The sequence below is a fragment of the Lepus europaeus genome, chromosome 8, assembly GCF_033115175.1.
Source record: "Lepus europaeus isolate LE1 chromosome 8, mLepTim1.pri, whole genome shotgun sequence".
In the NCBI taxonomy this organism is placed as follows: Eukaryota; Metazoa; Chordata; class Mammalia; order Lagomorpha; family Leporidae; genus Lepus; species Lepus europaeus.
Window position 1 is genome coordinate 13,604,752 of NC_084834.1, and position 288,358 is coordinate 13,893,109.

A 288,358-nucleotide genomic window follows, 5' to 3' on the forward strand; every position below is an offset into this window, starting at 1 on the left:
TCTTAAGAATTTGTTTGACAAAGATATAAAAGAAAGTGTGACAAAACTGTATTTGCAGCAATACTGATGCACACAGGCATTATTTTCTTTTTTGTATTTTTTTGTTATTTTCTGATTTTTTAAAAAAGAAAATTTTAGCTCCCATATATAAAGGAGAACATCTAATATTTGTCTTTCTGTGTCAGGATAATTTCACTGAGCGTGAAGTCCTTCAGTTGCAACGATTTTGATAGAAATGACAACATTTCAATTTTTTTTATAGTTGTGTAACGTTCAGTTCTACATATATGCATCCAGTTTTGCCAGCACCATTTACTGAATAGATTATACTTTTTTCCAATGTATAGTCTGGGCACTTTCATGAAAAATCAGTTGGCTCTCCCTGTGTGGATTGATTAATTAATTTTCCATGATCATGCTGCTTTGATTGCTATAGCTTTTTAGTAAGCTTTGAAGTCTGGTATTCTGATGTGTCCAAGTTGATTTTTTTTATTTTGCTCAGGATCATTTTGGCTATTATTGATATTTTGTGATTTCTGATGGAATTTAAGATTATTTTCTCATTCTGTAAAAAAAATGTCATTGGTGTTTGATAGGAATTTCATTTAACTTGTAGGTTGCTTTATATGTATTTTAATTATACTAATTCTGGCAGTCCATGAGCAAGTTCTATTTTTTTCCATTTTGGGAGTCCTTGATTTATTTCTTCAATGTTTTAGAATTTTCATTGTAGATATCTTTCACTTATTTGGGTACATTTATTCCTAAATGTTTTATTTTTGTCCCTATTGTGTATGGGATTAATTTTTACATTTCATTTTTGGCAAGTTGGTTATTAGAATATAAAGAAGCTACTATGTTTTGTATGTTGATTATGTAACCTGTGACTTTACTGAATTGGTTTTTCATCGTGAAGCATTTTTTTGGTGGAGTGTTTATAGATTTTTCCATGCACAACATCATGGATTCTACAATGTTGTTGAATTCAGTTATTGTTAATAGTTGTGTTGAGGAATATTTCATGTTATGAATATAAGAGCATGTCATAGAGGCTTAAAAGTTTACCTGTGGAAAATTTCTCTGTCGTTTGCCATGGGGGAATTAGAGTAGTACCTGGCAGACTCGTGGACTGACATTGCTGATGAAGTGCATGGGTTCACCCATTAGTTTATCCCTGCTTTCTGTGCCCCCCCGACTCCCAGTGAGACAGTGAGGCTTCTTACAAGGTTGTGTGCTGAGTGTTGCTGTCTGCAGCGTATAAGTAACATGGTCTCATGGGATCATTTCAGACATTTGTACTTGCACCTGGGTGATGCAGAGTCTTGTGTACTGTGAGATGGTAAGTCTGGAGGCACCAGATGACTGCCGGCTGCCCCTCACATGCTGCCAGGCACCACCCAAGGCCTGGTTAAGAAAGTAGTTGCCTCCTCTGCAGCTGTCTCGGATGGTGAAGTGCCGTATCTCAGACACCAAGGAAGTCCACATAGAGGTACACACCTTGCTGTGGATGGAGACACAAAGCCTGCTCAAAGACTGGACAGGGATGCATTGAGAAGGGCAACCTTGCCGTGTTCCTGACAGGAAGTCATCTATCAATCACCAGGCAACAGAGTTGGCAGCTGGCAGCTCTCACGGAACTACATCAAGATCCTGTCCGACTTGTCTGGAAAGCACAAACAGATGGTGTCATGTTTGCACAGAGGGTGACCATAAACTGTCCCTTTTTCTACTGCAGTGGGTGTCCAGAGCATGTGAAACACCACACTACAGAAGGAGCCTCTATATTTCCATGTATGGTGTACAATTAAGAAAAAAGAGAGCTACTGAGGCTGTTAGGCATTCTTCAGCGACTGTGTGCGGCCCCCACCCCTGAATGGCAAAGCTGCCCATAGGACAGTCCCATACAAGCTACCTTGGACCCAGTGGAATTATTTATTCACTTACAAGCATTATTCATTGTTTCATTGAATGACAAGAAAACAGATTTCCCATTGGCTGGATCACTCCACTTGAGTGGCAAGGGCTCAAATATCTGAGCCATCCTCTGTTGTTTCCCAGGGTATGCATAAGCAGGAACCTGGATCTGAATGCACGACCAGGTATTGATCCTCTGTAATTACTCTGTAATGGGATGCTGGCACCAAAGATGATGTCTTTAATTGCCATGCCAAATACAATGTATTGATGCCTTTATATTCTAATTTATTAGAATGGCAGTGTGAGATAGAGAAAAATGTTTCCATCTGTTGGCCTCAACCCCGGAGCCTGCAAACATTATGGAAGGGCTAGGCCAAAGTCGGAAGCCAAGAGCTCCATCCACTTCTCTCACGTGGGTGGAAGAGACCTAAGTATCTGACCCAATGCCTGCCACCCATCAGAGTGTACATTAGCAGGAAACTGGACTGCAAGACGATTGTACGGAAATCCAGGCACTCTGATATGGGGCGTTGATAACCCAAATGGCATCTTAACAACTCTGTCACAGTTCCTTGGCTATTGTTACATTATAATGATTTTTTATTTGAAAAAAAAAAAACATTACGGAGGGAGAGATATAGGGATATCATCCAATCCACTACCTCACTCTCCAAATGGCTGCATCAGCTACAGATTAGCCAAGGTGAAGCCAGGAGCAGGAACTCCATCTTCTTCTCCTACATGGGTTGCAGAGGCCTGAGATCTTCAGACATGATCCACTGTCTTTCCTTGCACCTTAGGAGGAAGCTGGAGTGGAAGCATAGCAGCTGGGGCATGACCCAGGACTACAATATGAAATGGAAGCTTTGTTAGCTGACACTTTACCTGCAGTTCCACAACGTCAGCATTCCCATCATTATTTGTAAGAGCATTTCCACCACAGGACCAAGCAAAACTTCTGGCCCTGTTGGCTTCCACTTCAGAAGTTAATCAAGCTATGCAAGCGCTAAGTACTCTGGGAAATACCAAGGTAGACACGTAGGTGTTCACAGCCAGAGTTTCCTTCAACGTCTCCCTGCAATCCAGTGCTATGTAATCGAATGTGGTGCTCTCTGACTTGCTCTGATCCATTGTGCACATGATGGGACCTATTCTGAGCATCAACAACAAAGTCAATGGCTTTGCAGGCTGCACTGCTGCCTACTGGCTCATTTCAGGCAAGTCTCATGAGTTTCTCTAGACACCACTGATGCCCTTCTAGACAGAAGACCACCAGAGATTCAACAATGGTAGGCTTCTTCTGCACACGAAGGGTAAGCTGTCATCACCAGGCAACTTTATGGATGACAAGCACCGTGTAGTAGGGTCACATTATAAAGCCTTGTGGATCATTGGGCACTAACTCCTACAGCATTGTGATCTTTCCCAGTAGAGTGCATCTGCCCAGCAATATTCATTGACAGACTATGGAGAGGACATGCCCTTGGGTCGACTGCCATGGCCATCATGAAGACAGGACCCAACCTCTTCCCATGAGTCCTTGTGTTGCTTCTGCCCACTGCTCAGCTGTCATTTCTGTTCCTTGGTATGGACAGTCTAACGCTTCTGTTCTTCACCTAGAACAAGCCCAAGTCTTTTGTACTGATGTGGCATGCTTGCCTAGAGCCTGGACATTTAACACATACCTCCCTATATTGTCAGCACCCTAAAATAGCCACTCAAGCAAGACAAGTGGGGAATTGGCATAGCTGTCCCTGACGTAGTAGTAGTGTCTGAAATATGCTGAGTCATCTATTAACTCACCCATCAAGCACCTTCTCAAAGCTGGAGGATAAGATTGGAGGCATCCTGCAAATTACCACCACCTCAAGAAGGTCATGCCTCGCTGTGAATTTGCCTTACTTGACATTGCCAGACTGCCCCTGAGAATTTTGCCATTATTGATGTGGCAAGCACTTTATTGTGTCCCGTGGAGATTTGGGGCCGTTTACTTTTTAACTTGAAGGCCAACACTGCACCTTTATGAGACTCCCAGTGGGCTGCCTCTCTGATCCCCCAGGGCTCGTGGTCTGTGTTAACAGGCTGTGGCTGGCCTTCAGTTGTCATCTAGCATCCACCTGTGACACTATGTTGAGGACATCGTTTCAACTGATAATCAAGAGAGGAGGAAAAATGGGCCTCAAACATCAGCATCTGACAACTTGCCCCTGTCGGTGTGGACCTTAGCTTGCAACCTCAAATTTTTGGTCTACGTTTTGAAAAAGGAATTCAGAAAAATTGCTCAGCAAATCCACATATAACTCCTTCTCCTCAGTGACTCTGTTTCAACCAAGGAAGCCCAGCACATTTTCACTTTCTGATAACACCAACATCCTCACCTCTAGTGAACCCTAAGACCCACCTATCTCACCAGTCACCCACAAGGATGCTCCTTGGTGGAGAGTTTGTGGTTCTGAGGCTCACACTGGTAAAGGACTTGAACTTAGCTGTGAGCTTTTAGTGACACTACTGTTTGACTCACAGAGAGTTTGGACTACCTCACTCAGCATCATGAGCTGGGTCCTGGCCTCCAGCCACTGGGAATCTCTAGTTAGATGAAGTGGGCAGGACGTGTGATCATCCTACTGGTTCTTGAGCAGCCCACCCTCACTCAAGGCCATTTTGAAAGTCACATGTCCTCCAATTCTTGGGACATCACCAATTGCTAGTGGCCTTTGTGTGGCCTCAAACTGGACAATTCTTACCCTTACATTGGAGTACCCCCTTTGGTGGGACACTGTTGATATCTGTGCTACGGGCCTAACCTCACTGACCAACTCTCAGCTATTTTGATTGCCAAAATTCTACTGCCTTTTAATGTAGTAAAACTGCACTATGTATTCTCTACATCCTTGCTTTCATAGTGGAGTCTCCCTGGCTTATATTATTTGAGACATCATAGGCCTGTCGACTTGGATTTTAGCTTGTAGCTTTCCTATTGTATCCAAGTCAGTGGTGGAAGTCCCCAAGGAATGCCTGCTGTACAGACAAAACTGTCATTCCTCTTTGTCGCATGGTTGCACTTGGAGTGGTGATTATTCACATGCTACCTGGCAAGTGGATTTTATTGACCTGCTGTAGCAAATGGCAGGTGCTTCCTGTTATGTAAGCCAACACCAGACTTCTCCTTGCTTCTTTCCTCATGGCTGAAAATGTCATCAGAGTCTAAGTACTTCATCCCTGGTGCATTAAACATGGGACCAAAAGTATTGAAATACTTAGTTCCTGTCCATTTGGTGTATACACAGCAATGGAGTTTCTAGTTCATGTGAAGGTTATGTTTTTTTTAAATTTTGAAGTTAACAATAATTGTACATACTTAAGGGCTGCTGTATGATATTTTGGTACATGTCTGTAATGTGTCCTGATGAAAAATGGGGTGATCAGTATTTCCCTTTGTTTGTCAGTACTTATGATTGAAGTCTTGGGATTTCTTCTGTATGTTCATACAACACGTACTCCGTTATTGTGAGCTATCCTCTCCATTATTCTGTGTAACATTAGGAAGTTATTTCTTTGATCTTACTCTGATTCGGTACCCATCATCAAAACTCCTTGCATTTTCCCTCCAACCTCTTACATCCTTTATTAATTATTACATATTCAGATTGGTGTATTTTAAAGATTTATTTATTATTTTTATTTGAAAGGCAGAGCTGCAGAGAGAGGGAGAGACAGACAGATGTTTTCTTTCTGCTCATTTACTACCCAAATGGCTGCAGTAGCTGCAGCAGAGCAAATTCAAAGCCAGGAGCCAGGAGCTTTTTGTGGGTCTCCCAAAGTGGATGTAGGGGCCCATGCACTAGGGCCATCTTCCATTGCTTTCTCAACCCATAACCAGAGAGCTGGTTCAGAAGAGGAGTAGCAGGGGTATGAACCGGTGCCCACATGGGATTCTGGCACCACAGGCAGAGCCTTAACCTACCATGCCACAGCACTGGCCCCCGATTGTTTTTTTAGCTTGTGTTTGTGAGGGAGTGGGTACAGTATTTGTCTTTCTGTGTCTGGATTGTTTTCACTTACTTCCAGTTCCATACATCTTGCTTCAAGTGACAGGACTTCATTCTTTTCAAATGGCTGGATAGTATTCCCTTTTGCATATATACAACAAACTCCTGACCGCTTCGTCTGATGAACTCTCCGCTCATTTTGTTTGCCAAGATACTATTCCCTTTTAGTGAGACAAAAATGCAGTCTACTTTATCTGCATTCCTGCCCTTATAGTGGAGACTGTGGTACGAGAATGAGTTTCTGCTCCCGGGCATATCTGATTTGGGGACATCTTATGCCTGTCAATTTGGATTTCTGATTGTGGTTTTCCTATTCCATCCAACTCAGTTGGAAAAGTCCCCCAGGAATGTCTGCTTTGCAGACAAAACTTAAATCATTCCTTTTTCTCCCACGGTGGCATTTGGAGAAGTGGTTACTCTCACATGCCGCTTGGCAGGTGGGTTTTATTGGTCTGCTGTTTCAAGAGGCAAGTGATTATCGTTGTTGATGGGCACACCAGATGCTCCTTGCTTTTTCCTTCATGGCTGAAAATGTGCTTCAAACATGGGACTGTAGATACATGAACTACTCCCTGGTGCTTCAGACACGGGGCTATAGGTACACAGAACTACTTATACTTAGTTCCTTTCTGTGGGACATGTACCCAGTGGTGGTGTTGCTGGTGCACGGTATTGTTCTGTTTTCTGAAAATTTTGACATTAGCAATAATTCCACATACCTGAGGTCTACAGGATGATGTCCCGGTGCATGTCTGCACTGTGTCCTGTTGAAAAATGGGATAATCAGCATTTCCCTTTCTTTGTCACTGTTTTATGACAGAAGGCTGGAATTCCTTCTGTGTGTTCATGTAATATGTACTAGGTTATTGTGAGCTAGTCTCCTCACTGTGCTGTGTAACGATAGGAACTTATTCCTTTGATCCGACTCTGATATTGTGCCCCTCATCGAAACTCCCTTCATCCGCCGCAGTGCCTGCCATCCTTTATTAATCATTATGCAGTCAGGTTCTTAGCTTGCGTATGTGAAGCTGTGCACGTGTTCTTTGTCTTTCTGTGTCTGGCCTTTTTCACTTAACATGATATCCTCCAGTTGCATACATTTTGCTGCCAAGGACAGGATTTCATTTGTAAATGGCTGAATAATATTCCGTTTGGTAGATACACAACAAATTCTTGATCTCTTTATCAGATGATGGATTCGTTGGTTGATTCCATAATTTGGCCATTGTTAACAGTGCTGCAGTAATCATGGTGGAGCAGGTGTCTCTTAGATCCAGTGATTTCATGTCTTTTGGATGTATACTGAGTATTGAGATTGTTGAGTCATATGGCAGTGCTATTAGTTTTTAAGAAATCTCCACAGTGTTTTCCTCAGTGGTTGTACTCATTTGGATTCCCACACTTGGTATATGAGAGTTCTCCTTTCTCCATATCCTTGCTAGAATTTTTTACTTTTTTTTTTTTGATAGGCGTTCTAGTTTTATGAGGTGATATCTTTTTTTTTTTTTTTTTTGACAGGCAGAGTGGACAGTGAGAGAGAGAGACAGAGAGAAAGGTCTTCCTTTGCTGTTGGTTCACCCTCCATTGGCCGCCACGGCCCACGCGCTGCAGCCAGCACACCACGCTGATCTGAAGGCAGGAGCCAGGTGCTTCTCCTGGTCTCCCATGGGGTGCAGGGCCCAAGCACTTGGGCCATCCTCCACTGCACTCCCGGGCCACAGCAGAGAGCTGGCCTGGAAGAGGGGCAACCAGGACAGAATCCGGAGCCCGACCGGGACTAGAACCTGGTGCGCCAGCGCCGCTAGGCGGAGGATTAGCCTGTTGAGCCACGGCGCCACCCCTTTTTGGGGTTTTGATTTGCATTTCGTCTTCTTTTTTTTTTTTTAAGAGATTTTATTTACTTGAGAGGCAGAGTTACAGACAGAGAGGTAGGCACACAAAGGTCTTCCATACACTGGTTCAGTCCCCAGATGGCCACATTGGCGAGAGCTGAGCCCATCCAAAACCAGGAGCCAGGAGCTTCTTCCCTCGTGGTTGCAGGGACTCAAGCCCTTTGGCCATCTTGCACTGCTTTTCCAGGCCATATGCAGAGAGCTGGATCAGAAGAAGAGCAGCCAGGACATGAACCAGTGCCCACATGGAACGCTTAGCCTAGAATGCTGCAGTGTGGGCCCCTATTTTCATTTCTCTGGTGGCTCTTAATAGTTTTTTTTTTTTCATATATTTGTTGGTCATTTCCTTTTTTTTTTTCTTTTGAGAATTGCCTTTTTAGGCCCCTTGTGCCCATTTCTTAACTGTATTGGATGCTTGATTTTGATTTTGTTGAGTTACTGATATTGTGGCTACTAACCCTTTGTTGGATAAGTAAGTAGTTTGCAAGTATTTTATCCCTTTCCATTGGTGGTTTATTCACTCTATTACTGTTTTCTTTGCTGTATAGAAGCTTCAGAGTTTGATCTAGTTTTACTTTTGCTACCTGAACTTCTGGGGTTTTAAACAAAAAGTCATTGCCTCTACCTCTTTTAAGAGGTGTTTCCCTATGTTGTATTCCAGCAATTCCGTATTTTCGGGTCTTTGATCCATCTGAGTTGATTTTTATATGTTGTGAAAGATAGGCATTTAAATTTCATTCTTCTATATATGTATATCTAGTATTGTCAGCACCACTTATTGAAAAGACTTCGGGATTTTCATCAAGAATCAGGTAGCTGTTATGTATGTATGTTTGTATTTATATATTTTTTCTCTGTTTTCATTGATCTTTGTATCTATTTTCATGCCAGTTGCATCCTATTTTAGTTACTATAACTTTGTGAAATCAGGTATTGTTATCCCCCAGGTTTGTATAGGATCACTTTGACTTCTCTGGGCCTTCTCTGGTTCCATATGAATGTTAGAATTTTTGTTTCTGACGGTTTAAAGAATGTCATTGGTATTTTGATAGGACTTGCATTGAATCTGTAGATTTCCTAGCGAATATGAAGATTTCAATGTTAATTCTTCTAATTCACGATCAGGGGATGTCTTTACATTTTCATGTGTCTGACGATTTATTTCAGCAGTGCTTTATAATTTTATTGTGATCTTTCACTTATTTGGTTGTATTTATTACTAAATATTTAATATTTGTAGCTACTATAAATTTAGTTTTCTTTTTTCCTGTTTTTACTTTTTACTTAAAATACACAAATTTCATATACTTCATATATAGAGGTTCAGGAAGATGGTGATACTTTCCACTCAACTCTCCATCCCACCCGTACTCCCACCTTCCTTCCTTTTCCCTCTCCTGTTCCCATTCTTATTTTTTACAAAGATCTTAAACTAACCTTTACAGAGGATCATTATTGGTGTGTAAGAATGTAACTTTTTTTTTTTTTTAACATTGATTTGGTATCCTGTGACTTATTGGTTTATCACTCCCAACATATTTTTACTGTGGTGTTTTCTGTCTAAAATCAGGTCTTCTGAAAAAACAGGTATTTTGATTTCCTCCTTCCCAATTTTCATCCTTTATTTCTTTACTTTACCTGAGTACTCTGGTGAGTACTTGAGATACTATATTGACTAAGAATGGTATATGTGGAGTTCTTATCTTGTTCCAAAACTCTGGTGAAATATTTTCAGCTTTTTCCCATTCAGTATGATATTGGCTATTGTTTATCGTATAGCTTTGATAATTTTGAGCTATATTTCTCCTGTACCATGTTAGTAGATTTTTTTTAATCATTAAGGGATTTTGAATCCTGTGACAGGAGCATTCCCTGAATCTGTTGAGATGTTCATTTGTTTTGTGTTGTTCGTTCTGCTGATGTGATTTCATTGATATTTTTATAGATGTTGAACCACACTTGCATTCCTGTGATAAAACACATATTACATGTTGTGTGTGTATATGCATACATCATACATATGTGTTTGTGTGTATATGTATATATCATACATATGTATGTATATGTATATATCATACGTGTGTGTGTGTGTGTATGGTATCTTTTTGATGCATTGTTGCGTTCATCACATTTGCAAAGCCTCACAGTCTAGAAAGTGGTTGAAATAAGAAAGCTTGAACTCACTACCCATGCTTTTTCAATCCTAGAAAATCCAAAACATTTTCCCTAGGCCACAGAATGACAGACTGTACTAAAGAAAATATTCAAAACCTAATTCCAGGGACTGGCACCGTGGTGTAGTAGGCTAAACCTCCACCTGCAGCACTGACATCCTATATGGGTACCAGTGCATGTCCTTCCTACTCCTATTCCAATCGAGCTCTCTACTATGGCCTGGGAAAGCAGTAGAAGATGGCCCAAGTGCTTGAGCCCCTGCACCCATGTGGGAGACCCGGAGGAAGCTCCTGGATCCTGGATTCAATTCGGCCCACCTTTGGATGTTGTGGCCATTTGGGGAGGGAAACAATGGATTTAAAACCTTTCTCTCTGTCTTTCCCACTCTTTGTCTATAACTCTCTCAATTAACTAAATAAATCTTCCAAAAAAAAAAAAAAAGAACTTCCAATGACAGTAAACCTTTCTGTATAGATATAACAATGTGAAATTCCTTCTGTATGGCATGGTCTAGTTTTGTATTCATTCAATAAATGTTTTTTCATATATTTCAAACTGAACCATTAAAAATTCATAAATTGGAAATTTAAATCAAATGAATAAGATCTCATATAGGCCAGTGCCGCGGCTCAATAGGCTAATCCTCCACCTTGTGGTGCCGGCACACCGGGTTCTAGTCCCTGTCGGGGCACCGGATTCTGTCCCGGTTGCCCCTCTTCCAGGCCAGCTCTCTGCTGTGGCCCGGGAGTGCAGTGGAGGATGGTCCAAGTGCTTGGGCCCTGCACCCCAAGGGAGATCAGGATAAGCACGTGGCTCCTGTAAATTAAAAAAAAAAAATCTCATATAAATTTCATCACGATTTTTCTAAAGCCATGAGTACAAGCATCCTGACAAAAGAAACTAAAAATGTGTTCCAGAATTTTGCTAGTTCCTTGGTTGATTTATTTTTATTTATTTTTTAAATTTATTTATTTATTTGAAAGTTGGAGTTACACAGAACAAGAAGGAGAGGCAGAGAGAGAGAGAGCGAGAGAGAGATTTATGGTCTTCCATCCACTGGTTCATTCCCCAGTTGACCGCAACTGCCGGAGCTGTGCCAATCTGAAGCCAGGAGCCAGGAGCCTCTTCCAGGTCTCCCTTGCAGGTGCAGGGGCCCAAAGATTTGGGCCATCTTCTACTGCTTTCCCAGGCCACAGCAGAGAGCTTGATTGGAAGTAGAACAACCTGAACTTGAACCAGTGGCCATATGGGATGCTGGCATTGCAGGCAGCGGCTTTACCTGCTATGCCACAGCACCAGCACTTAAAGTTCCTATTTAGACAACCAATCATTCCATCATCATCCAGTAAAATGACTACTCTGTCCATGACTGTACTGTCAAGAATCAATTAATGTGAGTTGTGAAAGGATTTTCTATAGTCTAGATGGAGAACATGAGACTTAATGGAGGTGACCAGTGTATATCTAGACTCTCTGAAAGGCTCAGTTTGATCTATAAATATATTCTCATAAAAAAACCCACACATTAGGTATCTTTATAGTAGGCCATGAAATATGTTGGAGTATATATAAATCCTATAACTTTGCTTTGTTGAATTTCATTATGGCTTCCCTGTGTCTTTATAGTCCCATACTAAGTTTAGAATCAAGTGTGTCAAAGTTAATCAAAATGAAACAAAAACTTTTGTAATGTTTATAAGTTTTGATTGAGATCATGTAAATATATGTATCTGGGAAGGACCAAGAATTTGATGCTATCACTTCCTTGAATGCATGATATCTATCTGTGTATACAAATTTTAGGTGGTATTTAATTATTGTCAGAAATGTTTCATAATTGGTAATATACTAGGTTTGCATATATTGTGTTGAATTTACTTTAAAATAATTTGTCCTTTATATACTATCATAAAGGATATTTTAATTTGACTTTCTGGTTTTTTGTCAGCACATGGAAATGTAATGGATCTTTTTCTACTAGATTTTCTAGTATTCTTCAGATATTATACCAACTATAAAGCCTTGTTCTCTGTGAAAAGAAAGCATTTTATGTCATTCTTTACAATGAGCATGCTTTGAACTCCATTTTTCGGTTGCTGGGACACCCAGAAAACTGTTGCGTAGTGATGACAGTGGGCATTCCTGACTCCCAAGTCTTAGGGAGAAAGTAGTCAGTAGTCACTTATCTCTTGTTATAAAGTGCTGCGTAGGTGATCAAAATGCTCATTATCATGAAAAACTTCCTTTTTAATTCTAGTTGTATGAGAGACAGTTTGTCTTGAATATATACTGAGTTTTGTCTCACATTACTTCTGTATTTATTGAGGTCATCATATACTTCTTCCCTTTATTCTGTAATGTACATTGCATAATGTATATTGTACATAACTATTTATATATAGTATACAAGATATAAATGGTATACGTTCTGAATGTTATACCAATCTTACATTCCTGAAATGTAAAAACCTCCTTTTCATGATGTATTTTCAGTTTTACATATTAACCAAATGAATTTCTAAACACTTTGCTCAATATTTTTATGCCTCTATTCATAATGGCCTCCCCAGATGCAGTCTTGTGAACTTCTTGGGGCCACTATGCACTGATCTGGTTATGCCTTTCTTTGCACTGAGATCTAAAAAATGCCATAAGGCAGAAAGTCTGAGCTGATCAGTACTAGTTGTTGCTCCTGTTTTAAAAGAGATTGATCGTATCTCTGATATCTTTGTCTATAAATAAGCCTACCAACTATGACGATGAATGGACAAACAAGACAATAAAAAAGGAGAGAATTTTTTAAGAATATCTTGATTTGTGTTGCATGGGTTGTTTTCAACACTGCTTGCATAGACTGCAAAAATATTATAACCCAGGTTTCATCATCAGGAGTTTTAACTTAACTGTTCTGTTTTAACTTAATGTAACATTTCCTTTGCTATGTTTTTTTCTGTGTTAATTTTTTATCTTGTGAAGGAATACATAAAATCACAGTTGAGAAATTACATTGGAAGCCAACTAAGTACAATTAATTTCTGCACAGCACTTCTAGATAGCTGTCTCTTCCCCTCTAATGGAGGTTAAATAATTTGCACAACTTCATACACCAAGGGAGTAGAGAGTCTTTATGATTTGTTGATCAACAGCATTCCTGTTATTTGTACCATGCTGCACTGCCTTCTCAGGCCAATGTTATGTATTTATTTCCTTAGTTTAGTATTTAGCTGAACCTCTTACTCATATCAACTGGCTGTTCTATTCAATTAAAAATTCCCTCGATGGTGAAAACTCTGTGATTGATATTTCTAACATCTGACCATGGTCCTCACTACATTGCACAATATGATTCTTCTCAACCATTTTCCTGGCTTAGGCTTAAATCTTGTTAACTGTAATTGAAAGAATTATCTCACAGAAGCAACCATAAAATCAAATTCATTGCTAGCTTAAGTTTTGTTTACTGAACTGAGATGGCTTCTATCAGAGTGTTGTCTTACAAACAATAGACACTGATCATCAATGACTTAAGAAACAGAAACGTAATGGAGTCGAAAAGTGGGGAGTGGCTGCCTGCATTAATGGATGGGAGAGTAAATGAGACTAGGAACACAGAAATGTACAGAAGGATGTTCAAAAGTCGGTACTGGGTTTAAATCATGCCACAGGATGTGTCTGATCAAGAGTGGCAGGAACGCTTACACCGAGTACTGAATACTGATGTTAGCACTTTGGTTTTCACCAGCACAAGGCACTATACATCCAAGGAGTTTTCATCTAGATCTGTTTTTCTGCCATGTTCACCTGATATTTGATGATCTCCTCTATGTTCCTGCTTCCCACTTAGGATTCTCTGCCTCAGACTGACCAGTCTCAATCACATGCAAATACCCAGCTAGATAGGAAAAGTGAAAGCAGAGGCTGCTCAGCTTCTCTGCAGTGGTCAGTTCTTCCAAAATGGGGAGGGAGAGCATAGATTGGTTTGGAGTGAAGAGGAGTCAACTGTGCTTTCATCCCTCTTGGTTGGGTTCCAGGAAGGGAAGAATTCCATGTGAATGTGTTGTTTTGTCATTAGCAAACAGCATGGGGTTCTGGAATCTGGGCCCTGAAGACCTCTGCTTTCCTGTTCCCATCAGAAATCTGGTTCTAAGAAGTAACAAAAGACCATCTTTTGATTTACTTACATTTCATTTCCTTCTCCAAGTAATCTAAATTCTGCCTTTACATTAGTTCATCATTCAAAAATCTACATATTCTAACTGTATTCCATTTGTCTGAATAGAAACATTGCAAAATTTTATTTCACTTTTTGCTTTTTACTTTTATGTCATAAAATTATATGAAAACCATGATATATTTTCTTTGGTACTATTGTAAAAATAGTGTTTAGGCATTTCTCATATAACATCAGGCTTTAGATTTATTTCTATTTTTTTAGGGCTGAGAGTTAACAATCAGAACAAGAAAAATATTCACTTTGCTAAGCAAATGGTATCTTACTTCATTTTAGCTAATGTGTGTGAGACAGCCCAATTCAAATAGAAAGTAGCTTTTTACCATACTCGCTTTCTTTTGGCAAGGGCGTAGTGAAGTCAGAATCGCCAGTCCTGTTGGGTGACTCCCAAGGCAGAGTCCTCTAGGGATTTGCAATTTAAACGCCCAGAAGCATGGCACTGGCGAAGGAAATGCCCTGACCACTGCTGGGCCACTTCCAAGGCTTTGCTCGGATGTCTCTGGTGAGGCTCCCATGCCTCCTGGCTCACCCAGCAGCAGTCCAGGCACCAGAGCCATCCATGGGTGGGGCTGGCGCAGCTCCAAAGGCAGCCGCTGCAGCCTCTGGGACCCTCTCACTAAGCTTCCCCCATGGAGAGGAGGCATCTTCCTGGCCTTGCCTTCAGAGCCAGCCCCAGGTCTGAGAGACTGAGTCAGCCTGGGGCCCACCTACTGCGGAACAGGAGCTGCAGAAACCTGAGCTTGGCTGCTTCAGAAGAGGATTGCTGGACAGTCTCCCAGGGTGCAACCCGGGCATCGCGGTGACCATTCGCGCACCTGGTACTCGTGGGTGCCCCTGTCAAGCGCCTGGAGCTCCCCCTGAGCAGCCGAGCTGGGAACGGATGGCTACTTGTGATTGCTGCCCCTTCGGAGCTTCGAGGAGCATGCACTGAGGAAACCCTACCCCACTCCTTATCTGAGGGCAGAGAGTCCCCGCGCTGTGGGTGCCAGAGCCTGCCCAGGGATGCCAGGCAGTTGGGCCTTGACCCACCGGCCAGTGAGTGAGGGGAGAGCAGCCAGCAGGAATGTGCCCCTTTTCCCTGTGCATCCCTGCCATGGGCAGGCCCCAACAGGGTGCCCAGGTCCTGCGGACCTGGCCCAGTGGCCTGCCACCACCGGACCTCGCTTCGAGGCCTGTGACAGATGTCCTGGCCCAAGTTGCCTGGCCCTCGGTTTGACAGATTGTGATGGGTCGCCTGGGGACCAGGGCAGTTGAAGCTGAAGGGTCACTTCACCATGGTGTGTGTGTGTTGCAGGAGGCGGGGGCCACTGGATCATAACTATCCACACAGGAGAGCTGGGGGAGGGCAGCAGGCGCAGCTGGCCAGCGCTGGTGGGGTTACATTAAATTTTCTAATGCAGCAAAAATGATAGTTTCTGCAGGCATGTTTTTACAAATTGTTAGTACTCTGTTTCTCGGAGCCCATAGGCAGAAGTGGCATGGAAAGTGGAAATGTCTCACTCTTTGCACCCCAGTGAAGGCAGGCCAGAAAAAAGCCTGTCAATGGACTTCCTTGGATGCTGGAGACTGCCCCTCTGCACCTGGATTCTGGAATCCTTCGGGCAGGCACCTGTCTTTCTCTCCTCTGACTTCTATTTACACTCCCCAGATCGTTGAGATGATAAATAGCATAGGACTCAGGGGAGATTCTCTATCTCTCTGAATTTCAGATGTCTCATCTGTAGAATTATTTTTAAGTTTTTTTTTTTTTTTTAAGGTGGAAGTAATTTAAAGTATAATACCATGGTGCACACACTAGGTGCTCCAGAAATTAAAAAAAAGTATTTTTACCTCAGGAAAATAAAATTAGGTTTAACTAGGAATCTGAATGTCAAAGAAGGAAAACAAATCATCACTAAACCACAGAGCAGCCCTTGTAGTTTTTTTGTTTATAAGCTGGGTCCCCTTTTTGTTTTTGAAATCCTTCTTGTGATTCAGCTGACCTTTCATTTTTTTATTTTAAGGGTTTTATTTGATTTTCAGTTAGTCTTAACAGATTCAGTATAGTTCATAGATACAATTCTTGGGAATAATAGAGGAAGGAGGAGAAAGGGTGGGAGAGTGGATGGGAAGAAGGGTAGGGTGGGAGGTATCACTATGGTCCTAAATTTGTACGTGTGAAATACATGAATTTTGTTTACCTTAAATGAAATCTAATAAAAATGTTAAGTGAACGAATGTCATGTATTTAATATATATGCAGACTTAGGAGCATAGTAATGTTTCTTCCTGGTCTCCCACATGGTGGGCATAGGGGCCAAAAAACCTGGGCCATTCTCTTCTGCTTTCCAAGGCACATTAGGAAGGAGCTGGATCAGAAGTGGAACAACTGCTACTCGAACCAGCACTCATATGGGGTGCCAGTGCTGCAAGTTGCAGCTTAACTCCCTATACCATAAAGCCAGGCCCAGTTCCCCTTTCATAGCAGCTGTCACAATTATAATTTATATTTTTAGTGGGATGATTGCATAAATGACCATCTCCGGTGCACTTTAGCATCAGGGTGTTCATAAGGCACCCATCATCCAGTGTTTTGTGTGGTATGAATACTGTGAATTTTTTAAGAAAGATTTTGTTTAATGAATACAAATTTCATAGGTACATCTTTAGGAATATAGCAGTTCTTGCCCCCATACTCACCCTCCCACCCCCCAGTCTCATCCCACCTCCTGCTCCCTCACCCATGCCATTCTTCATTAATATTCATTTTTACTTCTCTTTATATACAGAAGCCCAACTCTGTATTAAGTAAAGATTTCAACAGTTTACACCCTTGCACACACACACAAAGTATAATGTACTGTTTGAAGACAAGTTCTACAGTTAATTCTCATAGTACAACTTGTTAAGGACAGAGGTCCTACATGGGGAGTAAGTGCACAGTGACTCCTGTAATGTTGACTTAACAGTTGACACTCTTATTTATGACATCAGTAATTGCCTGAGGCTCTTGACACGAGCTGCCAAGGCTATGGAAGCATTTTGAGTCCACGAACTCTGTCAGTATTTAGACAAGCCCACAAGCAAAGTGGAGGTTCTCCCTTCAAAGAAAAGCTCATCCTTCTTTGATGGCCTCTTCTTTACCCGCAAATCTCACTCACAGACGTCCTTCATGGTGATCATTTTTTTGCCACAGTATCTTGGCTTTCCATGCCTGAAATGCTCTCATGGGCCTTTCAGTCAGATCCAAATGCCTTAAGAGCTGATTCTGTGGTCAGAGTGCTGTTTAGGGCAATTGTCGTTATATGAGTCTGCTGTGTGGACTGCTTTCCACGTTGGATCATTCTCTCCTTTTTAATTCTCTCTATTGTCATTTGCAGACATTTGGTCTTATTTATGTGATTCCTTTGACACTTCATCCTGTCTATATGATAAGTTACACACTTAATATGATCACTTTGATTAGTAAGATGGCATTAGTACCACCCAGCTTCATGTGATTTGGAGTCCCATGGCAAGTTTTTAGCTTTACCCTTAGGGGTAAGTCCATGGAAACTTTTTGCTGAACTGTACATCTCTTCTCTTTCTTATTCCATTTCTTATTTTTTTTTAACTGGGATCTATTTTCAAATGGATTTAAACAACTATGATTAATTCAATGTTAAGTAAAGAGCTCAACCAATGGCATTAAGTAGAAAAAGAGCATAGTGACAACAATAAAATCATAAACTGTTTCTCGACAGTCAAGACAAGGGCTATTCAAGTCATTGCTTCTCTTAGTGTCAATTTCACTTCTAGAGGTTTCCTTTTAGGTGTTCTGTTAGTTGTCACAGATCAGGGAGAAAGTGATATTTGTCCCTTTGGGACTGGCTTATTTCACTAAGTATGGTGTTTTCAAGATTCCTCCATTTTGTTTCAAACGATGGGATTTTTTTTTTTTTTACCGCAATGTAGTATTCCATAGATTACATATCCCATAATTTCTCTATACAGTTTTCCATGGATTGGCATTTAGGTTAATTCCATGTCTTAGCTATTGTGAGTTGAGCTGCAATAAACATGGAGATACAGATAGCTCTTTTGTTTGATGATTTCTTTTCTCTTTGGTAACTTAGAAGGAGTGGGATGGCTGGGTCATATGGTAGGAAAATATTCAGACTTCTGAGGTTTCTCCAAAGTGTCTTCTAAAGTGGTTTTACCAGTTTGCATTCCCACCAACAGTGGATTAGGGTACCTTTTCCCCCACATCATCACCAGCATTTGCTGTTTGCTGATTTCTGTATGTGAGCCATTCCAACCGGGGTGAGGCGAAACCTCATTGTGGTTTTGATTTGCAGTTCCCTGATGGTTAGTGATCCTAAACATTTTTTCATGTGTCTGTTGGCCATTTGGATATCCTGTTTTGAAAAATGTTTAAGTCCTTGGCCCATCTCTTAACTGGGTTGTTTTTTGTTGTTAGGGAGTTTCTTGATCTCTTTGTAGATTCTGGTTATTAATCCTTCTTAGTTATATAGTTTGCAAATAATTTCTCCCATTCTTTTGGTTGCCTCTACACTTTCCTGTTTCTTTTGCCATACAGAAAGTTCTCAATTTGAAGTAATCTCATTTTTAATTTTGGCTTTGACTGCATGCACCTCTGGGGTATTTTCCAAGAACTCTTTGCTTGTGCCAATGTCTTGCAAGGTTTTTCCAATGTTCTCTAATAATTTGATGGTGTTGGGACATAGATTTACGTCTCCAATCCATGTTGAGTGGATTTTTGTGTGAGGGGATAAGGTAGGGGCCTTGCTTCATACTTCTGCGTATGGAAGTCCAGTTTTTCCAGCACCATTTCAGGAAGAGACTGTCCTTGCTCCTGGGATTGGATTTTTAGCTCCTTGATCAAAGATAAATGGGTTGTAGATGTGTAGATTGATTCCTGGTGTGTCTAGTCTGTCTGTTCCATTGTTCTATCCATCTGTTTTTGTACCAGTACCAGACTGTTTTGATTATAACTGCCTTGGAGTATGTCTGGAAAACTGGTACCATGATGCCTCAGGCTTTATTTTTGTTGTATAAGCTGACTTGAGCTATTCGAGGTCTCCTGCGTCTTCATATGCATTTCAGCATCATTTTTCTAGATCTGAGAAGAATGTCTTTGGTGTTTTGATCAGTCTTGCATTGAATCTGTAAATGGATTTCAGAAGAATGGACATTTTGATGATATTGACTCTACCAAAGCATGAACATGGAAGGTTTTTCCATTTTTTGATATCTTCTTCTATTTCTTTCTGTAATGTTTTGTTATTCTCATTGGAGAGATCTGTGACATCCTTGGTTATATTTATTCCAAAGTATTTTACTTTTTATAACTATTGTGAATGGGTTCGATCTTAGAAGTTCTTTCTCAGCTGGCATTGTTTGTTTATACAAAGGCTGTTGATTTTTGTGTGTTGAATTTATATCCTGCTACTTTACCAAACTCTCCTATAAGTTCCAGTAGAGTCTTAGTGGCATTTTTTTGAATCCCCTACGTATAGAATCATGTCATCTGTAGCTAGGGAATTTTGACTTCCTCTTTCCTAATTGGTGTCCATTTGATTTCTTTTTCTTGCCTTAAGGCTCTGGCTGAAACTTCCAGGACTATATTGAGTAGCAGTGATGAGAGTGGCCATCCCTGTCTGGTACTGGATCTCAGTGGGAATGCTTCCAAGTTTTGCCCGATTTGCTTAGAGTTTTCATCATGAACGGCTGTTGTATTTTATCAGATGCTTTCTCTGCATCTATTGAGATAATCATACGGTTTTTGTCAGCATTTTTCGAATGTGATGTGTCACATGGATTGATTTGTGAATGTTAAGCTATCCCTGCATACCAGGGATAAATCCCAGTTGGTCTGGGTGAGTGATCTTTCTGATGTTGGATTCAATTGGCTAGAATTTGTTGAGGATTTTTGCATGTATGTTTTTCAGGGAAATTGGCCTGTAATTCTCTTTCTCTGTTGCATCTTTTTCAGGTTTAGGAATTAAGGTGGTGCTGGTTTTAGAATGAATTTGGGAGGATTCCCTCTCAACTGTTTCGAATAGCTTAAGAAGAATTGCAGTTAATTCTTCTTTAAATGTCTGGTAGAATTCAGCAGTGCAGCCATCCAGTCCTGGGCTTTTCTTTGTGGGGAGGGCCTTTATTAATGATTCAATTTCTGTCTTGGTTATGAGTCTGTTTAAGTTTTGTATGTCTTCATGCCTCAATTTAGGTAGCTTATATGTGTCTAGGAATTTCTTCTACATTTCCCAGTTTGTTGGGATACAGCTCTGTGTAGTCATTTCTGATGATTTGGTTTTATTTCTGTGGTGTGTGTTGTACATTTCCTTTTTCATCTCTAATTTTATTGAGTTGGGTCTTTTTTTTTTTTTTTGGTTAGTTGGGCAATGGTGTGTCAATTTTGTTTATTTTTTTAAAAAAAGTAGCTCTTCATTTTGCTTATCTTTTATATTTTTTAATTCAATTTTGTTGATTTCTCCTCTATCTTTTTTTTTTCCTACTAGTTTTGGGTTTGGTTTACTGTTGTTTTTTCCAGATCCTTGAGATGTACATAGCTCATTTATTTGGTGCTTTTCCAGTTTTGTGATGTCGGCAGCTATTGCTCTAAATGTTGTTTTTAACACTGCTTTGCTGTATCCCATAAGTTTTGATATGTTATGTTGTCTTCATTTGTTTCCAGAAATTTTTTGATTCTTCTGTTGACTTCTTGTTTGACTCACTGTTCATTCAGGAGCATGTTGTTCAGTCTCCATGTTTGCATATGCTCTAGAGATTCCTGAGTTGCTGATTTCCAGCTTCATTCCGTTGTGGTCTTAGAAGATGCATGGTATGATTTAGATTTTTTTTTTTGAATTTGCTAAAACTTCCTTTATAGCCTCATATGTGGGCAGTCTTAGAGAAAGTTTCATGCACTGCTGAGAAGAATGTGTATTCTGCAACTCTAGGATGAAAAGTGTTATAGATCTCTGTTCAGTCCATTTGGTGTATAGCATCGATTAAATCTGCTGTTCTCTTGTTGACGTTCTTTCTGGTTGATCTGTCCATTGCTAAAAGCAGAGAAGTGAAGTTCCCCATTACTATTGCATTGGAGTCTAAGTCTCCCTTTAAATCCTTTAACATTTCTTTTAAATAGCCAGTTGCCCTGTGATTAGGTGCATATATGTTTATAGTAGTTACATGTTCCTGTTGAATTGATCCCTTAATCATTACATAGTGCCCTCTCTCTCTCTCTTTCTCTCTTAAAGAGTTTTTTATTTGATAAAAGAGCTGTCTGCACTTAAATGTTTATTGTAGCTCAATTCACAATAGCTAAAACATGGAATCAACCTAAATGCCCTTCAACAGTAGACTGGCTAAAGAAATATGGAATATGTACTCTATAGAATCCTATACAGCAGCCGGTGCCGTGGCTTAACAGGCTAATCTTCCACCTTGCGGCGCCGACACACCAGGTTCTAGTCCCAGTTGGGGCGCCAGATTCTATCCCGGTTGCCCCCCTTCCAGGCCAGCTCTCTGCTATGGCCCGGGAAGGCAGTGGAGCATGGCCCAAGTCCTTGGGCCCTGCACCCGCGTGGGAGACCAGGAGAAGCACAGGCTCCTGCCTTTGGATCAGCGAGATGCGCCGGCCGCAGCAGCCATTGGAGAGTGAACCAACGGCAAAAAGGAAGACCTTTCTCTCGCTCTCTCACTATCCACTCTGCCTGACAAACAAACAAACAAAAAAAGAATCCTATACAGCAGTTAAAAAAAAAAAAGAAAGAAAGAAAGAAATTCGGTCATTTGAAACAAAATGGAGAAATCTGGAAAACACCATACTTAGTGAAATAAGCCAGTCCCAAAGGGACCAAATATCATATGTTCTCCCTGATCAGTGACAACTAAATTAGCATCTAAAAGGAAATCTGAGACTGGCACCACTGCTCAGTAGGCTAATCCTCCGCCTAGCGGTGCCAGCACACCGGGTTCTAGTCCCGGTCCGGGTGCCAGATTCTGTCCCGGTTGCCCCTCTTCCAGTCCAGCTCTCTGCTGTGGCCCGGGAATGCAGTGGAGGATGGCCCAGGTGCTTGGGCCCTGCACCTGCATGGGAGACCAGGAGAAGCACCTGGCTTCTGCCTTCAGATCAGTGTGGTGTGCCGGCTGCAGCACGTGGGCCACGGCGGCCATTGGAGGGTGAACCAATGGCAAAGGAATATCTTTCTCTCTGTCCCTCTCTCTCTCTCACTGTCCACTCTGCCTTTTAAAAAAAAAGGGGAAATCTGTAGACGTGAAATAAACACTATGAGAAACAATGACTTGATCAGCACTTGTCCTGACTGTAAAGGAAAAACTTACTGTTTTATTCCATTTAGTATTTTTTTTATACTTAATACTATTGGTTGAACTCTTTCATTTACACACAAATATTCTTAGGTGTTTAAATTTAACTGAAAAGTGATCCCTGTTAAATATAAGAGTGGGAATAAGAGAGGGAAGAGATGTATAGTTTGGCACATGCTCTCTCAGACTTACCCCAATGGTAGAGCTAGAAATGTTCCATGGGATTCCAAATCAGTCCCATCAAGGTGGCATGTACCAATGCCATCTTACTAGTCAAAGTGATCAGTTTCAGTTCATAATTGATCAAAAAGTTAGGATTAAGTGTCAAAGGGACCACATAAACAAGACTAGTGTCATAAATAAGAGTGTCAATTGTTATATCAACAACAGGAGTCACTGTACACTTGCTCCCCATGTAGGACCTCTGTCCCTAATATGTTATACTATGCAAATTAATGGTAAAACTAATCTTCAAACAGTACTTTATACATTGTGTATATGTGTGGGTACAAACTGTTGAAATCTTAGTATATACCAAGTTAACCTTCTGTATATAAAAATAATTGAAAATGAATCTTGATGAAGAATGGGATAGGAGAGGGTGTGGGCAATGGGATGGTTGCAGATGGGAGGAAGGTTATGGGGGGGAAAGCCGTTATAATCCAAAAGTTGTACTTTCAGAATTTATATTTAAAAATAAAAGTTTTTAGCTGGCGCTACGGCTCAATAGGCTAATCCCTCGCCTTGCGGCACCGGCACACCGGGTTCTAGTCCTGGTTGGGGTGCTGGATTCTGTCCTGGTTGCCCCTTTTCCAGGCCAGCTCTCTGCTGTGGCCAGGGAGTGCAGTGGAGGATGGCCCAAGTGCTTGGGCCCTGCACCCCATGGGAGACCAGCAGAAGCACCTGGCTCCTGCCTTCAGATCAGCATGGTGCGCCGGCCGTGGTGGCCATTGGAGGGTGAACCAACGGCAAAGGAAGACCTTTCTCTCTTTCTCTCTCTCTCTCTCACTGTCCACTCTGCCTGTACCAAAAAAAAAGATAAAAATAAAAGTTTTTAAAAAAGAAAAAAAAAGATTGATTCATTTGAAAGAGTTACATAGAGAGAGGAGAGGCAGAGGCAGAGGCAGAGAGAGAGAGAGAGAGAGAGAGATCGGTCGATCAGTCTTCCATCTGCTGGTTCACTCCCCAGTTGGCTACAATGACTGGAGCTGCGCTGATGGACTTGGGCCACCTTTCTACTGCTTTCCCAGGCCATAGCAGAGAGCTGGATTGGAAGTGGAGCAGCGAGGTCTCAAACCAGTGCCCATATGGGATGCTGGCATTTCAGAACAGGGTGTTAACCCATTGTGCCACAGCACCAGGCCTATCCTTTGTCTCTTTTAACAGTTTTTGTGTTAAAGTCTATTTTGTCTAATATTAGAATGGCCACACCAACTCCTTTTGGTTTCTGTTGGCATGGCATATCTTTTTCCACCCTTACACTTTCAGTCTGCATGCGTCTTTCTTGATGAGATGTGATTCTTGTAGGCAGCAAATAGATGTTTTTTAAATCCATTCAGCCAGTCTGTGCCTTTTAATGGGGGAGTTGAGGCCATTTACATTCAAGGTGACTATTGATCAGTAATCACTTTTTCCTGCCATTTTTCCAAAAATATTCCCATTTTTTAGTTCGAATTTTCTTTGAACTTTCACTGATTCATTTTCTTCCTTCACCTTCTTTCATAGTGATGTCAGTGTTTCTGTGTGTGACTCATCCTTAAGCATTTTTTGTTGGGCTGGACAGGTGGCAACAGATTGTTTTAATTTCTCTTTGTTAGGGAAGGTCTTTATTTCATTTTCACTCGTAAATGAGATCTTTGCAGGCTATAATATTCTGGGATGACAGTTTTTTTTCTCCTAAGACTTGGACTATGTCTCACCATTCTCTCCCAGCTTGTAGGGTTTCTGATGAGATGTCTGCTGTGAGTCTAACTGGAGATTCTCTGAAAGTAATCTGGCGTTTCTCTCATGCACATTTTAGAATCTTCCCTTTAGGTTTTACTGTGGTGAGTTTGATTACAGTGTGCTGTGGTGAGGATATTTTCTGGTCATGTCTATTAGGTTTCCTGTGTGTTCCTTGTACTTGGATGTCCTTTTATCTCTCCAAACTAGGGAGGTTTTCTGTTAATATTTCACTAAAAAGGTTTTCTAATCCTTTCTCTCTCTCCATGCCTTCAGGAACTCCTAGAACCCGAATGTTGTGTGTGTGTGTGTGTGTGTGTTTATAGTATCCTGTAGATTTCCAGCTGTGTTTTTTAGGCTTCTAATTTCCTCTTCTTATCTTTGGTTTGACTGTATTCTTTCCTGTGCTTTGTCTTCCAAGTCCTATAGCCTTTCTTCTGCTTCACCAATTCTATTGTTAAGGCTCTCGGTTGCATTTTTGTATTTGTTCTGTTGAATTCTTCATTTCATTTGGATTTCTCCTTATGATCTCAATTTCATGGGAGAAATTTCCTTTCATATGCTGTTTGGATTTCAGTAGTTTGTGCATTTGCTTCTGATTATTTCTGTGTAATCTTATGATCAATTTTTTGAGCTCCATTTCTTGCATTTCTTCCATCTCATCATCTTCACAATCTAGCATGGAAGCATTGTGTTCTTTTGGGGACTTCATGTTGTCTTCTTCCTTCTTGTTTCTTGAATTGCTGCATTTGTTGTTTGGCATTTGTGGAGATACTCATTGTACTTTTATTTTTTTTTACTCTGGTGGGTTTTATATTTGTACTGTGACTGTGTAGATAAGTGGAATGTCTGCTTTTGAATCTCTAGAGGCTTGTAGTGGATGTGGTCAGAGAGCTCTGTTCAGTTCTCCAGGGTTAAGGGCATGCCTATGTTGACACGCCCAGGTTTGGCATGATAAATCTCACTCTCTTTTTTATCAGAAGGGAAAGTTACTCTGCTCAGCCGAGCTCCTCTCCTTAATGGAGACCAGTGCCTTAGTGCTAGCCCCAGTGGCTATAATATTCATCCACTCTGTCCCAAGGAGCACACAAAGGATCTGTGCAGTCCTCAGTGTAAGTTCAGATTCCCCAGCGATGTCTCTGTCCAGGTAACCAGGAAGCCCTGAGCGTGTGGAGTCTCCCAGTGTGAGTGTCCAGAGTCCCAGCCTCACCGTGGATCCTGCCTCACACCCTCAGTTTTTTTCACAGTCCCAGTAGAGAAGCCTCACATAGTCACAGGCTCCTATCCCCCTTGTTAGTTCTCCCCACCAGTCAGGGTCTTCATTTGGCTGTTGCTGGGCACAGACACGAGCTGGCACAGCTGTTACATGTCTAAAATGGTGCCTGCTCTATCGGCTTGTTACAGGATGCCATTGTATAGTGATTGTCCTTTTTTAATTTCCCTCCTCTAGTTTAGCCGGTACACTGTCCCCCATGGGGTTCCAAGCTGGGTTCCCTCTAGGTTCTTGGTTTTTTTGCCAGTGGCTTGGGCTTCTGCAGTCTGGTCTCACTCCCACCCCCCTTTCCAATGCTGGTGTGTAGGCTCTGCTGCTGGAGTCCTGAGCCTGGGCACCCACACCCTCTATGTATGTCCACCATGTCCCTTTAATTTTGGTAGCGTTTCCTTTGCTGCTTTCTCCCTAACTCTTCTCTGAGACTATGCTCTCTCCACTTTTTTTATTTTAAAGCTTTTATTTAATGAATATAAATCTCCAAAGCACAGCTATAGATTACAATGGTTTCCCCCCCCAGAACTTCCCTCCCACCCACAACCCTCCCCTTTCCCACTCCCTCTCCCCTTCCATTCACATCAAGATTCATTTTCAATTCTCTTTATATACAGAAGATCAGTTTAGTATATATTAAGTAAAGATTTCAACAGTTTGCCCCCACATAGCAACACAAAGTGAAAAATATTGTTGGAGTACTAGTTATAGTATTAAATCACAGTGTACAGCACATTAATGACAGAGATCCTACATGATATTTTTTAAAAAATTGATTAATTTTCTATGCAATTTCCAATTTAAAACCATGTTTTTTTTTTCCATTTCCAGTTTTCTTTATGTACAGAAGATCGATTCAGTATATACTATGTAAAGATTTCCTCAGTTTGCAGCGATTGAGATCCCAGTGGAACGAACGGGGCCATCAAAGAAGGAGGTACCCTTCTCTGAAGGGAGGAGAGAACTTCCACTTTGACTGTGACCCTATCGGAATAAGATCAAAGACGGCGAACCTTAAAGGCTTCCATAGTGTTGGCAACCCATGACTAGAGCCTAGGGAGATTGCTGATGCCATAAACAAGAGTGTTAAATTGTTAAATCAACATCAGGAGTCACTGTGTACTTACATCCCATGTGGGATCTGCCCTTAATGTGTTGTCCAATGTGAAGTAATGCTATAACTAGCACTGACACAGTATTTTTACACTTTGTGTTTCTGTGTGGGTGCAAACTGAGGCAATCTCTCCACTTTTTTTAAAGCTATCTTCTCCTGGGCTAGAACAGTAGGCTCCCTCCCTACTCCGCTGTCTTGGAACCCAAGACCAAATACTGTGAAATTGAAAACCAGAGCTTGACCATGTATGGGGCAAGTTTTCTTGCTTTTGAAAGGAGATACAAAATAACCGTGGTGGAAATGTGCTGATGGTAGAATGTGGGACACGAGAAGAGTGTTGCTTTGAAATGAAGAGCTCCGCAACAGGTGTTTTGGGACAGGCATTTTGGTGCAGCTGCCTTTTGGAAGCCTGCATCCCATAGCAGAGTAGCTGTGTTCAGTCCAGCCTCTGCCTCTACTTCTAATCCAGTTTGCTGCTATTGCGCATTCTGAGAGGCATCCATTGTTGATTCAAATACTTGGACTCTGCCACCCTCCCAGGAGACTTGGCTGGAGATCCAGGCTTCTGAACTTGGCCAAGCATAGCCACAGCTGCTGTGGGCATTTGGAGAGTGATCCTGCAGATGGAAAACCACTTTCTTTCCCTATAGATTTCAAAAAAGTAGAGATAATTGAACAATGTAAAGGAATATCTTGCTGTGTGTTATGGATTAGTTATCAAAGTGTTTGGCTCAGAAAGTGGTGGGAGTCCCTCATATATTAAAAAGTGGTTGGGGTCAGGCTGGTGCCATGGCTCACTAGCTAATCCTCTGCCTGCAGCACCAGCACCCCGGGTTCTAGTCCCGATCAGGGTGCCAGTCCAGTCCAGTCCAGCTCTCTGCTGTGGCCCGGGAAGGCAGTGGAGGACGGCCCAAGTGCTTGGGCCCTGCACCCACGTGGGAGACCAGGAGGAAGCACCTGGCTCCTGGCTTCGGATCGATGTGGCGCACTGGCCGTAGCAGCCATTTGGGGGATGAACCAAGGGTAAAGGGAGACCTTTCTGTCTGTCTGTCTCTCTGACTAACTCTGCCTGTCAAAAAAAAAAAAAAGTGGTTGGGGTCCTTGAAAGATGGTACTTTGATATTGAGTGTGATCAGACTATGATGATGAACGGTTTGGCAGGAATAAGACTATCCTAAATTTCCTTTTATTACCACACGAGTCCTAATGATTTGGAATTAGATTCATATGAAGTACCATTTTTTTCTCAGGTATGTTTTACGAGATATGTTCAGTCTCCTGTGGAAAAGAATTGTCCTCTCCTTGCTCAAATTTTTAAAACAAATTCTGAAATAATTTGATTCACATAGCTAGCTCATTTCTATCCCTTATGCTTTATATATCTAAAGAGGTCAAAAATATTTTCATCTATTTGCTTAGCACTATGAGATGAAAGAACGCAAGAAATTTCCCTCTATTCTCAAAAAGTATACAATTGGATCAGAACTATCACTTGGTGAGATGCATAATTACAAACAAAACCAAAGTATGCGTAATGAAATGAACCAGTTTGTTTACCTCATGATCCTCCGTCATGTATGTTCCTCTTTTCAGATCTCAAGCTCCAGAGAGGCCAGGACCTTGTTTCAGTCATCCCGGCACTTGGCACACAGTATTCTGCACATTTAGACATGCTCAACAACTGATATTTGAGGATGCTCAATAAGTAAATTTTGATTAGTGCAAGCAGACTAGCCAGAAATAAGCATCTTGATAATCCTTATATTATTATATGTTTGAAAAGGGAACATATTCTTGTCTCAAGCAAATACTCTTTTCTCCAAGCTCCCCCCCCCTCCCCCAGTTCTTGTGATTTCTGGCTATAGGCACTCTCCCCTCTAGCCTGGCTTGGCCATCTACCCTGTAAGTGTAGTCAACTTCATTTCCTTTCAGCAGATTTTATCATCAGTATTACTCATGTGCTCACCAATCAAAGTGACACTGTGGTAGAGATATGAAAGTAAGTGTGGTGCAGGTGAGCATTCAGGACTCCTCTTTGTAATTTGTAGCAAATTACTCAAATATTCCACTCTTTTGTTGATCTGTGAATATTTGAGAAATGAATTTTCCTCTGTAAACATTGCTTTGTCTCCTTTAGACTGGCAGAGGACAGTGCAGCAGCCCCCACACAAAACTACAATTTGCACATGGCTAAAGTCCGTGGTTATCTTACAGCATCCTGGGCACGTGAAGTAGGAATTGGTCTCTGCAGCAGGTGCTGCTTCTTGCATTTCCTGTTCATTTCTGTAGAGAGATGGAGGAGCTCCTTTGCTTGAGGTGAGTTCACCTGGCGAGTCATCATGGCTAGAAAGGCTAGTTAGTCTGTCATTTATTTATATAGGTAGGATACTTTTAGCATAATTGATTTGAGTCTATATCCTTGGATTTTGAACTTAACTATTCATAGTGGTAAATAGGAAACTACGTGTGGTATACTAGATGGCCCATTTAATCAATTGTTCAGACACATTTTTACCTATAAAGGATGATTGCAGATGCTTTCCTAGATTGACATGTATTGTTATGATACTCATACTTCATTTAAATGTATGAAATTCCCAATGTATTGTGTAAACTTCTAAAGGTCTCAGTCACCCTAGGTGGAGAATGTTCATGATTCTATGAACATTATACTGTTGAGCATCATTCTAGACATACTTTCCTATGAAATCAGAGCATTCCTCCTAATTACTTCAGGAGTCTTTGAATAACTCCGAAGGTACTTTCAGTTGATTAGATAAGTGTTAATTTACATCCCCCTTCCTCTCCTAACAACAGTTTTAAAGTATGCATTATTTTGAAATAAAAAAATGTTATTTGGGTTTTGTTTAGTTTAGCAAATGTTAGATTGCAGTGCTGTTATACACCTTTAGTCTTTATATATTTAAACGCCATGCTTAATACATTGCCTTCATCAATAGTGTCATAAGGTGTATTCTTTCTGTTATCACCTATTTTTTCCAAGGTCACTTTAAAATAAATTTTAGAATGTATATTCTCATCTCTACTCTAAATCTTATCCATTTTATAATATTTTACTATAATTTTTTTATATATTTAAAAAAATTTTTAATAGGCAGAGTGGACAGTGAGAGAGAGAGACAGAGAGAAGGGTCTTCCTTTGCTGTTGGTTCACCCTCCAATGTCCGCTGTGCCCGATGCACCATGCTGATCAGAAGCCAGGAGCCAGGTGCTTCTGCTGGTCTCCCATGGGGTGCAGGGCCCAAGCACTTGGGCCATCCTCCACTGCACTCCCTGGCCACAGCAGAGAGCTGGCCTGGAAAAGGGGCAACCAGGACAGAATCCAGCACCCAGAGTGGGACTAGAACCTGGGGTGCCAGCGCCACAGGTGGAGGATTAGCCTATTGAGCCGTGGCGCCAGCCAATATTTTACTATATTAATGTCTTAATAATAGATGTTGTCCTAAGGTCTTTCTGTATGTAACTCATTTAATCTTCACCTTTATTAAGCAAATGCACATAGTCTTCATCCATTCATCAAAAATGACTTATTGAGCATCTGTGAATGTGCAGAATGCTGTGTGCCAAGTGCCAGGACGAATCCAGCAAGGTCCTGGCCTCTCTGGAACTTGAGGTCTGAAAAGAGGAAAATACATGACTGAGGATCATGCAGTAAGCAAACTGGTTCATTTAATTATGCATATTTTTTCTGTTTGTAATTATGCAAGATTATGGTTTAACCATAATCTTATAATTATAACCAAAGAATTATGGTATTAACCAAGATTATGGTTCTGATCCAATTGTGTGCTTTTTAAGAATAGGGGGAAATCTCTTGCATTCTTTCATCTCATAGTGCTAAACAAATATATATCAATATTTAATGATGGTTACAGGAATGCTTTTATGGAACACCATAACCTGAGAGTTGTTGGAATTACCTAGTGGGATTTCAGGGGGCTAGAAAAGATCACCCAACAAATGGAGTTTGCTAATAAGGGAAGTACTCATACACAAATGGAAATAGTGTTGATTAGGAGCAGTCAGACAGCTAGGTTTCCAAATAGCCTCAGTGAGCCCTGTTAAGACTGAAACATTCAGTTGACCTCTAGGGCTGTTCAGTACCTCTAACACTTGAAACGTGGATTCAGAAGGAAAGCAGGAATAGTGTTTTAGTAAAACATGGAGATAAAAATTCTGGTAGTCTTTTTATGAAATATGTTAAAAAAATTCTTCTAGAAAGCAGAGACTGCTTGAAACATTATATGTCAATTTGGTAAACAATGGCAATAATGAGATCTTCCCCAAAACACTCCATGACACTTTAATGTCAGTCTTTCCTGTCTGTATTTGGCAAACCAATGATCTTACTATTACTACTTATATGGTTAATTATAGCAGTGCATCTAGAAGTGAAGTCCAGAAAGTAATGCCCTAGAATGAAATGTTGGTCTCGGTAGTAGGAGATGCCAACCAGTCTGTTGCTTCCAGCTCCTTCTGTAGCACCGGTTTTGCTTGAGCTGAGCCATTAACCTTTAAAACAGCCCAAACTGGGTTCAGAAAGGTAGCAAAAGGAATGACAGGAAAGGCTGAAAACCTGAGAGCAAGGGCTGCTTCTGGGTTCTCATTGCAAATGTGTGGACCCTGAAAATCTTTATGAAGTAAGGGAGCTATTGATGTTAGTGAGCTTGATCATTTCAGGAAAAATGGCCATGAAAGCTCTGTATGCCTTTTCACATCATGAGGTGTTTCACTAGGCATTCTGTGAAATGACATTTTTAAAGGTTGACATGCATTTTCTTCATTCCCTGTCAGCTAGCATCTTTAGCACAAATTCTTAGAGCTTTATATCATCTATGTGTTGCTGTACACTCTTGTGGGGTTTTTAATGTCCTATTTTATTTATGTAGTTGAAATTTAGAGTGACTAAGGACAGAAGGAGAGAGAGGGATGGGGGGAGAGAGAGAGAGAGAGAGAGAGAGAGAGAGAGAGAGAGAGAATGTGTATACCTCAAAACCAGTGGTTCACTACCCAAATATCTACAATAGACAGTACTGGACCAAGTCAGATCAAGATCCTAGAACTACAGCAGGGCTTCCCACATAAGTAGCAAGGGGCCCGAGTCCTTGGACCATAATCCATCGGTTTTCAAGGTTCTCTAATAAGGAGCAAGATAGAAGGGCAGCTGGATCTCAAATCAGCATTCCAATATGGAGTGTGGCATCACAAGTGGTGGTGGACTCATCCACTGCAACATCAAGCAAGCTTGTCTCAACCTCCTGTGCTGGGAGGCTTACCTTATGTAGAAGACATTGAAACCGAATGCTGAGGAGTCACGGCTGACATCCACACATTGCTCTACACAGAAAATGCAGCATTCTAAGAGTGCGGTGGGCCGCTGGTCTGGATTAGCTATCACTCAGTTTTTCTTATCATAGGTAGAGGAATGAAAACCTGTTGCAGTTGAGCCCATCAACATCAGTAGTTGAGACTTAAACCATACCTGAACTTTGAGTGAGATCCTTTTCCTAGTGTTGTCAGTCTGAGAAGCCAGCCTCCATGGGAAAGCTTAAGCAGAGTATACTCACCCATGAAATTTGGATTTTGCTGCATTCAAACAGAGAATATCAACAGTAAGTATTTTTTGTTCTATCTGTTTACTTTTTGAAAGTCCGAGTGATGCACATACGCATACACACACATACATGCACACAGGGAGGGGATAGAGAAAGAGAGGTAGGTAGATAGGTAGATAGATAGAGATATCAAAAATCTGTTCATTCCTCCAAATGCCTGCCACAGCTAGGTCTGGGCCAGGCTGAAAAAAGGGATCATGGATCTACCCCCGGGTCTCCCACATGGGTAGCAGTGAGCCCAAGAGCTTGAGGCGTGATCCATCAGTCTCACAGGTATGTTTGCAGGGAGCTGGATTGGAAGCAGAGCAGCTGGGACTTGTACCACCATTTTGACTTGGGCATCACAAGTGGTGGCTTAACCCACTGTGGCACCAGGCTGGCTCAATGAGTATTTTGTTTCTCATGCAAATTTGTAGACAGCTAGAGTGGGTCTATTTCACAGGTCTCATTCTGCCATTGGAGGGCTAGTGGCTACTCTGGACTCTTAAGATTAACTCAGAATCATTCACACTACCTTTCACCAACGTTTCCATATTTGCCATGTCTCATGGCCAAGCCAGAGAGTACAGTTGTCTCTCTGGTCCTTGAGGATCGGTTCCACTCACCTGTGGATACGAAATTCCAAAGATATTCACATTCCTTACATATAATGGTATATTACTTCCATTTCATCTGCTCATATATTCCTGCATACTCTAGACCAACTCTGGATGACATTATAATATCTAGTACAGTGTAAATAGTTATACTGTTTTGGGGGGAGGACTGACAAGAAAAAGAATCTTTACATGTTCAGTTATCTTTCACTTTACTTGAGTAGCCTGAAACTTTACCTTGTAGCCTGAAACTGTCAGAGACAATATTGTGTGAGTGAATGAGCATGGGTAACATTAAGTATTTGACCTGTTTTTGACCCAGTAGTGGTCATTTGCCAGCCTTGTAACAGATCACAATTTACTCTTGGGCACCACTATTCAAGACTCCCCTAGCTCAGAGAGTTGTTGATTTCTTTCAAGTTTAAGCTCTCTTGAAAAATATCATTATTTGTTTTCATCCATACGATCTCACGTTGGAGATTTCTCCAAATTTATGTCAATTCCATATTTTTCTAAACCACAGCTTGCCATTTCTTTGAGGTATTATCTGGGAGAATTTTGATCTGAAAACTTGGGCAGGAAGGCTTTTAAAAATGTAGTATTTTGCTTAGAGTGTATAAAAAGGCTCATAGTAGAACAAGGGTTCCATACCTGTCTTGTTAATCATTTTCTCGCTATATAAACATGCATGCTGAACAGAAGCTGCCTTTACAATTAGAATGCAGTGAAGCTGCTTCTGTTCCTTATCACGACCCTGTTTTAAAATATAGGCTCAGAGACCATTAGCATCATAGGGTACATATTCCCAAGAGACATTTTTCACTTCTGCTTTCATTTGCAATTTCATTTCAATTGTAGTGTTGAATATTTTCCCCATGTCTTGTGTATGAAAGGACAGAATGGTGGTAGAATGCTACACTGTAACTCCTAAATTCCCAACAAGGTGTGACTAATGCTGTCAGGTTTAAATTAAGATGAATTTCTTCAAGCTCGTTAAGACTGTGATATTCAGCTTTTCTAGTAGGAAGTTCACATGGGGGATTTCTCAATTCAAGAATATTAACACACTGAGTAAAAAGACACATGCTTTGTTGTTTCTAGGTTCTTTGTTTGAGTAATTTCATTTAATGTCATGCATTCCTGAGGAAGCTGAACTGTGGGCTCAATGGGATCCCAATTGTGCTGTAGTTTGACATTTACCTGGTCCCTTCCTTCAGTCCCCAGCGAAGGAAGTTCATCCTGTGGCTTCCCAACAAGCACATCCAATAAAGTGTTTCTGAACCATTTTCTTTTCACCTTTTGCATCCTTTTAGCAATTGAGTATCCAGGACACAGGAGATTCCCTTCACATGCTTTCCAAATTTACCCATGTCTGATTGTGTGATTTCTATTTACACTTTCCTCAGGTATTCCACTGTTAGATGATTGACTACAGAATGGAAGGAAACAGAAGACAGAAGCCTTTATCTGAACCTTTCTTTGCTTAAAGAATCCATCAGGTAAGATCTGTGACTGGTGTGAAACTGAATTTTCTATCAGAAAAGTATTCAAATGAACATCGGATCAAGAGAGTCCTTGAGGAATTTGAGGAATTCTGTTTTGTATTACTTGTAAATAATCTGTGAAATATGTGAAATTGTATCTCAAGTAATTTTGTTCACTATCACCATAATAAGCATTTATGTTGGAACAACTGTAGAATGGATACTGTTCTCTCTCTTTCAAATTTTTTATTTACATTTTGTAAAATTGGAACAGTAGGGATCCTTCCATTCTGCATGATTGAAAGCCAGCAGTATTTGCTGGTGCCTATTTTTAAAGTGTACATAGAAAAGCTACCTTATATCTATGAGTGTTGACAATTGTGTTCCAGTCTGGCCAAAACCTTGTGACCTAGCAATAAGATCATAATAAAACATCTAGGTAGGAAAATGAGTTGACCTTCTGATAACCCAAGTCAACTTTTGTTACCATGTTACCTATTTTTGTCCTCTATCATTGGATCTATTTTCAAATAAGAGAAACACGATGTATTTTCAGTTATTTGTATGAAATACATTTTTATCTATGTTTATTTGTGCCCTTTGCTATGCAACTTGTTTCCACAAAGGGACTTAACCAGCTCAAAATCTTTTTTTCAATTGTCATTCATGTTCTGTGTTTGAAAGACAGAGAGGCTAACAAGTAGAGTCCTTCCATTTGCTGGTTCTTTGCTCAAGTTCCTGGAGTAGTGAGGGGGTAGATCAGGCTGATGCCAGGTTTAAAGAACTCAGCTCAGGTCTCCCACATTGGTGGCAGGGATCCAGGCTCTTGAGCCAGCAGTCCTGCCTCCTAGAAGGAGTATATGTAGTAAGGTGGAATGGGCAGTTGATCTGGGACTTGATACTGGCACTGTGGTAGATGATGCTGGCATCTTAACTGCTGAGCCAAACACCCATCCTGAATCTGTGTTGTCTTGGAATATTATCTGTGTACCCAAAACCCTGCAAGTATAAACTGGACAACCCCTAATCTAAGTCCATGCAAGAATACTACCTCAAACACCCTTGAAAACTGTCTACATATGGATATACTTGCTGGAAGCCAAGAGGTAGGTGTGTATTTTTCTGTGATAAAGCAGCTCTTCTGATACCCAGAGAGCCCCAGAGGGGGAACCATCCAGCAGAGCGACAGAGAAACCCTATCTAGACACTGAGAGAATACTTCCAGGGTTTCTGGAGTGCTATTTGTGGGTCAGGCAGGCATCAGGGATTGAATTATCCTATTCCATGCTTTATCTCACACTTCATCACAACACTTTGAAAGTCATTATCTTCTTTTTACAGATATAAGAACTGAGGTGCGGAAATATTAAGTAGCTTGCCAAAACTCAAACATCCATAACCTATCTCCAGTCCCAATTCCAAAGACCCTATTATTTTACCATCTGCCCTTGCCTCCCAGAGGTGAGGTGACAGGAGAGGGTCCCCTGCATCAGCACACAAGCTTAGCTGCAAGAAGAATAGAATGCTATGTGTTGGAGAAGTGACAATATTTGTGTATCCAATTGCCAGTCTACTCTATGGACATAAGGAATGGAGTAACTAACACCCTGCTCCCTCAGCACTGTTTCAATAGGCAGTATTCTGAAAAAATCTTTTTCATGAGACGTTGCCTTGAGTAGTTTATGAGCCCAGGGTACTATAGTCATAGCATCACTACATTTCTTCCATCATGATTTCTTCTCTCATTCCTTTATGCATTTTTTGTAGCCCAATTGTGTGTTTAATTTGTGTTTAACATATTATCCTATCCCCCTCTACTCTGTTTCAATCGACTTGAGAGACAGACATGGGAACTAGGAGATCTGATTTAATGTGTATATTATCATCACCAGTATTCGTTTCTTTAGGAAGGCTGAGTAGGACATGCTTTATCGCTTTATCCTCCATTTTGTGATTTCTTTTGCTCATTTCTATAAACTGTGGGAATGGTGATTAATATTGGGAGCCTGATTTTCCACTGTGATGTTGGAACTCTGCCTTGAATGAAAAGAGAGAGGAGAGATGCAGCTAGAAGCAGCATTTCAGGGTGCGCTTAGATATTTTACAATGGTTTTGATTTGTTCAAAAATGTTCTCAAATATTGTTCATTTTATGAACTTAGTTTTGTGACAGCACTTCCAATTTGGTGTTCCAGAATGCACTCATCTCAATGAAGTACCTGCCTTGTGCCAAGGTCCTGAGAGGTAAAATAGGACTTCCTATTCTTGCCAGCAGAGGGCAGCAAAGAACACTGGAGCAGGTGCTTGATATCAGCTACTGAGGATGTTTCCCTTGGTGGAGGCAAAGATGAGGGTGTTCAGAGGACCAACATGAGAAAGGATCATTACAGGGATCCAGGAGGGAGACCAGACCATATGGGGAGTGTAAGGGTTCTCCCAAGGGCTCATAACTGCCAGCACAAGTAGACATCTGGAGAGTCATTGATTATAACCTTTTCTTGGTATTGACTGCTATTTCCAGGCTGTCTGATGCCAAGGTGTGGCTGGCTGCCTAAGTTAACAGGCAACTAAAAGCATGTCTGGGCACTAATAGAAACTGGCTGCCTGAGAGTTATCAACAAGCTGCCCACAGAGGCTGAGGGGTCCAGAAGCAGCCCCGTGAGGGTGAAGGATGAATGGGTGTGAGGGCTCACCAAATCCAGCTGCAGAAGAGACCGAGGCCCCGGGTACATGCCAGGAAGATGATTCTGCGAAATACATATACATGCATATGTATATAATACCAAGGATATTTTCCCCTTGTCTTGGGGGTGGGGGGCACTGCTTAGCTATGGAAACACTGTGTGATTTAGGAATTAGACAGTTCTCACTTTACCAACTGTTAGGTATCTGGCCCCCAGTCACACAACTTCACTGAGCTTCAGTTTCTCCACCTGTCAAATGGAATTAATAATTTTTACCTCAGAAGCTGGTGTTGAGGCAAGGGGAGGCTGTGTATAAACTACCTTGCAAGAAGCTTGACGTTTTGTAGTTGCTCAATGGATTTGATTGCGTGACGTATTCTCCCTCCTTTCTCTTTGGCCACGGACAAACATCCATGATAGTGTTCACTATTTTGGAAAATAATGTCTCCCTGTCTTTTCTAAGCATCCTTGGTGTTAAGCAGGAATTACTATGTGAGCTAGCTTGCTAAATTTTCAATGCTGTTACCCCATTTTATAGTTGTGGCAATCCTTTGCGGTGCAGTATCACCTCTGTTGTGCAGGTGGAGACACTGAGACTCTTCTAGCATAGCTCCTTTTACCAGCACCCTGTGCATGGCGAATGCTGAAGAGGGGGTTCAAAAAGTACATAGTTTGGTTGCAGCCCTCCTGCCAGTGTTGCTACAAAACCTTCTTTCCTGTGTAGATAGTTCATCACCCATTTACTTGTTTTGAGGTTTAATTTATATAGGTATGTATGTATGTATATATATATTTGAGAAAATCAACTTTGAAGAACCCAAGAATAGTGCATCCTTTGTGAGCGCTTAGACATTACTATAGCTTATGAGACATAGATAACATCCTCCACTGAATACATTAAAATGAAGTAAATCTTTGCAAACAAGTTTTCCTATTAACTCTCATCATCCAAGAATTTGAGGACAGAGGTCCTGCATGGGAAGTTAATGCACAGTGACTCCTGTTGTTCATTTCACAGTTAACACCCTTATGTGTGATGTGAGAGATCACCCATTTAAACACTTAGGGGGGAAAATTGAATAAAAGAATTTTGTGTTTGTGATATGTTAAAATAAAATAACCTTATAATTGACACAGCATCACATCGATACTATCTCTTCATTTGGTATTTAGGGCCGAAAGGTCAGTGTTCAATGACAGAAATGAAAATAGACTGCTATGGTCAGAGTTCTTCCCCCACCCACCCAGTTCTCCTGTTGAAGCCCTTATCTCTTGCTCTTTCTGTGCCATGCAAGGACACAGTGTGAAGATGGTTGTCTGTAAGCCAGGAAAAGAGGCTGAGTCAATGGGGCCCCATGCTCTTGGATTTTCAACCTCCAAAACCGTCAGACAAGTAAACTTCTTTCTTTGACACATTACCTAGCCTAAGGGGTTTTGCTACAAGAGCAGAAAATGGGTGAATCATGTTTTATTTTAATGTTGAACAAATTATTTTTGTATAAAATATTATATAATTATACTAAAATATGCAAAGAAATACTATTGCAGTATAGCTTTGAAATACAATGCCGCTTGGGCAAACTGGAGGAAAGCTTGCTGAAATCTCTGTTTCTTACAACTATGTGCAAAGGAACAATCATCTCAGTTTAATTTTGAAGAATTGAATGACGGTGCCAAAATCTAGAAAACCAATATATCAGTTTGAGAGTTTGTCAGTTATGGCATGAGCCTTAGAACCTTGACATCACAATGGTGGGTGATCTTGACTACTGCGGAACCCACAGTCTTCAGAGACTTGTTCATAGTTTCTGTTGAATAGTACAGACAGAGTCGAAGATTATGAGACATGGAAAATAATGTCAGAGCTTCTGAAAGTCATCCGCCAGTCCCCAGCGCAAGGTAGCCTTTTCCTATACTACTTGTGGTCATTTAAGCAGGCTGGTCGTCCCAGGAAGAGTTCTGTTCTGTTTTCCCTAAAACAGAGGAAGTAATTCCTGACTTTGGTGCTGGTTTCATGAGAAGCTACTTTTGTTCTTTGCTTTAGTGCTACGGAGCTCAAAAGAGCAGGCTTTGTACTATCAGGGGAGACACTTCCTTGGCTTCATGGCAAAGAGTTTTCTCTGAAAAGATCTCAAAAGAGGCTGTCCTTTTTATGAAAGAGTTTTATGTTCTGCTCAGTCCAACTGGTTTTACCTATTATGGCCACAGAGCCCCATTGGTACATGGTCCTAACTCAACCAGTTATATCTAAGCCTGTCTGATGTTAAGAGATGTTTGTGGAGGTTACCAGCAGTATTTCATGTTGTCTAGCACTTCTCTCCCCTTGCCTCCCAATTTGAACACTAATTTAGATAAGACGGGAAGCATTTTACTAAGTGGGAATCAATGTATCCCTATTATGTAAATTATCATGCTAACAGGGGTCCACGTTACAATGACTTCTTTACCAATCGCTGTGTCATCTTGTTTTACATGTGATAGGCTGAAAATTGCCTTGTGTTCCCTCTTCTGAAACCATGTTTTAAGAGCTTGGTGAGTCTCAGCTGAGGTGTCCATCCTAGTGTTCTTTACAGAGGGCAGTGTGGTAGTTGAATGGAAATACTCTCTCTAGAGATATAAACTGCTTTAGAATATCAGGGGCATGTGATTTAATTTTCCTTTGAAGGCAGAAGGCATGCCTGTTGCTTTTACTTAGAATGAATTAGCAGCAGATATGTATGGAGAACTTCACAGTTGAAGATTGCTTTTGATATTTTACTGTAACTTGCACTAAAACCAGGCAGATTGATATTGTTCCAAATTACATGTTCTCTTTTATGATATATGCTCCCTTTCATACACAGCCAGTTAGAAACAGACAAACTCTGAAATTTTCAATAATCTTCAGTACTTTCTTTCTTTATTCTTAGAATGTATCTATTAAGGAATACAAATTTTCATAAGTACAATTTTAGGAGTATAGTTATTCTCACTGTATCAGTCCTCCCACCCACACTCCCATGCCTCGTCCCCCTCACTCTCCCCTTCCCAGTTCTATTCTCCGTTAAGATTCATTTTCAATCAACTTTGTACATAGAAGACCAACTCTACATTACGTAAAGATGTCAACAGTTTTCACACAAGCACACATATACACATACACAAACTGAAAACTGGTTTTACAGTTAACTCTCAGTACAACTCATTGAGGACAGAGGTCCTGCATGGGGAGTCAGTGCACAGTGACTTCTGCTGTTAATTTAACAATGAACACTCTCATGGATGACGTCAGTGACCACCTGAGGCTCTTGAAATGAGCTGTCTAAGCTATGGAAGGCTTTTTTTTTTTAATAGAAAACGTTTATTTCATAAATACAAATTTCAAAAGGACAACTTTTGGATTATAGCGGTTTTTTCCCCTATGGACAAGGCCATAAGCAAAGTGGAAGTTCTCTCTTTAGAGAGAGAACTTCTCTTTAGAGAGAAGTACATTCTTCTTTGATTGCCACTTTTTTTCCACTGGGGTCTCACAGAGATTGTTCATGTAGACTATGTTTTAGCCACAATGTCTTGGCTTTCCATGCCTGAAATGCTCTCACAGACTTTTGATCCTCAATACTGCCAAGTGCACACTAGCAGAATCTTTCATATGCACATTTCTGCTAACTGCGTATTCAACAGAATTTCAGCTTTTTCTTTCTCATGCTCCTCAGACATGTTACAGCCTTCGCTTCTTGCTGATTGCAAATCCGCATTCAAATTTTTAGATGCTTATGGCAATGGCACCTAGTCTCAGGAAGCAACATTCTTTTTGTTAAAATAATAGAGGTACAACAATGACCAGAAACAGAGAGATTGAAAACCACAGGAATTCCTTGTTACGGACCTGTAGGGCACAGGTTTATTTGGGATTCTCTGGGTCCACTTCATAGGGCCCTCTAAGCTTGGTCCACGTGTTGGGAGATTGCTCTGGGTTAGGATCTGCTTCTGAGCTAATTCAGAACATTGGCTGAATTCCCTGACTTGTAGTTGAGGTACCTTCCTCCTCCAGCTGTCACCTGGGGGCTGGTATTTGCTCCTGGGAGCTGACTGTATCTAGTCTCATGTTTCTGTGCAGCTCCTGCCCATATGATAGATTCATTCTCCCTTGCCCTTCAACTCTCTCTGGCTTCCCCTTCTGTGCCATGTCCTGAGTCAATGTAGATGATAATCTCTGATTTGGGGACCTCTTGGGGGTTAGTTTAAGCCTCCTATATGAGGGAATGTAGTCTCCCTATTTGAAGGTTCATCACATTCATTCTGTCTTCACAGTCTCTTTTTGCAGATAGCACAGTCATAGGCTGCAATCATTAGGGTGTGAGGCTTTTGGATGGGTTGTTTTAGAACCCTCTGTGTACCACAGACTTTCTGGAAAACATCCCTTCCATCCTTCCACCAGCAGTTGTCCATGGTTCCCAAGACCTCCATGTTAGTGAGTCCGATGATGAGTCCTCAGTAACCACCTGCCTTACCTTCCATAGCGTTTGATGGGAGTGATGGCTCCCTTCTTGTTATCTTCTCAGTTCTCCACTTACCTGACACCTCTTGGTCTGAGCGGCTGTCTTCTTTTGCACGCCTGTAAGACGATACTTGCCCTAGGTTTTCCCTTGGATGTGTTCCCTGTCCAGCTCTCTCAGTGCCACCTGCTCTTTGAGACCTGTAAAACCTGAAACCCCATTGGCATCTGTAGTTGGAGATCCTTGTCTGAGGAATTGAGATGACAGTTTTATCATGTGTCACTCCTAATGATTGACATCAAACTAGTCTGTGCCCATTGACTAGCTACTCTTTGGTGTTTGCTGTTGAGCAGGGATGCTGATTCTCAGGAGCCTGGCACCTCAAAGGATGCAAGTGCTTCAAATGGACCTGTCCGAAGACTACTGGTGCACGGTCCGATAAAGTTAAGAACGGGTGATAAGAAAACAAAGCGTCAGGCTTTTTTGTACAAGGATGAGCTGAAGATTTCCAATGTTCGGTAGGTACATATGATGCATGCTATCCTGATCATCGTGAAATATATTGTCTCTAACAAAATTCATTTTCATGCACTCTTTCTCAGCAAGTAGCATGTTTTTACTTTGTTTTTGCCAGTGGTTTCATTCTTCACTTAGTAAACAAGCAGTCATGGAAGTTTTATTCTGTATTGTGCCCCTGTAGACAGTGCAATCAAGAATGGGAGAGACGGGGTTCCTCTCTCTCTCTTGTTTTGAACATTTATTTATTTATTTTAAAGGACGAGTTAGAGATGGGGCAGTGAGAGAAAGAGAAGGGTGGGGGAGAGAGAGAGACAGAGACAGAGACAGAGAAAGTCTTCCATCCACTGGTTCACTCTCCAGATGGCAGCAAATGCCAAAGCTGTGCCAGTTTGAAGCCAGGATCCAGGATCCAGGAGCTTCTTCCAGATCTTCCACATGGGTACAGGCGCCCAAGGACGTGGGCCATCTTCTAATGCTTTCCCAGGCCATACCAGAGAGCCGTATTGGATGTTGAGCAGCCGGGACTTGAACTGGCACCCACATGGCATGCTGGCACTGCAGGCAGTGGCTCTACCTGCTACGCCACAGTGCTGGTCCCAGGATTCTTCTTTCTTGAGACTTGCCTAGAGATGATAAAACTAAGAAAGAGACAGTTGAAGATTGTAATAATATGCATCTGATAGTAGCAAATAAACAGTGCCATGTGGAGAGTGTCAGAGAAGAGTCCCACTAGGGTGCCTATGTGAGATGCAACATTGAAACCGTTCCTCTGGTGTGAGAAGCAGCCACCTGTTCTAGACTGGGTATCCCAATTTGCCTGGCCGAGGGGACTGCAGGCCATCATGTATGCAGCTTGACCCTTTGGGAGCAGGGCTTTAGCAAGGCGGATGTTTCTGGAGCTCATTGTAATTGACCAGGTCAGAGGTGAGACTGAGTAAGTGCTCAGGGTTCTGGTCACAGAGGATCTTGACAGATCCCAGTAAGGGGTTGAGGAATTCCTTTGAAGGGGTTTCCTTATGGAAATGACCATATCAGGTAAATATTGTAGCGTATCATTGTGGCTGCTGGGAGATAATGGATTGGAGAGCTGGCAACAATATAGGAGGGAGACTGTGTCCTGGAGATGATAACCCAGATCACCGATACCAAGGACCCCAACTTGGGAGGGACAGTGAAAGCAAAAGGTACAGAGGCAGATTTGGTGTGCTGGTTGGAGATAGACACAAGTGGTCACTCCTACTGTCAGCCTTGAACACAAATGCAACCAGTACATAGCCTGGAATAAGGCAACTGCTTAACGCATGTGTGCAGGGAAGGGGTAGGAAGGAATAGACTGATCTGGACATCTGCTTATCTGCTCCATGTGTGTTTTCATAATTTACAAAATATTATATAAGGCAAAGACGAGTTCCAGAAACAAAATCTCACCAGGAAGCTTTGCAGTGAGTAAAGAAAAATAAAAGTTGCCAGTGCTGCCCTCCCCTTGGCTTCCAGTTCTGCCCTGTCCTAGAGCAGAGCAACAAGGATTGGCAGTGCACCGGCCATAGCGGGCATTTTGGGGGTGAACCAACGGAAGGAAGACCTTTCTCTCTGTCTCTCTCCCAGTTTTATAAAATGCAGTCTCATCTTAGTGACAATCATATGAGGTATGTTGGATCAGGGGTGTGTTAAGCGCAGTATGGTGTGTTCAGGGTATCTTGTACCTCCTCTTGCCTAATCCTTGCCTTCATTATCTGAGATGGGTCTGCATTCTTGTTTTCCAACAGGCTCTGATGCTGAGAGAGCCCCAGTGGCTGCCTCAAGGTCACCACAGTAGTCGTGGGCCCATGATTTTTTTCCTTAAGATTTATTTTATTTATTTGAAAGTCAGAGTTAGAGATGTGGAGACAGAGAGGTCTTCCCTCCATTGGTTCACTCCCTAGGTGGCCACAACAGCCAGAGCTGCGCCGATCTGAAGCCAGGAGCCAGGATCTTCTTCCGGGTCTACCGCCTGGGTGCAGGGGCCCAACGACTTGGGCCATCTTCTACTGCTATCCCAGGCCATAGCAGAGAGCTGGATTGGAAGAGTAGCAGCCAGGACTAGAACTGGCGCCCATATGGGATTCCGGTGCTTCAGCAGGCCAGGGCTTTACCCACTGTGCCACAGTGCTGGCCCCGTGAGCCCATGTTTGAAACTAGATCTCTTTATTATAGTACCGGCTCTCACCCAGCTGCCTCAACACTTTGTATTCTTTTGGATCCCATGGCAGATTTTATGACAATTTCATTTCAATAGCTTTAAATCATAGGGAGCCCTGTGGCCAAATCCCTGAACATCCTCCTTAAGGCTTAGAGCTCTTCACATCTACCACTCACCTGAGAGTTAGATTTGTAAAGGAACAAGGCAGCATGCCAGAGGGCGAAAGTGGGTCGGACCAAACCAGTACTGAGCAATCTCACTGCTGAAGCTGCGATATCGTCACCTTGTGCTCTCTGCAGAAAAAAATGAGAGGTGATTTCTTCCCTTATGGATAAGACGTTGAGCACTTGGACTAAGGTACACTTTGTTTTGTGCTTTTATCGTGGCTGCAGTCTGTAGGCCACAGTATTTTTTTAAGCCAGAATCTGTGGGGCAGATGATCTGAACCAAATCTTAAGAAGGGAAATTTGAGCTGGTGTTGTGGCTCACTTGGCTAATCCTCCACCTGCAGCGCCGGCACCCGGGTTCTAGTCCTGGTTGGGGCACCGGATTCTGTCCCAGTTGCTCCTCTTCCAGTCCAACTCTCTGCTGTGGCCCGGGAAGGCAGTGGAAGATGGCCCAGGTGCTTGGGCCCTGCACCCGCATGGGAGACCAGGAAGAAGCACCTGGCTCCTGGCTTCGGTTTGGCAGTGCACCAGCCATAGCGGGCATTTCGGGGGTGAACCAACGGAAGGAAGACCTTTCTCTCTGTCTCTCTCTCTCACTGTCTAACTCTGCCTGTCAAAAAAAAGGGGGGGGGGATTTGAAATAAGCTGTCTTTAGAGAAGGAGTGGAGAGGGTCCCCTCCCCCCGACCCGGCCAGGATCAATTTGAATATTTGTAGCATCTTTCACAGGCTGGAGAAAATCATCAACTTAAAAATTTAGCCTGCTAGGGATTTATTGAATTTTGAATCCAACTTGCAGTTAGTTGCCTTGGCAGTGCCAGCCTCAATGACTTCACAGGCTTTGTACAGCCCAAGGACCAGACATTCACCATCCCAGCTTTCAAGGTGCAAAATTTGTAGAAGAATTAAGATTCAAATGTGTTTGTGATATCTGAAACTAAGGTTATTCCGAGATTATGTATGTATAGTCTGTCTCTGTGAAGAAGAAAATTTTATAAATAATTCATCCATGATTTAATCTTTGTTCAACCCCTCACACACTCTGTTGAAGTCAATCAGATGTGCATGACCAGAGAATGAGTGATTCTCTTAAAATGTAACACCTTTAAACTATAGAGTATGGCCTCGAGTCCACAGTCAGCATTCAGAAAGAGACCAATGCATCTGTTGCCACTGGCTGCCATTAATCTTGTGTGTGGGGGCCCCTTGTGGGCCAGCCTTCATTGAGCACATGCTTTTGTCAAGGTCCACCTGACTCTTGCCTGTGCTGTGCACTGAGAGGGAATAGATGGATGTAAGGTGTTCTTGGTTATGGAACATGGAGAATTGGGGTTTGCTCAGGAGAAGATGTGCTCTTATTTAAGAAAAAAAAAAACCATCTTGCTTGATGATCTTTTTAGGTACGGCAAAAATATTTACTACAAACATGTAATCCCTGTCAATGAAATATGGATTTCCAAATGCATTGTTGAGGAAGGTGATACCAGTGCCTCCAGGTGCCTGAATATTGGGTGGCCAATGGTCAACTACAGGGCCAAGTTCTTGTAAGTATCACTGCTGAGTCTTGTAACTTTACTTTGATATGGAAGGATATAACCCTTATTGCCTTTTCTAACAAAGATAGAGAAATGCACCTAAATTTTCTTCCAAACTTGTTTTTTTTTTTGGGGGGGGGTGGGGAGGGAATGATAAGCATTTTAATTTGACCCTGTAATAATCTGCTGCCTCATGCTTTGACTTCCAGCCATGGCACTTGTCTGACACATATTTTCCCCAAGAAGTTTTTATGTGCCAATATGTGTGGAGAGAATGAAATGGGAACTGTGGAATGATTTGCTTTGGTCTGGAGCAATGGTTTTCCAAGGGCTCCATGAGCTACTTGGGGAGTGGGTATTTTGGATTAGTAAAAATAGATTTGAGAGAGCAAGGCTCTGGGACCCCTCTCCAATATCCTCCATCCTCTAGGTCTAGGCTTTTGTGTGTTTCAACTAGTAGAGTAGATCAATTCAGCTTGGAAAAATCCTTTGATTCTCCCAAAGTAATGCCCTAAAGAAATAATACTTGATTATACAAATTAAATTATATCCTGGGTTGCTAGAATTGCTATTTGGTGTCTTCAGTGATACAGCCACCTGAAACAAAGATTTGATTCATGGGATGTGGGTGAGTTTTCCAAGGCCCATTTTGAGGCTGGTATGAGGAAAGGAAACGGGGCTCCATTCCCTAGACATCTTGTGTCTATGTTTTTGTGTACACAGGTACCTTGCAACCCCTGCCTGCTGCTCTGAACAGGCACAAACCATATGTCCTGTGTGTTTTTCACATAGACAGTTCATCCCAGGCACTTCGTGCTCTTTTTTGCTCTGCTCTCCTCACTCCCTCCAGGTCTGTCAGGTCGTATTGAAGTTGATACAAAGGAGATATATCCAAACTGTTAATTAACTCAGTTCTGTGATGGAACTGCTTGCAAATATTACTGAGAAGAAAGACATGCTTGTACCACTGTCTGCATGTCTTCTTGGCCGTGACAACTTTGCTCCCTAGGTTCTCAGATCCTATTGCTTAATGTCTTCTTAATCTTGCAGGTGAAAGGAAGCTGCCTATTTGGGCATATGTGGTGCCTTTGATGAGGAGTTCCACTAGACAGTTTTTTGAATGAGGGAGAAGCGTGGGCACGAGGTGGACATAGGCTGTATTGGCTATGAAGCTATGTAAACACATACAACACATTTACAACACCGCCCAGCTCCGAGTACATTTCCTTTTGGCTGTTATCACTCTTATGCAAATTGGCATAAGTAACCAGTGGTGTTCAAGTCCATATGAAGGTGGAAAGCCAAGGAAATGTCCACTTTGCTGTGGAAGCATGTCCTGAGAAGGCATAGAAATGCAGCGTGGAGGAGCTCTTGCTGGTAGAAATAGGAAATGTGGCAGCCCCTGCAGAAAAACGTGTTGCTTCCATGAGTTCAATGTAGGATGACCACAGGACTGAGCAGTTCCACTCTGGAATGTAGGTCCAAGGAAAGTGTAAACATACATACATTCTATGTTTGTTCCTAACTCTGACTTTTGGGCACAAATGTTCCTAGCAGTGGTGTTCATTAGAGCCAGACATTAGCAACAAATCACATGTTCATGACCTGATGAATGGATAGTTAGGATGTGTAGGATCTGGGGGTGGTGGGGGATAGGGCGTGGCTGTTTACTAGCGAGCAGGGTTTGCTCTCGGGATAATGCAGATATTCATGAGCAAGGTATTACAGATGCTGCCGGCACAGGACCCAGTCATATAAATGGTCAGTTTTATTTTCCATGTAGTTAATCACTCCCCAGCTGTTTTGGATGCTAGTAAATTATAAGCCCATGTATGTTTGAAACTGCAGATCTTTCTCACTTTGGATTTCAAATACATTCATGATGTAGCAGAAAGGATATAAAACATTAGTCACCAAACACTAGGTGCTTTGACATTCTTCAGCACATCATAGCACTGAAATGATTTTCGAGGTATTTATTTGACATCTGACAATTCTGCAGCCTCTGTGCAGTACAGTGGTATGGATTTCCCCGCTAAAGGGAGCTCAGAGCATTCCATTCACATGCCCAGTCTCTTCAGTATGACCTAATCTGATCATAATGCTTTTTCCATTTGAATAGCACTTCAAGCTACAAGAGCACTCTGAGGTTTAATGACCTCCACTTTCGATGGTGGATACTGAGACTCATGTCAGTTCAGTGACTCCTGTGATCACTGAGCTAGCATCCCATAGTTGCAATCCAGGGTTTCGTTTCAAGTCAGCTTCTCCTTCCCTTTAAGAACTCTTTCCCATCACTGTCATGTGGCTGTACAAGAGCGGACTCCACCCAGAGCCCTTGTATGCAAGGGCACTACTTGGCCTGAGTCCCTGTCACCCACAATTGCCTGCTGGTGTGTTTATCTGCAATGGTAGTCTTAATCAGTTGGAATTAGTCTTTCATGTAGCTTACTATTTTCTCTGACTTCTCTGCTTGCAGTTCCAGAACATTCATGGAAAAATGGGAACGCTTGCTGGACAGGTATTTCTCTAGCATACACGTTTTGAATCTTCAGTGTGTGATAGGAGGCATAAATCTCTGCGAGCAGTGCCCCTACATGATTCCCACTTAAAAATGCTCTTCCCACTTAAAAATACTCTCAGATGATCTTGCAATCCTTGGTTCCTCTACATGTGCTGTAAGTCATGTTCCCTCATTCACATGAATGTTGTATTCATTGTTGAAGAAGTTCAAGATGTATCTTTCATCTTTTCCTCCGTACAGCCTATGGATCAGAGCTAACAATATTCCCAATATGTATTAAATGTCTATAAATGTAGCTAGTACTGAGCTACTCAGTAGCTGAGTGGATCTACTCAGTGCTCTACTGAGTGAGTCTGAAAGCACCTGTTGCTTCCTACACTTGAAGCCATGAAGGTGGTCCAGATAGGTAAACTTTGAGGGGTGGATCTGCTGCCCAAACCACACATCAAGACACTCCCTATTATTTTCCAGGCCATGCCGTCTTTCCCAGAATTATTTTCCTACTCATCTGGTTTTGTTGTTCTTGGTTTGGCTTTTTAAAGATTTATTTATTTATCTGTTTGGGAGGTAGAGCTACAGAAAGAAGGAAAGGTGGAGGGTAAGATCTTCCATCCACTGGTTCACTCTCCAAGTGGCCGCAGTGGCTGGAGCTGGGCTGATCTGAAGCTAGGAGCCAGGAGCTTTTTCCTGGTCTACCGCGGAGCTACAGGGGCCCAGGCCTTGGGCCATCTTCTACTGCTTTCCCAGGCCATAGCCAGGAGCTGGATTGGAAGAGGAGCAGCCGGGCCTCGAACCGGTGCCCATATGGGATGCCGGTGCCACAGGCGGTGGGTGATGTTACCTCGTATGCCACAGCGATGCCACTCCTCATCTTTTGACCTTGCTGAGTTCTACAAATCTAAATATAAATAATATAAAAGTTATTTATAGATAAATATATTTATATCCTGTAAGTATGCTATAGATATCTGTGCACAGAAATACGTATGTATGTCTCTGTATCAGTATATGTATTAGCTAGCTCAAACAAGAGTTTCGTGTGTGTGTATATATATATATATGTATATATGTACATATAAATGATGAGAAATATATAGAAAATTTTTGCCACATGAATTGATTTGATGAGAAACATTAGCTAATTCATTAATTTTTGTTTCTTAATGATTTTTATCAGGTGTATAACTGAGTCGAAAGAGAAAGATCAAAAGCAGACCACACTTCTGCAGATAGAATCACTCACCGATAGCAACATTCCTTATGTAAGTGTGTTTCAGACTCCACATTTTAAATTCCAATTTCCTGACTTTGAAAGAGAGGTAGAGACAATGGGGATAGAGGTTTTAGGTAGAGAAACAGGTAGAGATCAAGCAGTATGGGAAGAGGAACAATATAATGGAACAGAGGAGGGGATGAGAAGAAGAGGGAGGAGAGAGTGAGATTGGAGTGACAGAGAGAGATGGGAGAGAGAGAGTATTCAGAAGGGAACATGGAGAAATATATCTTTACCTACACATGCAGTTTTTTTGTGTACATAAAAAGTAAACGTTAGGTTATATGAAGCATTGGGAATCCACGATAACTCAATGCTTATGCTTAGAAAGAATATTTCCTGTTAAATATCCACGAAGTTTCATGTTTTCATAAAGTGTTTTTCCCAAGCCAGTATTCTGGGAATTTAAATATTTCTCTTCATTTGTCACTGCTTTCAAACAATGGTTTTGTTTGTTCCCAGTTTTTCAATATTTATTTCATGTTAAAATATTTTTATTTATTGGGAAGGAATTTTAAAACCCTGAAATGTGTGAAAGAGTGATAGGAATATCACACCCAAATGTGCTGATTTGATAGCATCCTGTCCTATATTTGTTCCATAATTTATTTTCTCTGTCTCTCTCTTGATATGTGTCTGGATATGCTTCTTTCTGAAGGCAGTTACATATGCTGCATGCCTTTATCTTCGAATACCTGTGTATTCCCAAGATCAAGATATAGTCTTAGATAAACACCATACAGTCCTCACCTGGAAATTGAACATTGGTATAAATAATATTGTCACCTGTTGTTCATGTCATGTTCCAATTGATTGTTCTAGTAATGCTCCCTTTGTGGAACAGAATCCACTCTCGGAGTTAGGTATTGCATTGAGCTGGTTACGTCCCATACCAAAGTCTGTCAGGATTGAATTAAACTTGAAGGGGTGAACCTTTGGAGAGATCGGTGTGTGTCTTCCTCATTTTTGTATGTTGTAGGGAAGAATAGCTTCAGTTGGATCACATTTGATTTCTAACATTAAGACACACTAGCCCAGATCTTCATAACGGTGACCATGATAACACTGATACGCTATTTGACTTTTTCTTTACAGCGGCTTCAGATCACAAAATGTGGTATTTGCAGTAGAAAAAGCCTAGTCCAACACAGCCATTTACCAGCAGCTAATCAGAGCCAGGCATCTTTTATGAGCTGTTTTCCATAACCAGAGGAATTGCTTGAAGAAGTTGAGAATGGAGTTCTCCTGTAGGGAGGAGCACCCTTGTCTCAACCTGCTTTGGTTTTAGTTGTGGCAAATGGTTGCTCATCCTGGAATTTTTCAAAATCAGTTTCATTTATGTATGGTTTTCATAAAATAACCATACCTAATGCTATTCATTCACACTTGAAAATCTGAGTTTTCTCTAATTTTATCTTGATTTTATCTTACAGAAACTTGCCATTTCCTGTAGTAAAGTTCTGGTGCCAACCAATTTTCTAATTTGCTTTCATCCAAAAATGTGTTGATTTCAGCTTCACCTTTTTTTTAAAAAAAAAATTTTTTTATTTATTTGAAAATCAGACTTACACAGAGAGAGGAGATGCAGAGAGAGAGAGAGAGAGAGAGAGAGATCTTCCATCCGATGGTTCACTCCCCAATTGGCTGCAATGGCCAGAGCTGCATGGATCTGAAGCCAGGAGCCAGGAGCTTTTTCCAGGTCTCCCACACAGGTGCAGGGGCCTAGGGACTTGGGCCATCCCAATGCTTTCCCAGGCCACAGTAGAGAGCTGGACTGGAAGTGGAGCAGCCAGGTCTTGAACCGGCACCCATATGGGATGCCAGCACTTCAGGCCAGAGCGCTCACCCACTGCACCACAGCGCCGGCCCCTCAGCTTCACTCTTGAAAGGTACTTTTGCTGAACCTGGAAAGAATATCATATTTCTCTCTCTACGCCTTGCAGATATCCCACTGTGTTCTGATCACGATGCTTTCTGATAGCTTGAGTGATCCATGGTGACTGTCTTATTTGCCTATTTTTGTATCCCTGCTTTCAGGATCTGTGCTCCTTCTCTGACTTACAGTAATATGACCACAATGTGCCAAAACATGGTTTTCTTTGAATCTATTTTGTTTGATATTTTCTGAGTTCCTTTAATTTGTAACTTTTTAAAAAAGATTTATTTATTTACTTGAAAGTCAGAGTTACACAGAGGGAGAAGGAGAGGCACACACAGAGAGAGGCCTTCCATCCACTGGTTCACTCCCCAGATGGCTGCAACGGCTGGAGGCACTCCGATCCGAAGCCAGGAGCTAGGAACTTCCTCCGGGTCTCCCACGTGGGTGCAGGGCCCAAGGACTTGGGCCATCTTCTACTGCTTTCCCAGGGCACAGCAGAGAGCTGGATGGGAAGTGGAGCAGCAGGGACTTGAACTGGCACCCATATGGGATGCCAGCATACAGGCAGCGACCTTACCCGCCATGCCACAGCACCAGCCGCTAATTTGTAACTTTTTATTTTTGTCAAATTTGGGGAAATTTCACAGTGAGTGCAAACATTTTTTCCTTCTTGTAGGCAGCAAATAGATGGGTTTTGTTTGTTAATCCATTCAGCCAGTCTGTGTCTTTTAACGGGGGATTTGAAGGCATTTACATTCAAGATGACTATTAATAAGTAACTACTTTGCCCTGCCATTTTCCCAAAAATATTCCTGTTTTTTACATTGAATTTCCTTTGAACTTTTACTGAGGGATTTTCTTCCTTTACCTTCTTTTGTAGTGATGACCATGTTTCTGTGTGCAACACATCCTTAAGCATCTTTTGTAGGGCTGGACGGGTGGTGATAAATTCTTTGAATTTCTGTTTGTTATGGAAGATCTTTATTTCACCTTTGCTCAAAAATGAGATCTTTGCAGGCATAATATTGTTGGATGACATTTTTTTTTCTTTTAAGCCTTGGAGTATATCTGGCCATTCTCTCCTTGCTTGTAGGGTTTCTGATGAGAAGTCTGCTGTGAGTCTAACTGGAGATCCTCTAAAAGTACTGTGGCATTTCTCACATGCACATTTTAGAATCTTCTCTTTCTGTTTTACTGTGGTGAGTTTGATTACAATGTGGCATGATGAGGATATTTTCTGGTTATGTCTATTAGGAGTTTCGTGTGCTTCCTGTACTTGGATGTTGCTTTCTTTCTCCAAATTAGGGAAGTTTTCTGTTATTTCATTAAAAAGGCATTCTAATCTTTTCTCTCTTTCCATGCCTTCAGGAACTTCTGGAACCTGTATGTTGGGTCACTTTATAGTAACTTGTAGATTTCCAACAGTGTTTTTTAGGTTTCTAATTTCCTCTTGTCTTTGGTTTCATTGTATAGTTTCCTGTGCTTTGTCTTCCAAGTCTTATATTCTTTCTTCTTTTTTTTTTCTATATGCAGAGTGGGCAGTGAGAGAGAGAGACAGAGAGAAAGGTCTTCCTTTGCTGTTGGTTCACCCTCCAATGGCCGCCACGGCTGGTGCGCTGCAGCCGGCGCACCATGCTGATCCAAAGGCTGGAGCCAGGTGCTTCTCCTGGTCTCCCATGGGGTGCAGGGCCCAAGCACTTGGGCCATCCTCCACTGCCTTCCTGGGCCACAGCAGAGAGCTGGCCTGGAAGAGGGGCAACCGGGACAGAATCTGGTGCCCAGACTGGGACTCAAACCTGGTGTGCCGGCACTGCAGGCGGAGGATTAGCCTATTGAGCCGCGGCGCTGGCCCATATTTCTTCTTCACCGATCCTGTTGTTAAGGCTCCCCACTGCATTTTTAATTCATTTTATTCAATTCTTCATTTCATTTTGATTTCTCTTTAAGGTCTCAATTTCATGGAGGAAATTTTCTTTCATGTCCTGTTCAGATTTCAGTAGTTTGTGCATTTGTATCTGATAACTTCTGTGTAATCATGATCAACTTTTAAACTTCATTTCTTCTGCCTCAATGTATTCACAATCTAGTATTGAAGGGTTTTACTCTTTTTCAGGGTGTCATGTTGTGTTCCTTATTCTTGTTTCTTGAACTGGTGGGTTTGTTGTTTGGCATGTGTGGAGATACTCGTTGGTTTCTTCCTTTTCTTCTTCTTTTTTTTTTTTTTGTCTAGTGGATTTTATCTTTGTACTGTGGCTCTGTAGATAAGTGGAATGTCTACTTTCAGTGAATATCTAGCTTGTAGTTGGTGTGGTCAGGGAGCTCTGTTCAGTTCTCCGGGGTTAAGGGCATGTCTGAGGTGATACACCCAGGTTTGGCACAGTAAATCATCTCTCTCTCTCTTTTTTATCAGAAGGGAAATTTTTTCTACTCAGCCGAGCTCTTCTCCTTAATGGAGACCAGTGCCTTAGCGCTAGCCCCAGTGGCTATAATATTCATCCACTCTGTCCCAAGGAGCACACAAAGGATCTGTGCAGTCCTCAGTGTAAGTTCAGATTCCCCAGTGATGTCTCTGTCCAGGTAACCAGGAAGCCGTGAGCATGTGGAGTCTCCCAGTGTGAGTGTCCAGAGTCCCAGCCTCACCGTGGATCCTGCCTCACACCCTCAGTTTTTTTCACAGTCCCAGTAGAGAAGCCTCACACAGTCACAGGTTCCTATCCCCTTGTTAGTTCTTCCCACCAGTCAGGGGTCTCCACTCGACTAGTTGCTGGGCATGGACACCAGGTGGCACAGCTGTTACATATGTCCAAAATGGCACCTGCTCTATTGGCTTGTTACAGAATGGCATTGTAAAGTGATTGGGGAGAGAAATTGTGTCCATACTTTTTTTTTTTTCTCTTATAGCTTGGAAGGTACACTATCCCCGTTGGGGCTCAAAGCCAAGTTTTCTCTAGGCTCTCTTTGCAGCTTAATCACCAGTGCCTTGGACTACTACTACTACTGTATGGTCTCACCTCACTTTTCAATGCCAGTGCGTAGGCTCTGGGCTGCTGAGCTGGCTCTCGGCTATTGGAGTCCCAAGTTGTGGGCATCCATGCCATCCATGGAAGGTCCACCATGTCCCTCTAATTTTGGTAGAGTTTCCTCTGGCATTTTCTCCCCAACTCTTCCCTGAGACTACACTCTCTCCACTTTTTAAAAACTATCTTCCCCTGGACTAGAGCAGTAAGCTCTAATTTTTTCAGTCATACCTTTCTTCCTTCTTCAGACTGGCTGTTTCCAGTTTATGTATTTTCAAATTTGTTGTCTTCCTATTTGCCATCTCACTTGTGCTTTTTAGTCCACCCACTGCATTGTTCTTTCAGATATTTTTCACAGCTAAAGTTCCCATTTTGAAATATCTTCTGTTTTTGTGCTGGGACAGCCTCTACTTTTTTTTTTTTTTCATTTTCAGCACATTTGTTTCAATGTCTTGGAGCACATAGCTGCTTTTGTTTCATAATATTCATATGAAACTCTTAGAGATCTGGTCACATTTCCCTAGGCTGTTATATATCAAATAACATCTCATATGGAAAAGAAATGAAACTCATTTCCATATTTTCTAATTATTGAATAGTTATTTAAATTACATGCTTATAAGCATCTCCATCTATTGTGTTCATAGAGAGAACAGGATCAGAAAAGAAGGCCCATATCCTTGTACTGCTTATTTTGCATTTAATGATTTCCATATACCATGAAAATTCATTATGTTACAAACCAGATAAATTGGAAAAAGATGAGTAAGCCTTTAAAAGAGTTTTTTTTTCCTTAAAAAACTCTGTAAAAGTGTTCATATACAGTTTTAAAATTCTGTGGGTATCTCAAAAAAGAACTCAAATGTCTAGAATTTTCAGCCTTGAATTCTGGGTTCATGGAATCAATACATTTTGACAATGAAAATCTAAAAAGGATGATCTGACTAGGAGAAGGTATTCCCTACATAGTGGCTTACAGAGCAAGAATGCCTGTGAGAGCCAGTTCTTACTCTCATTTGATGAGGACTGAACATATGATATGCAAAGAAATCAATCTAAACATAAAAACACAACTCATCAAGAGAAGGAGAGAGACTAACTCCTTGTTGAACTATTCCCTGCATGATGGAGACTCTTTGGGTGTTGGGCTCTTTCTGAATTGAGGTTCTTTCTCTTTGGGCCTTAGCAGTTATATTTTTAGTACCATAACTCCTCTATTAGAAATATGTTAATTGATTGAAATTCTTTCTTCTGGCTTTGTGTTATGTAAAGTAATAAAAATCAGTTATCATTAAGGTTTGGTGCTTCATATGTATTTTGCTTTGTCATTACTCAAACTTTACTCTGAATCCAAGAGTTTCATAATTATGTAATCATATACTTTAACATTCTCCTGTATTAGCAGTTTTTTCTTCTTTTCCCTTTTACAGTCTGGAATTATAACAGTTACCAATTTAGACACCGTGAATGACGTTATCCATATGGCACTACCAGTGCTAGGATTAAGTGTAAGTAATCTGAAAGATACTTTTAGTTAGTTAAATAACAACTTTGGTTTTTGAGATGAATATGTGTTCCCCTTGATCCAGATACATGCACACATGCTTACAGTGCATATTTGTAAAATACAGTTCCGGGCAAAGATACCAATCGTAGGCAGCAATATATTTTGTCCCAAAACCATGTGCACATGTGGGAATGGAAAACATCGGAGATATATTTGTCTATGTATGGGTATTGCTCTTCTGTTCGGATTTTAAATTTCATGTGAACTGAAAGCTACAATTTAATGAAATTGGAGTATAATTTCAGATTGCTATTGTCATGTATTTTATTTTTGTGTATATATACACACACACACACACACACACAAATATCTTACGTGCTTCCTAATACGAAGGTTATAAGCTTGTCTGTTGGGTTGCTATTTCTGTATATTCTGGTTTCTCCAATCCCACACCTATCATCTCAGTGTACACAAACCTAATAGACATGTCTAGTTGAATATTTTTTTTAATTTTTGAGGGTCAGAGAGGACAGAGATAGCAAGAGAGACAGACAAAGACAGAGAGACACACAGAGAGGAAGACACAGAAATACATAGAGAGGGTGCTCCCTTCTGTTGGTTCAATCTCTAGATGCCCACAGCACCTAAGGGTGGTCTGAAGCTAAGGTCTGGATCCAGGAGTACAATTCAGGTATCCCACGTGGGTGGCAGGGACCCAGTTACTTGAGAATTCATAGCTGCTTCCCAGAATGCACATTAGCAGGGAGCTGGAATGAGGACCTAGAACTTGGATTGGAACCCAGCTGTTGTGGCGTGAGTCTCAGGCATCTTAAGACCACCATGCTAAAATCTCACTCCTTGTAAATTTTGACATGAAGAACACCTGCATAAAAGCCGTATGCCTTAGATGCTGATTCAGGGAATGATATATCTGGTGCCTCTAATAAATTATTAAAGAGCAAGATAAGAGTTGAATGAAAGTTTGCTATTTGGGGAATGTGTGTGCACACCACATACATGTCTTTTTTAAAAACTTCTTTTATTTGAGAGACATAGACACACAGAAGAGTTTATGTCTATGGTTTCCCTCGACAAGTGCCTACAGCAGCAGTGGAGCTGATGCCTGGAGCTGAGAACTTAATCCAGGTCTCATGTGTAGATGATGGAAAGCCAGCTAAATCCACTAAAACACAGCATTCTTCAAAGAGACCGGAGATAGCTGAGAGTGGAATGATCAGGATTAGACTTCCCTTTACTAGTGAAGTGGCATAAATATGAGTCCTTATTCCTTAGGTCACTTGGGGTAATAGCATTGTGATCCTTGTCAAAAGTCATATGGCATGAATCTGGGGTGTAGTCTTGGAGGCTCAGAGAGGGACCGAAGTTACTTTGGTCAGTCCTGTTAACTCGAAGAGCATTGGCACTGGTCCCAATTATTTTCTTCTTTGGAAATGTAGAAACGCTAAAGAAATACATCCTTGATCTGGCTAAAAAGCCCATGAGAGTTTCTCAGGCATGGAAAGCCAAGACACTGTGGCAAAAAAAATGACCTAAATGGAAGATCTCTGTGAGTGAGATCCCAGTGGAAAGAACAGGCCATCAAAGAAGGAGGCACCTTTCTCTGAAGGGAGGAGAGAACTTCCACTTTGACTGTGACCTTGTCTAATAAGGCCGGAGTTGGTGAACCCAAGAGGCTTCCATAGCCTTGGCAGCTCATGACAAGAGCCTCTGGTGATTACTGACGTCATCAATAAGAGTGTTATTTGTTAAATCAATAATAGGAGTCACTGTGCACTTGCTTCCCATGTAGGATCTCTGTCTTTAATGTGTTGTACTATGTGAATTATAAGACTTATCTTCAAACAGTACTTTATGCTTTGTGTGTCTGTGTGGGTACAAAGTGTTGAAATCTTTCTTAGCATATACTAAGTTGATCTTCTGTATATAAAGCGAATTAAAAATGAATCTTAATGAAGAGTTGGTTGGGAGAGGGAGTAGGAGATGTGATGGTTTGCAAGTGGGAGGGTGGTTATGGGGGGAAATGCTTTCAAAATTTATATTTATTAAAGTTTTCTAAAAAAAAAAAAAAAAGGAAATACATCCTTGAAGTATGCCCTGACAAAGACTTGTGATGCTTAGTTCTTTTTGTCTCTTAGGGCTCAGAAACGGACTACCAAATGTGGGTCTATTCAAACCAGAGAAAGAACTCTTACCCACTCATTGGTAAGTGTCCAGCAAAATAAAAAATGAAATGTATTGCTTCAAAACGGTAACTATTAATTTCCAGACTATGCATTGTCTGTTCTTAAGCTTAAATATCTTTACAAGGGAGAAAACAACCTCATGTAGTCAGTACTCATTTATAAAATTAATTGCCAAGTGTGTACTCTACCCCGGGTGCCTGACAACATATCTTCATACAGCAATTTAAGTTGTAGTTGGAGAAGAAACTGAAGTTTTATTCTCTGCTTTTCCATGTGGATAACACAACTGTCTTGGAATAGTCCTTTTTTTTCTTTTTTATAATGAAATGAAAATGGAGTTGAATTTCATCTCTCCAAACATTCGATTGATGCCTATATACTGGTTTGTATTCCCCTTTTCTATTTCTTGTCTCATAGGTAACCTCTATTTTTAAGTCTTGCAAAATCTGTCACGTCTGTGTCCAAGTATACCACTCTCCCTCCTCCTTCCTTTCTTATTCTTTCTTTTAAGTTTTATAATAACATACTTTCAGTTTACTTTAAAATTATATGCTTAACCCTCCACTAAGTAAAAATTTTACCAATAGTAAGAAAGAACAACAACACTGTTCTAAATAGTAGAGGATCAGATTATTATTTACAGACAAGGGCTTTAAACAATAATCACATCTCAAAATGTGAATTTTTCTCATATACATTAAATTTTTGTACTCTGTTTGGTACCAGAGATCAAGGAAAGCATATGATATTTGTCTTTTGGGGGACTGGCTTATTTAACTAAATATAATGGTTTTCCAATGCATCCCTTTTATCGCAAAAGACAGAATGTCGTTCTTTTTTGTGGTTGAATAGTATTCCATAGTATGTATATAGCACATTTTCTTTACCCAGTCATTGGTTGATGGACAGTTGGGCTGATTTTATATCTTAGCTATTGTGCAATTCAGCCACAATAAACATGGGGGTACAGATAACTCTTTCATGCACTGATTTCATTTCCCTTGGTAAATTCCCAGGTGTGGGATGGCTGGGTCACATGATAGGTCTATTTTCCTGTTTTTGAGGAATCTTCATACTGTGTTCCATAATGGCTGTATTAACCTACATTTCCACAGATGTGTATTAGGGTATCTTTTTCCTACGTCCTCACAAACATTTCTTGTTTGTTGATATTTGCATGAATTCCAATTTAATTAAGGTAAGGTAAAACCTCATGGTGGTTTTGTTTGCATGTCTCAGGTAGCTAGTGATCCTTAGGATTTTTCATGTGTCTCTTGGCTACGTGAATGTCCTCTTTTGAAAAATGCCTGTTCAAGTCCTTTGAGCATTTTGTAGCTGGGTTGCTTGTTTTGTTGTTGTTGAGTTTCTTGAGCTCTTTATAGATTCTAGATCTTAATCCTTTATCTGCTGTATAGTTTTCCAGTGTTTTATTCCATTCTGTCATTTGCTTCTTCACTTTGTTGAGTGTTTGCTTTGTAGAAGTTTCTTACTTTGGTGTAATCCCATTTGTGTATTTTTGCTTTGATCTCCTTGCTTCCAGGGTCTTTTTCAAGAGGTGTTTGCCTATGCCAGTGTCTTGCAGAGGTTCTCCAATGTTCTCTAGCAGTTTGATGGTATCATGTCATAGCTTTAGATTCTTGACCCATTTTGAGTTGACTTTTGTATAGGGTATATAGCTATATAGGTAGGGTTCTTATCTCATACTTCTGCACATGTATATCCAACTTTCCAGCACCATTTGTTGAAGATACTGACCATTCTCTAGGTATTGATTTTAGCTCATTTGTCCAAAGATCAGTTGGTTGTACATGTTGAATTGGTTTATGAAGATTCTATTCTGTTTCATTGATCTATGTATTTATTCTAGTGTCAGATCCAAGCTGTGTTGATTATCAATGCCTTGTAGTATGATTTTTTAAAAAAATATTTATTTATTTATTTATTTGAAAGTCAGAGAGAGGAGAGACAGAGAAAGAGAGAGATCTTCCATCTGATGGTTCACTCCCCAGTTGGCCGCAATGGCCAGCGCTGTGCCGATCCAAAGCCAGGAGCCAGTAGCTTCTTCCAGGTCTCCTATGTGGATGCAGGGGCCCAAGGACTTGGGCCGTCTTCTGCTACTTTTCCAGGCCATAGCAGAGAGCTGGATTGGAAGTGTAGCAGCCGGGTCTTGAACCAGCATCCATATAGGATTCCGGCACACCAGGCCAGGGCGTTAACCCACTGTACCACAGTGCTGGCCCCTGTAGTATGCTTTGAAATCTAGTATTGTGATGCTCCCAGTTTTGTTTATGTTGTTTAGTATTGTTTGAGCTTGTTGGGCTCTCTGGTGTTTCTATATGAATTTTAACATCATATTCTTTAGATCTGAGGAGAATGCCTTTGGTATTTTCATTGGATCACATTGAATCTGTAAATTTCTTTCTGTCATATGGACATTATGATGATAAGTCTTCTGATCCATGAACATGGAAGATTTTTCCATTTTTCTCTGTTTTCTATTTCTTTCTTTAATGTTCAATAATTTTCATTGTAGAGATCTTTCACCTTCTTGGTTCAATTTATTTCAAGGTGTTGACATTTTTGTAGCTATTGTGAATGGGACTGATCTTACAAGTTCTTTGTCAGGCTTGGCATTGTCTGGGTACACAAAGTCTATTACTTTTTTTGCATTGATTTTATATCCTGCAACCTTACCAAGCTCTCTTATGAGTTCCAGTAGTCTGTTAGTGGAGTTTCTGGTTCCCCTGTGTTTGTGAGTGTGTGTGTGTGTGTGTGTGTGCATGTCATCTGTAAACACATATATATTTATTGTGAAATTATGCCAAGAAGTTATTTGAGCATGATTAACAATTAAGATAATCACATTCAAACTCCTAAAAGGTTTTCTGATTAACAAACATGTACAGTTCAGCCATTCTTTTTGTTGAATTTTCTAGCACTTCATCTTGAGGTTGTTGATAAAAACATTATACCCCTCCTAAAAGAGTTGTTGAATTAACCTATATAAAGAAGAAACCATTCATGAATCATCATGTGTTTCAGTGTCTCTCATAGAAACAAGCCCCGGAAAGGAAAGGAGGCGAACCATTTGTCATAGACTTTGTAATATAATGCTGGTGATTTCTATGAAAATCATACAATATTACTTACCGGGGCAATCTCCCTATTCTTCTTTCAACAGTCATGTAAAGAAACTAATGTGTAATTTATAATGTTTTCAAGTCACTTACAAAATTTGAAAAACAAAGTTTCTGTTCTTTCCGAATGTACTTTGTCAGTCTCAGAATCCAGGAATTGCTAAATACATCTGAGGACAAAAGCCAACCACCTATTTTATGATGTTTTTCCTTTTTTTTTTTTAAGGGAAAGGGTTTATTGGAGAATACCCTACAGACCAGAGTGAAGGGGCGGCGAAGGAAAAAGAGGAGACTGTAAGAGAGAGAGACAGAGAGGAGAGAGGAGGGAGGAGAGAGGCGAGAGGATGAGAAGCCAACAGAGCAGGGAGCAGAGCCAAGAGAGCATGTATTCAGGAACAGGCCCTTTTAAAACTTTGCCTGAGGGCGGGCAGGGAATCCCATTAGGATGGGGGTGGAGCCTGGCTCAGGTAGCTGGGCTGTGCAGCCACCTGGCTAAAACTGCACCAGTTTCCTAACATTCCCCCCTTTTGTTTTTTATAAAGCAGGATTTCTATGGGGTTACATTAGTCCCAAAAGCCCAGGGAGGGTAGAGGGATGATGATCTGTCTTTAGAGCTACTTCCTGCTGGCATGGGGCGATGTCTCAGGCTGCTGTCTCCTGGGTGGGGAGCCGAGTATCTTCCTGTAGCAGCATTTGGTTGACTGCCTGGTTGTTGAAGGCCTTTCCTTTGTTCCATTATAACTTGCTGTAAACACTTAGACACTGTAGTATAAAAGACAGGGTTGAGAATAGTAACCAATGATCCTAAGAGTAGCATTAACCATTTCATAGAGGAGAGGAAATTGAGGGGGGGGTCTCTGGATCCTTGTGGGGACAGTTTGATGGATGTGGCTTAAAGCTGGTCCCAGCCAAGACTGGGAGAAAAGGCCACTTAGCTTTTGTAGGTAGCTGGGCTTGTCTGTAGAGAAATTCTGAACAATCATACAACATTAAGTGGGAAGAGGACCATCAGTACACACAGGTTGGGAGTAGAGCCATTGGTGGTAGAGTAGATGCTATAGTTGCAAAAGAATGAGGCCCAAGTGGGCCTCTGATGTTTTTCCTTAATTTTGACATCTTTGTAACAAGATAGCAATAGAGATAGTGTGAAAATCAAATACTGTAAATGAATTTATTGAGTAGATGTCATTTGTTTATGTCAAATGTTTTTTTCTGGAGGATGATTTGGACCTGAACAATAGCATGCATGGTGACTGGCTCTAAGAAATCCTAAGAGTGTATCTGTCATTGGTGACCCCTAGCAGTCATTATGGACGTGTGTTTAATATACTCTCAGTTCCTGATCATCTTTTTCTGTCCTGGTTATGCTGATGGTTTGGTTTTATTAATATTGCAGTGATAGAAGCTTCTTTTACCATGAAAGAGACAAGGTGCTATAATTCGTGCTCTGAACAGAGTATTAATGTCCCATGAAATGGAAAATTTAACTAATATGTCAGAAATTGAAGAAAGGGAGCTTTCACTTTGTTGTTGAAAAGAAAATCCCTTTGACAGCACAGAATCATGAAAACATATTCGAAGTTTAGTTTTTGAGAGGCAAAAATAGAAACAGAATGTTAAATTGCTAGTTCTATCCTTAAAGGTCCACAAAGATTGGAGGTGTCCTAGAGCAAGGAGCCAGAAGGCAGGTCATCAATCCAGTCTTCCACGTGAGTGGCAGGAACATCAGTATTCAAGACAACAGCTCTGCATCTTAGGGTCTGATCTGCATTTGCAGAGAGATTCAGTCAGGATCCATGATCAAGGACCAAACCAGGTGGTTCCGTGTGGGACACAGGTGTCTTCATGGACATCTCAATTGCTAATACCCAGCAGTAGCAGAGGATCTTTGAGAATTTCTTGGGTTGCCAGCAATTTAAAAATGAGAGAGGAAAGCAATGACTGTACATGTACTCTGTGAACATCAGTTGGTAGGATGGCTCTGGGTCTCTAACACTCTGCAGCACTCCCTCAGCTAGTTAGCTGTGAGGGGCTCCCGAGAGGGCCCAAGTAGGAGGGAAGTGTAACAGCAGACTATGGCCCCAGTGCTCTTGAGAATCACAGGCTATAAAACTGACAGAGAAATGAAGTCTCTTTTCATGATCTAACATCGTGGGCGAGAGATTCTAGATTACAGCAACTCATGACATATATGGCCCAATCATTTAAAAAATGCAGACCACTGATGTTTACTCATATGAGGATGGTAAGTATGGAAAGGGGTGGAATCTGGTTGAAATTGATCACATCTTTTTTTTTTTTTTGTGAGGTGTAAAAATCTAGTTGGAGGCAGATTTTAGGAGGCCTTATACTTTACAACGGAAATAACAAGTCATCAATGTGTAGTGCACTGAGGGATCTTGGTCTTCTAAGCTAGGCAATGGGTTATTACTTCTGTTTGCATTGAAAAGGTCCTCTGCCTAGGTACCTGCTTTATGCAGTGCCTCCCCAGAGAGAGCACACCTGATGCTCACTCCCAAGACACAGCTCTCTTGCTTGCAGAAGCCCCAGGAGAACTTGAGCTGTCCACGGTGGTGTACCCACACTGACAACAAGGCATGTTTGATCATACCTGTCACCATCAGCCTGATGTATATTGAGATTTTTCTCTGCCTAGGGTATGAATGTCCATATGCTATTCAAGCAAGCTACCATCGAGCTGCTCTTCATAATCATGAACCGGGGAAGTCCACCTCCACCCTGAGCATGGAGGATCCTGTTCTGGACATCTTGTCTTATGGAGGGATCCAGTTCGTTTTGAAGCCCAGGCACGTGGCTGAAAGGCCGCGCCGCTGCGGTAAGTCTAATTTCCAGCAGGGTTCTGCTCTCTGCTCATCCATGCATTCCTGAGAAAAAATTCATGACAGAGAGCTGTTCTCTATGAGGGAGGAGGTGTGCATAAGTACAGGGACCCCCACCACGCTGCTCCTCTCAGAAAGGAACCCACTGCAACATTGTTGAGAAATCAACTGTAACAAATACTCACCAAGAACCAGGCTTAGAGAAACTGTTCAAAATCAGAACCCATCTCACTTCCAGGAGGATTGTGGTGGTTCTTCTACATTAGAACTTTTGTCTCCTCTGGATACCCTGAGCATTTGCTCCATAAAATAATGCATGCACAATCCTATGTGTCTCCAGAGAGAAGTTTCTTGGGGCCTGGCATCATGGTACAATGGGTTAAGCTGCATCCTGCAATCCACATCAGAGCATTGGCTTCAGTCCTGGCTCTCCCAGTTCTGATGAAGCTCGCTGGCTTTATCAGAATGTGCCCGGGAAGGAAGCAGAAAATGGCCCAAATACCTGGGTCCTTTGTCTCGCATGTGGGAGACCCAGGTGGAGTTCTAATCTCCAGCCCTATCCCTGGTTGTTGTGGCCATTTGAGAAGAGAACAGAGTGATGAAAGATGTCTTTCTCTGTGTGTTATTCTGTATTACAAATCAATCTTTACAATGAAGAGCATCAGGTGTGAAGGCCTGGAAATGAAGACTAACCATTCCAGAGGTTACCCCTGAATCTGGAGTGAGAGCAGGAAGTAATCAGTTTACTGCATGCCTTAGACTTACCTTATATGGAAGATCTCCAGCTTGGTGAGAAACTGTGGCGTTGAATTTGGATCTCTTCTGGCTTGGGCTGAAGTGGCTAGGGGGTTGCTTCCTGAATTGATCTCTTCATTATGCCCATGGCATGCTGACTTTCTCCAGGCTTCAGATGCATATCTAGACCAGACATGGACTGAACAGTTACGATCAGGGATGTTTCAGCTTTTTGCTTTCCATTCTCTCCCTACTTGTCAGTATTCTTTTGAGAGACCTTTCTCTGAAGAACAGTTTTTAGTAAGGTGGGAAATATTGTGGCAAGAATATAATAATTTCCACTGTGAATGGTGTTCATACTTTTCTTGTTGTGAGGATATTCTGTGAGTTCTATAGCTTATAAATGTGTTTTTGGTTGTAACTTGTGAGCATATAGCAATATTCTATAAATGTTGCTCCTATACAAGATTGTAAATCTTAACTTTTTAAACATCTACAACCCCCATTTGGGCAAGAGAATGCCACCACCAGAAGTATCACCAGGACTGTCAGAAAGGCTCAGTGGTTTTGAAGTGAGCTGGTTGAATTACGCAACGTGTCTCATGGAAAATGGCTGCTGTTTCCATTGGTCACAGAAGCAGCATGCGCTCTCACTAAAGAATGTACCTTATGAAAGCCTCAGCTAAGCACCGAAAGTATTTTTGTTTGAGAAAGATTGTAATGGCACTCATCTCTCTTTGTTCCCATATGTTCTGGATGTATAGATTCATATCAAGGCATGGAGCATGATGCTTAATTGCTTAGCCGTGTGACAACTAAGTAGTGGATTATGTCCCAGTAGTTTTTTAAATAATGAAATCAGGTGAGTCTTAGGTGCACCAGGTTGCACACAAGTTAAACCATGTATTCTTGCCTGTTTTAAACAAAAAGTTGGATATGGTAGTATGTATGAGCAGCCTCCTGCATTTGAGATGGCATTTGCTTTTTTCTTGTCTCCTTTTAAAATGGTGGAATTTTGAATGCTTGGTGTTGGATTTCTTTGTGACTGCATGCTCTCTGGAGAGTACTAACTAACCAGAAAGAGAATGGAGATAAAGTTTACTTTAGGGTGAGGAAACTGATGTGTCGGATCCTTTACACCATTAGATTGTAAATGATTATAGAAGAAAGCAATTTTCTTCAGGGTTGTGATAACTTGTGTGCCATGCTGAGTAATACATTATATTAGTGCAGTGAGGTGTAGATAGCATCATTCTTATACAAGTTGAGTCAAAGGGAAGTCCCAAGAATTGACTAACTGGGCTGGCTGATGAAGTGGCACATCTTGGAGCCTATCCTGGCTTCCTCAATGATACAGCACCATGAGGATTGCCCTCCGTTGTTTGTCTGATGGTGATGCATTCAGGGGCCCAGAAATGCCAAGAAGATGGCTGATGAAAGATATTTGGGGAGGGGGCCGATGGTGTGGCACAGCGGGTTAAAGCCCTGGCCTGAAGCGCTGTCGTCCCATATGGGCACCAGTTCTCATCCCGGCTGCTCCTCTTCCGATCCAGCTCTGTGCTATGGCCTAGGAAAGCAGTAGAAGATGACCCGAGTCCTTGGGCCCCTGCACCCATGTGGGAGACCCAGAAGAAGCTCCTTGCTCCTGGCTTTGGGTCGGCATAGCTCTATCCATTGTGGCCATCTGGGGAGTGAACCAGTGGATGGAAGTCCTTTCTCTGTCTCTACCTCTCTCTGTAATTCTGTCTTTCAAATAAATAAAATGAATCAAAAAAAAAACCAGATTGTTTTTGGCAATTTCCCCTATCTGTCTATCACACTGCACCTTGACTCCTCTGGTGCCTTTTATGATATTCAGCATAAATGGGTCATTTAAGAAGAAAAGTTTAGGTGCCTTCTTAAGAAAACGTGCACAGCTGAGCAGTAGATATTCCAAACTCATGTTTTCTTTGGTGATTCTCTTGTCTGTGGAAAATTCTTCTTCAGCATTCACCTGGCAGAGCTTGATGGGTAGCTAAAATATAGTCTGTATAGCTTGGCAGGGTGGCACAAGGAACAAGGCCCCATGGGATCCTGCCACTCGTTTGGGAACCAAGTGAAGAAGGTGGAATCAAGTCACCTGGGGAACAGGTTAAGCTTTGTAACCCTGAAGAGTGAGGGAGGGAGGCAGAGGCTGGTGGAGTGATATCAGGGAGCTTGTGTCATGAAGTGCAGATCTCTTTGATGGGAGTGAGTTGCTGGTGGTTGGGCATTCAGACTACCAAACAGGAAATCTCATAGGGAAAGGTGACTTAGCATGAAGTAGATTATGAGACTCCACTTAGTTTGAATGTCAACTGTATTTTTTAGCTTTTCAAATGAGTTCTGACACCTGACTCCACTGGGTAAACTTCAGAGGATGTGTACAACTCAATGTGAGGTGTCTCATTATGCAAAAAAAAATAAAAAGCAAAAACTGTAGGTAGCACTGCCAGAATTGAACCTGAGCAGCTTCCTCAAGTCTTTATATTTCATTTCTGGTTGATTAATTGATTGTTTGATTTGAGAGACCATCACACACATGCCCAAGAGAAGGAGGGAGGGAGGGAGGGAGGGAGGGAGGGAGGGAGGGGGAGAAGGGAGGAGAAGGGAGGAGAGAGTTGAGATGAGTTTCCTATCCTCTGATTCACTCACTAAATGTCAGCCGTGGCCATGGGCCAGGGACAGAACTGGAATCTGGTATTTATATCATGTCTCCTTTATGACAGGCAGGGCTAGAGCTGGAATTTGGGAACTTATTCCATGTTGTGCTTGTTAGAGGTAGGAACCCAAATTTGTTAGCCATGCATAGTGCCTCAGAGGGCCTGCATTTGCAAGAAGCTGGAATTGAGAGCCAAAGATGGACATCAGGTCCAGATACTCTGATATGAGCCTAGGGCATCTTAACAATTAGGCTAAACACCTGATTCTAACTGCCAGCTTATAGGAAACTGGGAAGAAAAGTTCATGAATGTCACGTGGATGGAACTAGCCAATTTCAGATTGTAAGCTCTTGTGCACCACAAATGGAGCAGTTTCTGTCTTTTCTAAGGGTGGAAACAGAATCTGTCATTGATCCTCCACAGCTAATGGTCTCACTTTCTCCTCAGGCTTTCCCACGAACTGGCTGTCTTGCTGGGGCATTACCAGAAGCCATAATGACGTGCCCCAGGACGCCGCTCCTGCTCTTTCAGTGCCAACATTCCTGAGAGTGTCTGGTGTGGAGGACCTGATGCTCACGCTTTGGGTAGGTACCATTTTGATCTCCTGAAGCCCTCCTGAGGAGTGAGCGTTCTGAGGGTTGGTGTCATCATCCAAAAGTGTTTCCGATGAGGCCATCGTTTGTCAGTCCCTGGCTTTGGCTGACATGCCTTCTGAACGTGACCTCAAAGAAGAACAGTCAGATCCGTTATCGTGGTCTTACTTGAAACGCAACAGGAGAAACAACCGTTCCGTTTATTCTGCTGGTTTCAGCGATGTTACCCAGTCACCTGCTCACACACAGCAAAAGGAATGTTTCTGAATCTCTTTGAGTCGACATCCCCCATGTTCCCCTTTTAGCCTCTTCCTTGAAGTGTTCCTTCATTTCCTTTTTGTCTAGATGACTCGAACTTATAACTCAAGGTCCCTCACTGTGGGTGTGGTTTGTATTTTAGATGATTAGATGGATCATCTGCCATTTATTTATCCTTCTATCATAAGAAATTGTGTCAGAGGAAAGCCACAGAATGTGGCCTGTGTTATTTCCCGGGAGGGCATTTGAGAGTTGGCACATTGATTGTCCAGCACATCTACACGCACTATGCTAGATGTAGGGCATTTTATGCTAGGTGGGGAGGAATGTATCAAGTTAGTTCCATGCTAGATGGTGGCCCAGCCCTTGCAGCATTCACAAGTTGAAGGAGTTGCTAGGATCCTCATCACTGTGACATCATTCATGGATAAAAGGAAAGCTTGAGAAAGGTAATGTACTATGCCCAAGGTCTCATGAAAAGTAAGGGACCTAATAGGTGACAAATTCCTGGAGATACCTGACTGTGACACTCCTGTTCCCCTCTTGGCATGAAGATGGGGCAGAAGGACATGGAAGTCAACAAGTGTGGCAATGAGATTTTCCTAGTTGGGCAAGGTCATCAGTACTAGGAAATAATGAGAACAGCGTGGTGAAACAGGAGAGAGTGATTCACTGAAAGCTTGAAGCAGAGAAGTTTGGTTTAAAAGTTCCATTCCTTGAGAATGAAAATAGGTTAAAGCCAGCATTCAAAACAATTTAGTGGGTGGACACAGATCAGAGGGATGGGTCGAACATGTATTTAGAGACACTGAAACAAATTTTCTTCTCTCACTTCAGCTCCTGCTGTATTAGTTCACATACTCTTCTTTACAGGGGCTAGCTTTTGTTCTGGGCTTGTGGATATGAAATGTCCTTTAATTAGCTTTCCTTTTTCTTTCCCACAGGAGTTGATCCGCCTTATCAAGCAGAAAGGGCCAAAGACAGAGAATATTTTTCAAATAGTTGGTGACCTAAAGTCATTTATAGCCCTGAAGGAAAGATTCAATACAGGAGATAGAGGCGACTGGGGCAATGAATCGCCACTTGTGTTAGCAACACTATTAAAGGTAGGGGGATTCTGGCATCATCTATGCACAATATGGAAGCTGTGTGATGGGTTTCATTCCTCGTGACATCTCAAGAAGAGTAATAGGCCTAATCAGTTAAGCGCCTGAGAAACTGAAAAACACATCAGAATGTCCAGGTTGTAGGCAGCTACTCCCTTCATTGGACAGACTCTGCTTGTTAGATAGCTTTCCCCAGTCTTCAGACTCCATGCTTGCTGTCCTCATCTGAATGCTCCATGCAGAATTATGCTAGCATAGTTCCTAATAATTGCCCAAGCATCTTCCAAATAAACCCTGGTTATTCATATAGAATTTTGGCCAGTACAAATCTCCTGCGTTTGCCAGATTTGACAGTGTCTTCCTAATGACATCAGAGTTTCCCAAAGAAACTTTATTTGAAATTTTGAAAACCATTCTAGGTGTTTTCCACAATAAGCAAACATTGCTTTTAAAATGAATTACACATACACATAAATGCCAAGAAAATTCCATTCTTTCCATTGTCATTCTTTCCCCTGTCTCTTATGCCTTTGCTTCACACGTGGTATCAGGACTCTGCTATTTGGAGCTGCCTTCATTTTGACTACTGTTGGCATCTTATGTTCATTTCCATTGTACTTAAGCCAATACTCATAGTTATAGTTACATAGCAACGAGCCCCAGCACAAAGCTCAGCTTGTAAATCTGACTTTGAAAGTGTTGCAGCAGGCAAAGCTACGTTAGAAGTTTTAAAATGTTGGGCCTGTGTTGTGGCATAGCAGGGTATGCTGGGGGTTGGAATGCTGGCGTCGTATATCAGAGCACCAATTCGAGTCCTGGCTGCTGTGCTGCTGATCCAGCATCCTGTCAATGCATCTGGGAAGGCAGTGGAAGATGGCCAAGGTACTGAGGTTCTTGCCTCCCATGTGAGAGGCAAGGATGATGCTCTTGGCTTCAACCAGGGTCTGAACTGGATTTTGGAGCCATTCCTTTATGTAGGATCTCTCTCTGTCTCTCTTCCTCATTCATGAACAGTGTGTGTGTATGTGCATGTGTGTCTCGCTCTCTGTGCCTCTGCCCATTGAGCACAGAATTTTCTTTTTTTATTTATTTGAAAGTCAGAATTACAGAGAGAGGAGAGGCAGAGAGAGAGAGAGAGAGAGAGAGAGAGAGAGAGAGAGAGAGGTCCTCCATGTGATGGTTCACTCCCCAATTGGCTGCAATGGCCAGAGCTGCACCAATCTGTAGCCAGGAGCCAGGAGCCTCCTCTGGTTCTCCCACGTGGGTGCAGGGGCCAAAGGACTTGGGCCACCTTCCGCTGCTTTCCCAGGCCATAGCAGAGAACCTGGCTGGAAAAGGAGCAGCCAGGCCTCGAACCCGTGCCCATACCATATGGGATTCCGGCACTTCAGGCCAAGGCGTTAACCTGCTGCAAAACAGTGCCAGCCCCGAGCAAAGAATTCGAAAAACCAAGGTGGTGCAAAATACACATGTATTTCAAAGTTATATGGTAAAATCACAAGTATCCAGGTTCATTTCTATGAGGGAAAATTGAATTGTTGGTATTTTCAACAGCTTGAAACAAAAATCTGGTAATGTCGTAATCACTACAAAAAGTATCCTTACATTCTTCGAAACACTCATTACACTTGCTCTTTCCTTACCCTCCATCAATGCTTGGCCACATGTTAAATGGTTACACTTCTGTAATGACTTACAGGCCCACACGTACATCACTCAATCATAAAAATATACACTAGGTTAGACAGTCACATGTTTGTGTTGTTTGTGTTGTACATGAAGTTGATGTCATTTTCCAACAAGATATAGGGTTTACCCCTCTGAGGACTTTGGAGTCTGATTTTTGATAAATACCATGTGAATCACCTGGAGAGTTGGTCCAGGCTAAAAATAAATGCAATCATCGAGTTGAATTTGCCATTGAGCTACCTAGAAGCAGAGGTACAACAGCAAATCGTCTTCACATATTCTCCTTGGCTCACAGTGTGGCTTCCACAACATGCCCCGTCTATTCATCCTGCAGCACAGGGAAAGCCAAGAGAGGACACATACCCCACATGCATGGAAGTAAGTACTCAGCAGACAAAGCTACTCCTGAACCATCCCAGACTTCCACATCATTCAGAGCTCCACACATCTTGGACATACTCCTTGGGAAACAGTCGAAGGCTGTAACTACAGTGGGAGAGTATTGGACACGAGTGACATAGTCAAGGTATAAGAGGGCTTGGATTTTGTCCATTTTCTTCACTGTTCTATCCCCAGTAGTCCAAACTGGATATGACATAAATGACTATTGAAGAAATACTAGAATGAGCGAGCAATGTCTGGATTATGAACACAACACTTACTGAGAGGCATTTCCTACACTCACTGCTATTTAAACGTGTCATGGGCCATATAGTAAGACCAGTGGAAAGAAAGCTAGCAACGGGATATGAACTGGAAATATAAATCCCACCATCGTCTGGTTATATTTGTGAAGAGTTGATCAAGGGCAGCGCCGTGGCTCACTAGGCTAATCCTCCGCCTGTGGCGCCAGCACACCGGGTTCTAGTCCCGGTCGGGGTGCCAGATTCTGTCCCAGTTGCCCCTCTTCCAGGCCAGCTCTCTGCTGTGGCCAGGGAGTGCAGTGGAGGATGGCCCAAGTGCTTGGGCCCTGCACCCCATGGGAGAGCAGGATAAGTACCTGGCTCCTGCCATCGGATCAGCGCAGTGTGCCGGCCGCAGCACGCTGGCCGCGGCGGCCATTGGAGGGTGAACCAACGGCAAAGGAAGACCTTTCTCTCTGTCTCTCTTTCTCACTACCCACTCTGCCTGTGAAAGAAAAAAAAGAAGGCCGGCGCTGTGGCTCAATAGGCTAATCTTCCACCTAGCAGCGCTGGCACACTGGGTTCTAGTCCCAGTCGGGGTGCCAGATTCTGTCCCGGTTGTCCCTCTTCCAGGCCAGCTCTCTGCTATGGCCCAAGTGTTTGGGCCATGCACCCTGTGGGAGACCCGGAGAAGCACCTGGCTCCTGGCTCCTGATCAGCGTGGTGCGCTGGTCGCAGCGCACTGGCCGCAGCGGCCATTGGAAGGTGAACCAATGGCAAAGGAAGACCTTTCTCTCTGTCTCTCTCTCTCACTGTCCACTCTGTTTAAAAAAAAAAAAAAGAGTTGATCAATGAGCTAGTGAAAAGGAAAGTCGAATGAGGCTATTAGGAGAGTATTTTGCCCCAGGGAACAGACATAGTCAAAATGTCCAGTCCTTACTTCCTATTTTATGTGAGTACACGTGTGTATATTTAGTTCATTTGGTTCGGAACCTTTGCTGCTAAGACTTAAAAGGATTAGTCTGAAATCAAAATGTGAAGTATGTATGTTTACATGTCCTCAGTGCATAATATGATTTAGGATGACCCATAAGCAGATCTGTCAGTTTGTACTATTTTACTAAAATATAGGCAAAGAAGACTATAGAGATTTGTTTTATATGTTTGAATGGCAGAGTGATAGAAAGAGACGCGTATGGGTCTGGCAGTGTAGCGCAGTGCATTTACCTACTGCCTGCAACACAGACAACCTATATGTGCACTGATTTGAGTCCCAGCTGCTTGCTTCTGGTTGAACTTACCACGAATGGACATGGGAAGGCAGCAAAAGATGGCCCAAATACTGTGGTCCCTGCCACTCACATAGCAGAGCTGGGTGGAGTTCCTGGCTTGTGGATTCAATGTGGACATTTGCAGAGTAAATTCGTGTATGGAAGATTTCTCTCTGTTTCCCTCTCTCTCTCTCTCTCTCTCTCTCTCTCTCTCTCTCTGTGTGTGTGTGTGTTTCAACTCCATCTTTTACATAAATAAATAAGCTTACAATAACACACACACACACACATGCTCATACAGAGATATCAATCTTCCACATGTAGGTTCACTCCCCAGTTTTTTGCAGTGGCCCAGGTTGGGCTGGGCCAACCTGAAGCCAGAACCCAAAACTTGTTTCAGGTCTCTGAAATAGGGCAGAGCCCCAAGTACTTGGGCAGTTACCCACTGCTTTCTCAGGCACTTCAGCAGTGTGCTGAATCAGAAGTAGAGCAGCCAGGAATTGAAGGGACCCTCTGATATGAGTTGATGGCATCCCTGGCAGCAGATAAATCCACTATGCCATAATAACTACCCCCCAAAAGATGATTGAGACAATAAGATGAGGTTTTTCTTCCCTTCCAAAACTTCTCAGACTCTGAGAAGTCAGAAGAAAGTCAGAAGAAATTGAAGCACCTGTTTCTGCATGTACACAATGGTGGGAATGAGAGGCCAAACTCTATGGAGGTCACAGTTTGAGCGTCTAGAGAAAAAGCGGAGATTAAATGAAATATTGCAATTACATGTTTTCTTTGTAACTTCTCCAGTCTATACTTGCCAACAAATTGATATAACTTCTTTTTTAATCTCTATAAGGATTGCCTTCGAGCCTTTCCTAACACCCTGTTTTCAGCTGACCTCTATGATCAGTGGCTGAATGTTCTTGATGAAGGCAATGACGAGGAGGCCAGAGACATCCAGAGGTGATTCTATATAATTGGTACTGTACTCCAGACATGCCTCAGAAAGCAACCGACATAGTCTGAGAAAAAGATTCTCTTCTGCTCTCGAGCATGAACCACTAAAAGAGTGCACATTGTGAAGAGGGTTCTTGTAGTCCCACACACCACAGCCAGAATCAGAAGACATGTAGACTCTACCATTGTCATTGAGTTCTTATTTCTCCCCAAATAGTGTTGTTATCGAGTTGTTGATATTGTACACATTCTGAATGTATGACATTGGTGGGGAGGAAGCCTGCTGGTGTCAGAGACATGGTACAAGAACAGTTGACCACGGGTCTGACCGTCATACTGTCAGGAGCAACTAAGTGGAGATCTCTGTGTGTGCTTATGGAATTGAAGTCAGTCAAGCACTTTTGTATACATTCATGCCTGGGATGTGTTTGTTCCATCACTACTTTAGACTCTTGGCTTGAGGCAGCATTCTTGCACTATTACCTTTCAAAGAAGGGCAATGCTTTCAATTAATTGCTGTTGAATTTCCTCAGTAAGCTCTCACCTGAGAACATTCTGTAACACAACATCTGTTTTTAATATACCTGTGTTCAATTAGATATTGACAGAGTTATCCCAAGTGAAAACACAGCAAAAAATCATAGGAATTTTTTTAAGACTTACAGCTCCTTTTGTCTGTATTTTCATTGGATTATGTGACTTGTTATAAGACTCCATTTTTTTGTGTTTAGGCTTTTAGCCCATCTGCCCAGAGCTAACGCAGCTGTCCTAAGACACTTGTTTTCATCATTATATGCAATCTCACGTAATGCATCATACAATCAAATGACTACATCAAAGTTAGCTTTGTGCATCACCCCGAGCCTTCTGTGTGTCTGGCGATCTACTTCAACAAGCCCAGCCCTCGAAGGCGAATTGAGGAGAAAGGTAATGAGGTACCCTGTTTGTATGTGTTGAGGAGCACAGTCCCATTGGGAAAGTGAAAGTCAGGATTTGCATTCTGATGAGCCTTTTTTTTTTTTTTTTTTAACCGTGAAGACTTCCATTTTACAGTGTCAGGTCACTTATTCTGTATTGGGAATTGTGGAAGGGTGGGGTGTTATGCAGGAAATTGATAGCAGTGAGTTACTTCTTTCCTATGTAGGAAACAGAAGAGTGATATGACTTAAACATGGAGAGAGAAGAAGCTCATGTAACATGATAGAAGGAAACCAAGTTTTGGTAGTTGGGCAATCTAAGGTGCAATTCTGTCTCTGTCACTGAGAGCCATGCAAACTTGAACCAAGTTTTCTTCATGGCTTCCTGAGCTGAGTGATGGCAGTGGTGATAATAGTGGTCAGTAGTGGTCAGCAGTGACACTGCCTTGTGTGCTTGGGCAAGATGAGCACACTTCTCCTTCCACCAGTGACCTTCATCCACCTGCTGTGGCTCATTCAGAGAAATGTTTGTGTACAATTTCATCTCTGCTACTGGAATGTGAAGGTGAATCAAGGTTTCTGGAGCATTGTAGTGGGCCCATAACATCTCCAGTATACTCACAGCTCTTCTCAAGCTCATGCAGAATGTAATGCTGGGTTGAGGCAGAGCCATGCTGGTGGAGAGACTTCAGCTAACCAAGCAAACAGTTTCTTTGCACTGACTCCTTTCACGTCAAAGGATCCACAAAGAAACTCTGCTTCTCAAGCTTAAGATAATTCACTTGAGAAGCACATTTCACATGTGTTCTTCTCTCGAGTACTTGACATGTTTTAGTGTGGAATGATTACATCTTCACTTCAAACATCCTGCATAGGTTAACTGACAGTTATCCTATTTTTGCCAAAGAAGCAAGTGATATCAAAATATTAGCCATTTAACTAGGCCACAAGATATGTTGGTCTTCTAATGAGAAGTGTTTTTGGACAAGGTACATAGTATTCTTGAAAGTGTAACTGTCATTTAGGAGATAAAATTGGCTCGTATGTGTTAATGTCAAGTGCAAATTTTTGTTAGAATCCAGAATTTCACATTTTCGTGATGTTCACGGTTCACATAGGACTTGTGCTCCTAAACAGACCAAGTGGAAAAGAGCACCCCATGTCCACCCTTTTGTGTCACAGATTTCCCTTGTGGAGTTTATGATTGCAAGTTATCCCAGAATATTTGGAGATGACCAGAAGTCTAAGAAGAGCTGTATGAATTCCAAAAGAAACTTTGGAGAGAGTAGCCGGCAAGTCATCGCCACTGCGGGGCAGAGTGCTGCCGGCCTAGGTGAGAGTTCCCTGAGGTGGGATCTTAGGGCCAGCGTGCCAGGTTCTCTGGGAGAATTTCACTGCTTTGCTAAGAACCAGACTGCAAGCCTGCCAGGTGTCACGGGAGAAGCTCGAGCGATGTCCTGTAGCTCAGGGCTAACCCCAAGAATAATGCCACCCCTCCCATGACGCCACCTGCTCTGTCTTCACAAGGGTAGCGCAGATCAGGAGGTTTTATGGTGTCCTGAGACCAAAGGACAGATAAGATGATGTACTTGACTTACCACGCCACTGTTGCAAATAATGTGTGCATCGGAGAGATCATGTGTTGATATAGTCTACGGATCCATTTTCTAACCAAATTTAAGTGTAGCCCTTACAAATGAGTGCCTCTTGTGCTGAGGAAACATGGACTTCAAGTAGTATGTGACTTGGCTGCTAAACATATTCAGATGAATGCACACTTTTTCATAATAGGTATTTATGATACAACCAGAAACAGTGTGTGCATAGACAAGTTCATACTTTGAAATGCATTGCAACATACACTTCCTGAATTACTCTCTCACACATAATCAGTGTGTTCCTGTTGAAGCATCGGCGAGACTAGCAACACTACCGGTTGTCTTTCTCTCCCCTTGGTACTCTGTGGTAGCTGACACATCCCAAGTCCCAGTGCTCTTTGAAACCCTTTGAAAGGGAACAGTGTTAGGGATGAACAGAAAAGACCTCATGTTCTTCCCAGTGTTCCAAATTTGGTGCCTTCATGTACCAATGTGTCATCTTTATATGTTGTGTACATAAATAGTACTCAAAGTTAAAAAGAAAAACCTCAGAATAAATATAGGATAGGGATTTGTTTTGCTCAAGAAAGTAGTACATCTATAAAACATTTTTTTCATTAATTGCTCTTTCATAAGCTGGTCTTCATGATGTCTCAGAAACTGCAAGACAATCTCCAATATGAGTCAATGATGTTATTCTATCCTTGGCTCCCTGTGGAAAACTGATGGGTACTTTTCCAAAGTACAAGATTCTTCATTTAAATGATTTCAAGAATTAAACCTCAAACTTTTAATTCAAAACAAGAATTGGTTTGATTCACAATGATTATTCAACTTGGGCATCATTTTCTCAGAGACATACTTCGATACACTTAGTTTGATAATGTCTCAGAACTTATGCAACCCACATTGGGAGCAAATGATATTTACATTTCAAACAAATTCTTCTCCTGCAATCAGATACTGGAAAGTGACTGAAAATATACTAACACTACTTTTGTTTTCTCTTCAATGGACAAGATGACACTGTCACCGGAGTCTGAACCCATTAAAGGTATGGTGTCTGGCCAGAACTTTCCAGTGGAGACAGAAGTCAAGCCTGAGCTTGTAAAGGGACCACCTGTGTCTTCTGTCTTCGCAATCTGCGTTACTGAAGAGTACCAAGAGCGTGCTTCCTTTAAATGTCCCTAAATTTCCTTTCACCTAACGCTAAAGGATAGTTTATAAAAGGTTTGCACCTTGTTATCAAGGTGCTTGAAATCTTCAGTTTCTTTCCTGGAAGGCTAGAATTCCTTGGTAGAAAATTGCCCATGAGGCACCTACCCTAAGACAAACATTTTTGAATCCAGTTATTCTGTAACTGTCTCATAGTTGCAAAATTCAATCATTGATTTTCAAGGTAGATTTTCAGTATCTCTGTCCTTATCCTTTTTGCACCTCTTAAAGTCATTCCCATGTTTTGTATATAAGTGGAATTTAAATAAAAACAAAACACCTGAAATGAATTTAGAAAGGAATTTTCTTGCTCAAAATATTCAAATGGCCAATGGACAGGTGAACAAAGGCTCAGGATCGCTAGTCTGCAGGGAGATGCAAATCAAAGCCACAATGATTTTTCACTTCAGCCCAGTTAGAATGGCTATCATCCAAAAATCAAAAAGCAATAAATGCTGGTGATGATGTGGGGAAAAGGTACCCTAACCCACTGCTTGTGGGAATGTAAACTAGTAGAACCATTATGGAAGACAGTATGGAGATTCCTCTGAAATCTGAAAGTAGATCTACCATATGACTGAGCCATTCCACTCCTGGGAGTTAGCCCAAAGAAAATGAAATCAGCGTGTGAAGTGTCATCTGTACCCCCATGTTTATTGCAGCTGAATGCACAACAGCTAAGATGTGGACTCAACCCAGATATTCATCAACTGATAATGGAATTAAGAAAATGTGGTATATACACACTATGGAATACTCCTCAGCCATAAAAAGAAAAGAATGAAATCCTGTCTTTTGCACAGAAATGGGTACAAGTGGGAACCATTAAGCCTGATGATACAAGCCAGTCCCGAAAAGACAAATATATTTATTTTCTCTGCTATGTGGCAGGTGATGTAGAATACAAAAAATACTTAGGAATAAAACAGATACTTTGTGATATGATTGTGCTTTTTAGGCCTTGTGTATACTTCTGTGGAACTGTAGTCTTCCTACTTTGTTACTTGTTGACTATATGGTTAGTGATAAATTAAGCCTGTGACTGTAGAGTGGACTGAAAGCTTTTCTTTGTAAAAATTAAAGGAAAAGTAGGGAAGAAAAGAGGGGGTTGAGAGAGTGAGAGGGGGAGGGGAGAATTATGATTCCCTTCTTAGAACTGTAGCTGTGAAATACATGAAATCTGTTCTCTCTCTTAGTAACAATTCTAAAGATGATTCAGTTTGTGCAGTGGGTTCTCATCATATCTAGTTTCCTTTTCTTCAGTCTAACACTCTCCCAACTGAGCTATTTTGGCTGCCCCCAGTATGTTTTCTTTTTCTTTTCTTCATGAGGTCTCAGAAACCTCAGGAAAATCCCCTTTATGAGTACATGAAGTTGAGATTTCAGAGTTGATTTTACTTGTATCTTACACTGAGATGAGTCTGTTTTCTGAACATATTCTAAGACAGCTTTAGATTTTTCCACAGTGGAATCAGTAAAACCAACATGAGAATCTGACCCAATGTCACAGAATGTGACTGACCCAAACCCTCCACTTGGCAAAAAGGCTATGCCTTCTGACGGGGTACCCTTATCCCCTGGCTGCCGTCCCTCCTGTGCTGAGTGCGTTGGGTGGCGTGCCCCACCCGTGTGCCCCGTCTGCCCCTTCTGCTGGGGGGGGGGAGCGTAGGCATGCTGGTCGGTCTGCCGGTCCCCGCGGTGGGGACCAGGCGCTGCTCTTTCGGCCCTACCGCGGCCCGCACCTCCCCCCTCCGTGTCGGGGGAGGATCCCGGTGGGCCGGGCTGTCGGTCCATCGCTCGTTTTGGGGGCCTGTGTGCATGCCTTCTGAACCTTGTCTTCTGAGTTACTGAAGAGAACAACCGGCGTGGTTCCTAAGCATGCACTTGAATCTTCCTTGCACTGCCTTGAACGTCTGCTACAAACCAACTTGCCAAAATGTATAATTTTCCTAACTGGAATTGAACTCCTCCATTGATAACTCTCTTGCTAGAGAATGACCAGTGTGACCACTAAACTAAGGCAATGGTTTTGACTTCATATTTTTCTTGACTTGGCTTCCATGGGAACACTGACTATGCAGTTTGCCTTTATTTTTCTTGTGCTTCTATTTCTGGAAGGAAAATTACAGTTCAAAATGACATCCAAGGACAAAAAGGAAACATCTAAGAGAGAATTTAGAATAGGAATCTTTTTTTCTTGAGCAAAAGTAAGTTCACCCAGCATTTTCCCATAATGCATGTTTGCATGTGTCTCCTTTCATGTGCTTGTATCATATTTGGATTCAGAATAACTTCATTACCAGTTATCTGATGTTGAGAAGGGTCTGCTGTTGGAAAATACACTATGATAGGTTTTGTTTTTCCTTCAACATGAAAGTTCACACTTCACTTGGAGTGTGGCACAGTGTAAGATGTGGTGACTGAACAAAATCTTCCACTGGCAAATAATGCCGAGCCGGAGCTGGCCAGGGCCCACATCTGTCTTTTGACCTCTTCATTCTGAACACTGGATGTGTCCAGTTAGCAGAATTACTTAGGATTTCATTTTATGTTCTCTACCCATCTTTTAATGTGACATTAAGAGCTTCTTTTTCACAAATGTTTGAGTGTGTGTTTCCTAACTAGCTTGACGTCTTCAGTTTCTGCCTTGGAAGGGCAGATTCCCTTGAAAGAAAATTGCTGATGAGGCACAAACACTGAGACAACCATTTGCTTCTGCTGGCATTGTGACTGTTTCACAGTCGTACACCAAATCAGCACTTTCCAGGTTGCCAAGATTTTCATTTTCTGTATCCTCACACATTTGCAACCTCAAATCGTAACTCCAGTGTTTTGTAGAATAGTGCTACTCCAATAAAAATAATATACCTGCAATGAATTTAGAAAATCTTTTGTTTGGCTCCAAAAGAATTCTGTCTTTGCATCTTGTACTCATGATATGTATTTCCCTCTCCTTTTCTTCACGAGGTCTCAGAAACCTCAAGGAAATCTCCATTATGATTGCCGTGACCTCTGATACGGTCTGTTTTCCAAAGCTATCCTAAGACAGCTATAGATTTTTCTTCAATGGATTAAATAAAATCTTCCTGGGAATTGGACCGAGTGTCTGGGAGTGTGACTGGCACAAACACTTCCTTCACTGGGCAAGGAGACCAAAACTAAGCATGGAATGAGCCCACCTATGTCATTTGTCCTCTGTCTTCTGAGTTACTGAAAATAACAGTTGCCAGGGTTTTTTAGGATTTTATCCCATCTTTCCTAAAATTCCTTGAAACCTCCACAAGAACTAACTTGCCAAAATGGTTGAGCAATTTTCCTAACTTGGATTGAAGTCGTCTTTTGCTGTGCAGCAGGGATTAAAATGCCTAGATAGTGAGTCACCCTTGTTGTCTCTATGCCAAGACAGTGGGTTAGCAAAGTAGCACTTTTTCCTTGGCTCTCACTGGGATACTGGCCACTTCCCTAATTACAGGATCTTTTCATTGCATCTATGCCTATCCTCTTTTTTTGTGAAAGGGGAAGGGCAATTCTCAGCACAGAAATGACCTGAGGAAGGGCCCATCTGTATAGAGTCATAGGAATTGGTTCCATAATCACTGGAATCATCAAGGCTTGCCAGTAGGACAAGGAGGAGGTCAACGTTGTCTCTCTCAGCACCAAGAACAAGGTCTTGGCTGTCACACTCTCCGGCAAGACTGAAACTGAACTCTCGGTGCACCAGAGATATACAGATAAAGAAACCCATATTCAGCTCAAGCCCAACTTCTATCCTTATGAACTGCAGCATACTATACCACTGGGACACTCATAGACACAGTTACCATTGGTGAACATTGGTGAACGCTGAGAGACTAGACGCCTAGAGCAGCTTAACTCCAACCAAAGCAAAAATCCAAGTGATAACCCTGCATATGTCTAAACCATGAACTCTTTTCAATAAAAACTTATTCATAAAGAGGAGAAATGAAGAAATATTTCTATGCCCAGACATGCTTTTCTCTGACAACTGAGATACTGAATTAAAGAGATGGCATGGTGGTTTTGCATTTTCACCTTTCATCCCTAAATGCTTGGAGCCATCCATCAAATACTGAATTTACCAAATATATGAGGGCAAGGCTAATGACAATTGAGGTTTTCAGTTGCAGTGAAGGAGGGAAAAGATTAATTCACAGAGACTGTCACCATGATCCCTACTAAGAAAGTGAACTGGGCATCATATTGTGCTTGCTTGGCTCCCTAGCACAACAAATAGGCAAATGATAGTTAAAAGAAATTTCATTACATCTGTGGCTTACAGTGTTACCTTCTGAAAAGGGATGCACTAATTGAAACATGGAACGAGTGGGTTCTCCAATCCTGCCTGAGACACTCTTATTATTTGTTTTCAATGGAGTTTGAAACCCAACATGACAATATTTTTTTTTTTTTTCGCCTCGGCTGGTCTCAGAACCCCGGGAAACGTGTCCACAATGCATGGCTGTTGCCTGAAGTGAAGTCATGGATTTGATCTCTGCTGCTGGAATGAGAGTGTTCTTAAAGCATGCCTAAACACTTTGAGATTTGTCTGAGGTGGAGTACATGAACCCAACATGAGACTCAAAGAGTGCCAGGAATGGGACAGGCCCCAATCCTCCAGTAGGGAAAAAGGCCGGACCCAAACAGCTGTGCGGCCACGCTTGCCTTCTGCCCTGTGAGTGAGCAGAGAGGAGATTGTGCAGCTGCCTAAGAATTTCCCCCATGTCTCCCACATGCCGGGAGCGTCAGCGAGGGAGGGACATGACTAAGCATGGGCTGAACATGGCTCATGAGAACTGGGGCTGGCAGTAGTGTCCTGCAGGGAACAGAGAGTTCCTAGAGGTGTACTCACCTGGCCCCTCAGAGGAGACTGTGGTCTGGGTGAAATAAGGTTCTATCTTTGCTCCCACTGGAACACCAAGGTGGCACTTGCAAGTTCCTGTATCCTTTCACTTCACATGCCCTTTAACTTTCCCGTTTGTTGCAAAGTGATTCCTTCTCAAGAAATAAGTGCCTCTGCTATCAAGCTGTGATGGAACCGTGGATATGTGCCGAGGAAGGATGTGTCTCCTGGTTAAAGAGTGCCAGAATGCTAGTCAGGTTAACCGAGACTGCAAATTGTACTTCCCATTACACCTAGAGCTTACATGCACCACTACTTACATGAGGGTCTCCACTTGGCTTGAGCACTTTAGATCATTAACGTGGCAAAACACACTGGAGAGTGGGATGAAACTAAAGCATAAGTGGCCCAACGTAGGGGGAAACTCGACACCGGCCATGGCACCTCCGCACCATGGCCCTGGTACCACCAGTTTCCATTCTCAGGGATACATTGTGGCCTAGGCACACACCAGTGCTGTCTCCGCACTGACCTAAGAACCCATATTAGGCATGAGGAAGTGTGGTGCTGGGAGAACTTTTCTCTGCCTGGTCCTCTAGGCAGAAACAGGTATGTTGCTGAAAAGACCCTTACTCAGACCAAGTATGCTATGTCTCTTCTTCTTCCGCAGATGCCGAGCCTGACAACCGAGAACCAGTGCCGGACGTGCCACAGCCAGGCGTGACTATGAATGCTGAAACCAAGCCCCGCCACGGTAGGGGCCCGGGCGTCTTGTGTCCTCTGCCCCTGGGTGCCCGCGGGGTTGCCGGAGCTCCTGGAGCGAGAAGGGGGCTTTCCTAGTCCCTCCGGGACCGGGAAGCGGTCGCCCAGCGACTCCTGGTCCCGAACCCCTGGCCAGTGCTCTGGAGCTGCGGTGGCATCCTCGGCTCTCTGCCAGGAAGGATGTGCTTCCTGGCAGAGAGAGGGGCCGCGGTGCGAGTCGGGTGCTCCGACACGGGGCCGTGTGTGCTCCCGGGTTCTCAGCTTGGCTGCACGCTGCCTGGGCCTGTGTGCAAGGCGTCCGTTTCTCCCCGCTGGGGTCTCCTAACCCGTCCGGGAGGGGGCTATGCTTCCTGTTCCCCACGTCTGCTCCTGCCATGGCCCCGTCCGGTGCAGCAGTCCCACCAGCATGCCTTGAGTTGCCACGCAGGCTGCGAGTGCAGAAGGCTCCCGGGACCTGGCGTGGAGTGCCCCACTGCCCCTGGTGGCCCAGTGTGCGCAGGGGACTTAGGCGCGGGCACGCCGCGCTCCGCAAGGATGGTCCTCTGGGCCTCTGCTTCTCCTGAGATGTCCTTGCCCCGGCCCCTCCCCGGCCCGGCCCTGGTGCCTGCCTTCAGTTTCCCTTCGGTGGGATTTTTTGTTGCGTAGGCACACGCCCGTGCTTCTCCTTACTGACCTAGGTACCCACGTTAGGCGAGGGGAGATGTGGGGCTGGGAGAACCTTTTCTGCCTGATCTTCTAGGCGGAGGCAGGTGTGTTGTCTGAAAAGACCCTCACTCAACTCAGGCCAAGTATGCTATGTACTCTCTCTCTTCTTCCGCAGACACGGCGGAGCCCGGCACCCGGGAACCTCTCCCGGACGTGCCGCCTTCGCGCACGGATGCGCCCGACGTTTGCACCGAGCCCGACCACGGTAGGGGCCCGGGCGTCTTGTGTCCTCTGCCCCTGGGTGCCCGCGGGGTTGCCGGAGCTCCTGGAGCGAGGAGGGGGCTTCCCTAGTCCCTCCGGGACCGGGAAGCGGTCGCCCAGCGACTCCTGGTCCCGAACCCCTGGCCAGTGCTCTGGAGCTGCGGTGGCATCCTCGGCTCTCTGCCAGGAAGGATGTGCTTCCTGGCAGAGAGAGGGGCCGCGGTGCGAGTCGGGTGCTCCGACACGGGGCCGTGTGTGCTCCCGGGTTCTCAGCTTGGCTGCACGCTGCCTGGGCCTGTGTGCAAGGCGTCCGTTTCTCCCCGCTGGGGTCTCCTAACCCGTCCGGGAGGGGGCTATGCTTCCTGTTCCCCACGTCTGCTCCTGCCATGGCCCCGTCCGGTGCAGCAGTCCCACCAGCATGCCTTGAGTTGCCACGCAGGCTGCGAGTGCAGAAGGCTCCCGGGACCTGGCGTGGAGTGCCCCACTGCCCCTGGTGGCCCAGTGTGCGCAGGGGACTTAGGCGCGGGCACGCCGCGCTCCGCAAGGATGGTCCTCTGGGCCTCTGCTTCTCCTGAGATGTCCTTGCCCCGGCCCCTCCCCGGCCCGGCCCTGGTGCCTGCCTTCAGTTTCCCTTCGGTGGGATTTTTTGTTGCGTAGGCACACGCCCGTGCTTCTCCTTACTGACCTAGGTACCCACGTTAGGCGAGGGGAGATGTGGGGCTGGGAGAACCTTTTCTGCCTGATCTTCTAGGCGGAGGCAGGTGTGTTGTCTGAAAAGACCCTCACTCAACTCAGGCCAAGTATGCTATGTACTCTCTCTCTTCTTCCGCAGACACGGCGGAGCCCGGCACCCGGGAACCTCTCCCGGACGTGCCGCCTTCGCGCACGGATGCGCCCGACGTTTGCACCGAGCCCGACCACGGTAGGGGCCCGGGCGTCTTGTGTCCTCTGCCCCTGGGTGCCCGCGGGGTTGCCGGAGCTCCTGGAGCGAGGAGGGGGCTTTCCTAGTCCCTCCGGGACCGGGAAGCGGTCGCCCAGCGACTCCTGGTCCCGAACCCCTGGCCAGTGCTCTGGAGCTGCGGTGGCATCCTCGGCTCTCTGCCAGGAAGGATGTGCTTCCTGGCAGAGAGAGGGGCCGCGGTGCGAGTCGGGTGCTCCGACACGGGGCCGTGTGTGCTCCCGGGTTCTCAGCTTGGCTGCACGCTGCCTGGGCCTGTGTGCAAGGCGTCCGTTTCTCCCCGCTGGGGTCTCCTAACCCGTCCGGGAGGGGGCTATGCTTCCTGTTCCCCACGTCTGCTCCTGCCATGGCCCCGTCCGGTGCAGCAGTCCCACCAGCATGCCTTGAGTTGCCACGCAGGCTGCGAGTGCAGAAGGCTCCCGGGACCTGGCGTGGAGTGCCCCACTGCCCCTGGTGGCCCAGTGTGCGCAGGGGACTTAGGCGCGGGCACGCCGCGCTCCGCAAGGATGGTCCTCTGGGCCTCTGCTTCTCCTGAGATGTCCTTGCCCCGGCCCCTCCCTGGCCCGGCCCTGGTGCCTGCCTTCAGTTTCCCTTCGGTGGGATTTTTTGTTGCGTAGGCACACGCCCGTGCTTCTCCTTACTGACCTAGGTACCCACGTTAGGCGAGGGGAGATGTGGGGCTGGGAGAACCTTTTCTGCCTGATCTTCTAGGCGGAGGCAGGTGTGTTGTCTGAAAAGACCCTCACTCAACTCAGGCCAAGTATGCTATGTACTCTCTCTCTTCTTCCGCAGACACGGCGGAGCCCGGCACCCGGGAACCTCTCCCGGACGTGCCGCCTTCGCGCACGGATGCGCCCGACGTTTGCACCGAGCCCGACCACGGTAGGGGCCCGGGCGTCTTGTGTCCTCTGCCCCTGGGTGCCCGCGGGGTTGCCGGAGCTCCTGGAGCGAGGAGGGGGCTTTCCTAGTCCCTCCGGGACCGGGAAGCGGTCGCCCAGCGACTCCTGGTCCCGAACCCCTGGCCAGTGCTCTGGAGCTGCGGTGGCATCCTCGGCTCTCTGCCAGGAAGGATGTGCTTCCTGGCAGAGAGAGGGGCCGCGGTGCGAGTCGGGTGCTCCGACACGGGGCCGTGTGTGCTCCCGGGTTCTCAGCTTGGCTGCACGCTGCCTGGGCCTGTGTGCAAGGCGTCCGTTTCTCCCCGCTGGGGTCTCCTAACCCGTCCGGGAGGGGGCTATGCTTCCTGTTCCCCACGTCTGCTCCTGCCATGGCCCCGTCCGGTGCAGCAGTCCCACCAGCATGCCTTGAGTTGCCACGCAGGCTGCGAGTGCAGAAGGCTCCCGGGACCTGGCGTGGAGTGCCCCACTGCCCCTGGTGGCCCAGTGTGCGCAGGGGACTTAGGCGCGGGCACGCCGCGCTCCGCAAGGATGGTCCTCTGGGCCTCTGCTTCTCCTGAGATGTCCTTGCCCCGGCCCCTCCCCGGCCCGGCCCTGGTGCCTGCCTTCAGTTTCCCTTCGGTGGGATTTTTTGTTGCGTAGGCACACGCCCGTGCTTCTCCTTACTGACCTAGGTACCCACGTTAGGCGAGGGGAGATGTGGGGCTGGGAGAACCTTTTCTGCCTGATCTTCTAGGCGGAGGCAGGTGTGTTGTCTGAAAAGACCCTCACTCAACTCAGGCCAAGTATGCTATGTACTCTCTCTCTTCTTCCGCAGACACGGCGGAGCCCGGCACCCGGGAACCTCTCCCGGACGTGCCGCCTTCGCGCACGGATGCGCCCGACGTTTGCACCGAGCCCGACCACGGTAGGGGCCCGGGCGTCTTGTGTCCTCTGCCCCTGGGTGCCCGCGGGGTTGCCGGAGCTCCTGGAGCGAGAAGGGGGCTTTCCTAGTCCCTCCGGGACCGGGAAGCGGTCGCCCAGCGACTCCTGGTCCCGAACCCCTGGCCAGTGCTCTGGAGCTGCGGTGGCATCCTCGGCTCTCTGCCAGGAAGGATGTGCTTCCTGGCAGAGAGAGCGGCCGCGGTGCGAGTCGGGTGCTCCGACACGGGGCCGTGTGTGCTCCCGGGTTCTCAGCTTGGCTGCACGCTGCCTGGGCCTGTGTGCAAGGCGTCCGTTTCTCCCCGCTGGGGTCTCCTAACCCGTCCGGGAGGGGGCTATGCTTCCTGTTCCCCACGTCTGCTCCTGCCATGGCCCCGTCCGGTGCAGCAGTCCCACCAGCATGCCTTGAGTTGCCACGCAGGCTGCGAGTGCAGAAGGCTCCCGGGACCTGGCGTGGAGTGCCCCACTGCCCCTGGTGGCCCAGTGTGCGCAGGGGACTTAGGCGCGGGCATGCCGCGCTCCGCAAGGATGGTCCTCTGGGCCTCTGCTTCTCCTGAGATGTCCTTGCCCCGGCCCCTCCCCGGCCCGGCCCTGGTGCCTGCCTTCAGTTTCCCTTCGGTGGGATTTTTTGTTGCGTAGGCACACGCCCGTGCTTCTCCTTACTGACCTAGGTACCCACGTTAGGCGAGGGGAGATGTGGGGCTGGGAGAACCTTTTCTGCCTGATCTTCTAGGCGGAGGCAGGTGTGTTGTCTGAAAAGACCCTCACTCAACTCAGGCCAAGTATGCTATGTACTCTCTCTCTTCTTCCGCAGACACGGCGGAGCCCGGCACCCGGGAACCTCTCCCGGACGTGCCGCCTTCGCGCACGGATGCGCCCGACGTTTGCACCGAGCCCGACCACGGTAGGGGCCCGGGCGTCTTGTGTCCTCTGCCCCTGGGTGCCCGCGGGGTTGCCGGAGCTCCTGGAGCGAGGAGGGGGCTTTCCTAGTCCCTCCGGGACCGGGAAGCGGTCGCCCAGCGACTCCTGGTCCCGAACCCCTGGCCAGTGCTCTGGAGCTGCGGTGGCATCCTCGGCTCTCTGCCAGGAAGGATGTGCTTCCTGGCAGAGAGAGGGGCCGCGGTGCGAGTCGGGTGCTCCGACACGGGGCCGTGTGTGCTCCCGGGTTCTCAGCTTGGCTGCACGCTGCCTGGGCCTGTGTGCAAGGCGTCCGTTTCTCCCCGCTGGGGTCTCCTAACCCGTCCGGGAGGGGGCTATGCTTCCTGTTCCCCACGTCTGCTCCTGCCATGGCCCCGTCCGGTGCAGCAGTCCCACCAGCATGCCTTGAGTTGCCACGCAGGCTGCGAGTGCAGAAGGCTCCCGGGACCTGGCGTGGAGTGCCCCTCTGCCCCTGGTGGCCCAGTGTGCGCAGGGGACTTAGGCGCGGGCATGCCGCGCTCCGCAAGGATGGTCCTCTGGGCCTCTGCTTCTCCTGAGATGTCCTTGCCCCGGCCCCTCCCCGGCCCGGCCCTGGTGCCTGCCTTCAGTTTCCCTTCGGTGGGATTTTTTGTTGCGTAGGCACACGCCCGTGCTTCTCCTTACTGACCTAGGTACCCACGTTAGGCGAGGGGAGATGTGGGGCTGGGAGAACCTTTTCTGCCTGATCTTCTAGGCGGAGGCAGGTGTGTTGTCTGAAAAGACCCTCACTCAACTCAGGCCAAGTATGCTATGTACTCTCTCTCTTCTTCCACAGACACGGCGGAGCCCGGCACCCGGGAACCTCTCCCGGACGTGCCGCCTTCGCGCACGGATGCGCCCGACGTTTGCACCGAGCCCGACCACGGTAGGGGCCCGGGCGTCTTGTGTCCTCTGCCCCTGGGTGCCCGCGGGGTTGCCGGAGCTCCTGGAGCGAGGAGGGGGCTTTCCTAGTCCCTCCGGGACCGGGAAGCGGTCGCCCAGCGACTCCTGGTCCCGAACCCCTGGCCAGTGCTCTGGAGCTGCGGTGGCATCCTCGGCTCTCTGCCAGGAAGGATGTGCTTCCTGGCAGAGAGAGGGGCCGCGGTGCGAGTCGGGTGCTCCGACACGGGGCCGTGTGTGCTCCCGGGTTCTCAGCTTGGCTGCACGCTGCCTGGGCCTGTGTGCAAGGCGTCCGTTTCTCCCCGCTGGGGTCTCCTAACCCGTCCGGGAGGGGGCTATGCTTCCTGTTCCCCACGTCTGCTCCTGCCATGGCCCCGTCCGGTGCAGCAGTCCCACCAGCATGCCTTGAGTTGCCACGCAGGCTGCGAGTGCAGAAGGCTCCCGGGACCTGGCGTGGAGTGCCCCACTGCCCCTGGTGGCCCAGTGTGCGCAGGGGACTTAGGCGTGGGCACGCCGCGCTCCGCAAGGATGGTCCTCTGGGCCTCTGCTTCTCCTGAGATGTCCTTGCCCCGGCCCCTCCCCGGCCCGGCCCTGGTGCCTGCCTTCAGTTTCCCTTCGGTGGGATTTTTTGTTGCGTAGGCACACGCCCGTGCTTCTCCTTACTGACCTAGGTACCCACGTTAGGCGAGGGGAGATGTGGGGCTGGGAGAACCTTTTCTGCCTGATCTTCTAGGCGGAGGCAGGTGTGTTGTCTGAAAAGACCCTCACTCAACTCAGGCCAAGTATGCTATGTACTCTCTCTCTTCTTCCGCAGACACGGCGGAGCCCGGCACCCGGGAACCTCTCCCGGACGTGCCGCCTTCGCGCACGGATGCGCCCGACGTTTGCACCGAGCCCGACCACGGTAGGGGCCCGGGCGTCTTGTGTCCTCTGCCCCTGGGTGCCCGCGGGGTTGCCGGAGCTCCTGGAGCGAGGAGGGGGCTTTCCTAGTCCCTCCGGGACCGGGAAGCGGTCGCCCAGCGACTCCTGGTCCCGAACCCCTGGCCAGTGCTCTGGAGCTGCGGTGGCATCCTCGGCTCTCTGCCAGGAAGGATGTGCTTCCTGGCAGAGAGAGGGGCCGCGGTGCGAGTCGGGTGCTCCGACACGGGGCCGTGTGTGCTCCCGGGTTCTCAGCTTGGCTGCACGCTGCCTGGGCCTGTGTGCAAGGCGTCCGTTTCTCCCCGCTGGGGTCTCCTAACCCGTCCGGGAGGGGGCTATGCTTCCTGTTCCCCACGTCTGCTCCTGCCATGGCCCCGTCCGGTGCAGCAGTCCCACCAGCATGCCTTGAGTTGCCACGCAGGCTGCGAGTGCAGAAGGCTCCCGGGACCTGGCGTGGAGTGCCCCACTGCCCCTGGTGGCCCAGTGTGCGCAGGGGACTTAGGCGCGGGCACGCCGCGCTCCGCAAGGATGGTCCTCTGGGCCTCTGCTTCTCCTGAGATGTCCTTGCCCCGGCCCCTCCCCGGCCCGGCCCTGGTGCCTGCCTTCAGTTTCCCTTCGGTGGGATTTTTTGTTGCGTAGGCACACGCCCGTGCTTCTCCTTACTGACCTAGGTACCCACGTTAGGCGAGGGGAGATGTGGGGCTGGGAGAACCTTTTCTGCCTGATCTTCTAGGCGGAGGCAGGTGTGTTGTCTGAAAAGACCCTCACTCAACTCAGGCCAAGTATGCTATGTACTCTCTCTCTTCTTCCGCAGACACGGCGGAGCCCGGCACCCGGGAACCTCTCCCGGACGTGCCGCCTTCGCGCACGGATGCGCCCGACGTTTGCACCGAGCCCGACCACGGTAGGGGCCCGGGCGTCTTGTGTCCTCTGCCCCTGGGTGCCCGCGGGGTTGCCGGAGCTCCTGGAGCGAGGAGGGGGCTTTCCTAGTCCCTCCGGGACCGGGAAGCGGTCGCCCAGCGACTCCTGGTCCCGAACCCCTGGCCAGTGCTCTGGAGCTGCGGTGGCATCCTCGGCTCTCTGCCAGGAAGGATGTGCTTCCTGGCAGAGAGAGGGGCCGCGGTGCGAGTCGGGTGCTCCGACACGGGGCCGTGTGTGCTCCCGGGTTCTCAGCTTGGCTGCACGCTGCCTGGGCCTGTGTGCAAGGCGTCCATTTCTCCCCGCTGGGGTCTCCTAACCCGTCCGGGAGGGGGCTATGCTTCCTGTTCCCCACGTCTGCTCCTGCCATGGCCCCGTCCGGTGCAGCAGTCCCACCAGCATGCCTTGAGTTGCCACGCAGGCTGCGAGTGCAGAAGGCTCCCGGGACCTGGCGTGGAGTGCCCCACTGCCCCTGGTGGCCCAGTGTGCGCAGGGGACTTAGGCGCGGGCACGCCGCGCTCCGCAAGGATGGTCCTCTGGGCCTCTGCTTCTCCTGAGATGTCCTTGCCCCGGCCCCTCCCCGGCCCGGCCCTGGTGCCTGCCTTCAGTTTCCCTTCGGTGGGATTTTTTGTTGCGTAGGCACACGCCCGTGCTTCTCCTTACTGACCTAGGTACCCACGTTAGGCGAGGGGAGATGTGGGGCTGGGAGAACCTTTTCTGCCTGATCTTCTAGGCGGAGGCAGGTGTGTTGTCTGAAAAGACCCTCACTCAACTCAGGCCAAGTATGCTATGTACTCTCTCTCTTCTTCCGCAGACACGGCGGAGCCCGGCACCCGGGAACCTCTCCCGGACGTGCCGCCTTCGCGCACGGATGCGCCCGACGTTTGCACCGAGCCCGACCACGGTAGGGGCCCGGGCGTCTTGTGTCCTCTGCCCCTGGGTGCCCGCGGGGTTGCCGGAGCTCCTGGAGCGAGGAGGGGGCTTTCCTAGTCCCTCCGGGACCGGGAAGCGGTCGCCCAGCGACTCCTGGTCCCGAACCCCTGGCCAGTGCTCTGGAGCTGCGGTGGCATCCTCGGCTCTCTGCCAGGAAGGATGTGCTTCCTGGCAGAGAGAGGGGCCGCGGTGCGAGTCGGGTGCTCCGACACGGGGCCGTGTGTGCTCCCGGGTTCTCAGCTTGGCTGCACGCTGCCTGGGCCTGTGTGCAAGGCGTCCGTTTCTCCCCGCTGGGGTCTCCTAACCCGTCCGGGAGGGGGCTATGCTTCCTGTTCCCCACGTCTGCTCCTGCCATGGCCCCGTCCGGTGCAGCAGTCCCACCAGCATGCCTTGAGTTGCCACGCAGGCTGCGAGTGCAGAAGGCTCCCGGGACCTGGCGTGGAGTGCCCCACTGCCCCTGGTGGCCCAGTGTGCGCAGGGGACTTAGGCGCGGGCACGCCGCGCTCCGCAAGGATGGTCCTCTGGGCCTCTGCTTCTCCTGAGATGTCCTTGCCCCGGCCCCTCCCCGGCCCGGCCCTGGTGCCTGCCTTCAGTTTCCCTTCGGTGGGATTTTTTGTTGCGTAGGCACATGCCCGTGCTTCTCCTTACTGACCTAGGTACCCACGTTAGGCGAGGGGAGATGTGGGGCTGGGAGAACCTTTTCTGCCTGATCTTCTAGGCGGAGGCAGGTGTGTTGTCTGAAAAGACCCTCACTCAACTCAGGCCAAGTATGCTATGTACTCTCTCTCTTCTTCCGCAGACACGGCGGAGCCCGGCACCCGGGAACCTCTCCCGGACGTGCCGCCTTCGCGCACGGATGCGCCCGACGTTTGCACCGAGCCCGACCACGGTAGGGGCCCGGGCGTCTTGTGTCCTCTGCCCCTGGGTGCCCGCGGGGTTGCCGGAGCTCCTGGAGCGAGAAGGGGGCTTTCCTAGTCCCTCCGGGACCGGGAAGCGGTCGCCCAGCGACTCCTGGTCCCGAACCCCTGGCCAGTGCTCTGGAGCTGCGGTGGCATCCTCGGCTCTCTGCCAGGAAGGATGTGCTTCCTGGCAGAGAGAGGGGCCGCGGTGCGAGTCGGGTGCTCCGACACGGGGCCGTGTGTGCTCCCGGGTTCTCAGCTTGGCTGCACGCTGCCTGGGCCTGTGTGCAAGGCGTCCGTTTCTCCCCGCTGGGGTCTCCTAACCCGTCCGGGAGGGGGCTATGCTTCCTGTTCCCCACGTCTGCTCCTGCCATGGCCCCGTCCGGTGCAGCAGTCCCACCAGCATGCCTTGAGTTGCCACGCAGGCTGCGAGTGCAGAAGGCTCCCGGGACCTGGCGTGGAGTGCCCCACTGCCCCTGGTGGCCCAGTGTGCGCAGGGGACTTAGGCGCGGGCACGCCGCGCTCCGCAAGGATGGTCCTCTGGGCCTCTGCTTCTCCTGAGATGTCCTTGCCCCGGCCCCTCCCCGGCCCGGCCCTGGTGCCTGCCTTCAGTTTCCCTTCGGTGGGATTTTTTGTTGCGTAGGCACACGCCCGTGCTTCTCCTTACTGACCTAGGTACCCACGTTAGGCGAGGGGAGATGTGGGGCTGGGAGAACCTTTTCTGCCTGATCTTCTAGGCGGAGGCAGGTGTGTTGTCTGAAAAGACCCTCACTCAACTCAGGCCAAGTATGCTATGTACTCTCTCTCTTCTTCCGCAGACACGGCGGAGCCCGGCACCCGGGAACCTCTCCCGGACGTGCCGCCTTCGCGCACGGATGCGCCCGACGTTTGCACCGAGCCCGACCACGGTAGGGGCCCGGGCGTCTTGTGTCCTCTGCCCCTGGGTGCCCGCGGGGTTGCCGGAGCTCCTGGAGCGAGGAGGGGGCTTTCCTAGTCCCTCCGGGACCGGGAAGCGGTCGCCCAGCGACTCCTGGTCCCGAACCCCTGGCCAGTGCTCTGGAGCTGCGGTGGCATCCTCGGCTCTCTGCCAGGAAGGATGTGCTTCCTGGCAGAGAGAGGGGCCGCGGTGCGAGTCGGGTGCTCCGACACGGGGCCGTGTGTGCTCCCGGGTTCTCAGCTTGGCTGCACGCTGCCTGGGCCTGTGTGCAAGGCGTCCGTTTCTCCCCGCTGGGGTCTCCTAACCCGTCCGGGAGGGGGCTATGCTTCCTGTTCCCCACGTCTGCTCCTGCCATGGCCCCGTCCGGTGCAGCAGTCCCACCAGCATGCCTTGAGTTGCCACGCAGGCTGCGAGTGCAGAAGGCTCCCGGGACCTGGCGTGGAGTGCCCCACTGCCCCTGGTGGCCCAGTGTGCGCAGGGGACTTAGGCGCGGGCACGCCGCGCTCCGCAAGGATGGTCCTCTGGGCCTCTGCTTCTCCTGAGATGTCCTTGCCCCGGCCCCTCCCCGGCCCGGCCCTGGTGCCTGCCTTCAGTTTCCCTTCGGTGGGATTTTTTGTTGCGTAGGCACACGCCCGTGCTTCTCCTTACTGACCTAGGTACCCACGTTAGGCGAGGGGAGATGTGGGGCTGGGAGAACCTTTTCTGCCTGATCTTCTAGGCGGAGGCAGGTGTGTTGTCTGAAAAGACCCTCACTCAACTCAGGCCAAGTATGCTATGTACTCTCTCTCTTCTTCCGCAGACACGGCGGAGCCCGGCACCCGGGAACCTCTCCCGGACGTGCCGCCTTCGCGCACGGATGCGCCCGACGTTTGCACCGAGCCCGACCACGGTAGGGGCCCGGGCGTCTTGTGTCCTCTGCCCCTGGGTGCCCGCGGGGTTGCCGGAGCTCCTGGAGCGAGGAGGGGGCTTTCCTAGTCCCTCCGGGACCGGGAAGCGGTCGCCCAGCGACTCCTGGTCCCGAACCCCTGGCCAGTGCTCTGGAGCTGCGGTGGCATCCTCGGCTCTCTGCCAGGAAGGATGTGCTTCCTGGCAGAGAGAGGGGCCGCGGTGCGAGTCGGGTGCTCCGACACGGGGCCGTGTGTGCTCCCGGGTTCTCAGCTTGGCTGCACGCTGCCTGGGCCTGTGTGCAAGGCGTCCGTTTCTCCCCGCTGGGGTCTCCTAACCCGTCCGGGAGGGGGCTATGCTTCCTGTTCCCCACGTCTGCTCCTGCCATGGCCCCGTCCGGTGCAGCAGTCCCACCAGCATGCCTTGAGTTGCCACGCAGGCTGCGAGTGCAGAAGGCTCCCGGGACCTGGCGTGGAGTGCCCCACTGCCCCTGGTGGCCCAGTGTGCGCAGGGGACTTAGGCGCGGGCACGCCGCGCTCCGCAAGGATGGTCCTCTGGGCCTCTGCTTCTCCTGAGATGTCCTTGCCCCGGCCCCTCCCCGGCCCGGCCCTGGTGCCTGCCTTCAGTTTCCCTTCGGTGGGATTTTTTGTTGCGTAGGCACACGCCCGTGCTTCTCCTTACTGACCTAGGTACCCACGTTAGGCGAGGGGAGATGTGGGGCTGGGAGAACCTTTTCTGCCTGATCTTCTAGGCGGAGGCAGGTGTGTTGTCTGAAAAGACCCTCACTCAACTCAGGCCAAGTATGCTATGTACTCTCTCTCTTCTTCCGCAGACACGGCGGAGCCCGGCACCCGGGAACCTCTCCCGGACGTGCCGCCTTCGCGCACGGATGCGCCCGACGTTTGCACCGAGCCCGACCACGGTAGGGGCCCGGGCGTCTTGTGTCCTCTGCCCCTGGGTGCCCGCGGGGTTGCCGGAGCTCCTGGAGCGAGGAGGGGGCTTTCCTAGTCCCTCCGGGACCGGGAAGCGGTCGCCCAGCGACTCCTGGTCCCGAACCCCTGGCCAGTGCTCTGGAGCTGCGGTGGCATCCTCGGCTCTCTGCCAGGAAGGATGTGCTTCCTGGCAGAGAGAGGGGCCGCGGTGCGAGTCGGGTGCTCCGACACGGGGCCGTGTGTGCTCCCGGGTTCTCAGCTTGGCTGCACGCTGCCTGGGCCTGTGTGCAAGGCGTCCGTTTCTCCCCGCTGGGGTCTCCTAACCCGTCCGGGAGGGGGCTATGCTTCCTGTTCCCCACGTCTGCTCCTGCCATGGCCCCGTCCGGTGCAGCAGTCCCACCAGCATGCCTTGAGTTGCCACGCAGGCTGCGAGTGCAGAAGGCTCCCGGGACCTGGCGTGGAGTGCCCCACTGCCCCTGGTGGCCCAGTGTGCGCAGGGGACTTAGGCGCGGGCACGCCGTGCTCCGCAAGGATGGTCCTCTGGGCCTCTGCTTCTCCTGAGATGTCCTTGCCCCGGCCCCTCCCCGGCCCGGCCCTGGTGCCTGCCTTCAGTTTCCCTTCGGTGGGATTTTTTGTTGCGTAGGCACACGCCCGTGCTTCTCCTTACTGACCTAGGTACCCACGTTAGGCGAGGGGAGATGTGGGGCTGGGAGAACCTTTTCTGCCTGATCTTCTAGGCGGAGGCAGGTGTGTTGTCTGAAAAGACCCTCACTCAACTCAGGCCAAGTATGCTATGTACTCTCTCTCTTCTTCCGCAGACACGGCGGAGCCCGGCACCCGGGAACCTCTCCCGGACGTGCCGCCTTCGCGCACGGATGCGCCCGACGTTTGCACCGAGCCCGACCACGGTAGGGGCCCGGGCGTCTTGTGTCCTCTGCCCCTGGGTGCCCGCGGGGTTGCCGGAGCTCCTGGAGCGAGGAGGGGGCTTTCCTAGTCCCTCCGGGACCGGGAAGCGGTCGCCCAGCGACTCCTGGTCCCGAACCCCTGGCCAGTGCTCTGGAGCTGCGGTGGCATCCTCGGCTCTCTGCCAGGAAGGATGTGCTTCCTGGCAGAGAGAGGGGCCGCGGTGCGAGTCGGGTGCTCCGACACGGGGCCGTGTGTGCTCCCGGGTTCTCAGCTTGGCTGCACGCTGCCTGGGCCTGTGTGCAAGGCGTCCGTTTCTCCCCGCTGGGGTCTCCTAACCCGTCCGGGAGGGGGCTATGCTTCCTGTTCCCCACGTCTGCTCCTGCCATGGCCCCGTCCGGTGCAGCAGTCCCACCAGCATGCCTTGAGTTGCCACGCAGGCTGCGAGTGCAGAAGGCTCCCGGGACCTGGCGTGGAGTGCCCCACTGCCCCTGGTGGCCCAGTGTGCGCAGGGGACTTAGGCGCGGGCACGCCGCGCTCCGCAAGGATGGTCCTCTGGGCCTCTGCTTCTCCTGAGATGTCCTTGCCCCGGCCCCTCCCCGGCCCGGCCCTGGTGCCTGCCTTCAGTTTCCCTTCGGTGGGATTTTTTGTTGCGTAGGCACACGCCCGTGCTTCTCCTTACTGACCTAGGTACCCACGTTAGGCGAGGGGAGATGTGGGGCTGGGAGAACCTTTTCTGCCTGATCTTCTAGGCGGAGGCAGGTGTGTTGTCTGAAAAGACCCTCACTCAACTCAGGCCAAGTATGCTATGTACTCTCTCTCTTCTTCCGCAGACACGGCGGAGCCCGGCACCCGGGAACCTCTCCCGGACGTGCCGCCTTCGCGCACGGATGCGCCCGACGTTTGCACCGAGCCCGACCACGGTAGGGGCCCGGGCGTCTTGTGTCCTCTGCCCCTGGGTGCCCGCGGGGTTGCCGGAGCTCCTGGAGCGAGGAGGGGGCTTTCCTAGTCCCTCCGGGACCGGGAAGCGGTCGCCCAGCGACTCCTGGTCCCGAACCCCTGGCCAGTGCTCTGGAGCTGCGGTGGCATCCTCGGCTCTCTGCCAGGAAGGATGTGCTTCCTGGCAGAGAGAGGGGCCGCGGTGCGAGTCGGGTGCTCCGACACGGGGCCGTGTGTGCTCCCGGGTTCTCAGCTTGGCTGCACGCTGCCTGGGCCTGTGTGCAAGGCGTCCGTTTCTCCCCGCTGGGGTCTCCTAACCCGTCCGGGAGGGGGCTATGCTTCCTGTTCCCCACGTCTGCTCCTGCCATGGCCCCGTCCGGTGCAGCAGTCCCACCAGCATGCCTTGAGTTGCCACGCAGGCTGCGAGTGCAGAAGGCTCCCGGGACCTGGCGTGGAGTGCCCCACTGCCCCTGGTGGCCCAGTGTGCGCAGGGGACTTAGGCGCGGGCACGCCGCGCTCCGCAAGGATGGTCCTCTGGGCCTCTGCTTCTCCTGAGATGTCCTTGCCCCGGCCCCTCCCCGGCCCGGCCCTGGTGCCTGCCTTCAGTTTCCCTTCGGTGGGATTTTTTGTTGCGTAGGCACATGCCCGTGCTTCTCCTTACTGACCTAGGTACCCACGTTAGGCGAGGGGAGATGTGGGGCTGGGAGAACCTTTTCTGCCTGATCTTCTAGGCGGAGGCAGGTGTGTTGTCTGAAAAGACCCTCACTCAACTCAGGCCAAGTATGCTATGTACTCTCTCTCTTCTTCCGCAGACACGGCGGAGCCCGGCACCCGGGAACCTCTCCCGGACGTGCCGCCTTCGCGCACGGATGCGCCCGACGTTTGCACCGAGCCCGACCACGGTAGGGGCCCGGGCGTCTTGTGTCCTCTGCCCCTGGGTGCCCGCGGGGTTGCCGGAGCTCCTGGAGCGAGGAGGGGGCTTTCCTAGTCCCTCCGGGACCGGGAAGCGGTCGCCCAGCGACTCCTGGTCCCGAACCCCTGGCCAGTGCTCTGGAGCTGCGGTGGCATCCTCGGCTCTCTGCCAGGAAGGATGTGCTTCCTGGCAGAGAGAGGGGCCGCGGTGCGAGTCGGGTGCTCCGACACGGGGCCGTGTGTGCTCCCGGGTTCTCAGCTTGGCTGCACGCTGCCTGGGCCTGTGTGCAAGGCGTCCGTTTCTCCCCGCTGGGGTCTCCTAACCCGTCCGGGAGGGGGCTATGCTTCCTGTTCCCCACGTCTGCTCCTGCCATGGCCCCGTCCGGTGCAGCAGTCCCACCAGCATGCCTTGAGTTGCCACGCAGGCTGCGAGTGCAGAAGGCTCCCGGGACCTGGCGTGGAGTGCCCCTCTGCCCCTGGTGGCCCAGTGTGCGCAGGGGACTTAGGCGCGGGCACGCCGCGCTCCGCAAGGATGGTCCTCTGGGCCTCTGCTTCTCCTGAGATGTCCTTGCCCCGGCCCCTCCCCGGCCCGGCCCTGGTGCCTGCCTTCAGTTTCCCTTCGGTGGGATTTTTTGTTGCGTAGGCACACGCCCGTGCTTCTCCTTACTGACCTAGGTACCCACGTTAGGCGAGGGGAGATGTGGGGCTGGGAGAACCTTTTCTGCCTGATCTTCTAGGCGGAGGCAGGTGTGTTGTCTGAAAAGACCCTCACTCAACTCAGGCCAAGTATGCTATGTACTCTCTCTCTTCTTCCGCAGACACGGCGGAGCCCGGCACCCGGGAACCTCTCCCGGACATGCCGCCTTCGCGCACGGATGCGCCCGACGTTTGCACCGAGCCCGACCACGGTAGGGGCCCGGGCGTCTTGTGTCCTCTGCCCCTGGGTGCCCGCGGGGTTGCCGGAGCTCCTGGAGCGAGGAGGGGGCTTTCCTAGTCCCTCCGGGACCGGGAAGCGGTCGCCCAGCGACTCCTGGTCCCGAACCCCTGGCCAGTGCTCTGGAGCTGCGGTGGCATCCTCGGCTCTCTGCCAGGAAGGATGTGCTTCCTGGCAGAGAGAGGGGCCGCGGTGCGAGTCGGGTGCTCCGACACGGGGCCGTGTGTGCTCCCGGGTTCTCAGCTTGGCTGCACGCTGCCTGGGCCTGTGTGCAAGGCGTCCGTTTCTCCCCGCTGGGGTCTCCTAACCCGTCCGGGAGGGGGCTATGCTTCCTGTTCCCCACGTCTGCTCCTGCCATGGCCCCGTCCGGTGCAGCAGTCCCACCAGCATGCCTTGAGTTGCCACGCAGGCTGCGAGTGCAGAAGGCTCCCGGGACCTGGCGTGGAGTGCCCCACTGCCCCTGGTGGCCCAGTGTGCGCAGGGGACTTAGGCGCGGGCACGCCGCGCTCCGCAAGGATGGTCCTCTGGGCCTCTGCTTCTCCTGAGATGTCCTTGCCCCGGCCCCTCCCCGGCCCGGCCCTGGTGCCTGCCTTCAGTTTCCCTTCGGTGGGATTTTTTGTTGCGTAGGCACACGCCCGTGCTTCTCCTTACTGACCTAGGTACCCACGTTAGGCGAGGGGAGATGTGGGGCTGGGAGAACCTTTTCTGCCTGATCTTCTAGGCGGAGGCAGGTGTGTTGTCTGAAAAGACCCTCACTCAACTCAGGCCAAGTATGCTATGTACTCTCTCTCTTCTTCCGCAGACACGGCGGAGCCCGGCACCCGGGAACCTCTCCCGGACGTGCCGCCTTCGCGCACGGATGCGCCCGACGTTTGCACCGAGCCCGACCACGGTAGGGGCCTGGGCGTCTTGTGTCCTCTGCCCCTGGGTGCCCGCGGGGTTGCCGGAGCTCCTGGAGCGAGAAGGGGGCTTTCCTAGTCCCTCCGGGACCGGGAAGCGGTCGCCCAGCGACTCCTGGTCCCGAACCCCTGGCCAGTGCTCTGGAGCTGCGGTGGCATCCTCGGCTCTCTGCCAGGAAGGATGTGCTTCCTGGCAGAGAGAGGGGCCGCGGTGCGAGTCGGGTGCTCCGACACGGGGCCGTGTGTGCTCCCGGGTTCTCAGCTTGGCTGCACGCTGCCTGGGCCTGTGTGCAAGGCGTCCGTTTCTCCCCGCTGGGGTCTCCTAACCCATCCGGGAGGGGGCTATGCTTCCTGTTCCCCACGTCTGCTCCTGCCATGGCCCCGTCCGGTGCAGCAGTCCCACCAGCATGCCTTGAGTTGCCACGCAGGCTGCGAGTGCAGAAGGCTCCCGGGACCTGGCGTGGAGTGCCCCACTGCCCCTGGTGGCCCAGTGTGCGCAGGGGACTTAGGCGCGGGCACGCCGCGCTCCGCAAGGATGGTCCTCTGGGCCTCTGCTTCTCCTGAGATGTCCTTGCCCCGGCCCCTCCCCGGCCCGGCCCTGGTGCCTGCCTTCAGTTTCCCTTCGGTGGGATTTTTTGTTGCGTAGGCACACGCCCGTGCTTCTCCTTACTGACCTAGGTACCCACGTTAGGCGAGGGGAGATGTGGGGCTGGGAGAACCTTTTCTGCCTGATCTTCTAGGCGGAGGCAGGTGTGTTGTCTGAAAAGACCCTCACTCAACTCAGGCCAAGTATGCTATGTACTCTCTCTCTTCTTCCGCAGACACGGCGGAGCCCGGCACCCGGGAACCTCTCCCGGACGTGCCGCCTTCGCGCACGGATGCGCCCGACGTTTGCACCGAGCCCGACCACGGTAGGGGCCCGGGCGTCTTGTGTCCTCTGCCCCTGGGTGCCCGCGGGGTTGCCGGAGCTCCTGGAGCGAGGAGGGGGCTTTCCTAGTCCCTCCGGGACCGGGAAGCGGTCGCCCAGCGACTCCTGGTCCCGAACCCCTGGCCAGTGCTCTGGAGCTGCGGTGGCATCCTCGGCTCTCTGCCAGGAAGGATGTGCTTCCTGGCAGAGAGAGGGGCCGCGGTGCGAGTCGGGTGCTCCGACACGGGGCCGTGTGTGCTCCCGGGTTCTCAGCTTGGCTGCACGCTGCCTGGGCCTGTGTGCAAGGCGTCCGTTTCTCCCCGCTGGGGTCTCCTAACCCGTCCGGGAGGGGGCTATGCTTCCTGTTCCCCACGTCTGCTCCTGCCATGGCCCCGTCCGGTGCAGCAGTCCCACCAGCATGCCTTGAGTTGCCACGCAGGCTGCGAGTGCAGAAGGCTCCCGGGACCTGGCGTGGAGTGCCCCACTGCCCCTGGTGGCCCAGTGTGCGCAGGGGACTTAGGCGCGGGCACGCCGCGCTCCGCAAGGATGGTCCTCTGGGCCTCTGCTTCTCCTGAGATGTCCTTGCCCCGGCCCCTCCCCGGCCCGGCCCTGGTGCCTGCCTTCAGTTTCCCTTCGGTGGGATTTTTTGTTGCGTAGGCACATGCCCGTGCTTCTCCTTACTGACCTAGGTACCCACGTTAGGCGAGGGGAGATGTGGGGCTGGGAGAACCTTTTCTGCCTGATCTTCTAGGCGGAGGCAGGTGTGTTGTCTGAAAAGACCCTCACTCAACTCAGGCCAAGTATGCTATGTACTCTCTCTCTTCTTCCGCAGACACGGCGGAGCCCGGCACCCGGGAACCTCTCCCGGACGTGCCGCCTTCGCGCACGGATGCGCCCGACGTTTGCACCGAGCCCGACCACGGTAGGGGCCCGGGCGTCTTGTGTCCTCTGCCCCTGGGTGCCCGCGGGGTTGCCGGAGCTCCTGGAGCGAGGAGGGGGCTTTCCTAGTCCCTCCGGGACCGGGAAGCGGTCGCCCAGCGACTCCTGGTCCCGAACCCCTGGCCAGTGCTCTGGAGCTGCGGTGGCATCCTCGGCTCTCTGCCAGGAAGGATGTGCTTCCTGGCAGAGAGAGGGGCCGCGGTGCGAGTCGGGTGCTCCGACACGGGGCCGTGTGTGCTCCCGGGTTCTCAGCTTGGCTGCACGCTGCCTGGGCCTGTGTGCAAGGCGTCCGTTTCTCCCCGCTGGGGTCTCCTAACCCGTCCGGGAGGGGGCTATGCTTCCTGTTCCCCACGTCTGCTCCTGCCATGGCCCCGTCCGGTGCAGCAGTCCCACCAGCATGCCTTGAGTTGCCACGCAGGCTGCGAGTGCAGAAGGCTCCCGGGACCTGGCGTGGAGTGCCCCTCTGCCCCTGGTGGCCCAGTGTGCGCAGGGGACTTAGGCGCGGGCACGCCGCGCTCCGCAAGGATGGTCCTCTGGGCCTCTGCTTCTCCTGAGATGTCCTTGCCCCGGCCCCTCCCCGGCCCGGCCCTGGTGCCTGCCTTCAGTTTCCCTTCGGTGGGATTTTTTGTTGCGTAGGCACACGCCCGTGCTTCTCCTTACTGACCTAGGTACCCACGTTAGGCGAGGGGAGATGTGGGGCTGGGAGAACCTTTTCTGCCTGATCTTCTAGGCGGAGGCAGGTGTGTTGTCTGAAAAGACCCTCACTCAACTCAGGCCAAGTATGCTATGTACTCTCTCTCTTCTTCCGCAGACACGGCGGAGCCCGGCACCCGGGAACCTCTCCCGGACATGCCGCCTTCGCGCACGGATGCGCCCGACGTTTGCACCGAGCCCGACCACGGTAGGGGCCCGGGCGTCTTGTGTCCTCTGCCCCTGGGTGCCCGCGGGGTTGCCGGAGCTCCTGGAGCGAGGAGGGGGCTTTCCTAGTCCCTCCGGGACCGGGAAGCGGTCGCCCAGCGACTCCTGGTCCCGAACCCCTGGCCAGTGCTCTGGAGCTGCGGTGGCATCCTCGGCTCTCTGCCAGGAAGGATGTGCTTCCTGGCAGAGAGAGGGGCCGCGGTGCGAGTCGGGTGCTCCGACACGGGGCCGTGTGTGCTCCCGGGTTCTCAGCTTGGCTGCACGCTGCCTGGGCCTGTGTGCAAGGCGTCCGTTTCTCCCCGCTGGGGTCTCCTAACCCGTCCGGGAGGGGGCTATGCTTCCTGTTCCCCACGTCTGCTCCTGCCATGGCCCCGTCCGGTGCAGCAGTCCCACCAGCATGCCTTGAGTTGCCACGCAGGCTGCGAGTGCAGAAGGCTCCCGGGACCTGGCGTGGAGTGCCCCACTGCCCCTGGTGGCCCAGTGTGCGCAGGGGACTTAGGCGCGGGCACGCCGCGCTCCGCAAGGATGGTCCTCTGGGCCTCTGCTTCTCCTGAGATGTCCTTGCCCCGGCCCCTCCCCGGCCCGGCCCTGGTGCCTGCCTTCAGTTTCCCTTCGGTGGGATTTTTTGTTGCGTAGGCACACGCCCGTGCTTCTCCTTACTGACCTAGGTACCCACGTTAGGCGAGGGGAGATGTGGGGCTGGGAGAACCTTTTCTGCCTGATCTTCTAGGCGGAGGCAGGTGTGTTGTCTGAAAAGACCCTCACTCAACTCAGGCCAAGTATGCTATGTACTCTCTCTCTTCTTCCGCAGACACGGCGGAGCCCGGCACCCGGGAACCTCTCCCGGACGTGCCGCCTTCGCGCACGGATGCGCCCGACGTTTGCACCGAGCCCGACCACGGTAGGGGCCTGGGCGTCTTGTGTCCTCTGCCCCTGGGTGCCCGCGGGGTTGCCGGAGCTCCTGGAGCGAGAAGGGGGCTTTCCTAGTCCCTCCGGGACCGGGAAGCGGTCGCCCAGCGACTCCTGGTCCCGAACCCCTGGCCAGTGCTCTGGAGCTGCGGTGGCATCCTCGGCTCTCTGCCAGGAAGGATGTGCTTCCTGGCAGAGAGAGGGGCCGCGGTGCGAGTCGGGTGCTCCGACACGGGGCCGTGTGTGCTCCCGGGTTCTCAGCTTGGCTGCACGCTGCCTGGGCCTGTGTGCAAGGCGTCCGTTTCTCCCCGCTGGGGTCTCCTAACCCGTCCGGGAGGGGGCTATGCTTCCTGTTCCCCACGTCTGCTCCTGCCATGGCCCCGTCCGGTGCAGCAGTCCCACCAGCATGCCTTGAGTTGCCACGCAGGCTGCGAGTGCAGAAGGCTCCCGGGACCTGGCGTGGAGTGCCCCACTGCCCCTGGTGGCCCAGTGTGCGCAGGGGACTTAGGCGCGGGCACGCCGCGCTCCGCAAGGATGGTCCTCTGGGCCTCTGCTTCTCCTGAGATGTCCTTGCCCCGGCCCCTCCCCGGCCCGGCCCTGGTGCCTGCCTTCAGTTTCCCTTCGGTGGGATTTTTTGTTGCGTAGGCACACGCCCGTGCTTCTCCTTACTGACCTAGGTACCCACGTTAGGCGAGGGGAGATGTGGGGCTGGGAGAACCTTTTCTGCCTGATCTTCTAGGCGGAGGCAGGTGTGTTGTCTGAAAAGACCCTCACTCAACTCAGGCCAAGTATGCTATGTACTCTCTCTCTTCTTCCGCAGACACGGCGGAGCCCGGCACCCGGGAACCTCTCCCGGACGTGCCGCCTTCGCGCACGGATGCGCCCGACGTTTGCACCGAGCCCGACCACGGTAGGGGCCCGGGCGTCTTGTGTCCTCTGCCCCTGGGTGCCCGCGGGGTTGCCGGAGCTCCTGGAGCGAGGAGGGGGCTTTCCTAGTCCCTCCGGGACCGGGAAGCGGTCGCCCAGCGACTCCTGGTCCCGAACCCCTGGCCAGTGCTCTGGAGCTGCGGTGGCATCCTCGGCTCTCTGCCAGGAAGGATGTGCTTCCTGGCAGAGAGAGGGGCCGCGGTGCGAGTCGGGTGCTCCGACACGGGGCCGTGTGTGCTCCCGGGTTCTCAGCTTGGCTGCACGCTGCCTGGGCCTGTGTGCAAGGTGTCCGTTTCTCCCCGCTGGGGTCTCCTAACCCGTCCGGGAGGGGGCTATGCTTCCTGTTCCCCACGTCTGCTCCTGCCATGGCCCCGTCCGGTGCAGCAGTCCCACCAGCATGCCTTGAGTTGCCACGCAGGCTGCGAGTGCAGAAGGCTCCCGGGACCTGGCGTGGAGTGCCCCACTGCCCCTGGTGGCCCAGTGTGCGCAGGGGACTTAGGCGCGGGCACGCCGCGCTCCGCAAGGATGGTCCTCTGGGCCTCTGCTTCTCCTGAGATGTCCTTGCCCCGGCCCCTCCCCGGCCCGGCCCTGGTGCCTGCCTTCAGTTTCCCTTCGGTGGGATTTTTTGTTGCGTAGGCACACGCCCGTGCTTCTCCTTACTGACCTAGGTACCCACGTTAGGCGAGGGGAGATGTGGGGCTGGGAGAACCTTTTCTGCCTGATCTTCTAGGCGGAGGCAGGTGTGTTGTCTGAAAAGACCCTCACTCAACTCAGGCCAAGTATGCTATGTACTCTCTCTCTTCTTCCGCAGACACGGCGGAGCCCGGCACCCGGGAACCTCTCCCGGACGTGCCGCCTTCGCGCACGGATGCGCCCGACGTTTGCACCGAGCCCGACCACGGTAGGGGCCCGGGCGTCTTGTGTCCTCTGCCCCTGGGTGCCCGCGGGGTTGCCGGAGCTCCTGGAGCGAGGAGGGGGCTTTCCTAGTCCCTCCGGGACCGGGAAGCGGTCGCCCAGCGACTCCTGGTCCCGAACCCCTGGCCAGTGCTCTGGAGCTGCGGTGGCATCCTCGGCTCTCTGCCAGGAAGGATGTGCTTCCTGGAAGAGAGAGGGGCCGCGGTGCGAGTCGGGTGCTCCGACACGGGGCCGTGTGTGCTCCCGGGTTCTCAGCTTGGCTGCACGCTGCCTGGGCCTGTGTGCAAGGCGTCCGTTTCTCCCCGCTGGGGTCTCCTAACCCGTCCGGGAGGGGGCTATGCTTCCTGTTCCCCACGTCTGCTCCTGCCATGGCCCCGTCCGGTGCAGCAGTCCCACCAGCATGCCTTGAGTTGCCACGCAGGCTGCGAGTGCAGAAGGCTCCCGGGACCTGGCGTGGAGTGCCCCACTGCCCCTGGTGGCCCAATGTGCGCAGGGGACTTAGGCGCGGGCACGCCGCGCTCCGCAAGGATGGTCCTCTGGGCCTCTGCTTCTCCTGAGATGTCCTTGCCCCGGCCCCTCCCCGGCCCGGCCCTGGTGCCTGCCTTCAGTTTCCCTTCGGTGGGATTTTTTGTTGCGTAGGCACACGCCCGTGCTTCTCCTTACTGACCTAGGTACCCACGTTAGGCGAGGGGAGATGTGGGGCTGGGAGAACCTTTTCTGCCTGATCTTCTAGGCGGAGGCAGGTGTGTTGTCTGAAAAGACCCTCACTCAACTCAGGCCAAGTATGCTATGTACTCTCTCTCTTCTTCCGCAGACACGGCGGAGCCCGGCACCCGGGAACCTCTCCCGGACGTGCCGCCTTCGCGCACGGATGCGCCCGACGTTTGCACCGAGCCCGACCACGGTAGGGGCCCGGGCGTCTTGTGTCCTCTGCCCCTGGGTGCCCGCGGGGTTGCCGGAGCTCCTGGAGCGAGGAGGGGGCTTTCCTAGTCCCTCCGGGACCGGGAAGCGGTCGCCCAGCGACTCCTGGTCCCGAACCCCTGGCCAGTGCTCTGGAGCTGCGGTGGCATCCTCGGCTCTCTGCCAGGAAGGATGTGCTTCCTGGCAGAGAGAGGGGCCGCGGTGCGAGTCGGGTGCTCCGACACGGGGCCGTGTGTGCTCCCGGGTTCTCAGCTTGGCTGCACGCTGCCTGGGCCTGTGTGCAAGGTGTCCGTTTCTCCCCGCTGGGGTCTCCTAACCCGTCCGGGAGGGGGCTATGCTTCCTGTTCCCCACGTCTGCTCCTGCCATGGCCCCGTCCGGTGCAGCAGTCCCACCAGCATGCCTTGAGTTGCCACGCAGGCTGCGAGTGCAGAAGGCTCCCGGGACCTGGCGTGGAGTGCCCCACTGCCCCTGGTGGCCCAGTGTGCGCAGGGGACTTAGGCGCGGGCACGCCGCGCTCCGCAAGGATGGTCCTCTGGGCCTCTGCTTCTCCTGAGATGTCCTTGCCCCGGCCCCTCCCCGGCCCGGCCCTGGTGCCTGCCTTCAGTTTCCCTTCGGTGGGATTTTTTGTTGCGTAGGCACACGCCCGTGCTTCTCCTTACTGACCTAGGTACCCACGTTAGGCGAGGGGAGATGTGGGGCTGGGAGAACCTTTTCTGCCTGATCTTCTAGGCGGAGGCAGGTGTGTTGTCTGAAAAGACCCTCACTCAACTCAGGCCAAGTATGCTATGTACTCTCTCTCTTCTTCCGCAGACACGGCGGAGCCCGGCACCCGGGAACCTCTCCCGGACGTGCCGCCTTCGCGCACGGATGCGCCCGACGTTTGCACCGAGCCCGACCACGGTAGGGGCCCGGGCGTCTTGTGTCCTCTGCCCCTGGGTGCCCGCGGGGTTGCCGGAGCTCCTGGAGCGAGGAGGGGGCTTTCCTAGTCCCTCCGGGACCGGGAAGCGGTCGCCCAGCGACTCCTGGTCCCGAACCCCTGGCCAGTGCTCTGGAGCTGCGGTGGCATCCTCGGCTCTCTGCCAGGAAGGATGTGCTTCCTGGCAGAGAGAGGGGCCGCGGTGCGAGTCGGGTGCTCCGACACGGGGCCGTGTGTGCTCCCGGGTTCTCAGCTTGGCTGCACGCTGCCTGGGCCTGTGTGCAAGGCGTCCGTTTCTCCCCGCTGGGGTCTCCTAACCCGTCCGGGAGGGGGCTATGCTTCCTGTTCCCCACGTCTGCTCCTGCCATGGCCCCGTCCGGTGCAGCAGTCCCACCAGCATGCCTTGAGTTGCCACGCAGGCTGCGAGTGCAGAAGGCTCCCGGGACCTGGCGTGGAGTGCCCCACTGCCCCTGGTGGCCCAGTGTGCGCAGGGGACTTAGGCGCGGGCACGCCGCGCTCCGCAAGGATGGTCCTCTGGGCCTCTGCTTCTCCTGAGATGTCCTTGCCCCGGCCCCTCCCCGGCCCGGCCCTGGTGCCTGCCTTCAGTTTCCCTTCGGTGGGATTTTTTGTTGCGTAGGCACACGCCCGTGCTTCTCCTTACTGACCTAGGTACCCACGTTAGGCGAGGGGAGATGTGGGGCTGGGAGAACCTTTTCTGCCTGATCTTCTAGGCGGAGGCAGGTGTGTTGTCTGAAAAGACCCTCACTCAACTCAGGCCAAGTATGCTATGTACTCTCTCTCTTCTTCCGCAGACACGGCGGAGCCCGGCACCCGGGAACCTCTCCCGGACATGCCGCCTTCGCGCACGGATGCGCCCGACGTTTGCACCGAGCCCGACCACGGTAGGGGCCCGGGCGTCTTGTGTCCTCTGCCCCTGGGTGCCCGCGGGGTTGCCGGAGCTCCTGGAGCGAGGAGGGGGCTTTCCTAGTCCCTCCGGGACCGGGAAGCGGTCGCCCAGCGACTCCTGGTCCCGAACCCCTGGCCAGTGCTCTGGAGCTGCGGTGGCATCCTCGGCTCTCTGCCAGGAAGGATGTGCTTCCTGGCAGAGAGAGGGGCCGCGGTGCGAGTCGGGTGCTCCGACACGGGGCCGTGTGTGCTCCCGGGTTCTCAGCTTGGCTGCACGCTGCCTGGGCCTGTGTGCAAGGCGTCCGTTTCTCCCCGCTGGGGTCTCCTAACCCGTCCGGGAGGGGGCTATGCTTCCTGTTCCCCACGTCTGCTCCTGCCATGGCCCCGTCCGGTGCAGCAGTCCCACCAGCATGCCTTGAGTTGCCACGCAGGCTGCGAGTGCAGAAGGCTCCCGGGACCTGGCGTGGAGTGCCCCACTGCCCCTGGTGGCCCAGTGTGCGCAGGGGACTTAGGCGCGGGCACGCCGCGCTCCGCAAGGATGGTCCTCTGGGCCTCTGCTTCTCCTGAGATGTCCTTGCCCCGGCCCCTCCCCGGCCCGGCCCTGGTGCCTGCCTTCAGTTTCCCTTCGGTGGGATTTTTTGTTGCGTAGGCACACGCCCGTGCTTCTCCTTACTGACCTAGGTACCCACGTTAGGCGAGGGGAGATGTGGGGCTGGGAGAACCTTTTCTGCCTGATCTTCTAGGCGGAGGCAGGTGTGTTGTCTGAAAAGACCCTCACTCAACTCAGGCCAAGTATGCTATGTACTCTCTCTCTTCTTCCGCAGACACGGCGGAGCCCGGCACCCGGGAACCTCTCCCGGACGTGCCGCCTTCGCGCACGGATGCGCCCGACGTTTGCACCGAGCCCGACCACGGTAGGGGCCCGGGCGTCTTGTGTCCTCTGCCCCTGGGTGCCCGCGGGGTTGCCGGAGCTCCTGGAGCGAGGAGGGGGCTTTCCTAGTCCCTCCGGGACCGGGAAGCGGTCGCCCAGCGACTCCTGGTCCCGAACCCCTGGCCAGTGCTCTGGAGCTGCGGTGGCATCCTCGGCTCTCTGCCAGGAAGGATGTGCTTCCTGGCAGAGAGAGGGGCCGCGGTGCGAGTCGGGTGCTCCGACACGGGGCCGTGTGTGCTCCCGGGTTCTCAGCTTGGCTGCACGCTGCCTGGGCCTGTGTGCAAGGCGTCCGTTTCTCCCCGCTGGGGTCTCCTAACCCGTCCGGGAGGGGGCTATGCTTCCTGTTCCCCACGTCTGCTCCTGCCATGGCCCCGTCCGGTGCAGCAGTCCCACCAGCATGCCTTGAGTTGCCACGCAGGCTGCGAGTGCAGAAGGCTCCCGGGACCTGGCGTGGAGTGCCCCACTGCCCCTGGTGGCCCAGTGTGCGCAGGGGACTTAGGCGCGGGCACGCCGCGCTCCGCAAGGATGGTCCTCTGGGCCTCTGCTTCTCCTGAGATGTCCTTGCCCCGGCCCCTCCCCGGCCCGGCCCTGGTGCCTGCCTTCAGTTTCCCTTCGGTGGGATTTTTTGTTGCGTAGGCACACGCCCGTGCTTCTCCTTACTGACCTAGGTACCCACGTTAGGCGAGGGGAGATGTGGGGCTGGGAGAACCTTTTCTGCCTGATCTTCTAGGCGGAGGCAGGTGTGTTGTCTGAAAAGACCCTCACTCAACTCAGGCCAAGTATGCTATGTACTCTCTCTCTTCTTCCGCAGACACGGCGGAGCCCGGCACCCGGGAACCTCTCCCGGACGTGCCGCCTTCGCGCACGGATGCGCCCGACGTTTGCACCGAGCCCGACCACGGTAGGGGCCCGGGCGTCTTGTGTCCTCTGCCCCTGGGTGCCCGCGGGGTTGCCGGAGCTCCTGGAGCGAGAAGGGGGCTTTCCTAGTCCCTCCGGGACCGGGAAGCGGTTGCCCAGCGACTCCTGGTCCCGAACCCCTGGCCAGTGCTCTGGAGCTGCGGTGGCATCCTCGGCTCTCTGCCAGGAAGGATGTGCTTCCTGGCAGAGAGAGGGGCCGCGGTGCGAGTCGGGTGCTCCGACACGGGGCCGTGTGTGCTCCCGGGTTCTCAGCTTGGCTGCACGCTGCCTGGGCCTGTGTGCAAGGCGTCCGTTTCTCCCCGCTGGGGTCTCCTAACCCGTCCGGGAGGGGGCTATGCTTCCTGTTCCCCACGTCTGCTCCTGCCATGGCCCCGTCCGGTGCAGCAGTCCCACCAGCATGCCTTGAGTTGCCACGCAGGCTGCGAGTGCAGAAGGCTCCCGGGACCTGGCGTGGAGTGCCCCACTGCCCCTGGTGGCCCAGTGTGCGCAGGGGACTTAGGCGCGGGCACGCCGCGCTCCGCAAGGATGGTCCTCTGGGCCTCTGCTTCTCCTGAGATGTCCTTGCCCCGGCCCCTCCCCGGCCCGGCCCTGGTGCCTGCCTTCAGTTTCCCTTCGGTGGGATTTTTTGTTGCGTAGGCACACGCCCGTGCTTCTCCTTACTGACCTAGGTACCCACGTTAGGCGAGGGGAGATGTGGGGCTGGGAGAACCTTTTCTGCCTGATCTTCTAGGCGGAGGCAGGTGTGTTGTCTGAAAAGACCCTCACTCAACTCAGGCCAAGTATGCTATGTACTCTCTCTCTTCTTCCGCAGACACGGCGGAGCCCGGCACCCGGGAACCTCTCCCGGACGTGCCGCCTTCGCGCACGGATGCGCCCGACGTTTGCACCGAGCCCGACCACGGTAGGGGCCCGGGCGTCTTGTGTCCTCTGCCCCTGGGTGCCCGCGGGGTTGCCGGAGCTCCTGGAGCGAGGAGGGGGCTTTCCTAGTCCCTCCGGGACCGGGAAGCGGTCGCCCAGCGACTCCTGGTCCCGAACCCCTGGCCAGTGCTCTGGAGCTGCGGTGGCATCCTCGGCTCTCTGCCAGGAAGGATGTGCTTCCTGGCAGAGAGAGGGGCCGCGGTGCGAGTCGGGTGCTCCGACACGGGGCCGTGTGTGCTCCCGGGTTCTCAGCTTGGCTGCACGCTGCCTGGGCCTGTGTGCAAGGCGTCCGTTTCTCCCCGCTGGGGTCTCCTAACCCGTCCGGGAGGGGGCTATGCTTCCTGTTCCCCACGTCTGCTCCTGCCATGGCCCCGTCCGGTGCAGCAGTCCCACCAGCATGCCTTGAGTTGCCACGCAGGCTGCGAGTGCAGAAGGCTCCCGGGACCTGGCGTGGAGTGCCCCACTGCCCCTGGTGGCCCAGTGTGCGCAGGGGACTTAGGCGCGGGCACGCCGCGCTCCGCAAGGATGGTCCTCTGGGCCTCTGCTTCTCCTGAGATGTCCTTGCCCCGGCCCCTCCCCGGCCCGGCCCTGGTGCCTGCCTTCAGTTTCCCTTCGGTGGGATTTTTTGTTGCGTAGGCACACGCCCGTGCTTCTCCTTACTGACCTAGGTACCCACGTTAGGCGAGGGGAGATGTGGGGCTGGGAGAACCTTTTCTGCCTGATCTTCTAGGCGGAGGCAGGTGTGTTGTCTGAAAAGACCCTCACTCAACTCAGGCCAAGTATGCTATGTACTCTCTCTCTTCTTCCGCAGACACGGCGGAGCCCGGCACCCGGGAACCTCTCCCGGACGTGCCGCCTTCGCGCACGGATGCGCCCGACGTTTGCACCGAGCCCGACCACGGTAGGGGCCCGGGCGTCTTGTGTCCTCTGCCCCTGGGTGCCCGCGGGGTTGCCGGAGCTCCTGGAGCGAGGAGGGGGCTTTCCTAGTCCCTCCGGGACCGGGAAGCGGTCGCCCAGCGACTCCTGGTCCCGAACCCCTGGCCAGTGCTCGAGCTGCGGTGGCATCCTCGGCTCTCTGCCAGGAAGGATGTGCTTCCTGGCAGAGAGAGGGGCCGCGGTGCGAGTCGGGTGCTCCGACACGGGGCCGTGTGTGCTCCCGGGTTCTCAGCTTGGCTGCACGCTGCCTGGGCCTGTGTGCAAGGTGTCCGTTTCTCCCCGCTGGGGTCTCCTAACCCGTCCGGGAGGGGGCTATGCTTCCTGTTCCCCACGTCTGCTCCTGCCATGGCCCCGTCCGGTGCAGCAGTCCCACCAGCATGCCTTGAGTTGCCACGCAGGCTGCGAGTGCAGAAGGCTCCCGGGACCTGGCGTGGAGTGCCCCACTGCCCCTGGTGGCCCAGTGTGCGCAGGGGACTTAGGCGCGGGCACGCCGCGCTCCGCAAGGATGGTCCTCTGGGCCTCTGCTTCTCCTGAGATGTCCTTGCCCCGGCCCCTCCCCGGCCCGGCCCTGGTGCCTGCCTTCAGTTTCCCTTCGGTGGGATTTTTTGTTGCGTAGGCACACGCCCGTGCTTCTCCTTACTGACCTAGGTACCCACGTTAGGCGAGGGGAGATGTGGGGCTGGGAGAACCTTTTCTGCCTGATCTTCTAGGCGGAGGCAGGTGTGTTGTCTGAAAAGACCCTCACTCAACTCAGGCCAAGTATGCTATGTACTCTCTCTCTTCTTCCGCAGACACGGCGGAGCCCGGCACCCGGGAACCTCTCCCGGACGTGCCGCCTTCGCGCACGGATGCGCCCGACGTTTGCACCGAGCCCGACCACGGTAGGGGCCCGGGCGTCTTGTGTCCTCTGCCCCTGGGTGCCCGCGGGGTTGCCGGAGCTCCTGGAGCGAGGAGGGGGCTTTCCTAGTCCCTCCGGGACCGGGAAGCGGTCGCCCAGCGACTCCTGGTCCCGAACCCCTGGCCAGTGCTCTGGAGCTGCGGTGGCATCCTCGGCTCTCTGCCAGGAAGGATGTGCTTCCTGGCAGAGAGAGGGGCCGCGGTGCGAGTCGGGTGCTCCGACACGGGGCCGTGTGTGCTCCCGGGTTCTCAGCTTGGCTGCACGCTGCCTGGGCCTGTGTGCAAGGCGTCCGTTTCTCCCCGCTGGGGTCTCCTAACCCGTCCGGGAGGGGGCTATGCTTCCTGTTCCCCACGTCTGCTCCTGCCATGGCCCCGTCCGGTGCAGCAGTCCCACCAGCATGCCTTGAGTTGCCACGCAGGCTGCGAGTGCAGAAGGCTCCCGGGACCTGGCGTGGAGTGCCCCACTGCCCCTGGTGGCCCAGTGTGCGCAGGGGACTTAGGCGCGGGCACGCCGCGCTCCGCAAGGATGGTCCTCTGGGCCTCTGCTTCTCCTGAGATGTCCTTGCCCCGGCCCCTCCCCGGCCCGGCCCTGGTGCCTGCCTTCAGTTTCCCTTCGGTGGGATTTTTTGTTGCGTAGGCACACGCCCGTGCTTCTCCTTACTGACCTAGGTACCCACGTTAGGCGAGGGGAGATGTGGGGCTGGGAGAACCTTTTCTGCCTGATCTTCTAGGCGGAGGCAGGTGTGTTGTCTGAAAAGACCCTCACTCAACTCAGGCCAAGTATGCTATGTACTCTCTCTCTTCTTCCGCAGACACGGCGGAGCCCGGCACCCGGGAACCTCTCCCGGACGTGCCGCCTTCGCGCACGGATGCGCCCGACGTTTGCACCGAGCCCGACCACGGTAGGGGCCCGGGCGTCTTGTGTCCTCTGCCCCTGGGTGCCCGCGGGGTTGCCGGAGCTCCTGGAGCGAGGAGGGGGCTTTCCTAGTCCCTCCGGGACCGGGAAGCGGTCGCCCAGCGACTCCTGGTCCCGAACCCCTGGCCAGTGCTCTGGAGCTGCGGTGGCATCCTCGGCTCTCTGCCAGGAAGGATGTGCTTCCTGGCAGAGAGAGGGGCCGCGGTGCGAGTCGGGTGCTCCGACACGGGGCCGTGTGTGCTCCCGGGTTCTCAGCTTGGCTGCACGCTGCCTGGGCCTGTGTGCAAGGTGTCCGTTTCTCCCCGCTGGGGTCTCCTAACCCGTCCGGGAGGGGGCTATGCTTCCTGTTCCCCACGTCTGCTCCTGCCATGGCCCCGTCCGGTGCAGCAGTCCCACCAGCATGCCTTGAGTTGCCACGCAGGCTGCGAGTGCAGAAGGCTCCCGGGACCTGGCGTGGAGTGCCCCACTGCCCCTGGTGGCCCAGTGTGCGCAGGGGACTTAGGCGCGGGCACGCCGCGCTCCGCAAGGATGGTCCTCTGGGCCTCTGAATCTCCTGAGATGTCCTTGCCCCGGCCCCTCCCCGGCCCGGCCCTGGTGCCTGCCTTCAGTTTCCCTTCGGTGGGATTTTTTGTTGCGTAGGCACACGCCCGTGCTTCTCCTTACTGACCTAGGTACCCACGTTAGGCGAGGGGAGATGTGGGGCTGGGAGAACCTTTTCTGCCTGATCTTCTAGGCGGAGGCAGGTGTGTTGTCTGAAAAGACCCTCACTCAACTCAGGCCAAGTATGCTATGTACTCTCTCTCTTCTTCCGCAGACACGGCGGAGCCCGGCACCCGGGAACCTCTCCCGGACGTGCCGCCTTCGCGCACAGATGCGCCCGACGTTTGCACCGAGCCCGACCACGGTAGGGGCCCGGGCGTCTTGTGTCCTCTGCCCCTGGGTGCCCGCGGGGTTGCCGGAGCTCCTGGAGCGAGGAGGGGGCTTTCCTAGTCCCTCCGGGACCGGGAAGCGGTCGCCCAGCGACTCCTGGTCCCGAACCCCTGGCCAGTGCTCTGGAGCTGCGGTGGCATCCTCGGCTCTCTGCCAGGAAGGATGTGCTTCCTGGCAGAGAGAGGGGCCGCGGTGCGAGTCGGGTGCTCCGACACGGGGCCGTGTGTGCTCCCGGGTTCTCAGCTTGGCTGCACGCTGCCTGGGCCTGTGTGCAAGGCGTCCGTTTCTCCCCGCTGGGGTCTCCTAACCCGTCCGGGAGGGGGCTATGCTTCCTGTTCCCCACGTCTGCTCCTGCCATGGCCCCGTCCGGTGCAGCAGTCCCACCAGCATGCCTTGAGTTGCCACGCAGGCTGCGAGTGCAGAAGGCTCCCGGGACCTGGCGTGGAGTGCCCCACTGCCCCTGGTGGCCCAGTGTGCGCAGGGGACTTAGGCGCGGGCACGCCGCGCTCCGCAAGGATGGTCCTCTGGGCCTCTGCTTCTCCTGAGATGTCCTTGCCCCGGCCCCTCCCCGGCCCGGCCCTGGTGCCTGCCTTCAGTTTCCCTTCGGTGGGATTTTTTGTTGCGTAGGCACACGCCCGTGCTTCTCCTTACTGACCTAGGTACCCACGTTAGGCGAGGGGAGATGTGGGGCTGGGAGAACCTTTTCTGCCTGATCTTCTAGGCGGAGGCAGGTGTGTTGTCTGAAAAGACCCTCACTCAACTCAGGCCAAGTATGCTATGTACTCTCTCTCTTCTTCCGCAGACACGGCGGAGCCCGGCACCCGGGAACCTCTCCCGGACGTGCCGCCTTCGCGCACGGATGCGCCCGACGTTTGCACCGAGCCCGACCACGGTAGGGGCCCGGGCGTCTTGTGTCCTCTGCCCCTGGGTGCCCGCGGGGTTGCCGGAGCTCCTGGAGCGAGGAGGGGGCTTTCCTAGTCCCTCCGGGACCGGGAAGCGGTCGCCCAGCGACTCCTGGTCCCGAACCCCTGGCCAGTGCTCTGGAGCTGCGGTGGCATCCTCGGCTCTCTGCCAGGAAGGATGTGCTTCCTGGCAGAGAGAGGGGCCGCGGTGCGAGTCGGGTGCTCCGACACGGGGCCGTGTGTGCTCCCGGGTTCTCAGCTTGGCTGCACGCTGCCTGGGCCTGTGTGCAAGGCGTCCGTTTCTCCCCGCTGGGGTCTCCTAACCCGTCCGGGAGGGGGCTATGCTTCCTGTTCCCCACGTCTGCTCCTGCCATGGCCCCGTCCGGTGCAGCAGTCCCACCAGCATGCCTTGAGTTGCCACGCAGGCTGCGAGTGCAGAAGGCTCCCGGGACCTGGCGTGGAGTGCCCCACTGCCCCTGGTGGCCCAGTGTGCGCAGGGGACTTAGGCGCGGGCACGCCGCGCTCCGCAAGGATGGTCCTCTGGGCCTCTGCTTCTCCTGAGATGTCCTTGCCCCGGCCCCTCCCCGGCCCGGCCCTGGTGCCTGCCTTCAGTTTCCCTTCGGTGGGATTTTTGTTGCGTAGGCACACGCCCGTGCTTCTCCTTACTGACCTAGGTACCCACGTTAGGCGAGGGGAGATGTGGGGCTGGGAGAACCTTTTCTGCCTGATCTTCTAGGCGGAGGCAGGTGTGTTGTCTGAAAAGACCCTCACTCAACTCAGGCCAAGTATGTTATGTACTCTCTCTCTTCTTCCGCAGACACGGCGGAGCCCGGCACCCGGGAACCTCTTCCGGACGTGCCGCCTTCGCGCACGGATGCGCCCGACGTTTGCACCGAGCCCGACCACGGTAGGGGCCCGGGCGTCTTGTGTCCTCTGCCCCTGGGTGCCCGCGGGGTTGCCGGAGCTCCTGGAGCGAGGAGGGGGCTTTCCTAGTCCCTCCGGGACCGGGAAGCGGTCGCCCAGCGACTCCTGGTCCCGAACCCCTGGCCAGTGCTCTGGAGCTGCGGTGGCATCCTCGGCTCTCTGCCAGGAAGGATGTGCTTCCTGGCAGAGAGAGGGGCCGCGGTGCGAGTCGGGTGCTCCGACACGGGGCCGTGTGTGCTCCCGGGTTCTCAGCTTGGCTGCACGCTGCCTGGGCCTGTGTGCAAGGCGTCCGTTTCTCCCCGCTGGGGTCTCCTAACCCGTCCGGGAGGGGGCTATGCTTCCTGTTCCCCACGTCTGCTCCTGCCATGGCCCCGTCCGGTGCAGCAGTCCCACCAGCATGCCTTGAGTTGCCACGCAGGCTGCGAGTGCAGAAGGCTCCCGGGACCTGGCGTGGAGTGCCCCTCTGCCCCTGGTGGCCCAGTGTGCGCAGGGGACTTAGGCGCGGGCACGCCGCGCTCCGCAAGGATGGTCCTCTGGGCCTCTGCTTCTCCTGAGATGTCCTTGCCCCGGCCCCTCCCCGGCCCGGCCCTGGTGCCTGCCTTCAGTTTCCCTTCGGTGGGATTTTTTGTTGCGTAGGCACACGCCCGTGCTTCTCCTTACTGACCTAGGTACCCACGTTAGGCGAGGGGAGATGTGGGGCTGGGAGAACCTTTTCTGCCTGATCTTCTAGGCGGAGGCAGGTGTGTTGTCTGAAAAGACCCTCACTCAACTCAGGCCAAGTATGCTATGTACTCTCTCTCTTCTTCCGCAGACACGGCGGAGCCCGGCACCCGGGAACCTCTCCCGGACGTGCCGCCTTCGCGCACGGATGCGCCCGACGTTTGCACCGAGCCCGACCACGGTAGGGGCCCGGGCGTCTTGTGTCCTCTGCCCCTGGGTGCCCGCGGGGTTGCCGGAGCTCCTGGAGCGAGGAGGGGGCTTTCCTAGTCCCTCCGGGACCGGGAAGCGGTCGCCCAGCGACTCCTGGTCCCGAACCCCTGGCCAGTGCTCTGGAGCTGCGGTGGCATCCTCGGCTCTCTGCCAGGAAGGATGTGCTTCCTGGCAGAGAGAGGGGCCGCGGTGCGAGTCGGGTGCTCCGACACGGGGCCGTGTGTGCTCCCGGGTTCTCAGCTTGGCTGCACGCTGCCTGGGCCTGTGTGCAAGGTGTCCGTTTCTCCCCGCTGGGGTCTCCTAACCCGTCCGGGAGGGGGCTATGCTTCCTGTTCCCCACGTCTGCTCCTGCCATGGCCCCGTCCGGTGCAGCAGTCCCACCAGCATGCCTTGAGTTGCCACGCAGGCTGCGAGTGCAGAAGGCTCCCGGGACCTGGCGTGGAGTGCCCCACTGCCCCTGGTGGCCCAGTGTGCGCAGGGGACTTAAGCGCGGGCACGCCGCGCTCCGCAAGGATGGTCCTCTGGGCCTCTGCTTCTCCTGAGATGTCCTTGCCCCGGCCCCTCCCCGGCCCGGCCCTGGTGCCTGCCTTCAGTTTCCCTTCGGTGGGATTTTTTGTTGCGTAGGCACACGCCCGTGCTTCTCCTTACTGACCTAGGTACCCACGTTAGGCGAGGGGAGATGTGGGGCTGGGAGAACCTTTTCTGCCTGATCTTCTAGGCGGAGGCAGGTGTGTTGTCTGAAAAGACCCTCACTCAACTCAGGCCAAGTATGCTATGTACTCTCTCTCTTCTTCCGCAGACACGGCGGAGCCCGGCACCCGGGAACCTCTCCCGGACGTGCCGCCTTCGCGCACGGATGCGCCCGACGTTTGCACCGAGCCCGACCACGGTAGGGGCCCGGGCGTCTTGTGTCCTCTGCCCCTGGGTGCCCGCGGGGTTGCCGGAGCTCCTGGAGCGAGGAGGGGGCTTTCCTAGTCCCTCCGGGACCGGGAAGCGGTCGCCCAGCGACTCCTGGTCCCGAACCCCTGGCCAGTGCTCTGGAGCTGCGGTGGCATCCTCGGCTCTCTGCCAGGAAGGATGTGCTTCCTGGCAGAGAGAGGGGCCGCGGTGCGAGTCGGGTGCTCCGACACGGGGCCGTGTGTGCTCCCGGGTTCTCAGCTTGGCTGCACGCTGCCTGGGCCTGTGTGCAAGGCGTCCGTTTCTCCCCGCTGGGGTCTCCTAACCCGTCCGGGAGGGGGCTATGCTTCCTGTTCCCCACGTCTGCTCCTGCCATGGCCCCGTCCGGTGCAGCAGTCCCACCAGCATGCCTTGAGTTGCCACACAGGCTGCGAGTGCAGAAGGCTCCCGGGACCTGGCGTGGAGTGCCCCACTGCCCCTGGTGGCCCAGTGTGCGCAGGGGACTTAGGCGCGGGCACGCCGCGCTCCGCAAGGATGGTCCTCTGGGCCTCTGCTTCTCCTGAGATGTCCTTGCCCCGGCCCCTCCCCGGCCCGGCCCTGGTGCCTGCCTTCAGTTTCCCTTCGGTGGGATTTTTTGTTGCGTAGGCACACGCCCGTGCTTCTCCTTACTGACCTAGGTACCCACGTTAGGCGAGGGGAGATGTGGGGCTGGGAGAACCTTTTCTGCCTGATCTTCTAGGCGGAGGCAGGTGTGTTGTCTGAAAAGACCCTCACTCAACTCAGGCCAAGTATGCTATGTACTCTCTCTCTTCTTCCGCAGACACGGCGGAGCCCGGCACCCGGGAACCTCTCCCGGACGTGCCGCCTTCGCGCACGGATGCGCCCGACGTTTGCACCGAGCCCGACCACGGTAGGGGCCTGGGCGTCTTGTGTCCTCTGCCCCTGGGTGCCCGCGGGGTTGCCGGAGCTCCTGGAGCGAGAAGGGGGCTTTCCTAGTCCCTCCGGGACCGGGAAGCGGTCGCCCAGCGACTCCTGGTCCCGAACCCCTGGCCAGTGCTCTGGAGCTGCGGTGGCATCCTCGGCTCTCTGCCAGGAAGGATGTGCTTCCTGGCAGAGAGAGGGGCCGCGGTGCGAGTCGGGTGCTCCGACACGGGGCCGTGTGTGCTCCCGGGTTCTCAGCTTGGCTGCACGCTGCCTGGGCCTGTGTGCAAGGCGTCCGTTTCTCCCCGCTGGGGTCTCCTAACCCGTCCGGGAGGGGGCTATGCTTCCTGTTCCCCACGTCTGCTCCTGCCATGGCCCCGTCCGGTGCAGCAGTCCCACCAGCATGCCTTGAGTTGCCACGCAGGCTGCGAGTGCAGAAGGCTCCCGGGACCTGGCGTGGAGTGCCCCACTGCCCCTGGTGGCCCAGTGTGCGCAGGGGACTTAGGCGCGGGCACGCCGCGCTCCGCAAGGATGGTCCTCTGGGCCTCTGCTTCTCCTGAGATGTCCTTGCCCCGGCCCCTCCCCGGCCCGGCCCTGGTGCCTGCCTTCAGTTTCCCTTCGGTGGGATTTTTTGTTGCGTAGGCACACGCCCGTGCTTCTCCTTACTGACCTAGGTACCCACGTTAGGCGAGGGGAGATGTGGGGCTGGGAGAACCTTTTCTGCCTGATCTTCTAGGCGGAGGCAGGTGTGTTGTCTGAAAAGACCCTCACTCAACTCAGGCCAAGTATGTTATGTACTCTCTCTCTTCTTCCGCAGACACGGCGGAGCCCGGCACCCGGGAACCTCTTCCGGACGTGCCGCCTTCGCGCACGGATGCGCCCGACGTTTGCACCGAGCCCGACCACGGTAGGGGCCCGGGCGTCTTGTGTCCTCTGCCCCTGGGTGCCCGCGGGGTTGCCGGAGCTCCTGGAGCGAGGAGGGGGCTTTCCTAGTCCCTCCAGGACCGGGAAGCGGTCGCCCAGCGACTCCTGGTCCCGAACCCCTGGCCAGTGCTCTGGAGCTGCGGTGGCATCCTCGGCTCTCTGCCAGGAAGGATGTGCTTCCTGGCAGAGAGAGGGGCCGCGGTGCGAGTCGGGTGCTCCGACACGGGGCCGTGTGTGCTCCCGGGTTCTCAGCTTGGCTGCACGCTGCCTGGGCCTGTGTGCAAGGCGTCCGTTTCTCCCCGCTGGGGTCTCCTAACCCGTCCGGGAGGGGGCTATGCTTCCTGTTCCCCACGTCTGCTCCTGCCATGGCCCCGTCCGGTGCAGCAGTCCCACCAGCATGCCTTGAGTTGCCACGCAGGCTGCGAGTGCAGAAGGCTCCCGGGACCTGGCGTGGAGTGCCCCACTGCCCCTGGTGGCCCAGTGTGCGCAGGGGACTTAGGCGCGGGCACGCCGCGCTCCGCAAGGATGGTCCTCTGGGCCTCTGCTTCTCCTGAGATGTCCTTGCCCCGGCCCCTCCCCGGCCCGGCCCTGGTGCCTGCCTTCAGTTTCCCTTCGGTGGGATTTTTTGTTGCGTAGGCACACGCCCGTGCTTCTCCTTACTGACCTAGGTACCCACGTTAGGCGAGGGGAGATGTGGGGCTGGGAGAACCTTTTCTGCCTGATCTTCTAGGCGGAGGCAGGTGTGTTGTCTGAAAAGACCCTCACTCAACTCAGGCCAAGTATGCTATGTACTCTCTCTCTTCTTCCGCAGACACGGCGGAGCCCGGCACCCGGGAACCTCTCCCGGACGTGCCGCCTTCGCGCACGGATGCGCCCGACGTTTGCACCGAGCCCGACCACGGTAGGGGCCCGGGCGTCTTGTGTCCTCTGCCCCTGGGTGCCCGCGGGGTTGCCGGAGCTCCTGGAGCGAGGAGGGGGCTTTCCTAGTCCCTCCGGGACCGGGAAGCGGTCGCCCAGCGACTCCTGGTCCCGAACCCCTGGCCAGTGCTCGAGCTGCGGTGGCATCCTCGGCTCTCTGCCAGGAAGGATGTGCTTCCTGGCAGAGAGAGGGGCCGCGGTGCGAGTCGGGTGCTCCGACACGGGGCCGTGTGTGCTCCCGGGTTCTCAGCTTGGCTGCACGCTGCCTGGGCCTGTGTGCAAGGTGTCCGTTTCTCCCCGCTGGGGTCTCCTAACCCGTCCGGGAGGGGGCTATGCTTCCTGTTCCCCACGTCTGCTCCTGCCATGGCCCCGTCCGGTGCAGCAGTCCCACCAGCATGCCTTGAGTTGCCACGCAGGCTGCGAGTGCAGAAGGCTCCCGGGACCTGGCGTGGAGTGCCCCACTGCCCCTGGTGGCCCAGTGTGCGCAGGGGACTTAGGCGCGGGCACGCCGCGCTCCGCAAGGATGGTCCTCTGGGCCTCTGCTTCTCCTGAGATGTCCTTGCCCCGGCCCCTCCCCGGCCCGGCCCTGGTGCCTGCCTTCAGTTTCCCTTCGGTGGGATTTTTTGTTGCGTAGGCACACGCCCGTGCTTCTCCTTACTGACCTAGGTACCCACGTTAGGCGAGGGGAGATGTGGGGCTGGGAGAACCTTTTCTGCCTGATCTTCTAGGCGGAGGCAGGTGTGTTGTCTGAAAAGACCCTCACTCAACTCAGGCCAAGTATGCTATGTACTCTCTCTCTTCTTCCGCAGACACGGCGGAGCCCGGCACCCGGGAACCTCTCCCGGACGTGCCGCCTTCGCGCACGGATGCGCCCGACGTTTGCACCGAGCCCGACCACGGTAGGGGCCCGGGCGTCTTGTGTCCTCTGCCCCTGGGTGCCCGCGGGGTTGCCGGAGCTCCTGGAGCGAGGAGGGGCTTTCCTAGTCCCTCCGGGACCGGGAAGCGGTCGCCCAGCGACTCCTGGTCCCGAACCCCTGGCCAGTGCTCTGGAGCTGCGGTGGCATCCTCGGCTCTCTGCCAGGAAGGATGTGCTTCCTGGCAGAGAGAGGGGCCGCGGTGCGAGTCGGGTGCTCCGACACGGGGCCGTGTGTGCTCCCGGGTTCTCAGCTTGGCTGCACGCTGCCTGGGCCTGTGTGCAAGGCGTCCGTTTCTCCCCGCTGGGGTCTCCTAACCCGTCCGGGAGGGGGCTATGCTTCCTGTTCCCCACGTCTGCTCCTGCCATGGCCCCGTCCGGTGCAGCAGTCCCACCAGCATGCCTTGAGTTGCCACGCAGGCTGCGAGTGCAGAAGGCTCCCGGGACCTGGCGTGGAGTGCCCCACTGCCCCTGGTGGCCCAGTGTGCGCAGGGGACTTAGGCGCGGGCACGCCGCGCTCCGCAAGGATGGTCCTCTGGGCCTCTGCTTCTCCTGAGATGTCCTTGCCCCGGCCCCTCCCCGGCCCGGCCCTGGTGCCTGCCTTCAGTTTCCCTTCGGTGGGATTTTTTGTTGCGTAGGCACACGCCCGTGCTTCTCCTTACTGACCTAGGTACCCACGTTAGGCGAGGGGAGATGTGGGGCTGGGAGAACCTTTTCTGCCTGATCTTCTAGGCGGAGGCAGGTGTGTTGTCTGAAAAGACCCTCACTCAACTCAGGCCAAGTATGCTATGTACTCTCTCTCTTCTTCCGCAGACACGGCGGAGCCCGGCACCCGGGAACCTCTCCCGGACGTGCCGCCTTCGCGCACGGATGCGCCCGACGTTTGCACCGAGCCCGACCACGGTAGGGGCCCGGGCGTCTTGTGTCCTCTGCCCCTGGGTGCCCGCGGGGTTGCCGGAGCTCCTGGAGCGAGAAGGGGGCTTTCCTAGTCCCTCCGGGACCGGGAAGCGGTCGCCCAGCGACTCCTGGTCCCGAACCCCTGGCCAGTGCTCTGGAGCTGCGGTGGCATCCTCGGCTCTCTGCCAGGAAGGATGTGCTTCCTGGCAGAGAGAGGGGCCGCGGTGCGAGTCGGGTGCTCCGACACGGGGCCGTGTGTGCTCCCGGGTTCTCAGCTTGGCTGCACGCTGCCTGGGCCTGTGTGCAAGGCGTCCGTTTCTCCCCGCTGGGGTCTCCTAACCCGTCCGGGAGGGGGCTATGCTTCCTGTTCCCCACGTCTGCTCCTGCCATGGCCCCGTCCGGTGCAGCAGTCCCACCAGCATGCCTTGAGTTGCCACGCAGGCTGCGAGTGCAGAAGGCTCCCGGGACCTGGCGTGGAGTGCCCCACTGCCCCTGGTGGCCCAGTGTGCGCAGGGGACTTAGGCGCGGGCACGCCGCGCTCCGCAAGGATGGTCCTCTGGGCCTCTGCTTCTCCTGAGATGTCCTTGCCCCGGCCCCTCCCCGGCCTGGCCCTGGTGCCTGCCTTCAGTTTCCCTTCGGTGGGATTTTTTGTTGCGTAGGCACACGCCCGTGCTTCTCCTTACTGACCTAGGTACCCACGTTAGGCGAGGGGAGATGTGGGGCTGGGAGAACCTTTTCTGCCTGATCTTCTAGGCGGAGGCAGGTGTGTTGTCTGAAAAGACCCTCACTCAACTCAGGCCAAGTATGCTATGTACTCTCTCTCTTCTTCCGCAGACACGGCGGAGCCCGGCACCCGGGAACCTCTCCCGGACGTGCCGCCTTCGCGCACGGATGCGCCCGACGTTTGCACCGAGCCCGACCACGGTAGGGGCCCGGGCGTCTTGTGTCCTCTGCCCCTGGGTGCCCGCGGGGTTGCCGGAGCTCCTGGAGCGAGGAGGGGGCTTTCCTAGTCCCTCCGGGACCGGGAAGCGGTCGCCCAGCGACTCCTGGTCCCAAACCCCTGGCCAGTGCTCTGGAGCTGCGGTGGCATCCTCGGCTCTCTGCCAGGAAGGATGTGCTTCCTGGCAGAGAGAGGGGCCGCGGTGCGAGTCGGGTGCTCCGACACGGGGCCGTGTGTGCTCCCGGGTTCTCAGCTTGGCTGCACGCTGCCTGGGCCTGTGTGCAAGGCGTCCGTTTCTCCCCGCTGGGGTCTCCTAACCCGTCCGGGAGGGGGCTATGCTTCCTGTTCCCCACGTCTGCTCCTGCCATGGCCCCGTCCGGTGCAGCAGTCCCACCAGCATGCCTTGAGTTGCCACGCAGGCTGCGAGTGCAGAAGGCTCCCGGGACCTGGCGTGGAGTGCCCCACTGCCCCTGGTGGCCCAGTGTGCGCAGGGGACTTAGGCGCGGGCACGCCGCGCTCCGCAAGGATGGTCCTCTGGGCCTCTGCTTCTCCTGAGATGTCCTTGCCCCGGCCCCTCCCCGGCCCGGCCCTGGTGCCTGCCTTCAGTTTCCCTTCGGTGGGATTTTTTGTTGCGTAGGCACACGCCCGTGCTTCTCCTTACTGACCTAGGTACCCACGTTAGGCGAGGGGAGATGTGGGGCTGGGAGAACCTTTTCTGCCTGATCTTCTAGGCGGAGGCAGGTGTGTTGTCTGAAAAGACCCTCACTCAACTCAGGCCAAGTATGCTATGTACTCTCTCTCTTCTTCCGCAGACACGGCGGAGCCCGGCACCCGGGAACCTCTCCCGGACGTGCCGCCTTCGCGCACGGATGCGCCCGACGTTTGCACCGAGCCCGACCACGGTAGGGGCCCGGGCGTCTTGTGTCCTCTGCCCCTGGGTGCCCGCGGGGTTGCCGGAGCTCCTGGAGCGAGAAGGGGGCTTTCCTAGTCCCTCCGGGACCGGGAAGCGGTCGCCCAGCGACTCCTGGTCCCGAACCCCTGGCCAGTGCTCTGGAGCTGCGGTGGCATCCTCGGCTCTCTGCCAGGAAGGATGTGCTTCCTGGCAGAGAGAGGGGCCGCGGTGCGAGTCGGGTGCTCCGACACGGGGCCGTGTGTGCTCCCGGGTTCTCAGCTTGGCTGCACGCTGCCTGGGCCTGTGTGCAAGGCGTCCGTTTCTCCCCGCTGGGGTCTCCTAACCCGTCCGGGAGGGGGCTATGCTTCCTGTTCCCCACGTCTGCTCCTGCCATGGCCCCGTCCGGTGCAGCAGTCCCACCAGCATGCCTTGAGTTGCCACGCAGGCTGCGAGTGCAGAAGGCTCCCGGGACCTGGCGTGGAGTGCCCCACTGCCCCTGGTGGCCCAGTGTGCGCAGGGGACTTAGGCGCGGGCACGCCGCGCTCCGCAAGGATGGTCCTCTGGGCCTCTGCTTCTCCTGAGATGTCCTTGCCCCGGCCCCTCCCCGGCCCGGCCCTGGTGCCTGCCTTCAGTTTCCCTTCGGTGGGATTTTTTGTTGCGTAGGCACACGCCCGTGCTTCTCCTTACTGACCTAGGTACCCACGTTAGGCGAGGGGAGATGTGGGGCTGGGAGAACCTTTTCTGCCTGATCTTCTAGGCGGAGGCAGGTGTGTTGTCTGAAAAGACCCTCACTCAACTCAGGCCAAGTATGCTATGTACTCTCTCTCTTCTTCCGCAGACACGGCGGAGCCCGGCACCCGGGAACCTCTCCCGGACGTGCCGCCTTCGCGCACGGATGCGCCCGACGTTTGCACCAAGCCCGACCACGGTAGGGGCCCGGGCGTCTTGTGTCCTCTGCCCCTGGGTGCCCGCGGGGTTGCCGGAGCTCCTGGAGCGAGGAGGGGGCTTTCCTAGTCCCTCCGGGACCGGGAAGCGGTCGCCCAGCGACTCCTGGTCCCGAACCCCTGGCCAGTGCTCTGGAGCTGCGGTGGCATCCTCGGCTCTCTGCCAGGAAGGATGTGCTTCCTGGCAGAGAGAGGGGCCGCGGTGCGAGTCGGGTGCTCCGACACGGGGCCGTGTGTGCTCCCGGGTTCTCAGCTTGGCTGCACGCTGCCTGGGCCTGTGTGCAAGGCGTCCGTTTCTCCCCGCTGGGGTCTCCTAACCCGTCCGGGAGGGGGCTATGCTTCCTGTTCCCCACGTCTGCTCCTGCCATGGCCCCGTCCGGTGCAGCAGTCCCACCAGCATGCCTTGAGTTGCCACGCAGGCTGCGAGTGCAGAAGGCTCCCGGGACCTGGCGTGGAGTGCCCCACTGCCCCTGGTGGCCCAGTGTGCGCAGGGGACTTAGGCGCGGGCACGCCGCGCTCCGCAAGGATGGTCCTCTGGGCCTCTGCTTCTCCTGAGATGTCCTTGCCCCGGCCCCTCCCCGGCCCGGCCCTGGTGCCTGCCTTCAGTTTCCCTTCGGTGGGATTTTTTGTTGCGTAGGCACACGCCCGTGCTTCTCCTTACTGACCTAGGTACCCACGTTAGGCGAGGGGAGATGTGGGGCTGGGAGAACCTTTTCTGCCTGATCTTCTAGGCGGAGGCAGGTGTGTTGTCTGAAAAGACCCTCACTCAACTCAGGCCAAGTATGCTATGTACTCTCTCTCTTCTTCCGCAGACACGGCGGAGCCCGGCACCCGGGAACCTCTCCCGGACGTGCCGCCTTCGCGCACGGATGCGCCCGACGTTTGCACCGAGCCCGACCACGGTAGGGGCCCGGGCGTCTTGTGTCCTCTGCCCCTGGGTGCCCGCGGGGTTGCCGGAGCTCCTGGAGCGAGAAGGGGGCTTTCCTAGTCCCTCCGGGACCGGGAAGCGGTCGCCCAGCGACTCCTGGTCCCGAACCCCTGGCCAGTGCTCTGGAGCTGCGGTGGCATCCTCGGCTCTCTGCCAGGAAGGATGTGCTTCCTGGCAGAGAGAGGGGCCGCGGTGCGAGTCGGGTGCTCCGACACGGGGCCGTGTGTGCTCCCGGGTTCTCAGCTTGGCTGCACGCTGCCTGGGCCTGTGTGCAAGGCGTCCGTTTCTCCCCGCTGGGGTCTCCTAACCCGTCCGGGAGGGGGCTATGCTTCCTGTTCCCCACGTCTGCTCCTGCCATGGCCCCGTCCGGTGCAGCAGTCCCACCAGCATGCCTTGAGTTGCCACGCAGGCTGCGAGTGCAGAAGGCTCCCGGGACCTGGCGTGGAGTGCCCCACTGCCCCTGGTGGCCCAGTGTGCGCAGGGGACTTAGGCGCGGGCACGCCGCGCTCCGCAAGGATGGTCCTCTGGGCCTCTGCTTCTCCTGAGATGTCCTTGCCCCGGCCCCTCCCCGGCCCGGCCCTGGTGCCTGCCTTCAGTTTCCCTTCGGTGGGATTTTTTGTTGCGTAGGCACACGCCCGTGCTTCTCCTTACTGACCTAGGTACCCACGTTAGGCGAGGGGAGATGTGGGGCTGGGAGAACCTTTTCTGCCTGATCTTCTAGGCGGAGGCAGGTGTGTTGTCTGAAAAGACCCTCACTCAACTCAGGCCAAGTATGCTATGTACTCTCTCTCTTCTTCCGCAGACACGGCGGAGCCCGGCACCCGGGAACCTCTCCCGGACGTGCCGCCTTCGCGCACGGATGCGCCCGACGTTTGCACCGAGCCCGACCACGGTAGGGGCCCGGGCGTCTTGTGTCCTCTGCCCCTGGGTGCCCGCGGGGTTGCCGGAGCTCCTGGAGCGAGGAGGGGGCTTTCCTAGTCCCTCCGGGACCGGGAAGCGGTCGCCCAGCGACTCCTGGTCCCGAACCCCTGGCCAGTGCTCTGGAGCTGCGGTGGCATCCTCGGCTCTCTGCCAGGAAGGATGTGCTTCCTGGCAGAGAGAGGGGCCGCGGTGCGAGTCGGGTGCTCCGACACGGGGCCGTGTGTGCTCCCGGGTTCTCAGCTTGGCTGCACGCTGCCTGGGCCTGTGTGCAAGGCGTCCGTTTCTCCCCGCTGGGGTCTCCTAACCCGTCCGGGAGGGGGCTATGCTTCCTGTTCCCCACGTCTGCTCCTGCCATGGCCCCGTCCGGTGCAGCAGTCCCACCAGCATGCCTTGAGTTGCCACGCAGGCTGCGAGTGCAGAAGGCTCCCGGGACCTGGCGTGGAGTGCCCCACTGCCCCTGGTGGCCCAGTGTGCGCAGGGGACTTAGGCGCGGGCACGCCGCGCTCCGCAAGGATGGTCCTCTGGGCCTCTGCTTCTCCTGAGATGTCCTTGCCCCGGCCCCTCCCCGGCCCGGCCCTGGTGCCTGCCTTCAGTTTCCCTTCGGTGGGATTTTTTGTTGCGTAGGCACACGCCCGTGCTTCTCCTTACTGACCTAGGTACCCACGTTAGGCGAGGGGAGATGTGGGGCTGGGAGAACCTTTTCTGCCTGATCTTCTAGGCGGAGGCAGGTGTGTTGTCTGAAAAGACCCTCACTCAACTCAGGCCAAGTATGCTATGTACTCTCTCTCTTCTTCCGCAGACACGGCGGAGCCCGGCACCCGGGAACCTCTCCCGGACGTGCCGCCTTCGCGCACGGATGCGCCCGACGTTTGCACCGAGCCCGACCACGGTAGGGGCCCGGGCGTCTTGTGTCCTCTGCCCCTGGGTGCCCGCGGGGTTGCCGGAGCTCCTGGAGCGAGAAGGGGGCTTTCCTAGTCCCTCCGGGACCGGGAAGCGGTCGCCCAGCGACTCCTGGTCCCGAACCCCTGGCCAGTGCTCTGGAGCTGCGGTGGCATCCTCGGCTCTCTGCCAGGAAGGATGTGCTTCCTGGCAGAGAGAGGGGCCGCGGTGCGAGTCGGGTGCTCCGACACGGGGCCGTGTGTGCTCCCGGGTTCTCAGCTTGGCTGCACGCTGCCTGGGCCTGTGTGCAAGGCGTCCGTTTCTCCCCGCTGGGGTCTCCTAACCCGTCCGGGAGGGGGCTATGCTTCCTGTTCCCCACGTCTGCTCCTGCCATGGCCCCGTCCGGTGCAGCAGTCCCACCAGCATGCCTTGAGTTGCCACGCAGGCTGCGAGTGCAGAAGGCTCCCGGGACCTGGCGTGGAGTGCCCCACTGCCCCTGGTGGCCCAGTGTGCGCAGGGGACTTAGGCGCGGGCACGCCGCGCTCCGCAAGGATGGTCCTCTGGGCCTCTGCTTCTCCTGAGATGTCCTTGCCCCGGCCCCTCCCCGGCCCGGCCCTGGTGCCTGCCTTCAGTTTCCCTTCGGTGGGATTTTTTGTTGCGTAGGCACACGCCCGTGCTTCTCCTTACTGACCTAGGTACCCACGTTAGGCGAGGGGAGATGTGGGGCTGGGAGAACCTTTTCTGCCTGATCTTCTAGGCGGAGGCAGGTGTGTTGTCTGAAAAGACCCTCACTCAACTCAGGCCAAGTATGCTATGTACTCTCTCTCTTCTTCCGCAGACACGGCGGAGCCCGGCACCCGGGAACCTCTCCCGGACGTGCCGCCTTCGCGCACGGATGCGCCCGACGTTTGCACCGAGCCCGACCACGGTAGGGGCCCGGGCGTCTTGTGTCCTCTGCCCCTGGGTGCCCGCGGGGTTGCCGGAGCTCCTGGAGCGAGAAGGGGGCTTTCCTAGTCCCTCCGGGACCGGGAAGCGGTCGCCCAGCGACTCCTGGTCCCGAACCCCTGGCCAGTGCTCTGGAGCTGCGGTGGCATCCTCGGCTCTCTGCCAGGAAGGATGTGCTTCCTGGCAGAGAGAGGGGCCGCGGTGCGAGTCGGGTGCTCCGACACGGGGCCGTGTGTGCTCCCGGGTTCTCAGCTTGGCTGCACGCTGCCTGGGCCTGTGTGCAAGGCGTCCGTTTCTCCCCGCTGGGGTCTCCTAACCCGTCCGGGAGGGGGCTATGCTTCCTGTTCCCCACGTCTGCTCCTGCCATGGCCCCGTCCGGTGCAGCAGTCCCACCAGCATGCCTTGAGTTGCCACGCAGGCTGCGAGTGCAGAAGGCTCCCGGGACCTGGCGTGGAGTGCCCCACTGCCCCTGGTGGCCCAGTGTGCGCAGGGGACTTAGGCGCGGGCACGCCGCGCTCCGCAAGGATGGTCCTCTGGGCCTCTGCTTCTCCTGAGATGTCCTTGCCCCGGCCCCTCCCCGGCCCGGCCCTGGTGCCTGCCTTCAGTTTCCCTTCGGTGGGATTTTTTGTTGCGTAGGCACACGCCCGTGCTTCTCCTTACTGACCTAGGTACCCACGTTAGGCGAGGGGAGATGTGGGGCTGGGAGAACCTTTTCTGCCTGATCTTCTAGGCGGAGGCAGGTGTGTTGTCTGAAAAGACCCTCACTCAACTCAGGCCAAGTATGCTATGTACTCTCTCTCTTCTTCCGCAGACACGGCGGAGCCCGGCACCCGGGAACCTCTTCCGGACGTGCCGCCTTCGCGCACGGATGCGCCCGACGTTTGCACCGAGCCCGACCACGGTAGGGGCCCGGGCGTCTTGTGTCCTCTGCCCCTGGGTGCCCGCGGGGTTGCCGGAGCTCCTGGAGCGAGGAGGGGGCTTTCCTAGTCCCTCCGGGACCGGGAAGCGGTCGCCCAGCGACTCCTGGTCCCGAACCCCTGGCCAGTGCTCTGGAGCTGCGGTGGCATCCTCGGCTCTCTGCCAGGAAGGATGTGCTTCCTGGCAGAGAGAGGGGCCGCGGTGCGAGTCGGGTGCTCCGACACGGGGCCGTGTGTGCTCCCGGGTTCTCAGCTTGGCTGCACGCTGCCTGGGCCTGTGTGCAAGGCGTCCGTTTCTCCCCGCTGGGGTCTCCTAACCCGTCCGGGAGGGGGCTATGCTTCCTGTTCCCCACGTCTGCTCCTGCCATGGCCCCGTCCGGTGCAGCAGTCCCACCAGCATGCCTTGAGTTGCCACGCAGGCTGCGAGTGCAGAAGGCTCCCGGGACCTGGCGTGGAGTGCCCCTCTGCCCCTGGTGGCCCAGTGTGCGCAGGGGACTTAGGCGCGGGCACGCCGCGCTCCGCAAGGATGGTCCTCTGGGCCTCTGCTTCTCCTGAGATGTCCTTGCCCCGGCCCCTCCCCGGCCCGGCCCTGGTGCCTGCCTTCAGTTTCCCTTCGGTGGGATTTTTTGTTGCGTAGGCACACGCCCGTGCTTCTCCTTACTGACCTAGGTACCCACGTTAGGCGAGGGGAGATGTGGGGCTGGGAGAACCTTTTCTGCCTGATCTTCTAGGCGGAGGCAGGTGTGTTGTCTGAAAAGACCCTCACTCAACTCAGGCCAAGTATGCTATGTACTCTCTCTCTTCTTCCGCAGACACGGCGGAGCCCGGCACCCGGGAACCTCTCCCGGACGTGCCGCCTTCGCGCACGGATGCGCCCGACGTTTGCACCGAGCCCGACCACGGTAGGGGCCCGGGCGTCTTGTGTCCTCTGCCCCTGGGTGCCCGCGGGGTTGCCGGAGCTCCTGGAGCGAGGAGGGGGCTTTCCTAGTCCCTCCGGGACCGGGAAGCGGTCGCCCAGCGACTCCTGGTCCCGAACCCCTGGCCAGTGCTCTGGAGCTGCGGTGGCATCCTCGGCTCTCTGCCAGGAAGGATGTGCTTCCTGGCAGAGAGAGGGGCCGCGGTGCGAGTCGGGTGCTCCGACACGGGGCCGTGTGTGCTCCCGGGTTCTCAGCTTGGCTGCACGCTGCCTGGGCCTGTGTGCAAGGCGTCCGTTTCTCCCCGCTGGGGTCTCCTAACCCGTCCGGGAGGGGGCTATGCTTCCTGTTCCCCACGTCTGCTCCTGCCATGGCCCCGTCCGGTGCAGCAGTCCCACCAGCATGCCTTGAGTTGCCACGCAGGCTGCGAGTGCAGAAGGCTCCCGGGACCTGGCGTGGAGTGCCCCACTGCCCCTGGTGGCCCAGTGTGCGCAGGGGACTTAGGCGCGGGCACGCCGCGCTCCGCAAGGATGGTCCTCTGGGCCTCTGCTTCTCCTGAGATGTCCTTGCCCCGGCCCCTCCCCGGCCCGGCCCTGGTGCCTGCCTTCAGTTTCCCTTCGGTGGGATTTTTTGTTGCGTAGGCACACGCCCGTGCTTCTCCTTACTGACCTAGGTACCCACGTTAGGCGAGGGGAGATGTGGGGCTGGGAGAACCTTTTCTGCCTGATCTTCTAGGCGGAGGCAGGTGTGTTGTCTGAAAAGACCCTCACTCAACTCAGGCCAAGTATGCTATGTACTCTCTCTCTTCTTCCGCAGACACGGCGGAGCCCGGCACCCGGGAACCTCTCCCGGACGTGCCGCCTTCGCGCACGGATGCGCCCGACGTTTGCACCGAGCCCGACCACGGTAGGGGCCCGGGCGTCTTGTGTCCTCTGCCCCTGGGTGCCCGCGGGGTTGCCGGAGCTCCTGGAGCGAGGAGGGGGCTTTCCTAGTCCCTCCGGGACCGGGAAGCGGTCGCCCAGCGACTCCTGGTCCCGAACCCCTGGCCAGTGCTCTGGAGCTGCGGTGGCATCCTCGGCTCTCTGCCAGGAAGGATGTGCTTCCTGGCAGAGAGAGGGGCCGCGGTGCGAGTCGGGTGCTCCGACACGGGGCCGTGTGTGCTCCCGGGTTCTCAGCTTGGCTGCACGCTGCCTGGGCCTGTGTGCAAGGCGTCCGTTTCTCCCCGCTGGGGTCTCCTAACCCGTCCGGGAGGGGGCTATGCTTCCTGTTCCCCACGTCTGCTCCTGCCATGGCCCCGTCCGGTGCAGCAGTCCCACCAGCATGCCTTGAGTTGCCACGCAGGCTGCGAGTGCAGAAGGCTCCCGGGACCTGGCGTGGAGTGCCCCACTGCCCCTGGTGGCCCAGTGTGCGCAGGGGACTTAGGCGCGGGCACGCCGCGCTCCGCAAGGATGGTCCTCTGGGCCTCTGCTTCTCCTGAGATGTCCTTGCCCCGGCCCCTCCCCGGCCCGGCCCTGGTGCCTGCCTTCAGTTTCCCTTCGGTGGGATTTTTTGTTGCGTAGGCACACGCCCGTGCTTCTCCTTACTGACCTAGGTACCCACGTTAGGCGAGGGGAGATGTGGGGCTGGGAGAACCTTTTCTGCCTGATCTTCTAGGCGGAGGCAGGTGTGTTGTCTGAAAAGACCCTCACTCAACTCAGGCCAAGTATGCTATGTACTCTCTCTCTTCTTCCGCAGACACGGCGGAGCCCGGCACCCGGGAACCTCTCCCGGACGTGCCGCCTTCGCGCACAGATGCGCCCGACGTTTGCACCGAGCCCGACCACGGTAGGGGCCCGGGCGTCTTGTGTCCTCTGCCCCTGGGTGCCCGCGGGGTTGCCGGAGCTCCTGGAGCGAGGAGGGGGCTTTCCTAGTCCCTCCGGGACCGGGAAGCGGTCGCCCAGCGACTCCTGGTCCCGAACCCCTGGCCAGTGCTCTGGAGCTGCGGTGGCATCCTCGGCTCTCTGCCAGGAAGGATGTGCTTCCTGGCAGAGAGAGGGGCCGCGGTGCGAGTCGGGTGCTCCGACACGGGGCCGTGTGTGCTCCCGGGTTCTCAGCTTGGCTGCACGCTGCCTGGGCCTGTGTGCAAGGCGTCCGTTTCTCCCCGCTGGGGTCTCCTAACCCGTCCGGGAGGGGGCTATGCTTCCTGTTCCCCACGTCTGCTCCTGCCATGGCCCCGTCCGGTGCAGCAGTCCCACCAGCATGCCTTGAGTTGCCACGCAGGCTGCGAGTGCAGAAGGCTCCCGGGACCTGGCGTGGAGTGCCCCACTGCCCCTGGTGGCCCAGTGTGCGCAGGGGACTTAGGCGCGGGCACGCCGCGCTCCGCAAGGATGGTCCTCTGGGCCTCTGCTTCTCCTGAGATGTCCTTGCCCCGGCCCCTCCCCGGCCCGGCCCTGGTGCCTGCCTTCAGTTTCCCTTCGGTGGGATTTTTTGTTGCGTAGGCACACGCCCGTGCTTCTCCTTACTGACCTAGGTACCCACGTTAGGCGAGGGGAGATGTGGGGCTGGGAGAACCTTTTCTGCCTGATCTTCTAGGCGGAGGCAGGTGTGTTGTCTGAAAAGACCCTCACTCAACTCAGGCCAAGTATGCTATGTACTCTCTCTCTTCTTCCGCAGACACGGCGGAGCCCGGCACCCGGGAACCTCTCCCGGACGTGCCGCCTTCGCGCACGGATGCGCCCGACGTTTGCACCGAGCCCGACCACGGTAGGGGCCCGGGCATCTTGTGTCCTCTGCCCCTGGGTGCCCGCGGGGTTGCCGGAGCTCCTGGAGCGAGAAGGGGGCTTTCCTAGTCCCTCCGGGACCGGGAAGCGGTCGCCCAGCGACTCCTGGTCCCGAACCCCTGGCCAGTGCTCTGGAGCTGCGGTGGCATCCTCGGCTCTCTGCCAGGAAGGATGTGCTTCCTGGCAGAGAGAGGGGCCGCGGTGCGAGTCGGGTGCTCCGACACGGGGCCGTGTGTGCTCCCGGGTTCTCAGCTTGGCTGCACGCTGCCTGGGCCTGTGTGCAAGGCGTCCGTTTCTCCCCGCTGGGGTCTCCTAACCCGTCCGGGAGGGGGCTATGCTTCCTGTTCCCCACGTCTGCTCCTGCCATGGCCCCGTCCGGTGCAGCAGTCCCACCAGCATGCCTTGAGTTGCCACGCAGGCTGCGAGTGCAGAAGGCTCCCGGGACCTGGCGTGGAGTGCCCCACTGCCCCTGGTGGCCCAGTGTGCGCAGGGGACTTAGGCGCGGGCACGCCGCGCTCCGCAAGGATGGTCCTCTGGGCCTCTGCTTCTCCTGAGATGTCCTTGCCCCGGCCCCTCCCCGGCCCGGCCCTGGTGCCTGCCTTCAGTTTCCCTTCGGTGGGATTTTTTGTTGCGTAGGCACACGCCCGTGCTTCTCCTTACTGACCTAGGTACCCACGTTAGGCGAGGGGAGATGTGGGGCTGGGAGAACCTTTTCTGCCTGATCTTCTAGGCGGAGGCAGGTGTGTTGTCTGAAAAGACCCTCACTCAACTCAGGCCAAGTATGCTATGTACTCTCTCTCTTCTTCCGCAGACACGGCGGAGCCCGGCACCCGGGAACCTCTCCCGGACGTGCCGCCTTCGCGCACGGATGCGCCCGACGTTTGCACCGAGCCCGACCACGGTAGGGGCCCGGACGTCTTGTGTCCTCTGCCCCTGGGTGCCCGCGGGGTTGCCGGAGCTCCTGGAGCGAGGAGGGGGCTTTCCTAGTCCCTCCGGGACCGGGAAGCGGTCGCCCAGCGACTCCTGGTCCCGAACCCCTGGCCAGTGCTCTGGAGCTGCGGTGGCATCCTCGGCTCTCTGCCAGGAAGGATGTGCTTCCTGGCAGAGAGAGGGGCCGCGGTGCGAGTCGGGTGCTCCGACACGGGGCCGTGTGTGCTCCCGGGTTCTCAGCTTGGCTGCACGCTGCCTGGGCCTGTGTGCAAGGCGTCCGTTTCTCCCCGCTGGGGTCTCCTAACCCGTCCGGGAGGGGGCTATGCTTCCTGTTCCCCACGTCTGCTCCTGCCATGGCCCCGTCCGGTGCAGCAGTCCCACCAGCATGCCTTGAGTTGCCACGCAGGCTGCGAGTGCAGAAGGCTCCCGGGACCTGGCGTGGAGTGCCCCACTGCCCCTGGTGGCCCAGTGTGCGCAGGGGACTTAGGCGCGGGCACGCCGCGCTCCGCAAGGATGGTCCTCTGGGCCTCTGCTTCTCCTGAGATGTCCTTGCCCCGGCCCCTCCCCGGCCCGGCCCTGGTGCCTGCCTTCAGTTTCCCTTCGGTGGGATTTTTTGTTGCGTAGGCACACGCCCGTGCTTCTCCTTACTGACCTAGGTACCCACGTTAGGCGAGGGGAGATGTGGGGCTGGGAGAACCTTTTCTGCCTGATCTTCTAGGCGGAGGCAGGTGTGTTGTCTGAAAAGACCCTCACTCAACTCAGGCCAAGTATGCTATGTACTCTCTCTCTTCTTCCGCAGACACGGCGGAGCCCGGCACCCGGGAACCTCTCCCGGACGTGCCGCCTTCGCGCACGGATGCGCCCGACGTTTGCACCGAGCCCGACCACGGTAGGGGCCCGGACGTCTTGTGTCCTCTGCCCCTGGGTGCCCGCGGGGTTGCCGGAGCTCCTGGAGCGAGGAGGGGGCTTTCCTAGTCCCTCCGGGACCGGGAAGCGGTCGCCCAGCGACTCCTGGTCCCGAACCCCTGGCCAGTGCTCTGGAGCTGCGGTGGCATCCTCGGCTCTCTGCCAGGAAGGATGTGCTTCCTGGCAGAGAGAGGGGCCGCGGTGCGAGTCGGGTGCTCCGACACGGGGCCGTGTGTGCTCCCGGGTTCTCAGCTTGGCTGCACGCTGCCTGGGCCTGTGTGCAAGGCGTCCGTTTCTCCCCGCTGGGGTCTCCTAACCCGTCCGGGAGGGGGCTATGCTTCCTGTTCCCCACGTCTGCTCCTGCCATGGCCCCGTCCGGTGCAGCAGTCCCACCAGCATGCCTTGAGTTGCCACGCAGGCTGCGAGTGCAGAAGGCTCCCGGGACCTGGCGTGGAGTGCCCCACTGCCCCTGGTGGCCCAGTGTGCGCAGGGGACTTAGGCGCGGGCACGCCGCACTCCGCAAGGATGGTCCTCTGGGCCTCTGCTTCTCCTGAGATGTCCTTGCCCCGGCCCCTCCCCGGCCCGGCCCTGGTGCCTGCCTTCAGTTTCCCTTCGGTGGGAGTTTTTGTTGCGTAGGCACACGCCCGTGCTTCTCCTTACTGACCTAGGTACCCACGTTAGGCGAGGGGAGATGTGGGGCTGGGAGAACCTTTTCTGCCTGATCTTCTAGGCGGAGGCAGGTGTGTTGTCTGAAAAGACCCTCACTCAACTCAGGCCAAGTATGCTATGTACTCTCTCTCTTCTTCCGCAGACACGGCGGAGCCCGGCACCCGGGAACCTCTCCCGGACGTGCCGCCTTCGCGCACGGATGCGCCCGACGTTTGCACCGAGCCCGACCACGGTAGGGGCCCGGGCGTCTTGTGTCCTCTGCCCCTGGGTGCCCGCGGGGTTGCCGGAGCTCCTGGAGCGAGGAGGGGGCTTTCCTAGTCCCTCCGGGACCGGGAAGCGGTCGCCCAGTGACTCCTGGTCCCGAACCCCTGGCCAGTGCTCTGGAGCTGCGGTGGCATCCTCGGCTCTCTGCCAGGAAGGATGTGCTTCCTGGCAGAGAGAGGGGCCGCGGTGCGAGTCGGGTGCTCTGACACGGGGCCGTGTGTGCTCCCGGGTTCTCAGCTTGGCTGCACGCTGCCTGGGCCTGTGTGCAAGGCGTCCGTTTCTCCCCGCTGGGGTCTCCTAACCCGTCCGGGAGGGGGCTATGCTTCCTGTTCCCCACGTCTGCTCCTGCCATGGCCCCGTCCGGTGCAGCAGTCCCACCAGCATGCCTTGAGTTGCCACGCAGGCTGCGAGTGCAGAAGGCTCCCGGGACCTGGCGTGGAGTGCCCCACTGCCCCTGGTGGCCCAGTGTGCGCAGGGGACTTAGGCGCGGGCACGCCGCGCTCCACAAGGATGGTCCTCTGGGCCTCTGCTTCTCCTGAGATGTCCTTGCCCCGGCCCCTCCCCGGCCCGGCCCTGGTGCCTGCCTTCAGTTTCCCTTCGGTGGGATTTTTTGTTGCGTAGGCACACGCCCGTGCTTCTCCTTACTGACCTAGGTACCCACGTTAGGCGAGGGGAGATGTGGGGCTGGGAGAACCTTTTCTGCCTGATCTTCTAGGCGGAGGCAGGTGTGTTGTCTGAAAAGACCCTCACTCAACTCAGGCCAAGTATGCTATGTACTCTCTCTCTTCTTCCGCAGACACGGCGGAGCCCGGCACCCGGGAACCTCTCCCGGACGTGCCGCCTTCGCGCACGGATGCGCCCGACGTTTGCACCGAGCCCGACCACGGTAGGGGCCCGGGCGTCTTGTGTCCTCTGCCCCTGGGTGCCCGCGGGGTTGCCGGAGCTCCTGGAGCGAGGAGGGGGCTTTCCTAGTCCCTCCGGGACCGGGAAGCGGTCGCCCAGCGACTCCTGGTCCCGAACCCCTGGCCAGTGCTCTGGAGCTGCGGTGGCATCCTCGGCTCTCTGCCAGGAAGGATGTGCTTCCTGGCAGAGAGAGGGGCCGCGGTGCGAGTCGGGTGCTCCGACACGGGGCCGTGTGTGCTCCCGGGTTCTCAGCTTGGCTGCACGCTGCCTGGGCCTGTGTGCAAGGCGTCCGTTTCTCCCCGCTGGGGTCTCCTAACCCGTCCGGGAGGGGGCTATGCTTCCTGTTCCCCACGTCTGCTCCTGCCATGGCCCCGTCCGGTGCAGCAGTCCCACCAGCATGCCTTGAGTTGCCACGCAGGCTGCGAGTGCAGAAGGCTCCCGGGACCTGGCGTGGAGTGCCCCACTGCCCCTGGTGGCCCAGTGTGCGCAGGGGACTTAGGCGCGGGCACGCCGCGCTCCGCAAGGATGGTCCTCTGGGCCTCTGCTTCTCCTGAGATGTCCTTGCCCCGGCCCCTCCCCGGCCCGGCCCTGGTGCCTGCCTTCAGTTTCCCTTCGGTGGGAGTTTTTGTTGCGTAGGCACACGCCCGTGCTTCTCCTTACTGACCTAGGTACCCACGTTAGGCGAGGGGAGATGTGGGGCTGGGAGAACCTTTTCTGCCTGATCTTCTAGGCGGAGGCAGGTGTGTTGTCTGAAAAGACCCTCACTCAACTCAGGCCAAGTATGCTATGTACTCTCTCTCTTCTTCCGCAGACACGGCGGAGCCCGGCACCCGGGAACCTCTCCCGGACGTGCCGCCTTCGCGCACGGATGCGCCCGACGTTTGCACCGAGCCCGACCACGGTAGGGGCCCGGGCGTCTTGTGTCCTCTGCCCCTGGGTGCCCGCGGGGTTGCCGGAGCTCCTGGAGCGAGGAGGGGGCTTTCCTAGTCCCTCCGGGACCGGGAAGCGGTCGCCCAGCGACTCCTGGTCCCGAACCCCTGGCCAGTGCTCTGGAGCTGCGGTGGCATCCTCGGCTCTCTGCCAGGAAGGATGTGCTTCCTGGCAGAGAGAGGGGCCGCGGTGCGAGTCGGGTGCTCCGACACGGGGCCGTGTGTGCTCCCGGGTTCTCAGCTTGGCTGCACGCTGCCTGGGCCTGTGTGCAAGGCGTCCGTTTCTCCCCGCTGGGGTCTCCTAACCCGTCCGGGAGGGGGCTATGCTTCCTGTTCCCCACGTCTGCTCCTGCCATGGCCCCGTCCGGTGCAGCAGTCCCACCAGCATGCCTTGAGTTGCCACGCAGGCTGCGAGTGCAGAAGGCTCCCGGGACCTGGCGTGGAGTGCCCCACTGCCCCTGGTGGCCCAGTGTGCGCAGGGGACTTAGGCGCGGGCACGCCGCGCTCCGCAAGGATGGTCCTCTGGGCCTCTGCTTCTCCTGAGATGTCCTTGCCCCGGCCCCTCCCCGGCCCGGCCCTGGTGCCTGCCTTCAGTTTCCCTTCGGTGGGATTTTTTGTTGCGTAGGCACACGCCCGTGCTTCTCCTTACTGACCTAGGTACCCACGTTAGGCGAGGGGAGATGTGGGGCTGGGAGAACCTTTTCTGCCTGATCTTCTAGGCGGAGGCAGGTGTGTTGTCTGAAAAGACCCTCACTCAACTCAGGCCAAGTATGCTATGTACTCTCTCTCTTCTTCCGCAGACACGGCGGAGCCCGGCACCCGGGAACCTCTCCCGGACGTGCCGCCTTCGCGCACGGATGCGCCCGACGTTTGCACCGAGCCCGACCACGGTAGGGGCCCGGGCGTCTTGTGTCCTCTGCCCCTGGGTGCCCGCGGGGTTGCCGGAGCTCCTGGAGCGAGGAGGGGGCTTTCCTAGTCCCTCCGGGACCGGGAAGCGGTCGCCCAGCGACTCCTGGTCCCGAACCCCTGGCCAGTGCTCTGGAGCTGCGGTGGCATCCTCGGCTCTCTGCCAGGAAGGATGTGCTTCCTGGCAGAGAGAGGGGCCGCGGTGCGAGTCGGGTGCTCCGACACGGGGCCGTGTGTGCTCCCGGGTTCTCAGCTTGGCTGCACGCTGCCTGGGCCTGTGTGCAAGGCGTCCGTTTCTCCCCGCTGGGGTCTCCTAACCCGTCCGGGAGGGGGCTATGCTTCCTGTTCCCCACGTCTGCTCCTGCCATGGCCCCGTCCGGTGCAGCAGTCCCACCAGCATGCCTTGAGTTGCCACGCAGGCTGCGAGTGCAGAAGGCTCCCGGGACCTGGCGTGGAGTGCCCCACTGCCCCTGGTGGCCCAGTGTGCGCAGGGGACTTAGGCGCGGGCACGCCGCGCTCCGCAAGGATGGTCCTCTGGGCCTCTGCTTCTCCTGAGATGTCCTTGCCCCGGCCCCTCCCCGGCCCGGCCCTGGTGCCTGCCTTCAGTTTCCCTTCGGTGGGATTTTTTGTTGCGTAGGCACACGCCCGTGCTTCTCCTTACTGACCTAGGTACCCACGTTAGGCGAGGGGAGATGTGGGGCTGGGAGAACCTTTTCTGCCTGATCTTCTAGGCGGAGGCAGGTGTGTTGTCTGAAAAGACCCTCACTCAACTCAGGCCAAGTATGCTATGTACTCTCTCTCTTCTTCCGCAGACACGGCGGAGCCCGGCACCCGGGAACCTCTCCCGGACGTGCCGCCTTCGCGCACGGATGCGCCCGACGTTTGCACCGAGCCCGACCACGGTAGGGGCCCGGGCGTCTTGTGTCCTCTGCCCCTGGGTGCCCGCGGGGTTGCCGGAGCTCCTGGAGCGAGAAGGGGGCTTTCCTAGTCCCTCCGGGACCGGGAAGCGGTCGCCCAGCGACTCCTGGTCCCGAACCCCTGGCCAGTGCTCTGGAGCTGCAGTGGCATCCTCGGCTCTCTGCCAGGAAGGATGTGCTTCCTGGCAGAGAGAGGGGCCGCGGTGCGAGTCGGGTGCTCCGACACGGGGCCGTGTGTGCTCCCGGGTTCTCAGCTTGGCTGCACGCTGCCTGGGCCTGTGTGCAAGGCGTCCGTTTCTCCCCGCTGGGGTCTCCTAACCCGTCCGGGAGGGGGCTATGCTTCCTGTTCCCCACGTCTGCTCCTGCCATGGCCCCGTCCGGTGCAGCAGTCCCACCAGCATGCCTTGAGTTGCCACGCAGGCTGCGAGTGCAGAAGGCTCCCGGGACCTGGCGTGGAGTGCCCCACTGCCCCTGGTGGCCCAGTGTGCGCAGGGGACTTAGGCGCGGGCACGCCGCGCTCCGCAAGGATGGTCCTCTGGGCCTCTGCTTCTCCTGAGATGTCCTTGCCCCGGCCCCTCCCCGGCCCGGCCCTGGTGCCTGCCTTCAGTTTCCCTTCGGTGGGATTTTTTGTTGCGTAGGCACACGCCCGTGCTTCTCCTTACTGACCTAGGTACCCACGTTAGGCGAGGGGAGATGTGGGGCTGGGAGAACCTTTTCTGCCTGATCTTCTAGGCGGAGGCAGGTGTGTTGTCTGAAAAGACCCTCACTCAACTCAGGCCAAGTATGCTATGTACTCTCTCTCTTCTTCCGCAGACACGGCGGAGCCCGGCACCCGGGAACCTCTCCCGGACGTGCCGCCTTCGCGCACGGATGCGCCCGACGTTTGCACCGAGCCCGACCACGGTAGGGGCCCGGGCGTCTTGTGTCCTCTGCCCCTGGGTGCCCGCGGGGTTGCCGGAGCTCCTGGAGCGAGGAGGGGGCTTTCCTAGTCCCTCCGGGACCGGGAAGCGGTCGCCCAGCGACTCCTGGTCCCGAACCCCTGGCCAGTGCTCTGGAGCTGCGGTGGCATCCTCGGCTCTCTGCCAGGAAGGATGTGCTTCCTGGCAGAGAGAGGGGCCGCGGTGCGAGTCGGGTGCTCCGACACGGGGCCGTGTGTGCTCCCGGGTTCTCAGCTTGGCTGCACGCTGCCTGGGCCTGTGTGCAAGGCGTCCGTTTCTCCCCGCTGGGGTCTCCTAACCCGTCCGGGAGGGGGCTATGCTTCCTGTTCCCCACGTCTGCTCCTGCCATGGCCCCGTCCGGTGCAGCAGTCCCACCAGCATGCCTTGAGTTGCCACGCAGGCTGCGAGTGCAGAAGGCTCCCGGGACCTGGCGTGGAGTGCCCCACTGCCCCTGGTGGCCCAGTGTGCGCAGGGGACTTAGGCGCGGGCACGCCGCGCTCCACAAGGATGGTCCTCTGGGCCTCTGCTTCTCCTGAGATGTCCTTGCCCCGGCCCCTCCCCGGCCCGGCCCTGGTGCCTGCCTTCAGTTTCCCTTCGGTGGGAGTTTTTGTTTCGTAGGCACACGCCCGTGCTTCTCCTTACTGACCTAGGTACCCACGTTAGGCGAGGGGAGATGTGGGGCTGGGAGAACCTTTTCTGCCTGATCTTCTAGGCGGAGGCAGGTGTGTTGTCTGAAAAGACCCTCACTCAACTCAGGCCAAGTATGCTATGTACTCTCTCTCTTCTTCCGCAGACACGGCGGAGCCCGGCACCCGGGAACCTCTCCCGGACGTGCCGCCTTCGCGCACGGATGCGCCCGACGTTTGCACCGAGCCCGACCACGGTAGGGGCCCGGGCATCTTGTGTCCTCTGCCCCTGGGTGCCCGCGGGGTTGCCGGAGCTCCTGGAGCGAGAAGGGGGCTTTCCTAGTCCCTCCGGGACCGGGAAGCGGTCGCCCAGCGACTCCTGGTCCCGAACCCCTGGCCAGTGCTCTGGAGCTGCGGTGGCATCCTCGGCTCTCTGCCAGGAAGGATGTGCTTCCTGGCAGAGAGAGGGGCCGCGGTGCGAGTCGGGTGCTCCGACACGGGGCCGTGTGTGCTCCCGGGTTCTCAGCTTGGCTGCACGCTGCCTGGGCCTGTGTGCAAGGCGTCCGTTTCTCCCCGCTGGGGTCTCCTAACCCGTCCGGGAGGGGGCTATGCTTCCTGTTCCCCACGTCTGCTCCTGCCATGGCCCCGTCCGGTGCAGCAGTCCCACCAGCATGCCTTGAGTTGCCACGCAGGCTGCGAGTGCAGAAGGCTCCCGGGACCTGGCGTGGAGTGCCCCACTGCCCCTGGTGGCCCAGTGTGCGCAGGGGACTTAGGCGCGGGCACGCCGCGCTCCGCAAGGATGGTCCTCTGGGCCTCTGCTTCTCCTGAGATGTCCTTGCCCCGGCCCCTCCCCGGCCCGGCCCTGGTGCCTGCCTTCAGTTTCCCTTCGGTGGGATTTTTTGTTGCGTAGGCACACGCCCGTGCTTCTCCTTACTGACCTAGGTACCCACGTTAGGCGAGGGGAGATGTGGGGCTGGGAGAACCTTTTCTGCCTGATCTTCTAGGCGGAGGCAGGTGTGTTGTCTGAAAAGACCCTCACTCAACTCAGGCCAAGTATGCTATGTACTCTCTCTCTTCTTCCGCAGACACGGCGGAGCCCGGCACCCGGGAACCTCTCCCGGACGTGCCGCCTTCGCGCACGGATGCGCCCGACGTTTGCACCGAGCCCGACCACGGTAGGGGCCCGGGCGTCTTGTGTCCTCTGCCCCTGGGTGCCCGCGGGGTTGCCGGAGCTCCTGGAGCGAGGAGGGGGCTTTCCTAGTCCCTCCGGGACCAGGAAGCGGTCGCCCAGCGACTCCTGGTCCCGAACCCCTGGCCAGTGCTCTGGAGCTGCGGTGGCATCCTCGGCTCTCTGCCAGGAAGGATGTGCTTCCTGGCAGAGAGAGGGGCCGCGGTGCGAGTCGGGTGCTCCGACACGGGGCCGTGTGTGCTCCCGGGTTCTCAGCTTGGCTGCACGCTGCCTGGGCCTGTGTGCAAGGCGTCCGTTTCTCCCCGCTGGGGTCTCCTAACCCGTCCGGGAGGGGGCTATGCTTCCTGTTCCCCACGTCTGCTCCTGCCATGGCCCCGTCCGGTGCAGCAGTCCCACCAGCATGCCTTGAGTTGCCACGCAGGCTGCGAGTGCAGAAGGCTCCCGGGACCTGGCGTGGAGTGCCCCACTGCCCCTGGTGGCCCAGTGTGCGCAGGGGACTTAGGCGCGGGCACGCCGCGCTCCGCAAGGATGGTCCTCTGGGCCTCTGCTTCTCCTGAGATGTCCTTGCCCCGGCCCCTCCCCGGCCCGGCCCTGGTGCCTGCCTTCAGTTTCCCTTCGGTGGGATTTTTTGTTGCGTAGGCACACGCCCGTGCTTCTCCTTACTGACCTAGGTACCCACGTTAGGCGAGGGGAGATGTGGGGCTGGGAGAACCTTTTCTGCCTGATCTTCTAGGCGGAGGCAGGTGTGTTGTCTGAAAAGACCCTCACTCAACTCAGGCCAAGTATGCTATGTACTCTCTCTCTTCTTCCGCAGACACGGCGGAGCCCGGCACCCGGGAACCTCTCCCGGACGTGCCGCCTTCGCGCACGGATGCGCCCGACGTTTGCACCGAGCCCGACCACGGTAGGGGCCCGGGCGTCTTGTGTCCTCTGCCCCTGGGTGCCCGCGGGGTTGCCGGAGCTCCTGGAGCGAGGAGGGGGCTTTCCTAGTCCCTCCGGGACCGGGAAGCGGTCGCCCAGCGACTCCTGGTCCCGAACCCCTGGCCAGTGCTCTGGAGCTGCGGTGGCATCCTCGGCTCTCTGCCAGGAAGGATGTGCTTCCTGGCAGAGAGAGGGGCCGCGGTGCGAGTCGGGTGCTCCGACACGGGGCCGTGTGTGCTCCCGGGTTCTCAGCTTGGCTGCACGCTGCCTGGGCCTGTGTGCAAGGCGTCCGTTTCTCCCCGCTGGGGTCTCCTAACCCGTCCGGGAGGGGGCTATGCTTCCTGTTCCCCACGTCTGCTCCTGCCATGGCCCCGTCCGGTGCAGCAGTCCCACCAGCATGCCTTGAGTTGCCACGCAGGCTGCGAGTGCAGAAGGCTCCCGGGACCTGGCGTGGAGTGCCCCACTGCCCCTGGTGGCCCAGTGTGCGCAGGGGACTTAGGCGCGGGCACGCCGCGCTCCGCAAGGATGGTCCTCTGGGCCTCTGCTTCTCCTGAGATGTCCTTGCCCCGGCCCCTCCCCGGCCCGGCCCTGGTGCCTGCCTTCAGTTTCCCTTCGGTGGGATTTTTTGTTGCGTAGGCACACGCCCGTGCTTCTCCTTACTGACCTAGGTACCCACGTTAGGCGAGGGGAGATGTGGGGCTGGGAGAACCTTTTCTGCCTGATCTTCTAGGCGGAGGCAGGTGTGTTGTCTGAAAAGACCCTCACTCAACTCAGGCCAAGTATGCTATGTACTCTCTCTCTTCTTCCGCAGACACGGCGGAGCCCGGCACCCGGGAACCTCTCCCGGACGTGCCGCCTTCGCGCACGGATGCGCCCGACGTTTGCACCGAGCCCGACCACGGTAGGGGCCCGGGCGTCTTGTGTCCTCTGCCCCTGGGTGCCCGCGGGGTTGCCGGAGCTCCTGGAGCGAGGAGGGGGCTTTCCTAGTCCCTCCGGGACCGGGAAGCGGTCGCCCAGCGACTCCTGGTCCCGAACCCCTGGCCAGTGCTCTGGAGCTGCGGTGGCATCCTCGGCTCTCTGCCAGGAAGGATGTGCTTCCTGGCAGAGAGAGGGGCCGCGGTGCGAGTCGGGTGCTCCGACACGGGGCCGTGTGTGCTCCCGGGTTCTCAGCTTGGCTGCACGCTGCCTGGGCCTGTGTGCAAGGCGTCCGTTTCTCCCCGCTGGGGTCTCCTAACCCGTCCGGGAGGGGGCTATGCTTCCTGTTCCCCACGTCTGCTCCTGCCATGGCCCCGTCCGGTGCAGCAGTCCCACCAGCATGCCTTGAGTTGCCACGCAGGCTGCGAGTGCAGAAGGCTCCCGGGACCTGGCGTGGAGTGCCCCACTGCCCCTGGTGGCCCAGTGTGCGCAGGGGACTTAGGCGCGGGCACGCCGCGCTCCACAAGGATGGTCCTCTGGGCCTCTGCTTCTCCTGAGATGTCCTTGCCCCGGCCCCTCCCCGGCCCGGCCCTGGTGCCTGCCTTCAGTTTCCCTTCGGTGGGAGTTTTTGTTTCGTAGGCACACGCCCGTGCTTCTCCTTACTGACCTAGGTACCCACGTTAGGCGAGGGGAGATGTGGGGCTGGGAGAACCTTTTCTGCCTGATCTTCTAGGCGGAGGCAGGTGTGTTGTCTGAAAAGACCCTCACTCAACTCAGGCCAAGTATGCTATGTACTCTCTCTCTTCTTCCGCAGACACGGCGGAGCCCGGCACCCGGGAACCTCTCCCGGACGTGCCGCCTTCGCGCACGGATGCGCCCGACGTTTGCACCGAGCCCGACCACGGTAGGGGCCCGGGCATCTTGTGTCCTCTGCCCCTGGGTGCCCGCGGGGTTGCCGGAGCTCCTGGAGCGAGAAGGGGGCTTTCCTAGTCCCTCCGGGACCGGGAAGCGGTCGCCCAGCGACTCCTGGTCCCGAACCCCTGGCCAGTGCTCTGGAGCTGCGGTGGCATCCTCGGCTCTCTGCCAGGAAGGATGTGCTTCCTGGCAGAGAGAGGGGCCGCGGTGCGAGTCGGGTGCTCCGACACGGGGCCGTGTGTGCTCCCGGGTTCTCAGCTTGGCTGCACGCTGCCTGGGCCTGTGTGCAAGGCGTCCGTTTCTCCCCGCTGGGGTCTCCTAACCCGTCCGGGAGGGGGCTATGCTTCCTGTTCCCCACGTCTGCTCCTGCCATGGCCCCGTCCGGTGCAGCAGTCCCACCAGCATGCCTTGAGTTGCCACGCAGGCTGCGAGTGCAGAAGGCTCCCGGGACCTGGCGTGGAGTGCCCCACTGCCCCTGGTGGCCCAGTGTGCGCAGGGGACTTAGGCGCGGGCACGCCGCGCTCCGCAAGGATGGTCCTCTGGGCCTCTGCTTCTCCTGAGATGTCCTTGCCCCGGCCCCTCCCCGGCCCGGCCCTGGTGCCTGCCTTCAGTTTCCCTTCGGTGGGATTTTTTGTTGCGTAGGCACACGCCCGTGCTTCTCCTTACTGACCTAGGTACCCACGTTAGGCGAGGGGAGATGTGGGGCTGGGAGAACCTTTTCTGCCTGATCTTCTAGGCGGAGGCAGGTGTGTTGTCTGAAAAGACCCTCACTCAACTCAGGCCAAGTATGCTATGTACTCTCTCTCTTCTTCCGCAGACACGGCGGAGCCCGGCACCCGGGAACCTCTCCCGGACGTGCCGCCTTCGCGCACGGATGCGCCCGACGTTTGCACCGAGCCCGACCACGGTAGGGGCCCGGGCGTCTTGTGTCCTCTGCCCCTGGGTGCCCGCGGGGTTGCCGGAGCTCCTGGAGCGAGGAGGGGGCTTTCCTAGTCCCTCCGGGACCAGGAAGCGGTCGCCCAGCGACTCCTGGTCCCGAACCCCTGGCCAGTGCTCTGGAGCTGCGGTGGCATCCTCGGCTCTCTGCCAGGAAGGATGTGCTTCCTGGCAGAGAGAGGGGCCGCGGTGCGAGTCGGGTGCTCCGACACGGGGCCGTGTGTGCTCCCGGGTTCTCAGCTTGGCTGCACGCTGCCTGGGCCTGTGTGCAAGGCGTCCGTTTCTCCCCGCTGGGGTCTCCTAACCCGTCCGGGAGGGGGCTATGCTTCCTGTTCCCCACGTCTGCTCCTGCCATGGCCCCGTCCGGTGCAGCAGTCCCACCAGCATGCCTTGAGTTGCCACGCAGGCTGCGAGTGCAGAAGGCTCCCGGGACCTGGCGTGGAGTGCCCCACTGCCCCTGGTGGCCCAGTGTGCGCAGGGGACTTAGGCGCGGGCACGCCGCGCTCCGCAAGGATGGTCCTCTGGGCCTCTGCTTCTCCTGAGATGTCCTTGCCCCGGCCCCTCCCCGGCCCGGCCCTGGTGCCTGCCTTCAGTTTCCCTTCGGTGGGATTTTTTGTTGCGTAGGCACACGCCCGTGCTTCTCCTTACTGACCTAGGTACCCACGTTAGGCGAGGGGAGATGTGGGGCTGGGAGAACCTTTTCTGCCTGATCTTCTAGGCGGAGGCAGGTGTGTTGTCTGAAAAGACCCTCACTCAACTCAGGCCAAGTATGCTATGTACTCTCTCTCTTCTTCCGCAGACACGGCGGAGCCCGGCACCCGGGAACCTCTCCCGGACGTGCCGCCTTCGCGCACGGATGCGCCCGACGTTTGCACCGAGCCCGACCACGGTAGGGGCCCGGGCGTCTTGTGTCCTCTGCCCCTGGGTGCCCGCGGGGTTGCCGGAGCTCCTGGAGCGAGGAGGGGGCTTTCCTAGTCCCTCCGGGACCGGGAAGCGGTCGCCCAGCGACTCCTGGTCCCGAACCCCTGGCCAGTGCTCTGGAGCTGCGGTGGCATCCTCGGCTCTCTGCCAGGAAGGATGTGCTTCCTGGCAGAGAGAGGGGCCGCGGTGCGAGTCGGGTGCTCCGACACGGGGCCGTGTGTGCTCCCGGGTTCTCAGCTTGGCTGCACGCTGCCTGGGCCTGTGTGCAAGGCGTCCGTTTCTCCCCGCTGGGGTCTCCTAACCCGTCCGGGAGGGGGCTATGCTTCCTGTTCCCCACGTCTGCTCCTGCCATGGCCCCGTCCGGTGCAGCAGTCCCACCAGCATGCCTTGAGTTGCCACGCAGGCTGCGAGTGCAGAAGGCTCCCGGGACCTGGCGTGGAGTGCCCCACTGCCCCTGGTGGCCCAGTGTGCGCAGGGGACTTAGGCGCGGGCACGCCGCGCTCCGCAAGGATGGTCCTCTGGGCCTCTGCTTCTCCTGAGATGTCCTTGCCCCGGCCCCTCCCCGGCCCGGCCCTGGTGCCTGCCTTCAGTTTCCCTTCGGTGGGATTTTTTGTTGCGTAGGCACACGCCCGTGCTTCTCCTTACTGACCTAGGTACCCACGTTAGGCGAGGGGAGATGTGGGGCTGGGAGAACCTTTTCTGCCTGATCTTCTAGGCGGAGGCAGGTGTGTTGTCTGAAAAGACCCTCACTCAACTCAGGCCAAGTATGCTATGTACTCTCTCTCTTCTTCCGCAGACACGGCGGAGCCCGGCACCCGGGAACCTCTCCCGGACGTGCCGCCTTCGCGCACGGATGCGCCCGACGTTTGCACCGAGCCCGACCACGGTAGGGGCCCGGGCATCTTGTGTCCTCTGCCCCTGGGTGCCCGCGGGGTTGCCGGAGCTCCTGGAGCGAGAAGGGGGCTTTCCTAGTCCCTCCGGGACCGGGAAGCGGTCGCCCAGCGACTCCTGGTCCCGAACCCCTGGCCAGTGCTCTGGAGCTGCGGTGGCATCCTCGGCTCTCTGCCAGGAAGGATGTGCTTCCTGGCAGAGAGAGGGGCCGCGGTGCGAGTCGGGTGCTCCGACACGGGGCCGTGTGTGCTCCCGGGTTCTCAGCTTGGCTGCACGCTGCCTGGGCCTGTGTGCAAGGCGTCCGTTTCTCCCCGCTGGGGTCTCCTAACCCGTCCGGGAGGGGGCTATGCTTCCTGTTCCCCACGTCTGCTCCTGCCATGGCCCCGTCCGGTGCAGCAGTCCCACCAGCATGCCTTGAGTTGCCACGCAGGCTGCGAGTGCAGAAGGCTCCCGGGACCTGGCGTGGAGTGCCCCACTGCCCCTGGTGGCCCAGTGTGCGCAGGGGACTTAGGCGCGGGCACGCCGCGCTCCGCAAGGATGGTCCTCTGGGCCTCTGCTTCTCCTGAGATGTCCTTGCCCCGGCCCCTCCCCGGCCCGGCCCTGGTGCCTGCCTTCAGTTTCCCTTCGGTGGGATTTTTTGTTGCGTAGGCACACGCCCGTGCTTCTCCTTACTGACCTAGGTACCCACGTTAGGCGAGGGGAGATGTGGGGCTGGGAGAACCTTTTCTGCCTGATCTTCTAGGCGGAGGCAGGTGTGTTGTCTGAAAAGACCCTCACTCAACTCAGGCCAAGTATGCTATGTACTCTCTCTCTTCTTCCGCAGACACGGCGGAGCCCGGCACCCGGGAACCTCTCCCGGACGTGCCGCCTTCGCGCACGGATGCGCCCGACGTTTGCACCGAGCCCGACCACGGTAGGGGCCCGGGCGTCTTGTGTCCTCTGCCCCTGGGTGCCCGCGGGGTTGCCGGAGCTCCTGGAGCGAGGAGGGGGCTTTCCTAGTCCCTCCGGGACCGGGAAGCGGTCGCCCAGCGACTCCTGGTCCCGAACCCCTGGCCAGTGCTCTGGAGCTGCGGTGGCATCCTCGGCTCTCTGCCAGGAAGGATGTGCTTCCTGGCAGAGAGAGGGGCCGCGGTGCGAGTCGGGTGCTCCGACACGGGGCCGTGTGTGCTCCCGGGTTCTCAGCTTGGCTGCACGCTGCCTGGGCCTGTGTGCAAGGCGTCCGTTTCTCCCCGCTGGGGTCTCCTAACCCGTCCGGGAGGGGGCTATGCTTCCTGTTCCCCACGTCTGCTCCTGCCATGGCCCCGTCCGGTGCAGCAGTCCCACCAGCATGCCTTGAGTTGCCACGCAGGCTGCGAGTGCAGAAGGCTCCCGGGACCTGGCGTGGAGTGCCCCACTGCCCCTGGTGGCCCAGTGTGCGCAGGGGACTTAGGCGCGGGCACGCCGCGCTCCGCAAGGATGGTCCTCTGGGCCTCTGCTTCTCCTGAGATGTCCTTGCCCCGGCCCCTCCCCGGCCCGGCCCTGGTGCCTGCCTTCAGTTTCCCTTCGGTGGGATTTTTTGTTGCGTAGGCACACGCCCGTGCTTCTCCTTACTGACCTAGGTACCCACGTTAGGCGAGGGGAGATGTGGGGCTGGGAGAACCTTTTCTGCCTGATCTTCTAGGCGGAGGCAGGTGTGTTGTCTGAAAAGACCCTCACTCAACTCAGGCCAAGTATGCTATGTACTCTCTCTCTTCTTCCGCAGACACGGCGGAGCCCGGCACCCGGGAACCTCTCCCGGACGTGCCGCCTTCGCGCACGGATGCGCCCGACGTTTGCACCGAGCCCGACCACGGTAGGGGCCCGGGCGTCTTGTGTCCTCTGCCCCTGGGTGCCCGCGGGGTTGCCGGAGCTCCTGGAGCGAGAAGGGGGCTTTCCTAGTCCCTCCGGGACCGGGAAGCGGTCGCCCAGCGACTCCTGGTCCCGAACCCCTGGCCAGTGCTCTGGAGCTGCAGTGGCATCCTCGGCTCTCTGCCAGGAAGGATGTGCTTCCTGGCAGAGAGAGGGGCCGCGGTGCGAGTCGGGTGCTCCGACACGGGGCCGTGTGTGCTCCCGGGTTCTCAGCTTGGCTGCACGCTGCCTGGGCCTGTGTGCAAGGCGTCCGTTTCTCCCCGCTGGGGTCTCCTAACCCGTCCGGGAGGGGGCTATGCTTCCTGTTCCCCACGTCTGCTCCTGCCATGGCCCCGTCCGGTGCAGCAGTCCCACCAGCATGCCTTGAGTTGCCACGCAGGCTGCGAGTGCAGAAGGCTCCCGGGACCTGGCGTGGAGTGCCCCACTGCCCCTGGTGGCCCAGTGTGCGCAGGGGACTTAGGCGCGGGCACGCCGCGCTCCGCAAGGATGGTCCTCTGGGCCTCTGCTTCTCCTGAGATGTCCTTGCCCCGGCCCCTCCCCGGCCCGGCCCTGGTGCCTGCCTTCAGTTTCCCTTCGGTGGGATTTTTTGTTGCGTAGGCACACGCCCGTGCTTCTCCTTACTGACCTAGGTACCCACGTTAGGCGAGGGGAGATGTGGGGCTGGGAGAACCTTTTCTGCCTGATCTTCTAGGCGGAGGCAGGTGTGTTGTCTGAAAAGACCCTCACTCAACTCAGGCCAAGTATGCTATGTACTCTCTCTCTTCTTCCGCAGACACGGCGGAGCCCGGCACCCGGGAACCTCTCCCGGACGTGCCGCCTTCGCGCACGGATGCGCCCGACGTTTGCACCGAGCCCGACCACGGTAGGGGCCCGGGCGTCTTGTGTCCTCTGCCCCTGGGTGCCCGCGGGGTTGCCGGAGCTCCTGGAGCGAGGAGGGGGCTTTCCTAGTCCCTCCGGGACCGGGAAGCGGTCGCCCAGCGACTCCTGGTCCCGAACCCCTGGCCAGTGCTCTGGAGCTGCGGTGGCATCCTCGGCTCTCTGCCAGGAAGGATGTGCTTCCTGGCAGAGAGAGGGGCCGCGGTGCGAGTCGGGTGCTCTGACACGGGGCCGTGTGTGCTCCCGGGTTCTCAGCTTGGCTGCACGCTGCCTGGGCCTGTGTGCAAGGCGTCCGTTTCTCCCCGCTGGGGTCTCCTAACCCGTCCGGGAGGGGGCTATGCTTCCTGTTCCCCACGTCTGCTCCTGCCATGGCCCCGTCCGGTGCAGCAGTCCCACCAGCATGCCTTGAGTTGCCACGCAGGCTGCGAGTGCAGAAGGCTCCCGGGACCTGGCGTGGAGTGCCCCACTGCCCCTGGTGGCCCAGTGTGCGCAGGGGACTTAGGCGCGGGCACGCCGCGCTCCGCAAGGATGGTCCTCTGGGCCTCTGCTTCTCCTGAGATGTCCTTGCCCCGGCCCCTCCCCGGCCCGGCCCTGGTGCCTGCCTTCAGTTTCCCTTCGGTGGGAGTTTTTGTTGCGTAGGCACACGCCCGTGCTTCTCCTTACTGACCTAGGTACCCACGTTAGGCGAGGGGAGATGTGGGGCTGGGAGAACCTTTTCTGCCTGATCTTCTAGGCGGAGGCAGGTGTGTTGTCTGAAAAGACCCTCACTCAACTCAGGCCAAGTATGCTATGTACTCTCTCTCTTCTTCCGCAGACACGGCGGAGCCCGGCACCCGGGAACCTCTCCCGGACGTGCCGCCTTCGCGCACGGATGCGCCCGACGTTTGCACCGAGCCCGACCACGGTAGGGGCCCGGGCATCTTGTGTCCTCTGCCCCTGGGTGCCCGCGGGGTTGCCGGAGCTCCTGGAGCGAGAAGGGGGCTTTCCTAGTCCCTCCGGGACCGGGAAGCGGTCGCCCAGCGACTCCTGGTCCCGAACCCCTGGCCAGTGCTCTGGAGCTGCGGTGGCATCCTCGGCTCTCTGCCAGGAAGGATGTGCTTCCTGGCAGAGAGAGGGGCCGCGGTGCGAGTCGGGTGCTCCGACACGGGGCCGTGTGTGCTCCCGGGTTCTCAGCTTGGCTGCACGCTGCCTGGGCCTGTGTGCAAGGCGTCCGTTTCTCCCCGCTGGGGTCTCCTAACCCGTCCGGGAGGGGGCTATGCTTCCTGTTCCCCACGTCTGCTCCTGCCATGGCCCCGTCCGGTGCAGCAGTCCCACCAGCATGCCTTGAGTTGCCACGCAGGCTGCGAGTGCAGAAGGCTCCCGGGACCTGGCGTGGAGTGCCCCACTGCCCCTGGTGGCCCAGTGTGCGCAGGGGACTTAGGCGCGGGCACACCGCGCTCCGCAAGGATGGTCCTCTGGGCCTCTGCTTCTCCTGAGATGTCCTTGCCCCGGCCCCTCCCCGGCCCGGCCCTGGTGCCTGCCTTCAGTTTCCCTTCGGTGGGATTTTTTGTTGCGTAGGCACACGCCCGTGCTTCTCCTTACTGACCTAGGTACCCACGTTAGGCGAGGGGAGATGTGGGGCTGGGAGAACCTTTTCTGCCTGATCTTCTAGGCGGAGGCAGGTGTGTTGTCTGAAAAGACCCTCACTCAACTCAGGCCAAGTATGCTATGTACTCTCTCTCTTCTTCCGCAGACACGGCGGAGCCCGGCACCCGGGAACCTCTCCCGGACGTGCCGCCTTCGCGCACGGATGCGCCCGACGTTTGCACCGAGCCCGACCACGGTAGGGGCCCGGGCGTCTTGTGTCCTCTGCCCCTGGGTGCCCGCGGGGTTGCCGGAGCTCCTGGAGCGAGGAGGGGGCTTTCCTAGTCCCTCCGGGACCGGGAAGCGGTCGCCCAGCGACTCCTGGTCCCGAACCCCTGGCCAGTGCTCTGGAGCTGCGGTGGCATCCTCGGCTCTCTGCCAGGAAGGATGTGCTTCCTGGCAGAGAGAGGGGCCGCGGTGCGAGTCGGGTGCTCCGACACGGGGCCGTGTGTGCTCCCGGGTTCTCAGCTTGGCTGCACGCTGCCTGGGCCTGTGTGCAAGGCGTCCGTTTCTCCCCGCTGGGGTCTCCTAACCCGTCCGGGAGGGGGCTATGCTTCCTGTTCCCCACGTCTGCTCCTGCCATGGCCCCGTCCGGTGCAGCAGTCCCACCAGCATGCCTTGAGTTGCCACGCAGGCTGCGAGTGCAGAAGGCTCCCGGGACCTGGCGTGGAGTGCCCCACTGCCCCTGGTGGCCCAGTGTGCGCAGGGGACTTAGGCGCGGGCACGCCGCGCTCCGCAAGGATGGTCCTCTGGGCCTCTGCTTCTCCTGAGATGTCCTTGCCCCGGCCCCTCCCCGGCCCGGCCCTGGTGCCTGCCTTCAGTTTCCCTTCGGTGGGAGTTTTTGTTGCGTAGGCACACGCCCGTGCTTCTCCTTACTGACCTAGGTACCCACGTTAGGCGAGGGGAGATGTGGGGCTGGGAGAACCTTTTCTGCCTGATCTTCTAGGCGGAGGCAGGTGTGTTGTCTGAAAAGACCCTCACTCAACTCAGGCCAAGTATGCTATGTACTCTCTCTCTTCTTCCGCAGACACGGCGGAGCCCGGCACCCGGGAACCTCTTCCGGACGTGCCGCCTTCGCGCACGGATGCGCCCGACGTTTGCACCGAGCCCGACCACGGTAGGGGCCCGGGCGTCTTGTGTCCTCTGCCCCTGGGTGCCCGCGGGGTTGCCGGAGCTCCTGGAGCGAGGAGGGGGCTTTCCTAGTCCCTCCGGGACCGGGAAGCGGTCGCCCAGCGACTCCTGGTCCCGAACCCCTGGCCAGTGCTCTGGAGCTGCGGTGGCATCCTCGGCTCTCTGCCAGGAAGGATGTGCTTCCTGGCAGAGAGAGGGGCCGCGGTGCGAGTCGGGTGCTCCGACACGGGGCCGTGTGTGCTCCCGGGTTCTCAGCTTGGCTGCACGCTGCCTGGGCCTGTGTGCAAGGCGTCCGTTTCTCCCCGCTGGGGTCTCCTAACCCGTCCAGGAGGGGGCTATGCTTCCTGTTCCCCACGTCTGCTCCTGCCATGGCCCCGTCCGGTGCAGCAGTCCCACCAGCATGCCTTGAGTTGCCACGCAGGCTGCGAGTGCAGATGGCTCCCAGGACCTGGCGTGGAGTGCCCCACTGCCCCTGGTGGCCCAGTGTGCGCAGGGGACTTAGGCGCGGGCACGCCGCGCTCCGCAAGGATGGTCCTCTGGGCCTCTGCTTCTCCTGAGATGTCCTTGCCCCGGCCCCTCCCCGGCCCGGCCCTGGTGCCTGCCTTCAGTTTCCCTTCGGTGGGATTTTTTGTTGCGTAGGCACACGCCCGTGCTGAGTTGCCAGAGCTCCTGGAGTGAGAATGAGGGCTTTCCTATTCCCTCTTGGTCGGGAAGCTGTCTCCTAGTGATTATTTTTTCCTAGAAGTTGTCCTGTGTCCTAAGATTCCCTTGTCTTTTGCTTTCATGTATTTTTCATTTTGTCTATCAGTGTTTGAACTTGTTTAAAAGTGCTTTTTGAATCTCTTTTGCTTCGCTTTTCCTAACCTTTCTTAAATGTTTTCTTTTTTTTTTGTTTCTGTCCCTTAGTGGCACAGTCTCTCTCCGTGACCATTTTGTCTTTGCACTCTAATATGTATTTTGTTTCCTGTAATTTGCCATGATTTAGGAGATTTTTCTCAGTGTCCTCTTTCTGTGAATCCAAGATTTTCTGTTTTTTTCTGTTTCTTTGTAGGTGCTGTGGTTTCTCTAATCTTGTTACACAAGGTTGTCCCCAAACTTGTAGCGCCCTCAGTTGAACTTATGAGCAGTCTCTTTGGCTCATGTGTGGTTTGTGCTTTAGAGTTACTGGTTTTGTTCCTTTTGATGTGACATTTTTGTGGTGGAATGTTATTGCTAAGTGTCTAATTATTCTGACAACGTGTCTGTGTTTTCAACCTGTTTTGGAATCTTCATACTTTTGCTCAATATAGATGCATTTCTTCAGTGTAGAGGTGCTCGTGTGCAAGTCGTGTCCTCCCTGACTGCCATTTGTCCTCATGAATCCTATCATTGGCTGAACACTGCTGCATAATGACTCGGCATTTTTGAATGTTCTCCGAGCCTTTTAGTTTTTCTTCCTTACTGTTTAGTTAGGAAATTATTTTTTGTTATTCTATACTAATGCTGAATGGAATCTGTCTTCTCAGTCACTCAATTCAGTATGCCTGGATCCTTCCATGGATGATATAATAGCAGAACCCTAATCAAGTGTCAAGTTTTTTCGCTGAACCTAATGCTGCAGTGTGCAGTGGAGCCAACCTGCACCTACATTTGCATGTCGTTCCATTCCTGTTTTCCCCATTCGAACATTTGTAAATATAGTAGAAATTTTTTCAGATATCGTCTGAGATGATGCCAAACTAAAAAACACTTTTGGACTACCTGTGACTTTACTTGTCTCCCAAGTAGACACCATTTGTCCCATTTGTACGTTACCAGATCTCTCATTACATCTTTCTCTATTCTTTGGATGTCTGGAATTGTCTTTGCAATTAGGAGTATCAAGATATGTCCTTGGACAGAAAGAAAACCTTTAAGAATGAGTGGAGCACAGGAAATGATTTTACTCCAGCTGTTTGAAATCCATGAGCCATTTCCCATAATGCATGTTTCCCTGTACGGGATCATGAGTCAGAATTGTCAGGAATATCCATTGTGAGTGTGTTCATCTCTGTGTTTCAGAGATATTGATTTTATTCCTCTCTGATGTGGAAATGGGTATACTGTCTGAAAAATCACCGAGGACTTATTTTCTTTCCCTTGCCCAAAGACCTGATGATTACATGGGAATCTGACATTTAGGATGGTATGATAACTGATCAAACCCAAACTGTGTCCAATGCTGCTAGCACCAGTCTCCCTTTGGGTACACTTCTGTTCTGACCTCTGTTCTCTTGAGCACTTGATGTGCTCACATATCAGAATGCCTTACAAGTTCCTTTGATATTCTCTGCTGATCCTTTCTCTGAACACTAGGGGTTACTTTTTCAATTTTTCCTTTGTGTTTCTTAGGTTGCTGGAAACCTTTGATTTTCTGTCCTGGAAGGATAGAGTTCCTAGGTACAACATTGCTCTTGGGGCACATTTACTGAGATAGCCAGTTTGCTTCCTGTGGCTCTACACTGGCCTCACAGGTGCACACTCAATATGCACTTTCCAAGATTACAAAGATGTTCAGTTTCTCTCTCCTTATGCTTTTGCAGCTGTTTATGGTCACTGCAATGCTTGGTACACAAGTTCTATACCACCACGTGCCATACACTTTTTTCCTTGTAGTATTCTATCTTTGCATTTGGTACTTCTGATATGTAGTTGATTGTTAGTTTATGATGTCTCAGAAACCTCCAGAAAGTGTTGATTTTGAGTACCATTTGCTCGGATGTCAAATCATTGATTTGCTTGTAATAGCAGGTCGAATGTGTTTTCTCAACCTATCCTAAGACAATTTTAGGTATATCTGCATCAGAATCAATCTAACCAACAGGGAAATCCTAACCATTTCCACACATATACCTGGCCCAAATCCTCCATGCAAAGAGAAGGGCATGCCTGAGCTTGGCATTTGTCAGACATGTCATTTGTACTCTGTTGCTTTACTGAAGAGTTGGCATGGTTGTTTAGTAGCTTGTCGCATCGTATCTACATTTCTGGAGCCCTCCATGAAGGATAAACTTGCCTAAATATTTGCATGACTTTGTCATGTGAATTTAAGTCTTCAGTTGCTGTCCAGGAGGGACCAGATTCCTTGATGGAGTTATCCATGTGGCTCCTGTACTAGGGACAGTGGGTTGTGCATCATATTATTCTTTTTTTTGAATTTTTTTATTTAATAAATGTGAATTTACAAAGAGAAATTGTAGTGTTGTGGCTTCCCCCCCAACCTCCCTCCCTCCCACGGCCCTCTCCTCTCCCACTCCCTCTCCCATCCTGCCCTTCATTGAGTTTCATTTTCAATTACCTTCATACACTGAAGATCAACTTAGTATATATACTAAGCAAGGATTTCAACAGGCTGCCCTCACACAACTGCACAAGGTATAGGGTATTGTTCGACTAGTAGTGTTGTTTATAAGTTTCATAGTAAAACACATTAAGGACAGAGATCCTACATGGGGAGCATGTACCCAGTGACTCCCGTTGTTGATTTAACAATTGGCACTTATTTATGACATCAGCAATCACCCGAGAATCTTGCAGTGAGCTGTCTAGGCTATGGAAGCCCCTTGAGTTCACCAACTCTGAACTTGTTTAGTCAAGGCCGTATCACAGTGGAGGTTCCTTCCTCCCTTCAGAGAAAAGCGCCTCTCTCCTTGATGGCCTGCTCCTTCTGCTGGGGTCTTGTTCACCAGGATCTTTCATTTAGATTATTTTTGCCACCGTGTCATGGCTTTCCATGCCTGTGAGACTCTCATGGACCTTTTAGCCAGATTCGAATGTCCCAAGGGTTGATTCTGAGGCAGGAGTGCTGTTTTGGGCGTTTGCCATTCTATGAGTCTGCTGTGTGTCCTGCTTCCCCCGCAGGATCATTCTTTGCCTTTTAATTCTATCCTTCATTATTTGCTTACACTGGTCTTATTTGTGAGATCTCTTCGACATATACCCTATCTTTTGGATCGGTTGTGTATTTATACTTATCACTTTACCAAGTGCACTGGCATTGGTACCTGCCTCCTTGGTAAGACTGAGTTGAAATCCCCTGGCGCATTTCTAGTGCCACCATTGGAGGTAAGTCCGAGTGAGCATGTGCCAACCTATATATCGCCTCCCTCTCTTATTCCCACTCCTATGTAATAGAGATCACTTTTCTGTTAATTTTAAATGCCTAAGAATGATTGTGTATTGATTACAGAGTTCAACCAGTGGTCGTATGTAGAACAAACAGAGCAACAACAATAACAACAACAAAAATACTAAAAGGAATAAAATAGTAAGTTGTTCCTCAATAGTCTAGGCAAGGGCTGATCATGTCATTGTTTCTCATAGTGTCCATTTCACTTCAATGGGTATCATTTTAGATACTCGTTCAGTTGCCATCGATCAGGGAGAACATATGATATTTGTCCCTTTTGGACTGGCTTATTTCACTCAGCATGATGTTTTCCAGCTTCCTCCATTTTGTTGTGAATGCCCGGATTTCATTGTTTTTTTACTGCTGTATAGTGTTCCATAGAGTACATATCCCATAGTTTCTTTATCCAGTCATCCGTTGATGGACATTTAGGTTGATTCCATGTCTTAGCTATTGTGAATTGAGCTGCAACAAATATTGAGGTGCAAATGGCTCTTTTTTCTCCCCTTTAATTCCATTTGGGTAAATTCCAAGGAGTGGGATGGCTGGGTCATGTGTAGTGCTATATTCAGGTTCCTGAGGACTCTCCAAACTGTCTTCCATAGTGGCTTTACCAGTTTGCATTCCCACCAACAGTGGATTAGTGTCCCTTTTCCCCTACATCCTCGCCAGCATCTGTTGTTGGTTGATTTCTGTATGTAAGCCAATCTAACCGGGGTGAGGTGAAACCTCATTGTGGTTTTGATCTGCATTTCCCTGATGGCTAGGGATCCTGAACATTTTTTCATGTGCCTGTTGGCCATTTGGATTTCCTCTTTTGAAAAATGTCTGTTAAGGACCTTGGCCCATTTTTTATTGGGTTGTTTGTTTTGATTTTGTGGTGTTTTTTTGATCATTTTATAGATTCTAGTTGTTAATCCTTTATCTGTTGTGTAGTTTGCAAATAATGTCTCCCATTCTGTCGGTTGCCTCTTCACTTTCTTGACTGTTTCCTTTGCTGTAAAGAAACTCTTCAATTTGAGGTAATCCCATTTGTTTATTTTATCTTTGATTACCCGTGCCTCTGGGGTCTTCTCCAGGAATTCTTTGCCTGTTCCAATATCTTGAAGGGTTTCCCCTATGCTCTCAATTAGTTTTATGGTGTTGTGGCGCATCTCTAGTTCTTTGATCCATGTTGAGTGGATTTTTGTATAAGGTGCAAGGTAGGGGTCTTGCTTCATACTTCGACATGTGGACATCCAGTTTTCCAATCACCATTTGTTGAAGAGGCTGTCCTTGTTCCAGGGGTTGGTTTTAGGTCCTTTGTCAAATATGAGTTGGTAATAGATGTTTGGATTGATCTCCGGTGTTTCTATTCTGTTCCATTGGTCTATCCATCTGTTTGATCTGTCCATTGGTGAGAGTGGGGTGTTGAAGTCCCCTGTTACTATTGTATTTGAATCTATATCTCCCTTTAAATCCTTTAGTAATTCTTTCAGGTAGCCAGGCACCCTGTTATTAGGTGCGTATGCATTTATAATAGTAATGTCTTCCTGTTGGGTAGATCCTTTAATCATTATATAGTGCCCTTCTCTGTCTCTTTTAATAGTTTTTATGTTCAAGTCTATTTTGTCTGATATCAGGATGGCCACTCCAGCTCTTTTTTGATTTCTGTTAGCTTGGAGTATCTTTTTCCATCCTTTCACTTTCAGTCTGCGTGCATCTTTGCTGATAAGGTGTGTCTCCTGAAGGCAGCATATAGATGGATTCTCTTTCTTGATCCAATCAGCTAGTCTATGTCTTTTGGTAGTAGAATTAAGACCATTCACATTCAGTGTGATTACTGTTAAGTACTGTCTTTTCTCATTCATGTTTCCTAAAGGAGCTGTTTATGTATTTTGAACTTTGTGTGTAGGTTACTCTACATTCGCTTTTTTTGGTAGTGAAGTTCTTGTTTTTGTATTTCTGTGTGCAGCACATCTTTGAGCAAGTGTTGTAGGGCTGGATGCATGGTTACAAATCCTTTCAGTTTCTGTTTGTCTTGGAAGATCTTTATTTCCCCTTCATTCATAAATGATAGCTTTGCAGGGTATAGTATTCTAGGTTGGCATTGTTTGTCTTTTAAAACTTGAAATATATCATGCCATTGTCTCCTTGCCTGTAGTGTTTGTGATGAGAAGTCTGGGGTGAGTCTGATTAACTTACCCCTGAATGTGATCTGTCGTTTTTCTCTGGCACATTTTAGGATTTGTTCTTTGTGTGTCACTGAGCTGAGTGTTGCCACAATGTGTCATGGTGAATTTCTCTTCTGGTCTACCCTGTTTGGAGTCCTGGCTATCTTTGAATTTGCCTGTTGTTATCCAGTTGCCTTTGTTTGAAGTTTTCTGATGTTATTTCATTGAAAACACCTTCCAATCCATTCTCTCTTTCCACCCCCTCAGGGACTCCTATTAACTGAACATTACACCGTTTGATTGAATCTTGTAGGTCTCCGACCATATTTTTTTAATTTTTTCATTTCTTCTTCCTGCGTTTGAACTGACTGTATTATTTCTGGAAGTTTGTCTTCGAATTCTGATATTCGGTCTTCTATTTCATCTGTTTGATTTCCGGGGGAATCCACGGTGTTTTTATATGGTCAATTGAGTTTTTCATTTCCAGTATTTCATTCTGGCTTCTCTTTAGGATCTCTAATCCTTGGGCTTGTTTTTCATTCCACTCTCGACACTGTTTCTCATTATTTCTAAGTAATCTTATTATTAATTTTCTGAATTCTTTTTCTGGCATGGTTTAAAATTCTTCTTCTTCAGCCTCTGTTATGGTTGGTTTAGCCTGCTCCATTGGCAAGTTTATGTGTTCTTCTATCTTCTTGTTGTGGGTTTTTGTTTTGTTTTTTGGCATTCCGTCTGGGTGGTTTTTCAGGTTGATTTCCCTCTGCTGTGGGCTGCTGAGTCTGTACCAATATCCAGTGTAAGCAGGCTGCTCTGCTTCTAGAGTTTGCTTATTTATGTTTTGCTTATTTATTTATTTTTTGTAACTTGTGTGGGCTGGTGTCAGGGCTTTCAGGTGCCAATCTCTGCCCCTTGGGGGCTGGTTTCCTTGTTCCTATGTTCGCCCTTATGTGTCTGTGCCTGGGGTTCGTTGGTCAGCCACTCTCACTGCACCTCCTGCGTGAGGAGTGTCAAGTAGCTCCAGACCACCTTTGGACTCTGCCCCTGCTGCTTCCTCCTCCGAAGCAGAGGCCAGCCTCCTTTAAGCCCGAATGTAAACAAACAGGATGGCTGCACTCTGCCTGCTGCAGCTCTGATTGTGGGTGGGGCGGCTCCTAAGGATCCTTGCGTTTTCGATCCTTCAGTGCATCCCCCTGGATCCTGCCCTCTTCCTGTGGGTGCTATTTAATTTTTTTTTCTTTCTGGAAACTTGAGTAGACTGGTGTCAGGGCTATGAGCTGCCCTCCCTCGCTGCCTGCCCCTGCGCAAGGAGTGCAGTGTCCCTCCACTCCACCTTTGGGCCCCACCTCCGAAGGTTCGTGTGGAGGCAGAGGCAGTTCTCCTTTAAGCCCATATGTAAACAAACAAGATGGCTGCTCCCCGCCCGCTGCAGCTCCGATTTGGGGGAGGGATCCTGGATCCTGAATCGGGTTGTGCATCATATTGTTCTTTCGTGGCTCCCACTGGGACATGGAGAGAGCACTTTCTGAATTACTGGATGTCGGAGGCCACCCGACAAACCACATGGAGACACGCAGCAGTCAGTCAATTCATCACCACGTTTATTGCCTCGTCGCGTTCCAAGCCAAAGTAGGGGGCCCGGCGATGAGGGACTGGAGGCAGTCTCCCTAAGGAAACCCTTCAGTCTCTAGCCACGAGCACCAAGAAACACAAGGGTATATACCCCAGGCCCCATACAGATAACATTCATTGTGTGCAATCATGCATAGCACAGGAACGAAACAAGTTTACAAGGTAGCAAAGATCAGGGTACAAGCTCTGCAGATAGAGCAAAGAACATCATAAACCTTCATCAGAAGTCACATCCTGCCTGCAGGAATGTGGGATGAAAAATCTTGTGCCTACAGAACAAAAGTACAGGAAACAGGATTAGATAAGGGACAGCGTCAGCCTGCTGCATCTCATGTCGGGCCAGGGCCACTAGCCCCGACAACTGGATCCTTTCTTTTCATCTGTGACTGTTGTCTCATTTTCTCCAAGTGGAAGGGAAATTCTTTAAACTCACATGATTGCCAAGGACATAAACAAACCTCTAAGAATGATTTTCAACTTGCCAGTTGTTTTTCTCTCAAAACATGACAACATCTCCCCATTTTCTCCTAATTTGAATTTTTATAGACTTAGCCTTATTATGTCTCAGAAAACTTGTGAACATCCACATTATGAGAATGTGTTGTTTGGGTTGGAGATCACTTGTGTTCCTGCTTTCTGACATGGAGTTGGATCTGCATCTGAAAATCTACTTAGGCAACTTTTGTTTTTTCTTCCACAGGAAGTATGATAGTCTCACTGGAGTCAGACCCAGAATCAGGCATGGTGACTGACTAGAGCCTTTCAGTGGCAAATGATACCATGCCTCAGCTCAGTAGGGGTCCATATGTTTTATGTCTTCTGATCTATGAGATGCTGAAAATTTCATGTGGCATAAGTTCTGAGAACTCCTCTTCAATATGGCTACCATGCTTTCAGGCTAATGCTGAGAGCTACTTTTCCCAGAATGTTTGGCTATGTTTTCTTAATGTTCCTGAAACCTTTAGTTTCTGCCACGGAAGGATGTATTTCCTCGATAGAGATTTGCCCATGTGACACCTGTACAAGACCATCATGTGGAAGCACATCTTCTCTCACTGGCCACAGTTGCACATTCTATGGGCACTTTGCAAGTTACCAGAAACTTTGGGATTTTCTATCTTTACCCTTTGCTATATCCTAAGGTCATCTGATGCTTTGTTCTCAGCTGCTGTTCAAATACAAAAAAAAATCTTGAAGAAATTTAAAATAAGAATTGTATTTTTCAAAACAACTCTCCTATCTATCTGTTTTGTTCTCTTTTTTTTTTTTTTTGACAGGCAGAGTGGACAGCGAGAGAAAGAGACAGAGAGAAAGGTCTTCCTTTTGCCGTTGGTTCACCCTCCAATGGCCACCGCGGTAGGCGCGCTGTGGCCGGCGCACCGCGCTGATCCGATGGCAGGAGCCAGGTGCTTCTCCTGGTCTCCCATGGGGTGCAGGGCCCAAGCACTTGGGCCATCCTCCACTGCACTCCCTGGCCACAGCAGAGAGCTGGCCTGGAAGAGGGGCAACCGGGACAGGATTGGTGCCCCGACCGGGACTAGAACCCGGTGTGCCGGCGCCGCAAGGCGGAGGATTAGCCTATTGAGCTGCGGCGCCGGCCTCTGTTTTGTTCTCATGCGTTTTCCTTTACTTCTCTTTTGGGGGTACCATAAAGTTCATGACAATCATCATTATGAATTAAACATGGTGGGGTGTAAAATAATTTATTTTAAACCATGTGCATATTGATATGGGCCTGTTTTCTGAAAACACCATTAGACAGCCTTAGTTCTTTTCATCAACAGAATAAGTAACACCACAATGGAAATCCAATCAGTGTCAAGGTGTGTGACTGACCATGATCTTCAGCCCAAATCTAGAGTGGAACCACACTTTCCTTTTGCACTTTATCTTCTTAGTTACTGAAAAGCACTTTGGTGTATTTCCTTAGGATTTCTTCTTACTTCCATACAGTTTCTTTAAGTTTACACAAAGAATCCATTTTCAAAATATTCATGTGACCACTAACTTGACTTGGTCTCTTCAGTTGTTATCCAGGAAGGATGGAATTGCTCAGCAGAGATTGTCCTTGAGGGCTCTAATCTAAGGCAAAGCTTTTGTTTCATGTTGTTCTCTGTGTGGCTCCCAGCAGAACACGGAATGGGCACTTTCCAAGTTACCGTATCCTTTCCTTTTGTCTATACCTGGCTTTTTCTTTATTGAGGGGTGTTTGCAATTGTTAAGTCACAAATGATATTTAAGGATAGAAATAAGGAATCTAAGGATATATTTGAAATTGGCATTTTTGTTGCTGAATCATTAAATCTATGAGCCACTTTCTCATTGTACCTCTCTTTATAAACCTATGTTTCTCTTGTGTCAGAAAACTCATGAAAATCCACATTATGAGCATATATTTCTATGGGTTCAAATAATGTTTTCCTGTTGTCAGTTGATAAAATGATTGCATTCTGCAAATATCCTAAGAAAACTTTTGATTTACCTTCCACAGGTGATTTAATGCTACCCTGGAGTGTGCACCAGTGTAAGGTATGATGACCGAGTAAAAACATTTTGCAATGGCAGCTGAAGCCTTCTGTCCTCTGCATTCTGAGTTACTAAAGAGCTGAGTTAGTGTCAGTCCTTAGTATTTTTCTTCATTTCTATGCACTTCCTTTAACCTAACACTAGGGGCTACTTTTCAAAAATATCTGTTTGAGTTTTCTCACTTTGCTTGAAAACCTTAGTTTCCTCACAGGAAGGAATACTTTAGTAGAGAATTGTCATTGAGGTATCTAAACTAAGACTAGTGTTTTGCTTCATGTTTTTCTATCATTTGTTTGCTGGAGTACACTGAGTGGGAATTTTCCAACTTGCCAGTTTCTTTCATTTTTTTCCATCCTTTTCCTTTGGCTTTACCAAGGGGTAGTGTAGCGGTCAGTACACAATGTATTCAAAGACAAAAATTAAACAATGTAAGAAGGAAGTTAGCATTAGGACTTGTTTTGCTCCCCCAAATTGTTAAACCTGTGCATCAAGTTCTCATCCATTGTATTTACATAAACTTACCTCTTAGAAGTCTCATGAAGTCCACATCATGGGTGCATTATGTTTCAGTATATTTTTTCTTTTACTGTTGCTCCATGTTGAAATGAATATGTTGTCTTCAAATATACTAAGACAACCCCTGGTTTTTCTTCAACATAAGAAATTTCTCCCACCACTCCAAACCAGAACAGTGTCATGTATATTCACTGACCAAAATCCTCCAGTGGTAGAAGATGAGAAGTCTGACCTTCTATGGGACCACCCGTGTCTACTGTACTCTGTCTTCTGAGTTACTGGAGAGCACAGTTGACATGATTCCTTAGGATATTTTTTCCCGATAAACTTCATTTCACCTCACAGTATGAACTAAGCTTTCTAGAATGCTTGCACATGTTTTCTAATGTTGTTTGACATCTTCAGTTTCTGTGCATGAAGAATGGACGGAATTCCTGGGTAGAGAATTGCCCAAGAGGCACCTAAAATCAGAAAAGTGTTTTGCATTGTTATTCTATTGTTGTCTCAAAGTTGCACGCTGCATGGACACTTTTCATGTTACCAGATAGTATCAGTATCTCCTTATGCCTTTGCCATAATGCAGGGTAATTTCAGTGCTTTCTACACAAATAGTGTTCAAAGGTAAAAATAAGACACCTAAAAATGAATCCAGAACATATATTTTCCTTAGCCTTTCTACATGAAGTCTCAGAAACCTCATGAAAATCCCCATTGTAAGTGTAGGATGCTGGTATTTAAAGTAGTTTGTTATTACTATCTGATACTGAGATGAGTCTGTCTTATGAAAATATTTTAAGACAGCTTTAGTTTTTTCTGCAATGGAATGAATGACACTCCAGGGGAATCCCATTCGGTGTCAAATATGGTGACTGACAAAAATCTTCCACGGGGAGAGGATACCAGGCCTAACCTTGCAGTGGGCCTACTGATGTTTTCTCTCCTCTTTTTCTTACTTATTATGAGTATAGCTGGCCTGATTCCTTAGGGTTTTCTCTATTTCTTTTAAAGATTTTTAAAATTTATTTATTTGCGAGGTAGAATTACAGACAGTGAGAGAGAGACAGAGAAAGGTCTTCCATCTGCTGGTTCACTCCCCAAATGACCACAATAGCCAGAGTTGCACCGGTCCAAAGACAGCAGACAAGAGCTTCTTCCAGGCCTTCCACATGGGTGCAGGGGCTGGAGCACTTGGGCCAACTTCTACTGCTTTCCCAGGCCATGGTGGAGAGCTGGACCAGAAGAGAAGCAACTGCGACTAGAACCGGTACCTATATGAGATGCTGGCACTGCAGGTGGAGGATTAACCTACTGTGCCAAAGCACCAGTATTTTATCTTTCTGGACAAATCTTTTAACTTTACACTAAGAACTATTGTGCAGAAATGTTTGTAGAAGTTTTCTAACTTGGCTTGGACTCTTCAGATCCTGTGCAGGAAGCATGGAGTTCCTTGCCAGGGAATTTCCCGTGGAGCAATTCACCTCATCTACTCCATTTTTTTATTCCTCCTATTCTATCCTTGACTCCTAGAGAAACACCAAATGGGCACTTTCCAAGTTACCAGACCTTTGATTTTTATCATAAATCTTTTTGTCTTCTGAAAGAGTAGTTGTGATTGTTAAGATACAAATAATAGTCAAGGATAAAAGGGGAAAAAAAAACCTAAGAATGAATTTAAACAAGAATTTTGTTCTAAAATTGTTAAACTATGGGCTTTTTCATTATCCATATTTTAAGAAACTGATTTTAATGATGTATCAGAAAACTCATTCAAGTCCACAATAGGAGCCAATTTTCTTGGATTTCAAATTTATTTTGCTGCCATCAGATGTTGAGATGGGTCTGTTGTCTGAAATATCTTGACAACTTTTGTTTGTCATTCTGCAGGTGCTGTAATGCTACCGCTGCTGTTGACACAATACCAGGTAGGGTGAATGGCCAAAATCTCGAAATGGCACAGGATGCCACGCCTGAGCCTAGATGGGCCCACCTATGTCCTCTGTCCTCTGCATTCCAAGTGGCTGGAAAGCTGAGTTAGGATCTCTTCTCCTTAAGATTTTCTTTTCTTTTCTCTGTATTTTACTTAACGTAAGACTAAGGACTACTATTTCAAAATGTTTGTTTTAAACTTTGCTTGAAATATCTTCAGTTTCTTCCCCTGGTGGGTGAAGTTCCTTGGTAGAGAATTGCCCATGAGGCCCATAAACTAAGACTACATAGTCTTCATGTTTTCCTCACACTTGTTTGAAGCACAACACTGAATTCACATTTTCCAAGCTACAAGTTTGTTTCATTTTTTTCTTATCCTTCATTAAATGTAGTTCTAATGCTGCAACACAATTTGGTATTCAAAGACAAAAACTAAAATATAAGAATCAAGGTACAACAGGAAGTTGTTTTGGTCCAAAAGAACAATTACTCTAGGTGTCAATTTGCTCATCAATGGTATCTTTTCATAAGCTTATCTCTAAGCTGTCTCAGAAACCTCCTGAACTCCACACCATGAGTGTATCATGCTCTCACCTAACATTATTTTTCCTGCTCCCTGGTGTTTCTTCAGCAGAACAAATTACCCTGCTACTGCAGACCAGACCAGTGTCCAGTATAATGACTGAGCGAATTCTCCAGCAGGAGAGGATGCCAAGCCTGAGCTTGGTATGGGCCCACCCAGTGCACTGTCCTCTGACTTCTGAGTTACAGAAGAGCACAGTTACCATGACTCCTTAGGATTTTTTTCCCCATGCACTTCATTTAACCTCACAGTAAGCACTGCTTGCACAAGTTTTCTATTTTTGCTTGACACATTCAGTTTCTGTCCAAGAATGGATGGAATTCCTGTGTAGAGAATTGCCCAAGAGGCACCTACAACAATGGACACTTTCTTTTTCTTTTTCTTTTTTTTTTTTTTGACAGGCAGAGTGGACAGTGAGAGAGAGAGACAGAGAGAAAGGTCTTCCTTTTGCCATTTACCCTCCAATGGCCACCACAGCCGGCACATTGCGCTGATCCGAAGCCAGGAGCCAGGTGCTTCTCCTGGTCTCCCATGCAGGTGCAGGGCCTAAACACTTGGACCATCCTCCACTGCACTCGCGGGGCATAGCAGAGAGCAGGCCTGGAAGAGGGCAACTGGGCCAGAATATGGTGCCCCGACAGGGACTAGAACCCGGTGTGCCGGCGCCACAGGGCCGAGGATTAGCCTATTGAGCCACGGCGCCGGCCAATGGACACTTTCCAAGCTACCAGGTCCTTTCAGTTTACCTGCCCTTATTCTTTTGCATTATCAGGGGTTAATTCCAATGCTTTGTACACAAAGAGCATTCAAAGATAAAGGTGAATCTTCTAAAAATGAAGAGTAGGGATTTGTTGGGTTCAGAAAGTATAATATCTATGGTTTTTCCTAACACATATTTTCCTTAAATTGTCTGCATGAAGTCTCAGAAACCTCATGAAAATACTCCTTTATGAGTGTGTGACACTTGGCTTTAAAGTACTTTTTTTGCCACTCTCTCTCTCATACTGAGTTTACTTTATGAATATGTCCTAAGAAAACTTAGGTTTTATCTTCAGTGAAATAAATAATGCCACTCCTGGAATCTGACCCCATGTCAAGTATGGCAATTGACTGGAATCCTGCATTGGAAGAGGATTCCAGGGCACAGCTGTGTCCTCTGTCCACTCAGTTACTCAAGAGCTCCATTGGCATGATTTCTTAGGGCTTCCTCTTAACTTCTCCACAGTAGTACCAGCAAGCACTCTGCAAACCTAGGTTATTATTGGGAAAAGGCAATTTTTTTACAGGGTGAAGTTTGGTTCATAACCTGGAGACATGTATTATCAGTTCCTTCTCGTGTGTGTCTTTTCTTGGTTTAATGATGTTTACCTCATGTCTTAGGTGAAATCTTTAGGGGCAGTTCTTTAATCAGGAATTAGGATATCTCCAGAATCTGAGAATATTATTTCACTTTTTATTTCAACAGAAATGGAACCATCTCTTCATATCTGGTGCTTTGGAACAACAGTAATCGACCCTATAAAGCAGAGCTGCAAAACTCACATCTAGTAGGGGGCCGCCCAACTCTCTGAAATGTATCATTTTACTTAATTCAATGGTAGCACATTCACAGCTGAACATCACTAATTTTCCTACACTCTAACGTGCAGCTAAGAGTGTTTTTAGAAAAAAAATTGACAGATATTTCTTTCTGTCCAGAAATAAACAAATTGGCTCGTAACTGACTTCAAAGGAGTCATGTTTTCTGACTGTGCGGAAATCATGTTGTACACTTCACACTTCGCAATCTTATTCAAAAAGGAATATATAATGATCTGATTCCAAAATTTCAGCTCAACCCATTTCAGTCTTTAATTTCCAATTCCATTGTTCAAAGGGACATGCAACAGTTACTATAAAATCAGTATTTAAGGATACAGTGAAATATATAAAAACAGAATGAAATATGAGCTGATACTGGCACAAAAAATTTAAACCCACACATAATTTTCTTCATGGTAGCATTTTCATACATTTTTTCATCATGAAGTCACAGAAAGTTCATGAAAGCTCATATTCTAAAATCTCATTAAAATTTGATGAAGATGCATACCATAAAATCCTTTGAATGGATTTAAAATTGTGTCCATACTAAATCACATTTTAATTCTACCTTTATTTTTTTGAGGTTTGTAAAGATTTATTTATTTACTTGAAAGTCAGAGTTACACAAAGAGAGGGGAAGCAGAGAGAGAGTTCTTCCATCTGGTGGTTTGCTCCCCAATTGGCTGCAATGGCCGGAGCTGTGCTGATCTGAAGCCAGGAGCCAGGAGCTTTTCCTGTGTCTCCCACGCAGGTGCAGGGGCCCAAGCACTTGGGCCATCTTCTACTGCTTTCCCAGGCCATAGTGGAGAGCCAGATCAAAAGTGGAGCAGCCAGGTCTTGAACTGGTGCCCATTTGGGATGCTGGCACTTCAGGCCAGGGTGCTAACCCATTGCGTCACAGTGCCAGTCCCTATGTTTTTTTGAGTTTTATGTTCTCATTTTTCATTTTGAGGGGCTTTTGTTCTTTTTTTATCTTTTTATTTTTTGTTTTGTAATTTTAAATTTTTTTCCTATTTTGACATTTATGTTTTTATACCATTTATGAAATGGTTTATGCCTCCTGGACAAATAACTATTTTCAATATTCTGGATATCCTGAAGATGATGTTCATTATACCATATATTACTTTTATAAGAATCTTCAGAAAATCATACATTAATAATTAAATATTATAACTTGAAGGCATAAAGAAAATAAGTGATTCTCAGTTCCCACTCACTTTTAAAAAAAGAGTAAGCTCAGTTACCTGACTGTAGAATGCCATGATCAAACTCCACTAATTTGTTATGTAGGAAAATTTGGCATTATACTATGTCCAGAGCAAAACGTGAATCATAGCATCTTTCCATATATGTCTTCTAGATTTTAATTCCTATCATATTTTCATCAATGAGAAGTCACTTAAGAAAAATTCAGTAACACAGTCCTTTGAATGATGCTCATAAACCTTCAATATACAAATCACATTCCAGAACTCAAGGGAAATTTTAAGACCATCTGAACTACATCAACAATTTTGTAAGCAAAATCATCTGAAATATTCTTAAATCACCATAAATTCTCTCTCTGATTTAGTGCATCCAGCAGCGGGAATGGACCTAGTAAAGGTGGTAAGTTGGCTTTGGGGTTGATGCTTTTTAAAATGATTGGCTAAAGTATAGGGCCTGAGCTGCTAGGGTGTATGTGGCAAACTGCAGGGTTTCGGGATGTTATCAAGCACCTTAACTGCCTGAAAAGACACCTGGAACTTTAGGTATTTCCCTGCTATCTGCTGATTGGCTGTTGCTAGGGGAGTTTATCGCAAGGGAAGTTTATTGTCCTCTTTTCAGGAGCTTTTGGCTTAGGGTTCAGGCCTGAGTTACAAGATGGAGGCCTACTCTAAAATAGCTGCACCTTGATCCAGGCTCCGGTCTCTCGTTGTAAATCTCTATTGTTTTAAACATATTCTACTGATGGCCCATATCAGTGAATCTGTAAATCCAGTGAATGATGTGAAATCTTTTTCTCACACGCAGAGCTCATTACTTTGCTTAGTATATAGAAGACATACCCAGTGATCTGTCCACTTCTATCTTTGTTCACCTAAAGAATTACGCCATGACTTCTTGGCTTCGATAGTCATTTGTACATGATTATGGCTTTGAGGGAGGCCCAGCTCAGTTGGGTAGTTCTTCTGGTCTCACTGAGTCACTCGGGGGCCAGAAGACAACTGTGTATTTCTCAACTTCCTTTGATCGCTACATAGCCATATACCGGGGGAGGAGACTGGAAATCTTTTCTTACACAAATTTCATAAAGTTTTCCTATATTGCAGCTCCATCTGATTATTCCCTATTTTAGATAAACACTTGGACCCACTAGGCCTTGGCTTCTATATTTTCTCCACTACCAGGAATTACACTGGTGCTTTCAGTATTCTCTGGAAAATTTTAAATTCTGTGGTAAATGATCATGTTTTGTGGTAGTTATAGTCTGCTTAATGCCCACTAAAATGTACAGGCAGCTCTTCATATCCTGTGGTTTCAGCCAAATCCAGAAAGAAAATATAAGATGCAAAGTTTCTCATTATCATTATTCTCTGAAGTATAAGTTCCATTCCTTACAGAACATTTAATTTGTAGGAGGTAGTGTAGGAGATGTAGAGGTCACTTAAAAGGATATTTGAGGGTGGCATAAATTATATGCAAATACAGTTCTACTTGATATTGGGGTAGGGGCATCTATGGATTTTGTTATCTTTTGGGATCATGGAATCAATTCCCCACAGATGCTGAACGAGAACTATCTATGGGGGAATGAAGATGTGCATATTTCTTGGAATAAAAGGATCTCATATGTGTTGGTAATATCTTTACATTTGAAAATTGGAGAGATAAAAGAGCACATATGGGATTTCAGAGGGTAGCAGTAAGACATCCTCTTGATGCATGATGTTTTAGATTAATTGCAGCATTATTTTGAAGTTCTGAAATACATGAAGCATTTCCATTCATGATGCTAAAGTGGAGGATACTAATGGGATCTCTTCTCATTAGAGATGATGGCATGGTTGTGTGAAAAATCTTTGAGACATCAACAATTGCTGTATAAAAGGGACAAAAATATATGCCTTCACAATGCATCTAGGTTTTGAATCAGGAAAGAAATACCCTAAAGTCAATCCTTCCAGTTGCAAAAGAAGGGACACAAAAGGAGGTAAAGAAAATCTGAGATTCAAGGAATTTGTCAATTGCAACTCATGGGCACGATTCTTGCTATAGGGAAATAGTTAATAGTTTTCTCTCAGCGCTCACACAATAGAGACTTGAGGAAAGTAACTTACATCTTCAGTTTGGAGAAAGATCATAGGGCCTGAACAACTGTAAAAGGGCACAACTCTTGAACTGACTTACAATGACTAGAAGGCAATGAGGTTTTCAGTTTATCATCTTTACGGTAGCTGTGAGAAAGATAGTATAATCAGCAGTCTATGCTTAGTGATGTGATAAGATTAAACATTTCCATCAACAAAATAAAGGCCCTTGGGATGAATTATGTTATTCCGGAAAGAAAACATACCCATGCTACCAGTATACATGTATACATGAATCCATGTATACAAGGTTTACTCATGAGCATATATCTTAAAAAAAACAAAAACAAAACTGTGCATGGATTTCAAAATTATTTGCCCCAAGGAATTCATTTCCATGAGCTTTTTGAAGTACCCTTGTATTTACACAAACACATTCATTCACTTCATATCCACAAAAGCAATGTGTTAGAATTTGTGGAATGGATGATATATTAGTGAAAATACAACGTCTTTACAAAGCAGTGGGCAATGTCTTGGATATTTTTCTTCAGCTCCTTCCATGCTTGGCAAATGAGCCAGTATTCTGAAGATCTGTAGTAGATAGTGACCCTCTTTTCTATTTTGTGTTTTGTGTTTTACTTGTCTGCAGCCCGGGTGATGGTAGGAAGAAATGATTTTGCCTTAGCTTTAGGCCACAGTGTCAATTCTTAGTTTGGTTGGCTGAGGCCTTTGAAAGAATGAAAGCATTCCTTGTACAATTCAGTTAAATAAAAATGCTACTAGAAAACTGTAAGATTTTTAATTTTCAACATGGAAAATGAGATTATGAATATCTTACATGAATGGTAAAGGTATAAAACTAGTTGAGAAAAAATAGCAATGACTTTGGAAAATGGTTGCTTCTGTGGAGGGAAGAAAGAGAACGAAGTACAGTAATATGAGACCTCAGGCATATGACCACTATTTAAAAGGAAGATTTAAAAATATTAACACTGTGCTATATGCTTCAGTTTATTTTTATCAAATAAAATATTATAGGTAATAAATACAAAATTCTTTTGCATGTATATGTGACATGGAGCTAATGCATGTATTTATGTACAAAATTGTGTGTACAAAAATGCATGGGAGGGCCCAGCATTGTGCTGCAGCAGGTTAGGCTGTCATCGGTGAGGCTGACATCCCTAACGGGCACAGATTCCTATCCCAGCTGCTCCACTTCTGATCCAGCTCCCTGCTGCTACACCTGGGAAAGCAGCAGTGGATGACCAAACTACTTGGCCCCTGCCACATGGGTGGGAGACCCCAATGAAGCTCCTGGCTTTGTCCTGGCCCAGCCCTGGCTGTTGCTGTCATTTGGGGTGTGAATCAGAAGATGGAAGATCTCTCTGACTCTCCCTCTCTCTAACTCTGCCTTTCAGACAAAGAGAGACATTTTTTGAACATGCATGGAAAATGGAATTAAAAGAAGAGTCTGTTAGGTCCAGTGTTGCGGCTCAGTGGGTTAAGCTGCCGCTTGAGATGCCAGCATACAATATGGCAGCACACCTTTGAATCCCAGATGCTCTGCTTCTGGTCCAGCTACCTCCTTGTACACCTGGAAAACAGAAGATGACCCAAGTATTCGGGACCTTGTAATCTATTGTGGGGGAACTGGAAGGAGTTTCAGGGTCTTGGCTTTGGCCTTATCCAGCTCCAACCATGGTGGCCATTTAAGGAGTGATACAGCAGGTTGAAGATCTCTTTTGTTGTCTCTTCCTCCATCACTCTGCTTTTCAAGCAAATAAAATAAATCTTGTAAAATTATGTTTAGTTTGGTAGACATTTTTTGAAAACATTCAGGTCTCTCATCATACATGATTCCCATGTGCTGATGGAAGACTTCCTGAATCAATGTATAAAAAGTTATTCATTACTTACTAAACAAGTGAATAGAGGAATTTCTATCATTCAGCAGTGCTGGCCTTTTCTATGACATATATGTATGTGAGTTCTCCATATTGACATGTGATCTTGGTGAACTCGGCGGTTTTGATGTATAGTAGTGTTCCATGCTACGAGTAGTGCATTCTTCTCACACCTACCTATCCATCTGAGCCCAAATTCCTAGGGGTTTTAGGTTTCAAAGGAACAGTTTATTAGCTTCCAAGGGAATGAACTTTTCAAAATCAACTCCATTCCTTTTTTTGTATGGGTTATTTGCATTCCGCTTTTGTAGTTTTTTGCTTTAATGTTTTAATGTCCATTGAGTTCAGCTTCCTGTACTAAGTGGTTAACACATCAACATTTTTTAAAGATTTATTTATTTACTTGAAAGTCAGAGCTTCAGGGGTGGGGCAGGGGGGAGATATTTTCCCTCCACCGTTCTCTCCCCAGATGGCTGCAATAGTCAGGGTTTGGCCAGGCAGGAGCCAAGAGCCAGAAACTTCACCTGGGTCTCCCATGTGGGCAACAGGGACCTAAACACTTGGGCCATCTTCTGCTTTCCCAGGCCACTCACTAGTAGGGAACTGGGTCAAAAGTGGAGCACCCAAATGGAATACCAGCTTTGCAGACAGTGGCTTTACCCAGTATGCCATACCACCAGCCTCATTTATGTTTGATGTATGTATTTAGAATGATTGATAAACTTCAGGTACTTTCACTGCATCTCACGTGTTTCAGCATATTTTAAGTATTTTGACCGTCACTTACCTATTACATGTGATTAGTATTCTGTCATTCCAGGCTCTTCTGCAGAGGGAACTTTTACAAAGTCTCTCTGGATTTCGCCTTTAGCTTTCATGGTTTTCAGCTGCTTTGACTTAGTGTCTCAGTCCACCACAATAAAGCAGTGAGTTCAGAAAGGTAGGAAAGAGTTTCATTCTGCATGAAGAATGAGATACCACAATGTCATTGACAGCACTTCAAGGCCAAGGTCCACAGCCCCAGCCACCATTTTAACCTCAGGCATTCCCCCTTCAGGTCACTGTCTCCCTTGCTAATCGCCCCAGAGAAAGATGACTAGTCACTGAGGACAGGCCCTGTGCCCAGTGGGTCTGCTGCAGTTACACTTCCCAATCCTACCCAAGTTTCCCCACTCATTCTCCCTCCAGGCTGTTCCTGGACCTCAGTGATTTGCCTGCATCCTCCTTCCAAGGGTTTATGAATCTAACACACTTCTTCCTGACAGTCACTTCCCAGTCTGCCTGAGCAAAAGAAACCCCAGGCAGCCTTCGAATGGCGTCATACTATTGGCATGACAGCAAAATGTAGGGACTTAACAGCAGTGGAAAGGTGTCTGTTTACTTGCTTCACTTCAGTCCCTTAATGTCATCGTAGTTAAAATAGTTGGTTTTTTGAGAAGAGGTGATTTTTGTGTTGTTAGGAACCCAGTGGTGGGAGTCAACATCAGATTATTGCTTGGTTAATGGAATTACATTAACCATGCCTGGTTTAAACATGATATCCATAGACGTTATCACAAGGGACTTTTCTGATTACAGGAAGAAAAGGGGAGGGTTGGGCATGTAGCTGAGCCATGCAAATACTCAATCCCACATTGGGGTACCTAGATGTGATCCTTCTTCCCCTGACTCCAGCTTCCCACCAGTGTACACCAAGGAGGCACGGGGGTGGCTGTGATCATTGGATTCCTGCCACTCATGTGGGAGACCTGTTTTGTTCATGCTTCCCAGCCATGGGTCAAGCCATGGAAATTGCTGGCACTTGTGCTATGAGCCAGTAGGTGAGCTCTCTCTGTCCCCTCCTCCCCTCCCTCCCTCTCAAATAGGGAAATTCCAAAAAATAAGATTTTTAAACAGAAAAGAAACTGCTCTCTCCCTCTCTCCTTCCTGTGTCAATCCACACTTGCTCATTTTATGTGTAACCATGAATGCCGAATGAGTCAAGGACAGCTCTAAAGCTGAGTGGACAAAGATGATCAACACCAGCATGCATCCTGCCAACAACAGTGCTTCGCAGTTCATCCAAATCTATCTCAGTGCCTCACATGCTGGGCTCATCATTGGGAATAACAAAGAAGAGTAAAAGAAGAGAAAATGCTAGCAGAGGAGTAGCGCAGCAATGTAAAGAACAGATCTAGGTAAGTGCTGCCTTGTCTATAAAATAGAAGGCAAAACCCAACTTAAAGCCCTCAAATCCACAGTCTCATTAACTAAATGCTATTTCATTTTCTGAGAAAGGCGTGTTTTTGAACGTCAGTGATAACATCCAGATGAGAGATTTTCTGTGAAGAGGACTGATTTGTATGTATCAACCTTATAATCCGTTACAGGAGAGGAGGTCTCTGAGAACATTCAGGTCCTCTTGGGAGAGGCCAGACTGCACTCTTCTATGCGGCTCAATGCCAACAGTCTTCTCTTTGGCCTGCCTCTCTCTCCTTGCTTCCCACTCTGCAAGGGACAGAGATGTGGAGGAGTTGGTCTGCCTACCAGACCCCCAGGAAGTGTGAAAGCAGTGGTTGTAGGAGCCATGCAGAGAGGGCAGGAAGCAGGGTCCCAGCAGGGCAGCAAGAGTCCAAAGAGGAGCCTCCCCTGGGTCTTCGAGCACACAGCCTAAGGAAGTGGGAGGACAATCAGGAGGCAAAAGACTGACTGCACTTACATCTCCCACCTGCTGCATCAAGTGCCTGTGATGGTGAGCTCTGTGGGCCCCCACTGGAGTCAGCAAGTGGACCGCCCCACATGCATAGTTATCTTTCATTCTCTCCCACAAGCAGAGTCTTGGCTATGCTTTTGTAAAAAAAAAAAAAAAAGATGGGCAAAAGCGTGAATAAAAAATCTTGAATAAAGATTTGACAAATACATTCCTTGGTTCCTAACTATGACTACTTTTACCCACTTCTTTCTGAGGCAAAATCAGATCTTTGATTAGGGTTGGGGAAGAAACCAGTATGGTGAGTCAAAAACATTTTAAAAAGTTGGATGATTTCAAGCGGTGAGTGGGGAATTCACTTAACAATAAACACTTGTGTTCAAGATCTCCTCAGGGCACAGTATACTGTGGGCAGGGTTCCTCCTGAGTCACGCCAGAAAGTGAAACAGTAACTTCTTTGTGGGTTTCCTTCTCATTGTTTCAATTAGTGGCATAGTGAGGCACAATGGAATGGGGTGAATTCAAAAGCATCAGTTCCATTGACTTCAGTTTATCCTATATCAACATGGGGGGGGGTAGGAAAGATGCAGGAGGCTGTTGCAAGGGTCCTACCACAGCTAGGGCCGAATCAATGAAATTGCAGACAGGCGGGCAGAGCTGACTACTTTGTGGAGGCAAACACGTTTCTCTCAAATCCTTTCCCCTGCAGAAGTGGGCAGGTGTCAGAGGATTGGGCATTGGGTTGGGATGGAGGCTGGAGAGGTGCAGCCTTATCTGGTTAGAGGAAATGTGGTGTCAAGAGGGTGTCACTGCGCCGGCTGCAGCGTGGCGGCCATTGGAGGGTGAACCAATGGCAAAGGAAGACCTTTCTCTCTGTCTCTCTCACTGTCCACTCTGCTTGTCAAAAAATAAAAAATAAAAAGAGGGTGTCACTGAATCCCAGTAGTAACCAACAGCTGGTGCTGTTCCAGGATGCTGGGTGGAAAGTGGGAGGCAGGAAGCAGTCTCACCTTCCTTTCCATGAGCTGGTTCAGGAAGTTAAATGCAGCCAATGTTGATTTGGGCGGAGTGTTAAGCCTGGGATTTCCAGCTGCATGCACGTGCGAATCAACGTGGCCTTGTCCTTCCAGTGCTCACAGCTGAGTAAAATGGCTTTCCTCGTCTTCGTGGGCTCTTCCTTTCGTCCTGGCAGTTAGCAGAGACTGAAATTGGTAATCCTTTCATGAGTCTTGAAGAGTGCAACACAGAAAAAAAGGCATGGGTTGTGATGCAGGAGGGATGACACGGGACCTGTGAAGACGTGGGAGTAGCCAGACCTCGGGCAGTAGTGGTGCTGCCTGTGGGCAAGATGTTGGGAGCCACTGTGCTGGGTTCCCTGTGTAGGCCTTTGTTTAGACTAACCTTCAACTGTGTTCCTGTAAGGAGGAATCACTAGAAAAGTCCATTTGTACAGCTCACTGATATGGTTAGCGCCTGGCCATCTGGCTTCAGTGCTCTCTTTCTTGTACCTTGATAAGCATGTCTGCTAGCTGTGAGACCTCGCTGTAACTCCCTTTCTCAAATTGATACTGATTCCTGTGAAATTATTCCTTTGAACTATGTTGTGAGATGACACCTGCTTGCCCTCGACTGTTACAATCCTTGCCTTGTATTATATAAGCTGCTTCCTTCTCCAATAAAGTGAGACCTTGATCAGAATACTGTCTTGGTCTCCCTTCTCGTGTCTGCTTTGTCTCTCCATTCAGATCTGCCCTCCTCATGTCCTAGTTGATTACCCCGCGGGCCGGGGCACAAGAGGCTGCCAAGCCAGGCCCCTGCACTGGCACCATAGGGATTGCTCTTGCATCCAGAGCCAGGGCAGTCCCAGAAGCTGGCCATGCCTTACAGGGGGGAGGTTGGGAGCCAGGAGCCTTGCAGGGACAGAGCCCAGGTCCCATTAGGGCACCCACCTGGCACCCACAACCAGAGGGCAGAGTTGCAATGCCATGCCCCAGGTTGGGCCAACGCTTTGGCCTGGGCCGCACACTCTTTTGGGTCCACTCTGCGACCTGGGTCTTGGCCGAACAGGGTTGGAATGACCTGGCCACCCGGGCAAGCAGGGCAGAGGCACAGTGAGGCAGGGAGAGCTGTGCATGCCAGTTGAGCCCCAGTTGAGGCTGCAGTCCAGAATCCACCACCCCCCTTCTCCCGAGCACAAGGGTCTATGGAACACGGCTGAAACCTTGCAGCGCTGGCACCTGGACAATAGCCTGGACAATAGGTTTTAGTGCTCTTCCCGGCGGTGACCAGCTTTGGTCCTCAGGTATCCCCTCCACTGCTGCCACTGCCATCAGCCCTCTCTGGAGCCACAGGATCAATATTGTCTTCTTGACCTGCAGCAGCAACAGAGGGCGCCTCTGCCACCCCCGGTCGACCCTTCCCTCATGATGGTGGGTGCTCCCTCCTGTCCCGTGCCCACATGCCCCCCCCCGGCTGGCCACACATCTTGGCCACGTCCCAGGGTCTGCCCTGTCATCCCCAGGGTTCAACTTGATGGGCATCTGCACCCCATGTCTGCTGAACAGAGAGAACACCTTGCCTAGAGTGGTCACGCCCCTGGCACTGGGAGGACACTGCCACAATTTTTAATGGAGCCTGGACTGTGGGAGCAGCCCCTGTTTTCTCCACGGGGATGCCCCTGCAATGTTGACCAAGGCTACTGAGACTGCTGACAAGGTGAGGGCCTCCGGTCAGCGGTGGCGGCAGGTTGGGGCTGCCGGGAAGCCAGCCTGTCATGGGTGGGTGTGAGGGTGTCTTGGAGAGGGACAGATGAGGGGCTCGGATTTGCCCTGAGGGGTGTGATGGGGCTGCCAGAGAGTTATTAGTAAACTGTATGGGTACTGTGATTTCAAGTTAGCACAGCTGCTTGATTGTGGAGTTGTCAGAGGTGACAGTTTCTATGCAAGGTGCTGGGCTCTGGATTCCAGGATATGGTTTTTCTCCTGGTCACTAAGAGTGTATGGAGTGTATGCAGTGGAGGGTGGCCCAAATGCTTGGGCTCCTGCACCCGCGTGGAAGACCAGGAGGAAGCACCTGGCTCCTGGCTTCGGATCGGCATAGCACCAGCCACAGTGGCCATTGGGGGAGTGAACCAATAGAAGGAAGACCTTTCTCTCTGTCTCTCTCTGTCTGTAACACTATCTGTCAAGTAAATTAAAAAAAAAAAAAAGAACAATGATTTAGTGTCTACTGACTCCCACCATTTTGAGCATCTTTATGCCTTGTGCCATAGGTTTCCATAGACCCATCAGCAGGGAGCAGGGTTGGAAGTGGAACAGCTGGGACTCAAGCTGGTGCCCACATGGGATGCCAGCATCACAGGTGGCAGCTTTATCCATGTGTCACAATGCCAGTCCTAATTCCTGATGTTATCAATGTATGTTTTTTAGAAGAGTTATTATTTATTTGAAAGGCAGAGTTACAGAGAGGCAGAGGCAGAGAGAGAGAGACAGACTGACAGACAGAGGTATAGAGAGATCTTCCATCCTCTGGTTCACTCCCCAGATGGCCACAATGGCCAGAGCTGCACCGATCCGAAGCCAGGAACCAGGAGCTTCTTCTGGGTCTCCCATGCTGGTGCAGGGGACCAAGGACTTGGGCCATCTTCTACTGCTTTCCTAGGCCAAAGCGGAGCCAGATCAGAAGTGGAGCAGCCGGGACTTGAACCGGCACCCATATGGGATGCCAGCACTGCAGGTGGAGGCTTTAGCTGTTGCACCACAGCACTGGCCCCATCAATGCTTAATTGACTTTAGTCATTAGCAGGTGGGCAGATCATAAAGAATGCTGATTTGATGGTTTTCCTTTGAGGAATAGGAGGTGTAAAATCTTTGGATGTGGTGAAAGTGTCTCCCTTTACATCCATACCTACCTGTACTTAGTATATACCAAGTTGATCTCCTGTATATAAAGATAATGGAAAATGAATCTTGATGAAGAATGGGATGGGAGAGGGAGTGGGAGATGGGGTGGTTGTGGGTGGGAGGGAGGTTGTGAGGGGAGGGTCCACTATAATCTAAAAGTTGTTCTTTCAAAATTTGTAGTTATTAAATAAAAGTTTAAAAAATAAAAAATAACACTTGCTATGATACATAAAGAGAGCAAGAATACTCAAGTAGACCTATGAACTACAGTGTGTTTGCTAATCTTTTGATTGAGGAGGGAATGTGAACTACTATTCTGTAGATGAAAATCAGATGAGTCAGTGATATTGCTTATATCATCTCTCAATAGTCCATTAAACTATTACACAGTAAAGCAGAGCAATGCAGCTTTATTGTGTAGGGACTTCATATTTTAGATATATTCCAGCTGTTTATTATTTGCTTGATGGTAGCTGTAGCCATGGAGACAACAGTAGAGATTACCATGCTAATCAGATGAGTGCTTAAGCTTTTTAAAATTCACTATCAGTTTGCATACATCAAAGCTTATCTCTAAAATTATGACCTTAGATGAGCTAAAAGCAGAGCCCATCTGCAGGTGATTTTACTAATTGGTTTCCGGGTCTTGTTAGCAAATACTATATTTAAGAATTTTAAATGAGCTGGCTCTTTTGACATTACACACAAATCGGAAAAATAATAATATTGAATATGCTAGTCCAGAAAATTGGCATTGGGAAGAATCTTTAAGTATCTAAACTTCTTGGTTCCCACATTAGAAGGCAGAAACTTCCAGAGACTTGGAGCTCAGAGAGACTTCCAGCTGAGTCCAAATCAGAATCTCAGGTTTGCTGGGCCTCATGACATTTTGTTGCACAAGTCCACACAGACGCACTGTTATGTCTGTGGTACGTGCCCATTTTCTTCTACATCAGTGACAACTTTTAAAGGAATGTGAGGGATAAAATGATTGCCACAAGTGAACTCGAGTTCTGAACCGATGTTTGATTTTCTTGAAACTCAGGTGGTCCTCTGTGCTGCTTTTTCACATTCATCTTTATTGATTTCATCTTTCAAGGTGCAATTGTTTTGATATGAAACTGCCTAATAAATATAATCTATGTCACCAAAATTCTGAGCAAAAGGAATAACAAAACATGACAATTTCTGGACTGTGCCCCATTCCCATTTATTGGAGCACTTTCCATTGCTGTGGAGATGAAGAAAATACACTGTTTGGTGAGAAAGATGTCTGACAGGGTGGGTCGTGTCCTCACAAGATAGCAGCTGCTGTCACATGCAGTTTTTCCCATGGCAAGACTGTTTTTTCTTGTTTTATTTTCATTGCGCTTTAAACATGATTTCAGATTATGAATATGTCTTACTTAGATCATTTCCTTAAAGAATTTAAATACAGCCCCTTCTGTCAGGTTCTATTTGTCTCTCAATCAGAAAACTTAATTGTAGCCTTGTCTAAATATGAGCAGAGTCGGCAAACTTGGAAGGCTTCCACAGCCTTGGCAACTCATGACGACAGCCTAGGGTGGTTACTGGCGCCATAAACTAGAGTGTCAATTTGTTGGGTCAACAACAGGAGCCACTGTGCACTTGCTCCTCATGTGGGATCTCTGTCCTTAATGTGCTGTACATTTTGATTTAATGCTATAACTAGTACTCAAACAGTATGTTTCACTTTGTGTTTCTATGTGGGTGCAAACTGTTGAAATCTTTATACTAAATTGATCTTCTGTATATCTGTATATAAAGAGAATTGAAAATGAATCTTGACGTGAATGGAAGGTGAGAGGGAGCAGGAGAGGGGAGGGTTGTGGGTGGGAGGGAAGTTATGGGAGGGGGAAGCCATTGTAATCCATAAGCTGTACACTGGAAATTTATATTCATTAAATAAAAGTTAAAAAAATAATAAAAAGGAAAAAAAAGAAAAAAAGAATTTAAATACAGACATAAGCTGAAAGTTTTTCTATTGTCAAAACTTCAGTATGAATACATCTAACAAAGTGAATTTGATCTGATTTTTAAATAGTGTCTCATTTTAACATGTTGCATGAATTGCTTATAGAAATAAATCTTACATTTGGTAAAGTGAATTATACATTGTTTGATATACTGTATGTGGAATACAAGTATGTGATTACTTAATGCTTAATAATAAATACCTAATACTTAATAATAAAATAATAAATACTTAATACTTAATAATGCTTAATAATAAAATGAAAATACTTAATAATAAAAATGAGGGAATCAAGATGGAAAATCTCCTTGAAACCAAATGTAAAATAAAGCAACCACAGCAACATATTTTCACTTTGTAAAATGAATATAATCATGACAACAGTGTTGGACCACACATTCCTGAAAAGCGGATTGTTAGCATGAATAAGGGCTTCTTCTAAGCTCCATACACTGGTGAGTAGGAGTGGTGATTTGCAGTATTGTTTAAGCATGCAGATACATAATTGTGCACCTGAGCACCGGTGACATCATAAAGATCAAATATGTTTCCTGTATTCTTCAGGTTTTGTGTGTTTTCTCTGGCTTCTGAGGTTATTTGGGAGAAGTGAATTTAGATTCTCTCTTTTTAAAAAAGATTGATTTTTCTATTTGAAAGGCACAGTTATGTAGAGAGAGTAAGCAACACACACACACACACACACCTAAATTCAAGCCCTGGTTCTGTTCCTTATTCCATTTCCTGTTAATCTGCACCCTGGGAGGCAGCAGGTGATAGAATAAGTACTTGGATTCCTGACACCTTTAGGAGACCTAGATTGAGTTCCTGGCTGCTAATTTCAGCCTGCCCCACCCCAGCTGTCACAGGCATTTGGAGAGTGAACCAGAGGATGGGAGATCTCACACACACACACACCCCTTTTCTCTGTCACACTGCCTCTCAAATAAAATGTACCTACCAGCCGGTGCCACAGCTCACTAGGCTAATCCTCCACCTGCAGCACCGGCACCCTGGGTTCTAGTCCTGGTCGGGGTGCCGGATTCCGTCCCGGTTGCTCCTCTTCTAGTCCAGCTCTCTGCTGTGGTCTGGGAAGGCAGTGGAGGATGGCTCAAGTGCTTGAGTCCTGCACCCGCATGGGAGACCAGGGGGAAGTGCTTGGCTCCTGGCTTCAGATCCGTGCAGCGCACTGGCTCTGGAGGCCATTGAGGGGGGGTAACCAACGGAAGGAAGGCCTTTCTCTCTGTCTCTCACTGCCCAACTCTGCCTGCCAAAAGAAAAAAAAATGTACCTACCATCTCCCTGGCTTTCTACGCAACAATATTGTCATATGCCTTTAATATACTTGAACCTGTCCGAAGGGTTAATGGGTGCCTGGTATTAACACTGATCCTCTAGTCACATATTTTACAGTGCTTCCAATTTGTCAGTTACTTTTCTGCCTGTTAATTATCATGTGCTATGGGAAAATGGTAAATTCATCTGCTAGGACTGCTATAGACTGGGTAACATAAACCATAGAAATGTATTTTCCCACAATTTGAGAGGCTGGAAGCCCAAGATTAGAGTTTCAAGATGGTTGGGGTTCTCGTGAGAGCTTGCAGACCGTTCTCATATGGCAGGGGAAAAGAGAGCAAGATTTCTGGTGTTGTTTGTGTAAGGGAGTCCATGCTGTTGGATCAGGTCTTCACTCTTCTGTCTCCATTTGTCCTTAATCAGCTCCTCAAAGGCCTTATCTCCTCCAGTAGAGTCACTTGGGGACTTAGGACTTTTCCATTTGAATTTCAGGGGGAGGGGAGCAGTTCAGTCCAAAACATTTTCACAAAGAGCATGATTCCCTCTATGCCTTCAGAATTGTTGCTACCTTCACCCTGGGTGCTGTATCTCATTTTACTGCATATTTAGTATGAATTTCTGTGTTTAAATCTATGCTTTTTTCATCTTCTTCAAATCACTGTTCTTGTTGCCACCTTTGAAGTTCTCGATGCTGTTTCACTGACACAGATGCTGGGATCAATGTTTGTGAAATATATTTTCAAAATGTATGTTTACAGTAGGCTCCAAATGAATCAGAAGATGCCCGAGATTGGGGCAGCACTCTCCCAGGGCATGGTGCAGATAATTGGCTGAAAGATGTGGCAAACTGGCAAGCTCCTTTGGGCCTCAGGACGGCTGAAGGAAGGGGTCCTTATGCCATCCTCAGATAAGCATTCTTATCTTTTGGCCCCTTAAAAATACCCCTATTTTCTGGCTATGCTATGACATTAAGGAGATGGAAAGCGGCCACACAGATTAAATTACTGTGCATGATCTTCAGTGCCATCTGCTGGAAGCAGGAAAAGTTGCTCCAGAAAGTTAACATTTTTACTGACAAAGCTATATATGCTAAAAGGTCATTAAGAAGGGTTGTTTGTGTATAACAGGATTTGGTTCATTTTTATTTTACTACCTGAAAAACTTCAAAATTAAAAATTGTGAATTGTGAAGCACAGATGCTCGGAAAAAAAAAAAACTAAAAAAATAATTAACATACTGCTTCAGTTAGGACAAGTTTGAACTGATACTGAAAAGCTAGAGCCCTACTAGGAAGTAAGCTGTTTAAAAAACTTGTGGTGCTTCATGAACAAAAGTCAGCACAAAGGGGGTTAAAGACAGACATAAGACCTAAAGCTGAAACACAAGGAGAAAGCTCCATAAAAATTTGGGAAAGGTTTTTTTTTTTTTTTTTTTTTTTTTTTTTTTTTGGGGGGGGGATATGGCAACAAAAGCAAAAATAAGCAAATGGGATTGCATTAAACTAAAGGGCATCTGTGCAACAAAGGAAGCAATTAATAGAGTGAAGAGACAAGCCCAAGCCACAGGCTTGCAGAAGATATATGCGAACTATACATCTGATAAAGGGTTACTATCCAAAGTACATAAGGAACTCAATCAACTCTATAGCCTGCAAACAAATAATCCAATCAAGAAATGGGCAAAGGAACTAAACAGGCATTTATCAAAACAAGACATCCAAATGGCCAACTGATGTATGAAAAAATTCGCACCACCACTAATCACCAGAGAAATGCAAATTAAAACCACAATGAGGTAGCATCACACACCTGTTCTAGTGGCAGTTAGCAAAAAGATGAAAGATAGCAACTATTGGTAAGAGTGCAGAGAAAAGGGGATTCTTATGCCCTGTGGTTGAGAATGTAAATTCACACAGCCATTATGGAAAACAGTGTGGAGAATCTACAGAAATTAAAAATAAAATTAGCACATGATCCAGCAATTCCACTACTGGTATATACCCAAAAAACTAAAATCAGTCTATCAAAGAGAACCTGCGTTCTCAAGTTTATTACAGCCTTGTTCACAATAGTTAAGGCAGGAAACCAACCTAGAAGTCCATTATCACATGTGATAGTGGAATGCGATTCAACCTTAAAAAGGAAGCACATTTCTGTGATTTGCAGCAATGTGAATAGGACAGCAGGACATTATGTTAAAAGAGGTAAGCCACACAGGAAGACAAGTATTGTATGATCTCACATGTGTCAAACTCATAGAAGTAGAGAGCAGAAGGCTGGGGGAAGGAGGTGAATGGAGGAGAGAGGAAGTGTTGGTCAGGGGGTGCAAAGTTTCAGTTAGGAGGAGTAAGCTTAGGGACTATTACACAAAATGGGGTGATAATAAGGAACAATGCATTGTATATATCCAAGTTGATAAAACAGTAGATTTTCTTTTCTTTTTTTCTTTTCTTTTTTTTTTTTTTTGACAGGCAGAGTGGACAGTGAGAGAGAGAGACAGTGGCCGCTGCAGGCAGCGCGCTGCGCCGATCCGAAAGCAGGAGCCAGGTGCTTCTCCTGGTCTCCCATGCGGGTGCAGGGCCCAGGGACTTGGGCCATCCTCCACTGCACTCCCGGGGCACAGCAGAGAACTGGACTGGAAGAGGAGTGACCGGGACAGAATCCAGCGCCCCGACCAGGACTAGAACCCGAGATGCCGGTGCCACAGGTGGAGGATTAGCCTATTGAGCTGCGGCACTGGCCAAAACAGTAGATTTTAAATGTTTTGAGGTGGGGTGAATAGACAGGCAGCTAGATAGGCCCACAAGAGCTGGAAGTTGCTGTAAGGCTCCAAATGGAATTCTATCCTTCTACTTGTCAATCCAAAAGCCCCTTTCTTGGGATGCACTGGCCTGTCTGGGACCTAAGGGGGGCCACTATGAAAATCAAGCTCCATGAGGAACTTGTGTAGGTATCACAGCATTCCCAAGTGACTTCATGCCTGTAGAGGTGCCGCTCCTTACCCGCTGCCATATAAGGGGCCAATGTGAGGATCTCCCTCTCTCTCTTCTTTTGTCATGGACCACATCTAGAGGTGCTACACAGTTGCTTTTTCTCTCTCCCCTTCCCCACCCCTCTTCCCTTCTGGCAATCCCCTGGTCACTCATGATGAGTTTTGTGTATGTGTATTCATTTTCTCAACTTTTGAATAAATTTTGTTACCACTTTGTGCACTTTATATGTGTCTGCACTTAGAATGCTTGTCTGTGTGTGAGACAAGAACCTTGAGCAGGGGCTGACACTGTGGTGCAGGGGGTTATCACCCTGGCCTGAAGTGCTGGCATCCCATATGGGCGCCAGTTCTAGTCCCGGCTGCTCCTCTTCTGATCCAGCTCTCTGCTATGGCCTGGGATAGCAGTAGAAGATGGCCCAAGTCTGTGGGCCCCTCCACCCACGTGGGAGACCCGGAGGAAGCTCTTGGCTCCTGGCTTCGGTTCGGTGCAGCTCTGGCCATTGCAGCCATCTGGGGAGTGAACCAGCGGATGGAAGACCTCTCTCTCTGTCTCTGCCTCTTTCTGTAGCTCTACCTGTCAAATAAATAAAATAAATCTGTTTTTTTTAAAGAACCTTGAGCAAAATTAATACACCTTTGTCCACATAATTTTCACTACAAAAAAATGACAAGCCTTTGAGGTGAAAGATTTGTTAATTAGCTTGCCTTAGTAAGATTACATGAAAACATCACATTGTCCCCATAAATGCATACAAGTATTATTCATCAGTTAAAATAGAATAGGGGCAGGCATTTGGTGTAGCACTTAAGATACCACTTAGGGCATGTATGTACCATATCAGACTGCCTGAGTTCAAGTTTTGGTTCTGCTTCTGATTATAGCCTTGTGCTAAGGCATACTCTAAGATATAACCAGAGAATGGCTCAGGTGGTCGGGTCCTTGCCACCTACACAGGAAACCTAGATTGAGTTCTGGGCTCCTAGCTCTGGCTTGGCCCAGCTCTGTATGCTGTGGGCAATTGGAGAGTTAACCAGCAGATGGGAGATTTCTCTTTCTGCTCCCCATCTCCACCTCTCTTAGTCTGTCTCTGAAATACATGTTTTTTAAAGTTTTAAACATATTTTAAGAATAAGCTTGTGATCTGAGAAGTGTTAAGAAATTGGGGAATTTGTATTAAAGAGAAAACCACTGGAAAATGATAAATGTCTTTAAATTATAGAATCTTATCTACTGAGGAGTGGTGGTGAAGTCTTTTTTTTTTTTTTTTTTTGGACAGGCAGAATGAACAGTGAGAGAGAGAGACAGAGAGAAAGGTCTTCCTTTACCATTGGTTCACCCTCCAATGGTCACTGCCACCGGTGCACTGCGCTGATCTGAAACCAGGAGCCAGGTGCTTCCTCCTGGTCTCCCATGTGGGTGCAGGGCCCAAGCACTTGGGCCATCCTCCACTGCCATCTCGGGCCACAGCAGAGAGCTGGACTGGAAGAGGAGCAACTGGGACAGAGCTGGTGCCCCAACCAGGACTAGAACCTGGTGTGCTGGCACCGCAGGTGGAGGATTAGCCTATTGAGTCACGGCGCCAGCCAAGTCTATTGTTTTTTGACACATGAGATATGTTGAAGCATAAGATGGATTTACTTATGCTGGGATTACTGGAAAAGGCATCCCACAGTGAGAGGGAAGTTCCACAGCATGCTCTCAGAGTTTCCTTCAGTTACATTTTCTATAATCAGTGATTCTATTTGACATTTGGATTTCATTTAGTTTGATATGTTGAGTAATTATAAACATTTTTATCAATGGCCTCAAAGTTTTTAAAGGAATATCCAACTTTTCTGGCATTATAATTTTAAATATCTTTCCTGTGTGGTCTTTCATTTTCTCTGTGTTAAACTCAAATATGGAATTTGATTTTCTTTATTTTGTTGGTTGATTCACCATGTCTTTGAAAAACACTTTTTCTTTTTCAAAAAAGGAATATATATATATATATATATATATATATATGTATTTGAAAGACAGAGTTAGAAAGGGAGGGAGGGAGGGACAGATAGAGAGATCCGCTATTTGCTGGTTCAGTCCCCAAATTGCCCCAATGACCCGTGCTGGGCCAGATAGAAGCAGGAGCCTGGAACTCCATCTGAGTCTCCCACATGGGTGGCAGTGGCCCAAGTACTTAGGCCATCTTCCACTGCTTTCCCAGGAGCATTAGCATGAGCACCAGGGACTCAAACCAGCACTCCAATAGTGATGCTGGTATTACAAGCAGCAGCTTACTCTCTGTGCCATAAATCTGGCTCCCAGAAAGCATTATTTTAGAGAGAAATTTTTCCTATGAGATCCCACCCCCATTTAGCAAATCTGGTTTACTCCCCAAATGCCCACAGCAGCCAGGGCTGGTCCAGGCCAATGCCAGAAGACCAGAACTCAACTCTGTGTCTTCTATGGGGGTAGCAGGGACCCAAGTACCTGAAGGATGTGCAATAACAGGAAGCTGCAATCAGAAGTAGAGAGGGACATAAACTCATGTAATTTTTTTCTCCTTTAATTTTAAATATAACAAAGTAGAGAATGTTATTCCCAGGAATTCTCTGTGATAAAATGTATCATGAGAAAAACATTCAGGAAGTAAGAAATACACATTCTAGTGGGTCCCAAGAAGAGGGATGGAACTGGGAGCTTCTTAAAAAAAAATAACGCTTTCCCACCTCAAGTTTCATGTAGCTCAAGTTCTATAATATTATGTGTGGTTTTGGGGCAGGGGTAAAAGAAGATCTCACTTATGTACCATGTGAGGGGAAGGTAGAGAACGGGCAGAAGCCAAACCAGGAAAGAACAACACAGGGGGCTATGGGATTCAAAGAAGAGAAGGAGGATTTTAGCAGCTATTATGAGTAGGTAACTTTGGAGACAGAAGATATATGGAGAGGAATTATAGGAAGCTCATAATAGCAACATATTATTTATCAAAGTCAGTCTCATGATCTTTGAGATTCCTTTCAGAAACTGTATCATGCGGAATCCCAGTTCTATACTGTGCAAATTTAATCCAAATGCCATCTCTATTCCTAACTGCTCATATTCCTGAACCTAGGTTGTAGCAAGATTTGTGTATCAAGACAAGGCACTTTTAACAGGAAATAGTCTATTATACTGGCAGAAGGCCCATGTGGAATTTCTTAGCCAGAATCCTGAGCCCCCAAAAGAGAGGTCCTTCCTTGTATATGGTTTTAGTCTCTTTGACTCCCTTAAACTGTTATGATGTAGGACAACTTAGAGAGATAATTTTAAGTTCATGAGCTGGAATCTGCACCTCCTTTGCTATGTGCTGCCATGTTCACCTACTTATCAATCAGGAGACCCCTCCCCAGGAAGTACCTCCTCTCACCTGGGATGTGGGGGTGGTACCACATAAACACTTCCATTTTTCTAAGCTAATAAAAAAGCTAGGGGCTGGCATGGTGGCTCAATAGGCTAATCCTCTGCCTGCAGTGCCATCACCCCAGGTTCTAGTCCCAGTTGGGGTGCCGGATTCTGTCCTAGTTGCCCCTCTTCCAGGCCAGCTCTCTGCTGTGGCCTGGGAGTGCAGTGGAGGATGGCCCAAGTGCTTGGGCCCTGCACCTGCATGGGAAACCAGGAAGACCGATCTCTCTCTCTCTCTCTCTCAACTCTATCTGTCAAATAAATTAAAAAACAAACAACCAAACAAAAAAAGATTTATTTATTTATTTGAATGTCAGAGTTACACACTGAGAGAAGGAGAGGCAGAGAGAGAGAGAGATAGGTGTCTTCCATCTTCTGTTGTACTTCCCATTGGCTGCAACGGCTGGAGGTGTGCCAATCTGAAGCCAGGAGCCAGGAGTTTCTTCCAGGTTTCCCATGTGGGTGCAGAGGCCCAAGGACTTGGGCCATCTTCTACTGCTTTCCCAGGCCATAACAGAGAGCTGGACTGGAAGTGAAGCAGCCAGGACTTGAACTGGTGCCCACATGGGACACTGGCACTGCAGGCGGTGGTTTTACCTGTTATGCCACAGTGCTGGCCCCAGGAAATAGTGTTTTATTACTATCATCTTTATGCCATTATAAGGCTCAGTTGGATTTTTATACAAAAGCCTGAGGCCTGAAAAAAGGATTATATTATATATATGATTTTAGTTTCTTTGTCTCCCTTTAATGGTGACAGGCATACATAGGATTGAATATTCTAATGTCACATGGCAGCCTCTGGAATGTATACAATATTGCCCATGTATGCACACATAGTTACTGATTTTTTTTCACACATACATACTGAGCTGTTAACTGCAAGTGTTAACAACAAGTAGAAACTAAAATGGTTACATACAAGCAGATAATAACTACAGTTGGAGCATTGACAGGCAAGTAGAGAGTGACCACATTCCATTTCTAGGGTAACTTTCTTTTTCTCTGTCTGACCTTGGGGATGCCTCTACCACAATACATTATTACCCCAATGATCTTCAGAGTAGAAATAGAAACAGGAGATTTCCCAGAGGCGGGAAGGGGCGGTTCCTGAAGGAGGGGTGCCAGAATCCAGGTGCCGAGGGACGGTCTCCAGCGTCTGAGGAAGTCCATTGCTAAACTCTTCTCTGAACTGCCTTCCCCGGGGTGCACAGTGTGAGAGAGATCAAGCATAGAAGGACAGCACCTTCCATGCCTTTCCCCGCTAAGTAGCTCCAATGAGCCAGAGTACCAAGAACTTTTGAAAGCACATGTCCACAAACTATCCAGGCAGTAGTGATCAGTATCATTTTGTTGCATTAGAAAATTTTATCTTTAGTTACAAAAATATCTTGTCATTAACATATTTCTAATTATTTTTAAAAGTTTTTAAAGATCCCAATATATGAGCCTCTAAAAAGTTTTTGCAAAAGTCATCTTTTACAACTAATTTTTAAAAAGTATCATGAAGTCCCACTGCAGTTCTGTCATGTTCTCTTTGGTGGTCTAAATTGTCTGTGGGTTTCTGTCGCCATCTAGTGGACAATGTACATGTGTGTTCCGACTTGAGAAGATTGGCATGGCCAATGTGACTAAGAGTTATCCATTTGTGCAATGGATTGTAAAGGAATGCACAGAATATGAAAATGAAATGCGTAAAAATAGTTCATTTCTAGGCTACTACAAAGGAAAGCAAATTTAAGGTATTGGATTGCAAACAATGATGATACAGAGCTAAAGTAAATAAAATCTTCTCTGATCCTGCTAAGATCCTTCAACTCCACCCTTAATAGCATGTAACACATTAAAAACAACCTTAGCACCATACCAATTCAAGTACAGTTGTGACTACAGGAGCAGGGGTTAGGCCCAGCTGAAGTCAGGAACCCATGGCTATGGCAGGAACCCAAGTACTTCAGCCATCATCAGCTGCTTTTCAGGCACACTGGCAGGAAACTTGATCAGAAGTGGAGCAGCTGGATCTCAAACAGGCCCTCTGATGTGGGATGCAAACATCCTATTGGCAGCCTATTCTGATGTGCCACAGTTCTTACCCCTATTTCGTTTTTCCAAATTTTGTATTTGGTTATTTATTTAAGAGGCGGAGAGGAGAAAGGGAGCTCCTCTCCTCTGGTTCACTGCTCTCAAATATCTGGCAACCAGGAATTCAATCCACGTCTCCCCAGTGGGTGGTAGGGACCCAAGTACTTGAGCCATCATCTGCTGCTTCCCAGGATGTGCAGTAGCCTGAACTAGAGTCAGGAGTAGAACCCAACCTAGAACCCAGGCATTCTGATATAGAATACTGGCTTCCCAACTGGCATCTTAACTGCTGTGCCAAATGCCCATTGCTCTATCTGTTGATTTTTATAGAGAAGATCATAATATTTTTAAAAGTCACACTGTTTCCTCTCACGAGCTGTAAATTCTTCTCTGTGGAGAGCAAGGACATCTAGGAAGCCCTTTGCATTGCATACTGGGGTGATAGTGGTGGTGCTGCTGTTACTTGTGACACCCCTACATGAATGGTCAGTTGGTTTTCCTGAGCCAGCACTGCCTCCCTGGGTTCCTTTGTGTTTCACTGCTGTGGGTTAACCCTGGAGCCCGAGATCCCAAAGTACAGCTGAACAGAGATCAGAATCCTTAGTCACAAAGTCATTGTCTCTTCAATTAATCTTCTTGGGGGACCATGGAGGAGTAAAAGAGAGAGGACAGGAGAGCTGTGGACATAGGTTTCAACTGGCAGCCAGCTTCCTCACAGAGGGCACAAACCAATCATACTCTCTTTTTTGTCTCTAGATTTGAGGCCTATAGAAAGCATGAGTAACCAGAGTTTTTTTTTTAATATTTACTTATTTGTTTAAAATGCAGAATTACAGAGGACGAGAGAGAGAGAGAGAGAGAGAGAGAGAGAGAGATCTGGTTCACTCCCCAAATGGCCGCAATGGCCAGAGCTGGACCAATCTGAAGCCAGGAGCTTGAAGCCTCTTATGGGTTTCCCACGTGGGTGCAAGGGCCCAAGGACTTGGGCCATCTTCTACTGCTTTCCCAGGCCATAGCAGAGAGCTGGATTGGAAGTGGAGCAGCTAGGACTCAAACCGGTGCCCATATGAGATGCTGGTACTACAGGCAGCAGCTCTACCCGCTATGCCACAGCACTGGCCCCTAATCAGAACTTTTTATCTGATACTTGATTGAAAACTTAAGAATTCTTCAGTGTTCTAGCTAGAGTGCTGCAAAATGCAGTGCTTCATCTTTTTGTGATACACTAGGTTTAGCTTCAGTTCCAATGGGCATTATTTGTGCCACTTATCAGTGTGTTCCAGAAGCAATAATTTTGAACAAATAAGGGCTAAACCACTAACATCCCTTTCAACATGTGAAGCAAAAGGGTCAGTGATGACAAGACAATTGACACCTTCCTGGGATAAAGGAGATCTCAATTAAATTTATAGTCTTCGAGCAAATCACTTGATACCTTAAATGTTCAACCATAAAAGCCAAGGACTCAAAGAGAATTTTTGAGGTAGTTTTCTGTCCTTCAGGCAAAAGACTCTTAAGCTATTTTTAATATGACTTTGTTCTGGTTTTGTTCCTCTCTTGTCATTCGAAATCTGGAAAAAGATTGGAAGGTTAGATTTCACCCAACCTTTTTCATAAATTGAAACCTATTTATATTTTTTGATAAGTGCCTGAGAATATCAGACCACAGCGCTTTCAATTTGCAAATTCTTGCCCTCTTCTAGAACGTTTTCTGGAATCTCATCAAGGACCAAGTCAATGTCAGATCATTTTGGCATGTAGCAACTCATCCATAACATAAAGACCCTATATCTGTTTCATTATCCAGAAAGAACCAGCGAAGAATTTATTCTGTAGGTTCAAGAGACATTGTTGAGGCCCCTAGAAAAAGAGGTGCCATCTAGACGTGATGGCAACACACATGTGAAGGTTAGACAGCAGCAGTTAGATTCCTGTAGTGGCTGCTTCCTGGAAGGTGTTATTCCATAGAATCTCTTAAATCCAGCATCTGGAGCTCCAGGAAGGGAACATTTCAAGCTGGATAAAATAACATGTATACCATTTCTTTGAACCCTTCAGCCTTCAAGATCCCAACATGTTGACCTCAGTTTCAACACAGCTACTCTTAGTCCTCATTTCATTGCTTTTGGTGCTGCCTGTTGTTGAAGCACTAGGAGCTGGAGATGCAATCTCACTCTTGTTAGGAGTGGTTCTCAGTATAACAGGCATTTGAGCTTGCTTGGAGGTGTCTGCAGGAAAGAGAAATGCACAGATGTGACTTTCAAGGGCCTCCTGAATCAAACCTTGCCCTGAGATTCTTTGTGCTATTTCAGTTAAGCCTGCGCTTTTGTGTCTGCGAGTTCCAAGAAACAGTAAATACGGTAGTTTGACATTTTCAGTTGTTCCCATAAAACAGGAACATAGATATCTGTTAAAGTGGAAAAAAATTATTTTCTTTATAGCAAGTAATGCATGGAAAAATCCAGCCTGTAACTTGTATCGGCTGGTTTGAAAAGAGGTCAAAAAAGTATGATAGTTGAAATTTGCGGCCGGCGCCACGGCTCACTACGCTAATCCTCTGCCTTGTGGCGCCGGCACACCAGGTTCTAGTCCCAGTCAGGGCACCAGATTCTGTCCTGGTTGCCCTTCTTCCAGGCCAGCTCTCTGCTGTGGCCAGGGAGTGCAGTGGAGGATGGCCCAAGTGCTTGGGCCCTGCACCCGCATGGGAGACCAGGATAAGCACCCGGCTCCTGCCATCGGATCAGCGTGGTGCGCCGGCTGCGGCGGCCATTGGAGGGTGAACCAATGGCAAAAGGAAGACCTTTCTCTCTGTCTCTCTCTCACTGTGCACTCTGCCTGTCAAAAAAAAAAAGAAATTTGCATAAGTAGTATTTCATGGTTTCAGAATGTCAAAGCGCATGGAACAGGAATCAGAAGGCTCTCTCCCAGAACCCTGGGAGGTTACCACTGTGGGATTAGAATCCTGCCTGCTAACAGAGGAGGACTCTTTTCTCCACATCTTCATTGGATTTGTGCTTTATCTCCCAGGTTAATATCATACTGGAATATCAAATAGCCAAAACTGAAACCTTTTACCTCAGGGGAAAAAGAAGTTTAGAAAACATACCTGTCAAAAAAAAAAACAAAAAACAAAAAACAAAAAACAAAAACAAAGAACACATGCATTCAATGTGTCTAATATTGAAATGTAGAAAAGATTTAATGTTAAGAAAAACTTTGTTAACATCAAAATAGAGATTTATGTAAAAAGAAACTTGTTAACTGAGTAACAACCTTGTGATGATAAATACTATGTTAAATATAAGTTTTCAAAAAGATAGCCATTAAAAGCTTATGTAGTTTGTCAAAAATCCAATTCTCAAAAATATTTGACAATTTTTCTAACCTTAAAACCCAGTAGGGGCTGTGGATCGAGGCAGTGGCGTAGCAGGTAAAGCCACCGCCTGCAGCGCCAGCATCCCATATGGGTGCTGGTTCGAGTCCTGGCTGCTCCAGTTCTGATCCAGCTCTCTGCTATGGCCTGGGAAAGCCTTAAGAAGATGGCCCAAGTCCTTGGGCCCCCTGCCCCTGCATGGGAGACCCAGAAGAAGCTTCTGGCTCCTGGCTTTGGATTGTTGCAGCTCTGGCCATTGAGGCCAATTGGGGAGTGAAACAGATCTCTCTCTCTCTCTCTCTCTCTCTCTCTCTCTCTCTGCCTCTCCTTCTCTCTCTGTGTAACTCTGACTTTCAAATAAATAAATAAAACTTAAAAAAAAAACACATGTACAGACACAGAGGTGGGCATTTGACCTAGCAGTTAACCAACCACTTAGAATGTGTGTGTCCCATGTTGTAGTGCCTGGGTTTGAGTCCCAACCCCACTCCCTTTTCTAGCTTCCTGCTAATGAGCAGCCTGGGAGGCAGCAGGTGATGGCTCAAGCTCTCTAGGTCCCTGACACCCTTATGGAAAATAGGTGAGTTGCTCGCTGCTGTGCTAGCCTTGGCTGTTATGGGCATTTGGGCAGTAAACCATAGGATGGGAGATCTCTCTTTCTCACTCCCCTTTCCTTTTTATAAAAATGGAAATGATTTATCTCAGACCACCCATAGCTGAAGTCTGCTGATCCCTGTTCTATGTTCTAGCACATCCTCCAAGATATTATTCCCATTTTGAGGTTGTGACACATTATATGACTTGCGCAATTCAAACAGCTTGGAAGGAACCTGGATTCCAGTCTTTATCAACCTACACACTGCTATATAAAAATTACCACTGAGACCTCAAGTTTGTTCCCATCACCTACCCAACCTGTTGTATATATAGAACAAAGTTCATTTATTGGGCTGGCACTGTGGCACAGTGGGTTAAAGCCTTGGCCTGAAACACTGCCATCCCATATGGGTGCTGGATTCTGTCCAGGCTGCTCCACTTACAACCCAGCCCTCTGCTATGGCCTGGGAAAGCAGTAGAAGATGGCCCAAGTCCCTGGGTCCCTGCACCTGTTGTGGAGACCTGGAAGGAGCTCCTGACTTCGGATCAGTGCAGCTCCGGCAGTTGCAGCCATCTGGGGAGTTAACCAGAGATGGAAGACCTCTATCTCGTTCTTTTTTTTTCATTTATTAAACTTTTATTTAATGAATATAAATTTCCAAAGTACAGCTTATGGGTTACAATGGCTTCCCCCTCCCATAACTTCCCTCCCACCTGCATCCCTCCCCTTTCCCGCTCCCTCTCCCCTTCCATTCACATCAAGATTCATTTTCAATTCTCTTTCTATACAGAAGATCAGTTTAGTATATATTAGGTAAAGATTTCAATAGTTTGCCCCCATATAGCAACACAAAGTGAAAAAAATACTGTTGGAGTACTAGTTATAGCATTAAATAACAATGTACAGCACATTAAAGACAGGGATCCTACATAATATATTTTTTTAAAAATTAATTTTCTATGCCATTTCCAATTTAACACCAGGTTTTTCTGTTTTGTTTTGTTTTTTGTTTTTTGTTTTTGACAGGCAGAGTGGACAGTGACAGAGAGAGAGACAGAGAGAAAGGTCTTCCTCTGCCGTTGGTTCACCCTCCAATAGCTGCCGCGGCAAGCACGCTGTGGCCGGCACACCACGCTGATCCGATGGCAGGAGCCAGGTGCTTCTGGTCTCCCATGAGGTGCAGGGCCAAGGACTTGGGCCATCCTCCACTGCACTCCCTGGCCACAGCAGAGAACTAGCCTAGAAGAGGGGCAACCGGGACAGAATCTGGTGCCCTGACTGGGGCTAGAACCCGTTGTGCCGGCGCCGCAAGGCAGAGGATTAGCCTAGTGAGCCGCGGCACAAGCCAACACCAGGGTTTTTTTTTTTTTTTTTCATGTCCAATTATCTTTATATACAGAAGATTGATTCAGTATATAATTAGTAAAGATCTCATCAGTTTGTACCCACGCAGAAACACAAACTGTAAAAATACTGTTTCAGTACTAGTTATAGCATCACCGCACATTAGACAACACATTAAGGACAGATCCCACATGGGATGTAAAAACACAGTGACTCCTGTTGCTGACTTAACAATTTGACACTCCTGTTCATGGCGTCAGTAATCTCCCTAGGCTCTAGTCATGAGTTGCCAGGGCTATGGAAGCCTTTAGAGTTTGCTGACTTTGGTCTTATTCCGATAGGGTCATAGTCAAAGTGGAAGTTCTCTCCTCCCTTCAGAGAAAGGTACCTCCTTCTTTGATGGCCCCGTTCTTTCCACTGGGATCTCACTAACAAAGATGTTTCATTTAGATCTTCTTTTTTTTTCTTTTCCATGGTATCTTGGCTTTCCATGCCTACAATACTCTCATGGGCTCTTCCGCCAGATCCGATGCCTTAAGGGCTGATTCTGAGGCCAGAGTGTTGTTTAGGACATCTGCCATTGTATGAGTCTGCTGTGTATCCCACTTCCCATGTTGGATCCTTCTCTCCCTTTTTGATTCTATCAGTTAGTATTAGCAGACACTTGTCTTGTTTGTGTGATCCCTTTGACTCTTAGACATATCAGAACCATCAATTGTGAACTGAAACTGATCACTTGGACTAGTGAGATGGCATTGGTACATGCCACCTTGATGGGATTGTATTGGAATCCCCTGGCACATTTCTAACTCCACCATTTGGGGCAAGTCTGATTGAGCATGTCCCAAATTGTACATCTCCTCAATCTCTTTTTCCACTCTTAAATTTAACAGGGATCACTTTTCAATTAAAATTTAAACACCTAATAATAATTGTGTGTTAATTACAGAGTTCAACCACTAGTACTAGAAAAACAACAACAACAAACACTAAAAAGGATAAAGTATTACATTGTACATCTAGATTCAGGACAAGAGTTGATCAGGTCATAGTTTCTTATAGTGTCCATTTCACTTAACAGGTTTCCCCTTTGGTGCTCAGTTGTCACTGATCAGGGAAAACAAATGATATTTGTCTCTTTGGGACTAGCTTAATTCACTCAGCATGATGTTTTCCAGATTCCTCCATCTTGTTGCAAATGACCGGGTTTCATTGTTTCTTACTGCTGTATAGTATTCTATGGAGTACATGTCCCATAATTTCTTTATCCAGTCTACTGTTGATGGGCATTTGGGTTGGTTCCAGGTCTTAGCTATTGTGAGCTTCAATAAACATTAATGTGCAGATGGCTTTTTTATTTGCCAATTTAATTTCCTTTGGGTAAAATCCAAGGAGTGGGATGGCTGCGTTGAATGGTAGGATTATGTTCAGGTTTCTGAGGAATCTCCAGACTGACTTCCATAGTGGCTTAACCAGTTTGCATTCCCACCAATGGTGGGTTAGTGTCCTCTTTTCCCCACATCCTCTCCAGCATCTGTTGTTGGTAGATTTCTGAATGTGAGCCATTCTCACCGGGGTGAGGTGAAACCTCATTATGGTTTTGATTTGCATTTCTCTGATTGCTAATGATCTTGAACATTTTTTCATGTGTCTGTTGGCCATTTGGATTTCCTCTTTCGAAAAATGTCTATTGAGGTCCTTGGCCCATCTCTTCAGTGGGTTGTTTGTTTTGTTGTTGTGGAGTTTCTTGATTTCTTTGTAGATTGTGGTTATCAACCCTTTATCCGTTGCATAGTTTGCAAGTATTTTTTCCCATTCTGTCAGTTGCCTCTTCACTTTCCTAACTGTTTCTTTTGCACAGAAACTTTTCAATTTGATGCAATCCCAAATGTTAATTTTGGTTTTGACTGCCTGTGCTCCTGGGGTCTTTTCCAAGAAGTCTTTGCCTGTACCTGTATTTTGCAGGGTTTCTCCAATGCTCTCTAATAATTTGATGGTTTCAGGTCATAGATTTAAGTCTTTAATCCATGTTGAGTGAATTTTTGTGTAAGGTGAAAGGTAGGGGTCTTGCTTCAAGCTTCTGCACATGGAAATCCAATTTTCCCAGCACCATTTATTGAATAGACTGTCCTTATTCCAGGGATTAGTTTTGGATCTTTGATCAAATATAAGTTGGCTGTAGATGTTTGGATTGATTTCTGGTGTTTCTATTCTGTTCCATTGGTCTATCCATCTGTTTCTGTACCAGTACCATGCTGTTTTGATAACAGCTGCCCTGTAGTATGTCCTGAAATCTGGTATTGTGATGCCTCTGGCTTTCTTTTTGTTGTACAAGATTGCTTTGGCTATTCGAGGTCTTCTGTGTCTCCATATGAATTTCAGCATCATTTTTTCCAGATCTGAGATGAAGGTCTTCGGTATCTTGATTGGTATTGCATTGAATGTATACATTGCTTTTGGGAGAATAGACATTTTGATGATATTGATTCTTCCAATCCTTGAGCATGGAAGATTTCTCCATTTTTTGGTATCCTCTTCTATTTCTTTCTGTAAGGTTTTGTAGTTTTCATCATAGAGATCTTTAACATCCTTGGTTAAGTTTATTCCAAGGTATTTGATTGTTTTTGTAGCTGTTGTGAATGGGATTGATCTTAGAAGTTCTTCATCAGCCATGGCATTGCCTGTGTATACAAAGGCCGTTGATTTTTGTGCATTGATTTTATATCCTGCTACTTTGCCAAACTCTTTGACGAGTTCCAGTAGTCTCTTAGTAGAGTTCTTTGGGTCCCCTAAATAAAGAATCATATCATCTGCAAAGAGGGATAGTTTGAGTTCGTCCTTCCCGATTTGTATCCCTTTAATTTATTTTTCTTGCCTAATAGCTCTGGCTAAAACTTCCAGAACTATATTGAATAGCAGTGGTGAGAGTGGGCATCCCTGTCTGGTACAGGATCTCAGCGGAAATGCTTCCAACTTTTCCCCATTCAATAGGATGTTGGCCGTGGGCTTTTCATATATTGCTTTGATTGTATTGAGGAATGTTCCTTCCATACCCAGTTTGCTTAGAGTTTTCATCATGAAAGGGTGTTGTATTTTATCAAATGCTTTCTCTGCATCTATTGATAGAATCATATGATTATTCTTCTGCAGTCTGTTAATGTAGTGTATTACGTTGATTGTTTTGCGAACGTTGAACCATCCCTGCATACCAGGGATAAATCCCACTTGGTCTGGGTGGATGATCTTTCTGATGTGTTGTTGCATTTTATTGGCCAGAATTTTATTGAGTATTTTTGCATCTATGTTCATCAGGGATATTGGTCTGTAATTCTCTTTCAATGCTGCATCTTTTTCCAGCGTAGGAATTAAGGTGATGCTTGCTTCATAGAAAGAATTTGGGAGGATTCCCTCTTTTTCGATTGTTTTGAATAGTTTGAGAAGAATTGGAGTTAGTTCTTCTCTAAATGTCTGGTAGAACTCAGCAGTGAATCCATCTGGTCCTGGGCTTTTCTTTGTTGGGAGGGCCTTTATTACTGTTTCAATTTCTGTGTCAGTTCTGGGTCTGTTTAGGTTTTCTTTGTCTTCCTGGCTCAATTTAAGTAGGTTGTATGTGTCCAAGAATCTGTCCATTTCTGATAGATTTCCCTGTTTGCTGGCATACAAGTCCTTGTAGTAATTTCTGATGATTCTTTTTATTTCTGTGGTGTCTGTTGTTACGTTTCCATTTTCATCTCTGATCCTATTGATTTGGGTCTTTTCTCTTCTTTTTTTAGTTAGTTGGGCCAATGGGGTGTCAATTTTGTTTATTTTTTCAAAAAACCAGCTCCTCATTTGGCTGATTTTTTGTAATATTTTTTTTGATTCAATCCTGTTGATTTCTTCTTTGATTTTAATTATTTCTCTTCTCCTACTGGGTTTGGGTTTGGTTTCCTGCAGATTTTCTAGATCCTTGAGATGACTTGAAAGCTCATCTATTTGGTGCCTTTCCAATTTCTTGATGTAGGCACCTATTGATATACACTTTCCTTTTAACACTGCTTTTGTTGTATCCCATAGGTTTTGGTATGTTGTGCTTTTATCCTCATTTATTTCCAGAAAGTTTTTGATTTCTCTTTTAATTTCTTCTATGACCCATTGTTCATTCAGGAGCATGTTGTTCAATCTCCATGTGTTTGCACATGCTACAGGGATTCCCGAGTTGCTAATTTCCATTTTCCTTTGTGGTCTGAGAAGCTGCATGGTATGATTCTAATTCTTTTGAATTTGCTGAGACTTGCTTTATGGCCTAGTATGTGGTCAATCCTAGAGAGGGTTCCATGTACTGCTGAGAAGAATGTAAAGTCCTTAGATGTAGGATGAAATGTTCTGTAGATATCTGTTAGATCCATTTGGGCTATAGTGTCATTTAAATCTACTGTCTGCTTGTTGATCTTCTGTCCTGTTGATCTGTCTATCTCTGAGTGTGGAGTATTGAAGTCCTCCAGAACGATTGTATTGGTGTCTAAGTCTCCCTTTAAGTCCCTTAACAAGTCTTTTAAATAAACTGGTGCCCTGCAATTAGGTGCATATACATTGATAATTGTTATATCTTCCTGTTGAATGGATCCCTTAATCATTATATAGTGCCCCTCTTTGTCTCTCCTGACAGTTTTTGTGGTAAAGTTTATGTTGTCCGATATTAAGATGGCTACGCCCGCTCTTCTTTCATTTCTGTTGGCATGGTATATCTTTTTCCAGCCTTTCACTTTCAGTCTGTATGCATCATTGTTGGACAGATGACTTTCTTGTAAGCAGCGAATAGATGGGTTTTGTTACTTAACCCAACCAGCCAATTCGTGTCTTTTAACTGGACAGTTCAGGCCATTAACATTCAATGTGACTATTGAGAAGGAGTAACTTTGCCCTGTCATTTGCCAAAGATTTTTTCTAATATATGGTTTGAGATTCCTGTGATCTTTTGCTGTGAGGTTTCCTTCCTTTACCTTCTTTCATATTGGTGACCGTGTTTCTGTGTTTCTGTATGTAACACATCTTTAAGCATCTTTTGCAGGACTGGATGAGTGGCGACAAATTCTTTCAATTTCTGTTTGCTGTGAAAGGTCTTTGTTTCACCATCATTCACAAATGAGAGCTTTGCAGGATATAATATTCTGGGCTGGCAGTTTTTCTCTCTTAGCACCTGGGCTATGTCTCGCCATTCTCTCCTAGCTTGTAGGGTTTCTGAAGAGAAGTCAGCTGTGAGTCTAATTGGAGATCCTCTGAGAGTAATCTGGCGTTTCTCTCTTGCACATTTTAGGATCTTTTCTTTATGTTTCATTGTGGTGAGTTTGATTATGATGTGTTGTGGTGAGGATTTCTTTTGGTCATGTTTATTAGGGGTTCTATGAGCTTCCTGTACTAGGATGTCTCTGTCCTTCTCCAAACCTGGGAAATTTTCTGCTAGTATCTCACTAAAACAGGCCTTCTAATCCTTCCTCCCTCTCCTTGCCTTCAGGAACTCCTAGAACCCGAATGTTGGGTTTTTTAATAGTATCCTGTAGATTCCTGACAGTATTTTTTAGATTTCTGATTTCCTCTTCTTTTGTTTGATTTGACTGTTTCCTTTCCTGTTCTCTGTCTTCTAAGTCTGATATTCTCTCTTCTGCTTCACCCATTCTGTTTTTAAGACTCTCTAATGTGTTTGTTATTTGATCTATTGAATTCTTCATTTCATTATGATTTCTCATCACTATCACAGTTTCTTGTTCTACTAGTTGTTTCCTTTCATTTTGATTCCTCCTTAATATTTCATTTTCACAAGAGAGATTTTCTATCTTGTCCATTAAGGATTTCTGTAGTTCAAGAATTTGTTTTTGAGAACTTCTTGATGTTCTTAACAGTTTTTTGAGATCCGCTTCTTGCATTTCCTCTATCTCTTCATCTTGATAATCTTGGATTGGGGTGTCTTGTTCATTTGGGGGCATCATAGTGTCTTCCTTGCTCTTGTTACCTTGGTTTCTAAGTTTGTTGTTTGGCATTTGGAGATAATTTATGGTTTTATTTTTTTGCTGTGGTGTTTTTTTCCTCATTATACTATGCCTCTAAGTGGGCTGTCTGCTTTGACGGATCCTTAGGGGCTGTGATGGGTGTGGCCAGAGAGCTCTGCTTGATTCTTCAGGTTTAAGGCTGTGCAAAAAGTGACTCACCCAGATTGTTCTCTCCCTTGCTCCTTTCTGGATCTCTCTCTCTCTCTCTCTCTCTCTCTCTCTCTCTCTCTCTCTCTCTTTCTCTCCCTCCTTTTTTTTGACTCAGTTGGGAAGTAATTCCACACAGCTGAATGGAATTGAGGGTAGTTGAAATCTGGTCTCTGTGAGTATTTGTTTGATCTACCCCTGGGACCACACTAAGAGTTTATGCAGCCCTCAATGTGTTCTCAAGTTTCGCCATAATCCCAAAGTCACTGAGTTTGTGTACTCTTTGCCACTTTACATATTAAAAATGGCGCCTGCTCTTTGTTTTGCTCGGCTTTGTTAGGTGAGTGTAGAGAGAGGCCTCTGACTTTCCCCACCAATGTCTCAGGTTTCTGAGGTTTTTGTCTTACCTCCCGTTCCCGTGCTGGCAATATTCTGCATCTCGGCTCCCATGGGTGTGCTTCCATGTGGTCGGCTCCCTGTAGGTCCTCTGTGTCACATCCACTAGATCAGGAAGCGTTTCCTCTGCAGTTTTTTTCTTTTCTTTTCTTTTCTTTTTCCACTTTTTTTTTTATTTTTGACAGGCAGAGTGGACAGTGAGAGAGAGAGAGAGACAGAGAGAAAGGTCTTCCTTTGCCGTTGGTTCACCCTCTAATGGCCGCCGCGGTAGCGCGCTGCGGCCGGCGCACTGCACTGTTCTGATGGCAGGAGCCAGGTGCTTATCCTGGTCTTCCATGCGGGTGCAGGGCCCAAGCACTTGGGCCATCCTCCACTGCACTCCCTGGCCACAGCAGAGAGCTGGCCTGGAAGAGGGGCAACCGGGACAGGATCGGTGCCCTGACCGGGACTAGAACCCGGTGTGCCGGCACCGCAAGGCGGAGGATTAGCCTGTTGAGCCACGGCCCCGGCCTGCGGTTTTTTTCTTGAGTCTTTTCCTGAGGCTACAGTAATTCCACTTTTATGAAACTATATTTTCCCAGACTATCAGGGCACGTCCTCACTATCCGCCATCTTCCTCTATCTCTTTCTTTACCTCTCTCTGTAACTCTGTCTTTCAAATAAATAAAATAGATCTTAAAAAAAGTTCATTTGTCAAACTTTGACAAAGATAAGCAGATGCTAACGTAAAGAAGTTTAAAATATGTGTCTAACTCTGTGACTTTGGAGAGTTAGCAGAGGTACCCACTGCCTTATGAAAAGCTCACAGAACGAGTATGTGTGTCTGCTCCACAGTCTTGCAGTGAGGCTGCTGGTTCCATGCCCAGCTCTGGTAATGCAACAATCTCCTCAGCTATGAATTTTCTCCTTCAGGGAATGGAAGATGTCACCAGTGACGCCTGATGGTGACCAGAAGCAGGAGGAAGTCTAAGACGATGCTGATGGCACTGCTGTGTCCTCTTCCTCTGGCTCAGTCCTGTATAGTCCAAGAAAAGACATAGCCTCTGCACGGAGCTCCAGGGAAGAGCTGTGTGCCGGGGGCTTAGTGGGACTGCCAGAGAAAAGGCAGGCTACATCCAGGTGTTCCAGTGGGTGTGATGCACCTAGAGTGTTTGCAGTAATGCCAGTGCTAGAAAACAGAGTTACAGAGAGAGGTAGAGATAGAGAGAGATACAGGATTTCCATCCGCTGGTTCATTCCCAGGATGGCTGCAACAGCCAGAGCTGAGCCAATCCAAAGTTAGGAGTCAGGAGCTTCTTCCAGGTCTCCCGCATGGGTGCAGGGGCCCATGACTTGGGCCATGTTGAAAGTAGAGATATTCTAAAAAGAAACCTAGATCAATCAAGCTCAGCATCAACATCCCACTCGTTAATTTTTTAAAAAATTTTAAAAGATTTATTTTATTATAAGAAAGAGTTAGAGAGAGAGAGAGACAGAGAAAAGGAGGTCTTCCATCAGCTGCTTCACTTCCCAAATGGCTGCAACAGCTAGGGCTAAGCCAAATTGAGAGCCAGGAGCCAGCTTCTTCCTGGTTTCCCATGTGAGTGCACGAGCCCAAGAACTTGGGCTATTTTCTGCTGCTTCCCCAGGCCCACTAGCAGGGAGCTGGATGGGAAGTGGAGAGGCTTAGACTCGAAACAGTGCCCATATCAGGTGCTGGCACTGTAGACAGCAGCTTAACCTGCTATGCCACAGCACTGGCCCCACTTGCTAATCTTTTACATGTGCTGCTTGTCTCCCTGAAAACCACTTGCGTTTCTGGGATATTTTAGAGTTATACAAAAGTTGGTTCCCTTTATGAAAATGTTGGAAAGAGCAGTAGACCCAGAGTCAGAAGCCTGAGTGGTGTGACTCTCTTACTCAATTCAGATGGCTAAAACAAATTCCCATGACTTGAGTAGCTTAGAATCACCAGAATTTTATTTCTCACAGTTCTGAAGACTGTGCAAGACAAAGACATGGCACATTGCTTAACTAATGAGAACCAGCCTCCTGGATTATAGAAAACTGTCTTTGCACTGGAACCTCACACATCAAGAGGAAGAGGCCTCTCTGTGCTTTCTTCTATAATGATACTAATCCCACAGTACAACCTTCATGATCTAATTACTCCCAAATGTCTCAGTTCCTAATTACCTTGGAGGTTAGAATTGCAACATATGAATGTTTTTAGAACACAGGCAGTCTATAGCAACTTCCAAGAGCCAAAATGTGTCAATATCCTAAATGCACTATCAAATGAATGGACAGACACATTGCGTATACTCATTTAATGGAGCATTACTCAGCCTTCAAAAACTTATGTGAAGGGGCAAGTATTGTGGCACTTATCCAAAGAGGCCGGCGCCGTAGCTCAACAGGCTAATCCTCCGCCTTGCGGCGCCGGCACACCAGGTTCTAGTCCCGGTCGGGGCACCGATCCTGTCCCGGTCGCCCCTCTTCCAGGCCAGCTCTCTGCTGTGGCCAGGGAGTGCAGTGGAGGATGGCCCAAGTGCTTGGGCTCTGCACCCCATGGGAGACCAGGATAAGCACCTGGCTCCTGCCATCGGAACAGCGTGGTGCGCCGGCCGCAGCGCGCTACCGCGGCGGCCATTGGAGGGTGAACCAAAGGCAAAAAGGAAGACCTTTCTCTCTGTCTCTCTCTCACTGTCCACTCTGCCTGTCAAAAAAAAAAAAAAACACAAAGAGGCCAGTGGATTGAGTTGCTGCCTGACACCCACATCACACATGAGCACAGGTGCAAGTCCCAGTAGCTCTGCTTCTGACCCAGCTTCCTGTTAATATGACTGGAAAAGCAAAGGAAGATAGACCAAATGCATGGGTCCCCTTACACCATGTGGATGTCCCAGCTTCAGTGTGGCCCAGTCCTGGCTACTATGGCATTTTTGGAGAGTAAACCAATGGATGGAAGCTCTCTCCCTTTCTCTTGGTCACTCTTTTAAATAATCTTAAAAAACTTATCCAAGAATTAATAAGCCTTGAGAAAATGAAAAACAGTTAACATCATTCTCAAATAATTTTGAGGGCTGAGATATTTGACATCACCTATGGGATAACTTGGTGAGCTATTTTATTATTACTATTTGCATTTGTTTCCTTTCTAGGGGCCAGAATGTTCACATCTCTCAAAGACAGGGTACAACCTGCCTCTGCAATGCCAGAAGCACCCAATTTCCCCCACTTTTTCTCAGTGTTTTGGAGACTTTTTGTTAAAGGCCTTCATGCCATCATTGGCCTCATTTCAACATATTTTTCTAACAAGTAAAAATGTTTACTTTACTCTGATCATATTTTAAGTCAATTGTTTCCTGCTGATACGAAGAGGTATCTTGAACTTATCATTAATTTGCTTTCCTATCACATTTTCTGATGGGTTGCTTTCAGTAGAGTTTTCAGCAAAGTTCAAACTATCTAGAATTTAAAATCTTATGAAACGGAAATATTTTCTGCCTTTTTGTTTTCCCTCTCATTAATGTCTTTGATATTCATTTGTCTGATTGTCAGTTATAGAAATCAAATAAAATTATCTTTGTACAAGTAATAATAACCAAGAAGAAGATAACAGGGTAACCAACAGATTTGAATTTTGGAGCATAGATAAGTAATGATTTAAAAACTAGCAACAGGGCCGGCGCCCTGGGAGGCTGAGAAATGTCACCTCCCTGGAGTCTGCAGAGAACCCACTTTCCTAATCACCACAACTGCCACAAGATCAAGTGTGGCAGAGAAGCACCTGTGCCAGCAAGCACAGCCCACCCATTGCACCCATTGCACCTACCCTCACACGGCACGGACTCACGTGGCCCTCAGCCCATATCTACGCTACATTTTTGCTCAGAGAAGGAACTGAGGAAACTGGCAAGATGTGCCACAGTCCTGCCTTCAGAGTCTCAACTCCAGATTGCCCAGTGGAGTTGGGGCCCAAGCTGAAAATCGGGCAATCCCTAAAGGTCTAGGGTTGGGCCCAGCAGAGACACATGCGCCCAGGCCAGTCGAGGCTCCAGGACCCTCCCTGTGCCCCGCACTCACTCACCGCTCATGTTGGCCTGCTGTGGAGCCCAGGAATGGGACCCTCTGCAGCTGCCTTGTGCCCTCAGAGCCAAGCATGACAGGGCAACCGGGCATCCAGCTCTGGCCAGGCACATGGAGCAGCTGATGACACTGTGTTCAGGTGGGATGCCTCCTCTCCAGCAGCTGCTGTGATGTGCCTGGAGCCTGAACAAAGTTTGAAAGAGTCAGGAATGGGGCAGAGGGTCTGTGTCCCAGCCCGGCCCTGCTGTGCCCCTTGCTACCCTGCACGTCCCTATGTTCCCATGGTAACACGCCTGTCCACCAGCCAAGCTGCAGATGCTCTGGCAGACACACTCCTGTGCGGGTTTATCTTCTAGACACTGGCTGACCAAGGAAGGCCAGGTGCCCACGGAAGGATCACGGGCACTCACAGGCCTGACAGCCAGGAGCTGCAGTCCCTTCGTCCCTCCCTCCTCACCTGGGGGCCACTGGAACTTGCAGTCCTGGCTCACCAGCTGTGGGAGGCCAGCTCCTTGATCAAGCTCAGCCCACATGCTCAAAGACTGGAACCCCAGAGCTTCTGCAGGATGTCTGCATAGATCGTGCCTGGGGCCCTATCCTTTACAGAGCAATAGTAAACAAATCATCTAAGTTTCTTGAAAGAGGCTGCTTGGCCTCCCCTGGTGAACAGTCCTGGATACATTGTTTTGCAAAGCTGAAATGTAAGTTTTCCAAGATCCACCTTTGGTAAAGAATAAAATAAGTACACCAAGTGTCATGAGGGCTTTGTTCTATCTGGAATCTGCGAAGCAAGACAATATAACAAAATACATTCCTCAGGAACTTTCTCACACAATTAGGGAAACACTGGGTATCACAGAGGCAGAATCAGAATTCAGTGGGGCCATAACACACACCCAACCATCTATTTGGTTTCCCAGTCAATGCTATCACTGCTGTGCTGGAGAACCTTCAAGGCAAGCTGAGATAAACTATCTTAGCAAATTAGGTAAAACAGGAGTCAAAGAACTGTGAGCAGAAACATCCTTTCTGGATGACTAGATCCATTTCCCAGCTCCTAGCCACAAAATCCAGAAAATAATAAGAAACCTGAAAATCAACACATTGGCTGGGCATCTTAATCGCCCATCTAATGGGAGATACCCACCTGGTGGTTCACCCATCCTGGAATCAGAATTCAGCCAGCTAGGCTCATGACTCCTAGAACTGTATGTGATACCTCCAAGCACATATACTTCTTTTTTAAAGATTTATTTATTTATTTATTTGAAAGTCAGAGTGACACCGCAAGAGGAGAAGCACAGAGAGAGAGGTATTCCATCCACTGGTTCACTCCTGAATTGGCCGCAACGGCGAGAACTTCACCGATCCGAAGCCAGGAGCTTCTTCCAGGTCTCCCACACAGGTACAGGAGCTCAAGGACTTGGGCCATCTTCTTACTGCTTTCCCAGGCCACAGCAGTGAGCTGGATCAGAGTGGAGCAGCCAGGTATCAAACCGGCGCCCATATGGGATGCCGGCACTTAAGACCAGGGCAGTAACCCACTATGCCACAGTGCTGGCCCCTATACCTTTTACAATATACAATTTGAAGTACACTTATAACATACAAAATATAATGTATAATACTTACAAAAACAATTTATAATATAAAATATAGCATTTCATTGGTAAGATGCAATATAATACACAATTTGTTCTTCCTTCCATCTAGTTCCTGAAGGCCTGCGTGTCCCTGACATGTGGCTGGGACCTGTGGCCAACAGAAGATCAGGGAGACTAAAATACAACTCTTGAAAACTCAGTGAACCTGACAAAACGTGTATCCCCAGGAAACAAGGACAAAAAGAGAACAGACTCAAGGGATTTAACCACAGAAATGACAGAGAGCACACTACTACCAACCTTACCAAAAATGTAATATAAAAAAAATAAAAGAACACTATGGAAACACCAAGGCACAAGAATTTGGTGATCCTAGGTACTCTTAACACTTTATAAGCATTTACCCACCTACTTAAAAACTTTTCATGACAAAATAAATAGCTTTCACAGCCGCCGTTGTGGGTCGGTGGGTTAATCCTCTGCCTGCAGCGCCTGCATGCCATGTGGGTGCCGGTTCTAGTCCCAGCTGCTCCTCTTCCGATCCAGCTCTCTGCTATGGCCTGTGAAAGCAGGGGAAGATGGCTCAAGTCCTTGGGCCCCTGCAGTCGTGCGGGAGACAGGAAGAAGCTCCTGGCTCCTGGCTTTGGATCGGCACAGCTCCAGCCGCTGCGGCCATTTGGGAAGTGAACCAGTGGACAGAAGGCCTTTCTCTGCCTCTCCCTCTCACTGTCTGTAACTCTGCCTCTCAAATTAAATAAATAAATAAATAAATGCAATCTTAAAAAAAATAAATAGCTTCGTAACATTTTGCTCTGTGGATGCAGCAGAATTTACTACTTACTTATATATTATTCTTGTCCACGTATATGTTATTCCTAACTTCATTTGTCCTCCCTCATCAGAAAGGAAGACATGCTCAGTTTTGAAAAAGTGTAAATCACAATCACTCAAAAAGGAGAGGATAAAAGCCACCATAACACCTTCACTAGAATTATCATCCCAACGTCGAGGAATACCTTCTGTGCATGTATCCCCTTCTTCTTTACAACTAAGGTGATTTTAAACATCTTTGCAGGTCAATGTTTGTTTGCATTCCTATTTCTTTAGAGTAGAAGATTGCAGAATAAGTGGCTCATAAAGTACTAACTGTTTTGTGATCCTAGAATGTAATATCTAATTTCCTTCGGGAGCATTTCTTTCAATGCTGTTTTCCTCAATGCAACCCCAGATTACTAAGAGTCTGAAGCTAAACCAGAAAATCGTAAGGTTCCAAATCAACCATACACACATTTGACATCCTAGGAGCAGTAAGTCTCCCTATTCATGCTCGCAGCCCAGGCAGGATGCCAGGTGTCTTCCCTGCGAGAGCCCACAGGCTGAAAACTCAAGACCTCCTGGGCTGAGCTCACTCACTCCCTTCTTCCTTCTCCTGACAGGCCGGCACCACTAATCACCAAGCATTAGAACTAAGTTATCCTGAACAACCAATGTTACCTAAGTTCAATTGGTTAAGTTGTACCAGTAGCTACAACTGAACTGTCACTAAGGCCAACTGGTCCTATTTCACACAGACCTTGCACATCCTCCCCCTCCACAGCCACTGTCCCAGTTCAGAGTCTCATCATGTCTCCTACATAACTGTAACAGCTTCTCCCAGAAATTCATTCTTGATTTTAATCTATCCCAATCGTCTAAAATAAAAAGTCGTACCATCTCATTCACATCTGACCTTACACAACCACAACCACACACACATGAAACTCAATGTATCCAAGACCAAACTGCTGATTTCCCCCACGAAACCTCTTGCTCTGGCCCCCTAGCTTCCCCTGCAATAACTGACCCACCATTTCACCAGCAGGTCAAGTCAAACCCTAGCATCAATCTCGCTCCTTCATTTCCATCAAGCCATCAGTGCCACCTATAAACTTTCTGCACTTCTCTCCATTTTCAGCCTGAGCAGATGTGAGCTAAGCAAATTTGAAGCCAGGAGCCTGCAGCTTCCTCCAGGATTCCCAAACAGTTGCAGGGGACCAAGGACTTGGGCACTCTTCTACTGCTGGGCCAGGCCACAGCAGAGCTGGAACGGAAGTGGAGGTGCTGGGACTCGAACCACCACCCAAATGGGATGCTGGTACTGCAGGCAGCAGCTTCATCCACTATGCCACAGCTCAGCCCGCCACCATCCCAAATGCCCAGGTTGTTCCACTCATGATCCAGCTGGCTGCTAACAAGCCTAGGAAAGCAGAGCAAGAGGCCCAAGGACTTGGGCACCTGAACCCACACTGGAGTCCTGGATAAAGTGCCTGGTTTCTGCTTTAGCCTGGCCCAGCCCCAGGACATCGTAGCCACCTGGGGTGTGAACCCATACACTGAATCTCTCTCCGCCACGGCCTCGACTGTAACTGCCTTTCAAACCAATCTTTGACAAGAAAAAAAAATCCAGTACTTACCATGAGGTGTCAGAACCTTGGGCAGGCTGGAACAGAGCACAGAGGGATTCTTGGGGTTTCTCTAAGCTTCTGCTTTCTAGTCCTTGTGTGCGGTCTGTGAAAATTCACCGGATTACATGCAAGTTAATTCACGTGCCCCAGGCCAGTTTTCCCGCACACACATTACAGTTCTGAACAACCCAGGGAAGAGAGGCCGGGAGTCAAGGCCGCTTCTCACGGACACGGCCAAGACTGCTTGCGGCCAGGGCCAGGAAACCCCCAAAACGGAACCCTGGCCGTGGGAAAAGTCCTTCCTCTCCCAATCCCTGCCTCCACCCGCACTCCGGCACTCCTGTCACACTCGCCCTCCCTTTACGCTGCCCCACACGCCTTTCTTCCCCTTCCTTCCATGCCACCCCACCTTCACGCCACATTTTCCTTCTCCCCCCTTCCTCTCTCCTCCAGAATCTCCCTTGGCTGCCTCTCTCCTCCTCCTTTCCCCCCCCAGCCCTCACTTGCACCCACCTTGCCCACTATCTGAACCCCAGGCCCCACCTACCCCATGACAGGAAGGCCATCGCGTCCAACTCATCGCGCCTGTTCCTCTGGAACAGGAACCAAGTCCCGAGGGGTAGTCTTCTGGAAGCTGTCCAAAAAGAGAACCGCGCCTACCAATGTCCAGCAGTGCAATGGAACTGCCGCAGCTGTCTCGGGCCGCAGCCTCTCAGCCCGGCCTGACCCCAGGGACGCTGGGTCTCCTGCAGGCTCCGCCAGCAGCCTCGAGGCTGGCTCCCGACAGCTCGCAGGGGCTCTCAGGCAGGAGTAGACGGGACCGGCGAGGCCTCTCCAGTCTGTGACCCAGGGACCACGCCTCCCTGCCTCCTGGTCGCCCTGAATGGAGGTCAAGCCTCCTGGCTTCTGCCTGGTCTGGTGCTGGCTGTTGAAATCGCTTGGGGAGAGAAGCAGAGCATGGGGCATCGCGAGCACTCTTGCCTCTTGCTCTCTCTCCAGGATCGTCCATCTGGGGGTTCAAGCCCCAGGTGGCTACTAAGGCCGGCACTGAGCCAGGCCGAAGAAGAGCTAGGGGCTGTATCCCGTGCTCCACTCTGGGTTCAGGGGCTTGAGTCCTTGGGCCGTCTCCCTCTGCTTTCCCAGGCATGTCAGCAGACAGCTGGATCCCAGAGGGAAAGGCTCCCAGGAGGGGCCGGCGCTGTGGGGGAGCAGGTAAAGACACCGCCCGCAGCGCCTGCATCCAGATGGGTGCTGGTTTGAGTCCCGGCTGCTCCATTTCCAGTGCAGCTCTCTGCTGTAGTCTGGGAAGGCAGCAGAAGAGGGCCCAAATCCTTGGGCTCTTGCACCCATGCAGGGCACCCCAGGGAGGCTCCTGGCTCTTGGCTTCAGATCCGCTCAGCCCCGCCCATTGTAGCCAATTGGGTAGCAGACCAGCAGATGGAAGACCTCTCGATCTCGATTCCCTATCTCTCTCTCTCTCTCTGAATTCCAAATAATTAATATCTTCAAAAAATAAAAAATTAAGAAAAGGAAGACACAGCTATAAATAAAATACTACATTGAGGCCAACTACTACAGTTCCTTTAGAATTTCATATTGTATGCATTACATACACCCTATTAACACAGAATTTGAAAACAAATTTAACTCACGCTTAGAAAGGGTGTTGGTACCCATTCTTTCTCTTCTGCCTTACAAACGTTCCGTGTGGTATTATCTATGACTGACACATGAGGAAATCAATGTAGTCTATTTATTCAGACACTTGGGTACCCACTCGCACAGGGACTTGAGACACCTGTGATCTACAGAGTTCTCCACTGAACACAGGTCTGCTCCCCAACCTCTGCCCTCCACAGTCTAGCCCTGCATTTAACAGATGGAGCATGTTTGAACTAAATAAACCGAGTCTTCCACAAAGCATGATAGAATACATAAAGGGTGTCCCTGAGGTCTCCCTCTTGGCACTTTCTACGTGCACGTTATCACATTGGTACTTTTTCTCTCCTTTCTCAACATTAGATACAAATTGGAAGGGAGGAAGTCAAACTATCCCTATTGGCAGAGGACATGATTCTATACTGAGGAGATCCAAATGACTCCACTGAGAGACTATCGAAAACTCAGAGTAGAGTTTGGTAAGTGGCAGGATAGAAAATCAACAGCCTTTGTATACACAGACAGAGCCATGGCTGAGAAAGAACTTCTAGGACCAATCCCGTCCACATAGCTACAAAGAAAATACAGGCTCTTGGAATCAATGTAACCAAGGATGTCCACTATCTGAGAATCACAACAGATTACAGAAAGGAATAGAAGAGGACAAAAAGCAAACAACCAACTTGAGAAGCTTCTGCGCTGCAAGAGAAACACGCGGCAAAGCACAGAGGCAACTAACAGAATGGCAGAAATTATCTGCAAAGTATGCAGCTGGTAAAGGATTCATTCACTACCAGAGGTTTTCAAGAAACTCAACAGCAGCAAAACAAACCACCCACTCAAGAAACGGGCAAAGGACTTCCGCAGGCATAGTTCAAGAAAGGAAATCCAAATGGCCAACAAACACGTGCAAAAGTGCTCAGGGTCACTAGCCATCAGGGAAATGCCAAGCAATACTACAACAGCCTTGAGGATGTTGGGGGAAAGGCGGCCTACTCCACTGTTGGTGGGCATGTAAACTGGTATAGCCACTGTGGGAGACAGTATGAGAAGCCTCAGAAACCTGAATATAGATGAACCAGCCATTCCACCCCGGGGAATATACCCAAGGGAAATGAAATCAACATATGGAAGAGTCATATTTACTGCAGCTCAATTCACAACAGCAAAGATATGCGATCAACCAAAATGCCGCTCTCCTGAAGACAGAAGAAAGAAATTATGGGCTATGTATACCACACATACATATACAGACTGCAGGGGAGAGGAAAGGCCATCATTTTGAAATAGCCCTGCCTGTATGTTCTCCATTTGAGAACAAGGAGACCACTCTACCCTAGAGCCTAATCGACCTTGGGGAAGGGTAATTGGCCAACTCCAGCCCCTGGAAGTCTTGCTGTCTTACCCAGGGGATAAAAGAGCAAAGAAAAAGGCTAGAAAATTATTGTGAGAGCTACAGGCTAGGGATGTAGGCCAAGGAAACCAAATTTTCAATCCTAAGATTAGACATGCTTTCTTCCTCTAATACTTTAGCACATCATCCAGGCTCCAGATCTATACAAGACACAGGTTCTATTTAAGAAGGAGTTTCTAGGGAAACCCCAAAAAAGGGTGTGAGAGACCAAAATAAAGGCACAAAAGGAAAATGAAACCTCTGATACCTACAGCAAAGCAAACATTAAGTAGCCTAACTCCCACACAGAGGAACATAAACCTCACACTAAGAGACCTGCTTACTTTGCTTTCTGTTACCTGATACATTATGTCCAGCTTTCAGGGGAAAAAAGCTAAACCAAGAAAAATGCATAGTCTGAAGAGACAAAGCAAGCATCAAAACCAGGCCCTAACATGGCAAAGATTCTGGAGCCGTCTGACTGGGTTATTAAAACAACTGTAATAGAAAAATTGGATGAAATACAGGACCACGTGAATAATGCAAACAGATAGATGGAAACTCTCAAAGAATCAAAAGGGACCGCCAGATCAAAACAACCACGGAGACAGAAACAAAGAATGTCTTTCAGGGGCTCATTATCAGACTAGGCACTAGAGAGAAGACAATCCGTGAGCTGGGTATGTATCAATAAAAACTTCCTAAACTAAAAACCAAAGAAAGAAATGGGGAAAATGCTAGTGGAACGCCTAAGATTATGGGACAATTACAAAGGTATGACACACACAAAGCAGGAATACTAGAAGAAGAAAGGAAGGAACAGGGGCAATATTGGAAGTAATGATGGCTGAAAACATTCCAAAAGCTGAAGGTAAAAACGATAGAAGTTGAGGGGCTGGCGCTGTGGTGTAGCAGATACAGCTGCCACCTGCAGCATCGGCATCCCATATGGGTGCCGGTTCAAATCCCATATGCCCCACTTCCGATCCAGCTCTCTACTGTGGCCTGGGAATGCAGCAGAAGATGGCCCAAGTCCTTGGTCCCCTGCACCGACATGGGATATCCAAAAGGTCCTGGCTCCCGCCTTTGAATTGGCACAGCTCTGACCATTGTGGCCATCTGGGGAGTGAACCAGCAGATGGAAGACTTCTCTGTCTGCCTCTGCCTCTCTGTAATTCTGCCTTTCAAATAAATAAATAAATAAATGAATAAAACTTTAAAAAAAGGTTGAATATCACTGGTAGAAGATGTTTGGTGATAGAAATATCTAAGATGAGAAACAATGACTTGATCAGCCCTTGTTCTGACTGTCCAGGAACAACTTATTACTTTATTCCTTTTAGTATTTGTTTGTTCTACTTATTACCATTGGTTGAACTCTTTAATTTACACACAATTATTCTTAGGTGTTTAAATTTAATTGAAAAGTGATCCCTGCTAAGTAAGAGAGGGAGGAGATGTACAGTTCGGCACATGCTCACCCAGACTTGCCCTTAATGGTAGAGCTAGAAACGTGCCAGGGGATTCCAATTCAATCCCATCAACGTGGCATGTACCAATGCCATCTTACTAGTCCAAAGGGATCAGTTTCAGTGCATAATTGATCATAATGAGAAGATTAAATTTCAAAGGGATCACATAAACAAGACTAGTGTCTGCTACTACTAACTGAGAGAATTGAAAAGGAGAAAACAATCCAACATGGGAAGCAGGCTACACAGCAGACTCATAGAATGGCCAAAGCCCAAAACAGCACTCTGGCCTCCGAATCAGCCCCTAAGGCATTCAGATCTGGGTAAAAAGCCCATGAGAGTATTTCAGGCATGGGAAGTCAAGACACTCTGGCAAAAGGATAAACAACCTAGACCTAAATTTAAGAACACTGTGAGTGAGATCCCAGAGGAAAGAACAGGGCAGCAAAGAAGGAGGTACTTTTCTCTGAAGGGAGGAGAGAACTTCCACTTTGACTCTGGCCTTGCCTAAATGAGTTTGGTGTTTGTGAACTCAAGAGGCTTCCATAGTCTTGGCAGCTCATGACAAGAGCCTCTGGTGATTACTGATGTCATCAATAAGAGTGTCAATTGTTAAATCAACAACAGGAGTCACTGTGCACTTACTTCCCATGTAGCATCTCTGTCCTTAATGTGTTGTACTCTGTGAATTAATGCTAAAACTACTACTCAAACAGTACTCTATACTTTGTGTGTCTGTGTGGGTGCAGTCTGTTAGAATCTTTCCTTAGTATATACTAATTTGATCTTCTGTACATAAAGAGAATTGAAAATGAATCTTGATGAAGAATGTGACGGGAGAGGGAGTGGGGGATGGGATGGTTGCGGGTGGGATGGATGTTATTGGGGGAAAAGCCGCTATAATCCAAATGTTGTACTTTGGAAATGTATATTTATTAAATAAAAGTTGAAAAAATAAAGTATCTGTGTACGTTGGTACAGTAGAGCATATGTGTAGTTTCTCAAATGGTAGCATCAACAGGAATAGAACAAAATTTTTCAAATTAAAATAGAAGTCAAAAAATCTATTAAAAAAGAAAAAGGAAAATCAATGTATTTAAAACTATTTTGGAAAATAAGAAAACAAGTATTCAAAATCAATCCCACGAAAACCCCTTTTGATGCCAGCTTACCAACAGAGGACGTATATGCTCATATAATCATAGGCTCAACTAGGAGGTGATCCTTAACACTTTATAAGCATTTACCCACCTACTTAAAAACTTTTCATAACAAAATAAATAGCTTTCGGGTCTGCCATTGTGGGTTTGTGGGTTAATCCTCAGCTATTCTTTAAAACCACATGTGTACTTCTTGAAACTGTATTTTTGTTAAAGAAGATGATTGTAGAGTTTATAAATTTGTAAATGTACCAGAAAAGTTTATCAAGATGTTGCTTTATTTGTAAATAGAGGTTTAGAAAGTTCTGTGTATGTTTCTTATTACTCAATCAACAATTAAAACTCAGTGACAAAAATGTTTCACAGCTGACATCAATAGGAATTTTCCATGAGCAAAGACAGCCTATTATGTAGAAATATGCATTTTTAAATTATTGAGCTCTGAGGCTTTTGTCCAATAGATGCCACAGCGCAGTAGGCACCATGTGGTTTGCGTAAAATGTTGGCTTTCTATTCTAGGTGTATATTATTGTTAGAAAGTTAAATATGTTAATATTGGAATATGTCGTATTAGACTAAGGCCTTCATTTTAGTGCATGTGTTGATTACCCTGTTTTCAGAATTTAGAGAACCAAAAATTTCGGAATTTTAAAATGCAAACTGCTAATAAAGGGGAATTAGTAAACAGACACAAATGGCCATAATACAAAATCTCTGGCAACACTGCCAAAGAAGCCTCAAAATACAAAACTGATTAGTAAAATAGTTACAGCCCTGAAGACCAGATGAGAAGCAAACACATAGGTATTCAGGGTTTAAATTCTGTGGCTCTAATGTTTATAAACTGTATAAAGAAAAACCAAAAGAAGAATGAAGCTTAAGCACTCATTTATTCACACACTGAAATAATACAGAAAGAGTACATTAGACAAGTTCCTTAACTTCTCTTTGTTTTTCTAATCTGTAAAATGGAGCGAATAGTACCTACTACTAGGTAGCATTGTAGTAACAATTGACTTAGTGTCTGAAAAGGACTTAGAATAGTGCCCAACATGGGTGGTGATAGTGGTGGTGACAATGATAATTATATACAGGGCTTTGAAGGTTTATATATTTTTAAAATCCCTCATATTTAGAAGGTTTCCAGCAAGAAGTTTGTAAAATAAGCTTCAAATTCACATTTGAGAAGTTTAAGATTCCACTGAAATAATGCCATAAAGGACTGCAATTTTAGAAATGAAATAAATTTTTGCAGGTTAGATTTTGATGAAAATTAGTCTAATATTTTCATATTTGCAAAATGTTACTAAAGTGTTTTTGATACATTTGTATCATTTTATAGATACATTTTTAAAATTTTATCTGAAAGGCAAAGCAAGAGAGAGACAGACCGACCAACCAACTGACAGAGTTGGTTTATTCCTCATATGGCTGCAATAGCCAGGACTGAGCCAAACCAAAGCCAGGAAACCGGAACTCCATCTGGTCTCCCACATGGGCAGCAAGGATCCCAAGAGTTGGGCCATCAGCATCTGCTGCCTTCCCAAAACCATTAGCAGGAGGCTACACTGGAAGTGGAGCAGCTGGGACTTGAATCAGCACTCCAATAGGGGATGTGGGTGTTGCAAGCTGTGGCTTAACCTGCTGTGTCACAATGCCTGTCCCAAGATGCTTTTTTTTTCTGAAGGAAAGATGGGATACATACTGACATCATTCCTACCAATAACATACATCATCTGTGCAATGCAAGTTTCCATGGAGGTTTTGGAGAAGGTCTGCATGGAGCATGGTGAGCTTTGTCCATTAGAAAGTTCTTCCTCACTGAATGTCAGTGTCATTTAATCACAAGCACTCTTGGACATAAATTCTTAAGCCTTTCTACAGTACACCAAATTTCTACCAGTCCATTCTACTTCAAAGGAATCTTCTGGTTCTTGAATTCTGTATGTGTTTGGAGATAGGGTAGGAAATAGGACCCCTTAGAGAAAACAAAAAATAGATAGACCTTCTCCTCATCCACCCAAATGATGTACATATACATCATTTTAGGTTCAATTTCAGGAACTTCACTGACTACAGACCTATCCATAAATTTTTTGGCTTCAAATGATTTGATGTAGAAATTAAAAATTTAAGTGAAACATCAAATGCTCATTTTAAATACAGATACAATTATTTTCTATATAAAACTATTAGATTATATTATTATCCACATTAAAATATTTCTCTGTAGGGTGGGTATTTGGACAGAGTTAAAGTTCCAATTGAAATACTCACCCCCCCCCCCATTGAAGTATCTGGGTTTGAGTTCCAGTTCTACTTCCAATGCCAGCTTCCTGCTAATGTACACCCTTAAAGGTGATCAAATACTTGGGTCCCTGCAAACCATATAGGAAGGACAGATTGGGTGCCAGACTCCTGGATTCAGTCTGGCCTAGCTCTGACATTTGGGGAGTGAACTAGTGGATGCAAAATCTCTCCCTCTCTTTATTCCCTCTGTCTCTGCCTTTCAAATAAAATAAAAGTGCTCTGTGCTCTGAATCTTTGGAAATATTTTTAAAAGATATTTACTTATTTTATTTCAAAGGCAGAGTTTGAGAGAGAGAGAGAGAGAGAGAGATTGGGAAATATGGATGTTCTATCCACTGGTTCCTTCCCCAAATGGTTGCAATGTCAGGGATGGGCCAGAATGAAGTCAGAAACTTCAACCAGGTCTCCGACATGGGTTCAAGGGCACAAGCACTTGCACCATCTTCCTCTGATTTCTCAGGTGCATTATCAGAACGGGAGCAGCCAGGAGTCAAACTGGTGCCCACATGGGTTGTTGGCATAACAGGTCGTGGCTTAATCCCCTACACTACAGTGCCAGCCCCAGAAATATCTTCTGAAAGTACAAATCAATTGCTAGATGTCTGGATGATATTATTGTAGTACTGTTCTAAATTTATATTTTATTTGATAAATGAAATGTACATATTTATGGTATATAAAATGATTCTTTGAAATATGTGATTTAGATTATATAACATTATATACTATATAGGATAATATGTAATTATATATATTTCTCTTAAATATATAGTAATTATATATAATGGAATGACTAGATTGAGATATTCACATATACCTTAATCACAAACTTTTTTGTTAATGCTTAAAATCTACTCTTACCAATTTTCAATTGTACAACACAATATTAACTTTTGTCATGACATTGTAAAATAGATCTCTTGAACATATTCCTCCTAAGGAAATTTTGTATCCTTTGACCAAGAAGTAATAAGCTGATTCTTCCAATCACCTGCCTCACTGAACAGACCCTAGCATGCACCATTATGCTATCTGATTTTTTGAGATCGACAGTTTTGGATTCCACATATAAGTGAGATCATGAGGTATTTGTCTTTCTGTACATGGCTAATTTTACCTATTACAATGTCCAGGTTCCTTCATGCTTTCACAAATAACAAGATTTAATCCTTTTTAAATGATAAAAAAGTATTCCACTGTATATGCATACCGCATTTTCTTTATCCATCCAACTGTTGAGATACACTTTGGATAAATCCGTATCTTGGCTGTTGTGAATCATGCTGCAAAGAACAGTGGCGTGCAGGTCTCTCTTCAACATACTGTTTTTGTTCCCTTTGGGTATATTCCCAGTAGTGACATTACTGAATCATAAGGTAGTTCTAATTTTTTGAGGAGCCTCCATACTGTTTTCCATAATGCTGTATTAATTTACATTCCCATCAATACTGCACTACTTTCAAAGCTATTTGCTACTGTTTTAAATTGTGGCTATAAAGAACAGAGCAGGAGGTATGTGCAAGAGAGTAAGTTTTATTAATCACTAGAGGAACCCAAAAAGAAAACTATAGTGTGCTTGCATTCATCCCATCAGCTACATAATAGTCTAAGTATTATTCATTCAAAAAACAAGTATAACTTTTTAAAAATAAAAAAAAATGATAAACAAGGTAAAAGTCTGGGGAATTTTTCTGATGAATAGGAGGAGGTCTTGGTATCTTCCTACTACCCTAACAGAGTACTAAAGCATTAAAAAGACCAGATAAAAGTTAAAAACAAAATCCATCTAGATAGCATAGTATAAAACTTATAAAATCCTTCTATTAAACAGAATTGAAATAAAAGACATTTCAAGTTCACTGACTTTACGGTAAACTGGCAAAGGTCATACCACAAGGCCATTAGACTCAGAGGCAGATTTGGAGCCCTACTGTCTACCCCAGCAGGTGTTGGGATAAATTGCAAACATGCAGCCAGAGAACTGTTTGTGTTAGAACATGAGAGTGGAAAAGTTTCCTACTATCCTTTCAAGCTTCAAGCTGCTTTTCTGAGAATAATGGAGGTCACAATGTACATGCACACACATGCACACACACAAACTACACAGAATCAGTCTAGTTTTATCAAAAGCCTTTTTGGCCTACTTTATTGCTCATTATTCTGAAAGTCTTTTACCTAGGTGAGAGGAATATTTAAGACAAGAATTGGCCTAGTTACTTTCATTACACGCAACTATTAAAACTATAGTACACTACACTTACAAGGCCAGGAATCTCAGTAATAAGCTGATAGAGAAGCCCCCAACCCTAACTCATGGTGGCAAATATATTAAAGAGACTTTAAAATAAATTAACACAACCAAATGATGTGTCTCTGCCAGCATCTTGGACATATAGAATAGCAAGGTCTCAGATCCTTTGCTCCCATATCCACCTGCCACAAATCTAGAAAACAAAATCAGATGAGACAATGAAAGGCATGAATAAGGGAGAAAAACTGAGGATGGAAAGTTTGTATCTATACCAAAAGGAAAGCAGAAAATAATTCCATAGATTTCCATTCACCCATCACAAGCCTCAAGCGCAAAGAAGCAGCATTTGTTTTGTAGTTAATGGGGGAAATGAGAAGACTTTCATTGCCTTTTACAAGGTTACTTGACTTTTCTGTGCTTCTCTCCTCCTTTCCTCTCCTGTACCCCAAGTGATTTCAAATATTAAAAGTCATTTTAAAATGATTTGTATCAGATACAGCAAGCATGGTGTTTTATCTTTGTAAAGATCAAGAACTGTAACAAGGCATTTCAGAATCTCCAGAGTATCTTGAAAACATTAGAAACTCCTAATGCAAAAAAAGTGCTATGTACTGGAAAGCATTCTTTGTCATTAGAAATGAATGTTAAACCTGAAAGCAAATGTTTCAAGGAGGGCACAATGTGAATGCCTGGAAGTGCATTTCCAGGGTGGATTTTAATGACAGCTAAAATATTCAGAATAGGTTGTGATTTCCAGGGGGCAAGTTAAAATGCTAAAGAACAAATGGATTTTTCAACTTAAAGTTTTTATGAAGCCCAGATTCCTAATACCTTTAAGACACAGAGCAGTTTAAAAAGCGATCAAGCTCCAGAAACTCCTTCCAAGGTCCTTTCCCCAGTCTGCTTTGAAGCCTGCTTCATGAAGGAAATGCTGTTGTCTGAAATGCTGCAGCTTGGAGAATACAATGTTATTACTGTCTTGTACTTCAGAGCTAGGAAAAGCACACATTGGTGTTCTTGGCTCCAGGTTTCCATGCCTGAGCAAGCTGATGGTCTTGCTCCAGAGAGATGTTTTCAAGAAATTTTCTTGCATGGAAGTACTAAACCAGGGATTTTAATTAATATTCATATTTACTTTGTTGCTAAATCAAGCTAATGATTCTGTTGGCTTGGATTAGCTCTCACTCCCATAAATCCAAAACCTCTCTAGAGGATTCTGCTCTGGGAAGAGAGTGAGATGCATTAATACTCCATTAATATCTTCCTCTGAAACATTCTTTTTAACATTTATCTCTTCATCATTTCCTGGATCAGTAATGAAATGCTTGTGCTGGCATCTAACGAAAGGATCATCTCCAGAGCCTAATGAAGTGTTAGACACCAAGGTAAGAAGCAAGTCTGCTGTACTGGCTCCCAGTGTCAGACACCTGATGGTACTTTCTGGCCTATATTTAGCTCCAAAGTCATGGTCAGTAGCCCCAAGACTTAGAGAACAATCAAAAAGAACTTCAAGTTCCAGGGCTGCCTGAACAAGCTAATTGGAGTTCTATTTTCCAAGTCATAATAAGCCAGACACTGAGGTAATTTCCGTTTGTACATCCTTTATGAAAGCAAGAGACTTCCTGAAAGTGGCATTCTGAATCACAGAATTTCAGGGTAGGAGATTTCTGAGGTCACCCATAGCAGCTTCCCATCCACTGCTTGAAACTCCACCACCACATTCCTGTCAAGGAGTCCTCATACAGGGAGGAGGAACTCACCACCTTGTGCAGAAGCTCATGTCTTATTCAACTGCTCAGATTTTTCCCAAGTTTGTTGTTTTATGGAGATTAAATCTGTCTCCTGGGAAATAGCATCTCTTGATCCTGATTCTGCCCTCTAAGGAAGCCAACAGGATGAGTCAGTGGAAAATTTTCATTGTCATAAACTACTTTGTTGTTTTGAAATTTGAAGATTTGTAGAAAAAAAAAGTATTGTGAGCAGTCAAGAATCTTAAGCTTAAAATAAGTCATGTATAAAGCCTTTAAAAATAAAAGTATGCATGCTTTTGCTTCCTCACTGTATATTTCAAAATACTTTATCTTATTTATATATAATGTAAGTCAGCCAAGGACTAGGAGATATTTGCTTATGACAGTTTTACTTGGATTAGGTAAGTGCTTTACTGAGTCTGTGAGCTAGTAATAATAATTGCTTTTATATATTCAGCACTTAATCATAGAAACATCCTAACATATGTTCTATTCAATAGTAATAAAGCATTATCAATCCAATTTTATAAATGAGAAAACCAAAATTCAGACAGATTAAATAACTCCTCCATTGTCACACAGGTAGTACATAGAAGAGCCACAGCTTGAAGTCCAGATCTGTTTGATTCCAAACCTAAATTTCTTCTTCAAAATAAATTGCTCTTGTCCAGTTTTTAAATAAAGTATTTCAGTGGAGTTCTCTACTTACTTTATTAGAAAGTTCTTCAGATCTGTTACGGACTGAGTGTTAGTGTCTACTGAAAGCTCATATGCTAAAACCCTGAAACCCTAGTGTGGCTATATTTGGAAATGGGTCTCTAAGAAATTCAGGTTAAATGAGATTCTAAGGATGAAGATCTCATCTCCTAGGATTAGTGTTCTTATAAGAGATACCACAGAGTATGCATACTCTCTCTCCACTCCTCCTTCTCCAGCTCTCTGTCAGTCTCTTGCACACAGCAGTGATCTGTAAGTAAGGAAGAAGGGCCTTGCCAGAAATCAACCCTGCCAGTTCATGACCTGGAGGATTACAGCTTCCAAAACTGAGAATATATATTTCTATCTTTAATCCATCTGGTCTATGGTATTGTGTGATGGCATCCCACAGACTAATAAAAGGTTTTTCAGCCACCTTCCAAAACTCAAACACATGAGAGGAGGTTGCCACTTAGGCATCTCTATTGACAGGGCCTTTTTTCATTTTCCCTGCCTTCCAGTGACTAGTGGAACAAAAGAGAACCATACCACACTCTCCCTACTTCCTACTTGGTGACTGTTCCACATCTTAGAATTGTATCTACAAATCACATTGAATCTGTAAAAACTAACCAAAAATTAAAATAAAAAAGTTACTGAACTTCAGGATAAAAAACAGAACAAAAACCAAAAATTATTGAATTTTTAGTGGTTCTGTATTCTCTGAAAACTGGGATCTATGTCTAACACTCCATTATCCAATCTGCAAGACAACAAAACTTTCCTAATCTTTATTTACTTCCTGATAATTTTTGCACATTTTTTTTTCTATTCTCAGATTTTGTTGCATTTTTGGATTTTTTAAAATATATTTGTAAGGCAGACAGAAATAGTTCCTATTTGCTGGTTCACTACAGAAATACTCAACAACAACCAGGGCTCAGCCAGCAGCTGAGAACTCAGTCTGGATCTCCCAAGTGGGTGGCAGGGACCCAACCACTTGAGTCATTGCCTGCTGCCTTTGTATCCAAATAGGAAACTGGAATTAAGAATAAAGCCAGGACTCGAACCCAATATGGAAAGAGTGTCCCAAGTGACAACTTAACTACTACACCCAGTGCCTACCCTTACTTTGGATTTTTAATGTAAAGAAGTTAGAAAAATGATGTACACTGTAGAAATTTTAAAAAAAATCTGCAGCTTTAATGTTAATGTTGTGAATGCATGGTGAATCTCATCTTTCATATTATTGTATGCTTCCTATAAAACTATCCAACACATTTTTTTAATTTAACTTTTATTTAATGAATATAAATTTCCAAAGTACTGCTTATGGGTTACAATGGCTTCCCCCTCCCAAAACTTCCCTCCCACCCGCAACCCTCCACTTTCCCGCTCCCTCTCCCCTTCCAATCACATCATGATTCATTTTCAATTCTCTTTATATACAGAAGATCAGTTTAGTATATATTAGGTAACGATTTCAACAGTTTGCCGCCATATAGCAACACATAGTGAGAAAAAAAAATACTGTTGGAGTACTAGTTATAGCATTAAATAAGAGTGTACAGCACATTAAAGACAGAGATCCTACATAATATTTTTTTTAAAAAAATTAATTTTCTATGCCATTTCCAATTTAACACCAGGGGTTTTTTTTCATTTCCAATTATCTTTATATACAGAAGATCGATTCAGTGTAAAAATACTGTTTCAGTACTAGTTATAGCATCACTGCACATTAGATAACACATTAAGGACAAATCCCACATGGGATGTAAGTACACAGTAACTCCTGTTGCTGACTTAACAATTTGACACTCCTGTTCATGGCGTCAGTAATCTCCCTAGGCTCTAGTCATGAGTTGCCAGGGCTATGGAAGCCTTTAGAGTTCGCTGACTTTGATCTTATTCCGATAGGGTCATAGTCAAAGTGGAAGTTCTCTCCTCCCTTCAGAGAAAGGTACTTCCTTCTTTGATGGCCCCGTTCTTTCCACTGGGATCTCACTCACAGAGATCTTTCATTTAGGTCTTCTTTTTTTTTTCTTTTCCATGATGTCTTGGCATTCCATGCCTACAATACTCTCATGGGCTCTTCAGCCAGATCCAAATGCCTTAAGGGCTGATTCTGAGGCCAGAGTGTTGTTTAGGACGTCTGCCATTCTATGAGTCTGCTGTGTATCCCACTTCCCATGTTGGATCTTTCTCTCCCTTTTTGATTCTATATGTTAGTATTAGCAGACACTTATCTTGTTTGTGTGATCCCTTTGATTCTTAGACCTATCAGAGCCATCGGTTGTGAACTGAAATTAATCACTTGGACTAGTGAGATGGCATTGATACATGCCACCTTGATGGGATTGTATTGGAATCTCCTAGTACATTTCTAACTGCATCATTTGCAGAAAGTCAGATTGTGCATGTCCCAAATTGTACATCTCCTCCCTCTCTTATTCCCACTCTTATATTTAACAGGGATCACTTTTCAGTTAAAATTTAAACACCTAAGAATAGTTGTGTGTTAATAATTACAGAGTTCAACCAAGTACTAGAACAACAACAACAACAAATACTAAAAAGGATAAAGTATTACATTGTACATCTAGAGCCAGGACAAGAGCTGATCAGGTCATAGTTTCTTATAGTGTCCATTTCACTTCCACAGGTTTCCCCTTTGGTGCTCAGTTGTCGCCGATCAGGGAAAACAAATGAAATTTGTCTCTTTGGGACTGGCTTAATTCACTCAGCATGATGTTTTCCAGATTCCTCCATCTTGTTGCAAATGACTGGGTTTCATTGTTCCTTACTGCTGTATAGTATTCTATGGAGTACATATCCCATAATTTCTTTATCCAGTCTACTATTGATGGGCATTTGGGTTGGTTCTAGGTCTTAGCTATTGTGAATTGAGCTGCAATAAACATTAATGTACAGATGGCTTTTTTATTAGCCAAATTAATTTCCTTTGGGTAAATTCCAAGGAGTGGGATGGCTGGGTTGTATGGTAGGGTTATGTTCAGGTTTCTGAGGAATCTCCAGACTGACTTCCATAGTGGCTTAACCAGTTTGCATTCCCACCAACAGTGGGTTAGTGTCCCTTTTTCCCCACATCCTCTCCAGCATCTGTTGTTGGTAGATTTCTGAATGTGAGCCATTCTCACCGGGGTGAGGTGAAACCTCATTGTGGTTTGGATTTGCATTTCTCTGATTGCTAGTGATCTTGAGCATTTTTTCATGTGTCTGTTGGCCATTTGGATTTCCTCTTTCGAAAAATGTCTATTGAGGTCCTTGGCCCATCTCTTAAGTGGGTTGTTTGTTTTGTTGTTGTGGATTTTCTTGATTTCTTTGTAGATTCTGGTTATCAACCCTTTATCTGTAGTATAGTTTGCAAATATTTTTTCCCATTCTGTTGGTTGCCTCTTTACTTTCCTGACTGTTTCTTTTAAAGTACAGAAACTTCTCAATTTGATGCAATCCCAAATGTTAATTTTGGTTTTGACTGCCTGTGCTCCTGGGGTCTTTTCCAAGAAGTCTTTGCCTGTACCTATATCTTGCAGGGTTTCTCCAATGCTCTATAATAATTTGAGGGTTTCGGGTCATAGATTTAAGTCTTTAATCCATGTTGAGTGAATTTTTGTGTAAGGTGAAAGGTAGGGGTCTTGCTTCAAGCTTCTGCACGTGGAAATCCAATTTTCCCAGCACCATTTATTGAATAGGCTGTCCTTATTCAAGGGATTAGTTTTGAATCTTTGATCAAATATAAGTTGGCTGTAGATGTTTGGATTGACTTCTGGTGTTTCTATTCTGTTCCATTGGTCTATCCATCTGTTTCTGTACCAGTACCATGCTGTTTTGATAACAACTGCCCTGTAGTATGTCCTGAAATCAGGTATTGTGATGCCTCCGGCTTTGTTTTTGTTGTACAAGATTGCTTTGGCTATTCGAGGTCTTCTGTGTCTCCATATGAATTTCAGCACCATTTTTTCCAGATCTGAGTAGAAGGTCTTTGGTATCTTGATTGGTATTGCATTGAATGTATAAATTGCTTTTGGGAGAATAGACATTTTGATGATATTGATTCTTCCAATCCATGAGCATGGAAGATTTCTCCATTTTTTGGTATCCTCTTCTATTTCTTTCTGTAAGGTTTTGTAATTTTCATCATAGAGATCTTTAACATCCTTGGTTAAGTTTATTCCAAGGTATTTGATTGTTTTTGTAGCTATTGTGAATGTGATTGATCTTAGAAGTTCTTCCTCAGCCGTGTCATTGCCTGTGTATACAAAGGCTGTTGATTTTTGTGCATTGATTTTATATCCTGCTACTTTGCCAAACTCTTCGACGAGTTCCAGTAGTCTCTTAGTAGAGTTCTTTGGGTCCCCTAAATAAAGAATCATATCATCTGCAAAGAGGGATAGTTTGAGTTCTTCCTTCCCAATTTGTATCCCTTTAATTTCTTTTTCTTGCCTAATAGCTCTGGCTAAAACTTCCAGAACTATATTGATTAGCAGTGGTGATAGTGGGCATCCCTGTCTGGTACCAGATTTCAGTGGAAATGCTTCCAACTTTTCCCCATTCAATAGGATGTTGGCCGTGGGTTTTTCATATATTGCTTTGATTGTATTAAGGAATGTTCCTTCCATACCCAGTTTGCTTAGAGTTTTCATCATGAAAGGGTGTTGTATTTTATCAAATGCTTTCTCTGCATCTATTGAGAGAATCATATGGTTTTTCTTCTGCAGTCTGTTAATGTAGTGTATTACGTTGATTGTTTTGCAAGCGTTGAACCATCCCTGCATACCCGGGATGAATCCCACTTGGTCTGGGTGGATGATCTTTCTGATGTGTTGTTGCATTCTATTGGCCAGAATTTTATTGAGTATTTTTGCATCTATGTTCATCAGGGATATTGGTCTGTAATTCTCTTTCAATGCTGCATCTTTTTCCGGCTTTGGAATTAAGGTGATTGTGGCTTCATAGAAAGAATTTGGGAGGATTCCCTCTTTTCTGATTGTTTTGAATAGTTTGAGAAGAATTGGAGTTAGTTCTTCTCTAAATATCTGGTAGAACTCAGCAGTGAATCCATCTGATCCTGGGCTTTTCTTTGTTGGGAGGGCCTTTATTACTGTTTCAATTTCTGTGTCAGTTATGGGTCTGTTTAGGTTTTCTATGTCTTCCTGGCTCAATTTAGGGAGGTTGTATGTGTCCAAGAATCTGTCCATTTCTGATAGATTTCCCTGTTTGCTGGCATACAAGTCCTTGTAGTAATTTCTGATGATTCTTTTTATTTCTGTGGTGTCTGTTGTTACGTTTCCATTTTCATCCCTGATCCTATTGATTTGGGTCTTTTCTCTTCTTTTTTTGGTTAGTTGGGCCAATGGGTGTCAATTTTGTTTATTTTTTCAAAAAACCAGCTCCTTGTTTGGCTGATTTTTTGTAATTTTTTTTTGATTCAATCCTGTTGATTTCTTCTTTGATTTTAATTATTTCTCTTCTACTGGGTTTGGGTTTGGTTTGCTGCAGATTTTCTAGATCTTTGAGATGACTTGAAAGCTCATCTATTTGGTGCCTTTCCAATTTCTTGATGTAGGCACCTATTGCTTTAAACTTTCCTCTTAACACTGCTTTTGTTGTATCCCATAGGTTTTGGTATGTTGTGCTTTTATCTTCATTTACTTCCAGAAAATTTTTGATTTCTCTTTTAATTTCTTCTATGACCCATTGTTCATTCAGGAGCATGTTGTTCAATCTCCATGTGTTTACACGTGCTCTAGGGATTCCCGAGTTGCTAAATTCCAATTTCATTCCTTTGTGGTCTGAGAAGCTGCATGGTATGATTCTAATTCTTTTGAATTTGCTGAGACTTGCTTTATGGCCTAGTATGTGGTCAATCCTAGAGAAGGTTCCATGTACTGCTGAGAAGAATGTAAAGTCCTTAGATGTAGGATGAAATGTTCTGTAGATATCTGTTAGATCCATTTGGGCTATAGTGTCATTTAAATCTATTGTCTCCTTGTTGATCTTCTGTTCTGTTGATCTGTCTATCTCTGCGAGTGGAGTATTGAAGTCCCCCAGTACTATTGTATTGGTATGTAATTCTCCCTTTAAGTCCCTTAACAAGTCTTTTAAATAAGCTGGTGCCCTGTGATTAGGTGCATATACATTGATAATTGTTATATCTTCCTGTTGAATGGATCCCTTAATCATTATATAGTGCCCCTCTTTGTCTCTCCTGACAGCTTTTGTGGTAAAGTTTATGTTGTCCGATATTAAGATGGCTACGCCCACTCTTTTTTCATTTCTGTTGGCATTGTATATCTTTTTCCAGCCTTTCACTTTCAGCCTGTATGGATCATTATTGGAAAGATGAGTTTCTTGTAAGCAGCAAAAAGATGGGTTTTGTTCCTTAACCCAATCCGCCAATTCGTGTGTTTTAACTGGACAGTTCAAGCCATTAACATTCAATGTGACTATTGAGAAGGAGTAACTTTGCCCTGTCATTTGCCAAAGATTTTTTCTAATATATGGTTTGAGACTCCTGTGATCTTTTGCTGTGAGGTTTCCTTCCTTTATCTTCTTTCATATTGGTGACCGTGTTTCTGTGTTTCTGTATGTAACACATCTTTAAGCATCTTTTGCAGGGCTGGATTGTGGTGACAAATTCTTTCAGTTTCTGTTTGCTGTGAAAGGTCTTTATTTCACCTTCATTCACAAATGAGAGCTTTGCAGGATATAATATTCTGGGCTGGCAGTTTTTCTCTCTTAGTACCTGGGCTATATCTCGTCATTCTCTCCTAGCTTGTAGGGTTTCTGAAGAGAAGTCAGCTGTGAGTCTAATTGGAGATCCTCTGAGAGTAATCTGGCGTTTCTCTCTTGCACATTTTAGGATCTTTTCTTTATGTTTCACTGTGGTGAGTTTGATTACGACGTGTTGTGGTGAGGATCTCTTTTGGTCATGTTTATTAGGGGTTCTATGAGCTTCCTTTACTAGGATGTCTCTGTCTTTCTCCAAACCTGGGAAATTTTCTGCTAGTATCTCACTGAAAATGCCTTCTAATCCTTTCTCCCTCTCCATGCCTTCAGGTACTCCTAGAACCCGAATGTTGGGTTTTTTAATAGTATCCTGTAGATTCCTGACAGTATTTTTTAGATTTCTGATTTCTTCTTCTTTTCTTTGATTTGACTGTTTCCTTTCCTGTTCTCTGTCTTCTAAGTCTGATATTCTCTCTTCTGCTTCTCCTATTCTGTTTTTAAGGCTTTCTAATGTGTTTGTCATTTGATCTATTGAGTTCTTCATTTCATTGTGGTTTTTTGTCACTATCACAGTTTCATGTTCTACTAGTTGTTTCATTTCATTTTGATTCCTCCTTAATATTTCATTTTCACAAGAGAGATTTTCTATCTTGTCCATTAAGGATTTCTGTAGTTCAAGAATTTGTTTTTGAGAACTTCTTAATGTTCTTATCAATTTTTTGAGATCTGCTTCTTGCATTTCCTCTATCTCTTCATCTTCATAATCTTGCATTGGCGTTCTTGTTCATTTGGAGGCATCATAGTGTCTTCCTTGCTCTTGTTACCTTGGTTTCTAAGTTTGTTGTTTGGCATTTTGGAGATAATTTATGGTTTTTTTTTTTTTTTTTTTTTTTTTTTTTTTTGCTGTGGTGTTTTTTCCCGTTATACTATGCCTCTAAGTGGGCTGTCTGCTTTGATGGATCCTTAGGGTATGTGATGGGTGTGGCCAGAGAGCTCTGCTTGATTCTTCAGGTTTAAGGCTGTGCAAACAGCGACTCACCCAGATTGTTCACTCCCTTGCTCCTTACTGGATTGCTCTCTCTCTCTCACTTGTTTTTTTTTTTTGACTCAGTTGGGAAGTAATCCCGAATGGCTGAGTGAAATTGAGGGTAGTTGAAATCTGGCCTCTGTGAGTATTCGTTTGATCTACCCCTGGGACCACACAAAGAGTTTATGCAGCCCTCAATGTGTTCTCAAGATTCACCAAATTCCAAAGTTACTGAGTTTGTGGCTGCGCTTTAGATATGTAAATTGCGCTCTTTGTTTTGCTTGTTGAGTGACAAGAGAGGCCTCTGCTTTTCCCCCCCAATGTCTGGGGTTTCTGCTGTCTTTGTCTTACCTCCCTCCCATTCCCGCGCTGGCGAGAGACTGTGGCTCCTCTCCCGCGGTTGAGTTTCCACGCGGTGGGCTGCCTGCAGGTCCTCTGTGTCACATCCACTAGATCCGGAAGCGTTTCCTCTGCAGCTTTTTTCTTGAGTCTTTTCCTGATGCTACAGTAATTCCACTTTTATGAAACTTTATTTTCCCAAACTACGGCGCACGTCCTCACTATCCGCCATCTTGGCTCCGCCCCCCTATCCAACACATTTTTTAAAAAGGCATTTCAAGAATCTAAGACTTTTTTAGTAGTTTCAAGAACTTTTTTTTTTTTGGACAGGCAGAGTGGACAGTGAGAGAGAGAGGCAGAGAGAAAGGTCTTCCTTTGCCATTGGTTCACCCTCCAATGGCCGCTGTGGCCGGTGCACAGCGCTGATCCGAAGCCAGGAGCCAGGAGCTTCTCCTGGTCTCCCACGGGGTGCAGGGCCCAAGCGCTTGGGCCTTCCTCCACTGCATTCCCGGGCCATAGCAGAGAGCTGGCCTGGAAGAGGGGCAACTGGGACAGAATCCGGCACCCCAACCAGGACTAGAACCCAGTGTGCCGGCACCGCTAGGCAGAGGATTAGCCTACTGAGCTACAGCACCAGCCTTCAAGAACTCTTAAACATCCTAAAAAGCTCCCCAAAGACAATGGAACCCCTCTGTGATTTCCCTTTCAGGTGGTCCCCTCCAGAAGAGTAGCTCATTCCCTGGTCTGACAAATTGGCCATAACTACTGCACTGCAGAGACAATAAAATGTAGACTTCCTCACCTGGGGATAATTCTGAGTCCCTCTAAACAAATGTGGGAAGAAGAAATATTTACATAATATTTGCTTCCAGATGTAAATAATCTGCTCCCAGGAGCTCATCTGATTAGAGAATGTTTCTGAGGAGGATCAAGGTCATGAATTCAACATTAGCAAATGCTTGCTGTCTTCTGTAGCCAAAAACTGGACTCACAACTGTGCTCATCTACTCACAAGTCCAAGATATTGATGGTCTATGGAAAGTGGTATGAGAAAATAAAGAGTGAGCCAATGCAATCTGATCATTGTTACAAACAGAAACCTTAAAGGGTATGATATTGAGTAATCATCAGTTTACTTCTATAGAAAAAAGCATTATCTTCAAAATACTTGAAAGAGAACTGTAGAAACTATTATAGTTGGATACAACATGTAGAATCATGTATTTCTGCATGTATTTTCTCTCTCCATATATACACATATATAGTGGGTGTGTATACATATAAAATTACCATGTATGAGACAGAGAGAGAAATTCAGCTAAGGAAGAACATAAACAATGTTTTATTATTTTCTTCAGTTAATATTAACTTTTTTTCCTTCTCTCAAATCATTAAATTTTCTTTTAAAACAGGATTTTAGAGGCCAGTACTGTGGTATGATAGGTTAAGCTTCCACCTGTGGTGCTGGCATCCCATGTGGGTGCCCACTTGAATTCTGGCTGCTCCACTTCCAATCCAGCTCCCTGCTGATTGCCTGGGAAATCAGTGGAAGATGGCTCAATGCTTAGGCCTCTACACATGTATGAGAGATCTGGCAGAAGCTCCCAGGTACTGGCTTTGGATTGGCTGGCTCTGGACATGGTGGCCATCTGGGGAGTGAACCAACGGATGGAAGACTTCTGTCCCTTCCTCCATCTGCCTCTCAAATAAATAAATAGTAAAATTTTAAAAAACCAGGATTTTAAAATATGTATTTTCACATGTGTGTTCTATCATGTTGATTCTCTTTTTTTTATTAAACTTTTATTTAATGAATATAAATTTCCAAAGTATAGCTTATGGGTTACAATGGCTTCCCCCCTCCCATAACTTCCCTCCCGCCCGCAACCCTCCTCTTTCCCGCTCCCTTTCCCCTTCGATTCATGTAAAGATTCATTTTCAATTCTCTTTGTATACAGAAGATCAGTTTAGTATATATTAGGTAAAGATTTCAACATTTTGCCCATATAGCAACATAAAGTGAAAAAACTACCATTGGATTACTAATTATAGCACTAAATAGCAATGTACAGCACATTAAAGACAGAGATCCTACATAATTTTTTTTTCAAATTAATTAATTTTCTATGCCATTTCCATTTTAACACCAGGTTGTTTTTTTTTTTCATTTCCAATTCTCTTTATATACAGAAGATCACTTCAGTATATAATTAGTAAAGACCTCATCAGTTTGTGCCCACACAAAAACGCAAAGTATAAAAATACTGTTTCAGTACTAGTTATAGCATCACTTGGCTTTAGACGACACATTAGGGACAGATCCCACATGGGGTGTAAGTACAGAGTGACTCCTGTTGCTGATTTAACAATTTGACACTCCTGTTCATGGCGTCAGTAATCTCCCTAGGCTCTAGTCATGAGTTGCCAGGGCTATGGAAGCCTTTAGAGTTCGCTGACTTTGATCTTATTCTGATAGGGTCATAGTCAAAGTGGAAGTTCTCTCCTCCCTTCAGAGAAAGGTACTTCCTTCTTTGATGGCCCCGTTCTTTCCACTGGGATCTCACTCGCAGACATCTTTCATTTAGGTCTTTTTTTTTTTCCATGATATCTTGGCTTTCCATGCCTGCTATACTCTCATGGGCTCTTCCACCAGATCCGATGCCTTAAGGGCTGATTCTGAGGCCAGAGTGTTGTTTAGGACATCTGCCATTCTATGAGTCTGCTGTGTATCCCACTTCCCATGTTGGATCTTTCTCTCCCTTTTTGATTCTATCAGTTAGTATTAGCAGATACTTGTCTTGTTTGTGTGATCTCTTTGACTCAGACCTATCAGAGCTATCAATTGTGAGCTGAAATTGATCACTTGGACTAGTGCGATGGCATTGGTACATGCCATCTTGATGGGATTGTGTTGGAATCCCCTGGCACATTTCTAACTCCACCATTTGCGTCCAGTCTGATTGAGCATGTTCCAAATTGTTCATCTCCTCCCTCTCTTTTTCCACTCTTAGATTTAACAGGGATCACTTTTCAGTAAAAATTTAAACACCTAAGAATAATTGTGTGTTAATTACTGAGTTCATCCAATAGTACTAGAACAACTACAACAACAACAAATACTAAAAAGGATAAAGTATTACATTGTACATCTAAAGTCAGGACAGGAGCTGATCAGTTCATTGTTGCTTTTAGTGTCCATTTCACTTAACATGTTTCCCCTTTGGTGCTCAGTTGTCACCGATCAGGGAAAACAAATGATATTTGTCTCTTTGGGACTGGCTTAATTCACTCAGCATGATGTTTTCCAGATTGCTCCATCTTGTTGCAAATGACTGGGTTTCGTTGTTTCTTACTGCTGTATAGTATTCTATGGAGTACATGTCCCATAATTTCTTTATCCAGTCTACTATTGATGGGCATTTGGGTTGGTTCTAGGTCTTAGCTATTGTGAATTGAGCTGCAATAAACATTAATGTACAGATGGCTTTTTATTAGCCAAATTAATTTCCTTTGGGTAAATTCCAAGGAGTGGGATGGCTGGGTTGTATGGTAGGGTTATGTTCAGGTTTCTGAGGAATCTCCAGACTGACTTCCATAGTGGCTTAACCAGGTTGCATTCCCACCAACAGTGGGTTAGTGTCCCTTTTTCCCCACATCCTCTCCAGCATCTGTTGTTGGTAGATTTCTGAATGTGAGCCATTGTCACCGGGGTGAGATGGAACCTCATTGTGGTTTTGATTTGCATTTCTCTGATTGCTAGTGATCTTGATCATTTTTTCATGTGTCTGTTGGCCATTTGGATTTCCTCTTTCGAAAAATGTCTATTGAGGTCCTTGGCACATCTCTTAAGTGGGTTGTTTGTTTTGTTGTTGTGGATTTTCTTGATTTCTTTGTAGATTCTGGTTATCAACCCTTCATCTGTAGTATAGTTTGCGAATATTTTTTCCCATTCTGTTGGTTGCCTCTTCACTTTCCTGACTGTTTCTTTTGCACAGAAACTTCTCAATTTGATGCAATCCCAAATGTTAATTTTGGTTTTGACTGCCTGTGCTGTTTGAGTATTTTCCAGGCAGTCTTGTCTGTGCCTATATCTTGCAGGGTTTCTCCAATGCTCTATAATAATTTGATGGTTTTGTGTCGTAGATTTAAGTCTTTAATCCATGTTGAGTGAATTTTTGTGTAAGGTGAAAGGTAGGGGTCTTGCTTCAAGCTTCTGCACGTGGAAATCCAATTTTCCCAGCACCATTTATTGAATAGACTGTCCTTATTCCAGGGATTAGATTTGGATCTTTGGTCAAATATAAGTTGGCTGTAGATGTTTGGATTGACTTCTGGTGTTTCTATTCTGTTCCATTGGTCTATCCATCTGTTTCTGTACCAGTACCATGCTGTTTTGATAACAACTGCCCTGTAGTATGTCCTGAAATCAGGTATTGTGATGCCTCCGGCTTTGTTTTTGTTGTACAAGATTGCTTTGGCTATTCGAGGTCTTCTGTGTCTCTATATGAATTTCAGCATCATTTTCTCCAGATCTGAGAAGAAGGTCTTCGGGATCTTGATGGATATTGCATTGAATGTATAAATTGCTTTTGGGAGAATAGACATTTTGATGATATTGATTCTTCCAATCCATGAGCATGGAAGATTTCTCCATTTTTTGGTATCCTCTTCTATTTCTTTCTGTAAGGTTTTGTAGTTTTCATCGTAGAGATCTTTAACATCCTTGGTTAAGTTTATTCCAAGGTATTTGATTGTTTTTGTAGCTATTGTGAATGGGATTGATTTTAGAAGTTCTTCCTCAGCCGTGTCATTGCCTGTGTATACAAAGGCTGTTGATTTTTGTGCATTGATTTTATATCCTGCTACTTTGCCAAACTCTTCGATGAGTTTCAGCAGTCTATTAGTAGAGTTCTTTGGGTCCCCTAAATAAAGAATCATATCATCTGCAAAGAGGCATAGTTTGAGTTCGTCCTTCCCAATTTGTATCCCTTTAATTTCTTTTTCTTGCCTAATAGCTCTGGCTAAAACTTCCAGAACTATATTGAATAGCAGTGGTGATAGTGGGCATCCCTGTCTGGTACCAGATCTCAGTGGAAATGCTTCCAACTTTTCCCCATTCAATAGGATGTTGGCCGTGGGCTTTTCATATATTGCTTTGATTGTATTAAGGAATGTTCCTTCCATACCCAGTTTGCTTAGAGTTTTCATCATGAAAGGGTGTTGTATTTTATCAAATGCTTTCTCTGCGTCTATTGAGAGAATCATATGGTTTTTCTTCTGCAGTCTGTTAATGTAGTGTATTACGTTGATTGTTTTGCGAACATTGAACCATCCCTGCATACCCGGGATGAATCCCACTTGGTCTGGGTGGATGATCTTTCTGATGTGTTGTTGCATTCTATTGGCCAGAAAATTTTTGATTTCTCTTTTAATTTCTTCTATGACCCATTGTTCATTCAGGAGCATGTTGTTCAATCTCCATGTGTTTGCACGTGCTCTAGGGATTCCCGAGTTGCCAATTTCCAATTTCATTCCTTTGTGGCCTGAGAAGCTGCATGGTATGATTCTAATTCTTTTGAATTTGCTGAGACTTGCTTTATGGCCTAGTATGTGGTCAATGCTAGAGAGGGTTCCATGTGCTGCTGAGAAGAATGTAAAGTCCTTAGATGTAGGATGAAATGTTCTGTAGATATCTGTTAGATCCATTTGGGCTATAGTGTCATTTAAATCTACTGTCTCCTTGTTGATCTTCTGTTCTGTTGATCTGTCTATCTCGGAAAGTGGAGTGTTGAAGTCCCCCAGTACTATTGTGTTGGGGTCTAAGTCTCCCTTTAAGTCCCTTAACAAGTCTTTTAAATAAGCTGGTGCCCTGTAATTAGGTGCATATACATTGATAATCGTTATATCTCTCTGTTGAATGGATCCCCTAATCATTATATAATGCCCCTCTTTGTCTCTCCTAACAGTTTTTGTGGTGAAGTTTATGTTGTCAGATATTAAGATGGCTATGCCCGCTCTCTTTTCATTTCTGTTGGCATTGTATATCTTTTTCCAGCCTTTCACTCTCAGCCTGTATGGATCATTGTTGGAAAGATGAGTTTCTTGTAAGCAGCAAAAGGATGGGTTTTGTTCCTTAACCCAATCAGCCAATCGGTGTCTTAACTGGACAGTTCAAGCCATTAACATTCAATGTGACTATTGAGAAGGAGTAACTTTGCCCTGCCATTATCCAAAGATACTTTCTAATATATGGTTTGAGATTCCTGTGATCTTTTGGTGTGAGGTTTCCTTCCTTTACCTTCTTTCATATTGGTGACCGTGTTTCTGTGTTTCTGTATGTAACACATCTTTAAGCATCTTTTGCAGGGCTGGACGAGTGGCGACAAATTCTTTCAATTTCTGTTTGCTGTGAAAGGTCTTTATTTCACCTTCATTCACAAATGAGAGCTTTGCAGGATATAATATTCTGGGCTGGCAGTTTTTCTCTCTTAGCACCTGGGCTATGTCTCGCCATTCTCTCCTAGCTTGTAGGGTTTCTGATGAGAAGTCAGCTGTGAGTCTAATTGGAGATCCTCTGAGAGTAATCTGGCGTTTCTCTCTTGCACATTTTAGGATCTTTTCTTTGTATTTCACTGTGGTGAGTTTGATTACGACGTGTTGTGGTGAGGATCTCTTTTGGTCATGTTTATTAGGGGTTCTATGAGCTTCCTTTACTAGGATGTCTCTGTCTTTCTCCAAACCTGGGAAATTTTCTGCTAGTATCTCACTGAAAATGCCTTCTAATCCTTTCTCCCTCTCCATGCCTTCAGGTACTCCTAGAACCCGAATGTTGGGTTTTTTAATAGTATCCTGTAGATTCCTGACAGTATTTTTTAGATTTCTGATTTCTTCTTCTTTTCTTTGATTTGATTGTTTCCTTTCCTGTTCTCTGTCTTCTAAGTTTGATATTCTCTCTTCTGCTTCACACATTCTGTTTTTAAGGCTCTCTAATGTGTTTGTCATTTGATCTATTGAATTCTTCATTTCATCATGATTTCTCATCACTATCACAGTTTCATGTTCTACTAGTTGTTTCATTTCATTTTGATTCCTCCTTAATATTTCATTTTCACGAGAGAGATTTTCTATCTTGTCCATTAAAGATTTCTGTAGTTCAAGAATTTGTTTTTGAGAACTTCTTAATGTTCTTATCAATTTTTTGAGATTTGCTTCTTGCATTTCTTCAATCTCCTCATCTTCATAATCTTGAATTGGGGTGTCTTTTTCATTTGGGGGTGTCATAGTGTCTTCCTTGTTCTTGTTACCTCGGTTTTTGCGTTTGTTGTTTGGCATGTTGGAGATATTTGGTTTCTTCACTGTGTTGTTTTTTCTTGTTACACTATGGCTCTATATTAAGTGGACTGTCTGCTTTCAGTGGAGCCTTAGAGGCTTGAGATGAGTGTGGACTGAGAGCTGTGTTTGGTTCCTCAGGGTTGAGGGTGTGTCAAAGATGACACTCCCAGGTTAGGTGTGGTAAATCTCTCTCTTTTTTGATTCAAAAGGGAAGTAATTCCGCACAGCTGAACGTAATTAGAGGTAGTTAGCAGGCAAATGATATGCCCACAGGAGCCAGAGATCGGAAGCTCTTTCCCAAGGACCACACAGGGAATCTCTGCTGCCCTCAGTGTGGGCTCCAATTCTCCTGCAATCTCCCACTGGGTTGCCAAGTTAGATGCTAATCTCCTGTTATGTCACCCCTCACCCCAGAGTCAGGTTTTTCTGCTAGGCTCAGGGCTGGTGCAGACCTGAGGTCACCCTGCTTATGACGTATGTCCAAAATGGCGCCTGCTCTGTCTTGCTCGCCTTTGAGAGGTGAGCGGAGAGAGAGAAACTTGTGTCCATATCGGTCACTTTTTTTATTTTTTTCCTCTCTCTCTTCTAGTTAGCCTGGTGAATTTTTCCCCACTTAGTTTCAAGCCTCGTTCCCTCTAGCCTCCTCCTTCCGCTTGCCCACTGGTGTCTCGGGCTATTGTGGTTCGGCTCACCTCGCGTTCCAGTGCTGGTGTGTTGATTCTGCCGCTGGTGTCCCGAACTTGGGCTCCCACGCTCTCCACGCAGGTACACTGTGAATCACTAGTTTCGGAAGAGTTTCCTCTGCTGTTTCATCCCCTACTCTTCCTTGACCCTGCAGTATCTCCACTTATATTAAACTGTCTCTCTCCCAGACTAATAGTGTGCTCCCTTCCTATTCCGCCATCTTGCCGCTCTCACCTCTATCATGTTGATTCTCTTACTGTTAAATATTTAGGTTTTAATATTTTCCAGATTTAAAGCACTGAACACCTTCTTGATTACAATTTTCATAACATCTTTGATTATTTAAGATATATTCCTACAAGTAAGATTAATGGGTCAATGAATTTTTTCTCTTTAGGATTTTGATACATATCGATAAAGTTTGTTTCAATAGTTTATTGAAGTTTGCTCTTATCAGCAATGTTTGTGATTATACATTTTACAAAATTATATGTACTTTTAAAATTTCATTTCTAAAAGTATTATAGGGCAGGTGCTATGGTGCAGCAGGTTAAGCCACCACTTGAGAAACCTGCATCCCATCTCCAAGAGCTGGTTCCCATCCCAGCTACTCCTCTTACAACCCAGCTTCCTGCTAATGCATTGTGGGAGGTAGCAGATAATAGCCCAAGTGCTTAGGTCTCTGCTACTCTCGTGGGAGACCCAAATGGAGTCTGTGGCTTTGGTCTGCCTCCACCCTGGTTGTTACAACCATCTGGAGAGTGAGTCAACAGGTGGAAGATCTCTTTTTCTTTGTGTGTCTCTCTTTGTCACTCTTTAAACAAATAAATCTTTTTAAAAGAAGTATTATGTTGATTTAATATAAAAAATTTTACTAATTAGGTTGAGCACTTTTCCCATATATGTTGTATTCTGTGAATAGTTTGTAACTGCCTCTGCTAGTTCTTTCTCTTTAGGTTTTTAGTTGAAAAAATCTTTTCAACATTAAGTTTATCATCTTTAACATTGATGTTATCCCCCCCCACAAATATTTATCCTTTGCTTTCTTTTTCTTTGTAGAGTTTTTTTTTTAAGATTTATTTTACTTATTTTTAAGACAGAAACAGAGAGAGGTAGAGACAGAGAGAGAGGTCCTCCAACCACTGGGTCACTCCCCAGATGGTGGCAATGGCTGGAACTGCACTGATCCAAAGCCAGGAGCTTCTTCTGGGTCTCCCACATGGGTGCAGGGGCCCAAGGACTTGGGCCATCTTCTACTGCTATCCCAGGCCATAACAGAGAGCTGGATTGGAAGAGGGGCAGACGGGACTAGAACTGGCACCCATATGGGATGCTGGCGCTTCAGGCCAGGGCTTTAACTTGCTGCACCAGAGCACCAGCCCCCTCTTTGTAGTATGTTTTAAAATGAATATTTGTCCACAATTTTATGCTTTAAAAACAAAAAGAATAAAAATAAGCATAGAAGCAGTAAACAGCAAAAATGATGCTTCAGGTGTGATCTGAATGAAAAGCATGAGATGTTCTCTAAAATTGCTGAAAGAAACAAGCAAATGAAAAACATTAGTGAAAAGATGACATGGTTTTAGACCAGAGAAGGCAGAGGGAGTTCATTATTGTGGCATTCAGTCCAAAATATTTATTGTAAACTACAGAAGATATAATTAAAAAAAACTCTTTTAGATTGAAAAACATAGGAAATATACAAATGAACTGGGCTCATCACATTTCAGAAAACAATCTTTGGAAACAGACCAATGCCAGGAAACATACTGACATTATAATCACAAAAATAAGGAAAATACAGACCAAGTATTCAGAACGAAGGAGACAGGGAGAAAAGACAGAGGAATAGATGGAGAATCGGGGAGGGGTGATTACGAACCCATACCTAGACTATCTTGTTGTAGGGAGAATTGAACCCTCCCTGGAACATAAATAATGCAACACTGACACGCATGGGTGACAGAATGAGGATGTAAGGCAGGGTAGCATGTTGGTCCGCATGTAAGACAAAGTCATGCATGACATGAGAACCTTAATGATATAAGTGGGCACTCTAAAATTTTAGAGGCCTGACACCACTTGATCAGCTGATTCTATTGCTTCATGAAGAAAATAGGGGCTATTTATTTTCTTATGGAATATAATCAGTTTCATAGGCAAGGTAAAACATCCTAAACCTGGCAATTTCTTTACTTTCTCCTATTCATATCTCTTTTTTTTTACTAGCATGTAGATGTTACAGCTTTCTAATAAACTTGGGCAGACTCATTGGCCTGACATTCAGAGCTGCAGAGTGGTGTGTTTTCCTTGGTTACTTCATATAAGGAAGCAGAATGATAATCAAAAATTAGACTTTCAGAATGGCTTTAATTTACAAGTTATGAATTATTTTAGACCTGAGGCATGAAGCCAATCATCCTCTGGGTCTGTAGTTGTGTAACTTTTAAGGGAAGATGGCAAATTGCTTCAGCATTTTCTTGCAAGATTGTTAACACGCATCAGATTACTATAACCTAAAGCAGACAGCTTCCTATAGTAGTACACAGAATGCAGTGTTTTAAATAAGCCACGCTTCTTGTTTTTGTTTACACTGGTTCCACACATTAAGAGAACAATTAGTTTCATGTAAATTCAGTGATGGAAAAAAAATTGTGCATTTGCCCATCACATGGAGCAAAACATATTCTTGTGGGAAATCAAGTAGGACAATGTAAAAGGGAGGAGAGAATTTGTGCTATTTGACCTGGGTGTCAAATTAAACAGCTGAGGCCATGAACCCCAAATTCTCATTCTCATTCCCTTGCGTGCCATAAAGATGTGGTACTTGTCACCCACAGGAAAGGGACACAGGCAACACAGAAAGCTCAGCAGCTGCTCAAACAGACCGAGGACTTAGTAGCTGCTGTATTCAGCCATGTTCCCTGAAAGCCTTTCACTTAGGCCAACTACCTTAGGCTCCGAGGTCTCCATGTTTTCCATGAGTAATGCATGAAGCAAGCCCTCATATTTGGGGTTAAGATACCTGATATTTATTTGAAGAAAACACACATTATAAGTTAAAATCCTTTATTGAATGCTAATAGTGGTAAGAACTATGAAAATCACTTACCCAGCAATATTCTGCATTGATAAGTTATAGCTCAAAGTATAGAACCTGTAAGATTTCAGGAAAGACATCTCAGTATCCCATAAATGCGAGTTTCTACTCTATGAAAGCACTGTCAGGAGCACAATATACAAGCTCTGTGCTAAAACGATTATACACAGTATCAGAGAGTTAAATTATTATAACAATGGGAGAATGTGGCAATTGCTCTAAGAAAAACAAATTTAAATGCAAAAGCAGTAGTCAGAATTAATTAAAACAAGGTAAGTGAGAGAGAGTGTGCTTCATAATTAAGTGGCCATTTCAGCCAAGTCCCAAAGGACTGGCAGAATTCAAGATAGAGAGGACAGTCATAGAAATGCGGTGTCTGCTTGGGACACAGAGTAACTTAGTTTGGCCAGGACACAGGGGAAAGAAATGGCAGCCAAATCCAGAAAAGCAGAAGCAGCTCATGGTGGATGGCCCCATAAGTCAAGCTTAGTGGAATCAAGATGTCTCTGGGGAAAAGCAATCTTTGCTGTAAAGAGATGAATTCCGTAATATTGTGTACTAAAGCAGTGGAAGAATAAAGGCGAGGAGAGACTGGATATGTCTAGGCAAAAAACATTACAATGACTAAAGGTTGTGGGTGGGAATGGACATTGTTACAGGCCAAACTGTAGCCTCCAAAACTCACATGTTGACATTCTAACTTCCAGTATCTCAGAATTTAAGCAATTGGGGAGATAAAGTCTTTTAAAAAATAATTAAATGGGGGCCAGTGCTATGGTACATTGGGTTAAAGCCCCAGCCAGTGGTGCCAGAATCCCATATGGGTGCTGGTTCAAGTCCCAGCTGCTCTACTTCCCATCCAACTCTCTGCTCTGGCCTGGGAAAGCAGTAGAATATGACCCAAGTCCTTGGGCCCCTGCACCTGCATGGGAGACCTGGAAGAAGTTCCTGGCTGCTAGCTTCATATCAGATCAGCTCTGGCTGTCATGGTCATCTGGGGAGTCAACCAGCAGATGGAAGACCCCCCCCTTTAATTCTTTCAAATAAATAAAGATTAAATATTTTAAAAAGATAATTAAATAAAAATAAGTTCATTTGGTTGGTCCTAACCCAATTTTCCTGGTATCCTTATAAGAAAAGGGAATTTGGACACTGACCTGTACAGTAGGAAGACCAAAACAAAGACACAGGGAGGATGTGGTCTTCTGCATGCTAAGGGGGTCTAAGAAGAGACCATCAGACCTCTAGTGCACAGAATTATGAGAAAACAATGTTGTATTGTTTCAGCCACCCTGTCTCTGATACTGTTACAAAAGTCATAACAAACTAATAAGGGCAGAAAAAGACAGCAGGGATTTAGGGAAGGACAACTTCAGAGCAGGGACTAGAAGGAATGACAGTTAAGACAGAGTTCAGGCAACCAGCGAGTAGAAGAGTTTGCAAAAATAAAGAAAACTAGAAGCTGGGGTGCTGGTTTGAGGAACAACGATAAATCAGTTTGAAATATGTTGAGCTCAAGTTCTGACAAGACATCTAGGCAAGGGTATAAATTAAGTAATTTTAAAGTGGCAAAGTTGTTTAGGAATGAGCTAATAGAGGTAAGAGTTGAGGCTGCAGGAATAAACAAGGTTGCTCTGAAAGATAATGAGAAACAAGGATAGGAATGGAGGACACACTTGAAGGAGCACCTAAATCTTATGGTGAAATGAAGAGACAGAGATGGAGAGAAAGCAGTGGTCAGTGATCACAGCAGTTTGGTTGTTTTGCTTTCTCTTTCTCTTTTTTGCTCATTCTCTTACTTTTTATTTACTTTATAGTACACATTCATGGGCTCCCATATGAGAATTCAACGTTTGTGTGTGACAACCATGTCCGCTGGCATTTTCACCCTGCTATCTGGTTTTACGGCTCAGAATATGATCCCTAGAACTAGAAGTGCGATATTTGGTGGGCTGTGCACTTTTAACTGAAGGACAATAGAAGATCATCTGCCCTCCTGGCTCCCACCCGCCTCTCTCCCCATACATGGATTCACAGAAGAGAAAATTCTGCTTCCTGAGGTCAGTCATCCAATCTGAAATTCTCCCCCCACCTCCCCCGCCACTGCCAAGCAACCTGTAAAACTTAGGTCATTCTCTTCTCCCTCATTTCACAGAGTCCTGTCCCATGCCCAGAGCTGTGAGAAGGAAATGCTACACAGACAGGCTAAGAAGTATCTGAGTGGAGAGGCCTTGCTGGGTCCCCCTCAGTCTGTGACCTCAAGGTCACACCTTCTTGTTCAATCGCATCTCTACACAGCCAACCATTCTTCAAATCTAACCATAAAAGTAAACTGTTTTCTCTGAGTCTTTGGATCTTCATTCCAAAGGCTCCCATGCCACATAAAATACTGATGAAATACATGCAGTCTGCCTTTCTCTTGTTAGCCTGCCTTTTCTTATACAGGAACACAGGTGTAACCCTTATAATGGATAAGGAAAAGTATCATACCTTTCTACTCCACAACAGAATGGAGGTCATTGAATCACCATCTCTTTGGACTGCATTCCGATACAGGAGCTTAGGTCAGGATTGACAATATTGCAGTGTCCTTGTTTACCTCCCGGAGTTACAAGATGCTGAGTGGGAATTTCCCACTGCTCCTAACTAGAACTCATAGTTGAGGCCTAACAAACACTACACTCAGCACATTACCCAAAACAGACGCTACACATGTTCCCCATGGGTCTCACTCAGATGCTCTAGAACTGGCCTTGCTATACTTTCCACAAGAACTCACAAGATCCAAGTCTTAGGATATAATCATCTTGATCCTTTTTTAAATCTAGAGGGAGAAACCACTGCAAGCTGAGAGTGGAAAGAACTGAATAATAAAGATATTAATTAATCGACAAAGTCTTTAAGTAGTACCATTCTTTTTCCTGAAAAATGAGATGTCAAAGAAGGCATTTTTTTCAAGAACACATACACACTTGCAAAGTGTTCTAGCATTACACAACACATACTCCGTAGTGATGATCTCTCAATTGTTTGGACAAAAAGGAATGATCTTGTTAGCAGTAAATCTGTGACATTTCAATGAGTTATAAAAAGGAAAACTGTGTGGCAAGAAAACAGTGTAAAAAATAGTATTTTTACATACATCCATCCTATCTCTTCTCTTTGTGGTCAGAGGTTATTCCTTTTACAATGTAATGTCCCATTCAGTGTTATGTATTTACAACATAAGTCTCAATAAATGTTTGATAAAGCAACTAGTCTATTATCTCAATTGATATTGGGAGAGGACTCACTTTAGATAAAGTTTACTAATTGTTGCAAAAATATTTTCTGAACTTTCTTAACTAGTATCCCAGACCCTGATAAAATAGCTATACATACATATATATATATATATATATATATATATATATATAAAATTATATCTAAAGCAGATGTCTCCCTTATCCCATAGATGGGGGAATAAAAGGAAGAGAAAAACATATAATAGGGAAATGATATATACAATCAAACAATTGGAACAATTACTTTGTAAACTTCTTCCTCTGACTCCATCAGTCTAGTGGATCTCCGTACTAAGTTCTCATAAAAAAGAATATGAAAATAAGTAATAATCCCAGTGGTAGGATGTATTAATGGCCCCAATTCACCACTCCAAATATCTATGTGTTTTATGACATTATAATTCCTAACAAAGAGAATGCGAATATTTCCTCTGCCCTTTACTGTAGATTTATCCATGTGACATGCACTGGCCAACAGAACATTAGTAGACATATGTGACATCTCCCACTACCTCCATACTAAAACATTAAAGTGCACATGTGTGTTTGGTCTTGCCTTCTTAGGCTTCTACCACTGCCAGAAGAACAATTTACCAGGCCTAACCCACTGATCCCAGGAGGAGGAAGAGACATGTGGAGTAGAATAACCACAGCCAGCCAGCTGCCCCATATTAGAGCAGTCTAGCTCTGCTGACCTCCAGACACATGAGTTTAATAAATACTTGTTGTTTTATGTCATTGCAACATTGTGTTATTATGGGAATTATGACTGATGCAACTTTATATTAATGCATCATAATAAATCCTGATGCATTGCTCATCTACTAGAACAGAATAGGCACTTCATGTGGACTAAAAATATAGTAGGATTGTATCTGGACATAATTAGAAACTCCAGTCTCAAGAGTGGAAGAAACTAACCACAATAATATGAACTGTACAAATATAAGTACAGAGTTAAGTAGTAGTCCACTGCTCATTACCAGACTTCACCAAAGTGAAGTTCATGACTCAGCCCTACGACCTTATGAGCCTTCTTGGCATTCTTGACAGGCATTCAAAAAATCAAAGTTTCAAACAACCTGGACTCTAAAATTTCCAGTAAATCTTGGACTTTGGTTTTTCCAGTCTGTACCCAACTGAAAAAATCAAAGGACCTATGTCTCTCATCTTATAGAGACACCAACTAATCAGGCTATTTGGATTATATTACAAGTACTGTCAAGATGTGACATGGTACTACTTTTTAAGTTTCTATAATGGAAAATGCTATTAATACAAATGTTTGAGAATTAGAAAGTCTAATGTTCTTGTGTTACTAGACATGAGAGTTATCTTAATGAGAAAGCCCCAGAGGCCTAAAGGGTTAAATACTTGTAAAATCATACAGGTGCTTTCAAAAATACTGTGCAGTAAGCAAGTGCCTCTTGTTGGTTGATGAGTTTATAATTTTAAACATGGGAACTTAAAGTCTTTTGTCATACACAGTCATATATGATTTGCTGCTCATAAAACTAAAGCGTTGTTGGTTCTGTGTTTAGCTGTCCTCCTATAGGTTCCTATGGACTTTTTCCAGCCACTTCCATTGTATTCAGTACTTTGGGATGGCTCTGTAAACTGATGAAGCCAATAATGTATTAACAGTACCAGCTGAGAGAAAGTATGGTTAACTGAGGTTACTAAAAACAAAAAGCAATTCAATCAATTGGCAATCTACAAAAAAAGAGTTAAAGATTTTAAAAGCTATTATTAAAATTGCTATACTGGTCTATTATGTTATGTTATATGTGTGTACATATTGTATGTCCACATGGGAAAATTTTATTAAGAATTTCATTTTAATTGGCTTATAGATAAGATTGTCCATACATTTAAGCTGCTAAAATTAATCAAAGATACATTTTAATTTGTGTGACCTGAATCTCTGCATCATATATTTTATACTTGTTGGTAGAAAGAAACTAAAAACATTTTATATGGTTGTGCTGAAGTTTACTGGTTAAACAAACTACACCATGTTAGATATTTAAGAGGTGTTTTCAAATACATGATTCTTAACATTTATAGAAGGCATTGGACCTTCTGGTAAATGTTTTCTTAAGTTGTTATCTAATGGTTGAAACTGTTTGCTAAGTATTCATGTAATATTGCTATTGTCAGCAAGCGATCTAGGACTTGCTCCCTCATTTCTCTATTCTAAGCCCAATGTGTTCTTTCATTTCTCTATTCTCCTCAAGGTAGGAAACTAATTCTATTATAAAGGAATCTGTAGGATGCACAATTTAATCTTTAGACCTTATAAAAGAGATGGCTAACATTTTTCTGTAATAGCATAGCCAAAATAAGAGCTTAAATAATAATCTCATAGCTAGATTTACTTCGCCATCAGCGAAGTAAACAGTAAGTAGAAAAAACCTCCCTTTCAGACCAAAGGGAAAGAAAGTGTTAAAGTGAGAATATAATTTTCCTCATGGGCATTGTCTACCTTAGAAAAACTACTACAGAACATGCCTGTGACTATAGACTTGTAGTTCAGGCCACCGAAGATTAGAGATGGGACTTGGGCACTCCCTTGACTTGCATCCTCTGGTCTGCTTTAACACAAACCAGGAGGCAAAGAAAGCTCGGCATCAGAAGCAATGGGTGGCAGGCCTATTAATGGCTGATCTGTACAGTGATCTGCCCTCAAGGAGACCCAACAGGCCAGTCCACTGCAGTGGCTTTCAATGTGGTAAGCCTGGGCTTCAGCAGAAGTCAGCTTGTGAAGAGCCCTGGCAGCTCTGCCAAGAGTTGGATCACTGGAAATGGACCTGCCCTGGAGTCAAAGGATGCCCAGGTCAGAGCCACAGATCTTATTGGCTCTAAGCTGAAAAGCCCTTCACTCAGCCCAACTTCCAAAGTGACCACTGCAGCTGAGGGTGTGGCCAAGTAGGGTCAGCAACATTGCAGGAAGAACTGTAAATTTCTTTTTAGAGATGCCACCTGCCTTTACCTGGCCAGCTCTCCTCCCAGGCCAGCTAAGTAATGAAAGTCAACAGAGTGCCTTCCCCTAGGAGGTTCACACCTCCCTTAGGATATACCCCATGTGAAGAGATAGATAGGTCTGGGTCTCTTAACTTACAAGGCCTAAAGCCCACCAGATTATTATCAAGCCCCTTCTGTCAGGTTCCATTTGCCTCTCAATCAGAAAACTTAATTGTAGCTTAGACAGCACCTTTCTTAGCTCCTCTAATAATGACTCTGTCCTTTGTTCTAGACCCTGTCTAGTGCACTTGGGCCTCATTCCTTCGTAACCATAACCTCTACTCTACCACCAATGGCTCTACTCCCAACCTGTGTGTACTGATGGTCCTCTTCCCCACTTAATGCTGTATAATTGTTCAGACCCGGTTAATGCCACTCTTAGGATCATTGGTTACTATCCTCACTCTGTCTTTTATGACCTTGTCTAAATATGATCAGAGTTGGCGAACTTGGAAGGCTTCCATAGCCTTAGAAACTTATGATGAGAGCCTAGGGTGGTTACTGGCGCCATAAACTAGAGTGTCAATTTGTTGGGTCAACAACAAGAGCCACTGTGCACTTGCTCCTCATGTGGGATCTCTGTCCTTAATGTGTTGTAAATTTTGATTTAATGCTATAACTAGTACTCCAACAGTATTTTTCACTTTGTGTTGCTATGTGGGGGCAAACTGTTGAAATCTTTACTTAATATATACTAAATTGATCTTCTGTATATAAAGAGAATTGAAAATGAATCTTGATGTGAATGGAAGGCGAGAGGGAGCGGGAGATGGGAGGGTTGCGTGTGGGAGGGAAATTATGGGAGGGGGAAGCCATTGTAATCCATAAGCTGTACATTGGAAATTTATATTCATTAAATAAAAGTTAAAAAAATAAAATTTACTATTTTCCAGACTGTCATATTGAGCAGATCATGACATACAGAAGCCAAGGAAAACAAATAAAATTTGTGTTTTACTGGGTCCACATGCCGTGATATTTTCATACCCACATGCCTCCACCAAAAGCATGCAGAAAGTTCGATTCTGAAAACAAATCTATAACAAGAGCAGAGTACAGAACGAAAATCAACTCAACAAGTCAGCCCATATGTTCTTCATTTTCCTGTATTCTATAAAGGAAACAAATATGCTGTGGTATACTTGGCTTCCAGCATAGAAATGTTCATCCATACTTTTCAATTTTATGTTTAAAAAGACCTGGTGCCCTTTACCTGTCTCTGAGATAGCAACAGAAGTGAAGGAGGCAGTTTACCAAGGAGTACAAGTTGCTTCCTTCCTAGTGTAACAGGTTTTAGATTCATGCTCCATGCCTGTTCCAAAGGTATCTCTGTGCATCATACACAAGCTGGTGGAATTAGTCAGATAAGGATAATGCAGCTCCATCACAGGAAAATGAGGCTTCTGGCAATTCACCCTGGTGGTGCTCAAAGGAAACTCAATCAGGTGCCCTTCCTTTCCTCATTTAATCCAGTGTAATAGCTAAAGGTATGTACACAGTCTGGATGCCTATATACAGTGTGTTATCCAAACAAAAAGAAGAAATTTCCCTCACAGTTTGCAGAGTATATAAGAATAAATATATTGGCCAGTGATGTGGCACAGGTTAATCCTCTGCCTGTGGTGCCAGCATCCCATATGAACACTGGTTCTAGTCCCGCTGCTCCTCTTCCTATTCAGCTCTCTGCTATGGCCTGGGAAAGCAGTAGAAGGTAGGCCAAGTGCTTGGGTCCCTGCACCCGTGTGAGAGACCTGGAAGAAGCTCCTGGCTCTTGGCTTCAGATCAGCCCAGCTCTGACTGTTTCAGCTATTTGGGGAGTGAACCAGCAGATGGAAGACCTTTCTCTCTGTTTCTCCCTCTCACGGTCTGTAACTCTTACCTCTCAAATAAAACAATAAAATTTTTTTAATTTAAAAAATAAAAATAAAAATAACCTGTGCTTAATATATGTATATTAATGTTTTATACATGTATACATAAATGTGTATGAATAAGAACATGTATATTTTGCACATATTAAATTTACTTACTTTAATGTAGTTGTACATACAGATAGAAATCATGTATCCTCCTGGGCATCTCTCCCAGGATACCATACAATGAATAACACATCTCTCTTCACTTCAAGTCTTTAGGAAGAAAGTTGTTATTTTTAATTTGCTCTCAGAAATACAGTGTTTATTATGTACAAAAATTCAGGGCAGCTCATAGGTAAAGCGAAGCCATTTCAAATAATTTTATGCATGTGGAAGTCAAAGCAGGCAGATGTACTTCATATCTGACATATCTTAACATCAAAACTACTGCCTCTGTAGTGGATTTAACAAGATAGGGACAGTTCTCCTAAGCAACACAATCAACAGCTGAGACATCTGACTATCAATGCACAAGTGCTGAAAGGTGCCAGAGTGACTCCAGGGAGGTTCTTCTTTAACATAATTATCATGTAGTGTTACAATTCAAAGGCTTTTGGATGAACATTATTGCTATTTCTGGTTATTCATGGTCCTTTCAAAGTCTATTAACCAGATATTTATTTCACAAATGTATTTATTAAATTATATGCTTAATATAAAATATTTAAAAACAATGTGGCATGTACCAATGCCATCTCACTAGTCCAGGTGATCAATTTCAGTTCACAATTGATCACACTGATAGATTTAAGAGTCAAAGGGATCACACAAACAAGACTAATGTCTGCTAATACTAACTGATAAAACCAAAAAAAAGGAGAGAAGGATAGAACATGGGAAGGGGGAGACACAGCAGACTCATAGAAGGGCAGATGTCCTAAATAGCACTCTGGCCTCAGAATCAGCCCTTAAGGCATTTGGATCTGGCTCAAGAGCCTATGAGAGTATTTTAGGCATGGAAAGCCAAGACACTCTGGAAAAAAAAAAAGAAGAAGAAGACGACCTAAATGAAGGATCTCAGCGAGTGTGATCTCAGTGGAAAGAACGGGGCCATCAAGGTTGGAGATACCTTTCTCTGAAGGGAGGAGAGAACTTCCACTTTGACTATGACCCTATTGGAATAAGATCAAAGTCGGCAAACCCTAAAGGCTTCCATAGCCTTGGCAACTCATGACTAGAGCCTAGGGAGATTACTGACGCCATAAACAAGAGTGTTAAATTGTTAAATCAACATCAAGAGTCACTGTGTACTTACGTCCCATGTGGGATCTGCCCTTAATGGGTTGTCCAATGTGAAGTAATGATATAGCTAGTACTGAAACAGTATTTTTACACTTTGTGGTTATGTGTGGGTGCAAACTGATGAAATCTTTACTTAGTATATACTGAAGCGATCAAAAGATAATTGAAAATGAAAAAAAGAACCTTGGTGTTAAATTGGAAATTACATAGAAAATTAATCAATCTTTTTAAAAAAATATCATGCAGGATCTCTGTCATTAATGTGCTGTACACTGTTATTTAATGCTATAACTAGTACTCCAACAGTATTTTTTCACTTTGCGTTGCTATGTGGGGGCAAACTGTTGAAATCTTTATATATACTAAACTGATTTTCTGTATATAAAGAGAATTGAAAATGAATCTTGATGTGAATGGAAGGGGAGAGTGAGTGGGAAAGGGGAGGGTTGCAGGTGGGAGGGAAGTTATGGGGGCAGAAGCCATTGTAATCCATAAGCTGTACTTTGGAAATTTATATTCATTAAATAAAAAAATATTTAAAAACACAATACCATCTTTGAACATTTCACATTAAAATTTGAAAGCACTCATTGGAAAACAAAGTCCTAAACCTTATTTTCACAAAACTAGTATTATACAGCAGTGTAAAAATAATTATTTCACTAAACAGAGCGGGCAAACACTTTTGTTCAGAGTCTTACTATGACATAATACCTGACAGTACATGAAGCACTATTACAGATGCAGGGGTTAGGGGTCTGGATTTGAAAAATCTTGAATTTTTTGAGAAGACTGACTTGTTTACTTGTCAGGCAGAGAGAGAGGGATCTTTTATCCACTAGTTCAGTCAGTTGGGAGCCAGGAACTCCATCTAGGTCTCCCACAAGGATGGCAGGAACCCAAGTACCTGAGACATCATCTGCTGTTTCTCAGGTTCATTTAGCAGGGAGCTGGATCAGAAAGAGAAAGTGGGGGCTGGCACTATGGTGTAGCAGGTAAGGCAACCGCCTGCAGTGCCGGCATCCCATATGGGCGCCGGTTCGATTCCCGGCTGCTCTCCACTTCCAATCCAGCTCTTTGCTATGGCCTGGGAAAGCAGTAGAAGATGGCCCAATACCTTGGGCCCCTGCATCTGTGTGGGAGACCTGGAAGAAACTCCTGGCTCCTGGCTTAGGATCAGCACAGCTCCAGCTATTGCGGCCAATTGGGGAGTGAATGATCAGATGGAAGACCTCTCTCTCTCTCTCTCTGCCTCTCCTCTCTCTGTGTAACTCTGACTTTCAAGTAAAATAAATAAATCTTAGAAAAAAAAGAGTGGGACTCAAACTAGTTCTCTGATATGGGCTGAGGATATGAGAGGAGGGGGAGAAGGAGGAGGGAGCGAGAGAGAGTGGGAACCCCAAGTGGCAGCTTGACTCACTGAGCCCTATACCCACCCCATCACACATTAAAAGTGACTGATTCAATAGATGAGTAAGTCATCCTGACCAAATATTTCATATTCCATGAAATGAAGCAATTAATAGTATAATGCCATTTAGTGTAAACTAAATACACATGAAACTTGAACACGCTGACAATGCCTCATTCACCCAACACATTCTTTCATTAATTAAACAATGTTTTAAACAACTTCTACTCCATGGTAACAGCAAGATTTTTGAATGCTGTTGGATTGTACATGTCTTAAAATTGATTTTTCCTCATAGTTTTATATCAATTGTTTCCTTTTTTTTTTTTCGCAGAGGGCTCTGGTCAATGCTTACTTCTTTTGTAGATTTGTTAGTCTAACACAAGGTGGGCCAGGAAGGTCTTCTTCAGAAATAATTCATTTATCTTAAGCTCCCTCAATAGCTGTTTATTAACCACATCAGATTCTACCTACTCTCTCTCTCTTTCTCTCTCTCTCTCTCTCACACACACACACACACAGAGAACTGATGTGTAGTATTCCATCTTTTCAGTCCTTTAGTTATTTCAACATATTTTTCACAGTTACCATAAGTTGTATATTTTTTGCTCAATTTAAGTTTTTTAAGTGTTCTATAGTTGAGACAGTGGGACATAATAGGATAAGACTAGGCACTTAATAACCAAGAGAAAACCAATGTTCAAATACAATCCATTTTCTCCCTCCAGCAAACTTCTTGACTTCTGACTTCAGTTTTCTTAAGCATTCCAAAGACTGTTAGTACTGTGGAGATGGGTTCCTTGTACGCTCTTCATTTCCTGATAATCAGGTAAAACTCATTGAACAATCAAGCCCAATACTGATTCTTGCAATCTGACAGTGAGGAAGTGGCTATCACACAGTAGTTATCACATCCAAAGCCTTCTATACAAGTAGCAGAATCTCATTTTCTAACAGCACAGTACAGGGCTACAGATAAATGTTTCAGCTGTGATGAGAAAAATATCTTAAAACTCATAAAATTACTACTCCTGCCATACCCAAACCTAAAATAGACTACAAGTTAAATCTTTAATAACCCTACAAAATCAGGGATTTTTCTCTGAAGATCTCTAGTATGTACACTGCCTGATTGATGAGATTAGAAATAAGGATAATAAAGCACAGTTCTTGCTCTGAACCCTTAACACTTCCCTGTTGAGCATTTATAATTGCAATTTGGGGCTGAATCTATGCTGAGAAAAATATGCCCTGATGAGATAACAGGGAATGTTTTACATGGTGAATTGATAATGGGAAGGAGAATCTGATCCATGCAGTCAAGTTCAGATCTTTTTTTTTTAACTTTTATTTAATGAATATAAATTTCCAGTGTACAGCTTATGGATTACAATGGCTTCCCCCTCCCATAACTTCCCTCCCACCCACAACCCTCCCTTCTCCCGCTCCCTCTCCCCTTCCATTTGCATCAAGATTCATTTTCAATTCTCTTTATATACAGAAGATCAATTTAGTATAAAGATTTCAACAGTTTGCACCCACATAGAAACACAAAGTGAAACATACTGTTTGAGTACTAGTTATAGCATTAAATCACAAGGTACAGCACATTAAGGACAGAGATCCCACATGAGGAGCAAGTGCACAGTGGCTCTTGTTGTTGACCCAACAAATTGACACTCTAGTTTATGGCGCCAGTAACCACCCTAGGCTGTCGTCATGAGTTGCCAAGGCTATGGAAGCCTTCCAAGTTCACTGACTCTGATCATATTTAGACAAGGTCATAAAAGACAGAGTGAGGATAGTAACCAATGATCCTAAGAGTGGCATTTACCAGGTTTGAACAATTATACAGCATTAAGTGGGGAAGAGGACCATCAGTACACACAGGTTGGGAGTAGAGCCATTGGTGGTAGAGTAGAGGTTATGATTACAAAGGAATGAGGCCCAAGTACGCTAGACAGGGTCTAGAACAAAGGACAGAGTCATTATTAGAGGAGCTAAGAAAGGTGCTGTCTAAGCTACAAGTAATTTCTCTGATTGAGAGGCAAATAGAACCTGATAGAAGGGGCTTGATAATAATCTGGTGGGCTTTAGGCCTTGTAAGTTAAGAGACCCAGACCTATCTATCTCTTCACATGGGGTATATCCTAAGGGAGATGTGAACCTCCTAGGGGAAGGCACTCTGTTGACTTTCATTACTTGGCTGGCCTGGGAGGAGAGCTGGCCAGGTAAAGGCAGGTGGCATCTCTAAAAAGAAATTTACAGTTCTTCCTGCAATGTTGCTGACCCTACTTGGCCACACCCTCAGCTGCAGTGGTCACTTTGGAAGTTGGGCTGAGTGAAGGGCTTTTCAGCTTAGAGCCAATAAGATCTGTGGCTCTGACCTGGGCATCCTTTGACTCCAGGGCAGGTCCATTTCCAGTGATCCAACTCTTGGCAGAGCTGCCAGGGCTCTTCACAAGCTGACTTCTGCTGAAGCCCAGGCTTACCACATTGAAAGCCACTGCAGTGGACTGGCCTGTTGGGTCTCCTTGAGGGCAGATCACTGTACAGATCAGCCATTAATAGGCCTGCCACCCATTGCTTCTGATGCCGAGCTTTCTTTGCCTCCTGGTTTGTGTTAAAGCAGACCAGAGGATGCAAGTCAAGGGAGTGCCCAAGTCCCATCTCTAATCTTCGGTGGCCTGAACTACAAGTCTATAGTCACAGGCATGTTCTGTAGTAGTTTTTCTAAGGTAGACAATGCCCATGAGGAAAATTATATTCTCACTTTAACACTTTCTTTCCCTTTGGTCTGAAAGGGAGGTTTTTTCTACTTACTGTTTACTTCGCTGATGGCGAAGTAAATCTAGCTATGAGATTATTATTTAAGTTCTTATTTTGGCTATGCTATTACAGAAAAATGTTAGCCATCTCTTTTATAAGGTCTAAAGATTAAATTGTGCATCCTACAGATTCCTTCATAATAGAATTAGTTTCCTACCTTGAAGAGAATAGAGAAATGAAAGAACAAGTTCAGATCTTAAAAGAGCTTCACCTTCTAGCTCTATCCTTACTGCACTTGACAGCTATTACAGGAATTCCTTAGAATTGTTAAAGAATGTAAAAGATCTTTAGCCAACTATTTCTCTAAAAATTGCTTAATAATTATACTTCACCAATTTCCTTCCTACTTTAATTTTAAAGGGATGATGTGTAAGATCCAATATACTCATTTTGTGTCTCTACCGTCATCATGTGTATTTCTGGTACATGACTGTAATTACAGAAGTCTCCCCTTATCTGCATTTTCATTTTAAAAAAGTTTATTTTTTGTTTATTTTAAAGACAGAGTTACAGAGAGAAGTAGAGATACACAGAGACAGAGAGAGGTCTTCCATCCACTGGTTCACTCCCTAAATAATTGCAATGGCCGGAGCTGGGTCAATCAGAAGTCAGGAGTTTCTTCCATGTCTACTACATGGATTCAGGGGCCCAAGGACTTGGGCTGTCTTCTACTGCTTTTCCTGGCTCTAGCAGAGTGCAGGATTGGAAGTGGAGCTGCCAGAACTTTAACCAGCACCCATATGGAATGCCAGTGCTACAGGCCAGGGCTTTAAACTGCTGTGCCATAGTGCTGGCCCCTGCATTTTCAATTTCTATGATTTCAGTTTCCTGAGGTCAACTACAGTCTGAAATAACTAAGTGGAAAAGTTTAGAAATAATTCATAAGATTTAAATCAAGTACAGTGATGGAACCTCATATTGTCCAGCCTAGAATATGAACAATGTACACACTACCCACTTATTAGCCATCTACCAGCCATTTCAGCTATCAGATCCACTGTAGTAGTTTTACAGTGGTTGCACTCAAACAACTCTTATTTTACTTAAAGCACCCAAATGTAAGAGTAGTGACATTGGCAACTTTTTTAGAGAATATTGTTATAACTATTCTATTTTATTATTGTGATTGTTCATTTCTAGATTAGGCAACTGTAAGAGCATTTTATTACACTTCTTATTAATTTCCCTAGGTTTTAAAATTTGTATTTATGGAAAATATTTTGTTTTTCTTTTTTTATAAAACTCATGTCTTAAAGTACAGTTTCAGAACAGTCAAAATGAAAAATAAATCCAGTGAGGGAAGAGAAAATAAAAATACTTATTTCTTATCTTATTTGTGTTTTCTCTGTGCTGTTCTTTTTTTTTTAAGATATATTCATGTATTCGAAAGTCAGAGTTACACAGAAAGGTGAGGCCGAGAGAGAGAGGTCTTCCATCCACTGGTTCACTCCCCAATTGGCCACAACAGCCAGAGCTGTACCCATCTGAAGCCAGGAGGCAGGAACTTCTTCCAGGTCTCCCACATGAGTGCAGGGGCCCAAGGACTTGGACCAACCTCTACTGCTTTCCCAGGCTATAGCAGAGAGTTGGATCAAAAGTGGAGCAGCCAGGACTCAAACCGGTGCCCATATAGGATGCCGGCACTACAGGCGTCGGCTTTATCTGCTATGGCACAGCACCAGTCCCTGTACTTTTCTTAATTACATAAATTAATCAATTTGGTCTATTCATTTTAAAGATTATTGTCTTCAAATATGAGCAAAACTTACATTAATCATTATTATTATTTAATTTATTAAATGTGTAGATTGTCCTCTAAACATTTTTCTACTTCACTGCAGTGCTTTTCATGTCATTTTGATTTTACTACTACCTTATACCAGGCTTTCTTTTAGTCTTTCAATCATTTAGTTGGAATACTGTTGTAGCTCATCTACTATATCTCATTTAATGTGCTCATAATTTTGTTCTTAATTTACCTAAATACTCTTCATATTACCCAATCTATGGATGTAGGTCTGTCTAGAATGTTAATTTTACTTATTCAAGTTACTTTGTTTTGTTTGCAATTTCTCTTTAAACAGTCAAATAATTTAAAAAATACTTCAATGAACACACATAGATGTAACAGTTTTCAGTATTATTCATGTTCACTTCATATGTAAATATTGTACACATAGATATGGATTTTTAAAGCAAGAATGGATATATCAATATTGGAATACATAGGAGTAATGACAGCTGATTGAGTCTCTCACATCCATTGCCTAACACTGACTCTTCTACCATATCTGACATGTCAGGGTGCTTGTGTTTACGCTAAGCTCAGTTGCATTACTCAGGGTGTTATTTCATGCTCTGCTGATTACCAGGCTTATGTGAAGGGTGGCTGGATACAGATTAAGAAAGACTAAGTAGACTTGATATACATCAGTGTAGTCTGTATAAATTAAAATATAAAGAAATAACGAACAAAACTTAGAGTACTAGTGGTTCCAGTCCTGACTGCTGCACTTCCGATCCAGCTCTCTACTATGGCCTGGGAAAGCAGTGGAGATGGCCCCAGTCATTCGGTCCCTGCACCCCCGTGGGAGACCCAGAAGAAACTCCAGGCTCCTGGCTTCAGATTGGCACAGCTCTGGCCCTTGCAGCCACTTGGGGAGTGAACCAGCAGATGAAAGACACTTCTCTCTGTCTCTCTCTACTTTTGCCTCTCTGTAACTTTGGCTTTCAAATACATAAATAAATCTATAAAAAGCCCTGGCAACTCATGACTAGAGCCTAGGGAGATTACTGACGCCATGAACAGGAGTGTCAAATTGTTAAGTCAGCAACAGGAGTCACTGTGTACTTACACCCCATGTGGGATCTGTCCCTAATGTGTCGTCTAAAGCCAAGTGATGCTATGACTGGTACTGAAACAGTATTTTTATACTTTGCGTTTCTGTGTGGGCGCAGACTGATGAGGTCTTTGCTAATTATATACTGAAGTGATCTTTTGTATAGAAAGAGAATTGGAAATGAAAAAAAAAAACAACCTGGTGTTAAAATGGAAATGGCATAGAAAATTAATTAATTTGAAAAAAAAATTATGTAGGATCTCTGTCTTTAATGTGCTGTACATTGCTATTTAATGCTATAATTAGTAATCCAATGGTAGTTTTTTCACTTGATGTTGCTATATGGGCAAAATGTTGAAATCTTTACCTAATATACACTAAACTGATCTTCTGTATACAAAGAGAATTGAAAATGAATCTTTACATGAATGGAAGGGGAAAGGGAGCAGGAAAGGGGAGGGTTGCGGGCGGGAGGGAAGTTATGGGAGGGGGGAAGCCATTGTAACCCATAAGCTATACTTTGGAAATTTATATTCATTAAATAAAAGTTTAATAAAAAAAATGAAAAAAAAAAGAAATGGAGTCAAAAAAGAAACAGAAATTTGAGGTTAACTAACTTTATAAAGGGAGCCAGCCTTCATTAAGTTTAAATGCATGAAAAATGCATCTAATAAGGCATAACATATGCAAATATTGAAAGAAAATAGTAACATCACAGGCAATGCTTGCAAAGTACCTAAATTCTATTTTCTAACTGTAGTTTTGATAAAGAGATCATTACCAATGTTAAGTTATACTGTTAATAATTGTTTTCATTACAGAGAATCCTTTTGTACTATTCTGTACTTTGGAAAACTGCTGTATGAATTAGAGAACAAATAAATTTGCAAATTAAATATTTCAGGAACTAAAAACAATGTAAAAGGCTAATGATAGTAATACAATTTTGAAAATGCCTACATAGGAATTCCAGCACTCTTTCTCATTCCCTATTTATAAGGTGTTTATGCTTAGAGGTTATTACTGATACCAACAGTAAACTAAATGTACAATTTAAGCAATAGTGCTAAAAGAAGTTCAGTAGCTCAGAGTTTCTTCCTTGCTTTTGTTCACAAATGTCTTCTTGAAAACAAAATGTTTGAATCACAACTTGAAGAATGTGGTAGATCTAGACAAGTTGAAGTGATCAATGGAACTAATATTCAAACATAACATATGCCTCATATTCAGAACACCACCATTTAGGTGGAGGAGGACATTCCTTGTTTTCTCCTGCACCCATTCTCTCCTTCTTGTTTAACCCTTGTTTATCCCTTCATCTCTTGTCTTTGAAGGCTATTCCAACACATTCAATGAGCTTTCTATAAACCGCATTGTACCACCATGGCAAACAGAAACTGCCTCTATATTTAGTAAGGATAAAAATAGTTCAGTGGGTGCTATGGTTTGAATGTGTCCTTTAGAGAAGTATTTGTAGAGAATCTAACCCATAATTCAACTTTGTTAGTAGGTGAGGCCCATGGGGAGGTGTTTACATCTTGGTCCATTCTTACAAACTAATTAGTGTAATTTATAAAGGGGCTTAGGGTTGCAAGTTCTGTCCCTTGATATCTTTTGGTCTTTGGTCCTTCTGCCATGATTTCTTAGGAAGAAGGCCCATGCCAGATGCTGGCTTCTGTAGACCCATGAGCCAATAGTTGCTGTTCATTACATACAATCCAATTTGTATATTATTGCAGCAGCAAAAAATGAACTAAGACAGTGTGGTTTTGTGGCACACATCCAAAAACATGTCCATTTCTAGTAGTGTGTGCTGTGGCTCAGTAGATCAAATTGTGTTTGCTGATACTGCAACGTATAATTTTTGTTCAATGTCAGTTTGACCAAGTATCATGATGGTGTTTAAAGATACCCTTACTCATTCTGTGACTTTCTCTATCAGCTTGAGACAAGATTGTTCAAGTATCCAAATATAAACGCATACTGCTCTCCTTTATGTTTTGAAGCTTTCACAGTAAGTGAACATGCATTTAAAACTGCTGTGTTGGGGCCGGCGCTGTGGCACAGCGGGTTAAAGCCAGCACCTGCAGTGCCAGCATCCCATATGGGCGCCGGTTCAAGTCCCAGCCACTTCACTTCCGATCCAGCTCTCTGCTATGGCCTGGGAAAGTGGTAGAAGATGGCTCAAATTCTTGGGCCCCTGCATCTGCGTGGGAGACCTGGAAGAAGCTCCTGGCTCCTGGCTTCAGATCAGCTCAGCTCTGGGTATTGTGGTCATTTGGGGAGTGAACCAGCAGAGGGAAGACTCTCTCTCTCTCTCTCTCTCTCTCTCTCTCTGGCTCTACCTCTCTTTGTAACTCTTTCAAATAAATAAAATAAATATTTTTTTAAAAAAACTGCTGTGTTTTCAGTTGACTTCATCAATACGTAATGTCCCTCTTTGCAAACATTTGTAATTTTCCTTATTCTGAAATATAGTTTCCAACATTAACCCAGTAGTATGTTTTTACATCCTTTTAACCTTTGCTTTGTCATTACATTTAAATGGTGTGCCTTGTTGAAAACACTTATCTGATTATTTCCTTGTTATTCAGCCTGTTGATATTTTGACCTCTGATTTGGGGGGTTAGACCTTTGATTTGGGGGTTACAGCGATGTTGATGATTGATTTTGAATGTATTGTTTTCTAGTCTCTATTTATTTGTATTTTTCCACTTTCCCTGCCTTCTTGTAGATAGAATCCAAACCCCAATTGCTTGTGATTCTTTCTCCATTCACAATTTATTACACATTAGATTTATAGTTTTTTATGGGTTACACTTGGGTCTAAAATATGCATCTTTTTTCATATGTTGTCTTCACCTGACAACTTCGTGCATAGCTTATCCTTTCATAATCTGCTTCTTATGTGCTATGGTTGACATACATTTTCCTTCCCATTTGTTATAAAGCCTATAATGCAGTATCAGTACTTCAGATTTCAGTTAATCATTATCATTTAGAGTGATAAAAGTAAGCTAATGTTGTTGTCCATAGTCACATTTTTAAAAAAGGATTTATTTATTTATTTATTTTAATGACATAGCAACAGAGAGAGGGAGAGACAAGATTGAGAGAGAGAGAGAGAGAGAGAGAGAGAATCTTTCCATCTGTTTTTTCTCATCTAAATGGTCACAAAAGCTAGGTCGAGCCAGGTGGAAGCCAGGATCCAGGAACTATCCAGGTCTCCAACATGGGTGGCAGAGGCCCAAGTAATTGAACCATCTCCTCCCACTTTCTCAGGCACATTAGCAGGGAGCTTGGTCAGAAGCTAAGTAGCCAGGACCTGGGCTGGCTTTCCACCATAGGATGCTGGACTGCAGCTGGTGGCTTAACTCACTGTGCCGCAACTCCAGCTCCTTTATTCACTTTCACTGTACCATTTCTCGTGCATTTCATTTGTGTGTGTGTAGATCCAGATTTCTTCCAGCTATCATTTTCCTTCTATCTGATGACATTCTTAACATTCTTGTAGGTGCATCTTTTGTAGCAATTTCCCTCTACGTTCACTTGTCTGAAAAACTTCATTGCTATCTATTAAAATCTACAATGGGCAGTATGTTTCCTTCAGTATCTCAAATATGTCATTGCATTTTCTTCAGGCTTCCATTGTTTCTGATTAGAATTCCTGTGTAATTTGTACTTGGTGTCTATGTGTGCAGTGTTTTCTTCCTACACCTACCAACCAGAATTTCTTGATTACTTTAGTAATTCTTGAGTTCTATAGGTGTGATATGGCATGGTATAGTGTGTGTATGTGGTTGTGTGTGTGTCTCTGTGTGTGTGTCTCTCTGTGTGTGTGTGCAGTTTCTAGGGTCTCGGGGGTTGTAGTATCTGTGGTGTCCTTCAAAAATTGGCAAATTCTAAGTCATGAACACTTTAGTTGATCTTTCTCTACTTTGTTTCTTTTCCTTTCCCAGGGCACCTGTTATATATTTGTAAGATCTCTTGATATTGCTCCATAATCACTACTTGCTTTACTATAGTTTTTTAAAAGCTATTTATTTATTCGAAAGACAAAGCACAATGTGTGTATGGGTGGTGGAGTACAGAGAGAGAGAGAGAGAGAGAGAGAGAGAGAGCTCCCATAACTTGGTTTGCTCTTCAAATGTGTGAATCCTGAGGAAATACCTGGCTGAAGCAAGAACCTGGAGACCACTCAGGTCTCCCATATTGGTGGCAAGGATCCAAATACTTGGCCACTACCTGCAAGAATACACACCAGCAGGAAACTGGAGTAGAAGTTGTGGGAGTGGGATTCAAACCAGGTACTCCAATATGGAATGTAGGCATCCCAAACAGCATCTGAATGGCTGGAGCAAACACCCACTCCTGCTCTGAGTTTTGTTGATTGTTTATTTTAATTTATACAGACTACACTGATGTATATCAAGTCTACTTAGTTTTTCTTATTCTGTATCCAGCCACACTCCACATAAGCCTGGTAATCAGCAGAGCATGAAATAATAATCTGGGTAATGCAGCTGAGCCAAGCATAAACACAAGCACCCTGACATGTCAGATAGGGTAGGAGAAGAGTCAGTGTGAGGCACTGGATGTGAGAAAGACTCAACCGGCTGTTAGGAAAGAACCATGAAGGCAGGCAGGCAGGCAGTCAGGTGTCAGGAACTGGAAAAGAGAAGGAAATCAATTTTTTTTCTCTAGCATCTCTACAAATAAGACTTCTAACACCTAATAATTTTAGTCCAGTGAGATCCTTGTTGTACATATGGACTCCAGAACCATGAAACAATAAATGCTCATTGGTTTAGAACACTGAGTTTCTTGTGATTTGTTAACATCAACAGTGTTTTGAATGTATGCACTGCTTTTCCGACAAAGACGAAAGGCTTTTACTTTTACCTCTTCTCCTGAAGTGCAAGATCAGTTGGACAGACAAAAACAACAACAATAAAAAAGTATGATATTATAGATAGGCACCGCAGGCTTTTCTACTTCCTGTATGCATTCCTAAGTGTATTTCATAAAAAATAATGACACCAACTGATGTAGTTCAAAATATATAGAGAGGAAATATTTAAGACAAAAAATGCTACTAACTTGGGAACATAAATTTAGGTAAAGAGGGTTATATTTATTTTCTCAAACAAGTAAAATGATGATAACATTAGACTCAATCATGTATAGATAATGTAATACCTAGAAAAAACTTTCTATTAAAGTTATAAAAATGAGGTTCTAAAAAATGTCCAAATAAACAACAGGAAAGTAAAACAGAAAATAAAAACATAAAGACAAGCAAAATAAAATGACAGATGTAAGTCCTAACATATCAATAATTAGATTAAATGCAAATGATGTAAGATATCAATTAAAAGTAGATATTAACAGGGTAGTAAAAGCAAGAAAGCTTGACTCAATTATATGCAGCCTCAAGAAATCAGATTCAGAAATGTTGATAGAAGGAAGTTAAGAATGAAAGGGAGAGAAATAATTATACATCATGCCAATATTTATAAAAGAAAATTTGAAGTGGCTGTATGAGTATTAACAGAAGATAAAGTAGATTTCAAAGCACAGATGATTTCCAGAATCAAAGAGGGACATAATATAGAAACAAAAATCTCGAGGTTGGAGCTGTAGCCTAGCAGGTAAAGCTGCCACCTGCAGTGCCGGCATCCCATGTGGATGCAGGTTCGAGTCCTAGCTGCTCCACTTCCGATCCAGCTCTCTGCTGTGGCCTGGGAAAGCAGTGGAGGATGGCCCAAGTCCCTGGGCCCCTGCATCTGCGTGGTAGACCTGGCTTTGGAACAGTGCAGCTCCGGCAGTTGCAGCCATCTGGAGAGTGAACCATCGGATGGAAGACCTCTTCTCTCTCTCTCTGGACCACTTGGGCCACCTTCTGTTGCTTTCTCAGGAGCATTAGCAGGGAGCTGGATCAGAAGTGGAACAGCTGGGACTTGAACCAGTGCCCATATGGGATGCTGGTACTGCAGGCAGTGCCTTAACCCACAACAACACAATGCCAGCCCCTAAATACCTAATTTTAAAAAAATTTTTATTGGGGCTGGCGCTGTGGTGTAGTTTAAGACTCCACATGTGGTGTCAGCATCCCATATGGGCACCGATTCAAGTTCCGCTACTCCACTTCAGATTCTAATCTAATGGCATGAGAAAGTAGTGGAAGACGGCCCAAGTGCCGGGGCCCCTGCCCCAGCAAGGGAGACCTGGTAGATGCTCCCGCCTCCTGGCTTCAGCGTGGCCCGGCTCTGGACATTGTGACCATTTGGGGAGTAAACCAGCGGATGGAAGACCTTTCTCTCTGTGTCTCTCCCTCTCTGTAACTCTGTCGCTCAAATAAATAAACATAAAAAAATTTGTTTATTTCTTTATTTTCTTTTTTCTTTTTTTTTTCAGTTCTATATAGATTTTTATTAGCAAACCTATTTCTCTTTCTCAGAAATACTTGTCACACACCAAACTACCACCCATATGTATAGTCACAAACTTACTTGTGACTAAATAAAAAACCATCATAAGTAAATTCTGCCACTCTTACATAACTACAAGTAAAATCTTGAGTAAGATTAACAAATAAGTTCAAAACATTGCATATTATTCTCTTTTAAATGTACTCTGTAGCATATCATAATTAATTGTATACAATTCAAAATATACTACCATCACCAGAAGACAGCTTCAAAAATTAAAACAAGTTTACCAAAGATCTGTAATCAGAACAATAAATACTATCCCTCAATTACATTCCTGGTCATCTACAATCCCAGCATCATTTATCCCTTTGTTCCTTCTTTGCATTCATATTCCCTACCGCTAATAACAGATCTGATCCCACACTTTCCAGACACCTCTGCAAACATTATTCCCTATAATCCCATGTTCTCAAATGATTGGCCAGTTCTCCCTTTTCCATCAGATTCTCCCTTTTCAATCAAGTCATCTATCTGTTGCCAAAATTACCTTTCTTTTTTTTTAATATTTCTTTTTTTTTAATTTTTTTAAACTTTTATTTAATGAATATAAATTTCCAGTGTACAGCTTATGGATTACAATGGCTTCCCCCTCCCATAACTTCCCTCCCACCCGCAACCCTCCCTTCTCCCGCTCCCTCTCCCCTTCCATTTGCATCAAGATTCATTTTCAATTCTCTTTATATACAGAAGATCAATTTAGTATAAAGGTTTCAACAGTTTGCACCCACATAGACACACAAAGTGAAACATACTGTTTGAGTACTAGTTATAGCATCAAATCAAAATGTACAGCACATTAAGGACAGAGATCCCACATGAGGAGCAACTGCACAGTGGCTCCTGTTGTTGACCCAACAAATTGACACTCTAGTTTATGGCGCCAGTAACCACCCTAGGCTGTCGTCATGAGTTGCCAAGGCTATGGAAGCCTTCCAAGTTCCCCGACTCTGATCATATTTAGACAAGGTCATAAAAGACAGGGTGAGGATAGTAACCAATGATCCTAAGAGTGGCATTTACCAGGTTTGAACAATTATACAGCATTAAGTGGGGAAGAGGACCATCAGTACACACAGGTTGGGAGTAGAGCCATTGGTGGTAGAGTAGAGGTTATGATTACAAAGGAATGAGGCCCAAGTACGCTAGACAGGGTCTAGAACAAAGGACAGAGTCATTATTAGAGGAGCTAAGAAAGGTGCTGTCTAAGCTACAATTAAGTTTTCTGATTGAGAGGCAAATAGAACCTGATAGAAGGGGCTTGATAGTAAGTAAACCAGTGGATGGAAGACCTTTCTCTCTGTGTCTCTCCCTCTCTGTAACTCTGTTGCTCAAATAAATAAACATAAAAAATTTGTTTATTTCTTTTTTTTTCTTTTTTCTAATCACTAGTTCACTCGAATAACTGCAACTAGTGCTGGGCCAAGAGAAAGCCAGCAGCTCAGACTCAATCTGGATGTCCCATGTGAGTGCAGGGATACAAGGACTTCAGGCATCATCTGCTGCCTTCCAGGGTGTGCATTAGCCGGAAGATGGACCAGATGCAGAGGATCTATGACTAAAACCAGGCACCTCAGTCTAGGATTCAGGCATATGAAGTGGCAATTTAACCACTGCTCCAATCATTTGCTCCAAAATAAGCACTTTAAGTGATAATCTACTTACTAGAAGGTGAACTACTTTGATGACAAGTATATTTTTCTCCATTTGTAATATTATGGAAATTTCAAAAATTGGTTTAGTTTGAATGGCAATCAATAACTTTTAGTATCTCTAGCCACAGACATTCTCCAGCACTATATGTTAAGTGCTGTATGATCTCAACAAATGCAAAGTAATATTTCTCAACACAAATATTTTAAAGCTAGCCATAAAGCATATTATCAAAACAGATGGCAAATGTAGGGAGCACCAGAATATTTGCCCCAGACCTTGATTTGAACCTTATTTCTTACAAGATACTGCAAAATTGAGTTGTGTAAATTGATGTTTACAGAAGTTATACTTCATTAAAATATAGTTTAGGGAATTTTTTCATCAAGAATTTATATATTACATAGCTACTGTTGATTAAATAATTCCATCAGTGAAGCCATTGACTCATTTATTCTATATATACTCTATATATTCTATATATAATCTACACACTTTTTACTATGGTTTTTTCTAGAAGCTAGAGGAAAACCAATATAAGAGCATTTTTAAAAGCTTGTGATAAAATAGAATTCAAAGTTAATTTTGGGGGGCAGCCAAAATATTTTTTTGAAATCCATGCATACTTTTTTCATAATTTGCATTTTAATAATACATATTTTCCATGAACATTTTGAATATCCCCAGTAAGCATGAATTTGCCTCACCAAAAAAAATTTACACCAAAACAAACTTATTTTTTAATTCAATTTCACACAAACTTTTTGAAGTACCCACATATAGTCTTGGCTATCATGGAATATATGACTTGGACAGCAGACAAATTGATCAGTGGCTACATGCAGAATATCAAAGGTGATAACTGCTCTGAACAGAAGTTTCTGATGCTATTGTACCTGGGAGGGAGATAGGCCATTTGTGCTGCTATAACAAATATCTTAGACTGGGTAGCGATAAAAAGGGATTTCCCACAGTTCTGGAGGATGGGGAGTCAAAGAGCACAGTCCTGGAAGGTTCAGGAGTCTGTTGAAGGTCCCATCCTTGCTTCCAAGATGGCGCCTTGCAAGTTGTGTTCTTACGAGGGACAGCAGAACGGAGACAGGGCAGGAGGGACACATGGCTCCTTCAACACCTTTTTTTCTATAAAGACATGGCTTATTTTTAGGCTAAAAAACTACACTGATGACCTAATCACCCCTAAAGACTCTCATCTCTGAAACCTATAATATTGGTGATTAAGTTTCAGAAAATGAATTTGGGTGGATACATTTTGACCATTGCAAGGGATTTGACCAGGCCTACTCACATTAACTCTTTGTTATACGGCTTTAAGACAATAAAAATTTCAGTGGTTTGGCAGATGAGTCTCTGTCTCTCTCTTTCTCTCCCCTCTGAATGTAAAAGGCAGTATACATCCTGCAATGTATTCTATCTTAAAGAGATTGTTGCTTAAACTGTTATAATACTGGTTATGGCTTTGTTGCATGCTTTATGAATCCCAGTTCAACATCAATTTCCCTGAATTGTCTTGCTTTTGCACTGTCCGTTCTGTCATAGATATTTCTCCATTTGATTTGCCTGGTTTTCACAGTAGTGTGAAATATGTGTGCCTCACTAAACCTAACCATAATTCTCAGCAGAAAAACATTATGGTTACAAAAATTGTCAGAGAAAATTAAGTCATAGAGAAAGTGATAATCCATTTGGGAAAACATGTTTTACAATTTGTTTCATTGTGTGTGACTTAACATAATTCTAAATAAAATAAATATTTGTTCTCTTTAGAAAAATGTATGAGCACTATAAAGAATGACAGTTTTGTAAAAAGCTATCTCTAAGCCAGCGCCGTGGCTCACTAGGCTAATCCTCTGCCATGCGGCACCAGCACACCGGGTTCTAGTCCCGGTCGGGGCGCCGGTTCTGTCCCGGTTGGCCCTCTTCCAGGCCAGCTCTCTGCTGTGGCCAGGGAGTGCAGTGGAGGATGGCCCAAGTCCTTGGGCCCTGCACCCCATGGGAGACCAGGAGAAGCACCTGGCTCCTGCCATCGGATCAGCGTGGTGCGCCGGCTGCAGCACGCCAACCGCGGTAGCCATTGGAGGGTGAACCAACGGCAAAAAGGAAGACCATTCTCTCTGTCTCTCTCTCACTGTCCACTCTGCCTGTCAAAAAAAAAAAAGCTATCCCCAGCTAAATGATATCTACTTCCATACCTGAAAATAAACAAATGTACAATGCATTCAAGATTGATATAAAATTTATTATCTTTGACTACTATATAAACATGTGAGTAATGTGATTTCTTTAGAACGTATGTTTAATCTCATTGCCAAGAATGTTCATGAGAAAATATGGTTAAATATCTGACACTACCTCTCAGTCACAAATTCTGCATTCACATTTATCACTACATAGAAAATAAAGGCAGTGAAAGACAATAAGAGGACTATTGAGTTTCCACGATTAAATCACTTTTCAATTTCAGTATTCCAGATCGTACATTAAGACCTGAAGGTATCAGTATGAATACCCGACTTAAAATGAAGTAAGAGCTTTTAAGTGTGGAATAAATTATATATTGTGGCAAAAATTCTAACAATATGATTATCAACATAAGACACCAAGATCATTCAAAGCTTTTGTTCAATGGCTCTATCTTTGTGCTGGTGTTCATTGGTTGAAGCGTAAAAAGGAGAGTCAAAAGAGGCAGCCAAGAAGGGTCTAGAGAACACAGATTTGGTGACCAGAAAAAGCAATCTTTGATGTTTTACCATGTTAAGTGACTAAGGCCAGTACAGCTGGTCTACCATACAGCAAGTACACTGAAGCATGCAATTATTCTAACAGTACTAGAGCAACTATAAGCTTTTTTTGATTCCCCAAACAAAAGTAAGAATAATGCCTATCTTCCATGGTTGTGATGGGGATCTAAATAAGATGATACATAGGAAGTCCCTAGAACAATGTTTGGAACTGAGAAAAAAACAATAAAAGATAGCATTTTATTCATCAACAACATTATTAGCTAAAGGAATCTTGATCAAAGCTTGACAGCATTTAAATCATTGCAAGAAACCAAAATCCAAAATGTATTCATGCGAAGTCTTTAAATATCCATCATATTCAAAGTAGCACCTATTGGGACCAGTGTTGTGACCCGGTGGGTTAAGTTACTGCTTGCAATACCAACATCCTATATCTGAGTGCTGGTTTGAATTCCTGCTATTCCATTTTGATGCAGCTTCCCGATAATGAGTCTGGGCAAACAGGGTGATGGGTCTCCACCATCCACATTGGAGATCAGCATGGAGTTCCTGGCTCCTGGGTTCAGTATTGCCCAGCCCTGCTAGATCAGAAACAGAGTAGCTGGAAATCAAACCTACACTCTAGTAAGTGAGGCAGATGTCCCATGTGGCAGCTTAACTGGCTGGGTCACAATGTCTGATCCCAAGTTTTTCACAGATATGTTCGTTTGTCTATCCCAATCCCTATAAAAACAATGGCATTGCCATCTCATCTGCAAATACAGTATCTCTTCTAAATACAAGGCATTGCAGTTGAGACCAGATGGAGGGACTGAACAAGAAGACTGACATTTTTACCCAGAGATGGCAGGAAATCAAGGTGTTATAACAAGACAAAGCCATGTCCAAAGATCAGAGTACAGAACCAAAGCATTCTCACAAGAACCAAAGGGTACTGGCAAACTTATGTAATAAGGGACAATCTCAAGCCCAGAAGTCCAAATTCTGAAGAAGCGGGAGAAATATATTACCTGATGGCTCCATTTTCACCTCCCTCCATCCTGTAACCAAATCCGGGACTTTTCAAAACCCAGGCTGTGGCTCCAGGAAGTCTCACCACCTTATCCTGTTTGGCGGTACCTTCAGCAACTGCAATTGTCTTACAAAACAGTGAGGGCCAAATGTTACTTACCTGTTCCTTGTTCCCAATTGTTTTCTCCTCCAAATGCAATTGTGGTTTTTCAGCTTTAAAAGCCTGACCCTTACCTTTGCTCAAGGTCCAGAGATCTTTTGGTGTGAGCCTGCTCTCCACCTGATCAAAGGGCCCCACCCTAAACAACCCAGTCTAATCCAGTTGCTTCCCAATCACTTTCTGCATTACACTTGGATTAAGCCACCACCCTGTTAGTATCATCATTTCATGATTTTGAGACTCTAACATCTGAGGAGTCACGTCTTGTTCAAACTAGAGCAGTCTGGCATTGAGAAATTTCACCATTAGCCTACATAATTTCTACAACTTCATGAAACTTCCACCATGAATTAAGGAAACAACTTCCTTTGTCACTCACCAAATCTTAAGAGGCTGAAATTTCCACACCAATGCTAAAAACTTCTAACTAGTGTCTTTAGGAAGAGTCACTTTTCTATAAATTCAGATGGTACTTCATAAGCACGTCCACTTATTATCCCCTGAGATCCTCCAAAGTAAGTACAGGAACACTATTTTCACACGTCCAGACAGTGCAGACAATGAGGACCTCCCCTGAACCCAGAATTCCAGGGTTCCACTTCCCAGAGGTAAGGAATGCTTCCAGCAGTGCTCAACTAGCAAGCATGTGCCTGGCTGGGAGACTGCCTGCCTAGCCCATGCAGGAGGTTAAGAGGGTGTGGCACACCATACCTCCAGAGAAGGACACTATGACTGCTGGCAGGTGGCAGGAGACCCAGGCTCATTTACCCGAACCCCACTTCCTGTTGAAGGGCCTTGTAATTGTCAATCAAGTAAAGAGCTCCTGGGTGTGGCCAAGACCCTTAAGGACCACCTGGAAGGCTACATAGGCTACATGACCTTCAAACTGATTGGAGAAGCATAGTGGTGCCAATATCAGCTTTATCCTATAGAATCAGTGTTGCCCTGAACTAGCTATGCCCTCTCGGCCTGCCCCAGTTATTGTGAAAATTCGGGAAATGGTCCAATCAATGGAATCATACTCGATCTCTCTCTGTCTCTCCTTGACATTCTGTCTTTCAAATAAATAAAAATAAATAAGTAAACTAAAAAGAATTGTTCTGATGCAGAGTTTTCAAAGTCATGCCACAAATACATTATCCTAACCTTGTCTGTGATATGAAACAGAATATAGAAGAGTGACTCAGCTCAGCCCATTCACTTGGATCTCATTTGTCTTTTCCAATATGAATATAAGAAAATGACTCTGAATCATTTTCCATAGCTACCTTTAGTTTTCTCAAAGGTATTTTGCAAAACCATCCATTCCTGGGGATGATTTTGCAGTGCATCCTCGTAGGGGTTATCTGGACAGAAAAACAACCAGTCAAGTTGATTAAAGATCACTCCAGCAACGAAAAGAGGTGCTGATGGTATGTTTCTTGGTTTTGGCCTGATAGACACAGCACTTCACCTCTGTGGTCTTCTTCCTGTACCCTAAATACAGTCTACTCACAGGAACAACACCAGGCAAACCCAAACACAGGGACATTGAAAAACCACCTGAGGGGAACTCCTTAAAACAGTGAATATCACAGCCCAGAAGAACCTAAGGAGCTATGACTAAGAAATGTAATGTGCTCTTTTGATGGGATCCTGAGAAAGAAAATGGACATTAGACAAAACTAAGAAAATCCCAACGTGAGTTAATAATAATGTGACAATCCTGGTTCACTTATTGTAATAAGCTTGCTCATACTAAAGTAAAATGCTATTAGAGGAAAATACATTATCCTCACAGTTTCCTACAATTTAAAACTGCACTAAAATAAAACCATTTCTTTCAAAGCATGAAATACATTGAAAGAGCATAGATACTAATCTAAAAGATCTTCCAATGTCCTAAACTGGAATATTTTGAGCAACAAACAATGCTGTAATGCATCAAAAATGCATATTTGTAGTAATATAAATGGATAAGTGAAAACAAATATAGGAGAAGAGATATCTTTCCATTAAAGAATTCAATTTAACAAATGTAAGAACTTAGAAAATTACATTAGAACAGTACAATAATAACTGCAGCATTGTCAAGGTGCTAATATTAATAGGCAACATTATGAGGGGACATAGGGTATCTGCAAAATCTCTTAGTAGCTCCCCAAAGATACGTATTGATTGCCAAAGGGAAATTATTATTTTAGGGTAGGTAAATCTAGTAAGCACTGCCTTATACCATTGATGAAGGTTCATATCAATAATGAGACAGAGCAACACTATTTGCTTGCAGATATGGTAAATTCAAGGAAGACTCATTTTTGTGACTAAGTATAACTTTGATTAAATCTTGGGGGAAAAAAATCAAGCAAGATAGCTGAGAGACTGCTACAACAGTAACTGACCAGTATTCTTGAAAGCATCAAGACCACCAAAGACAGAAATGTGAATATGCACAACTCCCTACTTGGATCCATAATCCATCAGTTATATTTCACAGACCAACTTCCAACTGATGAGTTGCACCCAGACTATCTGCCAGTGGTTGAATGCAGAGACTATATCCTCAATGTTAGCACACTCCAACAGGGCCTGGTCTCACCATTAGCTCCCTAGCTGTCTTTACTTGGCAGTTCAACCTATTTGGTTGTACCAGAGTCATGAAGTCAAGTAAAATCACAAGAGCATTTCAAAAAATTCCCTTGAACCAGTCAATCCCTTGTGAAATTCTGTGCAGTGTGTCATTCTGTAAGATCCCTTTGACAAACACTGCAGGCATGAAAGGCAGACTCACATCCAGTATAAGTGCCAATTCCTGTGAACACTAATTACCAACACCTTCAGAGTAGAAAAGCCATCTTACCAGCAAGTTGTCTGACTGCTCTTCTCCTTTTTTTTTTAACTTTTATTTAATGAATATAAATTTCCAAAGTACAGCTTATGGATTGCTCTTCTGAAGGGATGGGACCACACCACTGTCTCATGTGCAGTCTCTGTTCTTCATCAACTGCACAAGCAGCAGCAAGAGGATCCATGGGAAAAGGATGGCCTGTTGAGTTCCCTCAGAGCTTCCATCTCTGATTGGTTTGGGGGTCTCTTGTAGAAGCACTGAAATGTAAATTTTATGAAAATCAGTTTTGTGGCATATATTTTTACATTTCTTAAATTTTTCATCAAAAACTTTAATATAGCGTATTCATTATATTTACATGAAATGTCTAAAAATGAGAAATTATTTCTTGTTTTAACAATAACTATTACAACAAGTGTGTGACACAACCAATAGTGGTAGGAATTAAGGAGAGTCAGCACTGCAGGGCAAAGTTGAGAGAACTTGGCGACTAACTAAAAAGAAAGAGAATCCAGTAATGTACCATCATTGGTCAAAAAGGGAAAGGAGAGAGTGGATGATGCTGCCTGAAGGGAAAATGGTGTCGTTAATGGACAGGGTGCAGAGAAGACCACACAGGTAAAATGTAATAGAAAGCGACAGTTCCACAATGCCAAGTCTGAGACTACTTTCACATGTCAGGGAAGAATCTGGCTGCCCAGAGGGACATGTCAATTCAGATTTGCTTCTCTGTTTAATTTATCTCATGTAACTACAGTTCATTTGCTACAATTTATATTATCCTAAATCAATATGTCCACATTTGTTTACATTTGCATGTTGACATATTCTAAATGCATTTTAGGTAAATTCCCAATCATGTTTAATTGACGTGTAGCATGCATCTATGAAAGCAGCATAAAATCATGCTCAATCTCATGATGAGTTTATGATAAATGCACTCACCTGTGTAACCAGCAGGAAGATCAGGAAATGAAACCCTTCCATCACCACAGAGGTCTCTGTTTAATCACTGTAATAGGCTGCTCTCCTCAAGATTTCTAAAACCTGATTTTATGTTAATATAAATGAACCAACACCGTATCTACACTTCATCTATCTTTTGCTCAAAATTATGTTCGTAAGATTCTTCCATAGTGTCATGTTTGGTAGAAGTGCTTTCATTATTGTCATTGTGTAATTTACTATGTGACTATACCATAATTTGTTTATCTAGTCTGCTCTTAATGGAAATTTGAGAGGCATATATGAATTTTATAGATTTTGGATATTGCTAACTATGGTGCTATAAAATACTATAGCTGGTATTTGGAGAAGGAATATTTTGTGCATTCCTTTTGGGTGTTTACCATATATCTTGGAGAGGGATTACTAAGTCAAAATTATGCATATTTTAAGCTTTAACTGATCACCAGTTTTTCAAAGTGGTTGTTCCAGTTATAATTCCAGTAGAGAGTTGGAGAGTTCTGGTCACTCTAAATTCTCATCAACACTTGAAATTCTCACAGATTGCTGTCTGAGATAGTATGGTGAACATAGTGGTTTTGTGTATCTCTTATAACAAGTGAACTTAAGTATTTTCATATATTGTCATATATTCCATTTTATAAATTATCTGTGTAAATTGTGTTTTTCTACAGGTTTTTCTTTTTTTTTTTTTTGTATGATTTGTACTTGCACTCCCATGTTTATAGCAGCTAAATTCAGAACAAATATATGAAATCAATCTAGATGTACATGAACTGATGATAGGATAAAGAAAAATTGGAATGTGAGTCCTTGGCCTCACTCCCGGAGGTAGGGGCGCTGCGGGCGCGCGCACGCCGGCCCCCGGCGCAGTCCAACCCGCGCGCCTGATGTCCGGGGTCTCGGCGGTGCCCACCGATTTCTGCATCCGGCTCCGGGCGCTTCCGGTCCTAGCGGGGCCCGTCTAGGAGGTAGGTATTGGAGCGTGGGAGGACGAGGCGCGCCACCTCGGTCCTCGTGTCCTCGGCCCCTGATGTGTGGTGGCCGAGGTCCGCGCTCCGGAAGCCTGGGGTGAAGGGTCCCTGGCGACTCCCCCTGACCTGGAGCCGAGGAAGAGGGGTCCCTGCACTTGTGTCCTGGCGGGCCCGGTGCCGCGGATGCCCGGGTTATCCTAGGGCACCTGCCGTGCGTCTCGCTGCCATCAAGCGTTCCTCGACATAGGCGGGTCCGGAGCTCCCCGTCTCCCGGCTTCCGAGACTCTCCCGAGTTCGAGGGCCATCGGGCCCAGTGAGCCTTCCATTTTACAAAGCTGATTCTTAGGGAGCGCGGGCTTCCTAAGACCTTACGGCTGGCTGGTGCGCTGTGGGCCTTCGCCAGAATCCGGGCCTCCTGGCTAATAGCGGTTGTTCCCTCACGGCGTGTCACGGGCTGCTGCCCTGTATCTGAGAGGTTGCGCTGTTGTCTTTCCTCCCTTCAGTCCCCCGTGGATCCGTCTTAGCTCATCCTCTCCCCCAACCCCCAAGACCTGTGGGCTCCGTTACCAGGGTCACTTTCTTCCCCAGGGCCCTACCACCAACCTCCACATGTTGGGGAGTGGGATTCGGCGGAGAATGAGTCCCCCATCCTGTCATCCACAAGCCACTCTCCCCAGCTCCTCTCCTACCATATCTGTCCTCATGTCTTCATTGCTGCTGAACCTGGACTTTGGGGAACCTCCTCCCAAAAAAGGCATTAGAAGGCAATGCCAAGCACCGAAGTTTTGTCAAGAGGCGGCGGCTCTTGGAGCGGAAAGGCTTTCTGAACAAAAAGAACCAGCCCCCTAGCAAGGCTCCCAAGTTGCACGCAGACCCTCCAAAGAAAGCGGAAGCTCCTAAAGTGGATGGCGCTTGGCAGATCCCTTCCCTGTCAAGAAAGAAGACAGGGGCCCCCAGCACCGGGGCAGAACAGCCCCTGGGGAAGAAGGCTGCAGTGTCTTGGCTGACCCCTGCCCCTTCCAAGAAGGCCGACACGGTTGTAGCGCAGGTGGATTTGCTGGGGGAGTTCCATAGTGCCCTTCCGAAGATTAAGAGCCACCCCACCTGCCCCCAGAAGAAAGGCTCCCAGAAGAATGCCGCCCCGAATCCCGCCCAGGCTCACTCCGAGAATAAGCTCTCCCGAGCAGCCCAGAAGGCTCCGAGCAAGATGGTGGCGATTGACTGTGAGATGGTGGGCACAGGCCCCAAGGGGCACGTCAGCTCCCTTGCTCGGTGTAGCATCGTCAACTACAACAGGGACGTGCTGTACGACGAGTACATCCTGCCCCCGTGCCGCATCGTGGACTACAGGACCAGGTGGAGTGGCATCCGGAAACAGCACATGCTCAATGCCACACCCTTCAAGACTGCTCGCAGCCAGATCCTGAAGATCCTCGCAGGGAAGATAGTGGTGGGGCACGCCATCCACAATGACTTCAAAGCCCTCCAGTACTTTCACCCCAAGTCCCTGACCCGTGACACCTCCCACATCCCCCTGCTCAACCGGAAGGCCGACTTCCCGGAGAACGCCACCATGTCTCTGAAGCGCCTCAACAAGAAGCTGCTGGACCGGAACATCCAGGTGGGCAAGAGTGGACATTCGTCCGTGGAGGATGCCCAGGCCACCATGTAGCTTTACAAGCTGATTGAAGTCGAATGGGAGCAGCACCTGGCCCAGAACCCCCCAAAAGACTAGCAGTGGTGGGAACACTGGTGTTGCGGGGAGGCAGAGGCAGCCCCCCAGGAGAACCAGGGCACTGGGCCATGGATGGGTGCTGCACCAGCTCCACGCCGTTGGAAGCTAGACTTGTTGGGAAGAGAAAGGCTCGCCCTAGACTTAATACCCATTGAAACTTCACCTGAGCTACTGTGTCCGTGTCTGGTTGAGCATCCCATGGAAGGGGAAGCCCCTGTCAGAACCCAGCCCCAGAGTGTTTACCTTCTTAAATGGTGCTAACCGCAGGTCCCAGAGGACTTTGTGCCAGTCCAACGTCTGGACTCTCAAGGGGCAGGACACACTGGGACGTGTAGTGTCCCTCGCTGCCTTCTCGCTGGGCTCTCGTGTTTTATGCCTTTTGTTCAGCAGCACCTTCCTCCTCTCTCGTAAGTGTCCTGCTCGGATGATGAAATACACAGTCCCAGTACATGTCACAGACCTCACTTCCGGCTCCAGGTCTACCCCAGCCTGTGTCAGGTATCATCTGTTTCCCCTCCTTGATTTCCACGAGAGCCATTGCTAGTCAGGCATAGTTCTCCGTAGCGTTCCAGGGCAGTGAGGTAAGAGTGTAGCTTGGATATCAACTTCTGATTGAGAAAAGCAGCCTCTTATCTAAGATAATAGAGGCTTTACTTAATGTGGGTCGTGTTTAGTAGGTTTAAAAAAAATTTCAATGGTTTTAATCTTTTACTTTGCTAAACCAAGCCTCTCAAAAATTCCCTTGATAAATTTTTATAATGGAAAAAAAATTGGAATGAAATCCTGACACTTTGCAGGAACTATTTTTCAAACTTATTTTGTTCCATTCATCTATTTTTTATCATTGTGCCATTTTAATTATTATCAGCTTATATAGTTGTTGATAAATGCTAACATAATACTTCACCTTTAATTTCCATGAGTATCTTTATGTTTCTTGGATATTTTTGAACATCTGTATTTTAATACAAATATTGGAATCAGCTGATCAGTTCACATACATACCTACCCCAGTTGAGATTTTAGATGAAATTACTTTGAATCCTCAGAATTTATATGTTTACATCACTGATTCTTTCTATATATAAACATATCATTCAATAAATAATATTCTTCATCTTTTATAAGCTTTTAAGTATTTTATTTATCTTCATCTACTTGAAAGACAAAATGACGAGAGAGAGAGAGAGAGAGAGAGAGAGAAAGGGTTTGATTTTCAAAAAAACAGTGTACTCCCCATTTGCCTGCAATACCAGTGCTGGGTCAAGCAGAAGCCAGGAGCCTGTAACTCTATACAGGAGCCCCACGTGGGTGGCAGTAGCCCAAGGGCTGGAGCCATCCTCTTCTGCCTCTCAGGATGCATTCCCAGGTAGCTAGATCAGGAGCAGAGGATCTGGAACTTGAACTGGCACAGGGACACAGCCTATAGGCAGCCCAAGCGGGGGCTTACCCCATTGAGTCACATTATCTGCCTGAAAAATGATATTTTTTAATTTCTTCAAATAAAGTGTAAATATTTTATCCGTAGAGATATCTGATATACATGTTGTAACATTTTTTCCTGGACATTCCCCTGCCCTTTTTTTTTTTTTTTTTTTGATAATCTGAAAAAAGATTTATAATTCAATTATTTTATAACCTAGATTTTTGTAGATTGAATTTACTAAAAATGATGCTCTGTGAACTGTTGCTCTAAATTTGTTCCCTTTCCAATTCTTATTTTTATATGGTCTTTTTCTTTGTGGCTATCTTTGATTCCTTGATTTTTTTTTAGGCTGACAAAAGGTGATGAACTGTATTATTCTCTTTATGCAGTTAGGAAGCAGAGTTCTCTAAAACATGTACTTTTTTTTAAAAAAAAAAATTCATTATTTAAGCATTGTCTGTCACCACAGTCCCCTGCGGGAGTGACAGTGGTGAAGCAAAACCACCTGTATATGCTGTGGCAAGGTTGTAACAGAATTGTATTTTTTCTTCCAATCAGGCCATACCAGCTGTTTACTTAGATTGCAGTGACTAACATGTGCTAGCAAATCTCTTTTAAGTACTGATGTCAGAAAGTAATAACTTAATAACATATAAATAAATAATGATGAATACTATGAGAAATGCAAAGTGTTGCAGAGCAGTGAGTGCTATATGTGAGGGACCCATCTCCTCTTGAATCATCCATCCTAATAGCAGAAGTATAAATTCAGAGGAAGATAACATAGGACAGTGCAAGAGGGAAAAAATCAATGAAAGAATCTCAAACACAGACTCTCCCTCACTTCAGTCCCTTGTGGACATAAGTCTTAATGAACATATTGATGAGTCAGGCAAACACATTCAATTACTCTCAGGCAGGCAGGCCAGCATAACTTTTGTTTGTTTTTGTTTTCAATATTGATGGGCTCCTATAAATAAAATAATTGTCCAAGGATAACTTATTCATAGTGATTTCTTCATATGCTCTTGAAGAACAAGCTAGGTCTTCAAAATGTCCATGGAAAACACATATTGTGAAATAATTACACTTGGACTTCAAATTATTTTTGCCCCAGAAATATCCTTTTGATTCCATGAAATGAAGCTGGAAATCAGCAACTGAGGAATCTCTAGAACATATGCAAACTCACTGAGACTGAAAAACATGCTCCTGAATGAACAGTGGGTCATAGAAGAAATCAAAAGGGAAATAAGAAAAAAGTCTGGAAACAAATGAAAACATCAATACAACATATCAAAACTTATGGGATAGAGCAAAACAGTGTTAAGAGGAAAGTTTATAACAATTGGTGCCTACATCAAGAAATTGGAAAGGCACCAAATAAATGAGCTATCATATATCTCAGGAAACTAGAGAAACAAAAACAGCAAACCAAAGTCAAAACTAGTAACAGAAAAGAGATAATTAACATTAGAGAAGAAATCAACAAAATTGAATCAAAAATTACAAATGATCAGGAAAATGAAGAGCTGGTTTCTCGAAAAAGTAAACAAAATTGACACACCGTTGGCGAAACTAACCACAAAAAGAGAGAGAAGAGTCAAATCAATAAAATTAGATGAAAAAGGAAATGTAACAACAGGCACCACAGAAATAAAAAGAGTCATTAGAAATTACTACAAAGAGCTGTATGCCAACAAACTGGGAGACCTAAAAGAAATGTATAGATTCCTGGACACATATAACCTACCTAAATTGAGCCATGAAGACAAAGAAAACCGAAACAGATCCATAACTAAGACAGAAATTGAATCAGTAATAAAGACACCCCCCCCCACAATGCAACAAAGAAAAGCCCAAGACTGGATGGCTTCACAGCTGAATTCTATAAGACATTTAAAGAAGAACAAACTACAATAGTTCTCAAGTTATTCAAAACAATTGAAAGGTAGGGAATCCTCCCAAAATCTTTCTGTGAAGCCAGCATCACCTTAATTCCTAAACCTGAAAAAGATGCAAGAGAGAAAGCTACAGACCAACTTGCCTGATGAACATATACACAAAAATCCTCAACAAAATTCTAGCCAATAGAATGCAACAACATGTCAGAAAGAGCATCCACCCAGACCAAGTGGGACTTATCGCAATAGATGCAAAGAAAGCACTTTATAAAATACAACACACTTACATGATGTAAACTCTAGAAATTTGGGTATAGAAGGAACATTCTTCAACTCAATCAAGGCAATTTATGAAAAACCCATGGCCAGCATCCTATGGAATGGGGAAAAGTTGGGAGCATTGCCACTGAGATCCAGTACCAGACAAGGATGCCCACTCTTACCACTGCTACTCAATATAGTGCTGGAAGTTTTAGCCAGAGCCATTAGGCAAAAAAAAAAAAAAAAAAAAAAAAAAAAAGAAAGAAAGAAAGAAAAAGAAAAGAAAGAAAGAAATCAAAGTGATACAAATTGAAAGGAAGAAGTCAAACAATCTCTGCTTGCACATGACATGATTCTATATATAGGGAAACCAAAAGACTCCACCAAGAGACTATTGGAACTCATAGAAGAGTTTGGTAAAGTAGCAGGATATAAAACCAATACACAAAAATCTACAGCCTTTGTATACATGGACAATGCCAAGGCTTAGAATGAACTTCTAAAATCAATCTCATTCACAATAGCCTCAAAAAAATAAAATACTTTGTAATAAATTTAACCAAGGATGTCAAAGATATCTACAATGAGAATTACAAAACATTAAAAAAAAAAAGAAATAGAAGAAGATATCAAAAAATGGAAAATGTTCAACGCTCATAGATTGGAAGAATCACTGTCATCAAAATGTCCATTCTTCCAAAAACAAATTACAGATTCGTTGTGATACCTATCAAAAACCAAAGACATTATTCTCGGATCTAGAAAAAAATGATGCTGAATTTCATATGGAAACACAGGACTCCTTGAGTAGCTAAAGCAATCTAACAAAAACAAAGAGAGAGGCATCAATATACCAGATTTCAAGATATACTACAGGGCAGTTATAATCCAAACAGCCTGATAATGGTACAAAAACAGAAAGAGAGACCAATGGAACAGAATAGAAACACCAGAAATCAATCCAAGCATCTAGAATCAACTTATATCTGACCAAGGAGCTAAAACCAATCCCTGGAGCAAAGACAGTCTCTTCAGCAAAAAGTGCTTGTAAAACTGGATGGAAAATCATTTTAAAATAAAGCACCTGAACGGGCACAAGCTGCACGGGAAGCCCATCCGCATCACGCTGTCCAAGCACCAGAACGTGCAGCTGCCGCGCGAGGGCCAGGAGGACCAAGGCCTGACCAAGGACTACGGCAACTCACCGCTGCAGCGCTTCAAGAAGCCGGGCTCCAAGAACTTCCAGAACATCTTCCCGCCCTCGGCCACGCTGCACCTGTCCAACATCCCGCCCTCCGTCTCCGAAGAGGACCTCAAGATCCTCTTCTCCAGCAACGGCGGCGTGGTGAAGGGCTTCAAGTTCTTCCAGAAGGACCGCAAGATGGCGCTGCTCCAGATGGGCTCCGTGGAGGAGGCGGTGCAGGCGCTCATCAGCCTGCACAACCGCGACCCGGGCGAGAGCCACCACCTGCGCGTGTCCTTCCCCAAGTCCACCATCTAGGCCCTGCCGGCCGGGCCCGCCCACTTCCGTCATTCCAGAAAAGCCACTTTAACGCAGCTGAAGTGACCTTAACAGACCAGAGAGTTTATTTTTTTAAAGAGAAATCAGTTTACCTGATTTAAAAAAAATTAAATCTAGTTCACCTTTGACCGTGGGGTGGCGGTGACTGCGGCGGGGGCACCACCCTGGCCGCTGGGGGCCGCCCGCACCCCTCGGCTTCCTGGTGCCTTAAACCTGCCAATCATGTGCCCTGAGGCCGGCGGGGGCCCGGCCAACCCGCCAATCAAGTGACGTGATTCTCGCTCGCCCCTCCCCCGCCGGCGCGGCCCCGCCTGTGCCTCGCCTTGTTCCACGTGACCAAATAGCCCCAGGTGTAGGCAAGAGCTAGCGAGCACCTTGTAGCCCAGGCGCAGCGCTGCCCGCCCGCCCGCCCAGCGCCCCCGCGATCGGTCCGGCCCCCGCCCCAGGTGTGGACCACAGTTGCGTTTCGTCTCTGTGCCTGCTCGGCGCTGGGCCCGGGCGGCGGGACTGACTCCAGTCTTAGCGCCCTCGGCGGGGGGCGCCCAGGGTGTACATATTTATGGTTTTTTATACCTGTGAGAGCTCGGGCTGCGCGGTTTTGTATGGCGACAGATGTGTATTTTGTCAGCGCGGCCCTGAAGGGCGCGCGCCGAGAGAACTCAATTAAACGATTTTACAACAACAACAACAACACAAGTTAAAAAAACTCTCTACTTTGTAACAAGGCTGGATGGTAATACGTATGTCACAGTGACATTGGCAAAAGTTTTGCTGGCTATAGTAAGAGAAATGAGCCCAGTGACAGTTTCACCAACAGGCCTTCACTGGGGTGACACTGACCTGTGTCAATGTCCCATTTTCTTCCATTCCATAAAAACGTGCTTGATTGGGGGATTTTTATCAGGTAGGCCTTAACAGTAACTTCACTAATGATCCCAATTTTAACCAGTGACCCAGAAATGAAAGACTGCACGTCACAAAACAACTGGAGTGCACTATAAACAAGACTTACAAAATGGCATGCCCTTGAAAACATGAAATGCTACATGCTCAAAATTGAGTTCAAAAATAAAATATTGCATGGGCCACAGAAGGAGGCTAGGTCTAAGTTTAAAAGAAACACGAGTCTTTTCTCCTCTATAAGCTAAACATCAGAAAATCTGAAATGTGAGTGATGGTGCTACAAGATCAACCACAGAAGTCTTATACACTAGAGGTGCCATTTCAACACTATTTATAACACTGAGGGCACTGCACAAGTCGTTGCACAGTTTTAACAAGATGGTCATTTGGGAAGCCCTGGAAATTCCAGGTTTGTTCACACACAAAAATATTAAATTTACTTTGGCATAACAGCCTAGCTGAAATTCTTTAATCCAAATAACATGCAGATCTACCTGTTAAGAAACAATTTGCTTACAGACTATGTTTGAATGAAATATCAGAGCTGTTGAATTGAATGTCAGAGCTTCTCTGCTTTCTCATAATGAAAGACAAGCACATATTTAGATCTAACAAATATTAAACATAAATGTAGTACTAATATACATGGAAATAGAATTTGATACCATCCTAGGTAGACGTTTCTCTCACTACAAGTGTTTATACACTCAACCGTTTTAGTTCATAAGGATGATGTACTTGCTTGCCTAGACATCATATGGGTTAATTTATTGATTACCTATCTGACTATCTATGTATCATCTATTTTTTCTTTCTAAGCATTTCTCTCTATATATTGATATAGTAGTTGTGATGTAAAGGAATTAAGTACATGATTTCTGATCACTTTGCATAAGTTATTTCTATGTAACACATACATATTTTTAGATGGACCATATTGTAAATGGACTATATGTGTGTGTGTGTATGTATTTCTGACACTAAGGAGTTTATGCTAGAAATACAAAATCAAAAATAATTTTAAATTCTGAATGTTTAACAATGTAGAAATCAGTTCTTAAGAAAAAACAGGTCATGCTGGCGCCATGGCTCAGTTGGCTAATCCTCCCACATCAGCACCGGGTTCTAGTCCTGGCTGCTCCTCTTGAAGTCCAGCTCTCTGCTGTGGCCCAGGAAGGCAGTGGAGGATGGCCCAGGTCCTTGGGTGCCTGCACCCACGTGGGAGAGCAGGAGGAAGCACCTGGCTCCTGGCTTCAGATCAGCTCAGCGCGTTGGCAGTAGTGGCCTTTGTGCGGTGAACCAATGGAAGGAAGACCTTTGTCTCTCTCTCTCTCACCGTCTAATTCTACCTGTCAAATAAGTTAAAAAAAAAAAAAAAGAACAGGTCAAAAGTCAGCTTTATAGTCTTAGAATTCTATCTATGAACTATATAGCACCTATTCTCTTTGTATTAGTATCACATTACCATGGGAACTATTGAGACTAGTGTTATAATTACCATGCATTGGCTGAACCTTGAGAATCTAATGTATTAATAAATTCCTTTTAAAAAATTCACAGGGAGGGCTGACGTTGTGGTGTAATAAATCTTTAAAAAAAATTCACAGGGGAAATTAGAAAATATTTGAACTAAATTAGTAAAAATTATTCTATACATGTAAGTGTGTATGTAATTGTATTTTGTATGTTTGTGTATATAAAAACAACCATGCGTGCACACACAAACACACACACATAGTTCCCGAATGAAGTTAATGCCTGTGTTGAAGGAACTTTGTAGCAATATATATATATATATATATATATATATTACTTAGAATAATAAAAATGAATAATCTTGCCTAACTTTAATACCCTGAGTGACTTTCACAAACATGTGGTTCAATGTATGAAACCAGACATGCAAACACATATACTTGTATGTATCTTCATATGTATACAAATATATGTAGTTTTTAGTGAAACTAAACTCTAGTGTTAATTCTAGTGCTAAAAATCAGAAACATTTTAAGAAAGAGACAGTAGTTGTTGGGTGAGAATAGGAAGGAGTCTCCATACGCTAGAAACAAGAAATCTATGATGATATAATTTTTAAAGTTTTAGAATCTCTTTGTATATTAGTCAGGGTTTTCAAAAGAATC

General features: G+C 47.7%; 2 protein-coding genes, 1 long non-coding RNA gene and 1 pseudogene across 3 annotated transcripts; all 4 read left to right on the plus strand.

Moving 5' to 3' along the window:
• The first annotated feature begins 28,825 nt into the window (after nt 1-28,825).
• On the plus strand, nt 28,826-163,187 carry LOC133765216 (rho GTPase-activating protein 20-like). The gene is made up of 17 exons (XM_062198877.1): nt 28,826-29,215; nt 30,410-32,532; nt 34,538-34,630; nt 42,127-42,291; nt 46,038-46,181; nt 48,652-48,693; nt 49,874-49,958; nt 56,296-56,373; nt 58,529-58,595; nt 64,370-64,549; nt 68,417-68,553; nt 69,765-69,926; nt 74,363-74,469; nt 75,195-75,390; nt 76,563-76,713; nt 83,725-83,808; nt 163,132-163,187. The coding sequence occupies exons 5-17, from the start codon at nt 46,156-46,158 to the stop codon at nt 163,185-163,187; spliced, it is 1,371 nt and encodes a 456-aa protein (XP_062054861.1). The 5' UTR covers nt 28,826-29,215; nt 30,410-32,532; nt 34,538-34,630; nt 42,127-42,291; nt 46,038-46,155.
• A 1,734-nt stretch (nt 163,188-164,921) lies between these two features.
• On the plus strand, nt 164,922-169,706 carry LOC133765474 (uncharacterized). Its single transcript, XR_009866596.1, has 3 exons — nt 164,922-164,960; nt 167,358-167,395; nt 169,448-169,706. It is a non-coding gene; the product is annotated as an uncharacterized LOC133765474 (long non-coding RNA).
• Nucleotides 169,707-195,220: 25,514 nt separating this feature from the next.
• LOC133765217 (small integral membrane protein 30-like) lies at nt 195,221-195,403 on the plus strand (annotated as a pseudogene).
• An 83,765-nt stretch (nt 195,404-279,168) lies between these two features.
• Nucleotides 279,169-280,484, plus strand: LOC133765475 (interferon-stimulated 20 kDa exonuclease-like 2). The gene is given in 2 exon segments (XM_062199036.1): nt 279,169-279,210; nt 279,212-280,484. Coding segments are annotated over 2 exon segments (1,032 nt in total). The 3' UTR covers nt 280,202-280,484.
• Nucleotides 280,485-288,358: the final 7,874 nt, after the last annotated feature.

Bases quoted from the DNA above. Each gene is read 5' to 3' on its own strand.
- LOC133765216 (XM_062198877.1), top strand. From the start codon at position 46,156: ATGGTCAACTACAGGGCCAAGTTCTT. The intron at 48,694-49,873 runs GTATTTCTCTAG...GATTTTTATCAG, and splicing joins TGGGAACGCTTGCTGGACAG to GTGTATAACTGAGTCGAAAG. The intron at 76,714-83,724 runs GTGAGAGTTCCC...CTTCTTCCGCAG, and splicing joins GCAGAGTGCTGCCGGCCTAG to ATGCCGAGCCTGACAACCGA.